This window comes from Typopeltis vanoorti, chromosome 2 (genome assembly GCF_054136105.1).
Source record: "Typopeltis vanoorti isolate ZY-2024b chromosome 2, IOZ_Tvanoo_1.0, whole genome shotgun sequence".
Lineage (NCBI taxonomy): Eukaryota > Metazoa > Arthropoda > Arachnida > Uropygi > Thelyphonidae > Typopeltis > Typopeltis vanoorti.
The window spans coordinates 24005720-24224952 of NC_143550.1; the positions used below are offsets into that span (position 1 = coordinate 24005720).

General features: G+C 35.5%; 2 protein-coding genes across 4 annotated transcripts; one reads left to right on the forward strand and one right to left on the reverse strand.

Annotated features, from left to right (window-relative positions):
* Positions 1–73961: 73961 nt before the first annotated feature.
* Positions 73962–215431, forward strand: LOC150108877 (scoloptoxin SSD14-like). 2 transcript variants are annotated; one of them, XM_090410561.1, is made up of 11 exons: positions 73962–74021; positions 116505–116582; positions 192026–192262; positions 196383–196505; positions 199807–199904; positions 200325–200517; positions 202788–202957; positions 206601–206872; positions 206962–207131; positions 208800–208938; positions 214191–215431. In XM_090410561.1, exons 2-11 carry the CDS (start codon positions 116572–116574, stop codon positions 214230–214232), a joined length of 1455 nt encoding a protein of 484 aa, XP_090266687.1. In that variant the 5' UTR covers positions 73962–74021; positions 116505–116571; the 3' UTR covers positions 214233–215431. The 2 variants fall into 2 exon arrangements, with proteins under 2 accessions (XP_090266687.1, XP_090266679.1); XM_090410553.1 differs by lacking the exons at positions 73962–74021; positions 116505–116582 and adding an exon at positions 191798–191872.
* Positions 75633–165892, reverse strand: LOC150108878 (scoloptoxin SSD14-like). 2 transcript variants are annotated; one of them, XM_090410533.1, is made up of 12 exons: positions 165804–165892; positions 126367–126438; positions 125646–125876; positions 123841–123963; positions 122018–122115; positions 112207–112399; positions 111791–111954; positions 106099–106388; positions 105804–105994; positions 95952–96192; positions 78233–78346; positions 75633–77865 (listed from the first exon to the last, which is right to left on the reverse strand). In XM_090410533.1, exons 1-12 carry the CDS (start codon positions 165875–165877, stop codon positions 77698–77700), a joined length of 1959 nt encoding a protein of 652 aa, XP_090266659.1. In that variant the 5' UTR covers positions 165878–165892; the 3' UTR covers positions 75633–77697. The 2 variants fall into 2 exon arrangements, with proteins under 2 accessions (XP_090266659.1, XP_090266667.1); XM_090410541.1 differs by lacking the exon at positions 165804–165892 and adding an exon at positions 162515–162767.
* Positions 215432–219233: the final 3802 nt, after the last annotated feature.

Here is a 219233-nt window from a genome sequence, read left to right on the forward strand (position 1 = left end):
GGTGGAATGCGTTGCCAGAGGTGGTTCTGAATGCTTCATCTATGAATGAGTTTAAGCGGAATTATAATATGTGAAAGAGTTTGATTGCAAACGTATAGCGACGAAGCAACAAATATTAAGAATTGAACAGTAATAAAAATAATTCGGGAGATGGCGTATGCTCCTTGAACGCTAATAATTATATACAAAAATAACTTTAAAAGTTTAAAATGCGAAAATAAAAAGTTAGAGCAATTAATTGTAAATATCTTCAGTCACATATTTTATGTGATGTGCATAAATTCCTTGTTCGATAACTGTGGAAATACAACCACCTGGAGAGACAACGGGATCAGTAGTTGCACTTATGGCAGCTCTCCAACCAAGTAAAGTCAGAGTTTAAAATTTAAATCATAAAAATGTATTTATATTTTTAAATCGCAATTTAAAATCATATTTTTAAAATAAATCGGGAATATAAATTTTATGAGATCTTAAAGTGAGCTAATTTCTGTTAAATTTCATATAAAAATTGATTTTCTATAGAAATTTAAACGTCCAAATCACAGTCTGTTGCCAAGTAACTTATTAAGCAGTCTACATGTAATGTGTAGAGGTGAAGACGTCATCCATCATAGTTAGTTCGTGACTAATGTCTTGGTACATTGCTATCTCTGAGTAGTTATTCCTGTTCTGAATTCATTCCAAATGCAAAACATAAAGCACATTCTGTCCTCGCATTTTAGTCTACTGGAATCGTCACGAAGAGTAAACCTGAATGATGTTTGAATATTCGCATTAGTGTGTTTGAATATTACAATATTTCTTTCGGGTGGGTTGTTTGGAATTATGGTCGAAGGCTATGATGATTGTATTATTTCTCTTAACTGCGGTGCTCCTCCGCCCGACGTTTTGCAGGTTGAAAATCCCGAGGTTATGGGAAAACAATAATCACTTTTATGATGTGCTTCTCTCTTTTTAATTCTTTTCCTTGTTAATCGAGTCGTAAAATTATTAATGTGGCACTAAGTAGCAAATATTCAGTGTGATTTGGAAGGCATTTTAGAATTAAGTTCCAGTGACTCTTACATTCATTTTAATTGCTGAATTATGATTATACTTCAGCAGTTAAACTGGATTTTATTGTGGATTTGGTGTTGCAGCTGTGTTCTATAGATTATTTTAGCTCTTTTCGTGAGATATTTTAAGCTTATATAATCACTTTGTTCTGTTTCTACGCGTACAACCCGCCTGTTTGAGCAGACATTGATGAAGATTAGAATGCGAGATATTGATTGCAATAGGTCGATCCATTTCAAATTTAAATTAAATTGAACACACGTCTGTTGTACACATACGCATAACAGAGGCACAATGATGAATGACGCAGATACAGAGTACAGCAAATTTCGATTAATTTCTGAGTATCATCAGGTCATTGCCCCAGAAAGAAAAAAAAGCCGTTAGTCATAGTCAGTAGCGTCCATCATTTTCTTTAATTACGGTAAACAAGAGCAATTTTTACTAAATCGTTTTCTCGTGACAACTCAATTGACGTATTTAGAGCTGGTCCTTTGGAAAAACTGATTTTGTCTATGATTGCGTTTACTTACTTTTTTTTTTCTTCTTTTCATGGAACTCAGTGGCTCGTGAAGGGGCTTGGAACTGGTTCGGCATGAGATACGGTTAGTTGATCGATCAGCTCTACGATCGATCACACTCATCTTCTCGGTAAGTTCAAGCACGAAATTCAAATGCTTCGCATTCCTAGCAACGAAGCACCACACATGGCTACGAAATCCCATTCCGTCCCGCATCGTTACCATAGTAACCCCTGACGAAATTAGTAGTTTCTTTCACGAGAAGCCTACTGATAGAAAAGCAGCCTCTAGAGGATTGACGGGATTCATATCTGGACGCTTGTACCAAAATAGCAAGCAGAATAAAAATACTTTTAGGGTAGGATTTGAAATGGCACAAGAGGGACCTTTTGTTTTGGAAATTCCAAAAAAGCATTCTGGAATTTTTTCTGAGATTTGATTATATTTTTATTATATTATATTTGAATATATACTCGTATAATATAAAGCTTTTTATACTACGTTAGCATTCGGTTTCATTACGGATAAAACGAGTACATATTAAGTTTAGGAAATGAAAAGAGTACATTGGTAAATGTATTGTGTTTTGGTATATATATTTAGTAAGTGTTAAGTTTCTTAAAAGTTGAATCTTAATAATTTAATATCATTCGATCGATTAAATCAATGAATTCTAATGTAAAACTTGTAACAGAGGTAATTTAAGGTACTGCTAAAATTAACTGAAACATGACGTAAAAATTTAGTACGAACTGATTGTGATTGAAGTAAGTTTCCAATCGATTCCGTTAACAAAATTACTTAAAGTAGTAAAATTTAGTAACAGATGTATTGGCATATTCGTGTTTTTTTTTTTTAATTGGTCATGCGGCGTATTTAATTTATGTCATCAATAAATAATTTAACAACTATAGAACTTTACGAAAAAATCTTAATTTAATAGCAACCACGAAGATAAAAACAAAATGAATTTGCATTTTAATATGATAATTCGGTGTCGATTGCTTAATTTTCAAACAGGTTGGTTTAGATGCTCAGTGGTTTTCAGATTTGCGAATCCATGATTCTTCATTTTTCAGGTATCTTTATGATTAAGTTTAGCCTTCAAAGTGATAATGATTTTATAGCATCCCATCTTATGAAGGTTTTTCTTATAGCTGTTGGTCCAACGCTGTCATGTTCTGTAGTCGCCTGCATAACTAGAAAGGGCAGCTGTACGATTTTGTTACGTTTTAATCGACAACAGGCTCCACTTGTTGTCGATTAAAGTGATTTCTAGTGATTTATCAGCTTTATTTATGCTTGACGGCACTATCTTCCACCTAGTGGCCATATTTCCAGACAACAATTACGAAAATATTTTATGACAGTTTTCTTGATTTTATGTAATCTTAAAATTTTGTTCATTCTCGAAGTTATATTTTCATACTTGTAGACGTACTCAGACGTAAAAGATTCTATAATAAAGTGATGTTTTGTTCGGATGAAAAAAATACAACTATGGCGATCATCTTTAGGATAATTAATTTCACAACCGTTCAAGAATTGAATTACAGTATTTTATCCAATTTTTTGAAGCAATTTGATCCGGGTTCAATTTCTGTACAAGGCGATGTATTAAATTTCAAGCCAGTTAATTTTTTAACCGTAGAAAAAACAAAGAAGAGCAGACTGTCTGTGAGAGGGTGGAGTGATTCACTAATTGAGAAGTCGTGCATTAGCTGAACTTCTTTCATTTGAACACATTCTGCGGTGTTTAGGTTTGTCTCAAGTGCATCACCACCAGTATGGGTCAAGTATTCTAATGCTTCGAGAATTGGTAATCACTATTGAAGAAATGGCTGTTTATGAGGATTAAATTTAAAGCATGAGTGAGTGAGCGAGGTTAAGATGTTATGTCTGTGGTTGGTACAACCGAAACAACTAAAGCAACTAAGATGAAAAACAGAATTTCTAAGATGAGAGATCAGGCCTCCATCCTATGAGATTAACTAACTCACCTTCATTTGAAAATACTTAACTGCTCCTCAAGCACTGGATGCGATTTAAACTAAGGCCGTCCAGAATTGCGGCGAAATGTTGCATTTCTCCTCGCGACTACGCTACGGAAGAGTTACTTCATTTAGTTACTGAGTGCTACTGAGTGCTAACACCCCAACCTCCTGTATGAGATCGGATAACTCACTATCTGTTGAAGACCATTAGCGGCTTCTGGCCTCCTAGATGTAATTCGAACCCAAATGTCATGACGTCATCACGATTGTGCTTCAGAAGCACACTGCTTAGTGTGATGATGCAAACGTTAAAAATCTGAATCCATAATACTGATACTCTTACAAGAAAATAACTAAATAGCAAAGATGTTAATGAAATTTCAAATGAAACTAAATATGTATAAAGGAGTGTTTAATTAAAATATCTTTGATTTAATATCCGCTATTTTTGAAGATAGGTTGACAGAATTTAGAGTTACAGTAAAAGACATTTATTGCCATGTAATGTCAATGTTCGCAATGACGATTTTCTATCTGAGAGTTTCGAGGTCTTCATGATTACTTTTTTATTATGTTGCATATTCACTTTCATTCAATACTTGGGATCGAAAAAGTTAGCTGGGTCCAAGGCTTCGTTTCTATCGATTTTCTTCCCTAAGTACATCACTGATTCCGCACTATACATCGATGCGAATATCCTCCTCTAGTGCTATGATTTAAAACATCTGCAATGGTTTTTATTATCATATAGTTTACGCTTACTCGGTTCATTCTTTATCCTTCTCAAGGCGAACTACAAATCAATCATGTCTTGACCAGTGAACGCCCTTTCTGTGTTCTGTGGTTTGCTCCCGCACGCGCGACACATGGCGCAACCAGAAGAACGGCAGTTGCCAGCACCTCATCAATCTTGGTACATCGACACAGCGCTGACCAAAGAGAGTGCAATTTTTCGTACTTATCTCCTCGAGATCGCATTTGCACTAAGAAAATGGTAATATCAGAATCTTAAGACGGTAACCAACCCTCTATTAATGAGATACATTTAATTATTATTGTAAAGACAGAGAAGAGTTTCGTTATCAATAAAATGTAATGATCATAACACGACTCTTTACATCTTGCAGAGTATCCTCGCAAATTTACAATCATAAACGTCTTTCTTTAGCTTTGTTCATGGGAGCGAAAAGATTTTTCATTCCATTCAGAAATATCGAAGGAGTATTGGGAGAGTTGGCTTCTTCTTTCGTTCGATTTCCTTCGTTTCGTTCCGTTTGATCAGATGATCAAACTTGTCCAAATGAAAGATACCATTTCCAGCGCTGCTTGATGGCTTCTATCGATCTAACGCAGCTGCACGAACCACGAGCTCCGGGTGCAAACTCTAATGATCCTACAGGATCAACGATAAGTTATCGCTGACAGTCCAGGAGAAACTACTCGATAGCAATGTTACTGAGGATTTACTAGGTCACATAACCTCAAAAATACTGCAGTGTGCTAGTGGAATGCGGGCCTTTCTCGATGGGATTGAAAATCGAAAGTGTGTTTACAGCAGTCGGCTTACTCAGAAGCGAAATGTTATAACGGAGCTTTCAAAATATAACACAATTCACCGCGCGATAATATTCGATGCAGCAACGCCAAGTAATTTATATTGTGCAATTCGTATCACGAATGAATGCGATAAACTTGGATCGGAATCTCGGTGATTATCTCTCTCTGTGTGGGTTCCTCCCTCTACTTTTATCGATTTCATCTAATTTAATGGAATTTGGTGAATTGCGATGTAAAAAATATGATCGTAACATTTTTTTCCACTTGTTTTTCAATTACGTGAAAGTTCGATGAGTTGTAGAAGATAATTTTTGTAAGTGATCATTACTATTGCCTTTTATTTATAGATACTATTAGTACAGGTCGTAGAATAGTGGACAGACGTATTTCTTCACGTCTCCTATATTTTGCAATAATGCGTCATTGGTTTCCATAATAAATATTTGCGCTTGTTTTCGTGATGGTAAACCTTGCACACAGCCATTAAAAGCTGTTAGTTTGTCTGCTTCAAAAACTGGATGTTAGAAAAGAAAATACAGGTACCAAATCAAACGTAAAAAAACAAAGTGAATAACAAACACCACTGGCTGATTAAAAATGGAATTATGAAGTTTAAGAAAAATGTAAATTTTCTTTTTGTTTGTTACAAGTTTTTGTTAAAAATTTAGGTAATAAAAAGACTTAAAATTTTTAAAAATCATTTTTGCTATTAGTTAAAATTAAACTCAACAGAAAATTTCAACCAAGAGATTGCATTAAAAATGTAAACAAAATTCTGTTTTTCGTAAACTACTTACGTATGCCACACAGGGCCGATTTTATTATTAGGCAAAACTAGGCAATCGCTTAGGGATGCTAAGCTTCGGGACACCAGATTTTGCTACATAGTTCGTAGAAAAAATATAGAGAAACGATGTATAGGGGGACCTAAATTTTCTTTGCCTAGGGGCATCAGATACTCTCGGACCGTCCCTGATGCCACATGATAAAGTTATGATTATATATTTGAAAACAATCTTTTGGCTATCTTGCTCAGCATGAAATCTTTTATTGAAATAATTTTACTTGATGCAAAACATAAACCTCTATAGGCTCAAACTGCAATTTTGAAAAATATTTAAAAGATCTGGAAATGAACTTAGATAGAAACAAATGTTGTCATCCGTAGGAAAATAGCTGATCCAATTACTTCACACAGAATAGGTTATTCTTTTAAAAAAGTGGCACTCAGATTAGTTGACGATGTTTATCACATTATTCGCAATAAATTAAAATATCATTACACTTAGAAACGTGTCATGCAACTTGAAGAAAGAGAGAGAACTTAATAAAAATTCGACTTCTAATAGCGGTGGAAAAAAAGAAGAAAAAAGGTGAAGGTCTTCTGGTGCAGAAATTCAGGAGAGTGAGGGCGAACGCTAATGAGATCACTTATTTGACAGTCGAACAAATGTCACAGAAGCAAATTATATAAGCGTTTTCAGTTCGGTTCTTTAAGTACTTTTGCTTTGGAGGAGCGCCCTTTAAAATAAAAAGGATGAATAGCAGTCATGAATAACGCGCTTAATGAATAATCTGTTCACATTTTAAAAAATCATTTGAGTAATTCCGTGAGAAAATACAAAAGTACTGAGAATTCTAGAAGGAAAAGACGCACTCCATAATTGTAAGGCTGACATTTGAAGAACTTAATGACGATGGAAAAAAGAAATTCCAGTATCCCAGCAATATAATGCATTCGCTAAGATCGAATACGAAACTACAGGCAGCTGAAATTCAGGCTTCAGTAGGCTCTCCTTCGTCCATTAAAGCTATCAAGTATGATTTACGATTAGTTTGAATAAAAGTATTATATTATATTTTCTCACTAAAAATATCATACCGCACTAGTACTTTTGCTTAATGAACTGATCTGAGTTAAATATAATATACTGTATATACGTACTGAAATGATATTTGTGTATCGACTCATTTGTTCGATACGTAGATCTTTAAGGTTTACATTGTTTCGAGGTTTCATAATCCGATAATGTTTATCGTATTCATTCGGAATTTGTTCGATGAAAGAGCTTTATTATTTAATGACTAAAAGAATGTGGCTCAGTTTTCAATAATCGGGACGCCATTTTCATGACTATATTCATTATGAAAGCTCTTCACTGGCCTAAGTCCTATTTCTAGTGACGAGAATTCTAAATGAATTCACAATGATTGTGGCTTTATTTAGAATCCGCAATCACTGCATGAACTAACCGAACCGAAAATATTAAATATTATTTTAATACCAATTAACAACCATTCTTATATGCCATTCCTTCTCTGTTATTTTATGGCGGTATCGAAAGATAAGCAAAGGCAATTCTTTAGACCTCTTGCGGAAAAATTGTGCTACTAACAAATTATTGATCAGTTTACGTTGTTATGCGATATATATATATACAAATTACAGTCAATTAAACATTTTAAGCTCTCCTTATAGACCTAATTGCTGTAATTTTAAAATCTGTATATTGGAGGGCGTCTGGGGAACTAGATACTGCGCACTTGTTTTGAAAGAAGTTGCATGTAGTTAATCCTCATAACCTTTTCTCGTCCAATAATCATTTAGACTTTTTTTTCTACTCTTTTTCTTTTGTAATGGATGTATAAATATGTAATGCAACAAGCAGCAGTTTTATTTATTTATATTTTTCTTGAGTATGGTATCATCAGTGGGTTACTGCTTGATGACGAAAAATTCCCAGTAGGAAAAATGCACTAATTCTGAATTTAGAAATAATGATAGGCGGGAAAACATTTTCCTAATAACTCATCATATGTAATGTCCGCATCTTGCTTTCGAAAGTATGCGTTAACAATTTCACGCGATGGTAGTCTGTTCTGCCACTAGGGAAATCAGCTACAGTGCAGGGCAAGTACATGCGTGTGACTTTATAGTCCTCTTGTGAGGGCATTCCACTACAAATATATTATTTACCATAAATAATTATATAACTAAATGGAGTACACACAGTGAATGCCGTAGTTATTTGTGGAAAATATTCAGTTGAATAAACACATTGCAAACATACCTTATTACACCCTAGATAGTTTCATTCTCGCTAATGCAAATATTTCCTGACTGGCGTGTATTATTGTCATCATGACATGATTCCCACGGAGTCAACACATGGGACCATATACATAAGTGGGGATCAGATCTCGCCGTGAATACATTGTGTTTCATCAGCTCTAACTATTCAGGTAATGCATTCTGATGTCTCATCCTTCGATAATATCGGTTGCATCGAACCATTTCTTTGCTAATTCTCTGCACAACTTCAAAATATTATCCTGTTCCTTCTGTCATACACGCACCACACGCAGTTGCGGACATAATACATTGGCCTCATAGCCCTTAGTTGCTTCGGATGTAATAAGATCCTATTGTCACACGTTCTAACAAAACAGCTGCCAATGAGAACATCGTTTCAGTCCTAAAACGGAGGCTCCAAAATCTAGGCATAGTAATCAGGATGAACTTCAGCCAATTCACTGGTTCCTTATCAGAAATGATAACGACGAATGACCATGATGGTAGCAAATCATTTGCAAAGAGCAGTCTATTTCACGTACCATGAAAGCGATACATAAAATAAACAGATAGGGATCAAACTAATACTTTTTTTTTACACTCCTTTCCGAAGAACAAGGTGATTACGCGTTATCCTTTAAGAAGTTTGCAAACACCAAACACATCACCTGGTAGTGCAATCCTATATGCACCATTTTAGTAATCTTTTGATTACACTAGAACAGAATGATTCTGCTTTTTGATAAGCGCAGAATCTGAAATACGAACCGATCATTAGTTAATAAGGATTGTGAAATAAACACAAATGTCAATCAGAAAAGCGCAGTGGAATTCGAATCCACAGCCGGATGGTTGTATGATGGATACAATATTCACTCGGATAATCAGACCGATTAAATGGAATGACCTCTGTGACTTCGTGTCTTATTTTCCTTTAGCTTATTCCACTTTCCGCTCTTCTGGTCAAATAACGGCTCTTATCTAATAACTTAAACAAGTCGTACCTTAATGCAGCCCTTCATCCTCCGTTCAACCCCAGCCCTCACAAATTTGATATTTATGATATAAATATCATTATGATATGATGTATTTTATCATATTATGATATAATGTATTTATATCTAAATAACCCAATATGTGATTCACTTTTGCCTTTCTAGACCAAGAATTCATCCTCTAATTCCTCCATTGTTATTTAAAACGGAACTTGGAAGTATGATTACACTAAAATCTTCTATAAAACATATTCTCAAAATAGCTGAAACCTGAGATCTTACGAAACTTCGCCTGCTGTTTATTAGCAATATAACTATAAAATTACTTTGCATTTAACTAGATCCCACTGCTTTCACATTTCGTCATATCTTTTCTAATTGTATACGCATCTTCGAAGCGGAAGCTAGGCAAAATCCTGCGGCTGGATAAACCTGGGTTCGAACCTTTCGGGGTTTTTCAGCTGAAGATGAAGAATTAATCGGCCTTCTAAGGAGTTGGAGGTTGTTTTTTCTTGTAGAAATGTTTTTTTTTTAATCCCGAAAAACTAATAAAGTGGCTGTGGAACAAGCTGAGAGCATAATGCAATGCCTTCATAGTCATACTTAAAACGAATCCACTGAACTCTAACAACGTGAATAACCAAGCGAGTCTGCTTCTTATGTTGTTGTTCTCGACATTTAACATTCGTTTCTGCCTTATTTGCTTCCTCTTCTTCCAAACTTTGTTTTATTTCGGACGTCATCCATTTCATTCCAGTAATGTTTTGTAGAGCCTCCGTAGCTCAGTCAGTATAGACGAAGCCCTTTGGTCGGAAAGACCTAGGTTCGATTCCCATCAGTGACGTCAGGAATCGTTATCTGCTCTCTTTCAACTAAAGGCGAGTTAGCCGGTCTCATACGGAGGTAGGGAGTTTTTTCACCTGGAAACTCGGGTTTTTCGTCCCCCAGAACAGGCAAACCGGCTCCGTGAACACACATGGATTACAGTCATGAATACGTCCCAGCCATATGGTGGTTCCGAGCCCGGATGAAATTGTGCGGGGGGGGGGGGGTTGGAGAAAGCAATGAACTACCCTGTAAAAATCTCACCAGGAATACTTTGTGGGCAATGCCTACAAAGTCACCGTGGTCGGAAACGACTGAAAGGGAAAATCAGATCAGATCAATGTTTCGTATACCTTTTTCTATAATTTCATTTACGTCTTTCTTTTTCATTTCATTTTCTTTCTGTCTCAGTTAATCAACTTTCCATATTTTCAATTTTTTTTTAAATATATATTTTTTTTCTTGCTGAACTTAGTTAATTACTGTAAAACGCTATGACTAACTTTACCTTAATATTATTGTCTGTTGCCTGCTTCAAGATCAAAACTTTGTAATCGCTATCACTTATTGATGGAATAGTTGTTTGCACGCCACAATACCATCAAATGATTATCGCCAAAAGAGGCACTTCATTCTTCACGACATACATCGCAGGCAGTTTCAGAGAATTATTCGATATTCTTCAAATTTAGCTGGTCATGTTCGCATTGCCGGAATAAATTCATATCATTTATTGCAATCGCATTCCCTGCGCTTTCCAATTCTAGAATAATGAATACGTACTTCCTGGTCTCTATCACCATATCAGAACGAACGAACGATAGTAACACCTAATTGGAAAGCTTACACGATTTGTCACCATATATCATTAGTGCGTTTCGAACTATTATATTCAACCTGAGCTTCATGGTTCATTCGACATTAATAAGCACCTTTTAAGGTTTTTATTAGCTTCCGTAAGTCAGTCTTTATAGACGAAGTCCTTTGGTCAGAAAGACCCGGGTTCGATTCCCGTCTGTGACGTGAGGAACCTTTATCTGATCTCTTTCGACGAAAGGTGAGTTAGCCGGTCTCATACGGAGCTGGAGGGTTTTACTCGAAAGCTCGGGTTTTTTCTTTCCCCAGAACAAGCAAACCGATCTCGTTACTTAAGACCCAACCATAGGCCTGATTCATCAGCTATATTCCGGTCACGAGCCGGGAAAAATGAGAGTTGAGATGGTGCCGTACATCCCCGTAAAAAGGGGGTTATGATATGACCGTTATATCATATGCTAAATAAATAATAATTAGGGTATATAAAATAGCCCGTTTAATTTTCTTAATTTCTGTTAACTAACATTCAATTATATAACTAATTTTTCCGATTCCAATAAAATCTTTCGGTAAACTCCTTCAGATCTTTAAGATAGCCCTCCTCTTCAAAGTTTATAGGACTTTCCAGAATCTCACTTTCGCGTATTGAAGTTTTAGAAAGTGACAGTTATGCCACTACTAACAGAGACATACACTTAGTTGTGAATCTTATAGGATGTTCCTATATTTCTGGAATACTGCCTAACGGTGTGTCAGTAAGATGCGCAACTTAAATAAGGTTGCAATACTGGAAATGGTCCATAGTTGACATTAAATGTCAACTATGGACCTCCAGTGTAGTACAACAATTAGAAGAAACACACGTATAAACCACAGTGAAAATTATTTAATTGTAAATATTTCATCCTAAGTATCTTAGGACATCATCAGTACAGTATTTAAACAAAAATTAGGAATAACATACAGTTAGGGCGCATGATTACAATAGAATCTCATGAAAACGTGCATAACGTGCTAAAGTAGTAAAAAAAAAAAAAAAAAAAAAAAAAAAAAAAAAAAAAAAAAACCTTAATTATTTAACACAGTTTTGTATGATAATTTCCCAAACTTTAGGAATAGTAAATATTTGCAGTATGGAATCATCCCGAACTTGAATTACAACTGTTTCTAGATAAAATTAACCTTCTTCATCATCGCATCAACTTTACGTTAGAAAAAGAATCTCCACAGGGTATCTATTTTTTGAATTTACACATCAAAAGAAAAGAAGACTGTTCCATCGCCACTTCCGTCTTACGCAAGCCTACATTCTCAGGTCGCTACATTCACAATTCTTCTGCTCATCATCCATCTCAGAAATCTGGCATTATTAAATCACTAGTTTCCAGAGCACACAAATTCTGCTCCTCTGAAGAATCTTTAAACTAGGAATTAGAAGTTATCAAAAATACAGCCATCCTAAATGGATATAATCCCAAAACAACTCAAAAAATCATCAGTCACTTCTGCATACATCAAACCAGACAGGAAGAAGTACATAGGATTCCCATACCTTATGTCAAAGGCATCTCCGAACGTCTTTCTAAAATTATGAAGAAATACAATTTTGCCACTACTTACAAACCTATCAACCAAATTTACAACTTATTACCTTCTCCTAAGGACAAATTCTCACTCTTGATGTTACCTGGTGTTTATGAGATTCCATGCTCATGCAAATTATCTTACTTTGGACAGACAGGTAGGTCTGTTCAGAAACGCATCTCGGAACATCAAGACCACATTCGTCTTCTTAAACCGCAGAAATCTGGCCTCTCTCAACACAATTGAAAATCCAAACCATAGGATCCATTGGGAAAGGATCAACTTTTACATAGATCTTTATTTAAACATGAACGTTTATACAAAGAAAGTTCTGAAGCCCTACTACAAAACTATGTTAAATAATTAACGTTTTTTTTTTTTTTTTTTTTGTACTACTTTAGCACGTTTTCATGAGATTCTATTGTAATCATGCGCCCTAACTGTATGTTATTCCTAATTTTTGTTTAAATACTGTACTGATGATGTCCTAAGATACTTAGGATGAAATATTTACAATTAAATAATTTTCACTGTGGTTTATACGTGTGTTTCTTCTAATTATGAACGCACCACAGGTTTCGTTATTTAAAAAAGTGTAGTACAACGATTCTCTTTTAATAATGCTAGAGTGCCAAAAGATAGAATGAAATAGGTTCGATTAAGTGAAGACGAGCTCTCCATTCGGCCCACCAGATTGATAAGATGAACATAGTTGGGTAGGGTGATTACGAGAGGAATCAAGAATTATGGCAATGACTCAGCCAAACACTCATAGCAAGTCACCGACTATTATTATAAGAACATTTGAAACAAAATTCGACCTGCTGTCAATCCGATTCGAAGTTGAATGTTTTTGATCAGCCGTTTTTATTCAACCGAGATATCCAGTAGAACAAAACTGCCCAAATTTCGATTGCTAAATCCATAAACGAAAAGACCACCTTGAAAATAGCGTGAAGAATCCAAAGAAGCGTCTTCTTATTTCTCTGTCTTTCGCCTCCTCTTCTACAGATTCATCAACAGGTGAATTCGTTGAATCAATTTCGACTAAACTGGAATAGTTTACTCGTAAGTTCTTGCAGGTCGTCTGTGAAATTCAGCTTCGGACAAAAATGAAAGGGTGGAGGATTAATTCATGGATTTCACATCTCCAAAAACTTTTTGAGTCAATTCGTGAACCATTCTCAACCAAAGTTGGCATTTGGTTGAGAATGGTTAAGTTCATAATGAGTACAGTTAAGTTCATAACAATCACCTGATAATTTCTTAAGAATTGGACCGAAATGTGAGGTCGAGGTTTTAAAAGAGGGAAAAAGTAAAATGTCTCAGACACCGCCATAGGTGGTTCTGTTTGATGGATTTCGATCATTTATTCCGATAGTTTTCCTTACTTCTTTAAAAAATAAAAAAGAAAGAATATTAATAAATAAACTATTATTTTTTTTTTATTATTTTATATTGTAAAAGTGATATAAGTGCTGAAGAAGCGGAAATAATGTTATCCAAGTATCTGATATCCCAAAAAATGAAATGATCTTCGAACATTATATTAACATATGGGAAAATTCTTTATTGTCGATGCTGTAATAAGATGTCTGTACTAATAATTATAAAATTAGATTGCTCTAATAAAACGACCCAACGGAACATCATCATAATGCCCTGTTTTTTCTAGGGAATTGTGTACAATAGTTCTCCATGCTGTTATGATGGATCACTGCTGACAGTGTTGAGGGGTCTCTCTGCTATTATGCTATTTCAATGACACGTTTCACTTTTTTTTTTTTAATTAAACGCAGTAAGCTTTTGATCACGTTATATTTTTTGTATCAGTTATTGCCGAAAAATAGAATTAAACAAATTAATTTTTTTTAATATTTAACAAATCATTCATTTGATCTATGTATGTAGATTTGATAAATGCTTATCTGCTTAAGATTTATTTATTGTAAAAGTGCATTGGTTATTTTAAAACTCAAATAACAATTCATATTTTAGATTACATTAAATTTAGACCCTCTTTCCTTAAAGTTGGGTTTCAAACGCGAGACATTTATCATTGTTTAAGTCCTTCAGAACGCCCACTTAATTTTTTTTTAATGATTTATGCTAACATCTCTTTTCCCAGCGTAATAGACTAGTGATTAGTTCATTGCTTAATAATAAAAAGCGCAGCCTTAGCGTGATTTAGAATATTGTCCCAAACTGTGAAACTCCATGTTACAATGCACTTCATTGTACGCATTTTATCCCTGAATAAATGACTTATGATATCCAACAAACCATTAGAGAAACACGTCATATATCTCGATTGAATAATATCTTGTTTTGAATAATGCAAAAAGTAATCTGTAGAATTATATTTTTATGATGTCATGTAGTGCATATATTTATGCCTTTAAAACGAAATGAAAATCGAAAAGAAAACGGAAATGAAGAATAGTTGATTCGTTTGCAACTTTTAAAGATTTAAATGTGGAACTGAAGATAAATTCTTCATCAATAAATGTTTGTCCGAAAATGAAAATTACGCGGCTGTCATAGTTATTTGGATATTAGCCATTGTTAAAATGTTAAGTTTTAGTCAGTGTTCGTCTAAATCATACATTTTATGAAAGATCATTTCTAAGCGTGCTGAACAATCAGAGGTCACAACTACGATAATAAAAGACATGAAAGCACATGAATGTATGAAGCGATTCTTAAACTAATTTTAATCGCATTACAATATCTTTCAGAGTTTCGGTTAATATCCATTAGGTGTCTGGTTCAACAATTTGAAAATACGAAGTCTCTCTCGGGAGAGCTGAACAGAAGAATGCGAGGTCTGATTGATCAAAAAAGTAGCGGAACTCATTACTGATAAAACTTCTGTAGTTAGAACAAAATTCAACGCCTGTACGAAAGAAAAAGCAGGGTTTATCCAAAGATGAAAAAACATATTAAAATATAGAACGGATCGAAGACATTGTCATTGAAAACAGACGCTTCGCTATCTCCGTGTGTGCAGCGATCTATTTTGAAATCATCAACGCATTTGAACACAAGATCTGTATTTGATTTGCGCAATATCACGTTACTAAAAACGAACGGGAATATTCTTATCTATCTATCGGAACATTTTCGATCCAGAGAAAGATATGAATCATTGTCATTTCTTTCCAAAAATAACGATGCCTTTTGGTGCATCCAACAAGCAACTGTAATGGACTGTAGATTCTGACAACAAAAAACTTTGTCAAAAATCTAACTCCAAAAGGTCAGAAAAGAAAAGAAAGAAAACTCGCAAAAAAACATCTCAAACGTTTCGTGAAAATCGAAGGGGTGATCCTGAAACCCAGAGAGGGACTTAAAAATTCCCAGTGTTATATTTAGGATTACTAATAAGGGCACTTTCTACTGCATTTGGCAGAGTAATTTGTTCAGTGTTAGATGAGCATATCTTGAACTTGTCTTTCGGCCTGTAAAATTGCTAAAAAACTATCTCAAACACTTTCGTTTTTCTTAGGTACGAATTCATGAAAAGTGGGTTTGAATCACACAATCTAATAAAATCACACAATATATCTATCGTAAAATATTCCATGCTTTAATTAGGTGTTCGCAAAACATAATCAAAAATATATAAAATATGTTCTCATCCATTATTACACATGTTCCCGTTCAGTTTCATGTAAATAAACTGATGCTTGGGGATAAAATATTGATGAATTAAGAACAGTTGGCGAAAGGCAGATTGATATGTCTTCTTGCTGTGAAGTCGGATTTATTCTCAACGAAATAACTCTTTCCACATACTGATTACATTAAGAATTCTTTTATTTTATGCATTTATTTATTTTATTCACTGTCATTCGTCGTTTTTCGAATTTAAGGACAACCTTGATTAATAATTTGTTCTTAGATCTTGCATAAGAAGTATGCAAGCGCCTCTGTGGTACAGTATCGCTGTATTTGCCTTTTAGCTATAAAAGGTTGGGCTTGATCCGTACAGGGGACGCATTTGAGCATCAAAAGTAACAGCGCTACGCTATTCTGTACATCGTATGATTCCAATCGCAAAAAGTTTTCGTAAATCAATTATTCATTCAGATGAATGGCGTGTATTATCATTTACAATAAAAAAATAAATAAATAATCAACTTCATTCCTTGAAAATATAAATAATATTTCTTATTAAGAATTCTTAAAATATTATTTATTCATTATTTTCTTATTCAGTATTATTTTGTCTTAAAACTAGACGGAAATAAAACATGTCTGCATCAGTGCCTGTCTTCGTTTAGATCCTAAACTCAGTTCCCTCAAGTCTATGAATATCTTAATCTGGCTCTTACGCACAACTCCGTGCCAAGAATCTGATTACAGCCTTATAGAATTACAAGTTTCTTTTATCTTTATTATCTCGAAATTGTTTCCTAGTTAAGCACTTCCTAATTAAATTCTTGATGAGCTAAATTTATTTCGCTCAGAAAGAATGTTGCGACGCGTTTTTATTAACAAGTGCAACGCATTATGTACACAGGCGGCGCCACTGATAAGTATTTAAGATAAATTTGAAAACAGCATTTATTAAAGTATCACCAAGAAACCCAAATTATTGTTGGTGGATCGAACACCAATAAAGCAAAGTCCAAATGGATCATTTGGTGGAACTGCTAGCACATGAACGTATTTGAGATGGATCGAAACTGAGAGGTTTTATGAAAATAAAGACGAAATATAAATTCGATTAGTTTCTGACATTTTGTTTTCTTGCATTTTGCACCCATAACATTTTCTTTGCATGATTTCTAAACCAGTTCTTCATGTTTTCTGAATTTTATCTACATTTACGGCTTAAATTAGACATAATTTTAAGTTTGATAAATTTTGGACTGTAAAGTTTTCATTATAATGAAGAGCAAAACACATTCAAGTATATTTCACTTGTACACGTCAGCAGTTAAACTAAATAGTCTCAGGCTTCAAAAATAAGGTTACGAAATGTAATGTTACGAATTCTATAAATAATGGAGTCGCAAATGAATCACCAAGTGTCATCGTGTAAATAAGAAATAAAAATAAATAAATAATGCATTAATAGTATAACACGATATAGAACTCATGCTGCCATCTAGTGTATATTATGCTCACATATTCAGTAACGTTTGCTACCTGGTAATATTGAAGACTGATAGGAAGAAAATATTCTGCAAATTGGTTTAGCTATTACGAAAAGGGATTAACACAATACGAGATTTTAAAGTACATTTATCTAAATATAAACAGGAAGGAAGAAAGAGCATAGTTAATAAAAGAGAATCTCTTGAGTAATTGCTATCTCAAGCACTTTCTGATAGGAACATTCAGTTTAAAGGTATTGGATATGGCAATAAAGTCGGATAGCATAATTGTGGACAAGTCAAATTGCCACCATTTGGCAAGGGTAATCATGCAGGGGGAGATATGCAAGCACGTAGAGACGTTGAGTGAAAATATGTAGAACTACTGGGTAGGAGATTATGATACTCAGAAAACAACTTGAAGGATTAATGGGAATAATTCACTGGAGATAAACAGCGTCGATATCAAATAGAATGATAGAAAAATTAATGCGAAAGAAGAAGATAATGGGAAAGGTATAAAAATGGGAGATGTGAAGTCATATGATGCATATAAAATGCAAACTAGAAGAGTAACAGGTAAGTATAGTAGAAAAGAAGTTAGAGCATGAAAGAAGACTAGCAGAGCCAGAAAGTTGTTTCACCATAGAGCTAGCAAGAGAAAGAATGACCATAGGAGCATCGCTCTGCTAGACGGAGTTGGTGTAGTGGCGGTCGGTGAAAATTTTAAGGGGGCGGTGTTGCATATATATATATATATATATATATATATATATATATATATATATATATATATATATATCATCAGCCATTATCGATCCACTGCTGGATGAAGGCCTTTTCAAGATTACTCCAACACTCTCTATCCATGGCTCTTCTTTTCCATGTCACTCCTGCAAATCTGATGATATTATCAATCCACCGTGATTTAGGTCGGCGTCGTGGTCGTTTTTCCTCTCGTGGAATCCAGTCCAGTACTTCTTTTGTCCATCGCTGATCTTGTCTTCGGGCAATATGCCCAGCCCATTGCCACTTCAGATGTTTCACTCTTCCTATGATGTCAGAGACTTTGGTTTGATTTCTTATCCATGTGTATTCCTTTTGTGATCCAATCGTGTGATACCGAGCATACTTATTTCCATACGGAATTGTGTTGTTCTTAATTTTTGAATTTCATGTGCATTCAGTATCCATGTTTCACAGCCATATGTCAGCATAGGAAGAATACACTGGTTAAAAACCTTTCTCTTAAGGCATAATGGTAGTGGCTTTTGAATATTGAATGTAATTTTCCAAATGCTTTCCACCCAAGCATCGCACGCCTTTTAATTTCATCCATGATAGTTTGTTCCATTGATATCTGTTGTCCTAAGTATATGTAATGATCTACTTGCTTAATTTCCTCGTTATTGATTTTTATTATTTCTGGTTGGACATAACTATTGAACATAACTTGGGTCTTCTTTAGGTTTATCTTTAGTCCAGCTGTTTTGCTAACAATTGGGAGCTCATATGGATATGAGTCTGTAATTCATGTGCAGTTGAAGTAAAGATAACTATGTCATCTGCAAAGCGTAAATGGCTTAAATATCTTCCATTTATCTTCAGACCTTTCCCTTCCCAATCAAGAAGTTTGAATATTTCTTCTAGGCACGCTGTGAATAATTTTGGAGATATTGTGTCACTCTGTCTTATACCTCTCTGTATTCCCACAGTAGACATGTTTCCATTGAAATGAATTGCTGCTGTGGCATTGGTGTATGCTGATTTGATGGTTCTGATGTATGGCTCCTCCACTTGTTGGTTTCGTAATGCTTTAAGTATTGCACAAGTTTTAAGTGAATCAAAGGCTTTCTCATAGTCAATAAAACCAAGACATAGTGGTAATTGATATTCATTACACCGTTCAATAATCTGCTGTACAACTTAAATATGGTCAAGTGTACTAAAGCCCCTTCGAAAACCTGCCTGTTCTTTTTGGTTGTGCTAGGTCCAGAGTCGCACAAAGTCTATTAGCTAAGACTTTTTTTGTAAACACTTTGTAGACCACTGATAGGTCGGTAGTTCGTCATCTTCTATCTCACCTTTTTATGTATCAGAATTAGGGTAGCCTTCATCCATGTTGTTGTACATCATTTTTCTTCAGGCATAAAGTAAATGGTTTTGCTAAGAGTTCGTAGGTTATTTCTCCGCCTGTTTTTAGAAGTTCAGCTATAACTTCATCCTCACCTGCAGCTTTCCCATTTTGCTAGCTTTGGATGCTTCACATAACTTCTTCTGGTAGAATCTGTGGTACTTCAGCTGTGTTGTAGTTGTCTTCATTTAATTCATCATCCTGGTATAATATTGAGTAGAATTCTTCAATTCTTTTTGCTATAGCATATCTATTTCTGGTGATGGTCCCATCTTGTGGTTTGACTGCAACCATCTGCTTGCTGTTCATCAATTGCTGTTTAACTTTTTTGACACTATCGTTGTTTTCAATTGTTTGTTGTATGAATTTACAATTGACTTTTCTTATTTCTTCTGTGATACGTTTTCTGATTGTTTTGCACAATTCAGTGTATTCAATTTTATTCTGTAGGTTAATTGATTGTTTCATTTCTCTTCGTTTCTTCATAAGCTGTTTTGTTTCTTCAGAAATGTTTCTTTTGTTTCTTCAGCCCGTAGGAAGCCCCGATATATATATATGTGTGTGTGTGTGTGTGTGTGTGTGTGTGTATATATATATATATATATATATATATATATATATATATATATACACACACACTAGCGAACTGCGGCTCCCCTCCTCCCAGAGTTCCAAACTGGTAGGCCGGTTCTCCATGAATTCTGATGACTCGAATTTTGAAAACTCGAAAGGGGGGGTTCCTTCCCCCTGGTGCCTATGGCGCCCCCCCCCCCCCGAGTTGCGGACTGGTAGGCCAGTTCTCCTTGACTCGAATTTTGAAGACTCGACACTCAGGGTATCCCCTGAGTTTCAAAACGTTTCAAATAACTTGACAAAAAACGTGACACAAAAACGTTACAAAAAAGGCTTATCATTTTATATTATAGAGTAGATATAAACTTTTTTCCTATTCAGTAACGAATTTATTAATAAATAAATTTACGTATTAAAAATATTTCATCCTCACCACGAACAAACACCAATAATAAAAGTTTCGTATCAATAGCAATGACAAATGCAAACGAATATCGGCGTTAGATCGCAGTGCATTTGTTTCGTGTAACGATAATTGGAAAAATATAATTCTTTTCATATTTTCAACAGTGACATCGTCATAATTCAGCCTTGTATCTATAATAAATAAATAATTGTATGTTATTTTAACAAAATAAAATAAGATTTAAAAAAAAAAATAGTTCACCACGCACACGCACCAATAAATAAACGTTTCATATCTCACAGAAATAACGCGCGCAATAATAAGATGCACTGCCTAGGCGGCAGTGTATCTAATGACGTAACCATGCAATGACAAGCGCAAACTATTGGCGTTAGATGGCAGTGCATTTGTTTCGTAATCTAAAGCGTTAATCGAACAATTCCAATTATTAACTATTCAGTCAATGTCAAAACGTAAGCTGTAACCTTTAGCATGTTGTACTGCAATTATATAATGTTGTAAGCATCGTTATTATTTATAAACACAAACAAAATTTAATTTTTTCATTTTTTCCTTGGGGGTGCTGCAGTGTCGCAGTGCTTATGTACGAGCCGCCACTGAGTTGGTGGAAGGCCGACAAGGCAGAAATTGTAGCGGAAGTATTCGGTTATATTGTTAAGGTTAAATTTTTCATATTGGTGAAAATAATATTGTTTCAGGGAGCAGAGTTGAGGGACTGAACCCTGGGGGGGAAAGGGGTCCTGCCCCCAAAAGAAAAAGAAAAACACTAGAAAATTTTCCAAAAATCTTTTCCTAATTAAAATTATTTTTTTTAATTTATGTTGCGTCGTGTCTTCTATTTCTATACTACTTATGAATTAGCGATCATTGCAGATGCTCATAGGTCGCATGCGATGCGTAGTGTGTATTGTATTCTCAAATCGTCTACTCAACTCCCCCCCCCCCACCACCACCAAGATTAAATCCTGAGTGCACTACTGGATATGACTATGACATATAAACTGTTTAGAGGAAGGGAGATGGGGTAATAAAGAGAGAAGAAGCCATTCCTTTGAAATTAGAAATGCGGTGCTTAACAAATCGAGACATAAATCTTTTACGTGAAGAATAGAATTTTCATGCAGGATGGGGAGCCCTCCACACATCGGTCGATCCGTATAGAAGGTTCTTCAAGAACATTTCACGTAAGCCAGAATGATCAGCCATGCGTGTCCCACTGCATCGCCGCCTCTTTCACCTGATCTGACCCCCCTGTGATTTCTGACTAGGGATTTCCCAAAGATAGGGTTTATCGAGATCATCCTGATAATTTGCCAGCGTTAAAGGACAGCATAATGCAGCATATGCGCACCATCATCAGTCCCGTCCAGTTATGTTCTGCCATTGAACACGCTGTGCAAAGGATGCAGTTTGTGGCTTGCCAGGAAGGGCAGCACATTGAGCAGCATAGCCCATGAATGCATAATGGAAGTGAATAAAAATGTGTCATTTATGCTTGTGTCGCTTTTCTGTTCGGTCCACCATATAGCTCCTCTGGTGGTGGTGGTGAATTTTAAAATTAATTTTCTTTTCCTCTCTCAGAGATCACTTCCACATGGCGCACGATGCATTCCTGCAAAGTTTCGCAGCATTTGGATCACTGGGTGGCGTTCCATAAATCCTCAAACAGAGATACTTTAATTTTGATCACCCTGTATGTATCATGAATGTCTTTTATAAAAAAAATAATAATAAAAACCAAAATTGCCTCGAGAGTCACAACGAATTACTTCGCGAACCGGGATTTCATCACCTGTTGCTCCTTTTCTGTAATCAGAATTGGTGTCAATGAATTCCTTATCTCCTCCTATGATGCCAATGACAATTTCCACTGAGCGATCATCTTCGTTGGTCTTTGTATGATGACTTTGTCTTTTCAATCTTTGAAGAATATTCTATAATGAGAGACAAAACAATTCATTGCTTTAAATGGAAATAAATGCGATTTACTTAAAGAAATAAAGCGATTTTCCATAACTAACTCGCGATCCATTTCACTGTTCACGCCAGTTGCGTACAGAACGAATATCTCCCTCAACTTCCAGGGAGAATATTTCTGTACTAGATTTATTTTCAGTGCTGTTTTCCTCACATAGCAAGGCTATCATACTGAAAGCTAGTTTCATTGTTTAATAGGATGAAAAATCCGAGTTTCTGGGAGGAAAATCACGTGCGTTTGAGAGTGGCTAACTCTCCTTCAGGTTAAAAGTCCTATCCTCTCGATTGCATATGGAGGCATTGACTGGTAGCTCTGATTCTCTCGGAATCTGCTGTTAGACGAAATTGGATTATTTTCTATTGATCACTAGGTAACTTGATCTGCTCTTCTGTTGAATGTGTGTGTATAGCAGTGTTGGTCGGTGCGGGTTGTGACTTTACTTGTTTCCTTAGATGCTTTTTTCTGTTGTTGTAGAAAATGTTAACAAAAATAAAAGGCGGTCACTTTTATTTTTATTAACTTACCCGTTTACCATAAGAATCGGAGAGATCTTTGCCACGAGAATCTCTGGATGCGTCCTTTTGAAGTAGTAGTAAAGGTGGGTTAAAACTTCCATTGGAAACAATTTGTGGACAGATTAAAATAATATTTTGATACCAGTCATGGGGGGGAAAGTAGGTACAAGCTATCCAGAAGAAGTGAAGGTAGAATGGGCTTAGCACTTAGTATGTAGCGTTCTTAGAAGGGGAGAAAAGCAGATGTCTTTTTATCGTAATTTTTGTCTTTCATAAAAGCCGTTTGTTTACGTTATGTTTTATTTCATCATTTTATTTTATTTAATTTTTCTTTCGTGCTTTCCGTTTAGCATAAGCGTTAGAGAAATCAACATACATATGAGCAGACGATGTATCGGAAAACTAAAAATATCTTTTTTTTTTATTTTTATGTTTTATTTTTTGTCCCCGTTTACCATAAGACAAACCGCAGAACTGAACAATAGCCATATTGTCATTATCTCATACAGTGATATGGTTACAGTTCTAATTCACCAGAAAACCTAATTTAATTGATTTTCTGGTGAATCTTTTAGAAGTTTGTATTTAAAATACGAACTTCTAAAGAGGAAGGGACTTGATTACAGTGACCGAAGTTAGCAAGAAATTATCACGATCTTACGCGCAGCACAGCTGTAGTAACCGAAATTACGGAAATAAATTATATAAAATATATTCTCCGCAAATCATCACAAGGGAGAGGCGACATCTTTTAGATTTTCTAACTTTATCGAAATCAATTCACATCCGGTTTCTTTCCACGTTTGGAGGGGATAGTTTTGTAAAAGCTTGAGTTCTACGTCGATTTAGCTGAGTTTCTTAAAGATAAAAAAAATTTCTAGTTATACATGCCAAAGATGGACTAACTTGAGAACTAGACAAAGAAACGTAGGAAAAATTTCTGTAGTTTGTGACTTAGAATCAAACCGATTCTTCTGCCGATCAAACACATTAATTAAAATAATAGAAAGATTCATTAGTACGATCAGATGGCTAAAGCAAGCAGTTTAGCAGAAATGTTCTCGCATCAGCAACTCAAGAAGTACTTGCTCATGAGGTTAACCAATCGATTGATGAGAAGCGGGCCATCTTTTAATGCTTAAACAACCACAGTTTTTATCACTCAGCTAAGCAGGTACACAGTGTTACAGTTTGCATTTAATAACTCTTCTAGACAACAAAGAGATTGCTGTGTTGACCAAATCAAAAATATGATATCCGCCATTTAAAAGTAATGGCGGATATCATATTTTTGATTTGGTTTTACACACATTTTTACATACAACTTTTTTTACACACATGCCTAAAGCCATATTTTCCATTCCTCACTCTCTCTCTCCCCCTCTGTCTGTCTTGTGTGGCATTTTGAACGAAATGTTTCCGTTCCAGGATTGGAACCAACCATCTTCAGTAAGGGTAGAACTATGTTTTACAACCATCAGGTTATTGGAACCATTTGCATTGTTTTTTTACATTAATTGGAAAATTTTCTAAGCTAAACTCTTCATCAGTGGAAGTAACGCATGCATCCTCTGCGCTAAGCCTCCCAAACTTGAATTTTAGTCTATTTTAAGACAGACTTCAGTTCAAGTCTAGTCCCCGACTGGAAGAACTTTTTCTAAGTCTTTCTTCGACTGGTTCCCGAGTTAGTCGATCTCTGACACGGGCTAGCGGGTTTTTTGTCTCGGAACTCGGGTCTTTCATCACGTAAGCTCAAGAAAATCGAACGTAGAACCCATGCTATCTCAGACTAACATATCCTATTGAGGTTAGGTACCAAGGAATGGCAGCGCTTGTTGGCTCATCTCTTCATCGGTCGCCGCTTATCATTGCTAATAATCTTGGGCCAGCTATCTCCAATTGGCTACCAGTGGAGATTGAACTACTCACTCAGTCTCCAAAAGCTAGATAGGGTTAAAAGGCCTCGCCTACTCCCAATAAGGGAATAAAAGGCATTAGCTGATTTCTTTTTCTAATTCAAATTTTATTTCTAAGTAATAACTCAGTCCTTAGTTATTGAACTTCTGTTTGCCATAGATTGCCCTCTTGATGATTCGATCAGCGTTCGTAATGTACTTCATTTCTCGACGAAAGAACAAATGCCCAAAATTTATATTTTTTTATTTTGGCCCACGCACGAAAGGTTATTAGTAAACCTATAGTACACTTTGCACCGTGAGTAAGCTGAGGGTTTTTTCTATTTTTATCAATTTAATATCTGCAAATCATTCAAAATTGAGAGATTAAGTGCGCACCTTACTTTTTATATGCTAATATTTTATTCGAAGTTCTTAGAAGGTAAAGAAGTATTCAAATGTATGTCATTGGTTAGTTTGCACTTCATTTAAAAATGTACTAAATATGAAAAAAAAAAAAAAAAGGAAGAAAACAGACTAAAGGCATTGGATATTTTAGGAAATGTCAAAAATTGGAAGAGAAAAATATTAACTGAGCCTTACTGATTTTTAGAAAAGTGTATTTCTTATTTAGATGAATGGTACGAAGTGAAGACTTCTGTCTTGAAAAGTTTTTTTCTTGAGAAAACCGACTGGTTGGTGCTAATAAATTGTGATATAAAATTATGTGCTGATATTAACAAATACGTTTATGAAGATTTTCATGTTATTCTGACTGCAAGAAGAAAATGTCGACGAATCTCCAATAAGTTGACACAGTTGACTCCTCCCCCCCTCCTTGTAACAGTGATTTAAATATCAGAAACGTAATGAAGTTGGTCTGTTCTATTCAATGAATGATTGCGTCGAATGACTTCTGTGGACGGACATTCAGTGTGATGGGACGAGACTGTCTTCATGAACAAAGAAACAAAACAGGCTTAGTCAACAATTACCAAAACGGAACTCCAAACGCAGTGAGTTCCATGCAGGAGTGTCTCTTAATGTCATTCACACTTTACAAAACAAAACGAAATAGAAATTTACGAATTGCTAAATGGTTACAGACTCAAATATTTAAAATGTCCTTTTTTAAACTGGTTTTGTTTTAAAATTGTAATCAGACGTGAATCCTTTTCGTAGGATGTTTTTTCTCTTTCTCCCTCGTTATCACAAAAATTACGTAGAGGATCAAAAAAAAAAAAAAGTGGAACTAAGCCCTGATAAAACCTGAAGCGAAATGAGTCTGTTCTTTAATTTATGGAAACTAATGAATATAAGCTGGGGATTCTCACAGTGTTGGCTCTACCGACGGTGGAAGACGTGCATTTGCACGGGGCGACAATTTTTTGGGGGCGGCAAAGTTGGCATAAACTATACGAAAAATAAGGGAGAAGGGGCGGTAAAATATGCTGCTGCACGTGGCGACCCTGGGTTCTCACTTCCCAACTTTTCGACTGCTGCAAAAGTGAGTGCACGTGCCGTAAAGACTCCAGTACATTAAAACATATTTGCACATTTTCATGACGGAAAACCAAATTGTATTAGGTTTGGCGATATTTTTAACTCGAATTTATCCAAATCGGCTCAGTCTATATTCTTTTTTCCCGTTTTACGCGTAAACCATGCAAACTTTCGGAACCAGAACCGAAGGATTCTTTAATAAGGTGGTTAATTCTTTTCCCCGTATATCCTATGTCTGTAAATGTCCTGTGTTCTTCTGATCCGTTTGCCTATTTTCTGGGATGAAAAGCACGGGCTTCCACCCCTGTATGAAGCTGGCTAATTCACCTTCAATTAAAAAGCCCTGATAAAGGATTCTTAAAGGGCCTTGATAAAACTACAAAAGATAAAAGGGTTGTATAAGGAGTTTTTTTATTCATTTTAACTCCTACACGTTGTAAGAAGTTCCATTTCGATATTGTGGACGTTATTGCTTTTAAAATAGATTTTTTTTTTTTTTTTTTTTTTTAGGAAAAATGAAAAACCGGTCAAAAGTGTGGGTTTTCTTTTCATTTGTAGATTAAACTGAATGTGTGCAACGGCTACTAACCAACTGTCTAGTATACGATGATCGCCTTAACGCAGAAGAATCCATTTGCGTAATTATTATTTTGAAATAATAATTATTCCAATCCTCATCCTGTTTTTTTTTTCTTTTTTTTTTTTCATGGCATTCACTTTCACAGAAACGACTCTTGAACAATCCTGTTGAGGATAATGAAAAACACTAAAGGTAAACATGCAAGTAGTCGCTTTTCATAAAGCATAAATAAATTTGGAGATACACGATGAATAGCAGAACAAAATTGTCATTAGAAATTTCCGACCAAGCTATAGAAACCTGCCAAAAGATTGTAAAGTGTCTGGAACAAAATCTACGTGCCACTGGAATGCAAATAAATAATTTTTGACTAAAATTATTTATTCACGAGCTTACGTTTCGCCAGAGGCTTTAACAATATACAATGAGCAAAAACAGGGAATGAAATAACCTCGAGAACAGTCACGTGACTTTTTATGAAATATATACGAATATACGTTCCAATAATTAAGGCGAGCTTTCGTCATCGAAGAGGATGCGAGAAATAGTCTGGGCTCAGTAAACAAGCACATCATTCTCGATTGTTTTGTTAAATAAAACTCGTTGATTTTATTGTAATAAAGCAAAGTTATTAGAAAATCTCAACATTTCTGCGGTACTCGATTAACTGAATCGGGGAGGTGTCTGTCGTAAACTGTGTGATTAGGAATTAACTGATGCATTCCAGGCGTGTCGATTGATACCAACTTTTAGATACCAACCGCTATCCACAATGACATCACCGTTACCTAGAGAAATAAGATTATTATTGATAAATTATTATTAATAATAAATAGTAATAAATAAATAAATAAATGCGGGGCTCGGATCCCACTGTGGCCACGGATGATTGTCTTGGTGGGAGATGAATTTCATCGCCTGGTGCAAAACCACTGTCCTGCTTACGTGGAGAACTGAAGTGGCTTGAAAAAGTTTGATATTTGGTATGTAAATCAGGACCGGATTAGGCAAGAAATAAACACACACACACAGAGGAGGGAGGGATGAATAATTATAAACATTTAGAACCACTTTAAAAGAGGAAAAAACGTTGTGTTCGTATAAATGCAAACAGTAATTTGTTTCCTGAAAATAAAGTTTTTATAAACTCGTCACCTTGATAAGCTTTCCGAAACATGCGAACAATATATTTCATCTTATATCCGCACACGAGTCTGCTCGACTATTCGTTGATTCCAAGTTATGTCGCTGGTCTATCTAACTTGATCTCATCATGCTAGTCCGCTCCATAGCACAGTACCGTGGACGACGTTACATTTACTCTTTGGTTGGAAAGACGTTGGTTCGAATCCGCTTAGGACGCAAAGCGTCTTCAAAGATTAATTAGTCGATCTAACAAGAGGTGACAAAGAATGCATTGCCTGCACTGCTTTGGTTGCTTCTCCCTTAAGTCCAACCAACGTGATCGAATATACTTGATAGTTGCTTGTGTAACTCGCCTTCCTAAACCTAATTTTATTAAGGGAAGCCTATTACCTTACTCTGCTACGTCATCAACTCTGTGTGTGTGTGTGTGTGTGTGTGTGTGTGTGTGTGTGTGTGTGTGTGTGTGTGTGTGTGTGTGTGTGTGTGTGTGTGTGTGTGTGTATTCGTTCTCTGGAAGGTTTGTTTTTTCGGAAGCCAGGAAGAAGGGATAAGTCGAAATTTCAGAAAAGAAAAGCTGTCGCTTCCGTATTAGACTGGCTTCATCTTAATAAGTCACGAATATCATAAATGTTTGCGTTCTAGACCGGATTCGAACCAGTTGTATTAGTTGTATTCAGTTGAAATCATTTGAACACAGTTTGGAGATAAACACTGCAAGAAAAGAATGAGACTACACTCAGAATCTTTTGCTTTTCACAGTTTGTCTATGCTTTTTTAAATCATATCTTAAGCACTAGTATATGTTAAATCAATTATTTTTAAAAATATTTCCTTCCTACTTTGGATTTTAATATCTCTGAACCATTTTATTTAAATTATGCCTCTGAGTTATAATATGTGCATTTTTTCAATGCATGCCCCATCATAACACATCGGTATTAACTAATTTCTTCTCCCTTTTAAATTAATTGATCGTGAATAATATTATTTTCCAAGGAAATGTGTATTTAATGTTCGTTAATAATTTCAAACATAATTATCGTCTTACTGTATTAGTAAAATACAGCAAAATAATAATAATAATAATAAAATAAATTACTGGTTACTATGAGATAATTTCCATTTCATGCCAAAAAAAAAAAGCTATCGTTTTGTATAAATGCTATTTAAACTTTTACAGCCTTGATTAGAGAATTTTACAATCGTAAGATATAGTTCGTATTTAAATATTTGTCATATTCTCTGAAAAATGAGAATTTTACCTATAGTACTAAAAGTAGTTTAGAATTATACATACAGTATTCTGAGATCGTTTATTTTTCAACTTCTCATTGCATATTTATATTGAATTTAATGTGTCCAAAAAAAGTTGCAAAGGAACTTATAATTTCAGCCAACAATAAAAATAACATTTGCAAAAGCTCGAAGGAAAAGTGAAATCATAAGCGAAAATCTATAATCTTTTGGAGCAAATTATTCTCCTAGAGGGCGCTGCCAGTTTAGAAAAATAAATTTCCATGCAATCATCAAAATCGGATTTGTGACCACTTACTTGTTAGACGAAAGTTGAAGCAAAGAGGAAAACGTGTAATCGATCGTTAGTTTGCAAATATCTTCGTTAGATGGCGCTCTTGGAAAATAAAGTACATGCAATTCCTAAATAACGATTCGACTTTGAAAACGACTTACAACAGCGAATTATCAAACTTCTTATCTCGTAGTTTAAACATAATCTGCAATTGATAAAATTATCAATATGTAAGTGCGAATTAACTATGATGTGTTAACAAACCATTTCGATTATAAATAAATAAATAAATTGTCACGGTTATTTGTTCGTAGTTCTAAACCAATCTGTAAGATTATAAACACAAACAACATTATAAAGTAAACACAAACAACATATGTTTATTAGTCATTTAAAACGTCAGCATACAACGCTTACTTATTCAATTTAGGATACGCTGTTATTTCATAGTATTTTTCTGCACACGCAATTGGAAATGCCTCTACAAAGTTCACCTTGGTTCGTATTAATTGGAAAATGTAGTTATTCTTACATCTTTCAAAGTAAATCATAACATTAATTCCATTTCTTTGAGCAGACGATTGATTTTTGGTTCTTTTCAGAGAAAACTATTGCACCTTAACTTAAATATGAACCATTGAATTTTTTTAATGACTTTTTAAAATTTTCTAAAAGCTTAATTTTTCTAAATCAAGGTATTCTAAAACCATTCTTTTGAAAAATTATATTTTCTAAAGAATAAAGGCCGGCCAGGTTGGCTGATTAGTTAGCGTATCCGCTCTCCAGTCAAAAGGCTACGGGTTCGAATTTTAATCCCGTCGTGGGCATGAATGTTTGTAATTGTCTGTGAAAATACCAGTGGTGGCAGATTGCTTTGGTGTAGATGATGAAGGTAGTTGCGGTTAGTGGAGACGGAGAGTTGTAAAGTAGGTGTGCCCTCCTCGATGAGTCTTTGGACTCCTTGGAGGTGTTACGTAAGAATAATTTTAGATATTATTATACTGTCACCCCCATGGAGTCTGAAGACTCGTATATAACTGCATAGAGTAAACCTGGAAATTTTCCAAATCCAACAAATGAATTAAAAAAACAAAACAAAAAACCTATGCATCTGTATTCACACACTGAATTTTTTTTTTTTTTTTTTTGTCTTCTACTTCTTTCTTAACTGAGATGTCTGTGAAAAGGCTGTGGATCTCACTCATTGATTCGTTGTCTTTCTTCGTGCGTCTACTTTCTTCGCAGATCATGAAGAATCATTCTTCTATTCTTAACAAGCAGGAGAGTGTTCATTAGATGTTACATAGGCCATGAGGCAGTCTTCGTTTCCAACAGGATTGCGCTCCGGTCGCGACATCCACCGTTCGGTTGGAAAGACAGGATTTCGAACCTCTGTCTACGATGCAAGGAACTTTTTAAAGCGTTTTTCAGCTAAAGGCGAATTTTTCAGTCTCATTCGGAGGTGGAAGGGTCTTCCACGCAGAAACAAGCGCCATTTTAAAACCTAACACACTGACTTCATTCATTTAGTTGGTTGATTGAGCAGTAATTCAACCAAATCCAAATTCAATAGTATCATCCTTTTCCATTTTTCATAACAAGTTTCAGTAGAGTCGTGGGCAGGTCTATTCTATGTAAAGTTTTCTCCTCTGTATGCATTCCATCAACCCCCCCCCCCCTCATACACACAAATTATTTTGTTTTAGGTTATTGCCTTATACTAGGAATAAATATACTAGGAATGTATATTTTGGTCTGAAATTTCTGTCTGTGTAGAGTAACTAACCATACAATATTCACAGAAAAAGTAAATGAAGTATTAGGCATACCTGAGTATAAGAACGTTCACAAGCTAGCTGAAAATTTACTCAGGTAGTCTGTAAATATAACTTTATCTCTTTACCTTGAAGACCGGACTTGACTGGTAATGTTTTCTGATAGAATATGCACGGAATAAGGCACTGAGTCAACCTGCTACTCTAGCTGCCAAACTGTCCAACTCTTATCCTTACAGCATACTTAGAAACTCGTATAGTTTATACTCGTATAAACTCGTATATAGCTATGTTATGAATTACAGCATGCATTTAATAATATATTTTCCTATGTATATTATACAGCCAGTGACGTATCTAGAGCTTTTACCGCCCTGGACGGTCCCTGAGTTTGCCGCCCCTCTCAATACACACCAAAAATACTACAAAAAAGTCAAAACTACGTACAGGGAAATAAATTAAAACACTATGTTTATTTTTGAAGTAAAACTTTAATTCCAACATTCTAAAATATTATATTTCTTGCTTTTCTGTTAGCAAAATCGTCGATGACATTGGCGAAGTCTATTTCATAGTAATGTAGGTAATTCATAATCAATTTTATTTAGAAAAACTCCTCTCACAATTAACAACACTTACAGCAATTGTGAGGAAAATTCGCGTAGTATTACAATATTTAGAACTGAGTTATCGAGACTGTATTTTTCAATTAATTGCAAAAGTTTAAAAGGTTCAAAGTGCCGCCCGGGTCAGACCCCCACCCCCAGATACACCACTGTATACACAGCGATGTATATAGAAGACTGGCTTTCTAATCGATATCAAACGGTTGTGTATAGAGGTGCCACGTCTCTCAGGAGGAGAGTTACCAGTGAAGTTACACAGGGTTCTGTTCTAGAGCGACTGGTGTTCATTTTGTTTGTTAATGATATTGCGAGTGGTCTGCAAGATGATATTCAGCTGTTTGAGGATGATGCTAAGCTAGGAAAAGTTATTAGGAATCAGGGGCGAATTCTCCATGTTTGCTATGCTTGCTGCGCAAGCTCATTACTTGAGAAAGAAGTAATATTCATTTGTTAATAAATGCCTAAATGCATTTATAAGCATTCCATTTAGGCTTTTATTTTTGTAGACAGAAGACGTCTTAAGCTTGCTCGGCAATAATTGAGCTTTGCGTTGTGTATCGAAGGCCGATGCTTGCTCGTCTAGTCAAAGCTAACTTGGCGGCTCGGTTGTAGGAGCTTCCAGGTCCTCGCAACATCACTGTGATTTCATGCGCGCGCATAGCCATTTCACTCTCTTGCATAAACACAGGCCATACGCAGTCAATGTAGCTCTAGCCAGTGAACTTCAGCTAGCATTTACAAGTATGCGTGTTGCTTGGGAAAATTAAGTGACAACCAACTTTATATGACGATGTTATTGACCAGTTCATAAAGAAGAACCGTCGGGTAGAATTTGTATTCAAGTAGCTAAATTGAAAGAGATAGAATATCGTTTGTAAAATAAATGTTGTATCTGTATGATTGAATGTACATACATTTTTAAATATATAGTTTTAAATGGTCAGTAATTCATTATTCCGCTAATCAGACTAAAATCACACCTCTCACTCCCTGAATGATAACAAGAGCAAGCGTGAATTTCAAGACCAGCATTCGCGCCTGAAAAATACATTTACTATTTGATTTTGACATCTGGAATATTTGTTTAGAATATATACGGGTACATATGTAGTTTGCGTTGATCTTTATATAGAGTATAATGAAATGAATAAATATCTGTCTCTACTAATTTATTTTCAGAAACTTTCAATAATTTGTTAATTATAAGAGTGCATTACGTAAGCCATGAGAAATTACAGTATGTTCTTAACAAGAGGTCTAAAACATCTATGGTGTAATCTAATTAACTTTCTGGATACTGACAGTTATTATGATCATTCTCGTTATCCACTAGCCTTGATTAGGGCATAAACTACCTGGAATTAAACAGAGATCGCAACCAGACGCGATTAAAATTGAAATTAATGATATCATGATGAGAGGAACAATATTCAGAATGACAATTTACGGCTCTTGGAGAGAATGTGATGAGTGACCTCCAGGATACTTTCAGCGTAGTTTATTATGTTGAGAAAGGAAATGTGAGACAATGTAAGTTAAGTGTGCTAAAATGTGCCGTAGAGCCTGACACTCAGTCATGTTTCAGTAATAATTTATTTTCTTTGTTTTACGATGTATAATTCAAACCATAGTTCATAATATTAAGGAACAAAGTTGCTAATCCATAAAAGTAAATTCGTGTTTTTAAGTACTTGTCTTGGAAAAAGAAATCGTCGGTGAAACAGTGATGGAAAGACGGGAGTAGATCTGAAGGGAGAACGATCATGCTTTTCTTTAAGAAATCACAGAATATAATATTGAGAATTTTCATTGTAGTAATCAAAAAGAAGAAAGAAAGAAATCAAAAAAGAAAGAAAGAAAGGAACATTCTGTTAAACATTTTCGAGTTATAATTCATTTTAAAATGTCGCATCTCCATGAATTATCGTAATCCTTTCTTTTAGGGTTACACGGTGATCAGCATTCATTTTAAAAATTTTTATGGATTTTACAACCGTGTTAAAAAAAACTTTTTTTATTATCCCGACGTATCGATCTTCACATCAAGATCATCATCTGGAGCGTACATAAAAATACACAAGACAAGCTACGTTACATCATTAACTGTAAACTAAAGAAACAATGATTTGATCACATGTTATTCTACTGGCGTGATCTCTGGTGGAAAAATAAAATAAAATAAAATAAAAATTAAATTTTTACATCAAGCTAAATTCTATTTTTACAATGACAGGAATAAACATTCTTTTTGATGGTTTTCTCTCAGAAACAATTGGTGTCCTATTTTTAGTATTACAATTCTTATTTTTGATTTATAATGGGATTTTTTACAGTCCTATTTATAGTTGTTCTTGGTGAGGAAGGTCGAATATATATCTTCCATATGTTTGGGATTTTTAAACCATCATTGTTGTTTAGATTGGGGTGGTTGCTGATAATTTCACAGGCTTCCTTGAATTTCCGTTCATACCATGTTCTAGTGTGATGTAGACAGCTGGTGGTTTACCAATCAATTCTGTGTAAGGTATTCAGGGCATGATCAGAAAGGCCCGCTTCACCATAATTATTATATTTAATGTGCCGTTTATGTTCTTTTTGTCTAATGGGAATAGTGCGTCCTGTTTCCCCTATATATGATATGTTGCAAGTACAATAAATCCGGTATACTCCAGGGTGAGCTAGTGGAGGGAGTGGATCTTTGGATGAGTTGAGTATACTTTTAAATTTTGCACGAGATTTAAAGGTGGCTTTGAGGTTCTACTTTTGTAGAACTCTGTTTATTTTGTCTGATATTCCTTTAATGTAGGGAATGGTTATAGTTTTACTGTAGTCTGGTTTGTCTTTGTTTTTTATTGTGGTTTTGTACAGAATTTTGTTTATAGTGTTTTGGCTGTATCCGTTTTTTTGTAAGTTATTACTGATAATTTTAAATTCGTCTTTCAATGCCTGTTCACTGGAACAAATTGACTGAGCTCTGTTTTTTAGCGTGTTGATGACATCTAGTTTTTGTGTGTGGTGGTGGTAGGAGTTTATATGTATATATTGTCCCGTATGTGTCGGTTTTCGGTAAAGAGTGAAGGAAAGATTGCCCGAGGGAAGACGTGTGACAAGTGTATCTAGAAACGGAAGTGTGTTGTGTTTTTCAATTTCAATTGTGAACTGTATGTGTTTGTGTTGTTTGTTTAGGTGGCTAAGGAATGTGTCTAATGTCTGGCGGCCATGGGACCAGATCGCGAAAACATCGTCACCGTATCTAAGCCAGACTTTGGGTTTTAGAGGGGAGGAATCTAGGGCAAGTTGCTCAAAATGTTCCATGTAAAAGTTAGCAATAGGGGAGGGGGGATAATGGCGAGCCTATGGCTGTGCCTTCTTTTTGTAAGTAGAAGGCGTTTTGCCATACAAAATAACCCGACCGTAATACATGCGCAAAAAGCGCCATGATATCTGGAGGGAATTTGTTCTGTAGGAGAAGGATTGTGTCATTGATTGGGACATTTGTAAAGAGGGCAGAGACGTCAAAACTGACTAATAAATCATCTTTTTCTAATGTAATGTCTTTGATGATGTTTATGAAGTGTTGTGTGTTTTTGATATAGGAAGAGGAATGACCTACCAATTCCTTGAGTGTTGCCACTAATTTTTTGGCTAAGTGATACGTCGGGCTATCAATTCAACGATAGGTCTTAGCTGGGTGTTTTCTTTGTGGATTTTTGGTAGCCCGTAAATTCTAGGGGAGCGCGCATAATGAGGAAACAGTTTTTTGACTGTATCTTCCGGCCATGTGGTAATTTATTTAAGTAGTTTCTCTGTTTTCTTTTTTGTTCTGTTAGTTGGGTTGTAGTTAATTAATTTGTATGTAAAAAATCCAGCATTATAAATCAAAAATAAGAATTGTAATACTAAAAATAGGACACCAATTGTTTCTGAAAGAAAACCATCAAAAAGAATATTTATTCCTGTCATTGTAAAAATAGAATTTAGCTTGATGTAAAAATTTAATTTTTATTTTTTTAAATTATTTATTTTATTTTATTTTATTTTTTTTTCACCAGAGGCCACGCCAGTAGAATAACATGTGATCAAATCATTGTTTCTTTAGTTTACAGTTAATGATGTAACGTAGCTTGTCTTGTGTATTTTTATGTACGCTCCAGATGATGATCTTGATGTGAAGATCGAAACGTCGGGATAATAAAAAGTTTTTTAACACGGTTGTAAATTCCATAAAAATTTTTAAAAAGAATGCTGATCACCGTGTAACCCTAAAAGAAAGGATTCGAGTTATAATATTAACACGATATCAGTAATGTTCCCTCTAATCTTTGCCAGCCCATGTGCGCGATATATATGATAATAATAACAATACTATTTTTATATTTTTATTAGTCCGATTTGTTTACAAATATAATTTTGAATAATAATAATAATCACAAAGACAACTCATAATAATAAGAACAAATAAAAATAAAAAACTGAATAACAACAACACCTAAAATATGAAAATTAAACAATAATAATAAATAAAATAAATACAGCCTAAAATAACTAGCATGAAACAAGAATTTAGGAGGAAAATAACCTATAGACGAATTAAACCAATGCGATAAATTTAAGAAGAAACTTAAAATAATAAGAACAGAAAAAAAAAGAAAGGCAATACAGTAATAACACTGTGATTAACCCATATAAGCAGCTTCAATAGAATGGTCCACATTTGAACCACCTCTATACAGTTCACCATTCACTATTCTCAAAGCATCAACGTCTCTTTTCCTTCCCTCAGCAGGGAGTTCCATGTCGAGGATATTCACATAAGTCAAATCCAGAAAATCGCTGCAATGACATTCGCTTTCTGGTAAAAGCTCATAACGAGAAGGTTCTAAATTTTCGTCTTCATATCTTTGCATAAGGCCTGAGTTTCGTGTGCTCGCTTCGGTCTGATCGCCGCCTTCATCCTTGTTTCCAAAGAATTCATCATAGGGAAACGGATGAACGTTTACGTCTTCATATCTTTGCATAAGGCCTGAGTTTGGTGTGCTCGCTTCGGTCTGATCGCCGCCTTCATCCTTGTTTCCAAGGAATACATCATAGGGAAACGGATGAACGTTTACGTCTTCATATCTTTGCATAAGGCCTGAGTTTCGTGTGCTCGCTTCCGTCTGAACGCCGCCTTCATCCTTGTTACCAAAGAATTCATCATAGGGAAACGGATGAACGTTTACGTCTTCATATCTTTGCATAAGGCCTGAGTTTCGTGTGCTCGCTTCCGTCTGAACGCCGCCTTCATCCTTGTTACCAAAGAATTCATCATAGGGAAACGGATGAACGTTTACGTCTTCATATCTTTGCATAAGGCCTGAGTTTGGTGTGCTCGCTTCGGTCTGATCGCCGCCTTCACGCTTGTTTCCAAGGAATACATCATAGGGAAACGGATGAACGTTTACGGCTTCATATCTTTGCATAAGGCCTGAGTTTGGTGTGCTCGCTTCGGTCTGATCGCCGCCTTCACGCTTGTTTCCAAGGAATACATCATAGGGAAACGGATGAACGTTTACGTCTTCATATCTTTGCATAAGGCCTGAGTTTTGTGTGCTCGCTTCGGTCTGATCGCCGCCTTCATCCTTGTTTCCAAGGAATACATCATAGGGAAACGGATGAACGTTTACGTCTTCATATCTTTGCATAAGGCCTGAGTTTGGTGTGCTCGCTTCCGTCTGAACGCCGCCTTCATCCTTGTTACCAAAGAATTCATCATAGGGAAACGGATGAACGTTTACGTCTTCATATCTTTGCATAAGGCCTGAGTTTGGTGTGCTCGCTTCGGTCTGATCGCCGCCTTCACGCTTGTTTCCAAGGAATACATCATAGGGAAACGGATGAACGTTTACGTCTTCATATCTTTGCATAAGGCCTGAGTTTTGTGTGCTCGCTTCCGTCTGAACGCCGCCTTCATCCTTGTTACCAAAGAATTCATCATAGTGAAACGGATGAACGTTTACGTCTTCATATCTTTGCATAAGGCCTGAGTTTGGTGTGCTCGCTTCCGTCTGAACGCCGCCTTCATCCTTGTTTCCAAAGAATTCATCATAGGGAAACGGATGAACGTTTACGTCTTCATATCTTTGCATAAGGCCTGAGTTTGGTGTGCTCGCTTCCGTCTGAACGCCGCCTTCATCCTTGTTTCCAAAGAATTCATCATAGGGAAACAGATGAACGTTTACGTCTTCATATCTTTGCATAAGGCCTGAGTTTGGTGTGCTCGCTTCGGTCTGATCGCCGCCTTCATCCTTGTTTCCAAGGAATACATCATAGGGAAACGGATGAACGTTTACGTCTTCATATCTTTGCATAAGGCCTGAGTTTGGTGTGCTCGCTTCGGTCTGATCGCCGCCTTCATGCTTGTTTCCAAGGAATACATCATAGGGAAACGGATGAACGTTTACGGCTTCATATCTTTGCATAAGGCCTGAGTTTGGTGTGCTCGCTTCGGTCTGATCGCCGCCTTCATCCTTGTTTCCAAGGAATACATCATAGGGAAACGGATGAACGTTTACGTCTTCATATCTTTGCATAAGGCCTGAGTTTGGTGTGCTCGCTTCCGTCTGAACGCCGCCTTCATCCTTGTTTCCAAAGAATTCATCATAGGGAAACAGATGAACGTTTACGTCTTCATATCTTTGCATAAGGCCTGAGTTTGGTGTGCTCGCTTCGGTCTGATCGCCGCCTTCATGCTTGTTTCCAAGGAATACATCATAGGGAAACGGATGAACGTTTACGCCTTCATATCTTTGCATAAGGCCTGAGTTTGGTGTGCTCGCTTCCGTCTGAACGCCGCCTTCATCCTTGTTCCCAAAGAATTCATCATAGGGAAACGGATGAACGTTTACGTCTTCATATCTTTGCATAAGGCCTGAGTTTGGTGTGCTCGCTTCCGTCTGAACGCCGCCTTCATCCTTGTTTCCAAAGAATTCATCATAGGGAAACAGATGAACGTTTACGTCTTCATATCTTTGCATAAGGCCTGAGTTTGGTGTGCTCGCTTCGGTCTGATCGCCGCCTTCATCCTTGTTTCCAAGGAATACATCATAGGGAAACGGATGAACGTTTACGTCTTCATATCTTTGCATAAGGCCTGAGTTTGGTGTGCTCGCTTCGGTCTGATCGCCGCCTTCATCCTTGTTTCCAAGGAATACATCATAGGGAAACGGATGAACGTTTACGGCTTCATATCTTTGCATAAGGCCTGAGTTTGGTGTGCTCGCTTCGGTCTGATCGCCGCCTTCATCCTTGTTTCCAAGGAATACATCATAGGGAAACGGATGAACGTTTACGTCTTCATATCTTTGCATAAGGCCTGAGTTTGGTGTGCTCGCTTCGGTCTGATCGCCGCCTTCACGCTTGTTTCCAAGGAATACATCATAGGGAAACGGATGAACGTTTACGTCTTCATATCTTTGCATAAGGCCTGAGTTTGGTGTGCTCGCTTCCGTCTGAACGCCGCCTTCATCCTTGTTTCCAAAGAATTCATCATAGGGAAACAGATGAACGTTTACGTCTTGATATCTTTGCATAAGGCCTGAGTTTGGTGTGCTCGCTTCGGTCTGATCGCCGCCTTCACGCTTGTTTCCAAGGAATACATCATAGGGAAACGGATGAACGTTTACGTCTTCATATCTTTGCATAAGGCCTGAGTTTGGTGTGCTCGCTTCGGTCTGATCGCCGCCTTCATGCTTGTTTCCAAAGAATTCATCATAGGGAAACAGATGAACGTTTACGTCTTCATATCTTTGCATAAGGCCTGAGTTTGGTGTGCTCGCTTCAGTCTGAACGCCGCCTTCATCCTTGTTTCCAAAGAATTCATCATAGGGAAACAGATGAACGTTTACGTCTTCATATCTTTGCATAAGGCCTGAGTTTGGTGTGCTCGCTTCAGTCTGAACGCCGCCTTCATCCTTGTTTCCAAAGAATTCATCATAGGGAAACGGATGAACGTTTACGTCTTCATATCTTTGCATAAGGCCTAAGTTTGGTGTGCTCGCTTCAGTCTGAACGCCGCCTTCATCCTTGTTACCAAAGAATTCATCATAGGGAAACAGATGAACGTTTACGTCTTCATATCTTTGCATAAGGCCTGAGTTTGGTGTGCTCGCTTCGGTCTGATCGCCGCCTTCATCCTTGTTTCCAAGGAATACATCATAGGGAAACGGATGAACGTTTACGTCTTCATATCTTTGCATAAGGCCTGAGTTTGGTGTGCTCGCTTCGGTCTGATCGCCGCCTTTATCCTTGTTTCCAAGGAATACATCATAGGGAAACGGATGAACGTTTACGTCTTCATATCTTTGCATAAGGCCTGAGTTTGGTGTGCTCGCTTCCGTCTGAACGCCGCCTTCATCCTTGTTTCCAAAGAATTCATCATAGGGAAACAGATGAACGTTTACGTCTTCATATCTTTGCATAAGGCCTGAGTTTGGTGTGCTCGCTTCAGTCTGAACGCCGCCTTCATCCTTGTTTCCAAAGAATTCATCATAGGGAAACGGATGAACGTTTACGTCTTCATATCTTTGCATAAGGCCTAAGTTTGGTGTGCTCGCTTCAGTCTGAACGCCGCCTTCATCCTTGTTACCAAAGAATTCATCATAGGGAAACAGATGAACGTTTACGTCTTCATATCTTTGCATAAGGCCTGAGTTTGGTGTGCTCGCTTCGGTCTGATCGCCGCCTTCATCCTTGTTTCCAAGGAATACATCATAGGGAAACGGATGAACGTTTACGTCTTCATATCTTTGCATAAGGCCTGAGTTTGGTGTGCTCGCTTCGGTCTGATCGCCGCCTTCACGCTTGTTTCCAAGGAATACATCATAGGGAAACGGATGAACGTTTACGTCTTCATATCTTTGCATAAGGCCTGAGTTTGGTGTGCTCGCTTCCGTCTGAACGCCGCCTTCATCCTTGTTTCCAAAGAATTCATCATAGGGAAACAGATGAACGTTTACGTCTTCATATCTTTGCATAAGGCCTGAGTTTGGTGTGTTCGCTTCGGTCTGATCGCCGCCTTCATCCTTGTTTCCAAGGAATACATCATAGGGAAACGGATGAACGTTTACGTCTTCATATCTTTGCATAAGGCCTGAGTTTGGTGTGCTCGCTTCCGTCTGAACGCCGCCTTCATCCTTGTTCCCAAAGAATTCATCATAGGGAAACAGATGAACGTTTACGTCTTCATATCTTTGCATAAGGCCTGAGTTTGGTGTGCTCGCTTCGGTCTGATCGCCGCCTTCATCCTTGTTTCCAAGGAATACATCATAGGGAAACGGATGAACGTTTACGTCTTCATATCTTTGCATAAGGCCTGAGTTTGGTGTGCTCGCTTCGGTCTGATCGCCGCCTTCATGCTTGTTTCCAAGGAATACATCATAGGGAAACGGATGAACGTTTACGTCTTCATATCTTTGCATAAGGCCTGAGTTTGGTGTGCTCGCTTCCGTCTGAACGCCGCCTTCATCCTTGTTTCCAAAGAATTCATCATAGGGAAACAGATGAACGTTTACGTCTTCATAGCTTTGCATAAGGCCTGAGTTTGGTGTGCTCGCTTCGGTCTGATCGCCGCCTTCATCCTTGTTTCCAAGGAATACATCATAGGGAAACGGATGAACGTTTACGTCTTCATATCTTTGCATAAGGCCTGAGTTTGGTGTGCTCGCTTCGGTCTGATCGCCGCCTTCATGCTTGTTTCCAAGGAATACATCATAGGGAAACGGATGAACGTTTACGGCTTCATATCTTTGCATAAGGCCTGAGTTTGGTGTGCTCGCTTCGGTCTGATCGCCGCCTTCATCCTTGTTTCCAAGGAATACATCATAGGGAAACAGATGAACGTTTACGTCTTCATATCTTTGCATAAGGCCTGAGTTTGGTGTGCTCGCTTCGGTCTGATCGCCGCCTTCATGCTTGTTTCCAAGGAATACATCATAGGGAAACGGATGAACGTTTACGGCTTCATATCTTTGCATAAGGCCTGAGTTTGGTGTGCTCGCTTCGGTCTGATCGCCGCCTTCATCCTTGTTTCCAAGGAATACATCATAGGGAAACGGATGAACGTTTACGTCTTCATATCTTTGCATAAGGCCTGAGTTTGGTGTGCTCGCTTCCGTCTGAACGCCGCCTTCATCCTTGTTTCCAAAGAATTCATCATAGGGAAACAGATGAACGTTTACGTCTTCATAGCTTTGCATAAGGCCTGAGTTTGGTGTGCTCGCTTCCGTCTGAACGCCGCCTTCATCCTTGTTTCCAAGGAATACATCATAGGGAAACAGATGAACGTTTACGTCTTCATATCTTTGCATAAGGCCTGAGTTTGGTGTGCTCGCTTCGGTCTGATCGCCGCCTTCATCCTTGTTTCCAAGGAATACATCATAGGGAAACGGATGAACGTTTACGTCTTCATATCTTTGCATAAGGCCTGAGTTTGGTGTGCTCGCTTCGGTCTGATCGCCGCCTTCATGCTTGTTTCCAAGGAATACATCATAGGGAAACGGATGAACGTTTACGTCTTCATATCTTTGCATAAGGCCTGAGTTTGGTGTGCTCGCTTCCGTCTGAACGCCGCCTTCATCCTTGTTTCCAAAGAATTCATCATAGGGAAACAGATGAACGTTTACGTCTTCATATCTTTGCATAAGGCCTGAGTTTGGTGTGCTCGCTTCGGTCTGATCGCCGCTTTGACCTTTGCTTTCTAGCAAGACATCATAAAGAAAATGTCTTAAATTTTCTTCTTCATATACCTGTATTGTACATGAGTTTGGTGTAATCGATTCCATCTCATCGCTGCCTTGCGCTTTGCTTTCTAGCAAATGAGCATCAGATGAATGTCCCAATTTTTTTTCTCCTTCTTCGCATGAAATATTGTGAGCTGACTCGAATTTATTGGATTCCATGAAATTCTGCACTTTATTTTCCTCTTTAGAGGTTTCACCATTTGGTTCTTTCGAGGTTTGAGAGCGATGTTCCTTTGTACCTTTGTGTGAGTTTTCATTTTCTGATGACTCATATCCTGGGCAAATCCCTGCATGGAAAATTAATTTCATGGTTACTTAAATATATAGAGCCAATAGCCTTCATTTCGGCGATATAAACATTATTTAAATTAAGGCGATATTAAATCCCACATAGTTTTAAAACCGAATAAAAAACTCAAAAAAAAAAAAAAGGCCGAAACTTGTCTGGGTAGTGATGTCCTTCTGCCATAATGTAATAATGGCATACATTTCATACGAAATGTGTTTTTACATTATGGAAAATTCCAAATTTGCAGTTCCAAATTACCAAGAATAGTGATGAGAACTTTACCACCTTTGCTGCGAGTTGCCCGAGATTATACTACGTACTAGGACTACTTGCATTAGCTCACGCTAGTAACCGCCGATGTTACATCTGATATCTTGAGAATATAGTATTCTCAGTTATCATGGTGTAACATGAAAAATAAATAACATAAATGAAAACCCCTGCATAAAAAGGATAATTTAGTTAATGTAATGTTCTTGCATCCAGTATAAATTGAGTAAAATGTAAAGGTCTATTGTTTAGTTAAGATAACGAAAGAAAAGAATGTATTAAGTTGTATTATGACTAAACAAGTAAATTTGTATTAAATAAGTAGCTAACTAAGAATTAATATAGTAATGCGATTAAGAATGAAAGAGTTAAGTGCATAAGTATAAAAGGATGAGTCATGAAATACGCTATGTAAGAGGTTACGGATTAAGCTTTAAGTAGAATTCTGAGAAAAGGTTTGGAAGGGGGTTAAGATAGAGGCTAACAAGAGAAATAACGGAATATCGCTTAGGGCCTATGCCCGGCTGGGAACTTCGTTACGAGTTGCCGATCAAAATGATGTATGGCGGCCAAAATGCCACCCAATTGGTAGACAGACGGAAAACAAGTAGGAGGTGGGAAAAAGAAGTAAGAAAGGGCGCCGTTAGAAGGGCAGCTATAAAAGGGTTGGTAACCCCCCCTTCAAGGCTCTTTTCCTTTTGACTTTGGATTTTCGAGGAGTAGGCTCTTTTGGGTCTTGGGGGAGACGTTTAGGTGGTCAAGGAGGCTTGAGGCCTTTTTGCCTTTTTTGCGAGAAGAGAAGAATCGTTTGGATAGTCGTGGTGGTTTTAGTTTGGTTTTCTAGTGGATTTCACGGTGTTCCTGAGTGGAGAAATATGTCATATATCCTCATGCCACAACAAGGAATCGAAGGTGAACGGGAAAGATATTCCCGTATTCCTATGTAGAAAGCGAAATATACCAGAGAGTCATAGGAAGCTGTGAAAATATCGATGTCCTCGTTTCGGATAGTACAGCCGACGGCGCAGATGTTCATACAGCCCAGAATTGCAAGAAGTTATGCAAGCAAGTTCGTTCAGTAGAAGGTGAAGGCCCGTAAGTGAAGCTAAAGAAAGGTATTGTGAATTTTGTCTTATGTAAACTAGAAGTTGTATGTGATAGATACCATTGTCATATTACGGAACTGTTAAAGTGATTAGGGAGAAATTATAATAGGACTTTAGAGTTTGACAGAGAGTGTTAAAAGTAAGCTAGCTAGAGTTGATAAATTGTGAATAATTAATTATCCTAAGAATCTTGAGTGTCTACTATATTGTAAAAGGAAAGTTAATGACATAGTTGTGTGTTAATGAATATCGAGTTTGATTAGTGTAAATTGAGTAACCAAGTAGCCTGAGGAATTTGAATGCCTAGTGTGATGTGTAGAGAATCGGAATTGGCATAAATATGTGCTAGAGTAGTTAATGTATGTGTTAGTGTGCTTGGAGCTGAATAATCTATTAATGTGTGATGATCTGAAACTTTTATGTTAGGTGAATTCATGTTTTGTATAAAAATTTTGTGGCGGCATGATCGTAGTAACCTTTGTCGAATCATAGCCCAACTACTTGTATTAAGCTAATTTTAGTGTGTAAGTAATTTAGTTGTGTATTTTGATATGTACCATGTTTAGAGAAATAATAAACCTTTTGTTTAATGATAAAAGAAGTTGTCTGATATTGCTAGTCCAATGCACCGCTTAGAAACATTCGAGCCTAACCACGCGGGGAATTAATGTTAAGAGACGGGAAGCTTAAGGAATTAAGGTTGAGTAATAAGAAATAGTGTCACGACTGCAATAGTTACACTTTCAGTTATTTGAGTTCCTTTCTCTGTTTATGTATAAGATATCTTAAACTAAATATCCCAAAGGGCGCAGTTAAAATACAAATACTAGGGATACTACGGAGAACAATAGCTCAGATATTAGTGGAAATTTTGGTGGTGTTTTGAAAATAGAAGTTAGAAGAATATAGACGAAAAAAGTTTGTAAGACAAACAAACAAAGATCGTGAGATAAGGACATACTTTATAGTTTACTATATTCGGCATGAAACTCTCTGATTCCAATCTTCGGTTTTAAAACAATGTGGGATTTAATATCCCCTTAATTTAAATAATTTTAATTAAATTCATATCATTTTCGTGTAATAGTATCAGTCGTATTTTTGATCAATATCTTATTTTTTGGAAGTAATTTTTTCCGACTGAGAGACCATTTCAGTGAGCTAAGGAGTAGAAGGTGATTATAGATCATGTGTGTATTTTGAAACTGGTTATCGAATGAAGGAGAAATCCGCTAGCTGATAAATTATGTCTGCAATGTGTCAACGAAGAAACAGTAAAGAAGCTTTTATGTCGAAATGACGAACGTAATCATTGTAAGAATAAGTCCTGGAAGAAATGCAAAATTAGAGCCATTTTAGTGTGCATCATAATTGTAAATTTTAAATATCGTATTATTTGAGCTTTAATTTCCAGCTATGTGTGTGTGTGAGGAGGTGGGGGGGGTTATGTGCACTTCTCCAATGGCGCTATCAACTTTTCATGTATTGATATAGTTTGGTGGAGGAAGCAATGCGGAACTGCAAATTTGCGTAGCCGATAACGCATTTGTATTATTATGTTGGAGGTTTAATGGATTATTTACAACACTCAAAAAGAATTAAAATAGAATTTAATACTTCCTATATTTCGTCCTAGTCACTAGGACATCTACGGGGATTACAAAGACAATTAATGTAACATGCACACAAAAACTTACAATACTAAGCCCAACCACGTGGGTGACAATAAAGTCCTATCTAGGTGGAGCGCCCTCTAAGGGCAGTTGTAGGCGGCCTGGAATGTAAGGTGGGACCTCTGCTGATGACTGTTTCCCAAATCTTCGGAAGCTTAATGCAACCGTATTTGTTAAGATTTGGTTGGTTTTTGAGAGCTGCTGCTGCTTCTAGGAAAAGTCTCTCTTTCTTGAATTTGCTGTGGTGGAGCATGGTGGTTTTCTTCCATGATACTCTGTGGGTGGTGTCCAAAACATGGTCAGCCAAACCTGAATGGCCATAGTTGTGTTTAACGATGTAAGACTTGTGTTCCTCTAGGCGGATGGATGCTGATCTGCCTGTCTGTCCAAAGTACGCAAGCTTACAGGCACAGGGTACTTTGTAAACTCCAGGCAGAGAGAGAGGAGGGAGCTGATCTTTCGTAGAACGGATAAAGGTAGCCAGTTTGCGGTAGGGCTTATATGTTGTATGTAGGTTATACTTTTTTAGTATCTTGGCTATTTTTTCCGAAGTACCACGGATGTAGGGTATGGTGATGGCATTTTTAAATTCTTGTTGACGAGAGGGATGGGGAATGGGGGGAGAATTGATTATTTTTTTGATGCTGTGTTCGCTGTAGCCATTGGAGAGGAAAGTTCTGTGTATGTGGTTAAGCTCAGTAGAGAGGGTGGTTCCACTGGAACAAAGATTGTGGGCTCTCTTGGTAAGGGTTTTAATGATGCCATATTGTTGTGAGGGGTGGTGGTGGGAGAGTTTGTGAATGTATCTGCCTGTGTGTGTGGGTTTTCTGTATACAGTGAAGGCAAGTGTATCATTAGGCATGCGCGTGACTAAGGTGTCTAGGAAGGGTAAACAATTGTTCTTTTCCTTTTCCATAGTAAACTGGATTCTTAGATGTAGGCTATTGAGATGACCAAGGAAGGAATCTAATGTGTCTGGGCCATGAGGCCAAATAGAGAACACATCATCTACATATCTTAGCCAGATAGAAGGTTTGAGTGGGGCTGCCATCACCATACCCTACATCCGTGGTACTTCGGAAAAAATAGCCAAGATACTAAAAAAGTATAACCTACATACAACATATAAGCCCTACCGCAAACTGGCTACCTTTATCCGTTCTACGAAAGATCAGCTCCCTCCTCTCTCTCTGCCTGGAGTTTACAAAGTACCCTGTGCCTGTAAGCTTGCGTACTTTGGACAGACAGGCAGATCAGCATCCATCCGCCTAGAGGAACACAAGTCTTACATCGTTAAACACAACTATGGCCATTCAGGTTTGGCTGACCATGTTTTGGACACCACCCACAGAGTATCATGGAAGAAAACCACCATGCTCCACCACAGCAAATTCAAGAAAGAGAGACTTTTCCTAGAAGCAGCAGCAGCTCTCAAAAACCAACCAAATCTTAACAAATACGGTTGCATTAAGCTTCCGAAGATTTGGGAAACAGTCATCACCAGAGGTCCCACCTTACATTCCAGGCCGCCTACAACTGCCCTTAGAGGGCGCTCCACCTAGACAGGACTTTATTGTCACCCACGTGGTTGGGCTTAGTATTGTAAGTTTTTGTGTGCATGTTACATTAATTGTCTTTGTAATCCCCGTAGATGTCCTAGTGACTAGGACGAAATATAGGAAGTATTAAATTCTATTTTAATTCTTTTTGAGTGTTGTAAATAATCCATTAAACCTCCAACATAATGTCCTCACAGCACTTAAGCCTCTACACAAGCATTTGTATTAATCAAACCGTTAACTTTAGTTGGTTCTCTCAGAGGTAAACAAATCAAAGTTTACCCTTGATTTGTTAAGTTTAAAGGTTTGTTAGGGTAGATCAATAAAAAAATAATTATCAGGCGTGGGTAAATAAAGTCATACAACACTCTTGAGCAGGGCCGCGCCGTGCGGTTGTGCAGATTGTGCGCTGCACAAGGGTGCTTGAAGATAGGGGCGCCATTTCACCACGAGAAATAATAAAAAAAAATATATAAATTTTCTTATTCTTGAATTATATCGTACTATATAAATTACACAATCACAAATTATAGTTAATGCAATAAAAATGAAATTTTAAATCAGTCAAATTATTATGAATTCTTAATAATCTAACAACATTTTTAAATTAATACATCACCAGTTTTATTATGATTTGTTTGAAGTGAAACGTTATCAATATTACCATATATTTTATTTCACAGAGTACGCATCGACTCAGCAAAAATTTTATAAATATTCTCGATTGCTTATTATATTTTTAGTGGAAATTGTTAGTTTAAGACAGACCGTGAATTCATTCTTACGCTGTGCTTTGCCCAATACCGTCGACAGGATGTAGCATAGAGGCAGCCTGCCTCACGGCGCTGCTTAATAACGGTGCTCGTTCAGCCGTATTACGGCAACAAAATATTTGACAAAAATACAGCATTTAGTTAGCAAATAAAAAAGGCGCCATTTCCCATTGACAGTGAAATAAGTGCTTATTATATTTTATTAATAAAAAAATTATAGTCATACATACTAAAACTAAACATTTTAGAATCCACTTATTAGATACTTAAGGAAACAACCCATAAAGTATCATACGATGTGAATTTCATAAACTTTTATAGTCATATATATATATGTGTGTGTGTGTGTAGAAGGTATTTTACCTTGGGTATAATAAATGTTAATGATACCAAGCTATTTTATATCTCCTCCTGAGATTTTTATTTAATAAGGTTAAAACACCTTATGGAATATAAACACTAATTAATGAATCACATCTTCCCTCCAACAGAAATTGCTATATACACTCAAGCAAACCACATGTTGCAGGTGGAACATATGGTTTTGCTTGAACCCCCCCCCCCCGTTATGAACGTGTTAAAACTAAGAAATATATAGTGAATGCATTTCAGATATTATGGAAATCGGTTTAAGAGAATTAGCATTTCAATTCAATTGTCAGCTTGTTTTGTTTGGGTAGCTCGATCTTTTGTTAATACCGCACCAATCATATGCACTTCTTAATAGTGGCTTTTTCTCTATTATACTGGCCTACAATCGCGCACATCTTTCACTTCTCATTAGTAATTTGTCAAGGACTGTTCATTACGTATCTCAAGTCTTAAATTACTGGTAATTTTTGTTCATATAATGGGAAAGAAGATGACTCTATTTGGGTCGATAACTTTGATTGCACATCTCGAGGACAGAAGAAGCGATGGAGAATAGAAGCTTCTTGGTAAGTCATACCCATTTTCAGTTTTTTTTTTCCTGAAAACTTTAGTTTCCGAAAATCCACGCATATATCTCGCAGCACGATTTTTTAGCTTTAATTTTGGGAAAAAAGTGCGAGTTATATTCGAGTAAATACTGTAATTTTTTTAGCTTTCAAATTCTTAAGTATGGATCATTGGTTAAAGACTGGATTTATAAAATGCACAAAAGAGTGCAATATAGCAGATATAGAAATAAGCAGTTTCACTTGTCTCATTGATGATAAATTATTTATATTAAGTAAAAATGTATAGTATCTTTATAAATTTTGTTCTATTAAAAATAAATCTTTTTTTTTTGTTTAAATGTACATCTAAATTCAAATAAAACAGACGTTTACAATGAAATATATTTTTATTTATTATTATTATTAGTTTGATAATCATACCCAAAACACGATATGGCTTTCAAAAAAATAAGGGAACAGCAATACTACTGGAAGAATTCACAGATCTAATAAACGCTGCATTGGATAAAACAGAATAACATTAGTGGTATTCATTGACCTAACAAAAGCATTTGACACACTAACACACAAACCTTGTGAACGAAACTAACGCATTTCGGAATTGGAGGTCGTCTACTCCAGTGGTTTAAAGCATACACGAAAAACAGAAAGCACACCACATAGGATCAGCGTACAGCAAAGAGGTACATGTAACCTGTGGTGTACCACAAGGAGCTGTCCTATCTCCCACTCTATTTAACATATACACACACAACATAAGCCACCTTCCCCTAAAAAGTAAAATCTTCCGGTACTCAGACGAAACGGCCATAGTATCCATTCACAACAACGCAAATATCTCTTACACAAATATGGAACACGACATCAATCAAATCACTAACTGGTTAACCGAAAACGGCATATATATAAACCCTGGGAAAACAAAGCTAATGATATTCAGAAACTCTCAAACCCTGCCCATAGAAACTAAATATCTCACTATCCAACATTCATCTTCCTATACACAAAGTGCAGAACCTAAAATCACAACCATCACACAGGTGAAAACAACACGCTATCTCGGACTTCACTTCGATGCTGATCAAAGTTGGAATAGCCATACAAACTACCTACATACGAAGCTTAGGATAATAGCAAGCAAACTATACAGATTAAAAGAACATTGGCCCAACCCAAATAAAAATACTAATCTATAAAGCACTATGTGAAAACATTTTAAGATATGCAATCACATCATATGCATTTTGTGCTGACTATAGACTTAACAGGTTACAATGGTTGCAAGATAAAATGGTAAAACTGATATTCTGGGAACAACCCACACTTATGCAGGGAGCACGGACAAAACACAAAATATTTAAGGTGAGACACTTATGCCACTACACAGTCATGTTAAGACATTACTACAGCCCAACCTGTAGAGTAACCAGAACAACATATCAAATAACAAGACCACAGTGAACAAACTACATACAACAATTACCACGGCAAAACCACCTGGAACTTCTGCGTACCTGACATGATAAACAAACTGCCGTTCGACAACAGAAACCTAGGAACATACAGAGAGCTGAGACAGGCGCTATATAAATATTATAGCGAGAATGAAAATTAGAGCAATTCCTGTTTCTCTCCCCCCACACATACATACACTCGCCGCATGCACACACACACACACCATGACAACCCCCCCCCTCAAAAACCATCACTACAAGAACACAAAGAAACAAACACACCATGTCTAAATCCAACCCTATTTGCACAAAAATAAATAAATAAATAAATAAAAGAAAAAGTGAAACTGAAATAGCAGTCGAAGTCTTCCAAGCACCTGCCAACAAACAGTAAAATCAACACCTGGCTTGCGACCAGTTCAAAAACATAACCATGAGACCACCATCATCTATTATCTTCCTCAGATAATAATAATATTTTCTATAATAAAATTTATTCTAGAATCAATAATTTTAATATTCTAGAAATTTCTTAATTATTAAGCAATTACCAGAATGTAAAAAATATCACTGAGAAATCAATCAGTGGCTAATATCTCTACATGTTAATTTTCAAAAAATACCTAAAATGTCATCATCATCAAATTCCTGCCATGTACCCACAAGGGGTGTACAGGATACGATAGTACTACATGAAAAAATTACATCATTACTAACTTCCTATCTACAATTTTCCTCCAAATCAGTCTGTTACTTGTCAAGACTCCAACATTATCAGATCTTATATTTCTATCGTCTAAGGCACTTTGTACCGTATCAATCCACCTATATCTTGGTCTTCCTTTGGGTCGTTTTCCTGCCAACCTTGCAAAGAACATTTGTTTTGCTAATCTTTCCTCTCCCATTCTATTTAAGTGACCAAACCACCTGAGATTAGCTCTGCTAACGCATTCCTGGATGCTGACAATGTCAAGTTCTTTCCTAATATCCTCATTTTTAATATGCTACTGTCATTGATGCCATCTGTTCACGCCTCTAATCTTTCTCAGGACTCTCATATCTGCGGTCTCTAGTCTTTGGTCAAGTGTTTTACTTCTGACCCAACTCTCAGATCCATAAGTTAAAACTGGTTTGAACACTATCTTGTATACAGCTAATTTAGTGTTCCGACTAAATTCTCTCTTATTCCATATGAATATATTCAGTTGACTTCCCACCATACCAGCTTTGTTGATTCTGTTGTCTATTTCTCTATTAAATTTACCATCTTCACTAAAAATCATGCCCAAGTAGCTGAAATGTTTTACTTGTTCTACAGGTTCTCCATTCACAACACAGTTGAGATTTTCAATGATTCTGCTTATTTTCATCATCTTTGTCTTTTTATTGCTGACCTTCATACCATTTTATTACAACAGCTATTCAATTTAGTCAGAGAATCTTGTAGACTTATAGCAGATTTATTTATTAAGTATAACATCATCCGCATAAAGCAAAGAGCTGACATTAACATCTCCAATTTTGATATCAGGTTAATACCACATTCCTTCATAATGTGATCCATATAGATAATGAATAACAGAGGGGATAATGTACATCCTTGTCTCACACCAGATTTAACATTAAACCATCTTCCTGTACTTCCTTCAATTCTAACTGCTGACTTACAACTCAAATAAAGACTAAGTATTGCTTGATATAATGCCCCATTGACACCATATAACTGCAGCGTACTGAATAGCATCTCTCTTGGCACCTTGTCATATGCCTTTTCCAAATAATCGACAAAACTTAAATACAGATCTTTGTTATATTCCCTTGCTTTCTCGACTATTTGTCGTAAAGTGAAGATCTGATCCTGACAGCCTCTATTTGGCCTGAATCCAGCTTTTTTTCCACAATTCTTCTCAATTGTTTCTCAAGTATACTTGCATAGATCTTGCCAGGAACACTCAGTAGGGAAATACCTCTGTAATTCTCACATTCAGTTTTATTTCCCTTTTTATATATGGGTACTATGAGAGCTCTACTCCAATCATCGGGAATTCGTCCCTCTGTCCAGGCTTTCTGAACTATGCAGTGCAGCCACTGTAAGACTCTTATACCACCATACTTCAGCATTTCTGGTCGAATATCATCTACTCCTGCTACCTTTCCACATTTCAAGCCTTTAATGGCTTTTTCTACTTCAAGTATGGATATGTATTCCTGACTGCATGCCTGGTCAGTGTTTTTTACCACTGTGCTGTCATCACTGCTTGTTTTATTTAGCAGTTTTTCAAAGTAATTACTCCATACTTCATGGATATCTTTTTCTGCCGTTTTCATTTCACCTTTATCATCTCTAATTCCTTTTACATCGCTCTTTCCTCCATTCCTAATCTTCTTCAACAACCTCCAGAATATTTTGCCACCTTCTTGATATTTATTTTCTATATTCTTGCCAAAGTCCTCCCATGACTTTTGTTTAGCTAATTTTACACAGTGTTTAGCATTCTTGCATTTGTCTCTGTATTATCCAAGAACACAAGCTGACTTATTTGCCAGGAACTTTTGATATGCTTTCTTCTTTTCCTTCACTGTCTCTTTAATTTCCTGTGTCCACCATGGAGTTCTAATTTTTCTTTCTTTACAGATAACCTCACCACATGCCTCTCTGGCTGAATCAATCAATGTTTTCTCCAGGGCTTGCCACTGAATCTTCAAGGTTTGGTTCCTGTTCTCAGACTGTTTCATTTTTTCTTCAATTATGTTTGTGTATTTTAGTCTACAGTTCACATCTGAGAGCTGCTCAACTTTCATTCGCTTTAAAACTTTCTTACATGTTATTCTTTTCAATATGAAATTCAATTTCATCCTGCTTAAGACTAAATAGTGATCACTTCCAATTTCAAATCCTCTGTACACTCTGGTGTCCTGCACCAGGGAGAAAACATCACTATCAACAATAACTTAGTCAATGAGACTTTTCTTATTCCTAGCCTCTTCTCTCCATGTGAATTTGTGCACATTTTTATGTTGGAACATGGCGTTAGTAATAACCAGTCCATGTCCTGAGCAGAAATCCAACAGATATTTGCCATTATTATTAGCTTTGCTCTTTTCTCCAAATTTTCCCAAAATATTTTTGTATGTCTCACAATCATTTCCTACTCTGCTATTTAGATCCCCAACAAGGACCAACTTTTCCTTTTTCATTGTGTCTGTTGCATTTTCTAAAGCCTCAAAATATTCCTCCACTTCTACCTTAGTAGAACCTTCTGTTGGACCATAAGCACAAATAAGTCTCATTGTCCAGTTCCCCATTCTGATATTAGTCCGCATCACTCTACTTGAGACTGCCTGCCATTTAAGAAGATTGGTCTCATATTTTGTGTTGATTACTATGGCTACTCCTTCTTTTCCTTGATTTTCATTGCCTGAATATAACATTTTGTATTTATTGCTCAGAAAGATCTCGCCAGTTTTTGCCTTTTTTGTTTCAGTCACCCCTATTATGTCGATCTGGTACTTATCCAATTCCTCAGCTAGCTCCATTTCTTTGCCATTCAGGCTTCTTATGTTGATAGTACCGATCTTTAACTCTGGTGATGTTGAGTTGGGGTGTGTTTTCAGATTTGTTCCAGTAGCTGACTTTTCGCTGTTCGTCCTGGTTCCCTGGCAAAAACAACGGGGGCCTTGTTTAACTGGGCGACGCCCCAGCCGGCATGAAATTCTGTCATGTTGTACCATCATTTTTTATATTGGTTTAAGCCAATAAGGATACAATTTGGTCGGCTAAATCCCAAATTGCCAGCCCATCCTCGTTCGTTCAGTATCCCGGTAGATACCCAGCAGGGTGCACCACGAGAAGGTGAGGATTGGACATTAGGTCAGAAGCTTTGTGGAGGTCTCCTCTCAGTTATACAGCTTTGACCCTTAAGCACATCTAAAATGTAAGCGTATTTATTATTCAAAACATCTAAAAAATCAAATTCTGTAATAAAAAAAAAAATAATCAGTCTTGTGCCATTCACCTTAAAAATAATAGTCGGTTAAGGGAAAAAAAATAAATTTAAGGGAAAATTTCAGAAATTAATATTTGTTTTGGTGGACAACTTTTAACGCTCTTCTTATTTTAAAGTTTAACCAAGTGTGTTAATCCCTAGATGTCGGAAAAAAAGCCAAAGACGTTATCTGGTGCACAAAACAGGAAAAGACAATTGCAACGAGAACAACTGGAACATAAACTGGCTGGATCGCTGAATAAATTTTTAACTTCAGGACCACATAAAAAATGAAGAATAGAAAGTTCTGACGAAGCAAGTACTCCGTGTAGCTCTACTCCAGAAAAAGAGAGGACACAAGGTAACTACGAAGAAACAAATGTTACATGCGAAATTGAAACTGGCCTGACTGGACTGTCTACAGAAGTTGCAGCAGAAGAAATATTGGATTCCGATTCAGTGAAACACGAAACTTCAAACATTTCAAACTTCAAAAAATTGTTAATGATCCAGGTACTTGGCCGAATCAAATAACTACCAAAGTTAGAGATTGTTTAGTTGAGCATTGCCCGCATCAAGTAGTTAATAAAAAATTTCCCAAAGATGAATCAGGCCGCAAGTTTTCCGATTCATACTATTATCGAACTTTAGCAAATGGAGAAAAACTTTTACGAAGTTATTTAGTTTATTCAGAATCGCAAAATTCGGTTTTCTGTTATTATTGTAAAATATTTGGTAGTCAAAATTCCCAACTTACTAACGAATACGGTTGTAACGATTGGCAACATTTGAGTTATATACTAAAAATACACGAGACAAGTTCCGTGCACATTAAAAACTGTTCAAAATACAGCGAACTTAAAATGTTGATTAAGAAATGTACTATTGATTGCACACAACAAAGATTATACAAAACTGAGAAAAAATATTGGCAATCTGTTATAGAACGGTAATCTACATAATACAATATTTATCAAGACAGTGTATAGCTTTTAGAGGTTATTCACAAAAACGTTTTGAAAATGATAACGGCAATTTTTTAAAGTTAGTAGAAACTGTCGCTAAATTTGATTCCATAATAGCAGAACACTTGCATCGCATCCAAACATCACAAAAAAGGAACATTGCTCATTATTTAGGTGCTAAAATACAAAATGAAATCATCCGTATAATTTCTGAAGCTATAATTCAATCGAAGGTGAGTTAGCCGATCTCATATGGAGGTAGCAGGGTTTTTTCTCCCGGAAACTCGGGTTTTTCATCCCGCATACATACAAATCGGCCCATCAGAACACACGCAATTTACAGACAAAAATTACTAGTTGTGGTGGTGTTGGAAGTGGGCGGTAGATGGCGTTGATGGAGATGATTCGTAGTAGAGGTTAGGTGTAGAGAGAATTGTAGATGTCCTCCCACGATGAGTCTTCGGACTCCTTGGAGGTATCAGGAATAATAATAATAATAATAATAATAAAACAAAAAATTTTAGAAATGGTTAAAGAAGTGAAATATTATTCATTAATTCTTGACACTACTCCGGATATAAGCCACACAGAACAATTATCTATTGTTATTAGATTTGTTAATCAAAATAAAGATACAAATATAGCAGAAATTCATGAACTTTTTTGGATTTTCAATCTGTAGAAGATACCACTGGGCAAGGACTATTTCAATTTATAAAAAATTATTTAAAATGACTGGATATTAACATTTCGGCTTTTTTTATTCCGTGTGATGCTCATTCATTAAATTTGGTAGTTAATGATGCAGCTAAGATATGCTATGAAACTGTAAATTTTTGGGGGGGTAATATAGGAATTATATAATTATTTTTCAATATCTCTGAAACGTTGGGTTATATTAAAAAAACATATTCGTGTTTTAAATTTGAAACCACTTTCTGCTACTAGGTGGGAAAGTAAAGTAGAAGCAATAAAGCCACTTAAAAATAATATCAAGGAAATTTACCAGGCTCTTTTTGATATTACGGAAGATGAAACTAAAGCTATCGATTCTAGAGTTCAGGCATACAACTTAATTTCAAAGATTTATTCGTTTAAATTTATTTGCTCTGTTCAGTGGCGCACTCAGGATTTAACCTTTGGGGGGGGGGGGGCGTGTTGCGTAGACGTTTTGCGAATACACACTACACATCGCATACGACCTATAACTGAGCATCTGCAGTGATCGCTAATTCATAAGTAGCACACAACATAAATAATAAAAAAAATGAATTTTAATTAGGAAAAGATTTTTGGAAATTTTTCTAGTGTTTTTTCCTTTTCTTTGGGGGATGTCCGAACCCCTTGATCTCCCCTCTGGGTACGCCACTGGCTCTGTTCATGTTGGGTACGAAATCTTAAGTCTCGTAAATGTTGGAAGCAAAATAATGCAGAATCCGACATTTGATATAGGAAAAATTACAGAAAATCTTGATTATGTTATACAAGAATTAAATACTCGCCGAACAGACCAATATTTTGAAAATATTATTAGAACTGCAAAAGAAGTAGCAAATGATCATAATATTGATCCTATTTTTCTAGACATTCTCAAAAGAACAAAAACAAAAATGTTTGGTTATTAAGCATCAGATGAGACAATGCATGATCTAAACAAAATTTTAAAATAAATTTTTTCTTCGCGATTTTAGACACGACAATAACTTCAGTCACAGAAAGATTCATACTCTTAAAACAACATAGCGAAGACTTTAAAGTTATAAGAGACATTAGCAAATTAAAAGATTGGAGCGATGAAGTTTTAATGAAACATTGTAAAGATTTGCACTTAAGACTGAGCGACAATCAAGATTCCGACAATCGCGATATTGATGCCTGACTTTATTTGAGGAATTAAAAACTTTGCAATGTTTTATTAAAAAAGAGTCGGCTCCTCAGGATGTTTTAAATTATATATACGAAAATAAATTATCGACACGTTCCCGAATACTGCGATTGTGATGCGTATTTATTTAACATTACCAATATCCGTAGCATCAGGGGAAAGAAGTTTTCCAAAACTGAAACTAATAAAAAATTATTTGCGTCAACAATGTCTGGAGAGCGTCTAACGGATTTATCAATTATATCAATCGAAAATAATAATATGGATTTATTAGACATTAAAGATATTATTAAAATTTTTGTGGCGGCCAAAGCAAGACCGATACATATGTAAAATAAATCTATATTTATACTAATTGTTATATAGTTAAAAGCATGAATCCAAATTATCTTCGTTATGTAATATTTCTTTTTATATTAAAATTAAAGTAATTTTTGTTTATATATATATAATTTATTGGTAACCCTAATATACATTATTCCCAAGGTAAAAAAAAATCTTATATATATATATATATATATATATATTCTGTTGTATTTATATATTAAGGAATAAACATTTTTGAAAATGTTTATTATTAAATATTCCTTATTAATGAATTTCAGTGATTACAATGTTCTACTACTGTTAAATAAAATTTATTTTTATGTATGCATACAAACTGTTTTGTACTTTTAACAAAGTAAAATTTTTCATGGAAATTTATTTTATGGGGCACTGAAAAAAGTTTTGCACAAGGGCGCCTCCTACCCACGGCGCGGCACTGCTCTTGAGCCATGTTTCATGGCTAAGATTGCACATGAGAAAAAAAAATATATATTTCGTTACTAAATACAGCACTTAAAAACCATCAATTAGTTTGTCAAATACTTACGTCTTAAAAATGTCAACACGGCTCCCATATTACATTCTTCTGGGAGCTTCTAAATGATCACTTCAAAATTACACACTTGAGTAGGGCTGAACAAAACACTTCTGTTACATACAGAAGAAGTCAAAGAAATGACACTGGAGCATTGTTACAAATAACCAAGTAAACTACAGACTGACAATAAACATTTGTCTAAACAAACATCGCAACCATTCATTCATTCTATTGTTGCCACCATTGGATTCGATATCAGTTTGAATATCTTTGTTAGAATAAATTCAGAAATTTGCGTTTTTATCTGAAAGTATACAGAAATTAATAAGGACTTGTTAGCAATCTAGTGATATTTTAATGTTGATTTTTATTTATGGAAAAAAAATGAGATTTTGTTTGAATTTGTTCATGAAGTTTCATTCATATTTTAACGAAATAAAATATAATTAATTATACCTATATAACATTGAATTATAAATCCTATTTCCATTTATAATTTTGGCATGTATCCATTGTGCATCATTGTGTGTGTGTGTGTCAGCATCTCACAGCACATTGCAGATCATCCCACGGTAGTGAATTGGTTGATATCCGGCGAATTCATCTGCTATTCAAGTTGGGTGATATCCTACCGAAGTGTTTTCCTTCATTTTCCTCAATTTTCACATCAAAAAGCCGTTCGTGCGTGTGTCTATGTTCAGGAATCTACTTTGAGCTGCATAATACTGCTCTGGTAGGAAAAACAGCAATACCGTGCATCGTAGTTTTGAACAACGCAGCTTTCGCTATAGCACGGTTTATAATTTTTAACAATTTGAAAATTGATTTTGATTTTTTTATAATTAAATTTGGAGAGTAGTTCGGTACTGTACTGAATTAACATTCCGACTCCACGAACACAACACCGTAGTGATTTAACATATCGCAGTAACCCCCTTAGCATTATTTCAACTTTGCCGCAGCAAAATGGCGGTCGCTCGACGAAATGTTTATTTTTTATTCCATCCGAGTAACCTTCTGGACGCACTTATGAGGGAAGAGGAATCGCAACAAACCTTGTGGAACTAACAAACGTAAATGGCTGACACTAGAACTAAATATGAAGCAGAGGAAGATAAATTAGACGAAACTGTCGCTAAAGCGCCGACAGAAGAATTCTCATTAAATGAGCTTCTTGTTTTTTTTCTAAATGCTTCTGATTTCCTTATGAACTTCGATCCTAATATTGCACGAAGCATTGGAGTTCAGCAAGCATTGCAAAAAGGCTTACAAAGTATAAGCTTGTGCAAAATACATAGTTTAAAAGCAGTTTTTACAAATAAAAACTCGTGTTCAGTTAACTATAAAAATCTTTTTATTTCATCGTTTCAATTTACACATTAATTAATATTTCTGGTGAGCTTGCAGTAAACAAATGATGCGTAGTCATTATTCTTTCCCACCACCAATACTGTAATTGCATGGAATGCGTCACACTATGTATAATATATAATATAGTATGTAATAATAATATGTTTTTTTTTATATAACGAAACCTGTCGTGAATTCATCATTAAAAAACACACGTATAACCACTGTGAAAACTATTTCATTGTAAATATTTCATCCCAAGTATCATGGGATTAAATATTATGATTACACATACTGCACGCATATTGCGATTCCATTGTAAGCATGCGCCCTAACTGTATGTTATTCCTAGTATTGTTTAAACTACTGTACTGAGAATGTCCCAAGATACTTGGGATGAAATATTTACAATTAAATAGTTTTCACTGTGGTTAATACGTGTGTTTTTTTAGTGATGTTATAATAATGTTTTAAACACTGCGATTTTTCATAACACCGAACTTTTTCGTCACTTATTAACCGCCCTGCAATACCTATTACTGTAATAGGTATTGCAAACATATTACTGTAATACGAATAATAATAATTATGGAACGTTTTTCCCGGTCTTTCTTGCATAATAGTAAACAATTATGTCTATTTATATATGTCTCTGTGTTCACGAGGCTGCTTTGTCTATTTGCATGATGAAAACCCTTCCACTTTTCATGATACTTATCTTCAAATGAAGAGCCCGGATAAAAGTTGATTACGTCATAGACGAGAACAAGGGTTGAAAAGTGCGGTCAGTTTTTTTTTTTTTTTTTCTGACCTCACCTTTCATCTCATAAAAGTTTAACCTGAAACATCATCGTTTCAGGGTTAAACTATACCTTGCCGAAGTTCAAGGTACATTGGTAAAAATGACGTGTGTGTTCCAGAAACAAATTAAGTTTAATTATTTTTTTAAACCCAGCTCAGTATAGAATTATATTTTTAGTGGTTAAATGGACTAGTTCACTGCCTGAATGAGTATGCTAAATTTAAGTAAGGAAAATCTGTTGGACCTTCAATACTGATCCTTTTGCGCAGAGTTCGGTAAGATATGGGCAGTGGTGAGCTATGGATATTTTAACAAAAAGGCTCGCATCGTCGAGGAAAAAAAAAAAAAAAAACCGTATTTCACACAAAAACTTTCATTAATACAGCTTGTGTACAAATTCCAATCAAAAAGTATGAGAGGACAATCAACCTCTAAAGGCTATCATTTTTAAGCAAATATTTCATAATCTAAACATGAAATCAACACAATCAACATCAGTGAAATCAACACAATCAAAACACACAATCAACTGTGTTAATGTATCTTACATAAGAAAAAAAAAATTTTTTTTAACTATCAAAATATAAGAATGAAATCTTTATAATCTTTTATGAAACATTTGATTGGCTACTGGTTTTACCATACGTTTGGCTACCAGAAGGGAGAAGGGTAAAGATAGCGCATGCGCTTATTTTATTTTCAAACTTGGGAGCATTCGTTATAGAGGAGTTGAAACAATAATTCCAAATAAACTATACACTGCCGAATAGATTAATTTTTGTTAGGTTACCGTATGAGTTTGTCGCTTAATATATTTCAACAAATTGTGTTTTTTTTTTTTTTTGAAAAAATAAAAAAGTGAACAAGGGGCTGGCAAATTTGAGAAAAATTTAACAAAAGGCTCGAGCGAGTCCCTTATAGCTCACCACTGGATATGGGTCGGGAACACCCTTCTTTAAATGCTTCGGTCAAGTGCTGCACGCAGAAAATTCTGTTAGTTCGTACAAGCGTACTCAGAAGCCGCTGATCTCGCCGGCTTCTGATACGCTTAGAACCACAGTTAGACAAGCAAAGTGGGTTATTTTTCCACTGATTAAACCTTTTGAGAACCAGTCAGCTCTGCTGTTTTCAAAATCGCGGCTGCGGCAAGATGGGCACTCAATAATAAGTTCAAAATCTTCAAAATGAGATTGTGAGAATATCCGTCGGTCACTTAGAATTTTCACGGTAGCATATAGCTATCCCCACGAGCCGTATGGCTGAGGGAATAGAACGGTCATACAAGCTTGGATGCGTGTGTGTGTGTGGCGGGGGGAGGATGGTTTGCTTGCTTGAGGTACTCCCCTATCAAAAATCAATGCATACGCGTATATTTACAAATAAAATGTATTAATTAATATATTTTGTTTAATCTATAAAAATTAATAATATATTGTCCTGCATGAATGCTAAAAACGTCGTAAAAAACTAACTTTTATCGGTAAAAGGTTGGTAGTATTGTGCTTCACTGATTCTTTAAAGCTCCATTGATCAACAGGACAGTCAGGCCGTGTCCTGTTGCGGCATTAAATGATGCAAGACGATGGAGCCAAATTCCACAAATGTAAAACACCCGCAGTCGCTCAGCACCCACATAAAAAAAAAATTGGAATTTCATACGCGATAATAATGGCGTGTGAAGAAACTCTACATCGTTACACTGCCGTTTTCAATGGTCATATGGAGCTCCATGGATTGCTGTGCATACAGGTTCTGTGAGGCGATGTACGTTATCATAATTAACAAACGTTTGTGGGTTGCATTTATTTCGTAAAAATTCATGGCATCTATCGTCTGCTTTTGTCTGCTCGCATCTTCCCGCACAAAAATCCCATAGAGTCTAATGGCGAGACGAGTTAAGTAGCCTTCTCTATGACTTCAGAACGGTAAACTGGATCTTCTGCATAGCACGCAAAATTTGTATATCGCTTCAGAACATCGGCTTTCTAGCATTCAGATGGCGTCTCCAATGTTGGTAATAATGTATATAATATCTAATGCTATTCCCACGTTCTCGAAGCAAATTCAGATTAACACAATTAACTCTTCTTCCCCGCCCCATCACAACTATATTCGTATGAATGACTTCCATCATGAATATTTCGCAATATTTACAATCTAAATTTATTTTAACGCAATCTTTTTTTATTTAACATTTGATTGCGTATTAGACTCAAATTTTCTTGTTTTTAATCGGGAAATTCACAATTGGTTGGATTCCGTGGGATCAGCGAGAAGCCTCACAGTGAGTGAAACAATAAAATAGTAAAATCAAAAATAAAATACTAAAATCAAAGACCTAGATGAGTCTTTGACTCCATGGGTCTTGGGTAATAATAAAGTCAATTTTATTTATTTCATTTAAAAGCAATAAAATAAATGTCTACATTCATTCATTCATTCATCTTCAAGGCCCACCTTTCCTAATTGGGTTGTCGGGGAAGCAGCTGCAAGGGGAACTTCCAATGGTCACGATCCTCCGCAACCAAGCTCAGGTGTTCTGGTGGAAGTCCCAAACGTGTCACTTTTTGCCATTTCCGACATCTTATCTTTGCGAAATCGGATTTCCTGCAGTGGCTGCCTTAATAACTAAGTATAGATCTCAGTTAAATACAGAAAGAGAACTAAGAGTGCCAATTTCCCATGTATCACCATCATATGAAATGTTTTGCTCCGCAACACAGGCCAAAGGAATCCATTACTTTTTAGATTTATTGTTATTGTTCGGTTTTAATTAGATGATCGGAATATTTTGCAATGTTGATATGTTCCCATAAGCGTAACTAATTTATTCAATACAGTGGATTTTATATATTTTAGTATTTTATTTTCAGTGTATTTTTAAAAATAAAAAATGGAATTTTTATTTTTATCGTTCATACAAGAAAGAAATTTCGTTAGGAGATAGTTTTTCTTTGGCGTAGTTTTTTCTTTAAGCGTTTAGTGAAATTCTGATAGTCATGTTCAAACATTGAATTGTAGAGATTCTTTCTATGCGTATTATATTGTTCTTCAGTCCTTACAGTATTTTTTAATTTCATCATAACATACTGAGAAACGTACTACTTTGATTCTTCACATGTAATTCAATTCGTTAATAGTTCATCCGTCACTGGCTGCATTAGTGAAGACCCGATTTAAAGGGAAAGCAGGTTATAAGAAAAATAATTAAAGAATTTTAATTTTAATCTTAATTTTTAATCTTAAGAAAACTTCGTACTGCCTTTAGAAAGAACAGGACAGATTCTCATCTTCAGACAGGTTCATTATTATAGAATATATTACGTTATTCATGGGTAAATTCTTCACTGCAATATGGTATCACCTGTTGGGATGGAGATTACTACGATAATCTACTACCTTTGATAAGAATTAAAAACAAAATAATTAGAACTACATCCATTACTGATTTACTTGCATTTTCTACTATGACTTGCTTGCATTCTTAATATTTTATCAATACAGAAACTATATCTATACTTGTATACCATTTGTAATCGAAAACAATCTCAATTTTTCTGTATATAATAAAGATTATAGCTTGCACTGTGGCAAGAACTTGTTGGTAGTTCCTAAGGCAAACAAAGAAATTCTTTATAAATGAGAGCCTTCATTTCCCACTCCATTGCAATCCTCCCCCAATCTATATCCAAGCCCTGGTACTCCATAAAATGTGCCTCTGCAGTCCATGAAAAAAATGCACCTTATGTTCAATGGTTTAAATTAAAAACTCCAAGTTCTTATTTAGCTTATACAACAGCTAGAAACATGAGTAAAAAGTTATCAATGATTCCAAAAAAGACTTCATAAGAATGAAATGCAATAAACTTGCCTCCTGCAAGTCAAGACTTCTGGTCACTTGCTAATGCTGTTAGGCGTAAAGGCCAAAAGTTACCCTTCCCTGTTGCCATCTCTCTTGCATCGTGGTGGCATCAGTAACTTCACACAAGAAAAAGGTGGAACTCTTGGCATCAGTTTTTATCTTCATCTTCTGTCTGGACAACCAAAGCAAATCACTTCCTGTATTTCCACAGGCAGTGGCGCACCCAGAGGGGAAGGCCAAGGGGCCCTGTCCCTAAAGAAAAGGAAACAACACTACAGAATTTTCCAAAAATCTTTTCCTAATTAATAAAATTCATTTTTTTATTTATGTTGTGTCGTCTTCTGTTTCTATACTACTTATGAATTAGCGATCATTGCTCACTCATAGGTCGTATGCGATGCGTAGTGCGTATTCTCAAATCGTCTACTCAACTCGGCTCCCCCAAGATTAAACCCTGAGTGCACTACTGTCCACTGCATGCCTCCTCTGAACATTCGTTAAAAGAACATCAGAAAAATCCCTCATTAATCTTGAGGCTAATAAGGATCCTGGTTCCAGATGATATTCCTCCGGTTGTGTTCAAAACTGGTGCTCCAGAACTGACAACCATCTTGTATCGTCTATATAAACGTTTATATTCTACTGGCATCTGTCCAGCAGCATGGAAACAAGCCCACATCCAGCCTTCACACAAAAAGGAGACAAAAGTTAGTCATCTAACTACCGTACCATTGCTCTCAACTCAGTACTTTAAAAAGTAACGGAGAAGGTTATCAACAACTTGCTTCTTAATTATCTGGTGACTCTTCAGTTAATGAGTAATCACCAGTATGGATTCTGCCATTCTCGTTCTACATCCAACCTCCTAGCTAATCTCACCCACCTTTGGACTCGGGCCATGGGAAGATTTGGAGAAACTAATGCCATCGCTCGCGATATTTCTAAGGCATTTGATAGTGTTTGGTTCCGAGGCCTCCTGAACAAGCTACCATCTTATGGCTTCCCTTCTATGCACTCTAGAAGGGAAGATGGCTTCCTCTCATCAGATTTCACCACCAATGCCGGAATGCCTCAGGATTCTGTGCTCTCACCGACTTTCTTCCTCCTTTACATCAATGACCTCCTTTCTCTGGCTTCAAATCCTATTCGCAGCTTTGCCGATGATAGTACTCTTTATTTCTCATTCGATAAACCTTGAAGTACTCTGATACTCTAATGTTAGATCTTCTATAACCAGTGACTTAAACACTGACCTTCTCAACATTCTCAAATGGGGTGAAGACAACTTAGTAAATTTCAATGCAAAAAAACCCTCGAACTTACCTTATTACCCTCAAGAAGAAGCCTAACTGTTCCCCTCGCACTTCTGATATTGTTTCATTTCCTTTCAAGATCAGCTTTTTCTTCTTGGGTCGACTGCCACATCCAGTTTATCTTGGCACAAACATATTACTTACATAAGCCCCCCTCAGCCTCTAAAAAATTGTTCTTTTCCATTCAAAACATTACTTCTCTTCTTCTCAACTTCTGACCCTTTATAAGTCTCAGATCCGTCCATCCTTGGAGTACCGTTCCCACATTTGGATTGGAGCACCAAAGACTTTAAAAATTCTTGACGAGATTCAGAAAAGGGCAATCTGCTTAATAGACGTTCCTTCCGTAACAGACTCCCTCCAGTCACTTTATGATAGGCGCGCTGTTTCAGTGCTGTGCCTTTTCTATAGGTGCTTTCATGGGCATTGCTCCTCTGAATTGGCTGCTACCATTCCTCCACTTTCTTCCACCCATAGAAGAACTAGAGTAGCCACTGGCCAACACCAAAAAACTGCCCAGCTCCAAACACACCGATTAACTTATCAGCTACCTTCATTCCAACTATCTCTATTCTTTGGAACCATCCTCCTCCTTCCAGTACTGTTTTTCCCACTGAGTGCAACCTCCTGCCGTTTTAGAAACATATCAACAGTCTACATTTTCTCCTTAATCACTTGGCCTCAAGTGGCACCGCAGTGTTATAGGTCTTTTGACCTTTCATGTGTGGGGTCATCATAAAAATAAAATAATAAAAATCTTTTGGATACTTAGGAACATAATAAACTACCTAATAAAATAAAAAATAAAATTTTAAATTCTAAGGGTAATAAAAATAAATTTTTATTTCCCTTAGAAATATGCGCTTAGAAGAAAACTTCGGTTTTGCGAAATCGCTTTCGTTTTTCTTCTCCAAGTACCAAATCCCATCCAGTCAGACTCCCTCCAAAAGAACTTGCGTAGAAGGAAAGAAAAACAAAACGAGTTTCGTGTTCTTATACGTCAGCGAAACGCATCTGCAAAAAATACAGTCGAAGATTATTTTCAAATATTAAGTAGAATACGTCATAAGTATTAATTTATAAGTAATAAGTATTTTATTTAATAAGTTTTTAATCTAATAAGTTTAGGTACACCACATAAATGGGACAGACTTCGGTTGCGTGCATCGTTCCAGTTCGTCCCAAAGGTTATGGATTCGAGATTAAAACTGTGCAGGTCAAGTTTGTCTCCCCAATTTTCCTGAAACCATGTCGAAATAGTACCCGGAAGAGATACTGGCCTGTTCCATAAAACTGTGGTGATGGAGGAAGTTTTATATTATCCAGAAGTTGCATATTCGTAGGCGTGCTTCCTATCACGCACTACAATCAAACTGTAGTGTCCAGGAACTTCTTTCATGTGCCCAGTTCCTTCAAATATCTTCTGACTACGGTCAATTGGCTGTGAATACACAAGCAAAGAAGTTAGTAACCTTCTTTTTCAGAGTTATCGAAACCTGAATGGATTAAAAAAAAAAACTGTGTGAACGTTATTTTATTCTCTCATGTTACAATAATTGCTTGAAAATCAATTGTGGTTTGCCACAGACATTGATGTGTTGGAACCGGCTCGAGCGAGCCGGTTGTTGATGTTTTTAAGTCGGGCGAGCCGGTTATTAAAATTCTTTACGAAAGGATGAATGATAGTATATACTTTTTCTCGCAAATATTTTGAAATTGTATAATAAACACTTACATATATTATTATTATTATCATCAAAAATAAATGCATACAGGAGAATTCACGAAACACAAACTCATTTTACGAACGGGAATTTGGAAACGATTTTATTTACTAACCAATGTCTTTATTCATTAAAACACAAACACGTTATCGAAACTCCCGAACTGGGTATTGGAATAAACAATAATGCCTTATTTTTCGACGAATTTCCAAGAACTTGCAACAGTAAGTTCTTGGAAATGCAATATTGTTGCACTATTGATAAATAAATATAAAAATTCGTCGCGATGGCATAGTCTCTATGTCTATAGTCGCGATGGCTATAGTGAGTAGTCGGTCATTTGATCGACTACTCACAGTGTATAATTGTGCCAGTCATAAACGAGTGGTAATGATAGTTTTATATTTTTTTTATTTTGTTCAGGATTTCATTTGATAATACATAATAATAATAATCGTTGTAGGTAAGTTATAGTTATATTGGTATATAGGATAGGTAAGTTGTAGGTAATAATTAGTTTAGGGCACTTGCTTTGCCAATGCGGGGTCCTCTACCTCCGCACAGTTTGCACCGACCATGGGTCACAAAAAGCGAGCCGGTTGTTAAAAATTTACCACAAGACCACTTCACTGGCCTGTGAGACGCGAATTTTCCATCGGGATGTTCTTAGCCGAGTAAGAATCGGACACTTGTAAGAAGGTTTCAAACTTTTTTGTGTTTGAGAAAAGTAAGCCGGTCTAACATCGCTGTTGAAGTTTCTTCTCCTGGATATCGTAATTTCTTCCCCGCCTACAAAATACGTCCAAACGTATCGATAAACATAGGTGGTTAATAAACAGCTTTTACTTGTTTTGTAGCCTTGGACAGACCTGCTAATTTTGAATAATCGGTAACGACCAATCTTATAACTATAATTTTCTTTCTCTCTCTCTCTACTTCCCAACCGTTAGTTTTATTAGACCTTTCATATATTCTGGAAATTCTCCCATGAACGTAATACCACTAATAGAAGAGACTCCTTCAATGCTTTCTCATGATTATTCCATTTGGTTTTCTTCTTTATATAGGCTGACCATATTTCCTTTAGACAAAAACGGGACATTGGGATGGCAAAAACGGGACAGGGGTTATGTAATATACTGTATTCATGAAAAAAGTAAGACGATAAAAAAAAAAAGTTTTATTACATAAACATATTGACGGAATTAAAGCATAATTCCGTAAGTTAATTACCAGTTAAACATATTGAACTTACCATTATTCTGCAGTGACAGAACCCATGCAAAAATTCAGGTAGACGTAGAGGGCGGGGGACTGCATTTCACCAAGATCGTACCATGAATATTTTTCCGATGAAGTTATCTTATGCAGCTATTTCGGTCTTTCAACACCTTATCATAAAACTTCTCACACTCCATGACACAATTTTGTCTTACAAGTTTACAACTAACATAGCCCTCATTGTCTCAACACTTAATTTGGATTTCTCCTTTGATCATATACTGTTCATAACAGAAAATATTTTCTCAACAGGTGCTGTACTTCCTGGAGGACAAAGAATGAACTTTACAATATTACAAAAGTCTTGACAGTCGACACGTTTTTCGCTCATTTTTAGAGAAATCTGTACCCATCTATCAGATACAAGAAGGTTTTCTTTATTCCATAACTACCTCACAATTATAGATTTTATGAGGGTCCACTGATCGAATATACGAGTTTCTTCTCTTTCTGTGTGTGTGTGTGTGTGTGTGTGTGTGTGTGTGTGTGTGTGTGTGTGTGTGTGTGTGTGTGTGTGTGACGAGTTCCTCGTTCAGGCTGCCTGTTATTATTTTCTATTCAGGTGTCTTCTTTAGTAGCACCCACTTGAACTTCTCAGTGTTTCCTAACCTGCACTTCCACTGTTGACATATTCTAAGCTGGTCTCAGAGAAATTCTCAACTACCTCAAAAAACTACTCCCATTAATTTTTCCTGAATCTATTAACATTTTCAGTTGTTTCTTGATATCACTAGTTACAAACATTTCACTTTTTCTGGACTCTAAATTGTTTACGAGAATTTCAATGTTCATGACTATTTCTGCAGCTGAAATATTATTTATTCTTTCTCAATTAAGCTAATGTATGTTTGGAAAGTAGATAGTTGATCTCTTGCAAATGACAACCACAATTTCAAACAGGGATCTTCAAACAATTTTCGAAACATAACAGGGAATTTTTCTTGAGAAAGAAAATAAGAACGAAGCCCATTAAACATGCTTAAAATTCTGTCAGTTGATGGACCCAACACTTGTTGAGTTCATCAACCAAATACATTTTGGCAAAGCGCAAGTGTTGCCAGCATGTATTTTTTTATTTTCTCTGAATAAATCACTGCAGATATCGATATTTAGTATCGAACAATGCGACTCCATGGTGATACAAATTGCTGGTATTCATGATATTGATATATGATTATAAGTTATGAATAATAATTTATGATTGACCAATATTAAAGTATATTTATAGTTTTTATTAAAAAACGGGACAAAATTGACAATGTTATTAAAACGACGGGGGCCAGGCAATATGAAAAAAAAACGGTACGTATGGTCAGTCTATCATTATATCGACTTTCACATGCTATCTCCTCGGTCCTCATATACGGACGTACTTAATTCATTCGCATTCCTGCGACTTGGTTTGTAATTCGAGCGAAGAAAGCACAGGAAAACCTAAGTTCTGTCGCATCGGTATTTCGGTTCCCATCAAAAGAAGAACGAAGGGAATTGTGGAAGGCAATCGTGCAGGTACGATTTCTAGAGAATTATGGCATACGATTGGATGAAGGGAATGCTTCACTGAGAGTTAGTTGTATTTTATTTTTTTTTAATATGACCTACATAGCACTAAATTTAGTACAAAAACTGATGAAAAGCTAGAGAATCCTATATTTCTCTCCTTGAGAACAAGCGTGGTATTTTCTTTTTGAAGCCATTTTAGGCCTCTACTATTTTTGATCCTTTTTATACCTCAACTAGTCGTACTTTGAAACCAAAAGACTAGTTTTCTTCGGAGATATTTCGTATGCATAAGTGATGTTGCTTTAAAAAAAAAAAAAAAAAAAAACCGTATATTTACTGGATGATCTTTATCACCCGAAGTAGACTACCACCTCCTTTATTATAGGCCTCGATGTTGCCTGAAAAGCGTTTTGTGGTTGATCTGCAGCGTAAGCTTTCATGATTATCTAATCCTTAGGTTACCCTCAGTACTGCGGTAATGCAGGTTCGCCTACCTCCTTTGCAGAGGAAAAGGTTGGGAGATCGCTATAAAATCGGAATAAAATAAAATAACAAAAAGCATCTAACGATAAATATAATGATAAATAAATACAATGCGAAGATGAGTCTGTAGTCAGTCTCCGCTTTTAGTCATCAGTGATAGTTAAGAAAGACTATTAATGATTTCATTACGCATCAGAAAGAGAGCACTGAACACAATTGCTTTCATCTTATGATTCTAAACCATGATGTTCATTTATTTAAAGAAGCAACTGATTTCGAATATATTTTCCTCAAAAAAAAAAAAAAAAAGGCTTTCTCCAGTATTTGTTTCTTTTGTGTCTGTAAAATTCACAGAATAGGCAAGGTTCAATAAGGTTTCCTAATATCTTTATGGTACGAAGAATATGATGAGGAGGCTGAGAGAGAGAGAGAGAGAGAGAGAGAGAGAGAGACCTGTTAACATAATTTGATCAGCGTTTAATCAGAGGTTTAGTTTAAGAATCATTAAGGAGACTGAAAGATTAAATGGAACAGCGCCCTGAGGAGAACAGCTAGAAGACGAGAAGTCCATTTGAAAACAGGAGCGAAGGAGAAGAACGTTTGTTCTTTTACTGATACTCAGGAGTGGGTCCTAGCCTCTCCTCTAAAGTGTACTTAATAACGACAATTAAAAAGTACTCAAAAGCAGGATTAATGTCACTGATGGCTGTATGATTAGTCATCAGCGAAGAGACCATCTGGACAAGGGCAGATGTGGAGAGAGAGAGAGAGTTCGCGTTTGTATCTCTTGCTTTACCGAGGAGAATCGTTTAGAAGAACTGATGGTAGTAACAAAAGGTATGTAAAAGGTGAGAGTACCTCTGAAAAAAGACGTAATAAATTTCAATATTAATACGATTTTGGCTTCGTTTGGTCCAAGAATGAGTAAGTAAAGTAAGTTGTGGAACAATGACTTGACGATTCTAATGAAATTAATATTTCGATCCATAAAAATTTCTGGAGCATTCTTTTTTTTTTTTTTTTTTCTTCGATCTGATAATGTTTAGCCATGTTTGTCATTGCAATGGTTCTGCTATGGCTGAATTGATAGGGATAAAAGTTATCATTATTCAATATTATGTCAGTTTAAGATTAATCCACTCGGAGCACATAAACCACATACAGTGGCGTAGCTTGGGGGAAGGGGTCTGCCTCGGGCGGCACTTTTCGCATGAGACACAATTTTAATTTTTCGACGATTCTTTTATTTATGTTAACTTAGTAATTTTTATTACTTAATTGATAATTAGTTTTTAACAACCATACTTACGACTAAAATAAACAGTGTTTTAATTTATTTCTCTATACGTCGTTTTGACTTTTTGCAGTATTTTTGGGATGTATTGAGAGGGGCAGCAAACTCAGGACCGCCCCTGGCGGCAAAAGCTCTAGCTACGCCACTGCCCACATAAGCATTTCATCCATATTAGACATTGTCTAATATAGTTAATCATAGTATATTTAAGGTGTTTAACATAGTTGAATCAATTTTCACCGGAGAATTAATTGTTAAACATTTAGTTAGTCTATTCAAATCTACAATTATCTAACTGAGCCGGTCTCAGTTAGATAATATGTATTTTTTATCCCGAAAAAAAAAAAAAAACAGACCGACTATACAGGCAAAACAGGTCAAAAGAATACATGCCATTAACAAAAATAATAAAGTAGCAACCTAGTTTAAAAGGACGCATGTAAATTTACTTCTTCAACTACTCCTAGATTCAAAACTGCTTCATAAAAGATTCTCCAGTTATAATTCCTTTTATGGTCTAATTCTACAGGAATGCTATTTTGAAATACAGTTTATTTTTATTTTGTGATTTGTCTATAACCATTTCCTTACTTAATGATCTTAATTCTTTAAAAAAAAAAATAAAAAAAAAAAAAAAAATTATGTACATTATCTCGCAATCGCGAAAAAAAACCCATTTAGCCTATATCCCGATTCCGTAAAGTCGATCATTTGTTAATACTAAAGATATCCTTGAACAGAATAGATTTCATTCATCTCCATCTGAGGTCAAGATTTCCGATTCTCCCCCCCTCGATAACTTTTCAAGTTATCGAGGGGGGGGGGATTGGGAATCGGAAAAGTTATACTTGAAAAGTTTAACTTTTTGTAACCATCTTGTAAACCAAAAGAAAATAAAATATTAGAAGCAAAAAAGAATGAAAGAGCAGCTAAAAACCGACTACAAAAAATTATGTTAATACCAACGATTAAAAATAAAACGAACTCATAGCAATTGTCACGATTAATCAATTATTGAAAAACAGCGTAGCACTAATTTTTCATCTCAATCTGGTTCTAATTAGGTTAGTGTTCTGTTGTTTAAAGTATTGTATTGTTTTTAGCGGCTTATGATGTTATGTGTTCTTTTTCGTCTTTCTTTAGATGTATTAAAATTATCTGCATTCAAGTTTAAAAAAATATTACGACACTTTTTTTTATTGGAAAAGTGACACAAGTTAAGAACATCGTTTATCACTCCTGTTTTATATAAAATTTCCGTCAATCCACGCGCTAATACAATTACGTACCGTGACATTCCAATGCACTGTCATGCTTCCAACGCGGTATTTAATTTAAATTCCAATAGGTGGCTACTTGGTTGAATGACGCAAAGTATTGTTTTGAGTTTCATGATGTGCGATATGGTGATATCAGTATAACTACTTTAGACGTACAGTGCCGTGTAGAGGAAAAAATAAATTAGTGTTCATCTCAATCTTCAGCGCATGTAACCAGAATCTAGGGGAACGGATTTCCCTTTCCCTATTCAAAGGATGTATGCTGCTCTGCTGAACGAAAATGATAGATTTTGTCATCCAACTGAAATATTATTAATTGACAGACCATTAAAAAAAATCACAGTTAAGTAAATCCTGTGCTTAGACTAGTTTTCAGGTAAGGATTTTGCTGGAATGTCTTATCATTTTATATTTGGCCGGAATCTGCTCGTGATAAATGTCTCTCCCTTTCTTTCTTTTAAATTCACCTGTTCATAATTGTTAGCTACACAACGAAACATAGATGTGAAAGTATAAAAAAATATGTGACAGTACACAAGATTAAAATAAGTGGAGTGTATTTATTTCACACTTGGGGTACAACTAAATATGAAAGCCAAAATAATACGGTTTGTTGTGTTATAGTTGATAAAGTGCGCTTTTGGGTATATCTCATGTGAGTTGGCATTCGCGAAGAATGCCTGTGGCTAATAGTAAGGCGTATCCATTCTATTAGCTAAATGCAGTTATAAACAGTTGACACACTTCATTTTCGGTTGTTTCATTTACTCTTTGCCAGTTAATTTTGATAGGTCATGCACTAGTGCTCTGTGCTTGTCATTCTTTCCTTGTTAATTTCTTGGTGCTGTGCATTCCTTCAAATATCGGGTGCAGAAAGGATTTAGAATTACTGTTATCTTAGGATACTTCTAAATTTTAGAATAAATATGTAATGCTACTCACTTTTCCCAAAACTGGAATAAGTGTATTCTTCCACTATCCTTTTGATTTATTTTTTTTTTACCCTCATGGAGTCACAAGCCTTGTCATGAGAGGTCAATACAAAGTGTCATACCACTCCCCAAATTCGATTTTCAGCACCTTCTCAGGTAATACTTACTATGCTCCTACCACTGCCAATGCAAAAAAATTACTTCTTGCCGATTTACTTACCACCTCCTTTTGAAACTTCCACGGATGGCTTCTTGTCCTTGTTCCTTTCCCCTTCAACAGCTTAAATGTCTCGATCATATCTTCCATTTGTCTTCTATCAACCACGCTCTTCAGTTCATAATCAATGTTTTATAATCCTGACATTTTTATTATCCACCTCTGCACCCTCTCCAAGGCTGCTCTGCTTCATCCCCTTGAAATCCTGGTGATTTCAAAGCTTTACACCATGGAACTACTATCCTTTTATCTCTAGTGGTTAATGCCCTCCTCAATATTGCAGCAGTTCTCTGAGATATCTTCAGAACTTTTGCAATACATCTTCTGAACTTCAAACTTCTATCTACAATCACTTCACAATTCCATTCGTCCTTTGCAGTATAAACTCTACCAAGTGGAAGAATGAGATGTGAGTCATTTCCTTTGTGGATCTCAAATTCGAGCAAAATTCATATTTCACAACTTGCTAATTTGTGTATACTTAAATGTATATTGGAATATTGTGTTGCATATGTTAATTTTTTTATTTATTTTATCTTTATCTTTCACTCCAATAAGCAGTATGCTTTTTATTATTATTATTATTAAAAGAGACTTCCAGGGAATTATCCATTTTTAGCTCTGATTTGACATGTGCACATGGCATGCAGCTTGTAATGGTTTTGATCATGCAGTTAATGTGATGAGAAATTCTGAATAGCAAAATTAACCAATACAAATTTACTAAATATAACCAATGTCTTAATCTTTTTATCTTACTCAGTTGAAATTTCATGTGCAATTTGTGTACTGTAGAACAAATCAATCTGGCTTTATTATTTCAAGATATCAAGCTATCTTTTAACTACTTTATAATACAAATTTATTTATTATGAACAATTATGTAATGAAATGGAGTACAAACATTGTAGGCACTTATGAAAAATGTACAAATTAACAATTATATCGCATTCTTGCACATATATAATACGCCAAAAATGCATATAATCATACATAATGAAAAAAAAAAACTTTTGTTTTGTCCACAAATATACAAATATAATCTTTACAAAACAATCAGAATATCTTATTTTACTAAATTGGCACAACAAACGTACAAAAATAGCAATGAAATCCGAGTAATTATTACAAAGAAAAAATTACTTCAAAATATCCTCATATTTATATGATAAATAATTATATATTCTGGTTCAAAGAATTTAAAACATTATTTCTTATAAATATTACAAAAAATAATTATTACATTATATGCGGACCACATTATATAACACATTCAAAATGTTATTTAATCCTGCCATGGAAGCAGTTATTTTTTTTCTTTTATAATGAACATTTTTTTCTCAATGGTGTATTGTTTTCAGTAAATTTGATTGATTGCTCAGTTTTATTGATTCTTCACTATAACACTGTATATTTGTTAAATGAACTTATGGAATAGAAAAAATTGGTAATGATGTGATTCAGTGTAGATATATTTACACTTTGAAACAGGTATGCAGAAGAATACTTTCCTGTTTGAGCCAAAAAAAAAACAAACAAACTTGCTTCCAAACATAAAACAGCACAATATTTGCTCAATGAAAATAGTGAAGAGGCAGCAAGAAGTAAAAGATCACTTGTGTCCATGTGAATTCATTAAGGTTTTTTATTTTATTTTATTTATTATTTTTTTTAATGCAGTATGTAAGGTACTTTTTTTCAATGTATTGAGTTCTTTCTATCTGTTTTGTGGGTTTTGTCTTGCTGGGTAAATAACCAAACTGTATAGCAAAAAAAAAAACAAGTAAAACAGATGTATCAGAGAGAAAGAGTGAGGCATAAATTAATAGAAGATCAAAATTGACCACAACATCAGTATCTTTTGAGGATAATGTCTGAGGGGAAAGATATAAAGTACTCAGTTTTTCATGTGAGCCAGTGAGAGAGAGCAGTTGGACTGAGTAGTTCAACTTTTGGTTAGTATGTGAACTTGCCTGTAGATCTCAATGGGATTAATGGTGTATTTTTGTCAGGCAACAGACAAATTGAATTTTTACTGAGTGATTTCAGGAAGCCAGGATTTTGGAAGTGCTTTTTTAGATAAGATTGGAATAAGAGTAGGATAGACATTATTCCATGATACTCAGAATGTTAGAATAAGAGCAACAGGTTATGATTGTCTCTTGATGTTTTTTTCTTCTTATTAATGATAAACAAAAAGGCTGTGTACTGGGAATGTAATTCCAAACAACCTTCAATTTAAATAAGCATCTAGGAACCTCCTAGATGAATCTTTTACTCCATGGGGTCTTAGGATAAGAATAAATATCTGTGCAAACAATAATAAACAATCTCTACATATAAATTTTAGAAGTGTAGTTAAAATTCAGGTCCATAATACTTGCATAAACCTGTCATTAAACAGGTCGTTAACTCAAAACTAATGTGAAATATATAAATAATGGAGATGCTGAAGTAGATAAAATACTATCATTGTCTAAATTATTATATAATAAAAAAAAAACCTCATAACATTAAACAAGATGTAGACATCATGCTGCCATCTGGTGTGTATCACATACACTAAATCGTTTTGTAAAACAAAAATATTTTGCAGTAATTCTGCAATTTTATATTATAAATAATTATACATTCTAGTTTACAACATTTACAAACAGTATTGAATTTTATAAATATTATAAGAAACATTTTACAAGTTGCATGAAATTCCAAATTCAAATTTTATGGTCTTAATTCTATTCTGAAAATTCTCTGCTATTTTCCTTTTATGCTGACCTCTCTAAATTTGATACCTTTTGGATTGGAGGTTTCATTTGTAAAGAAATGAAATCATCCAAATTCACTTAGCTGCTTTGTCCATTCAATACTGTCACTGAATGATTTTGACTTCACACTCTCTTTTACTATTTCTTTACTGGATCTATTCCATCTATTCCTCCTGCTTTTCTGTAATCTGCGTTGGCATAAATGAGTCCATCATCTCCTTTCATAATGCCTATGACAACTGCCATTCGGCCACCTTCATTGGCCACTCTATCATGACCTCGGCTTTTCAATCCTTCAAGAATATTCTGCAGTGAGAAACAAAATATTCAGTGTTGTTAGAACGACAATTCATTTAGAGAAATAAGATTATATAAAGCATTCTGCCATTAATTCTTATTCCTAACACAGTTTTTATACATTTCTTTAAAGTAAATAAATAAGTGGCAGTAGGACTCTAAACTTTTTGCATGTTTAGAATTTGTTTTTACAGGGTTAATAAACATTCAAATGATTTAGAGGATCTTGTTATATTTAAAACAAGACCAGTATTTTTTTTTTATAAGGATGCAATGCTGAATTATTACTGATAACATGCTCTCAAATTGCTTTAATTGATATAAATTTCTAAAGGAATTTGAACACTTTTGCATAATTGTAATAACAGATTCCTACCTGGGGAAACTCTTTTTCATACAGTATATGATTAGGGATTAGTTGGTGATGCATTCTGGGAGCATCAATGGTCTTTTTGATATCAATTCCCATCCATAGTGACATGGCGATTACCTAGGGCAAGAAAGGCCATCATTATTAGATGTTTCAATAATAGTCTTAGGGAAACTTATTTTTCATTATATTTACACAACTCCAAAACTATGAGACTACTATTACCCTGCATATTATTATTATTATTATTATTGCACCCTCCATGGAGTTGGCAAACTCATCATGGGAGGTTCATTCAACTGCAACATATTTATTGTACAGAATCTTAAAATCCTTAACATTCCTTGTCTTAACACATTCTAGTAATGTATTCCATTCACTAACAATTCTCAATGTAAAAAATCTACTCCTTGCACTCCTCTTTATTACACTCTTACATAACTTCTGGGAATGGCCTCCCCCTCTCACCTTCTACTCTTTTTTTATAATCCCCAGCTGGATTCATCTGATAAAATCCTCTCACTAACTTAAATGTTTCTATCATATCACTTTTCCTACTATCCACTAAACTCTGCAGACCACATTTCTTCAACCTCTCTCCATAGCCAGCATTCCAAAGCCCTTATATTGTCTTAGTCATTCATCTCTGGACCTGCTCCAATGTTTCCACATGAAACTGAAAACCAGGTGACCAAATTTGAGCACAATAGTCCAAGTGTGGTCTCACCAGTTTTTTATACAGTGGCACAATGCTTTCTTATCCCTAAATTTCAGAGCAGCACTATGACGTGTAGCCTTTGCAACACTTGCAATATGCCCTGTAAACTTCAGTCTACTGTCAACCATCACTCTTGAATCTCATCCACTTCTTGCAGTATGACACCATCAATATAGTACATAGCCTTATATTTCTGCACTCCAGAATGCAACACCTTGCACTTATTAATATTAAAACGACAACTACACTTTGTCCAAGTCAAAAGTCTATTCAAATCTTCCTGAAGGGAATTAAGCAGTGCTACTTATAATTCTGCCCAACTCTGCATCATCAGCAAACAACTGAATATCCCCAGTCAGTCCAAATGATATATCATTTACAAACACGTTAAACAGCAGAGGCCTCAAGAACATACCCTGGGTCACGCCACTAGTTGCTCTCCTTTTTTGAGACACTGCTCCATTATACACAACTTGCTGGTATCATTCAGAGAGTCAGTCACTAATCTATCTAACCATATACTATCTGTTCTCATTCTCTGCAGCTCGTATACCAACTTATCATGTGGTAATCTATCAAACACTTAAGAATATCACTGTATATGATACTCTCTTATCTAACATATTCATTACCTTATCATAGAATGCAGGTGAATTGCTAAAACAGGACCTATCCTTTACAAATTCATGCTGACCTTCTTTATGATGGTCAGCATGAATTTGTAAAGGGTAGGTCCTGTTTTAGCAATTTACCTGCATTCTATGATAAGGTAATGAGTGTTAGATAAGAGAGTCCATCAATTCAATCTTGTATTCTATTCCTAACCAATCTCTCCAACCAGGGCCGTCGCCAGAGTAGATCCCACCCTGAGGCAAACAATTAAAAATCGCCCCTGATGGATTATAAGACAAAAATATAAGAAAATCTCCAAATGCTATTTTGTTTTTATTACAAGAGAAACATTAATGCAAAACAATTACAAAATAATATTAATTAAATGTTTGCTCTACGGGGATATCACACAATAAAATTGTTTATAAGCTCTTCTAAATTTATAAGCTATGTCCGTCTCTATCAATGTAGTTGCTAGACCAACCATTAGCTTAGCAATGCTGCCTAGCCTACCACAATATGGCTGAACGAGTGCCCTTATTAAGTTGCACCTTGAGGCAGGTTGCTTCTGTGCTACACCCTGTCAACAGTACTGTCTTCAACACCTGGACCACAGCTGTACAGACTGGTCTGTAATTGGAAACTTATGTTCTAGAACCATACATGTGGAGTAGTACTATTTTGCACTCTTTCCACTCCTTAGGAACCCTACCCACTGCATGACTTTCATTAAATAACCAGGTCGAGGGCATATCCAACTGTTGTGCACATTGCTAAAGAATACGTGGTGATATGTCATCCATTCCCAAAATCTTATTAACATCTAATCCAATCAACATTTGATACACTTCTGATTCTTTCACTTTCAATTCTCCTAATACTTGCCTTCCTTCTATATGTTGCACTGCATCATTTACACCAGTATGATGTACGTTCATGAAGTGCTTGTTCAATAATTCTACTATATCCTTTGCAACCGTTATTCTGCTGTCATGACCATCCACCGATGTCAGCCTGCCATAATTATTCTTTCTCTTGCTTGCCATATGGTGCAAAAATTCCCTTGAGTTAACCTTGGCCTGAACAGCCAATCTCCTCTCATACTGCACCTTTTCTTTCTTTACCATGCATGTCACCTTCTTAGCCTGCACTTTATACTCTTCATGGATCCAATCATCAACCGTCTTGTACCTCCTCCATAGCATTTTCTTTTTTTAGCACATCTTGCTTGAGTTCACTCTTCATCCATTTCATTCCTACTCTATTTACTAATTTAGTTCTTGGTATGCAGTTATACGTTGCTTATTTCAGATACTGCCTTGTGAATTTCCATGCACTGTCAACATCTTTTCTGCTCAGCTCATTTACCTAATATACTGATGCTAACTGACTACAGAGCTTCCTATAATCATCTGCTTTATACTTCCACATATATCCATTTTTGGCAGTAACCTTTTCTTGTTTCATCATTTCTCAAACAAGTACCTCATGATTACTCTCTCCAGCCAGTGACAGTGTCAACACCTCATTAACATCTTGTGAAGTTATCACCAAATCCAAAATATTAAAGCCTCTAGTTGCTTCAGTCACATGCTGCTTAAGATATTTATCTCATAGAAAGTCACTTTCTCTCTCTCTTTGTTCCCATACACTATCTTCTCCTTCCATTCTATATTCCTGTAAGTAGTCTTCTATCAGGATTGGCTTCTTTTGATATGTCCAACTAATCTGTCTAAACATTTCACAATCAGTATCCTTTGCATTCCTTGGCCTTTAACAGCATCTTATCAGATATACTAGCCAATTTGTTTAAACTCCACACAACACAGATTCAAAATCTGTGCATGCATTATTAACTTCCACACATTGTGGACACAATTCATCTGCAATCATTAACAGCACTCCCCTCCTCTTTTCACATTTGTATCCATCCGGAAAATTATATATCCTTCGGTTTCTATTCCCGACATCACATCACATCCTCCTGAGAGACGACCAATTTTCACTTATTCCAATTATCTTTAGGCATATTGATTTAATCAATGTAACAAACTCAGCTCTCTTGTTTCGAATACTCCTTACATTTGTATACAAACACAACAATCCCTGTGTCTTTGAGACCATTCTACCAGCATCAACATTCTCTATTTTAGCTGCTGTACCACACCTTTCTCTTTGGTCTGACCACTTGAGTTTCACTGATCCTGAGTATGGTTTCCATTCCTACCTGTCTCATCGTCACCTTTATGCATTCCATCATCTTGTGCATTAACTACATTTTCAACCTCGTATCTATCTTCCTCCTGTTGTACAATTCGTTTGGTTGTGCTAACCTGCTTCACAAGTAGACTGATCATTTACTACATTAACTTCTTGACTCTGTGCCTTCTCAAAAAGCAATATCCTTTCTAAATGCCAACACCAAACCCTTTCAGATGCAATCCATCAACTTTAAACCATTCCAACTTTCCTTCAAATTCACTCCATAGATTTACAAATTGAACCCTCTTTGCTTCACACAACTCAGCCATCTTACTATTCATTATCTCTGCTTGCCAACAAGCTAACGACTTTTCCAACAACACTTTTATTCTTTACCTGCTGCAACAACTTCCTTAAGTGTCTGTTGACATTCTTCCCCCCCCCCCCCCCCAACTAAGTCATTTCTGCCCAAAGCTACCACTAATTTTGACCCCCCCCCCCGTCTTTCATTTTCTGCAGTTCGTCATTATTTCACCAGGAGAGCATGTTTTGTGCACTGTATTAATGATCACACGTCTAGTGATGGAGTCCTCGTACAATGGAAGTCCTCAAGTGCTTGTGGCTTGAAAAAAATTTCATCCTTTTTTTTGTGCAGAGTTTCCTGATTATTTAACCATTAGCCCATAATTAGTACTAATGCAAATGTATTATAGGCTTTGAGTTATATTCATATTGAGAAGAAAAAAAAAACTTTCCTAGGAAAATAAAGAATTTTCTTGAAGTGATTCATATCAGTAATTTTCTGATTTTTGAACTGCAATTTTAGTACAGATAATTGCTTGTAATATATGCTACATCACTTCAATTAAGAGCTTCTTTGCTCAATGGATAATATCTCAATGAATGATAGTGAAGAAAAAAAAAGTAATATGCACAGTATGAAGGAGGGATGCATGGTAAGTGAGATGGAACCTTTATATCTGTTCTCAGTGACAGTACATGCAGATCTTCGGAAACAATTTTTAAGCAGTTTTTGTTGGATAATTATTTTGAAAGAATTGTTTAGATGAAAAAATTAAATTAATTTTTCTTTTTAGTTGCATCATCTTTCATGATATAGCCCTGCTTTTTAAGATTGTAATTCATAACTTTTGTTTTGGATGGTGAACTAAGCTGGTGTGGAGGTATCTAATTGTATGAGTTGGTTTCTTTTAGTCGTTAGAGATGTGGAGTGCCATCCTGCAGTGAGTCCTTTGACTCTTTCAAGCTGTCACGACAATATTATTTCACCCTCTGCATTTTTACAGATTAAAACTTCCAGCAATGGAAGTTTATTGTCAATTTGTAATTCTAAGGTAGTGATAAATAGAAGCTTTGAATGGAAACTATGATGCTAAAATCTTTGTCTAAATTTTTTCTAAATTTGGAGAAAACCTTGGAAATATGTTTCGATATGCATTAGACAGTATAATTCAATTCTACTATGCACTGTACTGTTAATGTTTTAACTGTTTACTATTAATACTGCTGGCTTGTATGTTTTTTTATGTGGTTCCTAACTATGAGAGGTTATTAGTACATTTATACCGTGGGTGGGCAAAGGATTTTTTTTTTTTCATTTTTATCAATTTTATATATTATTATTTTGGCATGAAAAAGTTCCGAATGGAACTTTTCAAGTCGCTTCAGGTCTCCAATAAGCAAGGTGGTGTTCTAATACTAGGTGATAAAGTTCATCTAACTCCCATCATTCATCTCTTACCTGTAGTAAATACATGACATTAGTAATGGCATCTTTCGTAGTAAATACATAGATGCCATTACTGTAATACCACGTAGTGTTAGTATGTAATCCTGGGAAGTGTACTATAAGGTATATTAAATGAGTTAAACTAATACATCGGTATTCTTTTAACAGCTAATATACTCCATGTAGTAACTAAACTAGATCTTTATGTTAACAGGCCAGCATAATAAGTTGTCAGGATGCTTACTTGGCTTTCCATAAAAATTATAGAAATCTTGATATTCTTTCTTAATACAGTTATTCCAAAAGTTGTAACTTATCTTCCAAGAGAAAACAATGTCAATATCTAAACTGTTTCGAGACTGGAAGACCCTTTAAAATGTCTTATGAACCTGAAAAGATGATGTTCTTTTCCAAAAACACCTTGGTGTATATTATATACGACAAATTATTATTATTATTCGTGACACCTCCAAGGAGTCTGAAGAATCATCGCGGGAGGATGCCTAACTCAGTCTCCACTACTATACCGAACCTCTACTACCAATCACCTACTTCAGTGCCATCTACTTCCCACCACCACAGCTAGTATTTTTTGTCTGTAAATTTTGTGTTCTGAAGGGCTGATTTGTCTGTATGCGGGATGAAAAACTCGAGTTTCTGGAAGAAAAAACCCTGCTACCTTCGTATGAGATTGGCCAACTTACTTCAATTGAAAAAGTTCATATAAAGATTCCTCCCGTCATGACGAAAATCAAACTTGGGCCTTTTCTAATCGAAGGGTGCAACGTGCAGTCGTTCTTCCAGTTCCGCTACAGAGGCGCTTGTATATTCTTATATTCTTTTTTATATTCTTGTTTAATCTTTGGTTAAGGGATTTAACATTTCGGTGAAGAAAGTTTGCATGTGAAGTATCTTCACAACCAGGCTACTTGAATATATTATCATCATTACCCAAAACCTATGGAGCCAAAGACTCATCTGGGAGGTGCTTTTTATCACACACACCACTCATCATACTGTGCTATGATTGAAATAATAGGTAAGATCTTTTGGCAAGCAAATAAGGGAGTTAATTTTTAGAATGTGTGAACTTTTGTGTGAGGTGCCTTAGATGTAGGGGATGGCAATGGATTCTTTTGCAATGAATTTGGGGGATGAGCAGAGTTCTGTTGATTCTGTGAAAGGGAACGTCATTGACTAAAAATGTGTTCTGGATATTATTGATTTCATTAGAGAGGCTAGTGTAGTGAGAAATTGATTCTAGATGGTTTTTGCTGATGTTTTGCAAAATAGAACTAGGTGAGCAGCATGCATTGCCTAAGAGGGCATTTGAGAATGCAGACAGGAAATGATTTTGAGCGAGACGTAATGAGTCATGACTACATGGAGGGTGTGAATGATAACATTACTGGATGTGTGTTTCAATCCTATAGTTGACTTTTGAAAATTAAAGAAAATAAAAACTTTTTTTTTTGTTTTAGTGTTAGTATCAGTAATGATTACCTTTTTAATGGGATAGAAATAAAAAAAACCTGAAGAGTTGCAAATATGAAGTAGTGGAACAAAGAAATGAAAATTTGAAGAATCTCATCTTGATTGATTTCACAACTTTTATGACTGGCAGTGAGGAATAACAGTATGGTATAATATGCTTGGTACAATTGCTGCTGTAATAGTAAGAGACCTAACAAGCTAAAATGTTACCTTCATCCCAGTTTAAAAAATAACCTTTTTTAATTTTTTTTAAAAAAGGGTTATTTTTTAATATTAAAAAATAACCTTTATATTAAAAAAGAGAAAACTCCATTGCACCAAGAAGGATATTTTCTTAACTGTAGTAATTAAGTCAAAAGCTTTCTGTAATCATAAAAGGATAGTCTCATAACTTGTAATAAATTTCAATTATAAATTCCTTTACGAAAAAATTTAAAATATCTTTTAGTTTTTATTATTACATGACATCTCCAACTACTCCAAGAACTCATGGGGGGAAGGGGGGGGGGGGGCATTCTGCATCACAACTCACTGTCTAGGCTGCTTAATTCACCCTTACCCAGTGCACGATTTATTATCCACACTATGCCATATCCATGCACCAATATATTACATAATCCTTGATTTACTACACACACACACCACACACACACACACACACACACACACACACACACACACACACACACAGTACTTACTAATAGTATTTTGGTTTAATTACATGTGTTTCTGCTGGTTTGCTTTTCTGTGGGATGAAAATCCAGAGTTTCCAGAAGAAACCCTGCTGTCTCCATATCAGATTATTTTTAAAAAAATTCTCATTAATGTGGGGGGGGGGCATCAAAATTCAAATGACTTTTGCAGGCAGGTTACGGGGGGTGGCAATTAAAAATTATCCATACTGGAGATGCTATCATTTTTTGGAAAATGGTAAATTCATTATTCATTGCATATCATGATGGCACATACTGATATGGAATATGAGGTGATATATGATATGAGGTGAAAGTAAGCTTCTATGATATTAATATTCTGTACCTCCATGTAGTTGTATGACATCATGAGGTCTGCCTTACACAACAGTATCATCTACTCCCTGAACTCATTCCTATCTGCTCTCTAACACTAACCACCATCACAAGCAGTGCATCTCATGCTTTATTACTCTCATTGCAAAAAAAAACAAAAAAAAACTTGCTTTTTATCCTCTCACTCATTACTTCTTCCTTTTGCAACTTCCAGGGATGTTCTGTTATCTGTATTCTTCCTTCTCTTACCATGTAAACCCCTCCCTCCTCCCAGAGTCAATCTAATGTTTCTCAACAGCTTAAATGTCTCAAACTCCCAGACGGTGTAGATTATATGCCCTCTGCCTATCCTTATAACCAAACTTCTGAGTCGAGATATCATTTTTGTTATCTTCCTCTAACCATTTCCATAGTTAATTCATATCCTTCAAATGTTGGAGACCAGATCTGAGAACAGTAATCGAGATGTAATCTGATTAAGCTTTACACATGGAACTATCACCTCTCTCTCCCTCTCCTGATTAGTGTTTGCCTGAATACTGAAGCAATTCTCTGAGTTGTCTTCAAATTTCTGTCTATTACCTCAAGATCCCTTGTTCCTCCACTTTCAGTATACATCAAGAGTTTGCAGTCTCTCATCTGTGGATCACAAATTTCACTTTACATTCAGTTGTATTAAACTGAAATTCTCATTAAATTGCCCATGTTTCCAACTTATTCAAATCCTCTGAAGAGAAGTATTACTTTTTTTTTATGGAATTACAACACAAAAACACTAAATCATAAGATGTTTATTGACTAGCTTAGATTTTGCTGGATTTCAACCCAGCATCCTCAGAGCACAGCTAATCATTATAGCCTACATATGACAATGAATAAGTGAAACAATTTCGAATTGTAACAAAACAGGAGTTATTAGTATTAAGTTTATCTTAAAATGACACCACATTTTTTGCAGATTAATGCAGTCATAATACTTGTTAAGGTGAGGAGAATGCTTCATAATCATTGCTGGCAGAAAATAGTCTGTCTGACCTGTAACGATTTCTATATAGCACATAAGGTTTCTTCCATTCTGATCTTGTGTGAAGGTATGCCAGAACTTGGTCTACCAGTTCTAACTTGCTGTAATGATGGTAGTGAATATATTTCCTGGGTTCTCTGAGGCAGATGCTAACATATCTTATTATATGTCCATAGTAGGCAAAGTTACAATCTCAATGTTGTTATACTTAGCAAATACATTACTTGTCTTGCCGATACCTTCTACTGCATAATCCCTTTTGGTCTTTAATACCAACTGTCACTGCACTGTCTATTGTTTCTCCATGTAAACTCCTCTAGCACTACTGTTTTGTCTCCTCCCCTTTCCCATGTCATTGAATCAGCAAACATGACAACCTCACAGCTCTATTTATTCTTCCTTTACTGGTTTGCTTAAGTTTCTGCTTTTATATCCTCCCCTATCTCTCTCACGTTCCCTCCTTCCTCTCATCTAACTCTTGTATCCACACTCCCTTGACTTCTTTCTATTCTGTCACCTCTCATCATGGTGCCTTTTATATCTACTGATATTCTCCTTGCACCAGTTACTCTCCAGTCACTCTCCTTAATTTGGTCTTTATGCTTTCCAGTTCCTTTCTGAATACCTCTGTATCTTCCTACGACACAGTATCTTTGACAGTTGTTTTCTTCTCCTCACCCTAAAACGTATTATCTAAAGCTGAAGATGTAACACTTAAGCCATCCACTGTTTCTAATGCCTGCATTTTATGCACACATTAATTTCCATTCTCAGCTGCCACATTTTTAACTTACATGAAGCATGTGCTAAGAGAAGTGATACAAAATCTTAGACTGTTACACCCAATAGTCTTCAAGTGGTAGTAGGCTGGGCTAATGTGTTAGTGAATTGAGCTATGGTGACCATAGGGGGGGGGATAAAATGAGCACAGCTAAACATGATGTAGTAGAGGGATCCAAAATGACTATGCAAATCATACAAAGAGCAGCTTGCCACACTTTCAGGCAAAGATATAGATGTTTGAATTAGAAAAAGATACATGCTGAATTACAAAACTGGAAATTGTGACAAATTCAGGTGCATATTGTGTCTGGGCACCAGTTATGAATGGAATCAGTGAAAAGATGCTTAAATTGTGCAGTATCTGAATGTGTCCATATTCATAGAAAAAGCAGGCTGGGAATTAAATGGATGTGCAACCTTATTAAGCAAGTGATCTAAGATGTGGAAGGAATGCCATAGGAATAAGGATGAGAGGAGTAGTGAAATATATAAAGAGCAGGCCTGCATGGAATGCAAAGTCAGAGTATAAAAATAAATTGCTTGCAGAGGCTAAAAGCAATCCAAAATAATTTTATTGTTTTGCTACAATAAAAGAAAGAATAAAAATGGAAGAATAACTTTGCTGAGTGTAGGTGGCATGCTTGTCTAAAGGGAATGCAATTTGTTCAAATTATGAGTGCTCACTTTGCCAAGATATACTTCTCCCATTTGAAGGTTAGCAATCATGATATACTAGTGTCTGTTCCTCTGCCATTCTTTTGGTCTTGTAATAGCTCTTGTCATCAGGATTTAATCTGGGGGGGGGAAGCACTAAAGATTTAATCTTGGGGAGGGGGGGGTCGAGTTAAGTAGACGATGTGAGAATGCACACTACGCATTACATACGACCTATGATTAAGCATCTGCAGTGATCGCCGTGAACTCCTTTGGTCCAGCTCGGACAAACGAAGTAGTGCTCGGTTCCGATGGAGCAACACTTCGTTTGCCTCATGTTCAACAGTGGCCGTGATTCCCAAGAGCTATAGGGTATTCCCACCTTATGTGACCACTAATTCATAAGTAGTATAGAAATAGAAGACACGACACAACATAAAAAAAAAATATATTAATTAGGAAAAGATTTTTGGAAAATTTTCTAGTGTTTTTTTTTTCCTTTTTCTTTTTTTTTGGGGGGGGGCATTGGCTCCCTCCCTGGGTGCGCCACTGTTCCCTACTGAACCTCTTAATGCCTCCTGTTATCTTGCAATTTCTCTTTATGAGGTCTTCTATGAGGCTCGTTAACTTTAGATCCCTTTTCATTTTTTTTTCTCTTTCCAAGAAATATTCATTGCTTTTCTATAGAACCATATCTAATTTTATTTTTATTATTTTATTTTTTATTATATAGGATTTTATTATTCTTATTTCAGTCTGTTTATTTATTCTAGAGGCCATTAATAATTTTTCACTCTAGAATGCTTTTCCCTATCTATTCTTGATTTCATTTCCATAACTGTTGTTCCGTCTTCTGTAATCATTAATCCTAAATAATTATAAGCCTTGAATGAATCCTGTTGATACTCTTAAATTTGTGTTTTCTTGCTGTTGCTTATTACTATATACTTGGTTCCAGCCATTTTTAATACTAAGCCACAATTCTGACTCTTTTTGATTAGTATTTCAACCATATTTGGTAACTCTATTTTTGATTTTTTGCTGTGAACACCAAATCATCAGCAAATTTAATATTGCTAATTTCATTGCCCATTTTATTCTCATTTCAATGAAATTTGGCATTGTTTGGACCTCGCAATATTTTCATAGTCAAGTTGATATGAAGAAGTGGCCAATCGCAGACAATCATCCAAATGATCATTTGTAATTTGGTTTCTTAATTGATTTTTTCTGACGGTCATATTTGAAAAAGCGGATTCTGACAAGTATGTCGATCCGAAACACGACAGAGTTTTTCGTGCAATATCAATTAATATTGGGAATTTTTCATGTGCATACTTCCAAATGACTTCATTGTTTATTGATTTTAAATATAAATGATTTTAAATGACATCAAACAGCCCACTAATTTTATTTGAAATTTCTGTGATGTTTAAGTTTTCTTGAAATGGATTATTGATAAAAGATGCAATCATTACAGTTTTATTAAAATCTTTAAATCTTGAATTTATTTTTTCTTCAAATAATTCTATTTCACGAATAAATTCTTTTAAATCATAGCGAAGCATTTCTTGATTTTGTTCAGAAAATTTTAATAAATATGGGAGATGTCTAAATTCGCGGTCATTTATATTTTTCTATTTTATTTTATTTTATATCTATTTTATTTTATTTTATATCTATTCTATTTTATTTATATTTTTCTATATAATTTTTCATTTATATTTTTCTGGGGTGCTTAAGAGTCAAAGCAGTATAACTGAGAGGAGACCTCCACATAGCCTTTAAAGGAATGCGGAGAACCGACCAGGGCTTCTGACCTAATGTCCAATCCTCACCTTCTCGTGGTGCACCCTGTTGGGTATCTACTTTGATACTGAACGAACGAGGATGGGCTGGTAATTTGGTATTTAGCCGACCAAATTGTATTCTTATTGGTTAAACCAAAATAAAAAATGATGGTACAACATGATAAAATTTCATGCCGGCTGGGGCGTCGCCCGGTTAAACAAGGCCCCCGTTGTTTTCGCCGGGGAACTAGGGCGAACAGCGAAAAGTCAGCTACTGGTACAAATCTGAAAACAAACCCCAACTCAACGTCACCAGAGTTAAAGATCGGTACTATCAACGTAAGAAGCCTGAATGGCAAAGAAATGGAGCTAGCTGAGGAATTAGATAAGTACCAAATCGACATAATAGGGGTGACTGAAACAAAAAAGACCAAAACTGGTGAGATCTTTCTGAGCAATAAATACAAAATGTTATATTCAGGCAATGACAATCAAGGAAAAGAAGGAGTAGCCATAGTATTCAACACAAAATACGAGGCTAATATTCTTGAATGCAGTCAGTCTCAAGTAGAGTAATGTGGGCAAATATTAGAATGGGGAACTGGACAATGAGACTTATTTGTGCTTATGGTCCCACAGAAGGTTCTACTAAGGTAGAAGTGGAGGAATTTTTTGACGCTTTAGAAAAAGCAACTGACACAATGAAAAAGGAAAAGTTGGTCCTTGTAAATAGCAGAGTAGGAAATGATTGTGAGACATACAAAAATATTTTGGGAAAATTTGGAGAAAAGAGCAAAGCTAATAATAATGGCAAATATCTGTTGGATTTCTGCTCAGGACATGGACTGGTTATTACTAACACCATGTTCCAACATAAAAATATGCACAAATTCACATGGAGAGAAGAGGCTAGGAATAAGAAAAGTCTCATTGACTATGTTATTGTTGATAGTGATGTTTTCTCCCTGGTGCAGGACACCAGAGTGTACAGAGGATTTGAAATTGGAAGTGATCACTATTTAGTCTTGAGCAGGATAAAACTGAATTTCATATTGAAAAGAATAACATGTAAGAAAGTTTTTTGGCGAATAAAAGTTGAGCAGCTCTCAGATGTGAACTGTAGACTAAAATACACAAAGGTTATTGAAGAAAAAATGAAAGAGTTTGAGAACAGGAATCAAACCTTGTAGATTCAGTGGAAAGCCTTGAAGAAAGCCCTGATTGATTCAGATAGAGAGGCATGTGGTGAAGTTGTCTGCAAGGATAGAAAAATTAGAACTCCATGGTGTACACAGGAAATTAAAGAGACAGTGAAGGAAAAGAAGAAAGCATATCAAAAGTTCCTGGCAAATAAGTCAGCTTGTGCTCTTAGATAATACAGAGACAAATGCAAGAATGCTAAACACTGTGTAAAATTAGCTAAACAAAAGTCATGGGAGGACTTTGGAAAGAATATAGAAAATAAATATCAAGAAAGTGGCAAAATATTCTGGAGGTTGTTGAAGAAGCTTAGGAATGGAGGAAAGAACGCTATAAAAGAAGTTAGAGATGATAAAGGTGACATGAAAACGGCAGAAAAAGATATCCATGAAGTATGGAGTAATTACTTTGAAAAACTGCTAAATAAAACAAGAAGTGATGACAGCACAGTGGTAAAAAACACTGACCAGGCATGCAGTCAGGAATACATATCCATACTTGAAGTAGAAAAATCCATTAAAGGCTTGAAATGTGGAAAGGCAGCACGAGTAGATGATATTCGACCAGAAATGCTGAAGTATGGTGGTATAAAAGTCTTACAGTGGCTGCACTGCATAGTTCAGAAAGCCTGGACAGAGGGACGAATTCCCGATGATTGGAGTAGAGCTCTCATAGTACCCATATATAAAAAGGGAAATAAAACTGAATGTGAGAATTACAGAGGTATTTCCCTACTGAGTGTTCCTGGCAAGATATATGCAAGTATACTTGAGAAACGGTTGAGAAGAATTGTGGAAGAAAAGCTGGGTGAAGAACAAGCTGGATTCAGGCCAAATAGAGGCTGTCAGGATCAGATCTCCACTTTACGACAAATAGTCGAGAAAGCAAGGGAACATAACAAAGATCTGTATTTAAGTTTTGTCGATTTGGAAAAGGCATATGACAAGGTGCCAAGAGAGATGCTATTCAATACGCTGCAGTTATATGGTGTCAATGGGGCATATCAAGCAATACTTAGTCTTTATTTGAGTTGTAAGTCAGCAGTTAGAATTGAAGGAAGTACACGAAGATGGTTTAATGTTAAATCTGGTGTGAGACAAGGATGTACCTTATCCCCTCTGTTATTCATTATCTATATGGATCACATTATGAAGGAAAGTGGTATTAAACCTGATATCAAAATTGGAGATGTTAATGTCAGCTCTTTGCTTTATGCGGATGATGTTATACTTCTTATTAAATCCGGTACAAGTCTGCAAGATTCTCTGACTAAATTGTATAACTGTTGTAATAGATATCGTATGAAGGTCAGCAATAAAAAGACAAAGACAATGAAAATAGGGAGAATCATTGAAAATGTCAACTGTGTTGTGAATGGAGAACCTGTGGAACAAGTAAAACATTTCAACTACTTAGGCACGATTTTTACTGAAGATGGTAAATTAAATATAGAAATAGACAACAGAATCAGCAAAGCTGGTATGGTGGGAAGTCAATTGAATAAATTCATATGGAATAAGAGAGAAATTAGTTGGAACACTAAATTAGCTGTATACAAGACAGTGTTCAAACCAGTTTTAACTTATGGATCTGAGAGCTGGGTCAGAAGTAAAACACTTGACCAAAGACTAGAGACCGCAGATATGAGAGTCCTGAGGAAGATTAGAGGCGTGAACAGATGGCATCAATGGCAATATCATATTAAAAATGAGGATATTAAAGAACTTGACATTGTCAGCATCCAGGAATGCGTTAGCAGAGCTAATCTCAGGTGGTATGGTCACTTAAATAGAATGGGAGAGGAAAGATTAGCAAAACAAGTGTTCTCTGCCAGGTTGGCAGGAAAACGACTCAGAGGAAGGCCAAGATATAGGTGGATTGATACGGTACAAAGTGCCTTAGACGATAGAAATATAAGATCTGATAATGTTGGAGTCTTGACAAGTAACAGACTGATTTGGAGGAAAATTGTAGATAGGAAGTTAGTAATGATATAATTTTTTCATGTAGTACTGTCATATCTTGTACACCCCTTGAGGATACATGGCAGGAATTGGATGATAATGATTATATTTTTTCTTTAATGAAAGTAAGTATTGTTGGAAAGTGTTTATTGAACTTAACACGTCAATTAAATTTTTATCTCTACTTTGTAACTCTAAATTTAAATTGCTTAATTTCGTACAGAAATCTACTAAAAATGATAAGTGTAACAATCATCTTCACTCAATTGTGGATAAATATAATTTTTTATTTTAATTATAAATATAATTATTAATTAACGGTATAAAAAATTTTTATACCGTTAATTAATAAGAAATCTTTCTAAAAATTGACTTCTGCTGAGCCAGCGAACATTATTGTACAACAGAAGTTCCCTATCATCATCTGCCTGTAATTTAAATAACCACTGGTGCAGGGCCTTTCCTCGAACAGAATTTACAATTCTAAATCTAATATCAAAACATCTTTTGTGTTTAATATTTTACTACACAGTACTTGTTGGTGAATAATACAGTGGTACGTTAAAAATGTGGATATTTGTCATCGTTTTTACATAATGAAATGAAGTTTGATTTATTACCTATCATTGCAGGAGCACCATCAGTTGTAATAGATAAAAGTTTAAAAAGCGGAAGTTTGTGTTGTTTCACAAATTCATCAAATGCCAAAAAAATGTCTTCTCCCCTAGTCCTTCGCAATAATGGTATAATTTTCAAAAGTTCTTTACTTGAATAATCTTGAAATACCATGCGAATAAATACCATTAGCTGAGCAATATCAGTGAAGTCGTTTGATTCATCAAATTGTAATGAACACGCAACACACTGGTGAATGTCTGACATTAACCTGACCTGGAAACTTTTCTCCGGCAATTGGAACTCTTCCTTTCAGCAATTTGAAACCATATCTGCGGCCTAGAAGTAGTCTCTCTCTCTCTCTCTCTCTCTCTCTCTCTCTCTCTCTCTCTAGCCACGTCTCGAACCGAGAGGCTCCTTTCTGGAAGCGGGAAACTCATCTCTCAAGCAACGTGGATCTGGGCAGTCTCTCTGGATCGGGCGACCTCCTCTCTGAGAGCAATTCTGGAACCGGGACCCCTTCTGCTTGCTTCAGTCCCTTTTTATTAGGCCTCCTCTGAGACCTTGCATGAAGTTTGGCAAACCCCAAAGAATCGGTATGAGTCTTTCATCTTAAGTTTCAAGTTTGGCACGCCATTTGTTCTCCTCCGCTTTCTTTCGATTGTAAGTTGCCGGCCATCGGAAAGTTGTTTTGAACTCTTTCTGACTGACTTCGGAGATGTTTACACTTAAAGCCTGCAAACCTTTCTCATACAAGTTTCAATAACAATCTTTCTAAAATAAAAATCTTTCATGTACAGCTTCGGCGACAAAAACATTGCCTTTTGTTTTTAACACTCTAACAGTTTGCTTCAAAAGAGTTATTTTCAAAAATATCTAATACAAACTATACTGAGACAAACAAAGTTTATTTTTTTTACAATATTCACATGGGACTTAACGTAAGTAAAAAATCGATGTATTGTGCTTGGAATATTTAATATTTAATCTACAATCGAGTTTTTACACTTTGCTTATAATCGTATTCGCTCGGCCCGCTGTTTGACTTCCACTGATCCAAATTAATTCATTTACCCGGACTTATAAGAAAATTACTGATTTGACAATTTTAACGAAAAATAAATAAACAGTAACAATACACTTAAAGCGAATTAAAAATAATGCAAAATAATGATAAATAAAATATTATGTTTTCAGTTTTAATTAAATTTGTAAGTAAGGAGGAATACACAAGAGATCAACCAAAAATCGCCCGCGATCGACGGGTTGAACACCCCTGTTATATACCCTTCTCACTCCTCCTTTGATATCTGTTGGTTCATTATAAATTTCGTTCATGTCTGATTCTAGTATAATTGTATTATTATTATTATTATTATTATTATTATTATCATCATGAGGTCTTTTGTATCAATTTGAAGGTCTTTTAATATTTCTATTAACTTTTCATGACTTACTGTGTGAAATGATTTTTTCATTTCTATTGATCTTTTTAATAAGTTTTTAATTCATAAATTGTTTTAATTGCACTTTAACCTATATTATTTAATTCTAGAAAACGTTTATTATTTTCAGCAGTATTTTTGAAGCATGGAATAGGCTAATAATTGTTCTACAATCTTTTACATCCTTCTTCTTTTTTTTTTTTTATCGAAATGCAAATAATTTTATGAAGTCTTCTGGTAGTATGCCTGTATCATATGTATTCTGTATTATTTCTGTTAAAAAATAAATCTGTTTAATTCTGAATTGTTATAATTTTAAGTTTGTCCGTAACTAGAAAAGATTTGATTTAAACTGAAATTAATGACAAAATAAATAAGAAATGAGCACATATAAAATGAATTATCTGCTTACTCACTATGTAAAAGTCTATTTATGCTTCACTTACTGATGATATTGCAGTTATGATTCGAGTGCCACCAGCAGCACCTGTCACCATTTTTACATCTCCATTATGATCTACAACAATTGTGGGTACCATTGAGGACAAAGGCCTCATTCCTGGACGGATGTGATTCTTATCAGTTGGAGGTACATCAAAGTAATTGCTCATATTGGGAGAAGAAAAATCATCCATTTCATCATTTAGAATAATGCCAGTGCTGGGAGAACGCCTTTTACTTCCAAAACTAAGAAGAAATAAATGATGAAAAACTTTATAATATTCAACTTTTCCCCACAACTACGTTAATTTATGCTTGCATTGTTTTACAATGAAAATGTTTTCTTAATCTTGACCTTGCATTAAGTTGACTTTAATCGTAAAATCTGCTTTCAGATGGTGATAAACACAACTTATTTATTCTTAATTTTCATATGAAAGCTTGAAAAAAGCATTATATACATCCAAAAGGATGTATGCTTTCATCGTGGGATACTAAGGTAATTACTGTTGAAGTCATTAGTCTCTACATACAAGTGGACTAGTCGTGACGATACTTCATGTGCAGACTTTGTTTGCTTACACTTGGATAAAGGATTAAACTAGAATGTAATTTCTTGGCATTTTTAATTTAATATACTTTATTTGGAATCTAGATCTTTTCTTTCATGGAACGAGACAAAACATACAGTAATAGAAATTTCTTACACTAGCATTTGCAATGTTTTGTGCACATGGGTTCCAAATTTTGAATCCTTTGTTCTTCAGACCTCTCCTTGTAAACACTTCTGCTATGCCACTAGTGACCAGTGCAGAAGCACATGAAACCTTGATATGTCCATGAAGTTTGTTTATCGTGTGTAATTTTGGGTTACTTTGTCTAGTTCTATGTAAGAAAATTCGATTTTGCAAGAGACAGAGCCCTGTCTCTCGCAAAATCTGGTCGTATCAGCCTGATGATAATTGCCCTTGGATTAACTCGGCTTATATTAAAAAAAAAAAACGTGTCCATGACGGATTTGAGTCAGTCTTTTGGATTAGTTCCTCATTATTTCTTGCAGATGAATTGGCTTGAATAAGTTGCGGTTTTCGGACTGTGTAAAAATACAAAAATATATTTAAACCGATAATGAAAAAATTCTTTGCCTGCTCATGGTACAAATGTACAATAGGTTAACAAGCAAAGATAATGACGTAACTTCTAAGGATACCTCTGGTTCTTTCCCTCACACTCTGTATAAAATCTCCTAACTTATTATCACTTCTTTCCCTCCTATTCATTAAATCTTTCTTGAATGGGAACCACTTGCTACACACACACACACAGTAGTAAACTTATTGCCCTTGCATATACCTCGATGAGTCTAAGGACTCCTTGGAGTTGCCCCTAATAATAATATAATGAATACACAGTACATTATCACATCGTCCATGAAGTTAGTAGACCTGTCGTGGGAGGTTTATTCCATTGACAACATATTTATCATATTGAACTCTAACATCCTTAACACTCCCCGCGTTCGGATCTTCTGTTGATGTGTTCGATTAATTCACAATTCCTCATATAAAAAATCTACTCATCACCCGCTCTAGCACACTAACGCAGCTTCCAAGGATTACCCCTGATCCTTTCCCTCTAACTCTGTATAAAATCTCCTAACTCACTATCACCTCTTTTCCTCCTATTCATTAAACTCTGCAATTTACATTCTTCTCACCATAGCCAACATTTCAGGATCCTGATATTATCTTTGTCACTCTGGACCTTCTCCAATGTTTCCGTGTCACAATGAAAACTAAGTGACTAAATCTGAGCATAGTATCCAAGTGAGGTCTGATCAGTGCTTTATACAGTGATACCACTACCACTTCCTCATCCCCCACATGTCAATATACTCATTATTATTATTATTTACAGCATCTCCATGGAGTCCGGAGACTCTTTGCAGGAGACCCAAATAAACCATTACACACAAATCATATCATACCTCTCCTTGAATCCATTCACTGACAGGGAACTCACAACCAGTTCTGGCAATCCATTCCACTCACTCACCACTCTCCACTCAAAAAAATCTGGTCCGCACACTCCAATTAACCACACTCCTACACAACTTCCATGGATGGCCCTTAATTCTCCGACTATTTGTTATATATTGAAAAATTTCGCTTGCATCACTATATAAAATCCCTTTAATATCATAAAAGTTTCTATCATGTCAATTCTTCTGCCTATCAACTAAACTTTGTAACCCACAAACCATCAGCCTATCCTTGTAGGGAGTATTCCACAGACCTGTCACTATCTTGGTCACTCGTCTCTGAATCTTTCGACCACCTCCTGGTACCCAAGATGTAGTCAAGATGTGACCAAATCATAGCATTATAAAGAGGGATAATAAGTATTCTATCTTTACTTGTTAGCGTGCTTTTCAACATCCAAGTAATCCTTTGAGCTATTTTACTAAATTTTTCAATATGACCTCTGAACTTTAACCCTTTGTCCCCATTATCCCCAAATCTCTAGCCTCATCAATTTACTGCAATCCACCATCAATATGATACACCATCTACAACCTGTTCAACCCGAAGTGCATAACTTTACATTTTGCAACATTAAATTGACAATCATTATCCCTTGCCCACAATACCAATCTATTTAAATCATCCTGCAGGATATCACCTTTATCAACTATTGCTCTCCCCAGTTTGCATCATCAACAAACAGCTGAATATCCCCTCTTAAATATTCTCTCTGTCATTGATATACAAATTAAAGATGGTCAGTCTTTGCAATATGCTCTTGGAACTTCAGTCTGTCAACCATCATGCCAAAATTACAAATATCATTCATCATCATCCTATTATATGCAGCATTTTGTTTCAACATGGTGTATGAACATGAGATTGAGCTAGAAAATTTTCAGAAATAATTAACACAAAGTGCAGCTTGCATGCATTAAATGAAAATTCTGAATATCAACTATTTCAAATAAACTTGATATTGAGAAAAAAAATATAAGTAATATTCCTGCATATAATGTATTTTGTGAATGATACAAAAATACAATTTAGATTGCCACATTAATACTGCTTTACAAAATGGAATTTTTTTTTTAATTCTCTTTGCCAGCAGATTTCGTCAGATGAGAAAGCATGGGGGATTGGAGATATATTCAGGCCATTACATTATTGCGACACAGCTTAATATAAAATAGCCTTAAAGATGATAGTATTTGAGCTTCATTACTTACCATATGAATTCTAGGTATGTAAAAGTCCCTTTAGAAAATTGTAAATAAAGTGGGGGGAGAGAGAGAGAGAGAGAGAGAGAGAGAGAGAAAGGAGTAGATTTAATTTTATTATTTTACTATTATTAGAAAACCCAAAATATTGTTTTCATTCCTGCATAGTAACAATTATTTTTAATATCTATCTATCTCTCCCTTTCGTCTGATTCAGACGGGTTGGGTCTTCTCCCCCCCCTAATGGGGAATCACGGGGAAATAATGCAATTATACCGCTTTTCGTTTTACGTGAGGTGAGAAGATGGTTAAAAGCAGCAGAAAGAAATTCCACAATGCATTTTGTCACAAGGATGATAAATTTTATAAAACGTGGTATTTTGTTATTCGTGGGCGAATCAGAGTTGATGAAATTTATCACTAATGGAATGTTCCTAATAAGAAATGTTTGTTTGAATGAGCAAGCAATCCTAATGGAGAGCATAATTACAAATCAGATCAAATTAATTGAAAACACATGCCACAGAAATATGCGTTAACCACTTACTATGATGAGCACTGTTTACGTTTCGACAATTGGTCACCACAGAATGATTTATGGATCATTAACCACGCTACCGGCCAAGACGTCAAAGTTATCATGGATGCGAAGTGCATATTAAAATTGTATTACCATTGATATTACATTGAAATATATGATGGATACGAAGCGTATAAGGATGCGTATTTGATCCATAATGGCCGGTAAAGTTTAATACTGTTTTCTAACCATTTCCGTGTAGTAATGTTTTTTTTTGCAGTGTACTTGAGCGGGAGTACAACTGAATTCCCCCCCCCCCCCCGACTTTTTTTATTTCGAATTTTTTTTTAGCAATTGATACAAAAAAAATTAACTTGCAGTGCATACCACCGACAGGTACTATTACTGGTTGTATGCCTGGACTATGTCAAAATCGGGTCGATATGTCTGAACATAGTTCAGTGTTTGACACCAAAAATAACCATCATTAATCTCTTTGAATAGAGCTTCCGTAGCTGAGTCGGTATAGACGAAGCCCTTTGGTCGGAAAGTCCTGGATTCAATTTCTGTCAGTGACGTGAGGAACCTTTTATCTTGTTTTTGTCGACAAAGGGCGAGTTAGCCCGTCTCATACGGAGGTAGGGCTTTTTCACATTGAAACTGAGGTTCTTCGTCCCCCAGCACAGGTAAACCGGTCCCGTGAACACACATCTACAGACATAGGACACACCGGGAGGCATAGGGCTAACCACCTTATCCTCGAGTTACGGTTGCGAAGTTCAAGAATAGTTGGAAAGCCATGGGCGCTTAAGTGCCTCTTACGACCACTGATGATGTAAATATCTTTTGAATAAAGAAATTAATAAGAAAATATTTGTTATAGATATATCCTTAAAAACAGGAGAAATAGCAAGAATCGAGAAATCCATCAGGATGGATTTTTTGAAATAACGTAATTTTAAATGAAGTTCATTAGGATCGTCCTAAAACTGAAAGATGCCTTAGCCATTCTCATATGGAGAATTCAGGTGAAGGTCCATATCGCCAAATCAACAAACATGCCGGAGAACACACACACACACACACAGCACGTGACTTGTAAACTTGTCTAAAACTAGAATTGATGTAGTTATCTGTGAAGTCACAAAACTCATAGCAAGAAGCTATGAACAACCATAGCTTCCCTTGCATACATTACCTTGCTTTGAATGCATTCAGAGTAATTGCCCCCCCCCCCCCCGCAATTAATTCCATTCATTACCTTCAAACAAAATCTTCTCACATCGCCATCAGAATGGATTTTTTTGAAATAACGTACAGTAATTCCTCGATTAATGTGCCTAATGCGTTCTTTAAAACAGGCGCATTAATCGAAAACGCACTAATCGAATATAATAACCTATGGGGAAAAGTATAATTCGTTCCTCAAATTTCTTTTTTGAACCTTAATTTTTTTATAAAAGAATTAAGGTATTTCTCATGGCCTAGTTAAAGGAAAATCATGAAGCTGAAAGACAAGAAAACATATTCAGAATATAAATTTTATTATTCTACTTCTTAACAAAGAAGTGAGCTAACGTAGTTTGGCGGGCATTCTGTTTCTTTTTTTCATACAACCAACGGTATGGCCCTATTGCCTCTTCTACTCTTCTGCAAATTTTTCTGCTTCTCTCTTCATCAGGGTCAGCCTCGAAGCATTGCTGCTTGAAAACTTCGATTGTACGAAAAATATTTTCAAATTGTTTCTGTGAAATCTCTTTTGGCTGACTTTCAGTGGTTAAATTTTCTTCATATTCTTCGGGATCTTCCCGCTGTGCATCTAAATTTAGCAGGTCGAAATCACTCAATTCTTCAGAATGAGATTTAATTAACATCTTGGATGTTATTGTCAATCTCATCAAATCCCAGTTCACGCCCGATGTTGGCAATTTCCTCAAGAGCATTATCCATTTCATTTGAAAAACTTCCAAAATCTTTTGCACAATGTGGAAGAATGCTTCCAAACGGCTCGTATATTACTAGCAGTAATTTCATTCCAAGATTGATGAATATTTTCAATAGCAGATTTAACATTAAATTTCTTCCAGAATTCTACTAATGTCATAGAATTCTCACCAGATGTTACTTCTATTGCCTGTTTAAATGTTCTTCTCGGGTAGTATGCCTTAAAGGTTGCGATAATCCCCTGGTCCACAGGTTGTATGAGAGAAGTTGCATTTGGCAGTAAAAATTTGGAACATAGTATGCATAGTGTACATGGAAGTAGTGTAGTATGCCATTAAAAATAACTTGTTTAATAAATCGGTAACTAAATTATTTAATTCTAGTGAATGATTTTTTAAAATAGTTAGCCATAAAAATGTATAGATAGAAAATTTTTAAAATCTGTAACATTTATTTTTAAGATTATATACGCGCACTAGTCGAATTTGGGTATCGAAAAAAAAATGACGCACTAATCGGGGGCGCATTAATCGAGGGATTACTGTAATTTTAAATGAAGTTCATTAGGATCGTCTTAAAACAGATTGGACTCATCGGGCCTCGCGCTGTGTGAAGATAATATTTAAATTTTGATAATAAAATTGTAGATTTTGTTGAAAAAAAATTTCTTTAACTACATCTGTCTAAAAATTGTACAGTACTTAATACATTTTTTAGATATTGTTTAATAGCATATTTGTTTTTTAATACCTTAGTGGCACATATTCCCAATACCTAATTATAATAAATTAAGCAGTCAAACCAACTGGACCAGCATTTGCGCAGGGACCGCTGTTAATCTTTTTTTCGTCCCTATAATCAGTCCGTTTTTACACATGCACACCCCTCTTATTCACTGCTCCCTTGCATACCTTCCAGAAATGATTCTTGCTCTTTCTCCTTGTTTCTGCCATTTGAAAAATCTTTCCAGTATTCATCTGGCAAATGTCTTCAAACATTAAAACGGCTTGAATGTCTCAATCATGTCGCCCCATTCGCCTTCTCTCCACCAAACTCTCTTAATTCCCTAGAAAGCACAGTTGTCTAGCTGAGCAGAGCATCATACAATATTCTATCTCTTCTATCTCAATTTCCTTAGCACGGCAGCAATTCCGAGTTGTTTTTGCCCTATTTGCAGTATGTCCCTTGAATTTAAATTTTCTATCAACCATCACTTCCAATACCGTCCCCACCTCGTTTCTAAGTTAGGGATCGTAATGAACAGTACATAGCACTGCGACGCTGCAGCATTCCCAAGGAAAAAATGAAAAAATTAAATTTTGTTTGTGTTTATAAATAATAACAATCGTTACAACATTATATAATTGCAGTACAACATGCTAAAGGTTACAGCTTATGTTTTGACATTGATTGAATAGTTAATAATTGGAATTATTCGATTAACGCTTTAGATTACGAAACAAATGCACTGCGATCTAACGCCAATACTTTGCGCTTGTCATTGCATGGTTACGTCATTCCCAACTGTAACTGCTCAAATGGCAGTGTATTTTTAGTATGGTTATGCGCCTTATTTCTGTGGGATATGAAACCGTTTCGCGCGTCATCCGCGCTAATTTATCGTTGCTTATACTTCGTAGGGTGTGTTTGAGTGTGGTGCATTGCAATAAATGATGTATTTTCTCTGATAGCGTTATTGTAGATTTTGTAAATATTAATTGATATTTTGTTTTTCTATAGATTTAGTTGAGTCAGAATCAAGGAAAAGAAAAAGCAATTTCTTTACTTGGTAATTTAAAGGAGAAAAAAAAATCCGATATGGCACATTCTTTATAAGTAGCAGTCATCTTTAACAACCATGCTTAGTCAATCAGAAAAAATAAAACAGTCTGCTCAGAATTGTACAGATGTTACAGCAGCAAAATTAACTCGCTTAAGGAGTCCAATTTTAGAAAAAAATGGAAAAAATGTTAAGCTTGTGGATAGATGACATGTCACAACGTCATATGCAAATGGTGATTCAAGAAAAAACATTATTTTTGTTTAATCACCTGAAATCTAAACAAACTGAAGAAATTGCAGAAAATTTTGCGGCGGCTTGTGGTTGGTTTGAGAAATTTAATAAACGGGCCAGAATTCATAGTGTAAAATTATCAGAGGCTGCAAGTATAAAGATGTTGAAGCTGCGAATAAGTTTCCAGAAAAACTAAAGGAAATAATTGAACATGAAAAATTTTCACCAAATTTGGGGTTAAATGTGGACGAAAGCAGTTTGTTTTGGAAACGGGTACCATCAAAAAGCTTCATTTCTATTGAAGGAAAATCAGCAGCTGAGTTCAAAGCAACCAAAGACCGTTTAACGTTACTTTTGGATGAAATGGCTCTGGCGATTTTAAATTAAAATTATTAGTTTACCATTCGGAAAATCCGAAGGCGTTAAAAGGTAACATACAAACGAATTTCCATGTAATATGGAAAGCTAATAGAAAAGCGTGGATTACCAAGGAGTTATTTACTATTGGTTTGTTAACCATTTTTGTCCAGAAGTTAAACGGTATTGCCAAAGAAATAATTTTGAAGAAAAAGCTGTTTTGTTGTTAGACAACGCTCCGGCACATCCTACTGATCTTAATGCGTTAGACATATGGATTCCTGTCAAGTTGTCTTTCTTCCAGCAAACGCAACTTCCCTGGTTCAACCGATGGATCAGGGAGTAATAGCAACATTTGAAGCTTATCTGCGTGGTACATTAAGCAATTTAATTGAACTAGAAGATAAAGCGCAAATGTCAATTAAAACTTTTTGGAAAAACTATACCATTAAAGACGCAATTGAAAACATTAATATCTCTTGGAAACGAAGTCACTCAGTAATGCTTCAATGGAGTTCGGCGCAAATTATGGCCAGAAGTTGTTGTACTAGAAGAAGAAAATAACATTCTAGAGATTAGAGATGAAGCTATCCAGATGGCTCAATCGATAGGTTTCGAAAATGTCGACGAAGAGGATGTAAGAAATTTATTAATTGCAGAAGACGATGGTTTTTCAATAGAAGATTTAGAAAAAAATTATTAGAAACGAAGTCAAATAAAATGAAGACGAAATTAAAGAAGTCCCTACCGAAAAAGTGTTAGCAACCAAAGATTTAAAAAGGCGCTTGAATGACATTGAAAACGTTAAATTTTTTCAGTGAAAATGATCCTGATTTAGGAAGAAGTGTTATTGTTAAGCGATCAGTGTTAAATGCAATAAATCCGTATACACAATTGTTAAATGAAAGAAGAAAAAAAAAACCCATAAACAATCAACTTTAGATTCGTATTTTAAAATGTCGTGATTTTATCTTTGTTTGGTACGTAATATTGACTTTTTATTTAATAAAGCTTTTCTTTTTTCAAAAAAAAAAAGTCTTTCATTTTCTTTACGTAAGAACATATCCCTATTATGACCATAGTATTTTTACCTCTGAGAACGAAGTTTCGCTTAACAAAGTAATTTCGTGGAACGCATCCGATTCGTTAATCGAGGTATACCGGTAGTTAAGTTTACAAGTCACGTGCTGTGTGTGTGTGTGTGTGTGTGTGTTCGGCCTGTTTGTTGATTTTTCGATGGACTTTCACCTGAATTCTCCATATGAGAACGGCTAAGGCACCTTTAACCCCTTAACGTACCAATTAAAAATCAGAAAACGGTCGTTTTTCTGCCAATTTTTGGGCGAGGGTAATTTGCTGGATCAAAATCATCATTATTTGAAAAATAATGAAGAATTTGTGCAAACGCAAACGAAATAGCCGATACACGCCGTTGGCAACTTTTCTCGGCTGAAAGGAAATAGGCACAAGATTGTCTAGCGTCTATATTCGGTTGTATTTATATGTGAAACCAAAATTCAAAATCTTAATATACAATAGACGTGTCACAGACATCTTTGTGTGTTAAGGGGTTAACTAAATAGACGCCATACTCACGTCCTGGTGGAATACGAACCCTAGGTCTTTCCAACAAGACAAGATTGTTCTTCCGACACGAATCCATTGTCAGAACTGCATGGCATTTTTTCTCTTGCAAATAAACCATTTTACTACTAAAATTTTAACGGATCTATATACAACTTTCGCTTTAAATAACTTGAGAGAAAAAAATTACTTACTAAAGATTAATTGTGCTGGTAACTGATACAGCATCTCCATTAGGTGCCAGTACTGAAAGATGAGAAGTTCCATGGTCGTCTTTTTGTGCAATGTTCACTCCGTAATGAGCGAGATCGTTAAATGTCTGGTTGTCCATGATCGCTTTTCTAATATCGTCGGCATAGCTGTTTGAGATCATCTCGGCTACCAACTAGACAAAAATTAAGAAGGGGAGAAAGTGAAGAATAGAATGACTATGGTTGGTTTATTTTATTCTAGCAGTGTCGAATCGCATTTGTAACTCGCATTCCTTACCTCTTGAACAACTGGGTCATTAGGACCGTCCTCTAGTTCCATCCTCCTTGCATACGCAAACTTAAAGGCCTCCGTCATCCTGTGGTAGAATAACACGGAATCTTTTTCTGTTTTTGGTACATCAGAGGTAATATTATATCCTTTCAGAATGTTCAAGATCATTCCCAAAACAGCTCCGCTTCCAGGAGGCGGAACGGTATAGACAGTCATTTTTCCATGTGTGGTTAAAGCTATTGGAGTATGCCAGAAAGGGCTGTATTCTTCCATATCTTCCAAGGTGATTATTCCACCTAGTTATGGAAATAGAAAAGTGAGACACTGTAATAGTTTGCATATGATTTTAAGTAATTCGCGTTATTCAACTGATCCAACAAAGGTAAATCTTGTAGATTTATCTTTGTTGATCGTATTGCTTCAAGTTTTAATAGTACCGGTATCTTAGTTACTTTTATCAAGTTGGCTTACTGTCGATTGCCTGCGAAGTCCATCTCTGCATTATTCAGGAGTGAGTTATATTTTTATCCTTCCTAGTCTGAAAAACGAAAGCATATCTCCCCAAGGTTATGTAGAAATGATTTGTACATTTACTTTGGGGCCTTTTCTGTCGTAATTTGTCACAAGGTACCACAGAATTCAGATTCCATCAATGGAGATACACACACACAGAATTAAAGTTAAGTTTAGCACTCATTTTATTTGAATGACTGCAAATTCGGTTTCTGAAAGTTCGCAAGTTCATGTACCAACTTTGTTACGGTTAAAAACATTAGTTACAAAACATGGCAGTATTTGGTGACAAAGAATGCAGCGACACATTTCGCCTTATAGGTCTGTTCCATGAGAACGAATCTAAGATGGAACTTGTTTGCAAAATGAAATGCCACTCTCATGAAACAACCTAGCCATGCAGTCTTCTTCCTCTGCGCATTTATCCCGCTTCGAATGCAGGGTCCGCGTGCTACATTGATGCGACTTTGTTAACGCAATCCCCAACCGGCCTGCCGCTTGGAAAGGGGGAATGTATTTTTGACTGTAGCAGCGTGTGTTCATGGGCCGGTTTGCCTGTTCAGAGGGACGAAAAACCCTTACCTCCGTATGAGACCGGCTAACTCACTTTTAGTTGAAAGAGACCAGATAAAGGTTCCTCACATCTTGGACGGGAATCGAACCCAGGTCTTTCCGACCAAAGGGCTTTGTCTATACTGACTGAGCTATGGAGGCTCATCCAACCTAGCCATTCGGTGATATTACGAAATCTCTGCGAAAGTGTAAAAAAGAAAGGCTGGTCATCTTAGACGTTGTCTTAAAATTATTGTCTTCTGGCATCAGTATATTTGGTCTTGGTTGCATTTCCAGGATTTGTCTGTTCTGCCAAAAAAAAAAAAAAAAAAAAAAAAAAAAAAAAATTAAAAACGACCGCCATCACAGCCGACATCTGAACCTAGCATTCTTTCTTGGAGAAAGTGACAGTATGAGAAATCGCTCCGTGGAGGCATCCATGGTGAAAGGACTTAAGCTCGTTCATTATTAGAACACTACTTCATCTTGTCCGCAAATTTAAAGTAATGTATGAATATTTTAATCCCATTCAGAATTTGGCCCCTTCCATTCACGGCCGTTGACGGGGAGGGGTTGAGCTAAAAACAAACTAGTAAGCAAACAAGCGTTGGCTTTTCAACCATAATCTCACACTTCGTTTCTTCCACTGATCTTTTACAAATAAGTAAAATATTTAGCTCTAAGAGAAACTCGTTGAGACAATGAACTATTTTTATTACCAAAACAAACTTATACCAAAGGGAATATTATTAGGCGGAATAAAGGAGCTATTAAAAATTAAAATAATCATAGCAGTAACCATCAAAACAGTTATCTAAAGTAGAATGTAGAAACTTTCTTCTCCAAACTTAGATCTCTGCTGTCCCTACAATTTGCGAAGGATCCTTTCTTAATGTATTCCTTGAAAATAATACTGAAAATAGATGTATTATTTCGTACATTTCAGTGATATATTACTTTCACATTTCACGCCATTAGAAGCTAAATTTAGGAACTTTTATAAACGTTATACAGATTTGCACTATAAAACAGCATTGCCTTAAAAGTCATGCAGAAATACCGAATTTGGTCACCTCTCACCCATCCCCACATCCTATACTGAATTGTTTCGTATTTCCTTAGGAGCGTCCCAAATGAAGGAAAAACCTTTCTCCCAATTTAAATTAAGACTGATTTAAGACTTCGGTCAGTTCATGGAAAGTCTTCTTTGCTTAAGCCATTAAAGAAACTAATCTTTCTATCATTCTCATCAATTTCTACACTACGATCTTAAACAACTACGAAAATAAATCAGTGCCATACCATATCTTAGAATCCACACAAATTGTTTTGTGTCATTTGGCTTCCATCTTAAAATAGTCCGACTTGGGTTTGGCAGTTAGGAATTATGGCCTAAACAACTATATCCAGTGTTTTGTGTTTAACTTAAATTTATCTGTCTAGGTTGTCTGTGTTTCGGGTGAAAACTCGGAGTTTAATTCCAGAGAGCGGTGGGGGACCTACTACCTCCCGTATGTTTTAGTCTGTAGATGTTATTAAAAAAAAAAAAAAACTGGACGTTTTTAATTCTAACTATAGTTTCTCCACTAAGACTTGACTTCTGGATAAATGTTTGCCGACTTCAAAAATAAATAAATCATAGACACGTGAAATGTGGGAGGTAGTATGAACTAGCTGTTCAGCATTATTTGAAGATGGCAGGCTGAAAAGTACGTATGCAAAAATTACGAGGCTAGAAAGCTGTTAATTTGTCTGTTCCATTTGAAGTAATTAGTGACGACAATATTTAAATAGCTAAGAGATATCAGAAGGAAACGGGTCATCAATAAGCTTTAGGACTTCCTCTGCATAGATACTGGTGAATAAGGAAACGATATCTAGACTAGTTAGAATGGCATGATGGAACTTTCAGATAGTTTTTGGCAAAATATGCACAATGCAGGAATCCGTGTGCCGGATGTGGAAATGGTAATAGATGTGAAAGGCGCTTGGATATAAGCTTATTCAGTCATGAACTATTTCTTTCATTATAGGTCGAAGTGGAACATCCGCCTTATAAACTTTCGGTATCCCGTAAAGTCGTGGGATTAACAGATGCCTGGATTTCGACATTTTCTTTAAATCAGTAGGCCAGATGGGTATGTTGGGTAAAAGATCATTTGTCTCATCATGAATGGCCCAAGTAGGGTCGTGTTCTAACGAAGCGTAAGTTAACGAGTTGGAAAACAGTACCCAAATCTTTTGATATGTAGCAGTTGTCTCCATGATAACCGCTGCATTGCTTTTGTCTGCTTTGATGGTAACGATTTCTTTGATCTTCTTTGAAGTTTTTTTTTTCTTTTTCTGAATTATGTTGCTTCTTGGAGGGCGATCTGAGACATGTTGCGAAAATTGTCAACCCTAGGAATGTATTTCAATGCGCCTGCATTAAAAGCCCTTTTTTTTTTCAAAAAAAAAAAAAATGTACTAGTTTATTTTTGTTAACTGTTCTTGAAAAATAAGCAAGGAATAGTGCAACATAATAAAGAAGAAATAATGAAAATATATAGTTTTATAGGGACCTATACCCAGGCAAGGGAACAAATGAAAAACCTCAACTATGTTTTGATGAGGCCGATAGGGAACTATCGTGATGGAAGAATTATGGAAAGTCCTCATGTCAACAAAGAATAAGTCCTGGAGAAGATGGCGTACTGGCACAACACAGTACTAACTCAGGAGGTTTACAGTTTCATAAGGTCTCTTGGATATGTTCAGTGATATTTTAACTACAGAAAAAATCTAGTGCAGTGTCATAAATCCTTGATTATTTTTTTGTTTTTTACGTAAAAAGGGCAGTAGAGATGATAGCACACTGATTGGCTTATAGTTATTGATATCACAACTGTACAAAATGTTTGTATCGGTTATATTAATATGATCACAACGGTTTTGGATGATGCACAGCCATATGAACTACAAGATTCTCTACAATAGATCATATGCACACTGTCAACCAAATAATAGAAAAATAAATGAATATAATTTCCTGAATAAAAATCTGGTATATTTATTGTTCGTAGATTTTGAAAACTCTTTGATTCTCTATATCATTCAGAAATAATTAGGAGCTTAAAACAACAAGCCATCCCAATAAAGCTTATTCAATTACTAAAAACTGTACATATCAAAACTCAGCAGCCAGTATAAAACTAGAACACGGGGAAAGGAATTTGGTAATGGGGGAGTAAGGTAAGGAGATCCTATATCACCCAAAATTGTTTCCTGATACATTAGAAGTCTTTAAGAATGTCTAATGTGGAAAATCATGGAATTAATATCAATGGAAAAAAGCTCAATCATTTACATTCTACAGGTGACATCGCGTTTTTTACAACAACAAAAAAAAAAGCTCAGGAAATGCTGAGTGACCTTGATAAGAGAAAGCTGGAAAAATGGGTTAATGGTTAATCTGGTTTAAAATTTAGATCATACTGAACTAAAATTAACAGATAATCATATTGAAATTGTGGAGGATGGCCATATTTACTTGGTCAGTTAATTAGTTTATGGAAAAACAACTTAAGGAAATAAGTAGAAGAATCACGCAAGGAAACGAAGTATTTTGGTTATATAAAGGTTTACTTGTTAGCTTTACTTATAAAATAGAAGGCACTTTAATATGCATTCTTCCAGTGTTTACCTCTGGACGGGAGACGTGGGCAACGACTAAAAATAGTAAGACAGGTTGCGTGTGACCCAAAGAGCCTTGGAGAAGGGAAATAATGCTTCGCATAAGGAATAGAATAAGAAATACTAGAATTTGATGACTAGAGTAGATATTATTGAAGTGATGTAAAGCACGTACAGATGGGCTGGCCACATTAGAAGATTGCCAGACGAAAGGTGGAGAAATTAAGCACTAAGTGGATACCAAGAGAAGGAAAGGTCGTCGAAGAAAAAGATGAAAGTATGATGTACAAAAATTTGTATATCATTAAAAACAGAACTTAACTTTACAGTTCAAGGGGGTGTCTGTATCCGGCAGTAAATGGAAAGAGGCTAAAGAAGATGAAGATACTTTATCAGACTGATGAAGTATCTTCATCGAGAGCTGAAACGAGTACCTTGTACTCGTTTCTGCTCTCGTACCTCCAAAAAGCGACGTTATTAGCTCAAAAAAGAGTTTGCTTAATGTTTGGGCTGCTAGATGAAAAAGAGGAGATATGATAGAATCATATACTAGTAACTATGAAAGGAGTTTTATAAGATTGGCACTGAAGACCTTTATTCCATGGTAAGAAAGGAGAGAATAAGGGGGTCACTTGTGGAAGTTGTGTAAGAGTGTGATCGGCAAGGAAGTTAGGAGTAGATTTTTTGCTTGCAGAGTGGTGAATGGGTTGCTACAGGTGGTTATGAATGATTCGTCCGTGAACAGCGGACGAGTTTAAGGAGATGTATGATAAGCATTGTGTGAATAATAGGTCTCCCGCGATAAGTCTTCTGACTCCATTGAGATACTCATAAAATAATAAATGTAAGAGGATAATAAATTATGTTTATACATAAATGTCTTTTATATTGGTGGTGGTGGTAGTCTAGAAAAGCAGATATCATGTATCAATGTGAACAAATGAAGGCAAGAAAATCATACCAAATTTTTGAATATCTTCCACTAGCTTTGAAGCCATATTGCTACTATATAGAATATCCCCTCCTTCACTTGCTATATCCATTAGAGTTGGGACAAGGTCTAATCGCTTTAGAATTTCTCCTTCTTTGTATATATCTCCTGTTTCGTTGTTTACAAAAATATCTCTGTAATGAAAATAAAATAAAAATTAATTTACATTAAAGAAAAAGGAAGAAATTTTTGACTGACCAACATATGAGGTCAGTCTGCCTGTTCGATTTTGAACAACTCTTGTCAAGCTACAAGTTCACTTGTAATACGAAATAAACGCTAATTATCACATCTGTTTCATGTAATGATATGGCTAATAATTCAATGAGAAAATTAAATCTTTCTGACGATTATATATTGATATTAGCTAATTAACCAATTCCTACCTCATAGTGGGTTCACTCATAATGTCCTCTTTTTCTTGTTTCAAAGCATTAGCTAGGTGCCAGTTGACAGGTACTCCTTGATGACACAACTCAATAGTGGGTTCCACAAGATCTTTCCATGGTAGTTTGCCATGCTCATTATGAGCTATATAGTAACCTGATAACTCACCGGGGACCGCAATTGACAGGCCTCCTAGCAGGAAAAGAAGACAATAATGAAATAACAAGCAGTTTTTTTTTTAAGTAAATGATCAATAATGACTTGAGTTGTGGAAATTCACTTTCTAATCTCGCAGTTTCAGAACAATAGCATGTCTCAAACACTAATGGCTTTATTTTCGGATTACGTAAAAAAAATGGAAGATTTGATTTTAAAGCAAAGCTTAATTTTGTTATCCTTTTTTTCGTTGTGTTATTTGAGGCCAGTTTTCTGCCCTCGTAAAGTAATCGCATATATCTATCAACTGCAACATGAGGCCAGAATACTCGTCTCCTATAACACGATACAAACCCCTTTTGCTGGAGTTGTCTCTCTTAAGGGAATCAGCACATGTGACTTCTCGTTCTAAGCCATCCCGTAATTCTCTATTAGAATCATCAGACAGCGCGATCTGATTGGAATTATAATAGTATTTCCAGGAAAACATGCCCCAAATCATAACGCTTTCCACGCCCACTGCCTGCCATGCTCTCCTATACACTAATTAAGTTTTCTCCATAATTGTTAATTTATAATTTTCCTTTTCTTTTAAGAATACCTCATAAAGCATTTGTTCTATATTTCAGATGTAGTCTGTTATGATAATCACGTAACAATAAACCCCAAGGAAAAGTCAGTCCATACTAGTATGTATGATACATCTAGAGCAGTGGTTCCCAAACTTTTTCAGGCCACCGCCCCCTCGAATCCATAAACTCACTGTCAGTGCCCCCCCCCCCCGTGTCTTACCTGAGTCCACCCTACATTCAGAAAAGCGATTCACACAACCCACAAGGAACGGTAATAACATTTTTAAAAAAAATTATTAATTTATAATTTAAGTGTATTTTAAATAAAAACAACAACAACATTTAACTTTAATAACAACTTTACATTAAAATCTAATAAAACATTGTATAATAAGGTTATTCAATAGCAGCTATTGACTTGAATGGTCTGAAAATCCTTAATGTGATGGATGGGCTTCATGGAGTGATACCAGTTTTCCTATGTCTGGTTTAATATCACTTAGCAGGAGTCTTAAATCTCCACGTTGAGTTATCTGGAGTCTTATTCAAATTAAGTTAATATTGAATCCGACAATATTTCAAAGCCGAATAGAGAAACCACAAGAGTTTTAGTGAAACTACAAGAGTTTCATGCCGAATATAGAAACTATAAAAGTTTCGGCGGATCTAAGCGTAAGCAAACCTTTCATGACAGGGGCAACTCGTAGTAAAAGCAGAGTAATACTGATCACTATCCTTAGTATTTCCCATAATGTAAAAGACATCTCCTAGTGCAGCGCTTCCCAAACTGTGGGCCGCGGCCCCCTTGGGGGCCGTAGGTTTTGTTGAGGGGGCCGTGAAATAATGAAAACAAATTTAAAATGTTTTAAGACTAAGTAGATTTTTTTTATTTTAAAAGAAACGTATTTAACTTTTATTATTTATTATTTCTTTTTTGTTATTTTTTATATTTTAATGGAAAAATTCACAGATTGGTGTTGGTTCACAAACTTTGCTTCCTGCGTATTTCGGCGCTTAATGAATATTAGTAAATATTGCTTATTCATACGTTTCATTTCAAAGCAGTGGTTAATTGTATTTACTTCGAATGCTCTCCAGGGAAGCTCCAAATCTTCCTGTCCCTTTCATCACGCGTTCGTAATCAGGGACTGTTGATATTGATTCTATATACATATCAAAACTCGTTTTATATTATCACTGTCATCCGAGCTAGTTTTCTGTTACCAATAAAAGTTTCGCATATACTTCACACATGAAAAAAAGCTTAAACAAGTTCATGTGGGGAGATAGTAATTCTCTTGCAGTGGTAAACAACACCCTTCCCTAACAGCCACTATACTGCAGAGGCAATAAAAACAAGTACTTTTATTATGCTAGTGAATAAGGTATGAGGAATCTGTGTAATATATTTCTCAACAAATAGCGCAATTAGAGATAACTGGGATAAAAACACACTAACTAATGAATCGCATGTCCCCTCATACATATATATATATAATGAATGTTATGGCAGTTTCACATATGGAATTCGGTTGAAGAGAGTTAGCATTTCAACTGAATTGTCAGCTATGCTTTTATCTTTCGGTTGCGCGATCTTTTGTTAATACCGCACCAATCATATGCACGTTTTAATAACCTGCCTTTGCTGTCTGTTTCGCGTTAGGCTTAATTACCTTAAAGGGAGAAAAGTCACAAAAGAGAAAAATTTCCTGATCCTCGGATTCCCTTATTCAGGTAATATTCACTAATTTCATGTTACCAGTCTGTGGTGTGCCAGTATCGGTAAGTGGTGATATTATTTGATCTATTCTACGTTAAAAAAATTAACCCTGAGATGGATAAGTGGCTGATAAAAAATATAAAAAAATTCCCGCGAACAATCAGAAGAAGCAGAAACAGACTCAAAAAAAGGACAGTATTTCATATTTTACCGAACAGCCCGCATCGTCTTCAGAACCAAACGGTAAGAGGCAAAAAATGTAATATATGCATTTGATTTTTGCAATATTCGCTGTGTATGTTTTGTATTGAATATAAATAATATAAATATTATAATAATATATCTCTCTATTACGATTTTTTTTCGAGGGGGGCCGTGAAATATTTTAATTTTTGCAAAGGGGGCCCTGAGATCCAGAAGTTTGGGAAGCACTGTCCTAGTGGACATGCATAACATCATACATGTCCACTAGGAGATGTGTTTTATATTATGAAAAATACTAAGGATAGTGATCAGAGCTTACTTCATCTTTACTACGAGTTTCCCCCTGTCATGAAAGGTTTGCTCACGCTTGGATCCGCCAAAACTTTTATAGTTTCTATATTCAGCATGAAACTCTTGTAGTTTCTCTATTCGGCTTTGAGATCTCTTTCTGCAACCAAAACTCTTCATAAGATTTTAAGATTTTTCTTAAATTTTGGCTTCAGCTCAAAGTCATTTTGTAGCTCAATTAGTCTTCCTCTGTGGCTCCCACTACCTCAGTATCGGAAAATGGATTTATTACCTAATCGGGAACTTCCAACGAAAGTAAATCCTTGATCTACTTGCCTTGTCAGGATGTACTTTTTGAAATGTTCAATTATTCTGGAAGGCTTCGTGGCCTCATTAGAGAGGACTCTTTCACAAATTGGCACATTGGCAGCTGCTGGTTTGTTGGTGCTGGTATGCATCCATATTTTAGGTATTCAATGCTATAAGCTTACATTTCTTCTTTGCCGTATCTGCATCTGCCATTTCTATTCTGGAACATGCAGAAATAAGCGTACATACATATTTGAAAGCAGTTTTTGTAAATAATAATCTTTATATCCTCACAATATAACAACCTATAATTTGCCAAGCTGTGACACAACACTTACATAGCTAAAAGCTTCACATTTTTGTTCAATAAATAAGAATATGGGAAAATACATTATAACACACTCAGTACTATTAAGGTAAAAAAGGACCACTTCAGAAATTACCAACAAAAAACTCAAACAACGTCTTGGAAAACAACGAAAAATGTCTTGGAAATAATAATAATAATAATAATAATGATCAAACAGCAGCAATTAATTATTGCACATTTCAGCATTTTGCAGCACACCTTCAGCCCCCCCCCCCCCTGCTGCCTGCTTGCATCTTGGCGTCCCCTTAAGTAATCCCACCTCCCACTTTGGGAATCACTGATCTAGAGTGACCACTAGAGTGTCTGTGTATGTACGAGTATGGAATTGACAGGCCTCCTAGCAGGAAAAGAAGACAATAATGAAATAAGCAGCATTTTTAGTAAATGATCGGCAATGACTTGATTGTGGAAAGTCACATTCTAATCTCGCAATTTCAGAACAATAGCACGTCTCAAACAGTTCTGGCTTTATGTTCATGAGATGGATGGATGCATACATACATACACACACACTTCTCAAGCAAATTCTCCACGTAGCACTTAAATTCCTTCTTCATATATATTTGTCGAGTTAAACTGATAATGTTATTAATCTTCCATGGTATTACTGATATCAACATTTTAAAGGCTGCAGTGGAAGTAGTCTCGACCATCAATATTTTATTCGTATCTTTTCAGGTCACTGATATGTTACAGCCCACGATTCAACGGAAGAGTAGGTTGAAGGGAAGAACTAACATCATGCATGTTAGGAAAGTAAGTAATTCAATTCAGCTGTCTTGTTTCTAGTTGATAAAAGATAATTTTTTTAAAAAAACATGCAAATATTATACAAAGGGGAGGGTCTGGAAAGCTCTGATAAACACCTAGAACAAAATTGATATTAAAGCAGCTGATATAGCCACAAGGAAGAAAATAAGAACAAATTATCACAATTTGATGAAACATGGTGTTTAAAGGATTTTAAGATATTCTTTGTTGGTTATATTAGTTGTTTAATACTACTTTTGTTCTAGGTGTTTATCAGAACTTTCCAGATCCTCTCCCCCCGTATCTTTATAAATCAGTCTGATCTTTCGGGTGCATGTCGATAATATAAAAACGCCCGCGGGATTCGAATATTTTCTTGTAGTAAGCCTTAAAACAGGAAGGGTTTCTTTCTATAAGTTCTCCTTTCAGGGCTGCACTTCGTAAGTGTCGCCCCTATGTACAAAACGTTGCCTTGCTGCCGGTTAAAACATAGGCACTTCTGATTTTTAACTCTTGTTATAGTTAATTACATTGTGGATATTTTTTTTGACTGATGATTGATATATTCGGGCATTAGGAAATGTTTTAACATTTTTGTAGTCCTTTTTTTAAACTTGCCTGCTCATCTAAGTTTATATTGCAAATTACTTTAAAATGAAATTTGTCTGTCTTTCAACGTCGATAATTTAAAGATTTCCATTTTCGATTTAGCAATAAAGTAGGTTTTCTTTCCTCATTCTCAAAATGGTTTCCATCATAACAGACTATCCTTCGCTATTTAAAATATTACTAATTTTCCAAATATGGTCATTCTGTCTACCCGGGAGCTAATGAATAAAAATGGAGAGAGATGAAACTGAGCTACTTTGCTGATTGATTTACTTGGTTCCTAGTGCCGTTTTTTCTGTTCTTTAATATTTCTTTTTCACTTTTCAGTCTAATAACTGGCCATCCCATAGTTTTACTCTATCAGAGCTTTTTCACCATCTTTGGTCAATCCCGAGGATGACGTAAAGTAGCCTGTCTTCTAAAAACAAGTTTTTACTACCTGAAACTCAGTTTTTCTCCCAAATGAGAAATGAGAACCAGCTTGAGTATATACGCTACTGACCCACTCAGTCTTTTCCCAGTGTATTTCAGTACGTAGATTACTAAGACTTTCAGTTTATATTTTTTATTGCTTTTGAAGCTTGATTTTAGGGAACTGAACGATTAAGATATATTTGAAGCTACTTACTACAAGGAAATATTTATATTAAAAAAAAAATATAACCCATCACATCATCCCAGCGTAGTCTCCGTTACAGACAGAACTTAATTATGGATCAATGCTGAACACTGTACATGCTTTTAACCAGGTAGTTAGTAGAGAGTCATGATGGGCGAAAGTTGATCTCAGACCAGTTTGACTTTAAAAAGTCATTAAAATCTTGAATGTTTCTTAATGACTGCAGATTTCAGGCAGATTGGGATTATTTTTCCAGCCTAACTAGAGATGGCATTAATATGAATCATGCATTCATTTTAAATCTGTGTGTGTAATATCTCTCTCTGAGAGAGATCGAATCAACTGTGAGGGACAGAGGCTGATTTTAGTAAATCTTGAAAATCGTCAAAATTCATATGCGAAACTTAAATTACAGAATAATAACTTAGGGACAATAAATTTATGAAAAGCAGCATTTTGGCCACCTTTCGTGACCATTCTCAATGCATATAGAAAAAATATGCAAATTAGAATAACCATTGAAAATTAACCCATGTATTACAAAGTCATTAATTCCAGGAGGAGAGCTCTCTCTATAAAAGCTGTTGGGATAGCCTGTCATTTTTGTTAAAATTCGACCGATGGATATGGGTTTCACAGCTTTCTGATTTATAGTGCGTTTCTAATAAGAAATAAATTTTGTGCAAGACTAGGTTTATTATTGTTGTTATTATTATACGGGCACCTCCATGGAGTCCGAAGACTCATCGCGGGCGACCCAATCCATCCACACAATCTATCATACCTCTCCCTGAACCCATTAACAGACAGAGCACCCACAATGGACTCTGGCAACCCATTCCGCTCATTCACCACTCTCCAAGCAAAAAAAAAAAATCTAGTCCTCACACCCCTACTGACCACTCCTTTATTCAACTTCCATGGATGACCCCTTGTTCTGGTCCCTCTAGCGAAGTGCTGAAACTTTTCTCCTGCGTGTCTTATAAAATCCTTTAAGTAACTTAAATGTTTCTATCACATCCCCTCTTTTTCTCCTATCAACCAACTTCAGCAATTAACACACCTTCAATCTATCCTCATAGGGAACGTTCCACACGCCACTTACCTGTGAATCTTCTCCACCGCTTCCTCATCCCTAAGAATCCCAGGGGACCAGACTTGAGCACAGTAGTCCAGATATGGGTGTATCAAGGCCTTATAAAGATTAATAATGACTTCCTTATTTCTACTTCTTAATGTGTTCTTCAATAGCCAAATAATCTTATGGCCTACCTTAGCAGTGTCCTCTAAATAACTTTGTCCACCACCACTCATAAATCTCTAATTTCTTCTATTTCCTGGAGTACAGTGCTGTCAATGTGATACACAGCTTGTTATTTATTTTTTCTAAAATGCATAACTTTATATCTCCACATTAAACTGACACCAATTATCTTTTGCCCATACTTGACAGCCTACTTAAATTGTCCTACAAGCACTCCTACAGCCTACTTAAATTGTCCTACAAACATCGCCTTGATTAGCTATTACTTTACCTAATTTCGCATAATCAGCAAACAACTGAATATTTCCTTTCTAGTTATTTCCTATATCATTTATGTACACATTAAACAGCAGTGGTCCCAGCACTGAACCTTGCGGCACACCACTAGTCACCTCGATTCTGCCCCTTCATATACCAGATTATATATTTATTCCAATGAATTCTGTCTTGTACGATAGCACGTCTATGTGCATTGAGGATAGTCAGGAAACGTGGCTGAAAATTCTACTGTTAATATATTATAATTTATTCCTACGTACGTTATTTCATAACTTAATTTCCACATTTTGTTTCGCTTACCTGTCAGTTTTCTGTAGTATTGTGAAAATTCCAATATCTTAATTGACTGACACATTTCCAGCAGAGAATTAGTTGAAACCAACTGTTTAAACATAATGTCTCCCCCCCCCCACACACACACCTGACTTTAAGCAAATAAAACACTTTAAGAATAACAACTAGGAGAAAAGAGTCGTTTTCGTAGACTCGTTATCAGCAAATATCAAGAAATTAGTTGTTTTTTTCCCATTGTTAATTTTGGTGGTTACTATAGTTGGATATCTGATTTGTTTATTAGCCTTAATAGGCTAATTACGCATCTGTAGCGGGAAGATATGCATGGATGAGTGAAGGTGCATTTGAAAACTCGACAGCCTTTTTAACACGTGTTATTCTCTCTACGTGTACGCATTGTTCCGAATAGTTTGAATCATATTCACATTATATCTACTGGCACAACACAAAACCTGTACTTTGATCTGAATTATTTTAAGAGACGGCAGGAAGTAGTAATGCACGAGTGATGAAATGCATCCCCCCCCCCAAAGCAGAATGAAATGGAAAGTCTCAGTATACAAATTCAGAGTTGTTCAGTTATGTATTTAGCATGGAAAGGATTATTTTCTTACTCACTCGCTATTAAATATTTTTAAATTATTTCAGGTTATTCGTGATCTTTGGTAAGGCGACGGAACTCAGTTATCAGTTTGATAGACTGGAAAAAGCTTTTCTTTTTTGATATGCTTTGCTGGCAACCTTGGACAGCAAAGGTTGGTCGATTGGTAGAGCCTCTGCTACTAATGGCTCACGCAAAAAATTTAAGCAAGTTTGAGCGCGGTTAGTAGTTGGAAGGAGATCAATCGTTTGATGCTGTTGGCACACTCTCCCTCGATGAGTTTTTTTACTCCCTAGAGGTGTCACATAATAATAATATTGTGCCGATGCTGGGGGATGTAGAAGGAATGGCTGACCCATTAAATGAATTAAAGTACTGATACCACCTATGAGTAATTAGTTTAGTCTGATAAAAAAATATGAAAACTTTTTTTTTAATAACGAAACATTAAAATTTAATTCTTCACAAGATAATGGCGCAAGCCGAACCTTTATTTGCTATTTTATGAGTTATACAAGAAAATGTCATACCCTCATATCGTGGACACTTCTGATTTATAGAGGGAAAAAATTGAGTTCAAAAACTTTAATTGCACACCGACTATCTCCTTGCAAATTTCGACTTCCTTACTTTATGAGGAAGTGCTTAAGCATTTTGACCTCTCAGCCAATCACTTAACAGAATACACTTATGTGTATGTGACTATCGCGAACGTTTACAATGAGAAGATGAGTACGTGGATACCCCAGTTGCGTAACTAGGCGATTTGCGAATCCGGACGAGTGACTAATATTCACTTCCCGCAGAATGTTATTTTCACAGGCACACAGTTTACCAGAGAGTGAGATTTAAATATTTTAGTCATTTAGGACTGATTCACCGTACAAATACTCTAAAATAAAATTTTAGAAGTCGCAAGAGTAAGAATTTACTCTTGCAGCTTCTAAGCTCGGAGCAGTACACGGGAAGGACAAATAATTTGTAATACTTTTAATCCATTTTCAATTACAGCGTCGTTTGCCACCATTCCCACGTCCCCAATTATCCCACTGTATGCTTTCAAAGGTTAGGTTTAACTGATCAGAAGTTCTATTTGATGTTTTAATGTTAAATGCTTTAGTGTCGTAGAATTACAATAATGCTGCAGGAGAAATGAAATTCTAGATTTTGTTTGTGACAAGATAAATTACAAAATTCTTTCTCTGTGTGTCACATCCCATTCACTGAACAGAATATGCAACATTTAATAGTCCTGCGATTGTTATATATTTTAGATTGTTCTATATTAATCTAGCCAGTGGTTAATTTAAGATGGGTGACAATCTGGTGCTTGCTCAGTTCCTATTAAATTTGAAGGAAAATGGAGTGACGTCACCAGATATTAAGATTTACAAGAGTTCCCCGAAATGTTTGCGTCATAGATCTCAAAGCCGAAACTATTAATATAAACGTGAGCAATTTTTTATACAAAGTCTCTCCGGATATAAAACATTAATCTAATAATTCAATGCGAGCTTTAAGGAATCCCATGAAAGCTGTAATGACATCTGTAAACTAAAAGGGACTTATCTGCAACTGTTACGGTGTCCTACCGAATGCTTCTTGCTAGAAGAAGAGAAAAGTTGTAGTTACGACTGCAATCATGGCTGTCTAATTGCCCAATTTAACTCTCCATTACTCGAATTAACCCGACTTTATACATTGGGTGTATTTTTTTTTAACTTTATCTTAAAGTTGTTTACTTCTCTAATTTAAATGAAGCCGAAGGAACTTGCCTGTTTCTGAAAGAGATTCATTTCCTATAAACATGTCTTCTGTTGCCGCCTTAGGAGCCACCTCCCGAGCATCCAATACTTGTGCAGTTCTAGAATCTCTGAAAAAAAAGAGAAAGTGTGAATATTTTTGTTCCACAGCTGAGCAGAAGTACGATTTAGATCAGTAGTGCCCAAACGCATCGCTTGCGCTGTATTTTGAAGTAATTTTGTTAAAAATATAATTAAATGACCCTAAAACATTTAGGGAGAGAGCTTACTTTTTTTTAATACGTGTGTAATCACTAGCTACATTTTTCTCGTTCTTCCTTTCGTAAGTTATTCTTGGACTTGCCAAATTTTATTAAGTTTTGGCTTTTTAGAACAACCACTGAGATTTTGGGTTTCAATCGGACGATTTGCAGAAGCCCCCAAAGGGTGGGTGTTATACGCAGACAGACATATTTCAGATATTCGTGTTCACTAATTTGCAAGTGCGTAATTTTTGTTTTTTTCGCTCAGATGCTATATGACCTTTTCAAAGTCATCGCTCACCATAAACATCCATTAACAACAGTAAAACTATTTAAATAGCACTTTCATTCATAGATGGGAATTTGTTACTCTTCTAATGCAACACGTTCCTTCTATTTGGCTGAAATATTTGAGTGATATTTCTTGATGTTCACACTTCTTACCTTAAAAAGATCAGGTCCATTTATCACAGAATCAGATTCATTAGAAATTAAGGCTAATAACTGTCTTCCTTTTCTTAAGCCCTATATTAGCACGATCTGATGAAGGAAATTTTCCGTTTTATAGAAAAATACTTAGAGTAAGAGTATGGAGCCTTGTTCCATCGTCACTCCTGTCAGAAGCCGGATGTTATCAGAATGCTTGACCATTCAGCCTCACATCTTGCTTCACCTAATTCCTTATTACAAGAATCTCATTTCTCTGAACTCCACCTCAGAGTTTCTTTTTGTAATGTTCAGGGTGTTCAGAAAAAAATGTACGTCTTGTCAATTTGTTCGCAATATTTTCTTTCCGGTGCTGGTTGGTCATCACACTTTTGAGTCATATAGGAAAGTCAAAACATTAATATGCAACAATGTGAAGATAATATTAAAATATTTTTAAGTCTAGAAAATATCTTTTACTAGCAGGACTAGTTCCTTTCCTTGTCTTCACCTAATCTCAACAGAAATGTCTAGTTGAAACTATCGCGATTCTGGGAAATAATACAGGCAAACTAATTATCAGTTAGTTTGACCGAAGAACCTTAGTTTTGAAGACACCTAATTATTGCAATGAGAGATGTTAATACAACATTTGATTGTCCGTCAATCGCGTGCATTCTTTCAATTGTGGTTGGTTTGTCCGGTTGAATGGAGAAACCCCAGTTGTTCGCGAAGAAAACCTTGCATCCCCATGTGAGATTTGAGAATTATTTTCGTCCCAAATGGAATTCAAACTTGAAGTCTTTCCAAGCAAACGGGATCGTCGTTGTCGACTGAGCTGTGAAGGCACTTTTCATCCTTCATAATATCCCTTATTCACTCACTGAGCAGATTACTTTTATTTTCCCGAATGCATCGGGAAAATAAAAGTAATCGTAACCAAATATTAAATCTGTATTAAATAAGATATTTTTAGTCTTCGCGAACAGAGAAAGAAAGTTTTTTTTTTTTTTTTTTTTTGTAGGCCTTAGTGGAAACACTGACAATCGGTTGGACCCTTCTGCTTTAATTTCCTAAGATCGTCCTTTTTTTTTTTATTACATCTTAGGTCACTTTCAGTTACTGATAAAACCAATTCAGAAGAAAAGAAATTGAATTGTGACTTACCTATTATAAATGGTCATTATAAATCCACCACCCAGTCCCATACTGTGGGGATTTACGATTCCCATACAGAAGAGAGAGGCGATTGCAGCATCCACAGCTGATCCATTTTTCAACAATATCTGCCTGCCGAAAATGAAGAAGCGCGCATTAATGCAAATATTTAGTTGCCCTCCAAACAAATTAAAGAATCTTGGTTATTAACGAATTGAAATACACTAGAAAATAACAGTAAGTACAGCAGTTAACGGAGGCAATTGCTTCTGTGTTACACGCCTCCTTAAGAATATCGTAATTGGCTCGATAGGATTCGTGTTTGAGGACTGCTGACTAAAACAGGATTGTTTGCTTTTCTAGCAGAATCTTTAAGCTTGTAGCTCGATGAACAACGGGTTTGATACTGAAGAGCTGCATGACCTGTTGTCTTAGGAATTCGCAAGTTTCCCGGTAAAATTAGACAAGCCATAGACTGCAGTACCTTTCTCTTCCCAACAACAGCTCTGTACAATTAAGAGTTGCGTCGCAAGCTTGAAATTCAGAAGGAATGCATGCTGAATCCATATTCTAGTAAGAACGTTTTCAATCTCCTCTCTATAAGTAGTAATGAGTTACTGGCAGTTTGAATTCGTCGGAGAATGCGAGCTCCTACTAAGGAACAAAAGTTCAAAATTGGTTTTCTCGACAACTCTATCGAAAGCTTTTCCTTTTGCAAGAGATGGAATGTTAAATAAAGCTTCATATATTTCTATACAAAAATTTTTTTTTCACGTAGGTTGAGACGCTGGAGCTGCTGCTTTAATTTATGGCAATGACCTATAACTAAAGATCGCTGGTCAGTTGATCTTTCATTCATACGTATCTTTCAATCAGAGAGTTGCAGGTTTCTTTACCCTTCTTCACTGAAAACTGTTCTAATAGCTTCTAAAGTATTCACTGGTTCTCCATACATGCAGGTCAACAGACACGGCTGGACTAGTATTCAGCAATGTCATATTTTCATGTCTTCTCAAGTACATTAACAGATTGCTTCTGCGTAAATTATTTTCATACCCATAATCCATGTGTGAATCTGTAATTATCCATTTACCGAATATGTTGACGTTTGAATTCTTCAGTTTAAGGCATTATACAGAAATTCACTGAATAGGAAGAAAGCCATTCCAAGCATTTGGAAATATTTCTCTCCGCAAAACTCGTGTGAATTTCTTTTAAAAGCATTTATAGATTTTGCGTGTAATACGACATTTACTGAACTTACGCATTCGCCACAGAAAAACTACTGTATTTTCATAATTATGACTAATTTACCGTTTATATATAAAAGTATCTCTCAGACTTTTTCTTTTCGTAGTGTCGTCCCCATTTTTGGGGAATATGCTATGATTTTGCTTCTGAACTGTGATTTTTCTTTTTTTTTTACAAATGGAGAATCCTAGAAATGCTGTGATTCGCGAATATGTAGAACCAGTTGCCATGGGCAAAATCATGTTATCAAATTTGTTTCTGTATCTCTCTTCGATATCTCAGTGCCGATGTCAGTGTCCTTCAGCATTTCCTGAAGTAAATTAAATAAATAAATTATATATAATAATAATAATAAAAAATAAAAATCTACCCTAAGATTCTATGAAAAAACAGTATGAACGTATCGATTCATTTTTGCAAATAATAATAATAATAATAATAATAATAATAAAATAAACTGCGGTCATTTTTCAATAGTAACATTAAAGACGGCACTTGAATATCTGAAATAAAATGTTTCCTAATTAGAAGAATAAATTAACAACCGATGATGCTATTCTTACTTTCCGATAGTTGCACATATTTTAGCATCAGATGCCACTGCAGCCGTTTTATATATCCCGAGTTCGGAGGGGGAGTCAAAGAATGGTAAGAAGTACGAGTAGTTTTCTTTCCTTAGCCTCTTCTGTTGGACTATGACCACCGCAACGACAGCTGCAAGAATCGCTACTCCGACGACTAGTAAAGTCACTGTTATTTTTCTACTGGTCCATCGAATCCTCTTCTGCGTTTCACTGTAAAGCACACAGTCGAATAAAGACAATTAGGAAAAAATATGACAAAGAACCCAAAGAAAATTTTAGTCAAATCAATCCCCATCTGTAATTAGAAATGAATACCGATTTATGTACTGCATTTGGAAACTGGAGAGTTTCTCCGAGGGTAAAATGAATCATTTTTATATCCATTCATACTCTACCTCTAAATCTTGTCAGGATTGCACACTTATGTGGGAAGGTAGATTATTGCTTTAAACTTTCAGTGAAAATGGAATCTACCTCTTTGAGATTAATCTGCAACTCTCATTATCAAATTGTTGAATTATTTTAGAAAAAATTATTCATATACATCACTAAAACTGTACCTTTTCTGCAAGGAAACAAACCAATGTCTGCAATTATATGAATGTGCAAGATTGCTAGTCAAAGGCCTGTTATTTGCACTTTACTAAATGCTTTATTGTATTTCTTCTAATCACTATTACATTTAAAAAGTAATGCCTACCTTTCAGGCTGCGGCTTTTCGAGATCGCTGCCCTTATTCTTCTCGGTACCTCTCGACAGCACGAACTTGAAACTAAAGGAACCAGAGATTATTGAAAGTTACCATGATTATACATGTATTGTGCTACAAAACTTAAAAGATAAAATTCACTTTTCGGTGCTATTTTTATGATGAAACTAGTCCGACAACTATCATTATGAATTACATAATGTTCACACCAAAGGATGAATTTAAAAATAATTAGGCAATAACACATTTTTAAAGTTTTTCATCCTTTTCTGTAATGATTGATAATTAAGGAAAGAAGTAAAAAAAATAGATTAACAAGTCTAGAATTTTATTTCTGTTTATTTGTAGTAAAAATAAATAAATAAATAAAAATAAATACCTGTGTTAATGCTATTACATTGATACTAGGAAATGCTTCCCGATGTCAATGCAGAAATATTCTAGAGCTTTATTCCCTCCAATCCGCTTCTTCCTGTACATCAATTATTTGTGTCCATAGACTTTAGACGACGGTTTCCTTTCGTTCCTCTATTTCACGAAACAATTAAACTTCGAGATCTGCAATTGGTGTCTTATATGCCGACTTCCATGCCCTACTCAACGAAGAAGAATACAATCTAATCAAGTTTCTCTCGTAAAAGTATGCCTAATCGCGTTCTATTGCCTTTTAATAATACCTAGTTCTTTGGGTAAATTCTGGTATCGCTTTTATCTATTTCGAAACGCATACAATATGTAGTCAGAAGTCACTAGACACTCCAGTTCAACGATATATACACTCCTGTAAATGGAGGGGCAACATTCAGTGATTTCCCGGCGATAATCTTCAATCGTGGACTGTCGACGAAATATCACCAATGGCTTCGTTCGACCGATCAGTTTCTGGGATCTGTTGGTACGATTGGATTGCTTTGAAGCGCCTTTTCGCTGGTTTATATTCACCTCATTGCATCTAGCATAACGAAGATTAAATGTACCTCTTCCTTGAATCCTACAGTTATTCCTATGTCAATACCGTACCGTTCACGTCACGTCTCTAGGTACATCTACAGGTACATGAATGCTATTGTACACCATCGCCGAAGTAATTACTTATCAGAATAGCAGGCAATGCATGTGTTATGTGGTTCTGCAACATTCAGGGATTTTTTTGTCTGCACTACATGTCCTTTCGCTCCCTCTCCGCCTTTCTCCTAAGCTCACAGTGTACAGGTTCTAGATTCGCCTTTCATTAAAATGCTATTCGAAATTTGAGATGGATACCGAAATTATTCCTAAAAATCTGGAAAAACAGAAGGTGGTTTTTAACCAACTTTCTGTGACAAAGAGCAAAAGTGAGTCACTTCACTTTGTCATGTATGTATATATAGTCTGTTTTGGCTTTTCCTACAGGCGTCTCCATGAACGTAATTCAATCTAAACGGCTTCCCAATAAATCTTTCTGCTCTCCAGATTTATAATATGTCAGCAATATAGCTAGCCATGATTCAAAGACTAGAATCCACTGTACGACTTTCCTCTTATATGTATATGATCTTACCTCCACTCCAAAGAACAGAGGTAATAAAGAAAGAGGAGAAACATTTGTTAAATGTTAGAAAAAAATTAATTAAATGCAACTTCTCGGTCTCTACTTCAACTTACACTTTGATGCTGTCGTACTGTAGTTTTGATCTGTATGAGATCGATTAAAAAAAAAAAAAAAGAAGCAACAACAGAGAGAGGAAAAATGAAAGAAAATATTAGGAAATAAATATATGCGAAAGAAATAGAATTTGTCCGATTAGAAGTTATTGGTAGCTGCGTTGAGAGCATACACAAGAATAACAGCTATTAGCTGTCACATGTTCCATTCAAATATCTGTCATTTTTAAGAGCAAATAAGATTTTTGGTGGTAGTTTCGGTCATTGCGCCAATCACAGCCAAAATTAACATTTTAAATATTAACTGAATCTCTTCACCTAAAAGTATCTCTTAAAGAAAGAATACAGAAGAATATATACTAATAAAGCACTGGCGCATCCAGAGGGGGGAAGCCCCCCCCCCAAAAAAAAAAGGAAAAAGGAAAAAAACACTAGAAAATTTTAAAGAAATCTTTTCCTAATTAAAATTTATTATTTTTATTTATGTTGTGTCGTGTCTTCTATACTACTTATGAATTAGCGATCATTGCAGTTGCTCAGTCATAGGTCGTATGCGATGTGTAGTGTATATACCAAATCGTCTGCTCAACTCGTTCCCCTTTCCCAGATTAAATCCTGAGTGCGCTAGTGTAATATAAAGTATATACATTGGTTTGTTTTGGGACAGTACCCAACAGTATGTGGCACCTTTTTATTAAATCGTGACACGTAACGTACGGATTCGGTACAATTATTAAATTTGTAATATTCGGGAATTTTTTTCTACACTTTATCTATTATTCAAATAAGTTGGGATATTTATTTTTACTACGTCTATTGTTAAGATATATGTTATTTTATATATATTAACACGGAAGTGTGTCTCGCGCCAGTTGCGCCTCGATCAGGACGATGTTTTCATCAATGCTTTCCGTGCCTACTAGAACATAAGGCTGCGGAGAATATTTTTGTGCTACAATAAAACTATTTCGTTTGCCGCTGTGTAGGATGGTGTTCATCCGTTGTTTCTAATTACACTAAATACTCTAATTACTTTTTCATAAATACGGTATACATTGACTGTGTCTATGCTTTTTTAATGCTGCAATAAAATTTACTTTGTTTTGCTTGCGGAAAGGCGTTTGTAGGGGTAGATGTGTTTCACAATATAGGGTCATTTTCATTCTAGTGCCTATACTAAATACGCACTGGACAAATTCCCTGCCTTGAAGGGCAAGTACGACATGAGTCAATTTGTTTCTTCCCCTCGCTAACGTATTAAGTAAATCATTTTACTAGTTTTTTTTTTTTTTTTTTCCCACGTTCTGCTCATCTTAGAAGTAATACAGAAAATAGTCTTGAATCGTAAAATAAAAAGAAAAAAGATTACTGGTTTCTTTTCCACTACTACAGTAAGTAATTAAAAACATGTGGAAAAGAAACCAGTAATCTTTTTTCTTTTTATTTTACGATTCAAACCTATTTTCTGTATTACTTCTAAGATGAGCTGAACGCAGAAAAAAAAACTAGTAAAATAATTTACTAAAAATGAGTGAAGACTTAATTAGAAGGCTGTCAGCCTGTTTTTGTTTATGATGGTATCAGCGTCCAATGGCAAGAAATGACTGGTCAAGTTGCTAGGCTGTTGATTAAGAAAATGATTTCTGTGCGAGTTGAGATACAGTTTTGCCGATTTTTGTTGCCCTCTAAGTCCGCCCTTAGGCATTGCCTTAGTGGGTTACGACGGGTCCTGTTTGGATGTGCATTATGTAAACGAGTGGGAAGGAGACTCTTGGAACTGAAAAAAGACAGGCATGAAGATTTCTAAGGAATGAACAAATACTGAAGTTGGCTATTTTGAAGCGCTTATTTTTTACACACACAATATATATATATATATATATATATATATATATATATATATATATATAAAGCTGGTAATTTCGTTGCCATACTGACTCTCGAGAATGAGTAATGTACATACTGTAAAACGTTTGAGAGGATGATCTCAAATCTAATCTGAACAGCGGACTTCTTAATATCTCTTTAGATACAGTACTCCCTCCCCCTTATCCGCGAGGGATACGTTCCAAGACTCCCCGAGGATACCTGAAACTGCGGATAGTACCGAACCCTATATATATATATATATATATATATATATACACACACACACACACACACACACACACACACACACACACACACATACACTGTTTTTTCCTATACATACATACCTATGATGAAGTTTAATTTCTAAATTAGGCACAGTTATATATTTACAACAATAACTAATAATAAAATAAGACAATTATAACAACATACTGTAATAAAAATTATGTGAATGGAATCTTAGCAACCTCTGCATACGCGTTGTTTATTTATTATTTTATGAAGTCAAGAACTTTCACCTTTTCACTTAAAAGGAAACACTTTACCTTTGGCATATTCGAATTACCAGCATCACCACCCTTGCACTTTGGGGCTATAAGGGTAACTTGAACACCAGCACTGCGATACCGCGACAGTGATCTAATAACCACGAACTTCTCAAAATGGTGCAATTTAAAACTTAGGAATTATTTTTGGAATTTTCCATTTAATATTTTCGGACGGTTACTAAATGACTAATGGGTGGGTAGCGAATACGATACAGTGTGGATACTCTAGACTCGTCTAGCGCAGCGATTCCCAAATTGTGGGCCGCGGCCCCCTTGGAGGCTGTAGGTTTTGTTGGGGGGGGGGGGGCGTGAAATAATGAAAACAAATTTAAAATGTTTTAAGACTAAGTAGATTTTTTATCTTAAAAGAAACGTATTTAATTTTTATTTATTATTTTTTTTGTTTTTTATATTTTAATGGAAAAAAATCACACATTGGTGCGGGTTTACAAATTTTGCTTCCTGCGTATTTCGGCACTTAATGAATATTAGTAAATATATGCTTATTCATATAAGTTTCATTTCAAAGCAGAACTCTAAGAATTGCAGTTTCAAATATTTCACCTGATATTAACATTTTGTGTAGCAGTATTGAAACACATTTATCACATTAAATTGTTATTAAACTTTTATGTTTTTAATTCTTTATTACTAATCATTTTACGTTTTATGTGCTTGTACTGCAAATGTACAATAACAATATATTTATCTATATAAAAATATGTCAGTATCCAGGAATGCGTTAGCAGAGCTAATCTCAGGTGGTATGGCCACTTAAATAGAATGGGCGAGGAAAGATTAGTAAAACAAGTGTTCTCTGCCAGGGTGGCAGCAAAACGACCCAGAGGAAGGCCAAGATATAGGTGGATTGATACGATACAAAGTGCTTTAGACGATAGAAATATAAGATCTGATAATGTTGGAGTCTTGACAAGTAACAGACTGATTTGGAGGAAAATTGTAGATAGGAAATTAATAATGATGTAATTTTTTTCATGTAGTACTATCATATCCTGTACACCCCTTGAGGGTACATGGCAGGAATTTGATGATGATGATGATATAAAAATATGAGATAATGTAGCATGTCAAATGTGTATGTAAGATGCTAAAAATGTGATATTTGCATTTGATTTTTGCAATATTTGCTGTGTATGTTTTGTATTGAATATAAATAATACAATAAATATTATAATGTCTATATTACGAATTTTTTTCGAGGGGGGGGCTGTGAAATATTTTAATTTTTCCAAGAGGGGGGGGGGGGGCATAGCATCCAGAAGGTTGGGAAGCACTGGTCTAGCGTATCCACACTATCTAGCGGCTAAACCAGGGATCGTCAACCTACGGCTCCGGTGCCGCATGCGGCTCTTTTCGTTATTAAACGATCTATCTAAACATAGAAGTAAAAAGAAATATTTTGTAGGTCAAATGACCCCTAACCATATGTCGATACTCAAAAAACGTCAGTTTACATTGGGCGCGATCAGCCAGGCAGAGCGCTACTTTGTAGCGAAAATTAATCGCTACAAATTAATTTAATTTGTAGCAGTTGGCTACAAATTAATTCGAGCAGTTGGCTCGGACACATTTATGACGTCACGCTAGGCTAGTACATGTAGCACTACGGTAGCGCTTGCCTGTCTGAACGTGCCCATTGTCTTCGCATATAGTGCAGGTGTGGTGTGTAAATCTGCTCACTTTGTTAAAATACGTAAAGGTTTTGTAGTGGACGTTGCCGTGCTTTTATTTACTGGTGATTGTGTTAGGTAACGTGAATATTGTAACATTCAATTAAATATTAACAAAATAAAAATATTTTTATAGTATTTAAAATGTCAGCAAAGAAGAGAAAGATAGAAAAAGAAAATCGGGAGTTTAAAAGTGAATGGACTGAAACCTACGCATTTATAGCAAATACAGCAGGATTTCCAACGTGTTTAATATGCTATGAAAAGCTTTCAAATAATAAAAAATCAAATATACAAAGACATTTTTTAAATAAACACGATACATTTGACAAAGCATATCCACGGCGAAATGAAAGAAAAAAGGCAGTAGAAGTGTTGCAACGCAAAGTAAATCTAACTAAATGTTCATTTTCCAAATGGATAAAAGAATCAGGAAATACAATTATTGCTAGTTTTGTGGCGCCGTTCAAGAAGTTGTTAAACGAGGAAAACCTTTTACGGGCGACGAATGTGTGAAAGAATGTTTTATTAAAATGTCCGAATATCTTTTCTGCGATTTTAAAAACAAAGCGGAAATAATTACAAAAATAACAGATTATCTGCTAAGATTGTAAGGGACAGAACTATACGAATGGCAGAAGATATAACAAATCAGCAGGTTACAGATCTAAATTCAACACCAGGATTCTCCATTGACTGTGACGAATCAAGTGATGTGGATGACATTGCACATGATCGTATTTATTTGTAGATACATAAACTCTCAAGGACCCCAGGAAGAATTACTCGATATACTGCCACTTACAAGACAAACTCGTGGAGAAGACATTGAATCTGCTGTTACCACTTGCTTGAAAAGTAAGGGTATTAATATTAACAAAATATCTATTTCGGCCGATGGGGCGGGCGCCGAGCATGAAGGTACGAAAAAAGGTTTTGTTTCTTTATTTAAAAAATAAATTTTGCATAATCCAGCAAGAGATACTTTGTGCACAATCTTTTCCAAAAGAGATAACAGTAGTGATGGATTTGGCTGTAGAAATTGTTAACAAAACAGTGGCCATGCCGCTACATCATCGGAAATTTTGTGAACTTCTTAAAGAAATCAATTGCGAATATTCCGATCTTCTTTTGCATAACAGAATAAGATGGCTTTCTAGAGGTGCGGTGTTGATGCGATTTGCCACCTGCCTTGGAGAGGTTAAGTTGTTTCTAAGACAAAAGGACCTTGAATATGTACAGTTAGAAGATACTCATTGGTTACAAAAATTCTACTTTATGGTGGATATGACTTCGCATTTAAACGCGCGAAAGGGAAATACGGAAGTTTTGCTTTTAGAAGAAGTGATTTTCGTTTGAACAAAAATTATATTTGTTTGCGACAGACTTTGAGAAAGGCACATTATTACATTTTCCTACGTTGAAGAAATATCAACAAGAATAAGCTGATAATTCCATAAATTTAACCTTTTTCAATGAAATTGTAGTAAATATGCGATCTGCATTTAATGGGAGATTTGAGGAATTTAGAAAGAGCAAGGCAACTATGTCATTTTTATTGCGACCACTTGAAATTAATCCTGCTGAATTAAATTTTTCACCTTCTGCTGGAATTGATGAGGCTGCATTTCAACTTCAGTTAGAGGACCTGAAAACCCAGGATTTGTGGAATTCAAAATTTAGATATCTTAAAGCTGACCTGGAGGAGTTGGAAAGACAAAAATCTACCCTTGCAATACAACACAAATAGTCTGAAATAGAAGATCTTAAAAAGCAAGATCAGATTGTAATTTGACACGTGGAATTGTTTACCGGACACTTACTTTCAGTTAAAAACATACGCATTTGGACTTCTATCGATTTTCGGATCGACATATTTGTGTGAGCAAATATTTACTAATATGAATTTTATTAAAAGTAAGTTGAGAAACCAAATAACAACGTGAATCTTTCGTCATGTTTGAAAATGAAAATTACGGCGTATTCGCCGTATATTGAGAAACTATTCCAAGAAGTTCAATAGCAAAAAGTCGCACTAAGAAGATATTTAAAATTAAAAAAAATTAAAGAAATAGGCATGTTATTGGATTTTATACATATCCTTTTGTAAGGAGAAGGAAATCTTTGTTTTATTATTTAATATTTTAAAATATCATATATAATTTCATGTGACATGTATGATAACGTGTTACTCTAAAAAAAATAATAAATAATAATAAAAAAACCCGTGAGGCTCCCTAAATTTTTTTTTTTTTTTTTTGTTTTAACAGATATAATTTTAAAATGACTCTTCACTCCAAAATGGCCGACCCCTGGGCTAGACAAAGAGGTGATTCACGTCCAGGGCGGCATGGCGCGAGATTTCATCACGTTACTCAGAATGGCGCGTAATTTAAAACTTAATTGTTTATTACTAAAAGAAAGAGACAAGATTTCATTTCAGCGATGGAAATTACATAGACAAAGTGGATACAGATCCAATATTATTTGTTGACATTAGTTGACAGGAAAGCTTACGAGAATACAATCCTCGGCATTCCCAAGTTGCCTTAGCTTGCACCACTTAAGTCAGTTCAGAGGCCTCTCTGCAATTCAACTCGAGGATGCCGAGGATTTGTATTCTCGTAAGCTCTCAGGTCAACTTACGGAACGTTGATACTTTCTACTAACATTCAGCTTTGAAATAATGTTGGATCTAATATTCACTTTGCCGATGTAAATATAATTTATTTATTTCTGGAATTTTCCATTTAATATTTACGGACCTGGATTCACCGCGAATAGCGAACTCGCGGATAAGGAGGGGGGGGGACTACGGTACATAGTAAAGATTGGTACAGCTAATTGTGAATGATTCCTAGATTTAGCCAACGCAAATTAAAGATAGGTTTGGGATAATTCTGAATGCAAAAGACTGTAGAGCCTTAAAAGGTAAGTAAGGGTAGGGGAACGATGAATTTTAATAAAATAATAAATCTCATTTCCAAAGACGGGAATGTTGATTGAATTATGGATGAAATAGCCAAGTCTGAGGCCAATGTATTCTTCTAACGGATTTCCATGTTTTACAGTATATATATATAAAAAAAAAAAAAAATGTGAAGCATTTTCTTCGGTTGGATTTTGTCTCGTACATGCACGTGCTTTCAACGTCAAGAATTTAAGTTCTCTGGAAATCTGCCAGTGACCTGGCAGATTTACACACCTTAATTTACATTTAAGCTTTCGATTGTTTCTTCAACTGTTACCGTCTCTGATCCATTTCCAGTCCTGTAGAGATCAGGGAACTAGATGAGGTCATTTGATTTGCTCAGTTGCGTTTTGCGGTATTTCATTAGCGGTCGAAACGATAACCACACGCCTCTTATCCACAGGGGTAACCTACAGCTGTGGGTCAGTCAAGCAGGGAATGAAAATTAGATTCCTCAGTCACCACTTCATTCCCCAAAGCGATATGTAGGTTGGTGATGGGAGTCGCCATAGCAGTAAAATGCTTTGTCATCTTCGATAGAATACAACAATCACAAGTCATGTCATATCGTTACTTGTGACCGTTGCAATATCAGCTGAGTGTTATGCACGACTCATCCTATCCGACACGGCAGAATGAGCCCTTTAATGAAAGTAGCACAATATACCCCCCCCCCGGTACTTAAGATTAGGAATGATCTGCGTGGTAGTCATTAAAGAAACGACTGACTGGAATATAATACTTGAGGATCTCGAAGTGCCTAAACCCACTTTCCCTGTTCTTTGTGAATTTTGCACAGAATATTTTTGATCTTATTTGCATGCATGCAAATCTGTTTCATTTGTTTCAACGGGGACATTCCTGCTTTTTGTTTGTTTGTGTGTTTCTTTAATAGCTATATATGTATTGACAACTAATTTTTGCACTGAAGTCAAATATTCACCAAAATTTCCCAAATGCACTTTTTACTGTTAATTAAACTTATAGCAGCAGTTTTAAGTTATATTCGTAACAATAATTTGTTAAGCTTAATAAATGGTCTTGACGATTAGCTGGAAAAGTTTTTTTCGCGGAATCGTACTGAATCCGAACGTCATGGGAATCAATGTTTAGGCACCCTGCATATTAGAACTGTAGTTTAGAAATTCGGCTTGAGGGGTTGGGGGTCGTAGTAGTTGGTGTAGGATATTTGGTGCTGAGAGAGGAAAACCTGAATAAGTTATTTTCAACCAGACAATTGAAAATTGTATTGCTATATTTAGTTAGTGTTTATTAGTTTAACATTTTTTAGAATACTTTTCACTAACGCTGAGACCGAGTAAAACATCTTATTCATAATAACCTGATCATTAAGAAATAAAATGAACCTAAATGTTACGATTTAAACAAATATTTGAACATGAACAGACTTATATAAAGAGACTAAGGAGAAAATTAGCTACACACAGAATCAGTTTATAAACAGGTAGTTTGCGTAATTATAACCGGCCACCTGATATAATACGTAAAGGAAGATGATCTGGTAACTAAAATAACTCCATATGATTGAACACCTTTTATTAATGTCGTAGTATACAGTAGAATGAACAGTACTCGAAAGAACAAGATTCAGGACCAACTAAAATGCGAGGAATATAACAGCTCTTCAGCTGAAGCCGAGTTACCCAATCTAACACCGGAGGTACTGAATAAAGAATATAACCAAGAATGTAATTTCTTGGCATCTTTAACTCAGACGGAGATGTTGAAATTTTCTCGGAAACTGTTTTATCTGCAAAACAGACACCGGCTAGACTATTCGAGACCTAACTGGGGGGTAGTTGTTCCGTTACCAAACAACTCCGATTGAGTTTCGGGATATCTTGGGTTACACTTTTTCCTTAAATTTTTATTTTTTTAAAAAATTAAATATAGAATAAACTGATTGGCTGAATAAACAGTGTGTGCCAAATTTCTCCTCTTACATTAAGAGTAGGGAGTGTAAACAAAAAAAATGCTTTATTAAAATACCGAAAAACTGTAAATATGTTCCACTAACCTTCTGCTATAAATCATGGTCTATTAAGGAGTACAAAATTAGTTTTTCTTTCTCTCAAATTACATTTTTATGGCTTGCCGCTCTCGACTATTGTGTTTGTTTTCTGATGTTTAAAATGCAAAACTTGCGACACTTGTAAGCTCGAAGCATATACCGACCTTACAAGCAGGTGAAAACTGGCGATGTTCGAAGGAGGTGTCATTCATTTCTTGGTAGTAGGAAGGGGCAAAGATCAAGGCTGTAACTATGATTTTATTCTTCATGGAAAGTTAAGGCTAAATCTTAACTTTCCATGAAGAATAAAAATTCATAGTAAGAAAGTAGTAAAATATTTTATTAGCTATGCTAATTTTAAAAGAGGTGTGTTCCTACGTGTATCCTCTTTTAGAAGGGGGAAAAAAATTCAACGGACATAACTAGTAGAGGATTGAAAATAAAAAGTTTTTTTTTTTTTTTTTGCAGTCACTCTAAATGCGAAAGCAAATTTTGTACCACACTGTAAACATTTAAATAAGCAATAGTGTATGTAATTTTATAGTTTGTGCAAGAAATAATATAAGATTTTACATTACTTGGAATTTTGGATCATGAACAGAACCCAACATCCAGTCTGATGGAGATTACAACTACCTGTCACTTGAATACATTGTAATTAGCTAAACCAAACTCCCATGGATTTCATTGAAAAGGAACCGCTTGTGGCACAAGTTTGCGATTATTCAACTATACAGATTTGTGTTACTATAGCATATACGTCTTGTAAGGACATTACGTACCATAGTAATCCCCCCTTCCCAAAGCAGTTACAGCACCAAATTCCAGGTAATGAGTTAAGGAGCATGAAATAACACGCAGTTTTCTTAGATTACAGAGTGCGAACTACAGCAAACGCATTTTCCCTGTTCCAACTGTTGAGTTTCAAAATGAATTAATCGCCCCCACCCCATATAATTAACCTTTTGTTTTCATCAACTATTCAAAACATATTATCAATTTATGTTATCAGTGCGCATGCCCAAATAGCTGCTTTCCTGTCTGTGAGGACAATTAGAGGGAAGGCATTTAAGTGCCGGAGTTTAGGTTTCCCACAGATGACCGAGAATGTTGATTACTAACGTTAGGTTCAAGTGCGAAGGTCAAATCAATTACTCAACACTATTTATACACGTCCTATCGCGCAGTTTGACATGATTGAAGATACAGCCGAACTGACAATAAGTTTGTTGAAGGTTAAGGAGAAAGTTAAACCTAAAGGCCAATAAGTGAGGGGGAAAAACGTTGACGTCACTGTCGTTATACTATTGATACAGTGAAGGTCGCATTTTTCTTACGCTAGAGGCAAGAGACTTGGCGATCGGTGGATGACTATATCCACCTATTTCAGTTGAACTGAAAAACCATGAATTTGTCCAAAATCTTCAGTGAAATTACTTAATTTTATTACAGAATGTGTATTCCTACTTGAAGTGTATCGGAAAGTTATGAAACGTGTTTTTCATTCAATGTTTGATGTGTCAAGGATTGTTTACCAGCAGTATCAGCGAGTCTGGAAAAAATGCATTGTTACGCACGTTACTGTCAGTTGTCTGTGTTTATCGACATTTGTCAAATTATTTTCAAACGTTGCATCAGATTGGCATTTTATTTTACACCGAGTCAGGTGTTGATTTTTGTGTGACTTTTTTTTTATGTATTAAATGTAAACTTGTTTTCAAATCTGTTTCGCGAAACGCTTGTAATATTTCATAACAGGCAGTCGTTCAATTCATTGATAGCTTTTAGTGAAGTTCAACAATAAACATAGTTGATCCAGAATTAAAATCGAGCATCAGCTCGATTGGTGATCAGCATATGACTGTTCGCAACCTAGCAATTGAGAAACGCCTAATTAACTCAATCCAAGTGTTCTAACAGTTGATTAGCAGGAATCATGACGCCGTCATTTGATAGACTTAGGAGCTAAATGTGTTCAAGATTTAGCAGTGATGTGGAAACTGATTTTTATTTTTTTTTTAAATATTACGCGAAACCCAGTTTATATAAAAAGTGATCTTTGTTATTAAATATTAATTAGGAATATATTTTTATCAAAAACAATCTTAAAATTTTTAAATTTCTTTGTTTTGGAAAGTATTCTCAAACAAAACGAGTACAAAAGTCAATACGTGGCGTGGTGCAGGAAACTTGGAGGGTTAAGTATCCCCCCCCGCCTCCTGTTTTGCATACTAAACAGAATAGCAGCAAATAATATATGAATACTACTATACTCCACTAAAAACCGGAATTGGCTTTATGCACTCAAATAGAGGAGGCGATTCAGCTTGAAAATTTTCAGACGTGTATACAGATTTTGAATTGCGCTTGAGTAGCAATATGTGGATTTCTAAAATGGCGAATTTCTTTTTTAATTTTAAAAATTTTACCATAAACGTTATTGACGTACAGAATGAAAGATTTAGTACGCAAATATGTCCAGTCAAAAGGAGGTCGAGGTTACTGTTTCTGGATAAAAGAATGCTAGGCCGTTACCTTATCGGGGTTAGGTTTAAACTCGCCCTATACAAGTGTTGGTTGATTTATGTAGTCCGTGGATGCATTATACAATAACCGTGAAGAATGAAGAGAAACACGTTCCCATCGGCTAACTGGTTTCGAAATGAAGATATGCACCTGTTAGTGTATAAGAGGAGACATCATCTGTAACTGTTACTTTATTACCGAAAGTTAACTTTGATATGCTAATAAAATGAGCCTCTTCTCCTCTCATAGTTCACTCGCGAGGAAGATGCGGCGTTTACGTTCGAATCCAGTTCTTTCCAGCTCTTCAGTGAAAAGAACTGGATTCGAATTCCGTCTGGTACTCAAGGAATTTTTCTTCAAGGTTAATTAGCGTCTTATACAAGGTCACAAGAGAAACCACCCAGAGTATATACGCAATCAACAGTCAGTAATATACCATCTCTCTCTCCCTCATAGCTTAAGTTGTTTCGGAAGTTAGGGAGCATACCTGCTGAAAATTTGATTCAGTGAAACTAAACTTGAAGAAATATTATTATTATTATGTGACACCTCCAGGGAGTCCAAAGACTCATCGAGGGAGAATGTGGCGACAGCATTGAACGATTTCTCCCTTCCAACTACTAACCGCGCTCAAACTTGCTAAATTTTTGTGAGCCATTAGTAGCAGCGGCTCTATCAATCGACCAACCTTTGCTTAAAGCACAAAGCAAATAAGTGGCACAAACAGGTTTGTATCCTTATCAAGAATAGAAATCTGTAAAATTAATTTTCCACTTTCTTCTATGGTTGTCGATGGCCACTCTTAATGAGTTGTAGCGTAAATAATGAAACCATTTGCTGCTGTTGAATGATCAGCAGCAAGACCGTCAACATGACGATGATCTGTGGAGTATGAAGAGTAATGTCTTGAAAGTATTTGAGGGAACATGACTGTCAGGTCACTTATATTAGAGGGTGGATCATTATAGGAATCAACGTAACATAAACAATAGAAAATTGACTCTGAGTAAGATGTTTATCTTTTAGCTTGAGGGAAGTTGGTTGTTCTTTATGTAACTTTTCATCCACTTTATACTGAAATTCGCCGACATTGTTTCTTTTTATAGATAACGTATACCCCCCCCCCCCAGAGATGTACTTCATACTTAGCGAATATGAACTTTTTTGATTTTTCTCTTTAACACTCGTGAGGTCGCGTTTGCAGCGTAGGACGCGGTATATCTGAGCGATAACATTCATTACTAGTATGTGCTAAAATGCAAAACAAATAAAGAACAAACACTGCAAATATAATTCATGATGGTACAAATTAAATGAATATTGAATCCAACATTATTTCATAGCCGAATATAGAAATTACAAGAGTTTCGTGCCGAATATATATATAAAAACTAAAAGTTTCGGCGGAAAGCATAAGTAGTGTAACGTTGGGCAACTCATAGCAAAGGTGGAGCAAGCTAGAGACCACTTTCCTTGGTATTTTCCATAAATGTAAAACACATCTCCTAGAGGATATGTATGATAGAAATATGTATAATAAATATTGAATCCAATTATTTCAATATTATTTCAAGAGTTTCGTGCCGAAAACATAGAAACTAAAAGTTCGGCGGAAGCAAGCATAAGTAATGCGATACCGGGAAACTCATTGCAAAGGTGGGATCGTTACAATCTAGAAATTATTGAACAAAGAATAAAAAATAAAAATAAAAAAACTAAACTATACTGACATCGGAGATCGCGGTATCTCTCAGATAACATTTATCAAACATTATAAACCTTTACATAACATGTGTTAAACCAAACTGATAGCAAAAAACAGTGCGGAATATTCACTCGTAACATATGAATGCACAGCTACTCATGATCTTCAACCTATACAATAGATAGGTTAAAGAATATCCATGTTAACAATTAGCATTTATCTGTCAGATCAGACGCGACCTTCCGAGTGTTAAATAATAAAATACTTCTGGCAAGTAGATTGAGTAGAATGTAATTATTAACAGCAGTGGTGATATTGAATGCACCAGTCATGTCAAAGAACCCGATTTTTAATCCCAACAAGTTTGCGGTTATGAACCAATACCACAATCACTGTGAGGTAGGTTGAGGGTTAGATACTTGAAACTCCGCTTTAAAGAACCGTTTTGTCATGCTATTTTCGGCTTCATATTACAACGAAGGGGGTTCACCGGATGATGCAAATCATCTACAATTAAAGATACAAACTTCCACGGAACTAGAACTGAAGTCGGCAAATACTGTTTTTCGAAGATTGTTCTAAATAAAATTTCTAAGTTAAATTTGTACTTTAGCAAGCTTGCGTGCTCGTATGTGAATAAAGCTGCGATTAAATACCATTGTTCGCTGTACACTACTTCATTTTATGATCTCATTTGCTGATTAAGAGAGAGACCTTTTTCAGGAACAACGAGGAGTCCGATATGATTGTTTCACAGAAGAGTGTTGAGTTTATATCGAAACCGCGTTGTATAAGTACCACGTAATTTTCGGAGGTCAGTCTTAATTCGTAAGTAGTATAGAAATAGAAGACCCGATACAACATAAATTTTAAAAAAAAATGAATTTTATTAATTAGAAAAAGATTTTTGTAAAATTTTCTTGTGTTTTTTTTTTCCTTTTTCTTTGTGAGGGCATGGCTTCTTCCCCCACCCACCCTCTGGGTGCGCCACTCTGAATCAGTGTAGTATCATGTGCATATTTACGAAGCTCCGGAGATAAGCCATTCTATACAAATAGGAATACTACAACTTTCTGAGTAATAGCATTCAGGAAGTCTGCGATTTCTTACTTGATTCACTCATTTACCAACATGAGTCCTCCAAAATTGGCCCTACAGCCTGGAGTGATCTATTATCACCTAGCCTGACAAGTTAATGACTTCAACATGGAGATACTTTACCAAACGTCGTCCTTACGGGACAACGCTTATTTTATTTGAATAGTGCACACATTTTCTTTGATCATATTTCAGTGAACTGCCAAAATTAAATAATCAAAATATATGTTGAGTAAATGAATATTTACAGTACAATTTTATAATAAACTTTTATGTAGATTCAAATTACATTAATTTATTAAATGTTGATTATAGCCGCATATATATATATATTATGATTACCAAGAAGATAGCTTGAAGAACCTTAAGAGCATTCAAAAAAGGAATTATGGATTGAGGATGAATTAGTCGGTCACATACTGCGGGAGTCAGTCTTCTTTCGAAAACAGGTGAATCAGCCGAAGAACAAAGGCATAATACTATAAATTTTATTTTTTGTAGTTTGAAAAGATAGGTTTTCACCTATCTACGGGATATTTCTGTATTTATCATTAAGTTACAGGGAATTTGTGGCTATGATTCCAGTAATACGAGTACATTTTCTTGATGGAATAGTTTGCTTTCCCTAGGTTTAGCAATGACAATTGTGCACAGCCTATTTTCTAATCTAAAATTTTAAAAAAAAAAAAAAAAAAAAAAGCCTAATCTATCCTTGATAATTTTTACATCATTGTTATATCAATAAAATAATGTTTACATGCCTATTAGTAATCTTCCGTACTTCATACTCTTTCAATCTCTGTTCAAATAGTAAAAACAGAAACGCGTTAATAAATATTTAACTCATGTTATGTTGTTATCATGAAACGAATTTATCGTTTTACGATAAAATCATTTCACGTCAGTGTCAATGACATACCGATAAATATGCAGATTAAAATAACCCAAATCTAAAAAAAAAATTTTTAATTTAATTAAATTTTTAAAAAATGTAATTAAATTTTTACATTTTTTACAGAAATTAATTTCTTTTCTTAAAATATGAACAAAATTTTTCCCATTAGCATGCCAGACCCGCCTGTATTTTCCGGAAGTGAGGCTCTTCTGGGTGAAAATTGTTCAATTATTTGTTTATGTATGATCAGTTCGTTCTTAGAACGAATTGAAAAATGATCTGTACTGCTTCTTTTTTTGTTTTTCCCTCTCCTCCTACTTCCAGTTGTGAAGTCCTTTTCCTATTAGATGTGTGAAGAAGGTTCATGAAACATTTCCGCTTCCGGTATTCGAGGTTTAAGTACTTTCTCGAATCCTTAAAATAGCACCAGGAACTGGCCTGGCTTGTGTCGCGTGTGACACAACGTACATCGATGTGTGTGTAATTAATTGCTTTCCGATATGTGCAAATAAAGGATTCCGTTCTTCTCTATAACCAATATCAGAACATTCTTCTGAGAAATTAAATTCAAGTAGGCTACATATTACTTACGCCGTTCTGTTTTATGTAAATATTTCATAATTTACCTTCCTTCCCAACTTCCTCTCCACTGTTCGAGTGACACCTTTTTTTCAGAAGTCTCGTTAGTCATGATACTGCTTGACAAGTGGGAGTTACGAGCATATACCGTCGCGTGGGCTGCTCTCAAATATAGCAAGCTTATCGTATTTTTCTTCCGTTTCCCAGCAAGTATCGATATATCTAATTTTTTTTTTCTTTCTCTGCTAAAACGTAATGTGGAAAAACAAAGCGCAGATGAATTCCTGTTAGATGAATTCAATGACCTTGCTGCGTGTAGAAGATACACCTGGCTATTTTTCCCCTTCTCTTTAGCTGTTGTATTGTTTTTTATATTTATTAAAGACTACTTTAATCTTTAATTATTATAAATTAAATAACTACTTTATCATAAAAAAGACTACTTATTTATAACAGTCTGTTTCGTGCCACACAAAACAATATAAAGACAAAAATTGATTGAACAGTGGTGGCCTCTACGCTCATAAAAGATTGTTAAATATTCCTGCGAACGCAATATATGATGCTACTGTAATACGAAATTATTTTTCACTAAGAATAAGAAAGCATGTTTGTTTTAATTCATTATTATACTTTTTCGTTGATGGACAGAGCTTGCAGCCAGTTCAGCATGTGGATGGCAATCATTTGTTTTTTCTGTATCACAATGTTAAAAGCAAATCATTTTAGTCCTTAGTTAGCTTCACAATAGCTAGACTTAGTATTGCACTATAGAAACCCAGTGAAGACTTACGATCATTTAGATCTAGTCAATCCAAGGAAGACTGTCGGAAATGTTAAGTCATGTGGCTACAGTGCACAGAATATTAGCCGAGTTTAGCAGAAGTGTTAGCCATTTAAACTACTAACATCTGTGTACTGGAGCCATATCGTATTAGCATAGTCTGAAAATACCCTGTATTTTGTGTGAGAAATTTTGTTAACTCTTATAGTAGAGGCGAACGTTCCTTCTGCATAACTCGGAATGGATATACATTCTTTCAGCCTTTGGAGAGGATGTCCGATAGAGCTAAAGAACTCTTGATTAACAATTATAATCCTGTTATTATATTATGGATGAAAAGCACTAAGGAATGCATATGGATTCGCAGTAGAGCAAAGTTATTCACTACAAAATATTCTCTATCTTCCAAAATATATTCAACGAGTAAGAGGAAAGGTTAATAACAATACTAGGAAAAACTGCTGAGTAATATCACTTGACGCAGAATCTTTAGGGATTCTTCACTATAATGTTTCTTTGGAACGAACCAACTTGAAATTAAGAAAGTACTTCGCCTCTTTTGCAGCGCATGTTTTTGAGAAAAATAATTGATCTTTTAGACTAGTGATTTCTAGTAAACAAGTATGCTCCAGTGTATATAAAAAGTCTAAAGAATTTTTTATCACTGCGAGTCTGCTGCAGAATATCTTCGATATACCGACATGAACATTGTAGGATTCTATCCTGTCCCAAGGACCACAGCCAGCAATTCAATCTGAATTGCTGGCTGTGGTCCTTGTTACAAGCATACCATCAACCATATCTCGAAAATATTCGAGATATGGTTGATGGGGTTTGGATATGGTGATTGATGTGTGGGGGGGGGGGGGTCGGAGAGGGAGAGATTCATTCAAGCTACTATCACGTTCCTGTAACCATTCCTTGCGAACGCGAGCCCTCTAACACATTACGTGTTATCCTTTTGAAAGCATGTTCGTCAAATGCAGGATAATTAACTTAAGCTTACTTTTTTTAGCAACAATATTCAAGCAAGTTCCATTCAGGCTGTACTCTGCTGGTCACAAAGGGATGGAAAAGTTTGCTAGTAAAACATGACCGGATCGTTTTTATATCCTCATGAATTATTGCGACCAAGCGTGAAGTGTTCATGGCTTCATATTGTTCTCGCCAGTCCGCATAAAATAACAGAATCGAAGATGCGTCACTCCGTGTAACCTTAATTCAGTCATCCGTTGTTCAGTGTTCTTCCCCACTTCATTCTTTAGCTATTGTCATAGATGAAATGTCATCTCCTCATTGAGGAGAGTTTCTAATGGAGTGCGTATTCGCGTACATTTCCACTCTGCCAGCCTGCCTGGTTGACCGAGTGGTTAACATACCACTCTCCAACAGGGTGTGGCTTCCATTCAAGCTGGACATAGCTATTTGGGATTGTCTTTAGGTGAAAAGTGAACTTCATGGTTCAGTGTGAGAGCACCGTCCCTCTAGGTGGCCCTGAAGAGGCTTGAAAAGTTACACATTTGGTCTCTTGGGTAGGATTTCCGAATTGTGTAAAATAAATAAAAAATAAGCAAAAAAAAAAAAAAAAACTTAGTCCGCCTACGGTACTAATGTACAATAATTTTACAGCCTTTTGTATGCGGGACTCATTAAAAAATATAATCGTGATCATTTGACTAATCATAATGCGCGTATCGGACTCCCATGATTTCGACAATTCCTCGTTTGCCTCTAGCATCGATCAACTGTTTCCGGTCACATTCCCAACTTTGACTTCATATGTTTCGCTTCTTGTAGTATTCTCGGTATACCTTAGCCGGTCAACGGTTTCCTTGATACGTGTTCGTCCATCCATTTCACACTACCATTTTGAAGTCGCTCATATTACGACCTTCGCTTCCAGGAAAAAGTATCCGGGAGATAGTTCAAGCGTGGGTGATCATGCGCAATTCACTGCCTATTTATCGTTGGTTACCTGCCACGTGTTAATTGCATATTCCAGTTGGCATGTGTCAAATTTTGGCCACTTAATGTATATTATGTTACTATATTACACCGAGACATCCGGATTCAATATTTCTATGACATTTCACGTATTGGAATCGTGTTTCGTACACTAACAAACATTAAAAAGCGCACAGTGCGCATCATGTGATTTATTACAGAAGTATACAAACTAAGTTCTGAGTAGCTAATAGAACTTAAAATTATGAGAGAATTATTTCAGAGTACTCTATCTGCCAATAGTTTTACGTAGAATACCCAAAATTATGTGGATTACACGCTGAGAATAAGTATACGAAAGAGACGATCAACCTGTAATGGACAAAGCCCGATCTAAACTGTTGGAATGAATCAGAATCATGTGCAAGGAATCGTTCCCAGATGTTAGCATATCACTTGTGGAACTTAAGACAGCCCTACGTGAGGAATGGAGCTTAATTTCCTACGAAACTTGTCACAAATATGCGGAAAGTTTTCCACGTAGAGTAAATGCCATGTTCAAGGCCAAAATTTAGCCTACATCTACCTTATTTTAAAAATGATACATTGATTCTGGAATTTCTTGCAGTTGTTTTTTTGGTAACATAATATAATTTCAAATGGAAGTAAATAGGGTTTATTGAATTCCGAATTCGGTTGAAATAATTGGAAATGACAGCAACATCAACTCGGACGTTCGCTTCCGAACATTTTTGGGAGAAATTCAAGATTGCCAATTTTAAGGAAATAAACATCTTGATAATTGCCTAAGAAAAGATATTATGTGCTTCACATTCCAGCATTGAAGATAATTATTCAGCCGCGATCATGTTTAATGATCAATGTCTTTTCAATTTTGAATTTAAGGTGAGTTTAGCCAGTGTTATAGGGTAGTGGCAGAGTTTATCATTCTGCAAATTAATCAACTCTAGCCGGACAACAGGTGCAATTAGTAAGGCATAAATACACTGGCTTGATAATTTTAGTTATTTTCGGTACTACTGTCATTAAAGCTGGATCTGCTATACCTCACTCCATAAGGGTGCCCTTTGACCAGAGGGACACAATTTCGAATCCCGTGAACCTCTTGGCAACGTTTTCATCTGAAAGAGGTAAACGAGGAGAAGAACAGACTTCCTAGCTTCTGCTATTATTCCAGATAACAGGAGCATCTCATCTTTCCAGTAGGTCGATACAGCTTCCAAAGTTTGCATTTAAAGTGTTACCTTATCTTTCGAGATTGAATTACTCTTGAAACTAGATTCCTCATAAATGTGTAAATGAAATAAAATCGTTTCTTTCGTTATTTGTTGACTTCTATTTGAAAAGCTCCTTTACAGCTCCTCCAGGCGAACTAGCAGATTCGTGCAGTTTTTAGAGCATGATGAATATGGCAATGTTTAACAGTTTTACCAACATTTACGCTCGGCTGAGAATGCTCTGTTTTTTATTGTTATCGAAGAAGCATTCACGTAAAGTAATTGCGTGTGTGTGTGTGGAGTCGCCGTCCCTCCTTTCTCCACGCTGAAATCGCTTATTGACCAGATAAAGGTACTTCAGTGAGCGTTTGGTTTCTCCGGATATTGCAAGATTAACAGGAATGTCATTCTTGCGTGTTGCCCCTTTGATTGCTCTTCCGAATTTCCCATTCTGTACCGAACTGATATTGAAAGTACTGAAAATTCTAATAACATTTCATCACAAAATTTAAACGGAAATCCTAATGGAAGTAACAAGCATATTTGCTACAGTTAAACCCGTTTCTAAACTTCCCGACTGGCCGTAATATTTCTTTAGAATTGCCGAATAATTTCTAAATTATTGTGATGAAAGCTGCCTTGTTAAACACCCACATAATATTTGACATTATACATATAACCTTTTTTTTTTTTTTTGTCTCTTGTTGGCCGAGGCTTCCTGACATAAGTCACTAGTGTATTTTCTCGGCAGGTTGCGTTATTACTCGTAGAAAAATAACTTTTGATTGCGCCAAACCATCTAAATTAGCTCATAAAAGAGCGTAATAAAATTCCATCTACGGAATTTGAACCTCTGGCTCTCTCCCTATTGATACACTAGCGAAACTTGTCATTGGAGGTCTCGTTGTTGTTAATCTATCCAGTTGTTACCGTAAAATATCGTAGAATTAATTCATTGAAAAGGAGTAAAATATAGTTGCAATCAGTCCTCCATAGCTGTTTATATCGGGGGAATAATTAATGATTTTATAAAAAGTTCGTAATTCGGATGTAAGGGGATCGAATGAGGTTTTACCATCGTTATTCACGAACTGTAATTTCGTCATGACGCAACGAACATTTTTAATAAAGATGACTTTCAACCAAAGATAAGTTGTTAGTTTCATTCGGAGGCGTAGCATTTAAATTCAAGTCTGATCTTTTTTCGTACTTCAGAGAATTCTTGTTGCCAAAAAGTGTTTGGTCAGAAACGTTTCGTATCAAATATTTGAATTCCATGAATTTGAATCCTCATGTTAAAGATTTTCAACGTTTGAAAAAATCGGAAAAGTTAATATTTTGGTAGCCCAGTTTATTTGTAAAATTTTCTAAAGTTATGTCGATGTTTCGTCAGGTCTTCTATTGAGATTTTCACCGAATATTGTCGAAAAAGAAATTTTGATCTAGTCATTTGTTTCAAAAGGCCTTCGAAATTAAGTTAAGAAATGCCATGTTCTTTGCTTTTAAAATATAAGAGTTGGCGGTGATATTATAATATCACCATTATAATTATTCAGTTGTCGGTGATAATTTTTAGGACGATTATCATTAATAACAGCAGAAGCAAAACTAGGACCCTGGTGCAATCTATAGAAGACTCACAAAATGGAAAGATATCGATGCGAGGTTTTAAACCAAAATAACTACACCATTAGAAGAATTATCCGCCTCTTCGAGAACTGATAACTACCCGTATTATCAGTGCTTCAGTATTAACAATTACGGTAATAATAGTATCGGAATTTTGTATGAAAAAGTATAAAATATGAAAGATTTAGCAGCTTGCAATAGTGATTTTAGCTTGTATATGAACTCAACTGAATTTTCGGTTATTTTGTCTGTGGAATCAGTACCCATTTGCAATTTTCATGGCTTGTAAATGACACCAACAAAACATCTGCTGACGCGCCTGAATTAGTAAACATGGAAATGTCTCTTCCTAATAAATATTAAATGTTTTGCATTGAAACCTTAGATGGTGTTATTGTCTCAGTTTATTTGATTTAGAGATAGCATTACCGCAGTTTGTATTCTGAAACACGAGTGATACTGAAATGCAATTTTGCCCTCATTCTCTGAGTGAAGAGTCGTAGTTGGTAGCTTCTACCGGACTTAGAAATACCTAACGCAATTTGACAAATATCAAATTCCTCATTTCGACCTTTGAATTATGGTATAATATGCTTGGGTTCATTTTATCTACCAGCAACCTTTGGAAATTCTGTTGTGTTATTTTAACACGTAATCTGCCACATTCACTCCGTAGAAGATAATGATCAAAAAACAAACGCCTTTATCATTAATCTTGAATCAGTTATTGTGTACAATTTAATTACAACTCTCTTATCACTGTCTCCTTGGTTCTTATATGATCACTATGGCGTTTCGGTGTGCAAATGATTAATTTTTACTTCATTAAAGTTTGACGAGTGATTTCTTCTAAATTCTACTAGTAAATGGAAGTCAAAATTTAAACCCTATAATTTGCTTTCACAATATATCAGGATAATCTGCGTATGAGCTAACGTTCAGTCACAAATTGCATTCATACTCATCACTGTTGACATATTAATTACATAATTTTGAAGAACAACATGGAAATTAACTAAAATAGCACAATTTCAAATTTTCAGATCCAGTTTAGTGTGACAAATGAGTCGCACATTTTTCCTTCACTTCACTGCTCTCAAAAATGTGCGGGTTTTATTTTTACTTTACTTTTTTTAAGCTGCATTTAGCTAGGAAAAGCATTTTTTCCCCCTTGCTGTGTTCTTCTCTGCAGCTTCTATTTAACAATGTGTGTAGCCAAATCACTGGGGGGAGGGAAACAAGCAGTTCTCATCCTGTTGCTTACAAAAAAAAAAAAAAAAACTCATCCAAAATAAATTAGTGCATTGCTGTTTACAATACCCATTTGAAATGTGGATTATTATATCACACCCCCAGGGAGTCCAAAGACTCTACAACTCTCGTCTCACTACTCCACCAACCTTCATCATTTAACACCAACGCCATCTACCACCCCCTGCCACCACTAGCACTTTCACAGACAATCAGATACATCCATCCCCACGGCGGGATTCGAACCCGCAGCTTTTTTTAGCTGGAGAACGGGTACGCTAACCACTCGGCCAACCAGGCCGGCATTAATAAAGCAAAGTAAAAATATCAACTTCATTTCCTAAATAAATAAATAGAAATCTTATGTATTTATGTATTCACATAAAAACTAAAAATATCAAGAATTTTGTGACAGTTAAGGTTTGTCACTAGATGATTTGAGATTCTGAGGATCTGTCTTCTGCGAAGTTAAAGAAACGAGTCTCAAATACTACATCTATTTCTGTGTAACTCTGGATTTATAATCTTTGTAACCCTAATTTACCGGGTTATATTTGATGCTAAGGTGTAAGTATGTATATTGAAGTTTAAGTAAAATTATGAAATTTGGATTTTTTTTTCCCATTATTTTTTTCGAATCCTTATTTTTTTAACCGATGTAGTCAACGTAGCAATTCTTTGAACAGACTTGATATAGTGTAGTTACCTTTAGAAAACAATATTCCGCTGTTCCCTTTCCTTTGATTGATAATTGCATTCACATCTGATACCGACTTCAGTTAGCTCAGTCGTAACGTTGATGTCTTTTAGCTGGGATTTGGGATCGATGAATGTGAAGAACACATTTTAAGAACATTTTATTGGAAGATGAGTTAGCGGGAGGTATTTCTCCAGGAAACTGTTTTTCATCCCGCAAACTGGTCAGAAGGGCATGTACAATTAACACACACATCATACACTAGTTATGATCGTAGCCTTAGATGCTTTATCCATAATTCCGAAACAACTCTTGGTGCAGCCTTCATTTTAAGGTGCAGAATGATGGTTTTGCCGTTCTTGCGCTAATTAATTCCAAACCAACGAACTTCTGTTCCTGATAGTCAATGAAAAATTTGCGCACTTTTCTAGGATAGTAAATTAAATTAGCTAATTTCTATAAATTAGCTGAATGTCGAAACTTTCTGTACCCCATTTTGCGAATTAAGATAAACATTTCCACCAACATGCTTGAAAGCATAGGTACGTTGATAAGGGGAGTTATCTTAATTCTTATCTGTAACGATTAACACTTCAAATTCAGAGCAAAATCTGTGTTGTCACCTCACAAGAACGTAATAAAGATAAAACTTGCGTAGCTTTATCAGACATTTCTTAAAGAATTGCTTATATCAGAAATATTTTTTTTTAGAGTATCTAACAATGGTATCTGATAAAAAAAACAACAAAAACCGTGGTATGCATTTCGTTTTGTTCGAGGTACTTCTAGAAATCTCAAGAAATTTTTGCTATACATCCACTGCCTTGCGACTTAGGTGTACTTTGTTCACTTGACGTGACACAGGTGTTCCTATACTCACTTCTAATTTCCTAGAATACGTTTACATTTCTGCATTTTTATGTAAACGCTTAGGAAATAAATTACTCATATATTTTATGACATTTAAGGCTAAGTTATACTTAAAATACATTTTAAAATCCTCGCGTATATCGCGTGGTTATTAAAATTAATCAGTGGGATACCAATGAGTTATGACCAGTACTATGATGCTAAGCTTTCTGCTGCTACCTAACACAAAGTATAATTCGATCACTCTTTTTAAATTAGTTTCTGAATCTATTTCTTCAATTTGGCTTCTAGAGAAAAAAAATTATTCCTATTAATTCACATATAAATGTGAAAGTGTTTTTCATAGGAAAGAGGTATAGTTTGAGTCAAGTACTATGAATTTTGAAGGCAGTTGTCATTGACATTCTTAACCTTAATCATTGACAACTGGCATTCATTCAGGAATTAAATACTACAAAATTATTAGGATTTGAAATAGTTTTTAAAGAAAAAGTAGAATTACAAAATTTTAGAAAAAATTTGAGTAAACCAAGTAGCCTTTAAATTAAAAACATTTGGACATGTGCCAGAATATCAGGAAAGAACGAAATTAATGACAAGATAATTTATTATTATTTATATATAATAAATTATTATATTAATATATATTAATATAATAATTTATATTAATATATATTAATAAACTATATATATATTAATATATATTATTAATATATATTAATAATATATTAATATATATTAATAAAACTAAGTATTATATTAATATATAATACTTAGCCACAGATTGTAACTGTTTAATATTCACACTCATACGACTGTTAGACAAACGCGTTAGTCTCCTTTCCCCAATTTGTTTCCTACTGCTTTTTTATTTTTAATTTCTGTTCCATGACGATATAAAATTGCTACCCAGAGCCAGAAATAGGATGCATATTGCAAACGGCAGATACGTTCTACTTTTAGATTGGTAGAATGATATGAAGAGATACTGTAAATTGCAGTTACGTTTTATTTTTAATAAAATTTAATCCAAGAATTAAGTTGTTTATTTGCTATATGCATTTCTCTTACAGTGTTAGGGTTACCTCCTTTCTCTGATGGATACCCATGGCACAGTCCCAATCGCTTTCAATTACTATATAGCCTCCGTGTTCATGCGATCAATTAAAGATTTCCATATTTCCAAATAAAATCCTAATAAGGGCTTCATATTTTCTCTGAACTTATGATTCATGTTGCTCCTTTTGTATCAAGAGATGAGGAAAGCGTTATTTTATATAGTGCATGAATCAAAAGTGTATTTTGACTGCAGATATTTTTAAATTAAAAAAAAATAATCAAATTATCATATAGGTGTTATTACCTACCTTTGCTGTAATTTTAGCAGTTACGATCTCTGAAACTTGAAGTGGAGATTCATTATTATTTTTTAATTCAAAAAAGCACTGTAATCAACGCCTTCCGATCCAAGGGTGCTCCATAAAAATAAAGCTTTGCTTATCTCTTGTTACTAATAACGAAATGTCTAAGATTTTTTTTTGTTTCTAGATAAAAATATTACACCATGTTCAAAATCAAACTGACCAAATAGGTGAGGGTCTACAACAGACCTTCGAACAGGAATACGAATTTTGTTTATAATATCTGCACGAAACGGTTTATATAGTTTACACCATGTGTGTTTTATGTGGAAGCTCGCATTTGCTACACAAATCTCCGAAAGATTACACTATTGGCGGTGTAAATTGAAAAACAAAATAAGTAAATAAAAGAAATTGAATTGCCTAGAAAAGTTACGCAGCATCGTGAGTTTTATGCGCTCTTTCATTAAGTGGTAGGATTCACTACGGAGTAAACTCCGGCTGTTTTTCAGAGAACAAATCAGATGACGAAATCTGAATTGTAACTATACGAATAATTAACCATTAATTAGCCAGTTTGATTTCTTTATTTAAAATTCCTTGCGCGTATGGAGTGATACGCTTGACTGCTTGCAGTGAAATTGTAAACAAGAAAGGAATATAATTTGACCATTCTGTTAATGGGGTATCCACAGAATTCCATTGAAGGGAAACTTAAAATTCATGCGCATTTCTCCCAGTAGGAGCAGTGAGGGTGATTGTTTCTTGTTTTTCTTGTGGTGGTACACATGTACGTTTCACTAACACTTGAATTTGACTATTGCATAATTGCTTTCAGCAGGGCTGGTAATATATGAAGGGTTTTGCTTGTTATGAGTAGACAGTGTAGAGTGATTGATGTTGAAAGGCAGCTGCAGTTACTCGTGAAGCCAAGGTTAATATGCAGTTTGCGGAACATCACCATGCATGGTTAAGGTGCTGTGCTCCACACAAGGTGGCACGTACAGGTGCTAATCAGTGCTCAGTACTGAAATCGCAATGCAAAGTAATTCCACGTTTCGGGATGGGTGAGTAGTGTCTTGTAATAGATCCGCAGTTAGTCCTATATTGGCTTACTGGTTTCATAACCAGTTAATAACCAATAGGGGATCGATTCATTGCAGTCTTCTTCCCTCCCCCCCCCCCCACACTTCCAGGATCCTCCATAAGCAACACGTAAATCTGGAGTCCCAGCACCTTAGAATCTATTTTTTCCTCGCATTTAAGCCAGAGTGTAGATGGTTCTATTGTATTTCATAGTAATTATGATTGTTCATTGATAAGGGTGTATCTTCAGGCCGGTTTGTGTATGCTTGTGGGATTAAAAATGATTTCTGTCCTTATCAGCTATGGGATCTAGGACTAGCTCAGCACACCTCGGTAGTAAAAAGCCTTATAAATGTCCCTTGTCATTATGAAATTGGAATCCAGGCCAAGTGTTACGGAGGCACCCAGTTCAGTTTAGGGAGGAGAATCTGTAATAATCTAGGAATGAACTTCCTGTTCTGAAATCGGCATGAGATTTGGAATTAAATTTTACTGAGCGTGAACAGGGATGATATTAGTTATCAGAATATGTGACCATCTCCACTTTAGGGATGGAGCTGCTTGCAGAATTCAATCATTCCAGTTTTACTCTGCATTCGCTTTGAAGTGCAACTAAAATAAAGATAATTAGAAAAATATGGAGCTATGATCGCGATCAAGCACCGCATGCATGCTATCAAACATGATAATAAATAATTTATTGGATGCTCTCTTTGTAGAGCTTGGAGTCGGAGTGTTGCAGTTAATAGTGCTGTCAGGCGGCCTGGAAGTTATGCATAGTTTGTCTAGCCAAACCATTCAGAGATGCATGGAATCCGAGAAAAAAAAAAACTGAGAAATTGTCCACCCCCCCCCTTCCCAAACTAATACCATATTAATAAGGACACTGTCATTCGGATTTGATGCTGCCTTTGCCATGTACTTTCATATAAGAAACCTGCACAGCAGTATCGATGAAACAGATTTATAACGTCTGTAACTTTTTTTTTTAAATAGTTACAGACAAAAAATGACTGAACAATAAAGACTTCAGATAAGAAAAGGTAATATTCTAAAACGTGAAATTTCTTTTGCATCAAATTTCATCGTTCTGATGACACATTTATAAACCATCTCTTAGAATCATCAAACTGACGAGGAATTTCTACTTAATTGCATAATTGTAGAGGACTTCTGAAATTGTCATCAGTATGGTGGTCTCTTCCAATGGAGCATTATGGGAATGGCTTCACAATAAAACTAACTCTGGATATTAGCCAATGGTACTAGTAAACTCGAAATCTTTATCATCGTGATTAATTTTCATACTCTTTTAAAGGGAAAGGTTTATCAGCAATGGCTTTTATTAAAAATAAAGTGTGTCAATCTGTAGCAATTCTGAGAAGTTTCTCCTTTCATTTTCGGATCTGAGATCCATTTTCGTTAAATGGGCCAACCCGATGGCAACAGCATGTTTTGATTGAATTTTAATTTGAAAAGACCCTATTTAATGGTTTAGAACTTCAGGTTCATCTTATCTTTAAGCTGCTTTTAAGGGCTTTTGGTTTTGCTAATAATTTAAGCAAATTAAAACTTCTCAGTCGTTTAATGCTGTAATCCAATGTGTATCCTCCGGCTGCTGTAGTAATAACCTCTTTGTAAGTTCGCTATTAACGATCTCTATCCAACCCATGACAGGGATGTAGATCAGAACTTATATATACACATTCTTTGTACATGCCTGACCTATTTTTGTAAATAGTTGACAATTTCGGCACACACAATTCCACTGTTATGTTGGGAGCAGCTTCTATGGAATGAAGTCTGCGAGACTTAACACAAAAGGAAATAGAGACAAGATTCTGTTCTCCCTCTCATAAGAAAGCCTCGTGTTACATAAGTTGTACACAAAGTAGTGCCTTAAACCTGTTTTAAGCATCTGGAGTTGATGCTTTAATAACATCTTACCTTAAGATGTGCGAAACTTCCGTTTTAAGTTTTTTCCTACTGTTTACTTTCCGATTCTGTTCTATTATAGAGAAAGATATTTTTCTATTAATAGACATCAACGATTTCCTTTAAATCATAAACGATGCTGACTCGTCTTATCCCTATTGATAGTATACGCCCACGCTACTCATTCTGGAAAGGCTAATTAGCGAACATTAATTATGGAGATTGTTTACTGTGAGAACTTAATAAACTTGGATATTTTCTTTATCTTGCACGATTCTTTTGGACAATCTCATTTAGAAAAAATCGGAAACTTATAGTGAATTAATACTGTGGGTGGATATTAGGGTGTTAGATGAGCCTTATGTCCACATAATTTGATGCTAAACAGTTTGTAAAACGAAATGGAAAGGAGCTAATAAATATCTCATTGCTCATAGTCATCTTCCCTGATAATACAATTATAGAACCATTCGAGCCAAATTCTTTTTTTTTTTTTCTGATTTAAGAGCTACTAATTGACTTGTTTATTTGATGCATAGCATGACCACTTTTGCCCCCCAATCATTTGTCTCGATAGAACAGCAGAGGAAATAAGTTACGACTAAAGAAATACATTATATACATTCTTTACATAGAAGACGAGTTTATACGAAAGCAATATTGAGCCCCAACCCCACTCCCTTCCCATAACGCAGTCGATAGAACGATGCCCTTTGCTTGGTAAGATCTAGATTCAATTTTAGCCATAGTATATCCCTATAACGAATTTTCACGTAAAGGTGAATAAAAACTAAAATCAACTCCAGTTATCATTCTCTAGCTCACAGGCACTATTTTCATTATCAGAAACGAGGAGATGAAAGTTGAGTTGGATCTCTGAGCTTGGCCTGATTGTTTCAGGTTAAACGATAACAGTGAAGGTCGTCAATACAGAGGAGCTGTCAGTTAGTATGCAACAGCCTGTAAATGAACTCCATTTGTGTGATTGTGCCAGAACACGTTTCAGGGCTGTCGTAACTCCGAGGAATAAAATGCAGTGCGGTTGCTCCATTCTATTATTACTTTCTATTCTTATACATTAAATTTTGCTTGTTTATGAAGTCGACCTCTGATATTTTCATAAGTCGTCGACTCAGTGGAATGTTCCGATATGGCTCCAAAAGTAATTTTTACAATTTGTTGACATTTATTGTAATAAACTGAAAAATAAGTTACAATGTATTCTAATTTCAAGTAGTATATTGCTTTTATAATAATCATAATAGATGAATAAGCGGTATACGAAAATATAAGGGAAAAAAATAGTAGCAGATAGTTGGATATTTCGATTTGTTTCATTTTAAAATATTCTACTAAATGATGGCGACAACTACCGTGTTATGATAACTTCAATTCAACACACTAAACGTTTTTTTGTTTTTAATCTGGTCTTTATAATTTCGTGCAAATTTAAGTCATTTTCATAATGAATCCATTGTGTACACACACATTATCCATAATTTGATTGACTATAAATACACTTAAGATTGTTACTAACATTTTCAATAGCTTTCTCTGGCATTACTAATACAGTACTTAGCATCTCTTTCTCTAACATCACTTGCTAGATGGATACTACTGCGTTATTTTTTCTCATTGTTTGCATTAAATATTTGCAAAATAAAATTTTTGCTCTCTCGCATCCTCCAAAAAAAGCTTCAAAGTTAGATTGCAAATTCGTAATCTCAAGTTAAATGAAAATAGCAATTCAAAAATTGAATCAAATGCTTCGTTTTCTGATTGCTACTTGATGCTGTTATTATTACACGGTATACCACCTCAATGGTTCCAAGACTCGTCACAGGAAGCCACTCGACCTTAAGCAATTACCTCACAAATGTATTTTTTGTCACTTAATTGAGGCGTTCGCTGCTACGTTCGTATAAGCGGCTAACTCCCCTTCAGTTCGAAAAACTCATTTTCCACATAATATAATAGACCGATTTGTCCTTGAGTAATATGACATATACAACTATCGAATTAGTTCTAGCACGTCCACGGATGTAGCATGCATTCTAGTGATGAGAGTTCCATAAAGGTGTAAACGGATCTTGGGAGTGACTGTTTTCATAATGTAGGACAATACACCTTTTCCTCTACAATTGCCTAAGGCAGCAATAGGGAATTCAACTGTTCTCATTATGCAAGAAGCCAGTCGTGAATACACTTCATGATTAGCTATTATCTTGTATTATTTGTTTACACAGTTGATGTACTGGAACAAAACAGAATGTTAACATCATCTCCCACTAGAAACTCACATAGCACTTTTACAAATCATAAAATATAACTAGAAAACTGAAGTTAAAAGGCGTTTTAAATTGCGACAGGCATTCGGGAATAGGCATAGGATAGCATGCCTGTCTCAGATGAGACAACGACAGGAACGTAGTGTAGCAATATCAAAAAAAAAAAAAAAGCAAAAATGAGGTTCACTAAATTGAGAAGTTCATTTGAAGAGTTGAGCACATAATTTGGCGATGTGTCATACTGATAATCCTGATATAAAGATGGCAGTAATTATGACCAAGCTGATGCCAGCAGCCATGAGAAGAAAGCATCTTGAGTCATCATTTAGAGTCATCTTGAAATATAAGATGCTGAACTGTACACCAAATAAAGGTAGTCAGAATATATATAAAAAAAAGGTAAGGATAACTTCAAGGCAATGACTAAAGTCCATGGACAAAATAAGAGCGTAGATCAAATTTACATAGAACTGACCACAAAATGATAGCCTCCTTAAACTATGAACCTGCAAGGTGTGAAAATACAACGAGACCGAACCTTCTGCTCATAAAAAGACAGTAAAAATAGCAACTGCTAATGAAGAATGGCTGGAGAATTTAAAATTTTCATTTAGTTGATTTTATTTTTAAGTATCAATTGTTTTGTATTTTTCATATATTTTTTTTAATTAATGAAAATGTAAATGGCATCAGATCATTCCTGGCTTTCAAAATCAGTAAAGAGCCTCCTCGTTTGGTCAGTCAGTATAATAAAGACACCCTTTGGTTGGAAAGACCGGGGTTCGAATCCTCGTTTAGGAAGAGAAGAATATAAGGAACTAAAGGTAGCTCACCTTTTAGTTTCTTCAGTTAGCTAGTCTTATAAGGAGAGATGCGGCGATTTCTTTTCAGAACAACTTCGAAGTTTTTCTTTAGAACAGGCAAACCGATAGAAGGAATGACATTAATAAACGTAATCCGCAAGCCTCGCAGCCATACTCACATTGGCCTTAATTTAAACGAGCCCATCGTTTTTAAAATTGTCTTAAAATTCTCTTTAGAGAAGCAATGGTGCACACGCTACTTGGTCTTATAGGAATACCGCAATGTTTTTGAAATACAGAAGTTTGACACCATATTCAAGAACAGAAAGTTTTGACAGGTTTTCGAAGGGGGAAAACCTCCTAAAATCTTGAAAATCGTTTATAAATTGCTGTAATAAACTCTCAGACAGGTTTAGAAAAACTGTTTGTAAGAAATACACACCAAACTGTGAGCCTGATTTTCTTATTTTTTATCTGTAGATATGTCACTGCAATGCTTGAAGTAACTGAAAATTAGTTACAGACGTTGGGCATCACTGTGATGGAAAATTACTGTTATCATAAAGTGTTACACGTACAAAGAATTATAAAACAATGTGCTGCTGTACGTCGTTACTTTATTTTCCCCTGAGGTATAAGTTTAAGAATTTGTTGATATTATTCTTTTGGTCGAAACCAATACAAAAACTGTAGCGCTTTCTTTAACGAAGAAAACAATTGACAGAAAGCAGTCTTATATTAAGATTTCGATACATGTTAAATATATTCCGAAATGGCAGAGCATTAAATAAATATTAGTCACAAAAAATCTTATGGAATGTTACATAAAAATACGCCATTTAATGTTAATATTTTAAGGACAAGAATGTAGCATAATAACCAAGTTGACAACTTGCTAATGTAATTTAGTGTTCTTTTATTTGTATTAAATGTTGGCCAAATGCCAATATATATTTGTCATGTTATGTCGTCTGCGGGCTTATTATTAACCGGACATCTCCATGGAGTCGCAAGTCATCATAGGCTCATATTATTTACACAGTCCTTATCATTTAATTCATTTACGGATAAGTCACAGACATCTCCGACAAAGCCATTCCTCTCATTCAGCACACTCATATCCAAAACTTTAACCCCTACGACTCTGCTGACTACGCTTTCACCCAATTTCAATAGTAACCTCCCTTGGCTAATCTTTCTCTCCTTATCAAAGTTGGAAAATTCCTTCAATCTTCATTTTGTAGAACTCTTTTTAGCAACTTGTTGCCATCACCGTTCTTCTGCTTATTGACCAGTTGTAGCAACTTAAAAAGCTTCAATCTAGTTCCATAGAAGCAATTTCCGTCCCTGAATCCTCTACATCACTTCATCTCAGTAAACCCAGGCGACGAAATACGAGTATAAAAGTTCCGATGTGGTCCTATAAAGAGGAATAATTTCCTTTGTTCCAAATTGTCAGTTTGTTTTTCAACGTCTACTGAAAGAGTTCAACAGAATGGAATCTTTCAGATTCCCGAAATCTAGTCGCCTGGAACTTTATAATGAGACAGGAGTTCTGGTCCAAAAAAATAACATCCTAATTATAAAAAGTCCTAGAAAGCATCTAATCTCTTTGGACATTTATGAAACCAGTGTTCTCCGATTTCAGGACTGGAAGAACTTTGTTACTCCAGGAACTATTAAAAATAAAAAAAAAAACCATTGCATCGAAGTTAAGATCAAGAAGCCATTAGAAGGGTTTTGTGAAGACTTCTGCTAAATGCAAGTTCATCTGATCTGACATCTGTGGGATGGTGCAAAAACTGCGGATTTATTTATTCCTGGGAGTGAATCAGTAATCCATTCTGCCCGTATTAATCAATATAGTTCATGTGTTCCGTATAATTGCATATTACACAGGGCCCGCGTGTATGTTCAAATATCGATGGGATCTGATATGATTTGTATGAAAAATAAACTGTCCAGCTTTACTTGTAAAGTGTTCAATAACAACTGCATGCACAAATGTATATTACTCACAAGTATGCCTTTTTTTACTCGGGTCTTATCGCTTTTGAAGCCAAGTGAAAGATAGGCAATAATGAATAGTTAATTTTGATTTGTATATTAAAAAAACGTCGTTGTAGTAAATAACGCGTGTGAAACATTGCCTATATCGTTTGCAAAAGTTTCAGAACTATGATTCCTATACGTTATTCACAAGATTATGTTAAAACGTAGTTTATAGGAACTTTTCAAATTAACCGCTCTCATACAGAGGTGAAAGGGTCGGCCAGAACAATATAGAGACAATACACTAGTCTTAGTTGTTTTGGTTGTAATTGAAAACAGTTCCAAATACCAAAAAAATGGATAACACAATTCTAATTTTATAAGTCGAGCGATAAGTTATTGTAATGAGTTTGATATAATTAAAAATATGAAACTTCATCGGTTTATTTGAAAAATCATCTCATGTCTTGGAATTATTTATTACTGGATTTATCTGCTGGAATTATTTATTGGTTGTTCCTTTTTTTAAAAATTCCATTACTCAAGCACGATAATGCTACGGAAAACAAATTTGGATGAAGTATGACACCATTATGATGTTAGCAGGCTCGCACACAGCAAGGAGAGGTTGTCTGCTTTACGGAAAAATAAATATATATATATATATATATATATATATATAAATCTAAAAGTGGCTTACCGAAACCTGAATGGATTAAAAACCATGTTTACACGGTGTTTTATTCTTTGATCCTACGATAATTGCATGAAGATTAACCCACTGTTCTGGTTTGTCACACAACCACTTCACTCGCATGCGAGGCACGGATTTTCCATTGGGATGTTCTACGGACGGACGACACCGCAAACAACTTAATTCTCTGTGCTCAATTGTTCCGAGACACCTGTAAGAGTGTCGAACAACTACGAGCAGACGACGCGATTTACCTTGTAATGCCGCGTGCAGTAACTGTTATTGGCTCACACTTGTTCCGGAAATTCTTCATACTGACACCTGTACCGGTACCGGTACCGTCTTTGCCGTGACGTCACATACTACGTAATTCACCTAATGCTGGCGACATAACGCGCGCGAGTCAACCGTTTCTTTCGATTATTCATTTTTTTTTTTTTCCCCATCTCTCAACCTATCCTTTTGTATCTCCTTGTCACCTCCGTCCGAATACCGCCGCGGCACGGATGTATTGATTCATTCAGCGATCCATTCCTGTGGCTTGATTTGCGATATGAAATCTTTCGATGAAATCGCGATAGCTTGACGCGCGTTCGGAATTGTGCTTTCGCCGGAAGAATGAAAGAGCCCACGGAAGAAAGGCAATCGTGCCGTCAGGGGGCTCAGAAGGCGGAAGAAGTGAATATTTGGATCCCGATTAAGCATTTTAATTTTGCTATTTTTGACGACCTTACGCTGCACGTGACGTATTTTGATGTCGGTTGGTATCTCTTCATTCATATCCGTATAGCTAGTGGAAAGACGGAGGAAGATAAAGTGAAAAATAAATTCTTATCAAGATTTATACAGTCACTTAAATTCGGATATTATAAGACTTTATTGCTTGAATTTTCATTATTTGGCGTCATATCCGATTCTGCAGAAGCGCCAAGATCCTGAAATACTACATCGCATGTTTGTGCTAATGTTTGCGATGACGAACTTATGGCGTTAGGAATTTTTAATTCTTGTCACTGATATAAAAACTAATAATGTTTATTTGTAATAATTTAACTTGATTGTATTAACCACTAAGTGAAAAGTATACACCAAACAAATACTGGATATTTTTTCTTAACCACAATCCACTGACAAGTGATCTGGGAATTGCTTTCTTTTGTTTTTTGGCATACTCTTTAGAAAAGGTTCGCGACCATCAAATTGTTTTAAACATTTGGAAAACATTCCGTGTGCACAAAGATAATTAAGCAATTTAGTAAAAAAGTTAATTTCAACAACAGGATATATCGATAAATGAGTGATTATCTTGGCCAAACCATTGTCAATTCGTCTGTTGCCTTTTATACAGTGCCTTGTTTGTTGACCTTTGTCTACTCATATAGAGAAAACGTAGGAAAACACTATTTCCTGTGCTAGAGAATGACTGACTCGGGAACCGGCCGAAAGACGGTCTATAAAAAGTTCCTCTGACGGTGACCAGACTCGAACCTGTAAGTGTTTTTTCTGCACTCTTAGCTTCATGTAACTCGTGAACCTCCGTACACCGATGCATATCAGCTGCATCGTGGCATAGATGCATTCAAGGCCGAGAAAATGTTTTGTTTCTGTCATTATCTATGACAAAATTTCGATAAGACACTGCAGGGATGTATATTTGCTTTTGATTGCAATCAATCAAAATGGCTTCTACAGGTGCTCTGAAGTCTGCACCTTTACCTTAATAGTTAAAACAGCAACAGATTTTGGGGCCACTTGGCATCTAACTTGACGCAAGGAACGGGATAAAGTGCAAGGATGATAAGGCGTGAAATCTAATAAGTAATAAATAAGGCTGTATGGAATATGTTAGTGGCATACTTTACACCATGTGAGTCAGACATGTCTGAGGGACACTTATCAAAAATTAAACAATCAAAATTCAGAATAGACGAAGCGGGAGGGAGAATTTATAATCTTGACATACAAAATCTCAGTGGATTATGACATTATAGCCCGTTGCTTAACTCGGGACTTAACTGGATAAGAATCCACCTAAATCCCCCCCCCCCCCCCGTACGTGTGTGTGTGAGTACGTTGGGTAGCATGTAATTCTCATCTTGGTGTGAAACCATCTCTTGTGTTTAATGTTGCAGGATTATCCAGTTATTTAACTTTAGCCTATCAATAATATTAAGTTGCGATAGGTTTATAAAACTTTTCATAGATAATGCTAACATTAAAAAAAATAGTCCTGTACATCGAAATATTTTTCAATAACAAATATCTACTTTCAACGGTTGATCTCCGGTTATCAGGTGAATCCTGACACTGATGTTCTATATTTACCTGGATCAACATCGAAAATACACGGACTAATAACCTCTCTTTATGCACACCTCGTTTCCCCATGAAAAACGTGTTTACAGTAGGATGCCAGCAAGTCAATCCGGTCAGACAAGAAGTCAAAAAAAAAAGCGTCTCTTCCGTCCCATTTGTCCAGACGCAATGCATTAAGACCAGTGTATTAGTAGGTCAACCGCAAGGAAATAGTCGAATGGGTACGGGAAGCTAAATACATTGCGATTGATGTCTTGCAGCTTTATGGTAAATGTATTAAGAATACGCAGTCGTAATTTTAATTGGTTCATTGCTAAGGAACGGACACCGAGAGAACTTTGCTTTGAGTACTTTTAATTCACCCTACACTGTTTTTACAGCGAAACAATACACAAGTGCGTTGCATCAAACACGCGCAGAATAGCGTATAGTGCATGTGAGTTCTAAGAGTTATTCCTGTGGTCAATCTTACCGGGAACGTAATCTAAGCATTTGTTTACATTCTTGTAATTAAATCCTCGTAAGCGTTTCAGGTGACCTCCGCCAACACACAAGTCGTTGTTAGCATTATTCAGCGAATTATGCACGTTATTGCAGTTCATATATGCAATAACCGGTGTTTAATGTTACCTTGCTTTTGCACAAATATCGCAATGCACACATCGTTTTAAGATTTTTATGTACATTTGAACGTTATACAGACGGAATAAACTTTACGTGTGGGTAGATGCTAGTTTATGAAGGGATTTCATTTCCTTATATTTTCCTTTTGTTGTATTTAAACTCTAAATTAAGGAAAATGCAAACTTGCATTAAAACACAAAGGTTTACAGAGTCGTCTAAAAGAAATGCAGGACAATACAGAAAAGATTAATAAATTCGATACAAACCGAAACTTGCAAAACTGTTTAATTAAAAAATCCTAAAAAAAAGAAAAGAAAATCTATAACTCTAAATCTGCAATCTTCCGTTAACTTACTATTCTCGTTCGGTTTCCGGAAGAGAGAAGTCCCTCCTTGCATGTCCTGATCGACAGTTAGAATTCATCTCCATTTACTGGACAGTTTTTACAAAGAGATTTATAAGGTAATGAGATGTAATTAATCTAGTGCTCATCCTCAGTCATAAATACAGTGGATTTTATACTTTCTCATTCTAAAAATAAAAATGACTTTCCACAGAAAACTGTGTGCGTAATTTCCTTATCTGAAGTAAATGCATTTACATTTGATAACAGCCTCTAATGGTAGTTGAGATATGCAACACAATTACAACTTCTCTTATGATACAGGTTATCATAAAACAACCCTCGGTTGAAGTTCATTGTGTGAATATTTCTGATCCGAAAACTAATTCAATTATTTTAATTTTATTATGAAATTGGGTTGTCTGTCGTCTGTTTATCATTATTTCCTGATTTTAACGTTTCGTCTAAAATCTACTTTTAACCCACTGCTTGGCTGATGTTCTTTAATATTCATAAAAGCACAGGTCATAATTAAAACTTGCCATCAACACGGTAATGGATTCGTCATGACGAATTTTCGATCATTGATAATACCGCTACCACATTACCTCGGTTACCAAACTCGGGTCGTTTATCTGTGCAAATTCAGCACAGAAGAATCTGTGCGCGAGACGAGTTTCCTCGCCGGTCCAAAGTTTGCACGAAACGAATTTTTTTCCAGCTCAAGGTCCTCATTTGCAAACATTGCAGTTTAATTAGGTGGTTTGAGATAATAAAATGCTATTTTTCACATTAAAAATACTGAAGGGATTCATTCTTTTTTATTTTAAGATTTAAGTGTTGCAATAAGCGAGTCTTAATGTGTTATGCACCGACTTGTTAATATTCAAATAACTTGATTAGACAAAAGAATTTCGGTGTTCAGTTTTTCTCTTCTTTATTTAGCATATTACCACTCCCCGTATTGCCGAGTTATACTAACTTTTATAGCAGCTCCGCTAAAATGTAATTGACGTTCTCTGATATCTTTCATATTTATCCGAAATTCGACAGTGGGCACAGAATTAAAATCAATTTACTTTTTTATTAACACACAATCCAAGGATTCAGAATTGGTGTAAATCATTACAATATTCAAAATGCAAAATATGCGATATTCAAAAATGGCGACCCGGTGGGATGAGTGGATAATGCTCAGTCTCCAACCACCAAGATGTTGAATCGAATCCCCAATCTGGCTGGATTCGATGTTTACAAAAGCCTCTGGTAGGTGTTTTTCACCATCTTGCTTATTGGAGACTTGAAGTGATTGAAAAAGTTCTTTTTAGTCTCTAGAGAGGTTTCCTCCTTATCCAACCATTCACAGCCCTGCAGGAAAGATAGTTAATTTATATATATATATATATATATATATATATATATATATATAATTAACAGTTCTCATTATCCTATAATTAGGCCACGTTGCTCATCTCATCGCATGGTTTCAGGCAATCTCGTAATAACCAGCTCTCTGATTCCACGTATAACCCTTCTTAACTAGGAACCCTATTAGCCACTATGATCCTTTTAGGTCACATTTGTTACAGACTAATTTTCGAATGCTCTCACAAGATCCAACACTCTCAGACTCCTTGTACCTTTCATCATACGTTACCTCAGATGATTATTTCTTTGTATCTAAACTAATTTCACGGCCGGTCGTTCTTTCTTCCTATCTGTGGCACCATAGTTGAAATTTAATAATAATTATGTGGATAATTTTCCAGTTGCATATAACACTTTGAATAGAGAAATAGTTAATCTTAAATGACTTTTCATAGTTATTCTAATATAAAGAAATAAAGGCTAAAGTTATTTAAACGGAAAGTAAATTTTCCCCATATCAGTGAACTACTTACTCTGCCTGATGTGGGAATTGAAAGTTAAATCCCATATCGTCTTAGGCGCTGTCACCGCATGCCTGTAAGCTTTAACATCGAATAACAGCGAAAATTAGTGTAACGGAAGGTGAAAGAAAAAGGGTGGGGAAAAGGTAGTCTGTTTTCTCGGATTCTGATTGGCGAACGCTGTCTTTTTATGTTTTTTTTTGAACGAGATTTTTCAGGGACAACAAGTTCACTGAGCGGACTCGCAAATATGATATGAAGATAAAAAATAAATCTAAATGTGTGTGCGCGCGTTGCCAGTCCGTTACATGGAAAGAACATCAGTATCATTAATATATATTAAAAGAATAAATTAAATTTTTGGAATATAAAAAGAAAAATATCTCCGTTTCACTTCACGAACAAATACAAATATAGTGGACCTTGTTCACCGAGTCATAGGTCACTATTAGTTTGAGACTGATAAACCAAATGTTTACAGATGCATGGATCCAGTTTGGAGCTTTGTTAATTAGTTTAAAGCCAATGTTTCGCTTAAAATAAGAGAGTAGGAATTTTTCTGAGAGATACCATGAACTGAACTAGTTTCAGGTATGTATGTTAACATGTCAGTAGTGAAAACATTTAGAAGCGATTAGATCCAACAAAAAAGAACCAGGTTGTTTAGTTTAGTTTGTACACGGCTATACAGTATGTATGGCTCTTGGTGGACGGTGTTATATTGGAAATAAACTTTTTCGTTAACACATTATGACCAATCGACACCAATACAGTCTGCATAACTTTTTTTTTAAAAAAATAGTAAAATCTGATATAGCTTTTTTCAAAAATTGTGCGTTCATGTCGGCAGTTCAATAATTGCTTGACCTAGAAATCCCATAGTGTGTTCAATAGCTCGGGCGTAAAAAAAAAAAAAAAAAAAAAAGCACCTATGAAGTGTTGTACCCAAATGAAATCACAACTTACTTGAGAATCCCATCCTCTGATAAGCTACAGAACATCTATGAATATATATGGTTGCTACTCTCTTTTTACGAACAAACGAACTTCATCATAATGAGAGCGATCATCACATAATACCAAAACAGTTCCTGATGATCTAGATTTACGAGCTCTGTTGGGAAAACTTTAGTTCGGGATGAAGACGAAAAAGTACATTCTCCAAATTATATAGGGTTAAAAATGCAACAGGTGATGTTTCCTGACGTATTGTGCAACTACACAACGAAATTCAAGTGAGCTCACCGCTTCATAATTAATTCACGCCGCGAGGAGATTGAGAATTTCTGTTGATGGTCCTCTAAAAAATCAGCCTTGTTAACCATGGAAGTATGCACAGCAGTGCATTGTTTTTCACTTCACGTACTTCTCGAAAAAAAAAAAAAAACACAATAGGAAATGCCAGTGATAAGACTAAACTTAGAGGAAATCCTCCCTCATTGACCTTACCTTTGAGATCACTTGATGCAGTAGGTGGTAGTAATTGAATTCGCACTCTGTGCTACCCTTTAAGCTTGGAAACTGATTACTTTGCTAAAGAATTTCCTCCTTAAATATTAATAAGGTACGCAAAAGAATTTTAATGCTAAATTCACAAATCGCCGGAGTACCGATAGTTTGAGCAATGTACGTTTTAATTTTGATCATGGATCGTTGCACAATATCTTGTGACTACAGTATATAGCATTCCCCTATTGAATACATGAATTGAATGTTTAAAAGCAAATAAGAGGCACCTGGACAGCGAGTGTATTTGTCTTAATAGAAAAAAAAATACTACACGTAATCACTATTATAAGCAGTGGTGAGCTATAAGGGGCTCGCCGTGCCCTTTGTTACATTTTTCTCAAATTTGCGAGCCCCTTGTTCTTCTTGTTTAATAATCTTGTAGAACTAGAAAATACCACCGTGGAATGTATACATGCTACTATAATTGCTACTTTAAATTCATATAGATTTTCTGATAACTATATAAAAAATCATTTCATTGCATTTTGTTCTGATGGAGCTAGTGGAATGTTAGGAAACAAATCAGGCGTTGCAATTAAACTTCTACAAAAATTTCCCAACATTGTGATTTGGCATTGCGTAGCTCATCCTTTACAATTAGCATTGGACGATTCGATAAAAAACATTTAAAAAAATCATTTTGAAATATTCACGGATAAATTATATGCTTTTTTATCATCAATCACCAAAAAATCAACGAGAATTAAATACGATTGCAAAAGACCTTGGTATCGAAATTTTAAAGATCGGCCGTCTGTTTGGACCATGATGGGCAACTTGTAGTTTAAGAACGGCTCTTGCTTTGTGGAGAAATTACCCAGCTTTATGCAAGCATTTTGCATCGAACGATAAATATAAAGGCTTTTTAGACCGACTTCTCGATTTGAAATTTTTAAGAGATCTAGCATTAATGATTGACATCCTACAGGAATTATCATATCTGTCAGAAACTCTACAAAGTCGCAATGTAAGTATTATAAGGGCTAAGTTAGGCTTTTTTTTTTTTTTTTTTTTTTTTTTTTAGCTCGGCGATGCGAGCCCTTTGTTAAAATTTCCATAGCTCACCACATTAAGATGTTAATACTGAAATTTAACATTTTGATATTAACAGTGAGATTTGATTAACGGTCACATATAGGTACCACATGAGCCTTTTTAATTGCTTATTATGTTACTGAAATGTGTCAATATTGCGGATATGCCTTTGTTAGGATAAATATTCTCGAGTCTCAACAGTAACCGATCATTACTCATAAAAAAAAACATATAAAGCATATTTTGGATGTAAACTGAGAACTGAAAGCTTATAAACCCTATCGCTTATGTGGGTAAGCTAAAGGTTAGATATCTGAGAACCCTGCTCTAGGAACCAAACATGGTTATCACTTCAGGCCTCCAACAAACAGTGACATGCTGGGCGACATTCTGCATCTTTGGCTAGCTCTAAATCTCAAATATAAATTCATAAATAAGAAAATCATGAAACAGTCCGCTGGTTCTAATCCCGCTGTGGATGTTTGCGAATGTCTTTAGGTTGAGAGATGAATGTATAGAGGTCTTAAGTGTCTCGAAAAGGTTTCTAGAGTAGGGTCTCCGGACTCTGTCTACTGTAGGTTTAAAGCAAACCTTTCATAGGTGGGATCCACAAAAAATGCCATTCCAAATGCTGTCAGATGAAAGAAGAATGGAACACACTACTGAATACTTTTTGCTTAAATGATTGCATTGAAGGCAGAAAAGTAAGTAAACCTGGTTGAGGCAATTGAGTAGCCGTATCTTCCATCTGCTGCTGAGGCCTTTGCACCTCGGTGATGACCTTTCTGTATCTTAACTTCCAGACACGTGGCCACTTAAAGATAATGGACTTGATCAACTGGACGTAGAACAGGAATATCTTTACTCACAAATTTAGAAGAATTTTTTTAATGAGTAAAGCTCTTTCTTATCATACTAGTCTGACCAATTAATAGAAACGGTGATTGCTGGTTGGTATGTGGAGAAAAGCAACTAAAGCTAGTGTATTCTACCTGTTAATTACGTGTTCTCTAACTGGTTTGCTGTTTTACAGGAAGAAAGACACCAGTTTGGGAATGGTCTAACTTACCTTCAGTTTAAAGTCTTGATAATGGTCCCTGGCATGTCAGACGGAATTCGAACTCTGGGCTTTCCAACAGAAGGACAAATATTACGACATCCTCCCGACTGCATTATCGAGACGTAACAGAGAAGCACGAACTTCCCAAATGCGAGTATTCCTTGATTCTTATAAGTTGAATCTCGAAAATGTTAATTATGCATTGACATTGTGTCCTTGAATACTAGTTGGTTATGCTGCTGACAAATAAGAATACTAAATTTCTTATAAAATGAGCAGCAGACACGGAGAAATTTTGAAGTTGTAGAACTACTTTTGGATGCAGGAAATATTTTTTTTCAATACACTGGAGCTTAGTCTTTTTTTTCTTCAGATTTGCATTTCCTCATGTCTGAAATTTACTACCGAGTATGAATTGAAGATTAAGACGGTCTTTTATGCGAAACTCTTGTCATTCATTTCTTTGGTATACTTCATTAGAATGGTTCGCAGCGTACCTCACTTATAAGCTAAGTTACAGCCTTACGGCCTCATAATGTTAGGGATCCAACCCGGAGATGAATATATTTCGTTTTTTTTTTTTTTTTTTTTTTTTTTTTTTTTACCAGAATCGGATGATGAATAAAGATTTTTGTGGGAAAAATTCTGCTACTATGGGCATTTTCATTCCAATTTAAAAACGAAATGCATCAACTGTATATCCATACTAAAGCTTGAATACCTATGTACGTTGTCATGGATATTTTACTTATAATCCAGTCTTGAATGGCTTCTGTATCGAAGTAAATACCTGTTGAGACCTGTAAAGCTGCATTAAAAATTTACATACTAATTTTTGTCTCAGTATGCTGGACTGTGAATACACAGCTGCACTTTGTTCGTTTAAGTTACAATTAGATGAATTCGGTGAGCAACAATCCAAAGGAACACTTACTACTTGAAGATTGCAAGAGGTCGTTTCATTCACTGAATCTAGATCAGACACTTGGTCCGCGCAAATAGACGGACCAAGATATGCAGAAAGCAGCGCGAGTCACTAGATAAACCTAACCTAACTTTTTAGACCATTGACCCCTTCATGGAATTCTTGATTACTCATCGACCCCCATCATGTTGAATAAATGTTATCAATAATAAATTTCTCAATTTAAAAATAATTCCTTCACCCTTTTACTTCATTACTCCTTCTCAATAAGAAACATTTAAAGAAATTTATAAAGAACATTAAAAATTTACTTGCATTTTATTGATTTAATGAGAAGGGTGTGTTTTTGAATTGTCGCATGTTGACTAGGTGTTACTTAAAATCGTTTTATGTGTTTATCGACCCCCCCTTTTGACCTCCTAGATATTTATCGACATCTTGGATAGTCACATCGACCACTTTGTCGATCCCTGGTGTAGCAGAAACACTGGGAAAATAGTTATGGTTGAAGCACGTTGAACACGCAGTATGATTTACATTGTTCGGTATTGGTTTCAGGAATATGAAGGACTGTCTATTACTGCTTTATTGGTGAACCCAGTTCCTCATATAATGGGATGATATAGAATGAGCAATCGGTGCATGATCTCTTCCCCCACCCCTAGGTTCATATCCACTTCCGTTATTCCACAACCGAGAGAGGCTCTCTTTCATAGATTGGTATCCATTCTAAAATATCTTTTGGGATCAGGGTGACCCATGTCGATTTTTTGACACTAAAAGATACTTGGCACTGTTTCTGAAGTGACTCGGAGTGTATAATGAACACGAATGAACATAGCTCTTGGAGCACCACAACATTTTGGGCTTAGAAAGTCACTATAAGTGTCGTTGTAAGTTTGTAAGTTTTATAATTATTTAGTTATATATAATTTGTTAGTAAAATTAAGTTTATAAGGATTTGGACGCCAGGAAAGCTGCATTTGTTAAGTTCATATAATTATGTGCGGAGCTCAGCTGTTTTCGATATTAAATGATGAATTAACCAAAGAATTTTATTTCAAAAAAGAAAAAAAAAATTCAGAATAAGCGATTTATACATCGCATTTGTTTTGTAATATTTTAATCTTATAGCATCGGGTTTTAAATCTCCGAGTATTGTAACACTTTAATCTCTTTCCCAAAGACGAAAAATATTGTAATTCGGGAATGAAACGAATTACACTGATCAATTAATCGAATCAGCTACAAACTAGTGATGAATTAGTCATCTAATTCATCATTAATCAATTTCATTTATTCATCAATTAGTCATCTTTGCCTACTAATTCACTAGTGAATAACTTGACAGAGTAATAAGAGACTAATTTCTTACAAGACTTTTCGCTGCCGGTGAAATAAGTAATATTAAATTTATCATCTGAGTTCCGACAGATTATTTCAGTTTGTATCACTGGTTTAATTCTTAGTGCACAAAGTCGAAGTCTTTCAACATATGAAAGAAGAATTACAAGAACTCTCAGTTATACGTCAAGGTATCTGGAATCCTTTCTTTCCTGTTAATCCTTTTAAGTACTCCACATCAGTTCACTGCGTGTGTGAGTGAGAGAAATTACGCCACCGTAAGTAACGAATACCGCTGTTTTGTCGTATCTTATCTCGCATACCTTTCGTGGACTTCGCCCAAGCTGCCCTTTCAGCCTGCCATTGAATGACACTACCTTTCCTTTCTAGCAAGGATGAACTTCGATTCACGGGTAGTAAAATTAAATGATGCAGACATGGTTAGGTAAAAAATGAAATCATCCTGAGGTTGTTTGAGAGAGAAAGGGAATTTTACAGTATTTATTTATTTATTTATTTTTTTTTCACAAATGGTTTTCAGGGTTCGTTATCTTGCTTTAGCTTTATAGAGTATCATGTTTTGATCTTTAGGGGAAGTTTCGGATTATTTTAATATCTTAGCTGTCCATGGTAGTAATGAACTGTAGGTTTGCAATCTTTCATGAGTGAATTCTTATTAAAAAATGCTATTGCCAAGGACCGCAGTATGGGCTCACTTCAGTGAGGGCCATATTATAATTATGTTTCATTATATGAGCGATAAAAAGTAAAGTTTGTTTTCAGTCTTCATGCCCGGTGTTATGCCACGAGAATGACACTTGAAATTATGCAAACCGTCAATGAGCTACGAAACTGATAGAGCTATACTTACATCTAAAGAGAATCTCTGCTGTTAACTCCCAAAAAAATGGGGGAGGGAATTTTCCCTTTCGGTCTCTTCCATTATTGCTCCAACCTTTGTCAGGTTGGTTGAATCCGTGGTTTTAAACGGAGTAAGCGGACAAATAAGCACGTTTATAAAAACTATATTTTGATACATATGTACAGAAAATACACAACTTAAACGTAAGGCTTAGTTCGTGGTAAATTTTGATAAAAGCAAAGATTTATGTACTTGAATGGCTGATTAATAATTTTATTAGCAAGGTGGTAGTAGTAATAAAATGAATGGTTTTGTTTACTTAACTGAACCTTCAGTCTGATTAGATGGCTAATATTTAATAGGTAATTCATTAGCAGTGGGTGATTAATTTGTTCTAAGTTACGAGTGTGTTCATCTCCGCAATAGTTATTTGGATGTTCTAAGTGGCGACAGCGTAGGTTGAAGCAATCCCATCCATTAAAAAGAAACCTCAAGCACTTGACACCCAAATCTCAATCAAAATGAAACGTTGAGCTTTATATCTATCTGTAGCATACATTTTATATTATAAAATCAATAATTCAATACGAATTAATTCATTGGTGAAGATAAACCTATTAAAGTAATATATTACAAGACGTGAACTTAAGTTACATCAACACCTTTTTTTAATCTACCGATGGCCGTTCCACATGTTCCTACCTGAACAGTAAAACTACGAACTTTGTATATTTGTTCTCTCTTTCTCAAACACGCTTCTTCACTATCTTTTTAATTAAGTGGTTCATTCAAATGCACCAAACTCCTGCTATCTATTATATATATGCCCTGAATTATATTTGCAGGGCATATATATTTGCATTATATTTATCTCATGTTAGATAAAGACAGTTCGTAATCAGGTGGTATCCGGAGAGTTCATCGAATGAACAATTCATCGAACGACAATTCGTCGCAAATGCAATTCATCGAAAAAACAGTTCACCGAAAATTTAAAATTTTCGGAAATGTTATGAGAAAATTGATCCATTTAGAACAAAACCTGAACCGTGAATAAGGAGATTACAATGCTACTTTCATAGGGAAAAATTATATGGTTCTTATAGTCTTTCTTGTCCGAAAACTGTTTCATGTCTGTTCATGGGACTGATTTGCCTGTTTCCGGAAGAAAAGCCCAGCCGTATCTATATTATGCCTGCTAACTTATCTTTAGCAGAACAGGACTGATAAAAAGTATGCGTAAATGGGATCCAACTACCCAGGTCTTTTTAACTAAACGGCTTCGTTTTTACCGATTGAGCTATGCGGGCTCCATTATTATTATTGTTGTTGCTAGCAGTAATATGCGACTTCAATACAGCAATTATTATGGGATGAATTTTACTCAGATTCGCTATTTGAAACTTTCACAAGAAAATGTCGAACCGTTCCAGTTTTCAGTTCAGCTATATTCGGGGCGACAAATAAATCATGTGTCCAAATTATGTACTGTATTACAAAAACTCTCTGACTTAGTAGAAGTTGTTGGTACAAGAAGCTATCTGCATGATTCAGTTTTTGTTCTAAATGGATTACTTTTACCATAACATTATCGAAATTTTAAAATTTTCGGTGAATTATTTTTCGATGAATTGCATTTTCGACGAATTGTCTTTCGATCAACTCGCTTTTCGATCAATTTTCCTGTAACCAATCAGGTTTTCTCTGAATGAGGTTCACATAAAACGAATGGAAAACTCCAACATTCTCAGTGCTGCCATCTATGATAGCAAGTAGGTACTACTGTCGATGGCCAAAGAAATTAACATGACAAACTACAAATAACTTACTTCCACACTCATTTAATTTGACCTATACATAACATTGAAAGCTACGATTTAATTAGACTAGTATGGATTCCGCAGCTTTTGATTCACGGGATATTTTGCTAAGTGACTCATCTCTGGGTATTAGGTATATGAATGAAAATAATTCATCTTTTTCCTCGTTTTCCTTTTTCTTGTGACTTTTCTTCTTAGAAATCTATGGTCTTTTGTGATTCTTTCGTCTTGTTACAATTGAGTTGGTAGGATCTTCTTCGGCCACTGTTAACCGGGCTCATATGAAGGATGCTTGATTTTCTTTACTAGAATGTTATTCATCCCCACCGTCCCGAAGAACGCACGTAATTAACAGACTTAGCATAATTTTCATAATTCTGCCTTAATTTCTCAAACCAAAGAAAACCCTGCCGGCACCTGAATGTCTATCTTCAAAACTGCTCTACTAATGTTTGGAGTGTTCCAGGGTTGGATTATTTTTTCTGAAGTGGGTCACCGATTTTTGTCTGTTCTTCCTTTTTCGTTTGACAAACTTTGTGCTAAATTATTTTAAACATTTTTAACTGGGGGGCCTGATTATGGTATTCTGTAATGGGGAGAGGGGAACTTCACCGTAGAAACAGGATCGACAAATCCTGTTTTTCGCAAATAGACGACTCTTCATTTCCCGTGTGACCTGGTCATATAAGCTATCATTGGTGTTTTTCGTTTCTTTAAATATTTCCATATGTTATACAATTTTCCAGTTTGCGAAAACCGCACCAAACCAGTTCCAACTCGGACGTGTGCGCGCGCGCATATAATTTAAAAATTTGTCTGTTTCGTTAATATTTTAACAAGATTATCTCTCTTCGTAGTTTCTTTGAAAATTCTCTGAATTTTTGATAATATTTCCTAGTCAATTGCAGACATTACTTCTGCGTTGACTATTGTTACAATATATCTTTTGACTCTTATATTATGACGGTTTTTTGTTTAATTTTTAAATACCTTTCTTCTAAAAATCCTAAAGTTTTTTATGAGCCATCATAAAGTCCTCAAAACGAAAGAAACACACATCCCTTTAAACACGAAAGTAAAATTCGATAAGTAATGAGTTGGAGGCTGAGATTCAAAAGGAAATTCCCTTATCGACTTCAGAAAATACATTTTTCTTAAATAAATAAAGGAGAGGTGATAACTCATATCTGTTGAGTGATATCACATGTTAGCCCTCGAAAATTCTAGAATCGGCCACTGTTTGGAAGTGCCAACTCATAATTCACAGTCGTTCGTGGGGATTTCAAAGGTGAGTCATTTAATTCATTTGTTATTAGCCCAAATGGCTACTCGGGGTTAGTGAAAGCATATTGACAAATTGCAAAAGCCACTTGGTGTCGCTGTTTTTTTTATTTCTGTAAGTTTTAGCTGCAGTGGTGTGATGGTGTCGTGTATCAGTGGTCATCAGCAGGACTTAACAAATACGCACAAGCGCTTGGCGAGTAGGTTCAGCATGGACATTATACAATTTAATTAAAAAAATTTCTAAACAAAATCTTGAAGAAAAGTTTTTTTTTTTTTTTTTCAGAAATGACTATTCCCCATGATAACTTCTTTGATAGATATGGCGTATCATCAGTACTCACGGTTCTTGTCGCCGTAATTGAAAATAATTATGCTGTTCTGTTGTAGGTATCGTAGATGTTCTTGTATCATTGCCTACCTTCACAGCATCTTGTGGGGACGATTTTAATATGATAAATATAATAAAATCTAAGAACGGAGCTGGTTTCATTTAAAGAATCTTATGACTATATTCTGTGTTGGACTTAATTTGTTTGAACCAGAATGGTCAACTGTGGAAATATTGGCGATATAAAGAGCCATTTCAGTTCCAAAATTAATGTAATGAATTTTATTTTACAATAAATAACGTTTTTACTGTTCCTGTTATTTGGTTTTTCCTTAGAATGTTTCTTTTGTGTGAGAGGCCATTTTCGAACTACGATATAGCGTCACTAATCACTTTATAGAACCTCTATTGATTTACTGAAATATTATTAAAATAGAGGGCGGGGGGCGATCGTGGGCGCATTTTTTTTTTCTTTTCTTTTTTCTTGGCGAGTAGGGTTTTGCATAATTTGTTGAGTCCTGAATCATCAGTATGCTACCGAAGATTTATGTGGTATCCACGTTCTAATACTGATGGGTTATTGAATAAGTTAAAAACATAATTTACTTTTGCAGGTAACATAAGTGGAAAATTAAGGCAATTACTAGTATTAGTTTAAAACACCTATTTGATAAAGAATTTTGAAAGTATTACTAGCGACCTATCTTCACAGGAAGTCTCTTTATGATTTTGTGTGTGAATCCCATCTCTGACGGTTTGTAAACGTGATGTGTTAATATAGTGGGAAGGCTAATAAAATAATGCCTGAATTATTATTTTGGCCTCTTCTTTAATTCCTTGTCTCTCATGCCAGTGGCCGAATTCATGAATGTGTGGAAACGGAATGGTTTGGCCTTGTTTTTAGAAATTTCCCAAATACAGCTAAGATCATGAATGTCACTGTTATATCTGAGGGATGCGTACATTTTAAAACATATTTGTGTGTTTGATGTAAGGAAAATTACCCGTAAGCGTCGTCTGAGATTTACTAAGCAACGCTTGCAAATATTGGGTAGGGTTTCTTCGCATCCTTGAAATAATGTGACCCTCGGTCTTATCAAGCAAGACGCGTGTCGTTCTCTTAACTGTGCCAAGGATTCTTCTAACATTCAGCAGGAACAAACCTTTAATGAAGATACTGGCACTGAAGCATCACATCACATCACGGAAATGTTTTTATTTTAAAGCCAAGTCTTTAGCGTACGCAATCGGACTGCATAAACGTGTGTGAGGGTATTTGATAGCGCTTCGCACTTTTAGCCTTTATGATCGCGGGTGCCTAAAAATGACCGCGCACACCAAAAGCAGTTTGTACATACCGAGGTATAGGAAACGCGACAGACTTAGCCAGACTTACATTTTGTCTTTCAGCTGTGATCCACTCATTTGACTGACAGTGTGTGACGGTAACAGATGTGTATATTTGTTCCCCGCAAATTTCTTTGGGATGGGGAGGGGGGGAGTTGCAGAACTACTATATTAAAGAATCATTTATTATATCCGATCGATAAATGTTATTTGGGGATATAAAAACTTTGCCTTCGCTTTTCCACGTAGATTACCGAAAATTATTAACCATGGTAATAATGGCTCCTTTTCGATCTGTAAGTCACTAATTTTAATACTTTTCGATACATTAGTGATGTGGATAGCTTTAGTTGCTTGTAATGGACTATTCGGCATTTGCTGCTCGTTTTTGATGGTATATCAAACTCGAAAGGGTTGCAAAAGTTAATATCATACACAAACCATTGCCATGAAAAGAAGAAACTTATAAAATGTTTGAGGAAACGCAGTGACGTAATTTTAAGGGAATTAATTGATACCTTGTGAAAACGAACAACAATCTGAGACAATATTCATCCTTTCTGAACCTTTGTGTGGTCAGCGGACTAATTTGACGAAAATTAAAATTTGATGTAAATTGTGACAACATGAATAGGTTAATGGCCAATAAAGTAGAAAAGGTGTCAAAATCGATACTCAGTATATTTTAGTTATTTTTAGAAAATTCTGTAGTTACTGGCTTGCATAATTTTACTAGAGAAGGGATTAATTTAATTGATATCTGCAGCGGAAATTGAGAGTTCTACAAAAACAAGTTCCAAACTAACTACGAAGTATTTTCCCATGATTCCGAGCCTCTGTGATGCGTATTATAATATTTCATTCCTTGATTAACATTTCAGGGTTATGTTCATAGTTTCTCGCTAGATGGCAGAGCGATATCAATGTCGAGATAGAAGTGATAGCTGTTTAAAAATATATTTTATAAAAATTGCAGTTACAACAATTATTTGGAACTTCATTTAAAATTAATTTTGCAATAACTTGTACTTTGTTCACTTTAAAGTGCAAGAAATAACTTCGATAAGTTGTCACCTGTGCATTATAAAATTCCGAAATACAAAATCGTTTCGAGAAACTGTCAGGATTTTGTATTTCGGAATTTGACAGTAGAAAATTTTCCAAAAATCTTTTCCTAATTAGAATTCATTTTTTTATTTATGTTGTGTCTTCTATTTTTGTACTACTTATCATGTATTGGCGATCACTGCAGATGCTCAGTCATAGGTCGTATGCAATGCGTAGTGGGTATTCGTAAATCGTCTACTCAACTCCCCCCCCCCCCACACAGATTAAATTAAGTGCTCTGGCTCCACCCAAGATTAAATCTAATAAACGTCCCAGGATGACACCGAGACGTTTATTAGATAGCTCAATCGCCTATTGTGTGCGTGAATATTATCTTTTATAGCCGATAATTATCATTGTGATGGATACGCCATGTGTTAGTCACCTTATGATTACATATTTTCGCAAGTAATATACGAGTTCAAACAGTGGCGCACCCAGGATTTAAACTGGGGGGGGGGGGAGAGATGAACGGATAAAAATATTTTTTATGCAATGAATTTGCATTAAAAATATTTTTATCCTTTCAACTAAAATTCATTTTAGTTGAAAGGATAAAAATTCATTCATTAAATAAAATTCATTAGGTGATTATAAAAATTTATTTAAAGAATCCAGTTTTCTTTTCTTTTTACAAAGCTCATGAATTATTTCAGTCGTGGTTACATTAATCTCTCATATATATATATATATATATGTATATATATAGCAAAGCCAGTCCGTTCAATCGTGATTGTGTCATGGTTGATCTTAAATAGGTTTTTAAAAGGCCCAAGTTAGAAAATGACCTTTCACTGACGCATGTTGTTACCGGAAGCATTACAAATATTTTTAATAAGTTATAGATGTTAGGATATATCATTTTGTCACACTTTGCAACGGCATTTTTGCATGGAGCTATTACAAATAGTTTTTCAAATTTCTTATACCACAACTTGAATTCGGCGTTCAAAATTACTCGATTTGTATAAGGCAAATCACCGGCATAAAATTCACACAACTGACGAAAATCTTCCATTGCACTTGCTGTTGGGGCATCTTTTCCATTTGGTAGAAGAGAAAACAAGATTTTCAGAATGGTGCCGAGTGAAACGATCCTGAAGTTGAGTCAATATTTGATCAATAAATGGAATGAAAATAGTTCTCCTGAAATACTCTTCTACAGAATCGGCTGGAACATTGGACTTAATGTTTGTTTTGATGAAGTCCTTGGCTTTTTAATGTGAAGGGAGAGGCCTTCACCCGGTAGTGGGTAGAAAAAATAGACTATTTTTTTAAATTAAAATTATCGGCTTTTATACATGCTTCATCGTAAATATCTTTAAATGAAGACTGGTGTTTCACGAATGATCTTTTATTGAGCCACAACATCAACAAAATTTAGGGCAATTAAGAGGTCACTGTCAGATTTTTGCATTATTTTAGACATTGGTAAGGTGTACGCAAATAGTTTTTGCAAGCTAAATAAAGATATTATAAAACCAAATTCACACAATGAATTATTCAAAAAATTTGCGTTAGAGGGCGAGTCTCTGTCTTTCCAATAAATGATTGTTTCAAGACTATGAATCACTGCATCATATAATTCCACCATGGTCATGATGGCTTCATGGCGTTCCACCCACCTAGTCGGGCAAACTTGGCGTAGTTTCTGTCTCTTAGTATCCGGTGTATATTTATCAATGTTGTCAACAAGGACGTCCTGTCTCTTAGACGTATTGAAGAAATTGTGTACCTTTTCAATTATGCCGTTGCAGATTGTGAGCAATGTTCACAAACTTTGTTGTCATTTTCTTCGTCTATATACCTGGTACATAAGGAAAGATGTTCAGTGGTAGAAATGTCACAAGTTTCATCGGCAAGAATTGAAAAACATTTCGCCGAATTAATTTTTTCGACCAAACGGTTCAAAATGATTTCATTACATGCATTTATAATTTGATTTTGTATGTTCCAGCTCATGTAGGTAGCGTTATTGGCAGAATGTTTAAAATGTTCAGCCAAGTTTTTGTCGCCCGCATCGATTCTCGTTATTAACAAAGCTCGAAAATTGCTTTCATTGGCGATTGGCTCCTGTTCATATGAACATTCTCCATAATCACGATGTCCTCTCAACGGTATATTTTGCCGACCACATAAAATTACTGTTTTTATAATCGGCTCTAATCGTTTCCGATTAACTGCAGCTTGTGATGCACTATATACATCAATTTGTCGATTGATTGGGATATGTTTTCTATCTCGAATATTGTTTAGCCTTTCGTAAGTCATAACAGCCGTTATATGATATTTTGTTTTTTGATAATTATTAAATTTTTCAATGACTTTCTTCCAGTTATTATAACCTTGCGTAACTGACTGCCCAGGTACTTCAGATTTAGATTTTCCAACATCAGCAGGTGCAAAAAACACACAATATTTACAGTACGCACTACTTTCAACTTGAGCGTACACAAGCCATGTAAATTTTTCAAACCATGCGTATTGAAAACTTCAGTTGTGAATTGCGGCACAGGTTGCAGGAAAATTAAAATTTGGTTCTGGTTTCCACAACTTTTTCACGATATCTAAATTATCGTCAGAATTAAATTTTGCTCTTTCAAAAATGCGATGTCGTGAGAATTATTAATAACTGAGGAAGTACTTTCTTCTGGATAATTCGATGGTTTTGTCAGACCTACGACTGGGGAAACCGAATCCAAATCGATATTGACAATATTAATAGTGCCAACATTGCTACTAACATTTGAATCATCCTTTTTTGGTTTTTTTGAAATAGTTCAATAAAATACTCCGCGTACGTTTTTCAGCCATAATTTGAAGCACAAAAAACAAAATGAAACTTTTTTACAAATTTAACTTTAAAATTTTAAATATAACTTAACTTCAATGTTATTGAAGAATTTACGTACGGTAAGGTTACGCTTCAGAAAGATGGAAAGAAGTTTCAAGTCCAAGACATGCTTTTCAACAAACTCGATGCAAAATAGCACAGAATACGAGCGTATCACACACGACCTATGACCGAGCATATGCAATGCTTCGCCAATACATGATACCCGTGATCCTCTCTGGCCCGGTTCGGACAGCTATAGGACAGCGTTTCTCACCCTTTCTAAGGACAAGTTAAATGCCTAAAACAATTCTATGGACCACTAAGTTATGTAATTTTTTTAAAAACGTATGTGGGGATTGCCAACATTTGGGAAAAACTGTGCCATTTATAACATAATAAATCTAAAAGCATGTTTTGAATATATATGGAAACATAATTAACTTGGAAGTAAACGAGTAAAAGTGTATCATCATCGAACAGTTTTGATTTTTATTAAATAAATAAATAATATATAATTATTTACTATTTACTTTAATGAGATGGATGAGCTTCTCGGCATTGCAGAGTTGCTGGATATCTGGCACAATATTGGTCAACTTCAGTCGAAGATCGGCTAAGACAAATTCTGTATTTTGTTTTTATTTAAAGAAGCGATGAAAATCCTTTCTCGCAAAGATAGGTTGTAGAAAATTGCATGATGATTTTCGATGCTTCAGATAATTCGGGAAATTCACTTCTCAGTGAAGGCGAGATCCAGAATCGAGCCAAACCACGATCACGGAATTGCATTTTAAGCCCACCGTCACTTGAAAGCTCAATCAACGATGAAAGGTCGTTCTCGTGACTGCAAGCCTGAAATGAATCGTGAAATCACAGAAATTTCTTATAAAAAGTTATTCGGAAAATGTTTCCAAATTCTGTTTCAGAGTTTTGAGGTGGACACAAACCCTTTCCCAGTGGTTAAATTCTAAACTAATAAGTTTCAGGGCCCTATACAAAATAACCAATTGTATTTACCTCTTGAATACTATCTGGGTAAGCTCCAAACCTGCCCGTACCTTTCATCACGCGTTCGTAATTAGGCTACTATTGATTTATATACACATTCAAAACTGTAAACAATTGTTGAATAATAACACAATAATGTAGGCATAATTACCGTAAAGGGAGAAAAATCGCAAAACAGAAAAATGTTCCTACAAAATAACCAATTGTATTTACCTTTGAATGCGATCCACTGGTCGAGTGTCCAGCAAGTCAGCAAATCTTCCCTTCCGTTAAGCGTATTAATATTAACCCATTGCAACTGATGGGAATTCTGTGTTTCTGTGGATTCTTTACAGACCTCTTTCTCTTCAGAAACTACACACAAACACTGTCATTACAAACTCGTTTTGTATTATCACTGTCATCCGAGATATTTTTCCGTTTAAAGAAGGTACCAATGTACTTATCCATAATTGAAATACCGTACTTACTTGCATATAACTCTCACCCCTGATTTTACTTTTCGAAAAAAGAAATTAAAAAGTTTCGCATATACCTCGCAAATGAAAAAAAAGCTGAAACACGTTCAGAGCAGGGCGATATTAACTTGCACCCGTGGTAAACAACACACCCTACCCCAATAGCCACCATATTGCAGAGGCAAGAAAAACAAGTACTTTTATTATGTCAGTGAATAAGGTATAAACAGTCTGTGTAATATATTTCTCAACTAATAGTGCAATTAGAGACAACTGGGATAAAAACGACACTAATTAATAAATCACATATCCCCCTCATACAGAAACTATGCTGTATATATAGACTCAAGCAAAACCATATGTTGCACAGGCAAACACAGTATCTAACTAAAAACTATTGTTATTAATTAGATTGTGTGAGTTCGCTCGGCAGCAATAAAATTCAACCGAAAGTGTTAAAACTAATATATATATATATATATATATATATATATATATATATATATATATATATATATATATATAGTGAATGCTGTTATGGCAGTTTCACATATTATTTGAATTCGGTTGAAGAAAGTTAGCATTTCAACTCAATTGTCAGCTTGCTTTTCGCGCGATTTCAGAAAAATATATAAATACTGAGGTTAACTCACAACACATTTTGTCCAAGTATTACTTAGCACTTCTGAAGATATACTGAGCCTTGGTTGAAGGAGGAAAACCTTCCACAATAAAAATCAATAAACAACAAGCAATTGGTTGAAATGTGGTCATGTGGATAACACATGTTCACTTCAAATCTGATAAAACAGCAAGGGAAGGTGGAAGCAATAAAATCATATTGTTTTTCACTTCCCCCTCTTTTATTACTCGTCATTCTGCTGCTACAAATTAAAATAGTGGCAGAATGTTCATTCCATGAACATTCTGCCGCTATTTTTTTAAGTATTCATTTTATTTTAATAATTTTTACTTACTTATTCAATTTTAATTTGTTTTGTTTGGATAATTGAAATATATAGATTTATTTGGTTAATTTAAGCCTGTGGACCATCTGTCCCATCGTCGTGGACCACAGGTTGAGAGACACTGCTATAGGGTTCTCTCACCTTATGTGACCCCTAATTCATAAGTAGTATAGAAATAGAAGACAGGACACAACATAAATAAAAAAAATGAATTTTAATTAGGAAAAGTATTTTAGAAAATTTTTTAGTGTATTTTAACTTTTTCTTTTGAGGGGCCAGGGCCCTTTGGCCCCCTCCCTAGGTGAACCACTGAGTTCAAAGGCTTCTGTTTTATTATGCTTGTAGGTGATGGTCAATCGAGAACGTAACTTCTCGTGCTTGCACCCGAGGGCGGAAATAAATCTCCGGCTGAGTTGCAGGAGTGAACGAAGCAATCGCCCGCGTCAGTGACTTTTACTAGCGGTGTGTCATTATCTGGGCTACGATTGGGTGAAGTATGTCGTCGTTTAAGTGAAGAAAGGAATCATCGAAAATCGAATTTACTTAAGGAGAACGCCTTGAGAAGTGACGTTGCAAATATAGCTGACCAAACAAAGGGGAGGAGGTATTCGCGGCATTCGATGCTGTGGATCGTGTTATCGATAACGGGTCAGCGCGAATTTGAGATGACTTCACGACGCGTGTCGGATGACAGGGTTCGGTAAGCAGTGGACAGAGTAGCGTGAAGACTAAGAACTCTTATTTTATTCTGATTATACTCTACGACTTTCAAGGAACTTGCAAAATTTCAACTCTAGATGGAGAAACTAATTCACAGTCAGGCAGTTAGCTGATCTCATATGGAGGTAGCAGGGTTTTTTTTTTTCCTCCTGGAAACTCGGGTTTTTCATCCTGCGTACAGGCAAATCGGGCTTCAGACCACAAGCAATTTACAGACAAAAAATGCTATTGGTGGTGATGGACGGTAGATGGCGTTGATGGTAGCCGTGTGTAGTAGGAGAATTTAGTAGGGAGACGGTTAAATCTGTGTAGGGGAGTGGAGTAGAGCGCCCTCCGCGATGAGTCTTTGGAGTTGTCACGTAATAATAGTTTGTATTTGGGTGAGCTTTTCGTAAAACGAGAAGCACTTGTTCAGTTTTCGTTCATTATCTATTCCTTCTTTACTTCTCTGCTCTGCCTGGACGGTGGAATTTTTTCTCCCCTTCAGATTTACTATTTGGGATGTTTAAGAAACTGTCGATTTTTGCTCAGATTTTTGCTCCAATGTAAAAACGCTATTCGACATCTTTGCAAAATGTGCGGAGAGATTCGAAATAGTAATAATATCAACTCGGCACTGACTGGATGGAATTTAATGAAATTCAGCATCTCTACTAAAATTTGTAGAAATACCTTAAATTTCATTTCGGTGGAATAATTTTAAACGCAATTTCGTGAAACGATTCGAACTGTTCACAATACACACCGTAGTTCTAAATCAGATAGCTGATAAATGAATTGTGCAACTATTAACAAAAAGAATAATGTTGTAAAGGGCACGTTCTTATGATTTTCTTGAATCGTCTCTCCTTACTTAATTTTAAAACTCAGAGGTATAATAAAAGGACGAAACGTAAGTTTTCGGAACGAATGCTGTACGTGTGGAATTATTATTATTATTACATAACACCTCCAGGGAGCTCAAAGACTCATCGAGGAAGGACATCTACGCTACACCTCTCCATCTCCACCACTCACAACTACCTTCATTATCTACACCAACGCCATCTACTGCCGACCACCACTAGTATTTTCACAGACAATCACAAATGCCCAGGGCGGGATTCAAACCCGCAGCCTTTTGGCTAGAGAGCGGATACGCTAACCACTCCGTCAACCAAGCCGGCATGGAACGGGCTTTTAGCAATTTGGTTCCGTGAATACTTGATAGTGATGGCATACTTCGGAGTTAAAAGTTTGTCTTGTGATAATTTTGTACGTTACATTAAGTTGGATCTAAAGCTGAACAGCAAATAATGCTGCTAGTAGATCTAACTATTAAGATTCACCCCACTTCTACTCCAATGCATTTTTTGAAATAGATAACGAAACATCATGAGTATCGTGTAGAAATTGTGAAATGCTACTTAGTAGACAAAGGACAGGAGATTACGGCGTGGTTATGTTCGCCTGAAGAGATGCCATAAAAATAAATTGGTGGGGCGCCCAAGGGTTAAACTCGTATCTCGCGTCAGTCGCAAATTTCGTTCAAGGAATTGTAGTTGTCATTGCATGATTTTCACGATTGAAATTGCTGGACAGGTTTATTTCCTTCCTTCAGATTTTCATTTGTGAAATTTCAATCATTTAGGATTATTTCACTTGTACGGATACAATCCGACATCTGTCCAAGTGAAATGAATCTGTCCACATGAGACGAAGCTAATAGGTAATTCGCTGGCTGCGTGGTTATAAACGCATACGTAAAAAATATTCTTGATTATCAGTGAATCAAACTAACTGTTGAAGGGAATTATCATTTTCGTGTTGAACTCCGTCACAAAGGTATTGCGATATGCCCTTCGACTGAGAAAGATCTGGTCTCATGCAGATGTGGCAGTTTTTCATTGCCCATGCGGCAGAAGCAACATCAGTTGCTTCTGTCACAGTTCCAACCAATCCAGCTTCATCTCAGTTTCGTCGAGGAAGATTCTCCACACGTGCTCGTTGACGAGGAAATAAGTACCAGTAATCCGTCCAAAAAGGGACGCTTCCAAGTTGCATTTATACGACAGAAGTTTTTATTTTAAAATAATGCAAATACTACACATATAACCACTCTGGAAGATACGTGTAGTAAACTATTTGTAGTAAATTCATAATAGTTTCACGATTAAAAGAAACTAATTAAATAATTGGAACCAACCGCATTGTTTTAACGATGCCATTGTAGTGGCTGTTATTAACTCTGATCATATTGTTAATTTCTTAACACTAATAGTTAAACTGTTTCGCAGTTAGGATAATAAAAGACAGTTTTTATCCTAACCGAACAAGAATTGCTAGTCTTTATTTCGACGTGAACAGCGTGTATCCAATTCGTCCACCATAAGTATTCAATAAAGGGCTCTGTTCATATGAGCATTTCATGCGATTTGATGCTACACCTACATTGAACTTCTGTTTAAGTCGAAAAACATTTTAAGACAAAAATAAAATCAACCCCAAACCGATTTTACATGAGATTAACAAAGTCTCACTTTCTTTCAAAGTTACAACACTGTAAATATTATTATTCCTATCGAAGCATTCTCTCAATTATCTTGTCTGTTTACTCTGTATAAACTATTTTCCAACCCTTTCAACATTTTGGCCTATTTTGCTGATTATCCGGTTCCCTAAAATAGCGTGAAGAACAACCATATTCCAAAGTTTGTTGAAAAATTCTTTTGAACGTATTAGTTTGTAGCGGTTCTGCAGAAGACAGAAGTACTTGAACAATCCGTTTTTTAGATGCATATAAACCGACTTCGATGCATTATTGTGCTATGGAGTTGTCCGTTCTGTTGTTGAGGCAAACCGAACTTATTGTGACCATGGAAACTCGAAAACATCACTTCTTAGTCAAGAACGAAATCATGTTTACGTAGAGACAGAAAGAGGGGAAAAAAACAATTTACTTGTTTGCTGTATAGTTTATTTGGAATATTTCTTTTTATTAGGAAAGTGCAAGAAACAACGTACATAGCTGAATTCTTTGTTCCTCCATGTTTACGCTACGCTCATTAAACAATAACTTCTCGTATTTAAATAAGGAAAATATCCCTACATCCTTCTTCATATATCAATGCAAGTAATTAATAATTCAATCAATATTTCATAAATTTTTATGATAATCTAACCTACGAAAAGGTTGGAAATCTTAGCACTTTATAATAGACCAGTTATATTTCTATCTTAATCTTTTACCTAAGTGTCAACAAACTAAGTTTGCACGTCGAGTATATTCACGACTTGTCTATTTGTATATACAGACTTATTGACTTCATCAGTTGCCTTGGTATTCTCGTAATGCAAACATACTTTCTTTCGGACGTGTATTTGGTATGCATTATGATTACACAGACCGATTTCGATTCGCAAGTATTCGGCTAAAAAGTAAAAGGGAGGGTTCATCATAGGCTTTAAACAGAGGGATGCAAGGGAGCCTGATATTATTAGGAGAGAGAGAACGCAGCTCTTTTATATCACCGTGTATCTAAGTGCTGTCCTTTTTTCTTTTTCACCAGGTCTCATGCAGCTGAGCAACCAAAAGACCAATTGAAACTAAAGTGCAAAAATCACTGACACCCAAGTGGTTAGCTTTATCTGAGTTAACTGCCTGGAGTTGGCCTTCTCTGCTTGGGATTGCTCTTCAGTCATCCTTGCAATTGACCATAAGACCACAGTGAACTAAAAGGAGGGAATCATTTAAAAACCTCTCATAATAAAACTACACAATTTTATTTTCTCCTGTTGAATATTGTATAACGCGGATGATCCACATCACTTAGCCAGAAATTCCGCATCTCCTAGAATTATTTCTCAATACAAAAATCGTCTGACTTGAACAATAAAATTTCCACAGTACAATATTGTAAAGCATTTGGATGTCCTATTGCTGGTTTTCAAATTCATGTTTCTTCCTTACTTTTCATAAATGGTATTTTAATTCATTAATTATAAAAATGAAAATTCTCTTCCCATTGCTGACAGGTAGAGGGTACTGCAAAAGAGAACCTGATCTGTTGTAATTTAATGTCCACTATATTTTATAATCTGTTCCAAATACACAGGGCAAGAGGGCAGCTGTAGAATGCATGTTCTACTGTTTCCAATCAGTAATAGATGTCAAAGATTGGATCTCCAATGTGCAAGTACCTCCATTTGATGGTATTGACTGGAAGGCGGCCATATGCAATTGTCCAAGCAAGATCCCTCCTATTTAGGGTATCCTTGGAACTTTAGTAAGTTATCAAACAGTGTTGTTGTGAGTACCCAACTGTGAAAGTTCATTGCGAAAAAGGTTAAAGATTTCTTTATACCAAATTTTACTTTTATTAATGGAAAGAATGTCAGTGCCAAAATGTTGTAGCAATCTTAGAGTAAAGCACAGAATGTTGAAGTATTCAGGAACACTCTCAGCCTTTATAACCATTTACTGTCAAATAGGGGAAGATAAAAACCCAGGTATTACCGGAGAAGGTCTGTCTGCACTTGTGATTGATCTTAAACAATTTATGGATTTTTGAAGCTGTTTTGCTTAAATAGCAGAATATTAAGACTTGGAAGCCCAAAGCCACACAATGCTTCATTGATGGTTGAAGAAAGTCCTTTTTAACTTCTTGGTATTGGCTGGACCAACAGATTGCTCAGGTTTACTATATAATTAGTTTTCTAGAGTTTCTAGAATGTCTAATATTTATTTTGACAACTGAGCAGGGAAGAGTATGGTTTTGAGTAGTATTGCTTTTAGAAGGAGAGGGGCCCAATTTTCCAGTTTCAATGTTTTTATATATCAGTGCTCGATACTGAGATGAAAAAGTAAAGGGATATTCATCATAGGCTTTGAGTAGTTGGTATAGAGGTGCAAGAGAGCCTCATAGTATTAGCAGAAAGAAAAGACCAGGTGGGTAAAAGGCCTCGGCTCTTTTACACCATCATCATAGCCTAAGGCTGTCGTGTTTTTTTTTACCAGTAGCATGCAGATGGAACAACCAAAACCAGTTGAACGTAAAGGACAAAGATGACTGATATGAAGTTTCATTTGTAGAATCTAGACGCCGGAAGAGAAATGTAATTATTGCGGAAGTTGCTTTCCCAATATAAGTGGTAAAATGGTGTATCACCATATTTAAAAAACTGAATTGGAGTTAGTTGTAGAAAGGGCGTTTTTTCTTAGTTAAGTAAAATATAAGAGACAAGAAATTATATTCTCGTTTTATTTTATTTTAACCAAACGAAAAACTTATTTACAACTGTATACTTGCTGTTATACTTTTTAGAATACCATACAATAAAATTTTAAAGGAAGTTACTTGCAAAGTATCTTGCCAAGTATTTCGTAATATTTTAAGCAGATGCAGCCAGATGGGAATTCCCCGCTTCTCGAACAATTCCAATTTGCTGATACTGCGACGTCGAGCATCTTATTATCAAAATACTTCTGATAAAACCTTCATATAGACACTAGCGCACGACTGCTTCTTGTATACTACACTGAGATGTATCGGGGAATTATGCCGACCGTTAACTACAAAAGATTTTCCAATTTAAGAGAATGGTATGATGTTTTTTTTTTTTAAAGATTCGCGCCTTATCAGTTCAGCGCTCGTGTGATAGTAGTGAAAGATTCTTTGCACACGTTTTAGTCATAATGTTCAGACAACTTAATATAGCGATCTAGTTTTTTAATTCCACGCTTCATATTTTTCAGGGACAGCAGCAGTATGGAGACAGGGCAAACGACCGAACGCATTCGTTGCAAGGTCTCGACCGGAGTTCTCATGGCCCTAATTGCAACCTTGGTTGGACTCATTATGTGTGCAGCTGCACTTCTCGCCCTTCTTCCTGAACGGTCCAAGTCATCAAGTTTCTCTGGTGCAAATATTGATCTCCACTCACGAAATATCGTAACGGAAATTGATGCTCATATATGTGTATCCATTGGCAGGTAAATATACTTGAAGAATAATATATATTGGAAAAAAAACGGACGGATGGGCTAAAAGTTATAACTATATTAACCGCTGCATTCCTTAATTAAGTTTAAAATCTTCATGAACACACTGCCTGTATTAGGAGCGTATCAAAGATTTATATTTTTTTAAGACACTGAAATTATTGGATCTCTTTCCACAAACGCACTGGATATGGAATTTGTGCGCGTGACAAACACGCTTATGGCAAGTGCCCTTCTGCCTTGATCTACGCTTCTCAACACGAGTCAGGAGGAGAGAGAACAGCCATAGCAATGTTTGCTAACAGAACGTATCATGAATTTGGTAAAATGAAGTTATCATCAGTAATTAGAGGTAGTCTGGCAAATGCAGGGACCCCCCCCCCCACACACTGGTCTTACAGGAATTTCTAGCATTCTGGCGAGAAGGTTTCATTTAATCACAAAATTGAAGCGCATTTTAATGTTAGCTGAACAACTCAACGTTGCCCCGAAGAAAATTTAAATGAGATCAACAGTTGAAGCATCTTCTCGAATAACATTATTTAAGAAAAGAAAAGAAAAATCCGTATTTCACATTACAAGTACTCTTTGAGGCCATATTTGTTGGTAGAATTACTATTTGGTCTCGCACAATATGTGGGATATGACTATATATAAGACATCCCACCTAGAGAATGCACAAAACATTCATATGCCTACAGCCCTTTAATCAGTTACCGGTTATGTTAACCACTCGGCTAATTTACATCAGTTGTTTTTGAAGGAGAGCAGGAATTTTATAATACTTTAAGTGTCTCGCAAGGTTAGGAATCTCCACTTATATCGCATTAGCAGCATGGGTGAGCTAAGAGTTATCTTACTCCAGAAAAACGTGAAATTTTAGAAGCCACTTTAGACCTCTGATAAGCAGGGTGGTTTGCTCACACCAGATAATGAATTTCATCTAGACCTATTTCTTCTGACCTCAGATGTCACTAAAGGCGCGTAGCCTCCTGATCCCAAGAGGTAGCTGCAGATTTAGGCTAGATTCAAAAAGGAGGTTGACGCATTGCTCCTTCCCTATTGAGGGAGGACCATTTACATTAGTTGGGGGAATTTTTGACAAGTACTTTCTCTGTAACACTTGTTGATTCATGACTGCATTGTTTTTCATGTATTTGTTTCATGATGTAGTTTATTCAATTTTTCATGAACTTTTCATATTTTTGATTTGTATTCAAAATACACTAATCTTCAAAAGCCCAGGACGTACTACATTTTTACCAGTATATGAAAAACTTTTCAGCACTACAGCCAAATGTGGACATAAATTTATTGCCCGCACACTAATAAAATATATTACATAAGAAATGTATATTTTAAATTTCGTACAAATTAAATTGCAATACATTTTTGGCAAAAGTTACAAATTTCATAAAGACGTAGTTAAGAAATTAAAGTACAGTGCTTACAGAAAACTCTGTGGGGAGACATTTCAGTATGGAATATGTCCACTCTGTGATGCAACTCTTACAGCGTTATACCAAGCTTAACTTCAAGATTCAGGAGTTATTGAGGCAAACGTGCTCGCTGCTCCTTCAGAGCAAGGATGAGGCCTTGTTTCTTTTCTGGGGGATAATTTCGAGGAGCAGTACTTCTCCATATTGCGCCCAGAACGTGTTCAATGGCGTTTAGATCTGGGGAGCGTGCTGGCCACTCGATTCAGTTAATATCCTTGGTTTCCAGAGGCATCTTCACTGCTTGCTTATGATTTGGTGTTGCTATCATCCATGAAAATGAATTCTTCGCCTACAGCACTACGGAACAATCAACATGGCGTTTAAGAGACTATGACTTCGTTGCAATATCATTCACCAGTCATAGTCTCCTTTTCCAGCATTTGTAGCTCCGTGCGTCCAAATGCCTCCCAACATCGTCGTATCTATCCATTTCAAGAACATTTTCGCACCAGATCAAGTTTCATCTAGAATCGGAGGAAAGACGTAAACGACTCATCTGTAAAGAATACATTAGCCTGTTAGTGTCTTGGCCGATTTTTTTTTTTTTTGATACAACACCGCCGAAAATGTGCTCTATGATGAGTTGTGGATAAAGGGACTCAGGCTCCAGTCCTTCGGAGTATAGGCCTACTTGTCGCAGACGTCTTGCCACAATTTGTCGAGATGTCCGCGTACCTGTACATGATTGGAGCCGATTTGCAAGCTGACCTGCTTTGGGCGTCGATTACATTTTGCTTTTGTAACCAAAAATCTATCTTCACGTGTTCCGCGGTAGACCGAGGGCAACCTCTTTGCAAACATCGGGAGTTCATTTCATTGGTTTGAAACGCTGCTTAGAGCCTGAATTCAACGCTATGTGAGATTCCAAACTCACATAAATCTTCATTATTCTTCCACGCGTGAAATCATCTAGATGATATCTTCGAGACATTACATTAATTTGCAACTTTATTCCTTCACGAAAAGAATTCTGTCCTTCAGACAGAATTCGCTTAGCGCTGCCTTTTATTCTGTTGATCGCTTATCGCGCGATTCGAAAATTTGGAAGTGTACCCGCTTTCTATTCGAAATCGTGAGTTATAGAAACAAGGTGATTTGTCTTTATTTGCAGTTGTAATCTTCAGAAATAGTGTTCGTCTCCTTAGGTTTTGAACGCTAATGTAAGATAGCCCCCCCCCCCTGTGTTATTTAACAGGAAGTCATATGCAGGTGAGTGAAACTATGATCTTTCCTGCCACTTTCTTCACAGACCTGTCAAGAAACGTCTTCTGTCACTGCTCAATAAGACTTAATATCCGCGACCAATGTTTAGTAGGACTACTGTACTTATATCAATGGATAATTTTTTGTTCCTCACCTTAATCGTTTCTTTAAAACATTAGTTCTTACTAGAAATTCTTTTGTTTATTTTTACAATTTTTTTTTCAATATAAAGTCTTTAAAAGACATTAGTATTACAATAAGCGATGCTTGTTTCTGAACTGATCCCCTTTCTCCTTCAGGGGAAATTTTATGACTTCAAATAGTTAAGTCACGTGTGGGATTGGAGTTATTGTGCACAGTTTGAGTCTAGCAGTGTAAATCTGTGTATCGGGAAAATAGATATTTATTTCATCTGTGCATATAAGATTCTCTAGTTTAAAAAAAATTGTACGATTTTTATCTGCAAGTTAAGGGATAATGCGATGTGAGTGTGAAACAACATCCGAGCAATTAGGGACCGAGATAAAAACCAAATTAGTTGTTCAAGGTTATATGTACGAAAATTGGGTAAATTATTTTTTTGTACGGACTTTCAACTTCGAAAATAAGTGAAATATTTTTCTCGTGCCCTGCCAAAGCGCAAAATAATTAATAGTTCAGCAACTCATTTGAGCAGTAGGAGGGGGGGGGGGAAAGAACTCTGACAGTTGAAACAAACATTCCTATCGTCAAGTAGATCCGAATTTTATTATGAATTGTGCATTTTAAAATTAGGAAAGGTATTTTAAACAGGCAATTTTTAGGGTTTAAAGTAGTATTTGTCGTTTCGTTAATTTAAACTTTCCTAAAATAGTAAGAAGAATCTAATATTGAGTGGACCTAAGTAATCGCAATTCTTGTGCTGTTTGGAACTAAATTGCTACTTCTGTTTTCCCGTTTTTCTCATTATTCCGCATTAGCCCAGTTTCTGAATACCCCTAATTCTCGTTCGGAAGTAGTCGGCATTGCTTCTGTACTCGCACTTTCTAAATTGACTTCCCTTACTTAACCAGATTCTGAAGACACAGAAAGTGGAATACCAGTTTTTACATGACTTTTAAATCATTCTTAGTACTCGTTGTATGAAGTTAGGCTTAGGAATAATACTTTGATCATCCAAGTAGTGTTTTCAAAAGCGAGTACTTCATAGCCACACGATACAAACACTTTTATAGGGGACACACACGCGCAAAATCTCAGTGATTTAGTTTTCTGTAGCTCTACAAAAAAAAAAAAAAAATCTGCTACCTATTCTAACATTCGTTCGTGTGTGTGTATATGTAGGAATGGTGCATTTTGACAGTTGTAAATCATACAATATATTAAAAAATATATTTCTTTATGGTTGAATTTCTTTTTTCATTTTTCAGAGACATGCTGCAGAGAAACGGCTCTGCTGTTGATGCTGCCATCGCCATCTTGCAGTGTATGGGTGTTATTAGCCCTCACAGTTCGGGACTTGGTGGAGGATTTGCAATGACAATCTACAAACGGTATGTATTGCACAGTGAATACTCGTTTAGAACTTCTGCTAGAAGCGAGGAATATTTGCTGGTGTATAATAAATAATATAAACAGTCGCATCTTTAATATATGTGCACTGATGTTACGTTCACTTTCAAAAGGTGGAATTAAATATAGGATACACTCTAAGAATAGTGCAAGTTTATTTACGTCTAGCTACAGGGATGAAGAGGTAGAACTTGTTTATTACAAATACATCATCTTCTAGAAAATCGTAAACATTGTTTTAATATTTTGATGGAAGATTTCAATGCGAAGGCAGGAAAAAAAAAAAGAAAAATCAAATGAAGCATCTGTGGAAATTGATAGTATTAGTACTGGAAATAAAAGGGTGTTTCAATTTAAAAATTATAAGAACGGCAATAGAAAATAACAACAGTGTAAAGAAAACAAAACTTCTTGATAATGCAGCCAATCTTTATATGACAGGTGTAAAAGATGAAAATTTCTCTTTGAAATTATAGCTAAATTTTATCAAGAATTATATTAAAAAAAATAAAGGGAAAGTAATAGAGAAAAGGATACGAAAAGCTATAATTAATACGCAATCAAAGATGAAGTAAAACATGCACTTACAAAAATGAAAAATGGAAAGGCACGTGGACTTGATGGAATACTAATAAAAAAATTTAAAAATGAAGATCTTTTGTACATAAAACTAGCAAAATTCTTATAGTGAGTGTTTGACAGCAGGAATAACTCCTAAACGTTGGAACTGGAAAAATCGTCATTCTATATAAGAAAACTGACATAAGAAATTATTGACCCATAATCCTTCTACCAGTCCTTCATAAGCTGTTTAGAAAACTTATAGATGCCAGAATAAACAATGTATTCAGTTTTCATCAACCACAAGAACAGGCAGGTTTCAGAACATCTTTCTCAACTTCAGATCATTTACAAGCCTAAAATCAAGTAATGGAAAAAAACAAAAAAATAGAATTTGGCTTTCATAGATTATGAAAAAGCCATCGACTCAATAGACCTGTGTAAAATGCTTGAAGCTTTAAAACATAGGAATAGATGATATTTGTATTAACTCGTGTGTAAGAGAGAGGAAAGTCCATCAGTAATAAATTTAAATAGAAAAGATATAGAAATAAAAGGAGGAATCAGACAGGGAGACATCTCACCAAAATTATTTGCAACAGGCCTTAAATGTTCTATGAAAAAGCTGAACTGGGAGAAAAAAGGACTGAATAATGATGAAAAATACTTAAGCAATCTTTGAATCGCTGATATCATTCTAATAGCAACATTACCAAAAGAACTAAAACACGTTTATTGAATGAAATGAAGTAAGTCTGGATATAGGCCTACAAACAAATATGGATAAATCAAAAATATTATATAGTGAAAATATTTCACTATATATTACTGTGGAAGCATGGAACGAAATCAGAGGTTGAAATAGTGAATTCATACAAATATCTAGGACAAATCATTACAGAAAGCCATGTGATGAAATTTCCACTAGAATAACAGCAGATGGAAAGATTTTAATCATTATAGAGAGATATTTTAAAGCAATTTACTGAACTTCCTCAAAAGGAGATATATAACCAGTGTATACTTCCAACAATGGCCTATGGTATGAAATCTGGAGTTTGACTAAAAAAACACTTAGAGAAACTGAAAAAACACGAAGAAACATGAGAGACATTTTGGGAATAACCCGATTAGATAAAAAGAATATTTGGATAAGGAAACAAAGAAAGGTAGTGTGCATTCCCTTAGTAATAAAATGCAACAAATGGCGCTTGGCAGGACATGTGACTTGACTGTCTGATAACAGATGGACAAAGATAACAACAGAATGGTGGACACCAAGAACTGGTTATCGGAAACCAGTAAGACCAGTGGTAAGATGGGACAATGAAATAACAATGTTTGTGCATCTCTCCACCACAGATATCCACAACACCGGTTAAAATGGAAGAAGCATGGAGAGGTACCAGTCCCATAGGAGGGGGGGGGGGGTACTGGAGAAAGCTATTGATGATAATTGTTAAATTCACTTTCAGAAGGTCGAAGACCGATACCTAATTTATGCTCCATTTTTTTAGTGTTTCTGTTGCCTTTGTAAGGACTACTCGATGTGCTCTGTGGGTAGGAAAGATCTGGATTCGAATTTTCTAATGACGTAATAAGGAATTTTATAAAAGCTTTTCAAATGAAGGTGAGTTAGCTGATCCATTACGCGAGTGATGGTTTCTTTTTTCGGCAGAATATGCCTACTACTTTTTTCTAATAAAGAAGGCTACAAAACTCACGTTCAGCCTAAATCCTCGATATGATTTAGGAAGAGGTTGGTGCCGTACATTTCTTAATTTACACAAAGAATTAGTCAAATGCTAAATAGTAATATTACTATCTGGCAGCACACTTGGTAACATATTCAGAAGTAAAATTTGCTTTCAAAAAAGCTTAAAATTTGCCATTTCACAAAAATTAATTAAAAATGAAATCAAAGTACAGTTTTAATTTTAAAACCGAATTACGAGCGCGGAATAGTATTTTGTCAATATATTTTAAAATCTTCACTTGGCCCAGGTTTCGACTTTTTTTTCGTATTGAATTGCAAATGCCACGTTTTTTCTAAAATGAGCACTCCTTTTTAGAATTTGTCGCTAATATGAATTTGAACGGAAACAATATTCTATATGTAATGAAATTCTAGGGAATATTAAAGAGGAAGTGAATAATTTTATCAGTCTGCATTATTTGGACTTTGCAACAGAGATTAACTTTAATGCACCTTTTTCGTTATCATCAAAAGTAAGAAATCGCTAATCTTTGGTTTTAAGCCCACAGGGATATGGTTTCTAAGCATTTTCATTCCCCTGAACATGTGATTTGCATTTATTAATTTCGTTTCCATCAAGCCTCGTGATGCGTTTAGATAAGTGAAATTGGCTTGCTCTGGTCTCGCTTCGAAGTTTAAAGAATAAAAAAAATAAAACTTTGGATGCAAATTCTGTAAGGAAAACCAGAGCTAGGATATCGCAAGATTGCTACGTCGTCCACTCTCGAAAAAAAAAAAAAAACAGTACTTCGTTCTTGCTTGTCAAACGGAATTCACAATCTGGTTAGAAGATATTAGATGCGTTATCCTTTCTCCTCTCATCACCCAATGTTTCTTAAAGCTTTAACAACCTATTGTGCATATGTGCCACAAATTTGTTACAAGTTTTTTTATGTCATAATGTAAATAATTAGAAATGGCTGTTTGCTAAAACTTGACTTATAAGTTGTATTTTGTAATTTTAGGAGTTTGGGAACGGTGCAAATACTAGACGCTCGAGGTGCGGTGCCAGAGGCAATTTTAAAAGACCTTTTCGAGAATGATGTAAAGCTGGAGAACTTAGGTAAGTGCTCCCATTCTATTATGAAACAGACAGTTTCATATCGGAATGTTAATGACATCACGGAGGTCCTAATTTTCGACTTGATTCCTGTGGTATTTTTGTACGTGATTAATTATGGCATGAATCCATTGAATGCATAATTATCTACTTATTCGGTACATTAATTTAAAGAGGGAAGAATATTTATTTATTTTATTTTTAATTTTGTGGGCCCAATGATTCATCAGAGATCCAAATTCAAATCCGTCTAATACATCAGAAAAAATACTATATCTTCTGACCCTCTCTAATACAAAACATAGTTTAATTTTTTCGAATATTTTATTTTATTTTTTTTTTGTCTCTCTCTCTCTCCACCCCATCTGTCTTACATGCTTGTCTTACTTGAAAAAACATGATACGTATATTACATTTCAACAGGTGGCCACTTAATCGCAGTTCCAGGAGCTTTGCCGGGCTATTATGCTGTTCATTCAGCGTATGGAATTCTACCGTGGGCAGAATTATTCAACCAAACCATAAAGTTATGTCGCCGAGGGATATCAGTAACAAAATACTTCTCTTCAGCCCTGGAGAATGCAAGTGAAGCAATTTCTGAGGAAAAAACTTTGAGGTAAGGATTCTTGACGTTGACGTTGCAGCTTACTAGCTTTATTTTGCATTCCAGACACATTTCAGCTGTAAACAAACAATGTAACAGCTAACTTAAGACTGAGTGCGTGTGGTATGTGTAATCGGATCAAAGCTAAGCATTTAAACGTCAAATATTCTCAATAAGTAGAAATAAATAGTAATTATAAAGTTCTGTAGTATGCGATTAGTTTAAAGCTTTTCAAATTAAAACAAAAAAAGTATATAACAAATAAATTATGAATAGTCTGTAGTTCAGTGGAAATGACATTTGCATTCCACGACGCTTGACCTCCCGAAGGAAGGCCTAAGTTCAAATCTAGTCGGCGACTGAGGAACATTTTCTAAGGTTTTCTTTGACCTCTTCCCGAGGTAGTCGATCTCTGGCATGGGCAAGCGGTTTTTTTTTTTTTTTTCCTCCCGGAAACTCGGTTTTTCATCCTGAACTCAAAATCAACTGTGTAATCTAGACGCTGTCATACAATCCAATACTATCTCAGACAATATATGTTAGGATATGGTATAGTATTAATGTCCTGGACAACCAGGAATTAAAGCGTCTGTATAGCTTTGTCGCATCTGGTGCCATAAAGTTAAATCACCAGAAGACCGTTGTAAATTCGATTCTAGTCGTCGACTAAAGGAACGGTTTCAGCCTTTTTCAGAGTTAGTCGAAAGGTGAGTAGGATTTTAACTTCGCGTCGCAGGAAAATTGACAGTAGAATCCTCAGTATCAGACAATATTAGGATTTAGGATCACAAAATGGGGACAGTTGGTTGCTGTATCCATAGTACCTTCAAAAACTAAGGTAGCCGTGGGCTCAGCTATCATTGATGGCCAAGAGGAGAGATTAAAAAGGCGTTAGACAACTTATTTTTACGCATTGCACCTCCTTACAATGTAAGTATATTTGAAGGAAGTTCTGTTTGTTTTTCTTTACTTTCGGTTTGGATTTACATCCTTTCCACTTCGCTAACTTTTATCTTGTCACTATCAGACCGTTGCCCGAGCATGATAAACTTGCTCCCCCATGATAGGTCCATGATGTCCCAGCAGCTGGTGGATGCAGCTATTCAAATATTTATTCACTGATGAAAGCCATCCTTAAGTGTTATGCATGACGGAACGTTTGGAGTTTATATTCATATCAGTACGAGAATCCCTCCCCCTGTTCACATTGCAAATTATAAAAGAGTATCTTTTTTTTTCTTTAAAATTTCCATATTTTGTTTAAGCTTAGGATAGAAATAAGTTCATTTCTATATGCTTTTGTGTGTGTGTGTGTAAAACACAGACAAGCATAATTAACTTTGAAATAATAAACAACAACTGGATATTGATTCTTGATATTAGCCAATATCCCAGAACTTAATATCCCTTTCTCCGACAGTATATCTTTATTGATTATCTCCGATTTCAGTGACTGTGTTATTTCAAATCGACTGCATCTTTTCTACGATGAAAATACTTGATTCGTTTTTACACAGATTTTTCTCCAGTCCGCCTTTGAGATGTGGTCGTTGAAAATAGGCGGAGAATCTCTCAAGAAAATTGCGCAGTTGCAAAACATTAGTACAGGGGATGAAATCCAAATGTACTAGCGAGTGCTGATTTAACAGGTAGCAGACAGTGACATAAACTCTGTACTTGAAATTTAACTTCTAAATTATCATAAAATATTGTATAATATTGTTTTATCTCTTCCTCCAAACAGATTTAAAATATCCCAATTCTGAACTATTTTGCTGACTATAAAAACCAATAACTAACCGAAAGATGGGGCGTACACTTACAATTCGGCCAGTAAGCTACCCTGATCTATTTGACGAGTGAGTGGATGGTTTCTTAAAATAAACTTGCTGTGATGTTACCTCTAGTGATATCATTTTTAATATTAGTATTCGTTTTTTACCCTCCTCTTTTGGCTACACAGTTCATTATTTCATCGTTTGACATTAATGTTTTATTTCTACTTCGTATGCGCCAACTTAGTGATATTGCAGCTGTGTGTCATAGCTGCAATATCACTAAGTTTTCCAACATAATTCTGAAGTTTCTTTACACCACATTACCGTGTTCAGTATTTCATCTTATAAAAAGGATTTCGTTAAACTAAAATGCATGTATTGAATAAAAATTTAAAAAAAATATATTATTGACTGTTTGAAGTTTTGTTAGGGTTCTGCTAGGAATGAAAGAGTGATCAGATTTTGTAGTGTCCACGAATTTATTAAAAATAATAATCATTTTAGGGAAATATTCATAAACAACAGAAGCGGAAAAGTGTACAAAGAAGGAGAATCTTTTAAAATGCTTGATCTTGCTGATTCTCTCGAGCAGATATCCATGGAGCCTGTTGAAGATGTCTTGTACGAAGATTCTTCACTAATCCAGAAACTAGTTGACGACATTCAAGCAGTTGGTAAGTATGCTTGGGTTCTTTTCCCTGGAATAGTAACTTAATAACAAAACAATTAATGGATTGTCGAATCGTAAATATCTTTAAATCTCTACCGTAAGTCTAATGAATAGCGTTCAGATTTTTCACCTCTAAAAGAACAATGCATTGCATTTTTATCTGTCGGAAAAACATTTTGCTTATGTGTAATTCGGTTTCGAATCCTGTTTGCAGCGTGAGGAATGAACTTTTATATTGGCCTTTCAAGTGAGAGTAAATTTAATTACTTTCATACAGAAATGGGAGGGTTTTTTACTCATGCGAAGCAAACAAACTGGTCTTGCGCTACGACAGGAAACAATGCTCAACGACCGAATTTCCGCTTTTCTGTTATAAGTCATAATTAAATGTCTCTCGATTAAAGCAAGAATCTAAAAGAATCTTGTTTTATTTGCTGCTCATACTCCTTAACTGGTAACTAGTTTTCTCTAAGCTATTCACAGCAGCTGACAGATGCTCATTTTGCCCATCACAACTGTGGGAAAATAGACATTTTTTTTATGACGAGGCCCTTTTCTTTTTAATAGGAAAGGTAAATTGCATTCGTATAATTCTGTTTCAACCTGTTGCGACCATGTTCGTTTTCTTGGCCTTCCAGTTGGTCTTTTTAAGTAGTTGGTCATCATATTTCTGTTCTTGTAATTCAATCCTTTTTATATTCTTTTTAACGTCTTTTTTGCTAACTGGTTGTCGCATTTCTTCTATATCGCTTCATTTGTGATATTTTCAAAAGTTTTTTTCAGCTTTCTTTCATTTATGAAATATTTATTTGATCTTAATTGTCTTCGCAGCTTTTGTTTCTGATGCACAACTTAAAACTGCTTTTATGCCTTGGTTTGAGAGTATTTAAATTCTGTCCTCTTTATACACCAGAATTATTCTTGTTTTCCGTAGTATTCTTATGAGTTTTATGGAAAATCTAGTAAAATAATCCAAAGAGCCATATTCTTCATTTTATATTATACCTTTTGAGAGTATTCAAAATACATTATCTTGTTCTGTTATTTTCGGTCAGTACATTATACGTTTGGCAAACCTGCAGTCATAAACATTAATCTTTTTTTTTTTTTACCTTTTACATCCAAAGTCGTTATTTGTTTAACGTCAGATTTATTTAAAATTTCAATAAGTTTTCTACAGATTTTCAAAGAGGATATTAATCCTAGAATTATTCAAGTCTTTACTAATACGAAACTAGCACTGGATTATTTCTCCCTCAATTCATCTGATACTTAAGTTTAGAAAAGGCGTTTCATTAGTTGATTTGAAATATTATTTCTCATATTTTAATTATTCATTCTGTATTTCTTCTATTCTTGGCAGTTTGTATAATTTTAATTTTTCTTACTTTTTTTCTCGGTTTGTGATATTTCCCACTCATGCTTCATTTTCATTTAATTTATAAGAAAGTTCTCAGTATTTTTCTATTCAATTTAGAGATTGTTTATAAATTCACTAATTCAGTGCTTTAGTTTCAAATCAATCTCCATATTTGTTTCTTTTTATCATAAAAATCGTATTGAACCTCTTTTTAAAATATTTACTCTACAATGATTTTTTTTTCATTCTTATCATTTTATTTCTTAGATTTATGTTAGAGGGTTTTTTTTTATTAGTTAACTTGTACATGTCTAAGAAGGATGCGATTTTCCCTTTTTTTTTTGTGAATAATTTCTTTTGAGCATGAAGACGTTCATCTCTTTTCATATCTGATATCTATTCCCCCCCCCCCCAAAAAAAAGATTATAACACTGCTTCTTTACGACCAAATATTTCCCAGCTTTAATTCAATTCTTTCTTTCTTTTATTATGAAAGAACAAGTGTTTCGTTTTTTAATTATTTCTGATATAGTATTGCGATACTTTTTTTTTTCTTGTTAGAACCTAACTTTGAATTTTTTTTTTCATTTCCACCTTCTTAATGCAACTTTTTTTTGAGATGTTATTATCCGTAGTCACAGTTCTCAGTATATAATGTGTGGTCATTCCCTACATTGCCCGATGTCGTCTAATACTTAGATACCAATTCCTTCTTTAGGCTTAAGACTTCCGTTGGTCATTTATCTATTATGGATGATCTTCGTTCTAATACTCCACGTAATTTTATGCTTTCTTTGTTAATCGAATGTATTGCCATCCCAGCTCATTATCTGTGTAGATATTGTGAAGGATAAAACAGTTAAATTTATCGAAAATTATATATTAAATACTTGCCTGTATTATATATATATATATATATATATATATATATATATATATATATATATATATAAACTTGTCTACCACGTCAGCTCACACTTAACGCACGCAAAACAGATGAAGCTCAGAAAACAAAAACAGCAACTCATGACCAATGGCAACGTTCAATTGGATTGGTTGACACAATAACCAATACAGTCTCTAGGTGCTATTATCTCAGAGCTCATCCAGCCTCGCTTTCTGAGCAGTTTAAAGCTACTAGAACGCTAAGAATTTGACCCGCTGCGTCGTCTGTGCATCTTTTAAAAGGACTCAGAGGTGTGTATATTTTGAACGCACATCTGGGCCATTAACGCGAATGTGATGCAATGTTTACGCGTTGAAAGGCCTCTTCATGAAGCATTAGTCTATTGTGTTTACTTCTAGGAATCGCGCGAAGTCTGAAAACAATTAGGGGAAGCTTTAACGGGAATAAATGCAAAAATTTAATATCGGTGATATTGTTATTCGGTGAATGAGCACCGCACATCCAGAATGTTCGCCCCTGATTTTTATATGTTTGTATATGTGTGTGTGTGTGTGTGTGTGTGTGTGTGTGTGTGTGTGTGTGTGTGTGTGTGTGTGTGTGTGTGTGCGTGCGTGCGTGCGTATATATATATTGCAATTTTTTTTGTGTAATGCATTCATTATTGGCTGCAAACACACACTACATTTATTACATACACTTTCATCTTTAATTGCCGTACGCGTTTGATTGACTTCTTAACGGAAAGGGAGTTAAACGTTGTCATGCAGAGGGGGGAGGGAGCAGGGTTTCTTATCCTGCAAACGAGCCAGAAGAACACACACAACTAAGACATAAATATTCACGCCAGAGTCTTATTTGCATCTCCGTTATTTCAAGACCACGGCCATTTCGACTGTTTCTTTCTTCATTATTCCACTGTGTGCTATTTATATAATTTTGTGTTACATTTTCTTTCATTGTAGTTTTGGATAACGCCATTTTAATTGTTTCCCATTAGCTTCTTTAATTAGTTGGAATATCATTAAATCATATAGACGAAGTTGCTATTTTCGAATCACGTGGTTTCGGTATCCTTTATAAGATCTGCTCCTTTGCGATCTTCTTTTGAGCAATATAATTGAACATATTGGTTTTCCCATCTCCTTTTTGAATGGTGAAAAGGTCTTTATTGCAGGAGTGAGCCGTCGTATACACTCTACTGACATGCTTTGCTCATTTGTGCTCATACTTCGTTATAGTGCAGGAAAGATTAAAGATGAATATTTATCTTAATATTTAAAATATTGTTAATAGGATCAGGCAATTGACATTAGCCAATTAACGCCGAAATCCGCTTAGTTTCAAACATAACATAGCTTTGATCCCTTCTCATTTTTCTAGGTGGCATGATTACTAGAACAGATATGGAAATGTACAGTCCAGAATGGGTTGAACCTCGGGTACTGTCCCTTCCAAACGGTATGACAGTCTATTCTGATCCTCGTGGTGAAAGCCAAGATGTTTTGGCTGTCGTGATTGCAATGGGTGTACTCAACGGAACTTTGCTTCACCTGCCGAACAGCACGGAGCCTCGGTTTCATCGGTTGAAAACAGGGCAACTCACCATCCCACATGCAGATTCAGAGCACGAGAACGATCCAAGGCTACCGCAGGTTAGTAACAGAACATCTCTCATATCAGCGATCTAAATGAATGGGCTTTATTTTCTTCATCTCATTTTCGAATTATATTTTTTCCACAGAAACCAGTCCCGGAAGTGCACATTGATTCGGTTCGAAAGGAAACCGCCACTTCTCATGATTCCGGATCTTTAGGAGCGGACACAGGCCGTCAGACTTACGAAATAATTCAAGTATCGGTGCTAGTGCCAAATGGGGATGCGGTCTCAGTTATAAGTACCCTAAATCACGAGTAAGTAAAACTCAGTTATTGTACTGCTCACTAGTTAGGAGTATTTCCTGTTTGATCTGTTTTAAGGATATAATTCGTTATCTTCTTTTGACGATACCAAAGTAATTGTAAAACGTGGCTTATATTTTTCTTTCAAAGAATATTATAATAAAGTTGCCAGCAGTCGGGTTAATCATTTCGTAGATATTAAGTTGATTAATATACTTGTAATTATTCTCTGTGCTTCTTTATTTCGTATGGTGGCTCACCCTTCTGCTTAGTAGGAATGTTTTGAGGCATTGACTATTCCTACTAAGCATTATTTATTGTATTATTCATTCACATCGTCAAATTATCGATAATTGGTCTGTGTTCGAGGTAATGGCACTCAAACCCTGAAGAACGAAGTGCAAATTAATTTTTGCAGGGATATTGTCACCGATGTTGGGTTTAGTCTTAATACAGTTTGAAGATATTCTTTAACTTAAAAAGTTCTGAGCTGATTGGTAATAAGAGCTCGTTATTTTTGCCTAATGTTATGTAATGCTCAGATGGCGCAATTGGTAGATCGATACTCTCCTTTAGTGGAAAAACCTTGGTTTCAATTTCTCTCAAGAAATCGAGCATTTTATAGATTTTTTTTATTCACAAACATAAACCGATGGAAGTGGGGGGATAATTTTCCTCCAGAAATCGTATGTTTTTCTTCGCATAAACAGTTGTCTGCTAAAAACAAAAACGCATGATTAAGACGTAATATTCTTCTTATGGTCGTACCTAATTCGGAATTATTTTCAGTTTTTATTCAAATTGCTGACATATTCAGAAATATTTAAATATTTCGAAAGCTATATAGATTCGCAATATTGCACTTCCAGCATTAATAAGACTTAAGTTTGTTTGTTTTTTTCTGAAGAGTCTTTGCCTAGATTTTGCGATATAGGAATACACATGAACTATTTTCCCCTTCATTATCTTAGAAACTGAATTCCAGGACTTTGAGTCTCCCTTCCATCAGTACATCACATTCGATAAACCTGTTTTGTGTATAAGTTAATTGTACGGCCGTTAAATACCAAACTCATTCAGAATCTCAACAGCGGCATATTTCTCTTACATTTTTCTTTCTCTCGTGGTTTATAAATTTTTACTAAGAATCTTCAAACGAGTAATCTTTACCGAAGATTGCACCCATTTTAATCATCCAAAATCAATAAACGCAATGGTTAAAGAACTATTGCAATTCTGGAAACATCCTTTTAAAAATAATTTTAAGCAAAATGAACACTAGGCGAGTAGGTCATCTAGACGAGTAACATCAGTTTATAAGGTTTATATATATAAACCTTGTTATATTTCGAAGTAAGGTATTAATATCTAGTAACAACCATTGTCAATAACATATTAACGTAATGCTAATTATGCCATCTCTTCCAAGGGCACGCTTTTCAGTCGAAGGTGGATTAGCCCGTCTCCTGGGAGGTGATAGGATTTTATCCCCGCAAACTGAGAATAGGCTGATCACCAGAAGAACATAATTCGCTGACATCATACCCTTACTTCGGCTGTAATTCCAAACATCTTCCGAAAGTAGTCTCTTTATTTAAGAATGTATTTTAACCTTCAACTCCATTGATAACTGATAAATATATACTTGGAAGTTTTGAGAGTTGATTTGTTTTCTTTCAGTTTTGGAAGTTTAAAACGCTCGCCATCTACCGGCATTGTGCTTAACAGTAACGTGGAACATTTTCTCCGGCCTGGTGGAGCACCTCTTTCGTTCACCAGCCCTACGATCGTTGTGAATAGCGACGGAAACGTTGAAATAGTAAGTACAATAACTAAGTACATGTTCTTGATTTTAGCGTTTCTGGCAATTGCAAAAAGAAATACATTTTAGAAACATGATCTAAAAAGAAAGTAATAACTGTCTGAATTACAATTTATGGTGAAAATTTTTAAAATTCATAGTTATTTTTAATGTCATATTTTTCTCTTATTTTGAAGGGCACGTGTGTGCGATATTACTGATACAGAAATGCATTAGTAATATTGCTTACAGATTTAATGCCAATAACCTATACACTGCCTCAGTGTTCATCTAAATGTTTCATCCCCCGTCCATCTTCTACCTCGTGGGATGTAGACTGATGTTCTATCGAGAACTTAATCAAGAGTCGACAACTTCAGACTCCAAGGCTATGCTTCGGTGGTCGTGCTCTATCCGCCATACAGTACACCCAGAATCTGAATCGCAACCGCCGGAACATTTCGAACATCACCTATTCCTAGTCTTTACGTCGAAGTGAATGAGCCTTCTTCGTCATCTTGATGTCAGCACTCGTATTATACAATTAAAATGAAATCTCTGCGAAGCCATCCCTCGTGGACTAGTTTTTTTTTTTTTTTTTTTTTCATGTTTGAGAAACGTGTATAACAGGTCAGACTACAATGTCCTTTTGGATTGATATGAAAAGTATTATTACAAGCAGTAGATATCACGGTCTGCATGAATGCCAATAATTACGCTTCCGTCATAACATGGAGCCTCCGTAGCTTAGTCGGTTTCGATGATACTTTTTGGTTGTAAAGACCTGGGTTCGATTCCCGTCCAGGATGCGAACTTTTATCATGAATTTTCTAGTGAAGGTGAGTTAACCGGACTGATAGATGTGAGAGTTTTCATCTCGCAAAACAGGCTCTCTCTCTCGTATCCGAGATATCGTTATTTTTTTTAAATTAACTGGCCTCAAATGGATGTTCACTTGTTTTGGGATCCGAAGCCACGATAGGACTAAGGGAAAAGAAGGCTGCAGACACACCTTTTTGTTGTGAGTATAATTTTATACAATATTATACGAGTATAATTTTGCGAACAAAAAAAAATCCACCTAACACTACTACATCCAAATCCCAATTTTATTTTTCTATATTAAACAAAACTGACAAGCAGAGATATCTTGCTTAGTCAATGATTATATAATACGTATAAATTAATAACTAACTATATTATTGGAGATACATTTTATTATTTATTGTTGTCGAGTATAGCAGTGAGTATAATATTCTGTTTTTGTGGTTAATGCAGATTCTCTTAAATCGAGAACTCTAGTCAACACAAAAGCAAAGGAATCTTTCTGCTACCTACAAGTATTTTTCAATTTTAAGCCGAACCGATTCTTTGAAAAAGCTCGTCAAAATTATTCATACTAAAATTTTAAACTCAATATTTTGATTTAATTATACATTGTAAGTATTAATTAAACCTTGGAGTTTTAGTAGCAAACTTTGAAGAAGACATTGACTGATTCATCTATGGAGGTATGTGGTGAAGTTGCCTGCAAGGATAGAAAAATAAGAACACTTCGGTGGGGACAAGAGTTAAAAAGCGGTCCTGGAAATGAAAGCATACTAAAACTTTCTAACAAATAAGTTGGCAAATGCCCTAAAAGGATACAGAGAAAAATGCAAGAGTTAGGCTATGTGTAAAAGTAACTAAACAAAAGTTATGGAAAATATCAGGATGGTGGCAAATTGTTTTGGAGACGATTGAAGAAGCTTAGAATTGGAGGAAAGAGACTGAAATGAACCAAGCAATGACAGAACCCTATTCGAAAATTTTCAAGAGGAATTAAAAGACGAGTACATATCAATACTTGAGGTAAAAAAGCCTTCAAAAACTTAAAATATGGAATGGCAGCTGGAGTAGATGATATTTAACCAGAAATGCTTTAAGTATGGAGGTATAAAAATTTTTGCAGTGGCTACACTGCATAATTCAGAAGCTCGAATTATCGATGGTTGGAGTGGAGCTCTTCTACTACCCATCTATAAAAAAAAAAAGGAATAAAGCGGAAATGTGATAATTATAGAAGAATTTCTCCAGTAAGTGTTCCATGTAAGATTTATGCAAGCATACTTGAAAAGGTGGAGAAAGATTGTGGAAGAGAAACTTGGAGAAGAACAAGCTGGCCAAATAGATGTTATCCAGATCCGGTTTTTACTTTAAGATAAATAGTTGAGAAATTGTCGGAACATGACAAAGGATCTGTACTTTAGATTTGTAGATCTGGAAAAGGCATATAACAAGGTGCCCAGAGAAAAGCTTTTTAAAACACCACAATTATATGGGGTGAATGAACATAGTATTATACATAACATTACACAGTACTGAAATATAGACTATGCATTTCAGTTGTCGGTCAGAAGTTAGAATTAGAATTGAAGGAAATACTGGAAGATGGTTTGCTGTACAAGATCAGAAAAAGATCCACATTATCTCCCCTCTTATTCATCATCTGTATGGATCACATTATGAAAGAAAGTGGCCATAGTCCTGATATTAGAATTGGAGATGTCAAACTTAGCTTTTGCTTTATGCAAATGATCATGTTGTACTCCTAAATACATGTAGTGTGCAAGTCTCCAGGATTCTATAACTACACGTAAATTGAATAACAGCCATAACAAATTTTGCATGAAAATCAGCAACAAAAAAAGACAAATTATGAAAATAGGCAGAAGCATTGAACACATGAATTGCATTCTGAAAGGAGAACCTATAGAACAATTAAACATTTCTGCTATTTAGTCACGATTTTTAGTGAAGATGGCAAATTAAATATGGATATGTACAATGGAATTAGTAAAGCTGGTATGGTAGGAAGTAAACTAAATAAGTTTATATTGAATAAGAGAGAAATTAGCCAAAATTATCAAACTAACAGTATACAAGAGTGTTCAAACCAGTTTTAAGTTATTGATCTGAGAGTTGGATTATAAATAAAGCGCTTGATCAAAGACTAGAGACCACAGAGCTGAGTGAAGTGATGGCATCTATGGCGGATTCCTATTAAAATGAAGATATTAGAAAGGAGTTGGACGTTGTTCGCATTCAAGAATGTGTCAGCTGAGCTAACCTAAGGTAGCGTGACCACTTAAATAGAATGGGGAAGGAAAGGTTAACAAAACAGGTGTTTGATGTCAAGATGGAACAAAATCTTGGTGGATTGATTCGGTCGGAAGTGCTTTAGAATCATGAAATGTTAGATATGACAATATTGGAGTGCTCACATGTAATAGACTGATTTGGAGGAAAATTGTTGATAAGAGATTAATAATAATGTAAACTTAATCATGTAGTGTTGTCATGGCAGTCTTGAACACCCGTTTGTGCGTGTGCGCAACGAATACATCAATTTCCTGATACACACACACACACTAGGGAGTTCTGGCGCATAGCCTCCCCCCCCCCCCGTGTTCCGGACTGTAGGCCGGTTCTCCTTGAATTCTGATGACTCGAATTTTGAAAACTCGAAAGGGCTTCCGCCCCCCTGGCACCTACAGCACCCCCCCCCCCCCCGAGTTTCAGACTGGTAGGCCGGTTCTCCTTGAATTCTGATGACTCGAATTTTAAAGACTCGACACTCAGGGTATCCCCTGAGTTTCAAAACATTTCAAATAACTTGACAAAAAACGTGACACAAAAACATTACATAAAAAGTCTTATCATTTTATATACATAGGGTAGATATCAGGACATTGATGTATTCATTCTCTTTCTTTCTAACTTTGTTATTAATAATTTTCTTCTTATAATTATGTAAAATTTGTAATTAACTTATATTTTTGTACTCAGATGGGTACTCACAGAATAACAGATTAATCTTTGTGTGGCATAATTATTAACAGATAAATTCCTCATCCGATTGTAAATTCGGTCTAATCTTCTGTTTACGAATGTTGCATTCGGTCAACCTATTCATGATCGATATATTCTCGGTTGTTACGGGAAAAAAAAAAAAAGAGTGGAATTAAAATCTCATCACTACATGAGCAGGTAATGTACATTTTGATTTCCACTCATTTTTTTTTTACACTTTATGATTTATATTGATAAATTAATTTCATAACGGCTAGGGAAAAGGTAATGCGAATTGCTGTTTAGGATTCTTATTAAAACTTGTGGAGTTATTTTAGTTTCGGCTGGACAATTTGTAGTGGGGAAAATTAGGCAAAACAAAATTATGCGTTGAAAAAGCTATTCAAAGTTTAAAGAAAGATGTTCTAACTTTTGACACTACTTAACAGAGTTCTTCGAATAAATTTGTTACAAACATCGTAACACTTCTCACGAAAGGAATACAAATGTCAGCAGTCGAAATTTCAACGCTTCAGTTCAGATTGCAACACAAAATAGAACTCTCTTCCATTTTTAGATTTTGTTTTCTGTGAAGAAAGTGTACCACAGATGAATACTTCTTCCAAGGCGTCTTGAAGATTTCTTACTTAAAATTTCCCTCTTTGAAACTTTTTGTACGATTTAGAGACTGCAAAAGAGCGTTTCGTTGATGAATGTTTTTACTCATTTTGAGTTTCGGGGGAAGTTTTCGGTATGCTCCGAACTTTCATAGATGCACATCGCTCTAATCTTTTCTTTTCTTCCGTGATCGGTCATACTAACTCTAGTGGCTTATTACTGGAATCATTAGAGCTAACCCCGAATCTGTCATTTTAATTCACTTAATTAAAAAAAAAAATGGAACACGTGAAAAGCTCCAAAAACGTTTTTTTTTGGGGGGGGGGGTTTCGTTACGTTGCTAAAGATCCCGTAATAATTTCTGTATATTAAGATCAAAATTCAGGATAAGGAGTGAGAAGGTAAAATGCTCAAATACCGGTATAGATATCTTTGCTCAGCTGATTTTGAAAATTTACTTATCGAACTGGTTTAGCTACTTAATATAGAAAATAAGGGATATTTTATACAATAGCATCTCATACGAAAAAGAAAAAGAAACGATCGTTTTTCAGTTTTGCTTTTCTAAAAACGGCAAATGATATAAATGACCCAAAAGAATACTAAATTACGGCACCAAATTTTTGAAATTAATAATGCGTAGGTTATTAGGTGCAGTCCATCAAATAAAAAGTGCGAGTTCAACGAACACTAATTCACTTTTGACATCTGACAAATTTAAGATTTATTTCCGTTATTTTTATCGCCCTTGTGTATTATATTTTTTCATTATATTCAATTGATTACGTTATCATTATTATTCTTTTTATTTTGGAATATAGATACGACTAGCGAGGGATGAAACTGGCCTTAGAGCAGAGTAGGGACTGTTCTACCGAGAAATGTTTGTCTGGAAGATGCTTTGGAACAGAAGAGATGCATCGTGAAACAGATAAATGTTAAGATACATTAGTTTGTTCTCAAATCTGTGATAACGTTCCACGAATGCAATAGAGCGAGAAGGATACTGGTGTCGTCTCAATTCCGTCCCAATTTTTGTAAGTTTCATGAAGCAAACAGAATTCTCATCGATTTATGTTTCTGATCGACAACGTTACTTCGTATGGTTTAATTCTCATTTCTCATGTGTTCTTATGTACATTTAAAGTAATCTACATGCATTATTAAATCAATCTTGGTAACAAAAAAAAAATTAATAACATCATATGCAACTGCCTGCAATGGATGAAGTTTGAATGGGTTATGAAAGTGTTTGCATCGCCTGTTTCCTCATACGACCACAAGATGCGATCACATTTACTTTTTTAGGATTACACCATCATCTGCAACATGGAAAGGCAACTAAAACACACTAATACGTAGTGGTACGTAGCACGATCCGATTTCCTTGTTAAGGGTACAAATACTGGAAGAATTTCATCGCCTATTGTTAGACGCAAGAATGCCGTGTCACGGAAACAGACATTGGCTTCGTTTAATTGATTTACGAACAACGAAACAGATTGGAAATGAGCAAGCAGCTCTGGTTGTCGAAGTAAATGGTAGGTACAACAACTGGGAAGTTCTGAACACTGCACTGTCGAAATATTGGATTCGGTGATTTCCATCACTCAGGATCACTGAAAGTGAACTAATTTCTCAAATTCAGCCGAAGAAAATGTGCTGATTGTTTTCTGGTTAAAGCACCACACACACACACGCTCTTCCTTTATGCTTAGATAACACCCCTGTGGTCAAATGAACGAACATTTTTGACAATTATGTGAACAAAGCGTACTAAGTCACCTTATGTGCAACAGATGCATCTTTCAGAATGAAGTCTTTCATATAAGAAAGCTTGTTGGGCTATTTTTTAGACATCCTCGTTAATAACAAATTTAGTGTTCACCCTGATCACAACGATATTTCAAGTAGGCCTATACATATTTATCATCTGGTTTGATTATTAATGATCCATAACACACTTCTGTTAATGGCATGCATTTGTGTATATATTGGCCACTGATATATCAGTGGCCTATATTGAAGTCGCAGAATCAAAATAAAGTACATTCATTGCTTAGTTTAGTATTTTCTTCTATTTTTAATGACGAAGTTACGTAATTTATGGAAATCGGTGTTACTTGAAGGTTAGAATTTAGTAAATATGTACTTATGAAAAAAAAAACTGATTATTCATCGAAGATTTGTAGATAATCACAGTTTTCCGATTATTGAGCTCAACCGAAGTGAACAGATAATCTAAGAGATGGATTTATGTTAAGAAATAGCCTTTTAACATAATATATCCTAGCTTGTAGCCTGTCTGTGCTCTGTTTGCATAGACAGGCTACAGTTTATTGTAAACAGAGTTGAATATTATTTCGGAGTTCTGAAAATAATCCAGATTACAGGTAGAAAAGAGCGAACCTTCCGTGTGCATCCAACTGGACATTGCGTAACATTGGAAAGTGTTGAAACAGCTCTGACGTATCTATCACCATCATCAATTAAAGCCTCATTTCTAGAGAAATCAGCGTTAGTGAGAGAATTCCTGGATATTCTTTAGATAAGAAATATCTTCTCTTTGTCTTCCTGGAATCTAGTACAATAGTAAAGAATAAAATCGCTTAAAAAATAAACACTGTTTTTTAACAACTTTGTACGAAATAAAAAGGGCTGGACATATTAATAGAAAATCGGAGTAAAATTACCATCTGTTTGCAGTTTAAACAATAACTAAGAATAAAAGACTTTACGACGAAGGGGTAGAGAGAAAGGAAAATGGTTTTAGTTTCAAAATCCTAGATGGGATTCTGAAAATAAATAATATTTTTAGTTTGGTTTGATTTGAATTACAGCAAAACCACTGCATGTGTTGTTCTCCGGTCTGTTTTTTGGAATTAAAATCCCATCTCAAAAAGTTTATTCCTTCCTTATTGCGAGTGGGTGGCTAACTCCAGTTCGTGTATTTTAAGGTTTCTCGAATGACACACGGGATTAGAACTCGTAATTGCAAATTCAAGACATATTTCAAGTTAGAACATCGCTTCTATGCCCTCATTAAGATTTGTACATTTCCTTTATCCATAGTTCTATATATGGAAGCCAGAAATGAATTTAAAGCAACCATTTCTTAGTTATATACTTTTCCTGTTTATTTTTAATTTTTTTTCGGCATTTTAAAGGAATTAGACAATCGAAACATGTGAATTTTTTGTCGATGGTCGTCATAGCATGCCTTAATTGCCAGATATTTTTTAATTTTTGCGTGATGGTCTTACGTAGGAAAGTCTTACTTTCTTTATGGCACGTAATGCAGAAAATGATACCAAAATCTTTAACTTTCTGACTACTTGAGCGGAGTTTGTCTTTTATCTTCCGAAAATGTTATTTGTTATAAGGTATGTGAGTAAATGACACTCTTTTTTCTTAAATCACAAAGTTTTCACGTGTTGAACAAAGCTTTTCACTCTGCTCTAGTCATACACACTCTGTTGCAGTAAGCATTTTGGTCCTGCATTTTTTTTTTCAAAGGCATTCTAGTGAAAAATGTCGTCCGCAATATTTATAACACCTGGAAATGAACGCTAAGTGATTAATATAAGGATAAAATACTGTAAAATATGCATGATTGCTTCCGCGAAATTCCACCATAGGAGGTTAAGTCGACATTCAGTTCGTACAGTATCATCACAATTAGTGCATCTCAGAGCAATTATGACATTAAAATTGGTGAAAAGAAATGAGAAATAGATCAGGTAGTACAGGGCTGTCCGCCTGTGGGTTTTGATTTTCACGAGCGAAAAAATAAAATAACAATTTGAACGGAATGCGTATTAGACATTTTAATTCTATCACTAATCGATAATCTCGATGTTGGTAATTTTATTTGGTGTTTTTATATCACTATATACCCACGTGTTTTTCAAATATTAGATGTGTCAAAGTAGCGTTCTTACGGTGTATTTTTCTAACGCGCATGTTCCTGGCGTTCACGGGGAACGAGAGCGCGCGATTTGTGCGCAATTAGTGTTGTTCGTTTCTTCATCTATCGAGGTTGTTACACTGCTGCTTACTAAATTACTAGATGCGCAATGGATGCGGCCCTCGGATAAATCTTTTTTTAATGCAACCCTCAGATTACTAAGGTTGAACAGCCCTGAGGTAGAGCATATAAACTAACAAAAAAGTGAAAGAAAAGTGCTGAAAATCTTTTGCGTGTTTTTGTCTTAGTGCATCACTGGATTCTCTGCATGATTGAACGGTCATAGTTTCATGTCCGAATATTATGTCTTAAACTCCACATAGTTTTTCCGTGGGAGGACTGCTGAGCGTATTTTCTATATAACTTTGGCATTAAAGTTCGTATTAGCCAGAAGTTTAGAAGAGATGCGAATTAAATTCTCCTGAAAAGTTTGGAATCTTATGCATTACATCAACTTTAAAATATTTTTTCTGCTTTAGGTTTCAAATGGAAAAATAAAACAAATAATAATTCTTCAGCCTAAGGATTTGAATAGTGCTCTTATTTTCATATTAAGGTTTTCTTTTTTTTTTTTTCCCTTCCCGCAACAGCATGGAGAACACAACTGACTAACTGACGTAATACACTTGACTTGTGCTATGAGGGATCATAAAATGAAAATTATACAATTCAGAAATTACGCACTAAAAGCGTTCCGGTATATACATATACACATACGTTTTGAAATTAGCTGCCAGGTAAAGTTAGCAACATTGTATTCCTAGAATAGAAGAAAGTCAGATGTACTGGACTTTAGGTTAAAGTCCTTTCCCTACAAGTCTTTTTTAGCTGATTTTGAGTGCAAGCCAGAAGACAGATCAGGACTATATTAAAAGTGCTGTAGACATAATTATTTAATCATTTCTATAATTATGATTATAATTACTCAGAAAATAAGTTTCTGAATGTAATAGCGAGCTGACAATGTTTACTGCAAAACATGGATTCTGAGCAACGGATCATAGTAGTAAACAGCAGTGTAACATTTTCTGCTCATGGCATTAACCGGGATGACTTGCGCGATTAGACGGATGGATGATCCCATTATAATCTGCTTGATTTTATAAGTGATGGGTTTCCAGTAAGTATGAGCATCAGCACATTATGTCAATCAGTAGATTAGATCGCAGTTTATATAACGAATTATGGTACAACTTGAGTCTCCTCATTAAAAGAACTTGGTTTCGATTCCGAACAAGGACAATTAGATTTTTTATCAGTTACTCTGGTATACTGAATTAGTGTGTAGAAGAGGAAATGGGGGACGGGGTGACGCCATAAAAATATGCTAAAACAACAAAATGGACCTGAGAATATACGCAACTGCGGGAAGAATATACAACGCTCCAGATCCACCAGCTTTCATAGATCATATTAAAGTCGGTCGCAAAAGGAGGGGAATATGACACATAAATTCAGTTTTACTTGTAACAGTCAAACCGACATGATTATAGAATTTGAAAGTTTTATTTGAAACTCTCGAAGGTATTTTATCATCTTGTAATAATTTCCAGAGTAGATTTCTGTTCAAGTTATCATAGGCTTTTTCGGTCAATAAATAGAAGAAGGAAAGCGGGAGGTTAAATTCTTTTCTTTTTTCTATGATATGTTGCATTATGAAAGAGGCATCTGTGCATCCTCTCCTTCTAAAACCAAACTGTTCTTCATGTCATATACATCTGTAGATTGGTCCCTACTCTTTCATGTTATTCCGCTTGCTTCTTCCCCCTAATGCTATTAGAGTAGTCGAGGGCCAGGGGGTGAATCTATCCAGTTTACTATTTTCTTTCATCTCACGTAGTTTGAGTCTGCTTTTCCTCTCAGAAGGCAGATTCGGAGGCTTCAATCTGGATTAATA

Coding starts and splice junctions, on each gene's coding strand:
- LOC150108878 (XM_090410533.1), bottom strand. CDS start 165,877: ATGGAGATGAATTCTAACTGTCGATCAGGACATGCAAGGAGGGACTTC. Junction 122,116..123,840: donor ATAATGACCATTTATAATAG/GTAAGTCACAAT, acceptor CTTTTTTTTCAG/AGATTCTAGAACTGCACAAG. Junction 111,955..112,206: donor ATGAGTGAACCCACTATGAG/GTAGGAATTGGT, acceptor TTTTCATTACAG/AGATATTTTTGTAAACAACG.
- LOC150108877 (XM_090410553.1), top strand. CDS start 191,814: ATGTATCGGGGAATTATGCCGACCGTTAACTACAAAAGATTTTCCAAT. Junction 196,506..199,806: donor GCAATGACAATCTACAAACG/GTATGTATTGCA, acceptor TTGTAATTTTAG/GAGTTTGGGAACGGTGCAAA. Junction 200,518..202,787: donor TCTGAGGAAAAAACTTTGAG/GTAAGGATTCTT, acceptor TAATCATTTTAG/GGAAATATTCATAAACAACA.